General features: G+C 47.2%; 2 protein-coding genes across 2 annotated transcripts in view; one reads left to right on the top strand and one right to left on the bottom strand.

The window, feature by feature from the left end:
• The window catches only part of ERI3 (ERI1 exoribonuclease family member 3), a 283,428-nt gene extending 211,999 nt beyond the window's left edge, over window positions 1-71,429 (top strand). The window contains exon 5 of the mRNA XM_082265027.1: window positions 69,132-71,429. Coding sequence (XP_082121153.1) covers window positions 69,132-69,214 — 83 coding nt within the window. The 3' untranslated portion in view covers window positions 69,215-71,429. The remainder of the gene's footprint in view (window positions 1-69,131) is intronic.
• A 31,164-nt stretch (window positions 71,430-102,593) lies between these two features.
• DMAP1 (DNA methyltransferase 1 associated protein 1) lies at window positions 102,594-240,696 on the bottom strand. Its single transcript, XM_082265025.1, has 11 exons — window positions 240,595-240,696; window positions 233,186-233,295; window positions 230,696-230,787; window positions 224,954-225,149; window positions 217,136-217,294; window positions 206,199-206,366; window positions 195,711-195,896; window positions 175,650-175,721; window positions 147,988-148,060; window positions 133,216-133,502; window positions 102,594-102,815 (listed from the first exon to the last, which is right to left on the bottom strand). Exons 2-11 carry the CDS (start codon window positions 233,285-233,287, stop codon window positions 102,756-102,758), a joined length of 1,395 nt encoding a protein of 464 aa, XP_082121151.1. The 5' UTR covers window positions 233,288-233,295; window positions 240,595-240,696; the 3' UTR covers window positions 102,594-102,755.
• Window positions 240,697-288,358: the final 47,662 nt, after the last annotated feature.

Genomic DNA, 288,358 nt, shown 5'->3' with positions numbered 1-288,358 from the left:
GTATATCCCTGTATGTTGTACATTGTATACCCCCTGTATGTTGTACATTGTATATCCCTGTATGTTGTACATTGTATATCCCTGTATGTTGTACATTGTATACCCCTGTATGTTGTACATTGTATACCCCTGTATGTTGTACATTGTATACCCCTGTATGTTGTACATTGTATACCCCTGTATGTTGTGGTCTTTAAGGTGCCCATCTAATAGTTTTTTGAAACTATTGATGCTCCCTGCTGATACCACTGCTTGTGGAAGAGAATTCCACATCTTTACCACTCTGACAGTAAAAAACCCTTTACGCAGTTTAAGGCTAAACCACTTTTTTTCTAGTTTTAGTGAGTGGCCACGCATCTTATTGAATTCCCTTTCACTGAATAGTTTGTTCCTTATGCTATGGTTGCCAGTACAGTATTTGTACATTGATATCATATCCCCCCTCAATCGTCTCTTCTCCAGAGAGAATAAGTTCAGTGCTTGTAGTCTTTCCTCATAGTTGATGTCCTCCATTCCCCTAATCATTTTTGTTGCCCTTCTCTGGACTCTCTCCAGTTCCAGCACATCCTTCCTGAGGACCGGTGCCCAGAACTGGGCAGCATACTCCAGATGTGGCCGGACCGGAGTCTTATAGAGCGGGAGAATAATCTCTTTATTTCTGGAGTGAATCCCCTTTTTTATACATCCCAGTATTCTGTTGGCTTTGCTTGCAGCGGCTTGGCATTGCATGCCACTGCCAAGCCTGTTTTCTACTAGGACCCCCCAGGTCCTTTTCTATCTTAGATTCACCCAGAGGTCCCCCCCCCCCCCTAGTGAATAACTTGCATTCGAATTTCTGACACCCAAATGCATTACCTTACAGTTTTCAACATTCATTAAACCGCATCTGCCATGTAGTTGCACCCCCCCCCCCCCATTATTTTGTTCAGGTCTGCTTGTAAGATTTCCACATCCTGCATAGAAGATATTGGCATGCTTAGCTTAGTATCGTGCGCAAATACTGAGATTGTGCTGGATATCCCCTCTTCTAGATCATTTATGAATAAATTAAATAGGATTGGTTCCAGGACAGAACCTTGGGGGACCCCACTTTCCCCACCCACCCAATCCGAGTACTCCCTATTGGTTGTTTCAAGGAGTACAATACGGCGATAGTTGAACAGTAATGAGCTGCATGGTTGAGTTGCCCGAAAAAAAGCCTATACTGTGCCAATGCCACAAAAAAAGCCCGGTTACAATATGGCCGACAACACCTTGACATGCCTCACAGTTTCTGCCACACTGTAATCTGCAGTGATGAGACCAAAATGGAGCTTTATGGTCACAATTGTACATGCTACATTTGGAGAGGAAGAATTCCATCCCCACTGTGAAGCATGGTGGTGACTCACTGATGTATTGGGGCTGTGTGAGCTCTAAAGGCACGGGGAATCTTGTGAAAATTGATGGCAAGATGAATGCGGCATGTTATCAGAAAATACTGGCAGACAATTTGCATTCTTCTGCAGGAAAGCTGCACATGGGATGTTCTTGGACCCAAAGTGACCCTCCAGTGGATACAGCAGAAAAAGGTGAAGCTTCTGGAGCAACCATCTGAGTCTCCTGACCTTAATATCATGGAGCCATTCTGGGGAGATCTCAAACGTGCAGTTCATGCAAGACGACCAAAGACTTTGCATGACCTTGAGGCCTCTCTTTGCCCGCTGTCATTGATGCTAAACGGGGCAATACACAGTATTAAGAACTAAGGGGATGCAGAGTTTTGAGGGGGGGTTGACATTTTATTGGTTTACTTGTTGCCATGCTTTGTTTAATGATTGTGCCAATAACCTGCAGTTACAGAATAGGAATCCCATAAGAAATAAAAGAATGTCTGCTCACTTTTTCTTTAGGAATGGTACAATCCTATATATTACCGATTCTCCAAGGGGAGGCAAACTTTTAAGCACAACTGTTTTGCAGCCAGACAACCAGCATTTTCAGGAGGATACCTACCAGTGATGGGCATCTTATTCTTGTCGCAAAAGGTCCACTCTAATAACTTCCAAAAACTCAACAAACACCAAGAAACCCTCCAACCTCCCACAACCTCAATTTCATCTCTTCATCCAAAACTCTCTCCGGTTCTGGCGGCGGTGTCTGATCTTATGAGGGCTAAAAACAAAAATGTCTGTCAGCCGCCATCTGTCCCCGTGGGTAGGGACGCAGTCTCTCTCTGTCTGATTTAAATCTTTCCTTTATAGTGTCACCTTCTCTAAGTGTCTGAGTTTTAATACCGCTCGCTGGAATATTTCTGTCTAATGTATTTTCTACAATTGAACGGCACTTTCATCCCGAATTGTTCCGCCTTTGATGTGCGACCTTCTTCTTCTGTCTGCAGATTATTGCAGATCTTTTCATTATTCCACAAATCAGAAATCGGTAATTCCTTCTTCTGGAAGAAATGATTGTTATTTTTAGATATTTTTTCGGCGGGTCTCATTTCGCAGCTTTATTTTATCACATATTAAATGTTGGCTGTAAGGAGCCGGTCACAGATACTAATGTAGTGAAGGCGATGGCAGCGTCCAAATGACAGTTAAAGTGACGCTAAACTCTCGTTAAGGAAAAAAATAATTATTTTCCATTCTGTATTCTTAACCCAAACAAGTCCCTTCTATGGCTCTCGGCCTCCTCCAATTTACAGATTACTTGTTTTGCTGCTGGGATCTGACTTCCTGTTAGAGGGTGGCTACATTCGTTCTCCATGATGGTCCCTCTGTATGTGGCAACATTGCCACCCTCTCTTGCTCACACCTGAGATGGACTATGGACTAGAGCAGTGGTCCTCAACCCTGGCCTACAGGGCCCACTAACAGGCCAGATTTTCAATATAACTGAAATACATCCCAGGTGATATCATTTGCTGCTCAGTGATTGCAGTACTCTAGTCTGCATCTCCCCAAGGTAATACCTAAAATCTGGCCTGTTAGTGGGCCATGTAGGCCAGGGTTGAGGACCACTGGACTAGAGGACAGGAGAGTCGGGTACCCAGTACTCACAGGAGAGTCAGGTGCAGAGTACACACGGGAGAGTCAGATGCATAGTACACATGGGAGGGTTAGGTACACAGTACTTACAGGAGAGTCAGACGCAGAGTACTCACAGGAGAGTCAGACGCAAAGTACTCACAGGAGAGTCAGACGCAAAGTACTCACAGCAGAGTCAGACGCAGAGTACTCACAGGAGAGTCAGACGCAGAGTACTCACGGGAGAGTCAGATGCAGAGGACACACGGGAGGGTCCGGTACACAGTACTCACAGGAGAGTCAGGCGCAGAGTACTCACAGGAGAGTCAGGCGCAGAGTACTCACAGGAGAGTCAGGCGCAGAGTACTCACGGAAGAGTCAGGCGCAGAGTACACACGGGAGGGTTAGGTACACAGTACTTACAGGAGAGTCAGACGCAGAGTACTCACAGGAGAGTCAGACGCAGAGTACTCACAGGAGAGTCAGACGCAGAGTACTCACAGGAGAGTCAGACGCAGAGTACTCATGGGAGAGTCAGATGCAGAGTACACACGGGAGGGTCTGGTACACATTACTCACAGGAGAGTCAGGCGCAGAGTACTCACAGGAGAGTCAGGCGCAGAGTACTCACAGGAGAGTCAGGCGCAGAGTACTCACAGGAGAGTCAGGCGCAGAGTACTCACAGGAGAGTCAGGCACAGAGTACTCACAGAAGAGTAAGGCACAGAGTACTCACAGAAGAGTAAGGCACAGAGTACTCACAGAAGAGTAAGGCACAGAGTACTCACAGAAGAGTAAGGCACAGAGTACTCACAGAAGAGTAAGGCACAGAGTACTCACAGAAGAGTAAGGCACAGAGTACTTACGGGAGAGTCGGGCGCAGAATACACACGGAGGAGTCAGGTGCCGAGTACACACGGGAGAGTCACTATGAGATGGGCCTGAGATGGACTATGGACTAGAGGACAGGAGAGTCGGGTACCCAGTACTCACAGGATAGTCAGGTGCACAGTATTCACAGGAGAGTCAGGTGCATAGTACACACAGGAGAGTCAGGTGCAGAGTATTCACAGGAGAGTCAGGAGCAGAGTACTCACAGGATAGTCAGGTGCACAGTATTCACAGGAGAGTCAGGTGCATAGTACACACAGGAGAGTCAGGTGCAGAGTACTCACAGGAGAGTCAGGAGCAGAGTACTCACAGGAGAGTCAGGAGCAGAGTACACACGGGAGAGTCAGATGCAGAGTACACGCGGGAGGGTCAGGTACTGAGGACACACAGGAGAGTCAGACGCAGAGTACTCACAGGAGAGTAAGTCGCAGAGTACTCACGGGAGAGTCAGACGCAGAGTACTCGCGGGAGAGTCAGACGCAGAGTACTCGCGGGAGAGTCAGGCGCAGAGTACTCGCGGGAGAGTCAGGCGCAGAGTACTCGCGGGAGAGTCAGGCGCAGAGTACTCGCGGGAGAGTCAGGCGCAGAGTACTCGCGGGAGAGTCAGGCGCAGAGTACACGCGGGAGAGTCAGGCGCAGAGTACACGCGGGAGAGTCAGGCGCAGAGTACTCGCGGGAGAGTCAGGCGCAGAGTACTCGCGGGAGAGTCAGGCGCAGAGTACTCGCGGGAGAGTCAGGCGCAGAGTACTCGCGGGAGAGTCAGGCGCAGAGTACTCGCGGGAGAGTCAGGCGCAGAGTACGCGCGGGAGAGTCAGGCGCAGAGTACGCGCGGGAGAGTCAGGCGCAGAGTACGCGCGGGAGAGTCAGGCGCAGAGTACGCGCGGGAGAGTCAGGCGCAGAGTACGCGCGGGAGAGTCAGGCGCAGAGTACGCGCGGGAGAGTCAGGCGCAGAGTACACGCGGGAGAGTCAGGCGCAGAGTACACGCGGGAGAGTCAGGCGCAGAGTACACACGGGAGAGTCAGGCGCTGGAGGTGAGGTAATCTCCACACACAAGGAACGTCATGCGTCAGAAGAAGAGAATTTCTGATTTCCAATTTCAGCAATTTTTAAAACATTTTATTGCTCCTTAGATTGTTGGACGATCGCTGCTATAATAGAAATATCGTTCACCAGTTTTTTTCAGCCCTCTGACTGCTTCACCTTTAAATAAATGATTTCTGTGATTCCTGTGACCTGTGCCGGAACCCCTCACACCGGGCTGTACTCTGTGGTCATGGAACTCCTCCAGAGCCGTCTAGTGTCCTCATCATCTACAGCGGGGCCATCATTCCCGTTATATAATATATTTCTATGCTCTCGTAGTTCTGAGAGTTTAGAGAGAAGATAATCTCCGTCCTCTGTCATCTGTTTCTGAAAAGTAAGAGTGATGTTGGTCGTTCCATTATTGGGCAGCCATTTATCACTGTTCCCGGTGATGGTGACCCCCATCGCCCAGTACAGATCTTAAGCCACCCAGCACCGTGAGAGTCGCACATAACCGAGTGTTGTCCCTTTAAAGATCATCCACTGCTAAATTGAGGAGCCGGTGTTCCATGAGGATGGCCATAGTTTGCCTCTGCTCTGTCCTCCTTGCATTGCTCGTTATCGATCGCGGTAACCTCATAAGACAGTGCCTGCGTGGAGTGATCAATACGGGCGCCCTCTGGAAACAGGGAATAGGGTGTCCCGCCACTGTCATCTGCACAGGGCCCCGTGTCCTCTTTTCTTCAGGCTGATGGGGGCCGGAAGGTCAGGAATTGCAGAATTGAAAGCCGTGCTTCCTTCCAGCGGTGTCAGTTATATGGAAGAGCGGCGGTGTATCACTCTACCTACCAACTCATTCATTTACTTGACACTGACTTACTTGTAAGGGCAATGAGAGATCAAAGAGAGAAATAAACCCCCTTTAACCCTCTTCTCTGAGACTGCGGAGAACTTCCCGGGATTGGTTTTATGTGGGTTGTTGGAGATACAAGCGTTGGCTCTTCTCTGCAGGCTAGAATATTGCTGTGTGCAATGTCTATGCCATCATGGATGTTTATAAATTAATAAATAACCGTTTATCAATAAATTGTTTGTGTAGAATCCCGGAAGGATCCCATTGGACATTCGAGGCTGGGATTCAGTTTGTCTGGTGGGATCAGGGAGGCTCAGTGTTTAGAAGCTTCAGCACTGGGGTCCTTGGGTTGAATCTTGGCCAGGGCTCTATCTGCATGGATGTGAGCAGGGGAGAGGACTGGGCCAGGGGGCAGGGGGGAAATTGCCCCCCTGGGTCGCTCTGATGTCCTGTGAAAAGGCTGCACTGCTTCTGCCACAGACATGCATAAAGGATTCCTGGTGAAGAGAAGTAAAAAGTCTCTGCCACTGACTTACTGAGTGCGGGATGAAGACAATGACGGAGCACAGGCCTGGCCCCCCCCTGTATGGATGTGAGCAGGGGGGGGGACTGGGCCAGGGGGCAGGGGGGCAATTGCCCCCCCTGGGTCACTCTGATGTCCTGTAACAAGGCTTCAACACTTCTGCCACAGACATGCCTAAAGGATTCCTGGTGAAGAGAAGTAAAAGTCTCTGCCACTGACTTACTTTACTGACTGCGGGATGAAGACAAGGACAGAGCACAGGCCTTCACCCAGCATGGATGGTGTAAACTGTATCTGAGCAGAGGCCGGTTCCATGCCCCACTTGACTCTCCTTCCCTGGCCAGCCCCAACCGAGCTGTCCCAGCTCCCCCCCCCCCCCCCCCAGCCGCCCCCTGCTGACCAGGTTGGGAACCCGGATTCAGCCTGGGGGTGAGTAGAGAGTACCTGGAGCAGGGTTTCAGCCTGGAATGGGGGTCAGGAGGAGGACGGGAAGAGGGAGAGTGGGAGGATGGCCTAGTCGCTGCATCATGGGCCTCTGGTTTGTGCTTGCCCCCCTGGGCTGAAAGTTGCCAGTCTGCCCCTGGATGTGAGTGGTGGTGATCTTCGGGAGTCCAATGGTCCAGCCAAAACAGCAACTAAGTGCTCTTATCACTCGTATGGTCACTCCTGCTTATTGGAACAAATTGTCCTTCTGAAACAGAGCAGTCAAGACCAGCCTTAAATGCAGCCGGACTCTCTTTACAAGGCCGTCACAACCTACCACTCCAGGCCGAATCCACCGGTCAATAGTGTGTGGGGGGAGGGGACATTAGAGTGTAAGCTCCTCTGGTACAGAGACTGATGTGACTGTGGGGGAGGGGACATTTGAGTGTAAGCTTCTCTGGTACAGAGACTGATGTGACTGTGGGGGGACATTAGAGTGTAAGCTCTTCTGGTACAGAGACTGGGGGGGACATTAGAGTGTAAGCTCCTCTGGTGCAGAGACTGATGTGACTGTGTGGGGGGGGGCATTAGAGTGTAAGCTCCTCTGGTACAGAGACTGATGTGACTGTGGGGGAGGGGGACATTAGAGTGTAAGCTCCTCTGGTACAGAGACTGATGTGACTGTGGGGGAGGGGACATTAGAGTGTAAGCTCCTCTGGTACAGAGACTGATGTGACTGTGGGGGGAGAGGACATTAGAGTGTAAGCTCCTCTGGTACAGAGACTGATGTGACTGTGAGGGGGAGGGGATATTAGAGTGTAAGCTCCTCTGGTACAGAGACCGATGTGACTGTGGGGGAGGGGACATTAGAGTGTAAGCTCCTCTGGTACAGAGACTGATGTGACTGTGGGGGGAGAGGACATTAGAGTGTAAGCTCCTCTGGTACAGAGACTGATGTGACTGTGAGGGGGAGGGGATATTAGAGTGTAAGCTCCTCTGGTACAGAGACTGATGTGACTGTGGGGGAGGGGACATTAGAGTGTAAGCTCCTCTGGTACAGAGACTGATGTGACTGTGGGGGAGGGGGATATTAGAGTGTAAGCTCCTCTGGTACAGAGACTGATGTGACGGGGGGGGGTGGGACATTAGAGTGTAAGCTCCTCTGGTACAGAGACCGATGTGACTTTGGGGGATATTAGAGTGTAAGCTCCTCTGGTACAGAGACCGATGTGACTGTGGGGGAGGGGACATTAGAGTGTAAGCTCCTCTGGTACAGAGGTGATGTGATTGGCTCAGTGATCTCTGTACAGCACTGCGGTATATGTCAGAGATATTTTACTGTAGATTTCAGGCTCTCTTTTCATTCGCTGTAATCGTTTTGCGCTCTTTGGTAGACGGATTTGTCAGAATGTATTTTACATCTGAATAGCCGTCAGTGATGATAAGAAGAACATCTGCTGCTCCTCTCTCTCTGATAGATATATAGATATTGAACGGCGCGCCCCTCCCCCTGCGCGCTGCCCATTGTTCGGGCGTCATCTCCTCCGCGGACAGGCGTCAGAAAACTCGTGCCGCTAATGCGTTTGTCGGACAGCTCTGGCCCGGAGATTAAGGCGCCTTTATCACGCCGGGAAAGACGATAATAGTTTTCAGCAGATCCCGGGCGCTGTCACAGATTAAAACGTCGGCGGGATGGGGCATTAGCGCGCATTTCAAGTGGCGCTTTCATTCCCTCCATCGGCTTTCCTGACAATTGTGTCGCGGCCGGGAAGATAGCCGAGAAAGTCAGTTCTAATCTGATGTGCCATTGCTTTTCCCGCAGCTGATCTGTGTTGGAGTATCGATCGGCTGGCACTGCGCTCGTCAGCTTGTTTGTCGGTGGGAAGTGATGGTGGAAGAGACGTTTCGGAGGGGGGGGGAGGGGGGGCGATACGAAGCGGCCAGAAACTCACTTTAAACTTGATACATACAATTGATCTGCACACAAAGAGTTCAGCGCAGGCCGATGTGACAGAAGCGCCCTAATCGCCGCAGTTTAAATGGCCCTGACCTTCCTCTTATTACATAGAAAATATAAAAAAATGCCCGCCGGCCGCGACCCTCCTGTGTGCCGGGAGCTGGAGGGGCATAAATTGGATTGATTGTGTTTTCAAGTGATGTGCTCGGCCGATTAGCGGATTCCATTTCTATACCGCTTTCACCTGTGCTCGACACGCTAACAAGTCCTCCCGCCGCTGATCTTCAAAAACACCTCAGAATTCATCGCCACGATTGTAGCAATCCCATTCATCAGAGATATAATAGAAGTAATGTAATGCAGGAGCTGATCCTCACAACACAAAGAATCTTCAAATCAATGTAAACTCAATCGCTGAAACCTCAACGTTTTGGTGTCTTTCCTGATCCACCCCCCCCCCCCCCCCTAACAGCCTGCATTGGGTGTCCCCATCACAGTGTCCCCATACATCAGCTGTCCCCCTACATCAGGTGTTCCCATCACAGTGTACCCCTACATCAGGTGTTCCCATCAGTGTCCCCTACATCAGCTGTTCCCATCAGTGTCCCCCTCCCTCAGGTGTTCCGATCACAGTGTCCCCCTACATCAGGTGTTCCCATCACAGTGTCTAGCTACATCAGGTGTTCCCATCACAGTGTCTAGCTACATCAGGTGTTCCCATCATAGTGTACCCCTACATCAGGTGTTCCCATCAGTGTCCCCCTACATCAGGTGTTCCCATCACAGTGTCTCGCTACATCAGGTGTTCCCATCAGTGTCCCCCTACATCAGGTGTTCCCATCATAGTGTACTCCTACATCAGGTGTTCCCATCAGTGTCCCCTACATCAGCTGTTCCCATCAGTGTCCCCCTCCCTCAGGTGTTCCCATCACAGTGTCCCCCTACATCAGGTGTTCCCATTACAGTGTCTCCCTACATCAGGTGTTCCCATCACAGTGTCTCGCTACATCAGGTGTTCCCATCATAGTGTACCCCTACATCAGGTGTTCCCATCAGTGTCCCCCTACATCAGGTGTTCCCATCAGTGTCCCCTACATCAGCTGTTCCCATCAGTGTCCCCCTCCCTCAGGTGTTCCCATCACAGTGTCCCCCTACATCAGGGGTTCCCATCACAGTGTCCCCCTACATCAGGGGTTCCCATCAGTGTCCCCCTACATCAGGTGTTCCCATCACAGTGTACCCCTACATCAGGTGTTCCCATCACAGTGTCCCCCTACATCGGGTGTCTCCATCACATTGTCCCCCTACATCAGGTGTTTCCATCACATTGTCCCTTTACATCAGGTGTTCCAATCAGTGTCCCCCTACATCAGGTGTTCCCATCAGTGTCCCCCTACATCAGGTGTCTCCATCACACTGTCCCTTTACATCAGGTTCCCCCCATCACACTGTCCCCATACTGCATCCATCGGCTCCATTTATTGAATGACCATCTAATAACAAGGTAACAATGTATCTAATGCCTCGTTTCCACTGAGCGGAACGGTTCGGGTCGGTACAGTTTGGAAGGGTTAGAATGGTCCGGTCTATTCAGGTGAGCGTTTCCACTGCAAGTCGGGCCACCAGGGACCATGCGGGGTTTACACCAAATGAGGTGTTTGTTTTGCTCTTTCATTTGATGTGAGCATTGATGGTTTCCTGTCCGCCAATCAGAGGACTCTATCGTGTGACGCCAGTAGCTCCGCCCTAACCGTACCGTACCATTTCCTATGGCCCTACATCTGAAGCAGGACCAGGAATGGTGCGGTTTGGTTCGGTTGTATGGGCCACTTTCATAATGGAAACACTCAAATTAGCGTACCGTACCGAACCGACCCGAACCGATCCGCTCAGTGGAAACGAGGCATAAGTTAATCTATCTTTGTATCAATGTAACGTCCATTGTCTGTGGTCCTGGCAGGTTATTGGGAGGATCCAATGTAAATAGTTTTCAGGGAGATCTATCTTTGTATCAATGTAACATCCATCCTCTCCTCCCATTGGATAACCATCTGCTAACAAGGTGACAATGTATCTAAGGAGATCTATCTTTGTATCAATGTAACGTCCATCGTCTCCTCTCATTGGATGACCATCTACTGACAAGGTGACAATGTATCTAAGGAGATCTATCTTTGTATCAATGTAACGTCCATCGTCTCCTCTCATTGGATGACCATCTACTGACAAGGTGACAATGTATCTAAGGAGATTTGTCTTGGTATCAATGTAACGTCCATTGTCTGCAGTCCTGGTAGGTTATGGGGGCGGACCCAATGTAAATAGTATCCATGGAGATCTATCTTTGTATCAATGTAACGGATCGACGTGTCCACAAATGTATCGCAGAAATCAGTTTCCATCATACAGAAAATAATCGCCCCTCCAATGTTATCACTCCGAAAGAATTTGATCCTTAAAATCGGTCTCGGCGAATCTCTCTCCCGTAACGGCGGTGGACGCCAATCTGCCGTTAAACGTCCAGTTCTGTGTATTGTTTTGTCCCTGACAGGAGCCATCCAGCGCGGCGGAGGAAGCGGCGTTAATAAGCCGTATTTCACTTTAATTTTGACATATAAGGTAATGATCTTTTTTAAGCTCCTCTCATATTATGTGCATGGCTGGATTATTGAGCCCTCATCACCTCCAGATAACTTTATAGTGGAGACGAGGCCCAGAATTTATTATCAGTCAATGAAGCTCAATACTCTAACAAGGCGTGTAATAAGATATACATATTTAATGATCTGAAGTAAAACATTCTGTTAATGGGATGATGAGAAGGTAGGAGTTTTAATTTTCTTCCCAAACCTTGCTTGTTCTCGGCTCTCTGTAATGTCACTATATAACGGCTTTATTACCGCCCGCGCTCCTCTTAAAGGGACAGGACGCCTTTCTTCTTATCCAGTATGGATGGGAGCAGATTGGAGCTTTCACTATGGCTGGTCGGGCTGGCCTTTGCCAGATGAGGAAGGAAAGTTTCTGCCTTTACATAGAAGATTTCCAGATTTCAGGGTTTTTATTGATCATTTTTTTTTTTTATTTCACCCAGCACAGAGTTAAAGTGGAACTCCAGCCAGGAAGCAACTACAAGAGTCTGCAAGCCACAGGCTTACCATTGCCTTCTAGTTATAAATTCCAGCTTTGGTTGTGGCCACTGCTTACCTTCCTCTATGGAAAACGTCTCCCTGTTCCCCCTTCACATCAGAAGCTCCCCTTTAACTTTAGAGCCATCCATCATGTAAGAAACCCCCTTCACATCAAAACCCCCATATTGTCAGAGGAACCCCTTTGCATCATAGTCCACCCTATCACATCAGATCACCCCATCACATCAGAGCCCCCCATCCTGTCAGAAGCCCCCTTCACATCAGAACCCCCATATTGTCAGAGGAACCCCTTTGCATCATAGTCCACCCTATCACATCAGATCCCCCATCACATCAGAGCCCCCCATCCTGTCAGAAACCCCCTTCACATCAAAACCCCCATATTGTCAGAGGAACCCCTTTGCATCATAGTCCACCCTATCACATCAGATCCCCCATCACATCACAGCCCCCCATCATGTCAGAAGCTCCCCTTTCACTTTAGAGCCCCCCATCATGTCAGAAGCCCCCTTCACATCAGAACCCCCATATTGTGAGAGGAACCCCTTTACATCATAGTCCACCCTATCAAATCACAGCCCCCCTTCACATCAGAAGCTCCCCTTTCACTTTAGAGCCCCCCATCATGTCAGAAGCCCCCTTCACATCAGAACCCCCATATTGTCAGAGGAACCCCTTTACATCATAGTCAACCCTTCACATCAGATCCCCCCCATCACATCAGAGGCCCCCTTCACATCAGAACCCCCCTATTGTCTGAGGAACCTCTTTACATCATAGTGACCACTGCTTACCTCCCCCTATGAAAAACATCTCCCAGTCCCCCCTTCACATCAGAAGCTCCCCCTTCACTTTAGAGCCCCCCATCATGTCAGAAGCACCCTTCATATCAGAATCCCCCCTTCACATCAGAGCCCCCCATATTGGAGGAACCTCTTTACATCAGAGTCAACCCATTACATCAGAGACCCCCTTTATTTCAGTGTCCCCCCTTCACATTGAAGCCCCTCATATTGTCAGAAGCCCCCCTTTATATCAGAGGAACCCCTTTACGTCAGAGTCACCCCTTCACATCATAATCCCCCCATATTGTCAGAGGACTCCCTGTACATCAGAGTTAACCCTTCACATCAGAGACCCCTCATATTGTCAGAGGCCCCCTTCATATCAGAGAAACCCCTTTACGTCAGAGTCACCCTTTCACATCAGAGGCTCCCCCATTTTGTCAGAGGCCTTCACATCAGAAGCCCCATATTTTCAGAGAAACCCCTTTACATCATAGTCAACCCTTCACATCAGATCACCCCATCACATCAGATCACCCCATCACATCAGAGGCCCCCTTCATATCAGAGCCCCCCTATTGTCAAAGGAACCCCTTTACATCTTAGTGGTCACTGCTTACCCCTCCCCCTATGAAAAACCTCTCCCAGTCCCCCCTTCACATCAGAAACTCCCCCTTCACTTTAGAGCCCCCCATCATGTCAGAAGCCTCCTTCACATCAGAGCCCCCTATTGTCAGAGGAACCCCTTTACATCATAATGGCCACTGCTTACCTCCCCCTATGGAAAACATCTCCCAGTCCCCCCTTCACATCAGAAGCTCCCCCTTCACTTTATAGCCCCCCCCCCCATCATGTCAGAATCACCCTTCATATCAGAATCCCCCCTTCACATCAGAGCCCTCCATATTGTCAGAGGAACCCCTTTACATCAGAGGCCCCCTTTATATCAGCGTTCCCCCTTCACATTGGTGCCCCTCATATTGTCAGAAGCCCCCCCTTTATATCAGAGGAACCCCTTTACATAAGAATCCCCCCTTCACATCAGAGCCACCCAAATTGTCAGAGGACCCCCTTCACATCAGAGCCACCCATTGTGTCAGAGGACCCCCCTGTACATCAGTCAACACTTCACATCAGATCCCCCCCCATCACATCAGATCCCCCCCCCCCCTCACATTAGAGGCCCCTTTCATATCAGAGAAACCCTTTTATGTCAGAGTAACCCTTTCACATCAGAGGCTCCCCCATTTTGTCAGAGGCCTTCACATCAGAAGCACCCTTCATATCAGAACCCCCCCCCCCCGACCCATTTACATCAGAGTCAACGTTTCACATCAGAAGCCCCCTTTTTATCAGAGTACCCCCTTCCCATTGGAGCCCCCTCATATTGTCAGAAGCCCCCTTCATATCAGAGGAACCCCTTTACGTCACCCCTTCACATCAGAATCCCCCTTCACATCAGAGCCCCCCATATTTTCAGAGGCCCCCTTCATATCAAGGGAACCCCTTTACATCTTAGACCCACCTATACAGTACATCAGAGGCTACCCCGTTATCACAGAGTACCCCCATCACAGAGCTCCCTCAGTCATAGAATCCTGTAATCCATCTTGCACCCAGGGTAAACTGGGTCTCGTGCTCATGGCACCCGGGGGGAATCCAGATAGCGACTCAGTATTCCATGGCACAGGATGCTGCGGCACCCTTGTTGATAACCTTGTTAAGTTATGCAGAACTCATGCCTTTTCTGCAGCTTTCTTGGCTTATGTGGTATGAAGCCAGGCAACTAGCATTTTCATTGGAAGCTCAGCAAGAGGGGCATTTCCCTTGCCGATCACTCTGCAGGTGAATGTAAAAAGTAATATTGTCAGTATCTCTATCTGCACCGTATCCCTGTGATCCAGTGTGACGTGACAGGTTCACTTTTCCCCTTGTGATCAGATGTCTGCAATGATTAGAAGATTTGAACCGTCCTTGTAACGACCCCGGTGTGTCTGAAGCTGGCGCGACTTTTCCTCCTGACCCGTGTGATGTGTGTAATGTGCAGTGAAGAGATCATTACCTTTCTCACAGGGACAAGGGAAGGAGCCGCTCTTCAGAATGTAAATGAAAACTTAATAGAGCATTTTCTGGCTCTTTTGTTAAAGTCTTGTCCACACCGGGCACCTTTCCCGGCATCTTCTCCCGGATTCACAGAGACGGGTAAAGTCACGAACTGACACAGTTGCCATGCAGGTATTTGTGGCTCCCCTGGATGGTTTCCAGATCTTCTTTTGGCTGGAGTCAAGGAGACTTACCTTGGTAATCTTGGTCTTAAACACTGTTCATATGGTCGCAAAAAAAAAGGTGGGGGGGAGACCAAGAGGAACCATGAAAAACACCAATAGAAGAAAATGGAAAAGTTGGAATGGTGGGAGAGCCCTTATGGTGTAGTTGAGCTTTGAACATTAACAATTACCATCAATCAAGAAATTGTTTCTGTAACTTATATCTGTTGAGGTGGAAGATTACGATAAGGGAATGGTATGTTCAACCTTAACTCTGTGTCCCCACAGATTTTCAAGTGGTCACTCCCAGTTCTTTGGGGTACCCAGTCCTCTGTCCACTTAGGGAATGTGTGGATGGTCGAAGAGGCTTAGCTGATTCCAAAAAACCTGTATTGTGGTGTTAGCAAGAGGTGCCCCGTCAATAGGTGAGGTATGCGATTTCAGGAACGAATGGGTTTTGGCAAGAAAGGTCTAGAAGGCATCAATATAAAGAAGGACCTGCTTTCTGTACATTTCTTGCCAAAGGCTATTAGTTCTCGTTCCTAGATGACTCATCTATTGAGGGCCATCTAGCTTGGCAGTTCTCAGGTGTGGTTGCTTGGCAAGGCCACATTGGGTCCCTGGGTCCCCCCAAAACTCGTTCATCCATGTCTTTATGGCCCTTGCTTTGTGCAATGGTGCGCAATCCTGTTGGGCCATCCCCAATCTGTTCCCACAAAGTTGGGAGCATGAAATTGTCCAAAATGTCTTGGTATGCTGACGCCTTAAGAGTTCCCTTCACTGGAACGAAGGGGCCAAGCCCAACCCCTAATAAACAATCCCACACCACAATCTCCCCCTCCACCAAATGATTTGGACCAGTGCACAAAGCAAGGTTCATAAAGACATGGATGTGCAAGTTTGGGGTAGGGGAACTGAGTGGCCTTCACAGAGTCCTGACCTTAACACCTTTGTGATGAATTAGAGTGGAGACTGTGAGCCAGGCCTCCTCGTGCCTGACCTCACAAATGCACTTCTGGAAGAATGGTCAAACATTCCCTTAGGCTCCGTTCACATGTAGGCGTTTTGGGGCGTTTTTGGGGAGTTTTTCTGCTTTAGGATCAGCTCTCAAAACGCCCCAACAAGACAAATCCTATTCATTTCAATGGCCCCTGTTCACATCTGAGTGTTTTGACGCTGTGAGCAAAATGCCCAACGCTCAAAAAAGTACATGAGCTTCTTTTTGGGCAGATTACAGGCGTTTTCCATTGGTCTCTATTCAATCTAAAAACGCCTGCACAAAAAACGCCTGTAAAAACGCGGTAAAAAACACGCAAAAATGCTACGTTCAGGTGTGAATGTAGCCATAGACACACTCCTAAACCTTGTGGACGGCCTTCCCAGAAGAGTTGAAGCTGTTAAAGCTGCAAAGGGTGGGCCAACTCAATATTGAACCCTACGGACTAAGACTGGAATGCCGTTAAAGTTCATGTGTGTGAAAAGGGAGGCGCCCCAATACTTTTGGTACTATAGTGTATGTTTTGGAGTTTAGCCTTAATGCATTAATTTCTATTAATGTGTACATTTTTTTAATAAGTTTCTAGAAGGGATTCCAGGCAATCCGCGTAAAGCGAGGCAAGTTGACTATATTTTAGTTGGTGATCCCTTGGCTACCTAAGGGCCCAGCTCTAGTTAACAACTCTCTTCGCCTCAACCTCCCAACGTGAAATTCGGGCAAGCTGCGGGAGGCCATAGGCCCATCCTGCCTTGAAATCGCACAAATTGTACCATGTGACATCACATGTTCGAAGGGCGCCATGCAGAGAATTTGCCCGTCACCGGCATCTCACCCCCCATATCTGGGGCAGCACATCTCCTGCTTCTCCTACTGACTTTAAATGAGTTTTAGAACTCTTTTATTAAAACAGTTTTCGGGGCCTTCAAAGAGCTGTCTTTGTGTCACAAATTCCCTCGCACCAAGCCAGACTCTCCGGGAGAGAAGGGACGGCTCAGGGAATGCTGGGTTTGATCTCTCTGCTGCCGAACACAGACAAAGGCAGTGCCAGTGATTTGGTGCGAGTGTTTAAAAATAGGCCAGTCTCCGTGTAAGATGAAGGGCCTCAGCCTTCTGCAGAATCAAGTTTTTACTTCTCAGCTCAAACCCGCTGAAATGTACCTCTACGCTTTGAGGGCCGCGCTTCTACTTTTTGATTTATGCTTAAAAAGGAGAAATGAGGATCATGCTTTGACTTTTTGACTTACCACCGCAGGAAAAGGCAAATGAGAAGTTTTCAAGAGAAGGACTTGTGGATGCAGTGCTGGCCGAGGAAAGCGGGAGATTCGGTTGTGTCGGGTGGAGCGTCAATACAATATAATTATAGAGAAAAAAAAAATGTAATCACATAATTTGTAACTTGATCATTTATAAAAATGTGGACCGCGATTCGTGTGCTTGCCGTTGCCTGAATAATGATGGGAGAGATTCTGTATTCGTTTTTTTTTTTTTTTTTTTTTCCATTCTGTATTTATTGAAAACATTTTTTTACATTTTACAGCAAGAGAAAAAGAATAAAACAAACAAAATACAATCTCAAAAACTAAATTTGACAAGAAAAGGAAAAACAAACAATTTCCTGATTAGGCAAGGCTTTGCGAATCGGGACCATGTTACTAACCTAAGACATATACGCTATATTACCAAAAGTATTGAGACGCCGGCCTTTACGCCCATATTAACTTAAATGGCATCCCAGTCTAAAGGCATGATAAGAAAATCTGAAGTAAAATTTCGTCCGACGAATAATCTGCCGATTTTCGGATCGTTAGTACGGTACTTTCGACAGCCAATTGCGAATTTTCGTATGACAAAAGCTGAATGTGCAGGCTATAAAATGTTTATCTTACGTGAACTCAACGTCCGATTTTCGTTTAATTAGTACAGTTTTCATCCGAAAACAATCGTAAGAGCAAGACTACGCGTGCTCAGAAATAAAAGAATACATACAAAACAATTCAACACGACATCACTTTTTAACCGATTGCTGATTGCCGCAAGTACATATACTGCGGCGGTCAGCCCCGGCCAGGCAAAGTGACGTATCGGTACGTCACCTGCGAGCGTGCGCCGCCGGAGGCACGCTCCCGCCTCAGCTCGTTCACGGACACCTCCGTGCGTGTGACCGGCGGACCCGATGTCCGGCAGTCACTCGCGCTCGTCCGCTGTGAAGGGAGAAAGGCAGGCGGCTAATGTAAACAAAGCCACCTGCCATTCTCCCCTGTGTAAAAGCACTGATCTAACGGTCCTGCTATGTAGGACCATTGATCTGTGCTGTTACACACACAGCCACATCCCTGCACAGTTAGAATCACGCCCCTAGGGACACACTTAACCCCTCCCTCTCCAATAAAGTTAACCCCTTCACTGCCAGTGTCATTTTTATAGTAACAGTGCATATGTATAGCACTGATTACTGTAGTAATGTCACTGGTACCCCCATAAATGTCAGTCAAGGGTCCGATCTGTCTGCCCCAATGTCGAAGTCCCGCAAAAGAAAAAATCGCAGATCGCCGCCATTACTCGTTAAAAAAAACAAAAAAAATTACAAAAATTTTCCCTTAGTTGGTAAACGCAATAACTTTTGCGCAAACCAATCAAAATATGCTTATTGTGATTTTTTTTTACCAAACATAGGTAGCAGAAAACAAATTGGCCAAAAATGGAAAAAAATTTAGATTTTTACATTTTTTTGGGGGGAGGGGGGATTTCATATAAAAAAATGTGAAAAATATTATTTTTGCAAAATTGTCGCTCTTTTTTTGTTTATAGCGCATGATCAAAAAATCGCACAGGTCATCAAATACCACCAAAAGAAAGCTCTGTTTGTGGGAAAAAAAGGACATCAAATTCGTTTAGATACAGCGTTGCACAACCCTGCAATTGTCCGTTAAAGTCACGCAGTGCCGAATCGTAAAATACCCCCTGGTCAGGAAGGGGGTAAAATCTTCCGAGGCTTAAGTGGTTAAGATGAATTCTGTTGTACGAGAATTTTCGTATGACAGTAACCTTTTCACTTTCCATATGAGACTAGCATGCAACAAAAACCACACAAAATGAGTCCGATAATCTTGTGTGTACGAGGCTTTAGTCCGTAGGGTTCAATATTGAGTTGGCCCACCCTTTGCAGCTATAACAGCCTAAATTCTTCTTGGCTGTCCACAAGGTTTAGGAGTGTGTCTATGGGAATATTTGACCATTTTTCCAGAAGCGCATTAATGAGGTCAGGCATTGATAATGGACAAGAAAGCCTGGCTTGCAGTCTCCGCTCTAATTCATCACAAAGGTGTTAAGGTGCAGGCCAGTCAAGTTCCTCCACCCCAAACTTGCTCATCCATGTCTTTATGAGACTTGCTTTGTGCACTGTTCCAAATCATTTTATGGAGGGGGATTATGGTATGGGGTTGTTTTTCAGGGGTTGGCCCCTTAGTTCTCTAGCTCTAATTCATCCCAAATGCGTTCTATCGGGTTGAGGTCAGAACTCTGTGAAGGCCAGTCAAGTTCCTCCACCCCAAACTCGCTCATCCATGTCTTTATGGACCTTGCTTTGTGCACTGGTGAGCAGTCATGTTGGAATAGGAAGGGGCCATCCCCAAACTGTTGCCACAAATTTGGGAGCATGAAATTGTCCAAAATGTCTTGGTATGCTGACGCCTTAAGAGTTCCCTTTACTGGAACTAAGGGGCCAAGCCCAACCCCTAAAAGACAACCCCCACACCATAATCCCCCCTCCACCAAATGATTTGGACCACTGCACAAAGCAAGGTCCATAAAGACATGGATGGGTGAGTTTGGGGTGGAGGAACTTGTCTGGTCCGCGCAGAGTCCTGACCTCAACCCAATAGAACACCTTTGGGATGAATTAAGGCTCATGCACACTATAGGAAATTCCAAAAGAACTTTCTACAGCCGTTTCCGACCTTCTGAGCGAAAATGTCCCAAGGGACAAGCTCCAAAATTTTTCTCATACGGGAATAGAAAAAGATTTTCGCTTAACGCGTACCATTTTCGTACGAGAAAAATTCAGAAACGAAAGACTACACATGAGCAGAAACAATAAACAACAACAAAAAAAGCCTTTGTCGTATGAGAATTTTTGTACTAATTTTCTTTCATCGGTTCCAATTGGTTTTGAAAAAAACGAGGAAAATCGGACAATCGGTCGCCTGATTTTCTTATAGCGTGTACCCCACTTTAGAGCGGAGACTGCGAGCCAGGCCTTCTCTCCAACATCAGTGCTTAACCTCACAAATGCGCTTCTGGAAGAATGGTCAAACATTCCCATGGACACTCCTAAACCTTGTGGACAGCCTTCCCAGAAGAGTTTAAGCTGTTATAGCTTCAAAGGGTGGGCCAACTCAATATTGAACCCTACGGACTAAGACTGGGATGTCATTAAAATTCATGTGTGTGTAAAGGCAGGCGTCCCAATACTTTTGGTAATATAGTATAAGTGTGTGTGTACGGGGGAGGAGAAAGATTGGGGGACATCTGTCTGGGAAAATGGGACACTAAGGCTTAGAGGTAGAACATCCCAGTTGCTTAACCACTTCAATTCAGGACACTTCCCTCCCCCCTTGGCCCCTTGGGTCAACTCAATATTGAACCCTATGGACTAAGACTGGGATGCCATTAAAATTCATTTGTGTGTAAAGGCAGGTGTCCCAATACTTTTGACAATATAGGTGATCTTGGATGCAGGAGATTCCATATTCTGTTAGCGATTAGGCCGGAATTGGAAACAGTATCAACAGATAAATATAATAAATAAAAAATTAGTCTAATTAATTATTATTATTATAATACAGGGTTTATATAGTGCCAACAGTTTGCGCTGCGCTTTACAAAATGAAGGCAGACATTGCAGTTACACTACAATTTGATAGAAGAGGAATCCGAGGGCCCTTCTCGTTAGATAAGAAAATGAAAAAAAAAAAAAATTATTAAATAATAAATTAAATATTATTCCAGAAACCTCTTTTTTTAACAGAAGGCCAAAAATTTGATTGGTCGGGCTTGAGAATTTTGATGGATTTGTAATGTTGGACACAATAAAACCATTTTTGTAAGAAAATTAAATAAATCTAAACGGAGAACCACCCCATAGACTTGTTCAACCTGTGTGTCTTCTAGTCAAGATTTTCTTTGAGAACTCCTTATTGTCGAGTTTCAATCTTGGAGAAGTCTTTGGGTACCATGTTTATGGGGTCCATTTAAAATCCTAGAATAATCAATCTAAACAGAGAACTAACCCATAGACTTGTTCAACCTTTGTGTCTTTTAGTCAAAATTTTCTTTGAGAACTCCTTATTGCCAACTTTCAATCTTGGAGAAGTCTTTGGGTACCATGTTTGAGGGGTCCATCTAAAATCCTAGAATAATCAGTCTAAACGGAGAACCACCCTATAGACTTGTTCAACCTTTGTGTCTTTTAACCCCATAGACTTGTTCAACCTTTGTGACTTTTAGTCAAGATTTTTTTTGAGAACTCCTTATTGTCAACTTTCAATCTTGGAGAAGTCTTTGGGTACCATGTTTGTGGGGTCCATCTAAAATCCTAGAATAATGGCTGAAGGCACTTGTAGGCCCAAAAATTCCTAAAATGCTTTTAGACAATGCCTCTACCATGACTGGTAACCTTCTATCGTTGGCTTTGTGTTGGGTCCACTCTTCCTGGTTTGCCCGAGGACTGGTTATCAGCCATCTGTCCTGGTTGTTGTAGTTTTGCATGTCCTAGGCTGTTCGCCCATTTCTGGGACGGAGCAGGTCCTATCATTCAGGATGAGCTGATAAAGAGGGAGAGGATGCTGTCTCCGTATGAATAGAGCTGTCGACCTGATTGTGATATATTGTTTCTCATTACCGCCTCCCTGCTCCTGTACGCCCCACGTGTGGAAATCCTATTTATTCCTTAATTTGTTAAGAAGACGGGGGAGGTACACCCTCCGCTCCTTCTCTGAGCCCAATCAGGGAGGGGTAATTGGCTGAGGCCAGCGCGAGGCTCGGGCCTTGATGAAGAGATATGTGTCTGTTCGTACTGTCCAGGCACAACTGCCCCTGCCGAACAAGCCTCCCCGGCTTCAATTAATAATGATTTGCAAATGGCAGACAAGCAGTAACATAGAAAGATGGTCGCCCAGCCTCTCTCCCCGCTCCCCTTAATTTCCTCCTGTAATATAAATTGTGCAGTAACGGAGAACCAGCATCATAAATTCTCAGATTACTTATTCACCATAATAAATGGGCCCCTTGTCTGGTCCATCTCTCTCCCCACCTTCACAGGATCACATTCTTGCTTCTATTTCCTGCGCTCGGCTTACCACTCAATGCTTCCTTCTTTATTTGTATGGCTGTCATATCTCTGCTCATCCCCAATTCTCCTCCGCTCCGTCTCATCTGACTCCTCATCCCTCTCAATGTTTAATCTCTTTATCGCCTCTCTGTCTGACATATCTGTTCAAACAAGGCTGTACAAGGGGAGCTTAGTTTTTTTTTTCTTTTAATGAACAAACTGAACACGTTCTCCATAAGATTGTACGGTGTGTGACGCTGGTAACAGACCTGGACCCGCTCTACGAGATGATCGGCTGGCCTGGCCATTTTCAGTCACTCAGAAAGGGTTCGATGTGTGAGCGATGGGTCTTACTATTCATAGTGGAGTTACCCTTGAAGTGTCATTTATACGTGTGCCAAATTCACCGACACCAAACTTTTCCTGCAACGTGCAAGTGCAAAACACCACTTATACATACGCTGCGCGTGATTGGCTAGCTTTTCACCCCTTAGTCATTTTTAGAGAACAAGTATACCTTTACTTGTCACTCTCCAAATTATATCAGGTTTTCCTTCTTTTTAGTTACTTTTGTTGAATGTTTTCTATTTTATATGTTTTTAGCTTCTGAGATTTGGTTCTGTAGTTTTTTTGAAAAGTTGATGGCTACGGTGGACTGACCTGCTTGATAGAGGGTCTGTGGGTGGGAGGTAGGTGAGAGAGGGCCACTTGGGGAGATTAACTCCCAATCAATCCTGATTGGATGAAAACAGGCAGTGGGCCCTTGTTAAAGTGGGGTACACACTAGTAGAAAATCTGCCGAAAATTCCCATCCGAGGTAAAATCGTACGATTTTCGCCTAGCCAGCAGCCGATGCCGACATTTTCAACGAACAAAAACGGAGGGACAAACACCAAAAAATGTTTTCGTCTGTCCCCAGACAACCGATTTTCGTTTAAATTAACTTTTTGTTGATATTCTAGTCCCCAAAGTGTTCAGTAGGGTTGAGATTGTGGAGACGAGTGAGGAGCACCATGAGTGAATACAAATTTTTGGAAACTCCAGCAGATTTGGGAACAATGATCACTTAATTAGTGTATGGCATAGTCACCATATCACAAAGGTGTTCAGTACAATTGGGGTCAAGGCTCTGTGCAAGACACTTCAGTTCCTTCACACCAAACTGGTCACAGCATGTCTTTATGGAGCTGACTTTGTACACAGGACACTGTCATGGTGGAACAGAAAATGGTCTTCACCAAACTGTTACCACAAAGTTGGGAGAGCACAATTGTCTACATTGTCTTTGTATGATGTAGTATTAGCAATTTCTATCACTGGAAACACCTGAGTCCAACCATTTAGAGGGTTTTCATCTTATGTTGGTCAGTCGTTTCAGAGCAGCTTAATCATACAATATTTATTTATGGACATTCATGAATGTTCTCAACAGAAGATTGGAGTGAGGTCATTGTGTGTCAAACCATTTGGAGCTTTGAATCCTGCTTGGCGCACTCTCCAAGTCTCTTGTGCTGCTCCAAACATTACTGGATGTCATGTAAGTGCCTCCTTTACCTATTCTGTATCATGTGATTCAACTCAGCCCCAGGTATGTGTTGGGAACATGCCAGTGTGTAGATCTTCTAAGCCCATGTCATAATTCAGCAACATACTTGCTAAAACCTAACTCGTCTTGGTGCTAAACTTCCTTGGTGCTGAAACCAGCAAGGTGGACCTTCATCGTGGCTTCATCTGGTGATCAATATCTGCAGCAATTCAGCCGGTAAGGAAACAACTTACTAAGGAAATTTAATTTTGGTCATTCTACTGCCGTAAAGAATTGTTGGAGTGACGTGGCCAGGGCAGCCATCAGAAATTTGGGGCCCCTTACAAAGCTTTAGGCTTGACCACCTACATTCTCCAGGGCATCATACCTCTGCCATCTCCTGACCCTGCTGGGTGGCTGGGCCCTTCAGGATGCCCGTGCCCCCTACATGTGTATGGGCTGTCCCCCCCCTGATGGCAGCCCTGGACGTGGCCCTTACTAAGCGGACCAATAGGATCAGCTAGTATGGCTTTCCAGAGAGGCAAAGAGCTTCGGAGCCAGCTGCTTCTTTCTGGCAGTGCTGGGTTGCATTTGGCATTTACATGGATGCCAGTAGGTATGAAGTTTACTTATCTCCGGCGAAGCACCAGCAGTTAGATAATGTTTTCTAACCTGGCCACTTGCTTTGACCCCACGAATAGTCCGTTGTGGCTGTTGGGGGGGGGGGGGGGGCTGCACATTATATTTAATACTACATTATATATATTATTTCTTTAGATCCAGACAGAAGGTGCTGACAGACCTTTCATGGCAGGGTAGGTTGTTCTTGATGACCATATCAAGCAGCCTTCCATGTCTAGTGCATTCTGGGGAAAAAATAAAGGGAGACTCTGATTGGTTCTGAGTTGCATGGAGAACGTTAGTTGCAGCGTTGCAGCTAAGTCCTCCTCGCTCGTCTGTCTTTTTTCTCATCTCTGAAGGATGTATGTCTCTGCTCCTTTCTGCAGATAATACCCTATCAGAGGGTTCCAATGCCGATTACTGACACCCCCACTATCTCCTCCCCCCTTATCTTAACATCGAATATGCAAATAAAGTAATTTAGCTGAATGCAGAAGTTGATTTTCACTTTAACCTAATTACTGTGATTTATGGTTGGACACCCCCCCTTGGTGGTAGACATAGTAGTATATCATTACGCAGCCCCCCCGATTGATGGCGGTTGCCTCCCGTACAGTCTCCTAATTCCGCCTCTCTCCCTCCCCTTCATTTGTTTTTTAATCCTTAACAAGTTTAGTGTTTTATTAGCTGGCTTTAAGTGGACTGAAGTCGCTGCGCCGTACAGAGGGCCGGGCGTTGAGAGCCAGCCTGCCGTGCTTAATCGTGCCAGGATAATGGATGTCTAATTGAGTCATTGGAATGCTGTTTTGCCTACAGGAGTGCATAGCACTAAATGTATGATAGGCCTAATTTTCAAACACATCATTACAGCCTCCTTATCCGCTCTTAATAAACACTTTATGAGGGGCTTGGCGCGTCGCAAAGGCTCCCGCAGACACCGGCGTCCACCGCGGCCCCCTCGCTCACTTCCCCAGACTGATAAACTCTAATTAAGTCTAATATTTAAAAATATGCTAATGGAGACTTGTTTGAAGAAGTGGTCTCCATTTCCATAATTTCATTATTACGTAAAATACGCTAATTATTCGAGGGAACTTATTACCAGAAGAGAAATTAGCTCTTAATAGAAGGGGGGGGGTGGAGGGTCCTTCGGATCTTCAATGAGAGGTCTTCGCTTCTTCTTTATGTCTTTTATTAGCCGGGGTGTCTGGCCTCCGGCTCCATCTTTGGGGCCGTTTCCCTCTAAATTTCCTCTAATTTACAGATTTGTGCAGATTCTGAATAATGAGCTTCAATGTTGATCTGTATATTATCAAATCTTCTGCTTGACAATGTTGTGGCTTCATATCGTATCTGGGGTTATAAAATAAAATGTATCCGAAGATCTATTGGGACAAGACCAGAGATACATTGTAACAATGATTAAAGGAGCAATTAACCTGAAATAAAAGGTACTTTATATACTATATTACTATTATTTGTATAGACCTTGTTCTATTTCCCTGTGTGGATAAGGTGTATATGTAGGTGAGATGTATACAGAAGTAATGTGTATATGTGGGTAAGGTATTTCCTGGTATATACATGTGGGTGAGGTCGGTGTATACGTGGGTAAGGTATACATGAGTAAGGTGTATCGGTGGGTAAGGTATACATGGCTACGGTATGTAGGTGGTTAAGTATACATGGGTAAAGTGTATAGGTGGGTAAGGTATACATAGGTAAGGAGTATAGGTGGGTAAGGTATAAATGGATAAGGTGTGTAGGTGGGTAAAGTGTTTAGGTGCATAAGGTATACATGTGTGAGATGGGTAAGGTATACATGGATAAGGTGTGTAGGTGGGTAAGGTATACATAGATAAGGTGTATACGTGGGTAAGGTATACATAGATAAGGTGTATAGGTGGGTAAGGTGTATACATGGGTATGGTATACATAGGTGAGGTGTAGAGGGGGAACGGTATATACATAAGTGAGGTGTATAGGTGTGTAAGGTATACATGGGTAACTTATACAAGTGGGTAAGGTATACATGGATATGGTGGGTAAGTTATACATGGGTAATGTATATAGGTGGGTACAGTATACATAGGTGAGGTGTATAGGTGGGTAAGGTTTATACATGGGTGAGGTGTGTAGGTAGGTAAAGTATACCTGGATAAGGTGTGTAGGTGGGCAAGTTATACATGTATAAGATTTATAGGTGGGTAAGGTGTGTAGGTGCATCAGGTATACATAGGTGAGGTGTATAGGTGGGTAAGGTATACATTGATAAGGTATATAGGTGGATAGGGTATATACATGTGTGAGGTGTGTAGGTAAGTAAGGTATACATGGATAAGGTGTGTAGGTAGATAAGGTATATACATGGATAAGGTGTATATGTGGGTACGGTATACATGGATAAGGTATATAGGTGATATAATGTTTTCAGGAATCTATGTATAGCAGCCTGCCAGCCCCTCTCACCAGCCATGATCTGTCTGTATTACTTAGAGAAGCACAGAGAACCAATGATGACATCACTCAGTCTATAATAAGGGATATACCAGAACATTTTTACTTAAAAAAATCATTATCATGTTGATGGGGGGACCAAGGAAGGCAAAAATATAAGCAGAATAAACTAAAGCTTTAACCTTTTTTGATTGCACTTTTTCTTGTTCAGTTGTTTTCATCCTTTTCATTCATCTTAGTTTGAACAAATACTCTAATGTATCGATATGTATTTTTTAATTCCTTGACCTCATGTAAAATGTGAGCTCCTGGTTCCTAATTACTCTCATCATTGCACATTACTTCAGCTCCATTTACAAGGACTGGAACTTGCAGGCGGGTTACATTCTACTTAGAAATCTTCTCTCGGTTTGTTAGACTTGTCCATAGGGAGTGCTGCCAGACCTCTCCGGTCTCTCTTTCTTAAATATGTTTCTCGAGGGACGGAGACATCTGTGCGGAGAAGATGCAATCGAGGGGTTTTCTCGGCACTCGTGCCGGAGCCTCTTGGGGGTGAGATGAACAAGATTCAGTTTTGTGAATTGTAACATTGGTATTAGACTGCCTGAGTCGGGTCACAGGGGTTAATAGTTTCTCGTAATGCATCTGCCCCTCTCATTGTCAGCGAGATACCAGAGCGTCTCCGATGGCTGGTCGATACTTTGTTTATTAGAGAACTTGTTACTGGCATAGTCTGTCCTTAGCAAGACGCAGCCATGTGTTGAGATGAAGACTTTTTCCAACTGTAGAGCCGATGGAGAGATAAATAGATAAAAGTCTGCCATATCCCCGACGTTGTCGACTCTACTTCACCGGTGTCTGATTCAGATACACCAAAATATTCCATATCCCCGACATTGTCTACTTCACCGGTGTCTGCTTCAGATACACCAAAATAGTCCATATCCCCCACATTGTCTACTTCACCGGTGTCTGCTTCAGATGCACCAAAATATTCCATATCCCCCACATTGTCTACTTCACCGGTGTCTGCTTCAGATACACCAAAATATTCCATATCCCCCACATTGTCTACTTCACCGGTGTCTGCTTCAGATACACCAAAATATTCCATATCCCCCACATTGTCTACTTCACTGGTGTCTGCTTCAGATACACAAAAATATTCCATGTCCCCCACATTGTCTACTTCACCGTTGTCTGTTTCAGATACATTGAAATACTTCATATCCTCTACATTGTCTACTTCATCGGTGTCTACTTTAGATAAACCCAAATATTCCATATCCTCGACATTGTCTTCTTCATTGCAGTCTACTTCAGATACACCCAAATATTCCATATCCCCGACGTCTGCTTCACAGGTGTCTACTATAGATACACCAAAATATTCCATATCCCGACATTGTCTGCTTCACCAGTGTCTGCTTCAGATATACCTAAATATTCCATATCCCCGACATTGTCTACTTCACCGGTGTCTGCTTCAGATACACCAAAATATTCCATGTCCCCGCCATTGTCTACTTCACCGGTGTCTGCTTCAGATATATTGAAATACCTCATATCCTCGACGTTGTTTACTTCATCGGCGTCTGCTTTAGATAAACCCAAATATTGCATATTCTCGACATTGTCTACTTCATTGGTGTCTACTTAGATACACCCAAAAATTCCATATCCCCGACGTCTGCTTCACAGGTGTCTACTATAGATACACCAAAATATTCCATATCCCTGGCTGCTTTCACAAAGATGCACTGCGGTTTACCTGCACCTCAACTGACCTCAATCTTCACTTCTTCCTGAGGATTCCTGCAGGTATCGCTGGCTGCTGCTGTTCCCCAGGCAGGTATGGCTGGTGGCTGCTGCTGGCTGTCCACCAGTTGGTACTGCTGGTAAGTACTGTTGGCTGGTAGTGCTGGCTGGTACTGCTGGCTGCTACTGTTGGCGGGTACTGCTGGCTTCTACTGTTGGCAGGTACTGCTGGCTTCTACTGTTGGTGGGTACTGCTGGCTGGTACTGTTGGTGGGTACTGCTGGCTGGTACAGCTGGTGGGTACGGCTGCCTGGTACTGCTGGTGGGTACTGCTGGCTGGTACTGTTGGTGGGTATTGCTGGAGGGTACTGCTGGATAGGGTTGCCACCTCATCCCTTTAAACAGGGACACATATTAATTACACAGGTTCAGAGGCTAATATAATGCACATAGGGCACTAATTGAGTTTAATTACCACTGTAATCAGCCACAGAACCTGCGTAATTAATGTGTGTCCTTGTTTAAAGGGATGAGGTGGCAACCCTACTGCTGGATGGTACTGCTGGCGGGGACAGCTGGCTCCTCTGAGACACCAATGGAGATGTGACAAGAGCGGTGCTGGAGGAAGCATGCGGCTGCAGTAGAGAGCATAGCTGATGCTTCTTATATGGCTCCTGTCACAGGCGGAGGTGGAGTACTTTTGATATCACTTCACCAGTGACTGGAGCCGGAACTATACAGGAAGCATTGGCTCTGCTTCCTCTAGTGCAGCTCCGTTCTTCACAGTAATGCTCGGGGATGGCGGGTTGGGAACCCTCAATCTGGGCTTACTGACCCGCCATCCCAGAGCAGGAAGTGGGATCCAGTTGGGGGACAATGGCCCCCCAGTGACGCCACTGCATCGATGTAACCAGGCAGCCAAGTAGAGTGGACTGGAATGCACATGCGTGAACAATGACGACTTCACTGTACTAGTGGCGACGCTAGATGCGGATGATTGAGCATGTGTACTGTGTGGCTGTCCCATTGAAAATGACTGAGCGAGTAGACCCATGAATCTGCATCCAATTTTGCATCAAGCTTGAACATTACTTTGCGGAAACTATTCGGATGATTCAGAAGGGTTTCGAGGACGATGCAATAAGTGCAGCGCAAATAAAAGTGTGATACAAACCTGTCAAAGATGGTCCAGAATCTGTTGAAAGTGATCCTCGTTCTGGAAGGTCTACAACAAGCAAAACACTTGAGAATGTTGAACATGTACGGGCTACAATTAGCAAAGATCGGCGACTGACAGTGCAAGAACTAGAAGCTCATCTGGGGATTCCAAAAACTGTGTCCAGGATTTTGATGCTGGATTTTGGCATGAAACGCATAGTGGCAAAATTCATTCTGGGCCGTCTGCTACCAGAACTGAAGGCACACCGTGCTACAGTTGCTAATGACCGGCTTTAAACTGCTACCAATGAACCAGATTTCCTCCAGAAGATCAAAGCTGGAGATAAATTGTGGATCTACAACTATGATTTATAAAAGAAGGCCCAGTTATCCCAAGGGGTCCCAAGGTGCCTACTTTTAAGGGGACTGAGGCATCATTGTCCTATGTACAGCGCCTTGAAAAAGTATTTACACCCCTTGAAATTTTCCACATTTTGTCATGTTACAACCAAAAACGTAAATGTATTTTATTGGGATTTTATGTGAAAGACCGACACAAAGTGGCCATAATTGTGAAGTGGAAGGAAAATGATAAATGATACAAATAAATCTGTGAAAAGTGTGGGAAAGCATTTGTATTCACCCCCACCATACTTTGTTGAACCGCCTTTCACTGCAATTACAGATGCAAGTCTTTTTGGGGATGTCTCTACCAGCTTTGCACATCTAGAGAGGACATTTCTCCCCATTCTTCTTTGCAGAATATCTCAAGATTGGATGGAGAGCGTCTCTGAACAGCAATTTTCAAGTCTGGCCACAGATTCTCAATGTGATTTAGGTCTGGACTGTGACTGGGCCATTCTAACACATGAATATGCTTTGATGTAAACCATTCCATTGTAGCTCTGGCTGGAGGTTTCCGGTCGTTATCCTGCTAGAAGTTGAACCTCCGCCCCAATCTCAAGTCTTTTGCTCCTAACGGGTTTTTTTCTAAGATTGTCCTGTATTTGGTCCATCCATCTTCCCATCAGTTCTGACCAGCTTCCCTGTCCCTGCTGAAGAAAAGCATCCCCACAACTTGATGCTGCCACCACCATGTTTCACGGTGGGGATGGTGTGTTCAGGGTGATGTGCAGTGTTAGTTTTCCCCCACACATAGTATTTTGCTTTTAGGCCAAAAAGTTGAATTTTGATCTCATCTGAGCAGAGCTCCTTCTTCCACATGTTTGCTGTGTCCCTCACATGGCTTCTCCCAAACTGCAAATGGGACTTCTTATGGCTTTCTTCCACCAATGGCTTTCTTCTTGCCACTCCTCCATGAAGGGCAGATTTGTGGAGCGCACGACTAATAGTTGTCCTGTGGACAGATTGTCCCACCTGAGCTGTGGATCTCTGCAGCTCCTCCAGAGTTCCCATGGGCCTCTTGGCTGCTTCTCTGATGAATGCTCTCCTTGCCCGGCCGGTCAGTTTAGGTGGACGGCCATGTCTTGGTAGGGGCCCGGCCCAGTCCGTTTAGGTGGACGGCCATGTCTTGGTAGGGGCCCGGCCGGTCAGTTTAGGTGGACGGCCATGTCTTGGTAGGGTTGCAGTTGTGCCATACTCTTCCCATTTTCCCCATGATGGATGGAACTGTGCTCCGTGAGATGTTCAAAGCTTGGGAGATATTTTTTTATAACCTCACTCTGCTTAGTGAAGGCCAAGGAACACACCTATCTGGTGTGTTCCTTGGCCTTCACTAAGGTTCTCTAACAAACCTCTGAGGGTTTCACAGAACAGCTGTATTTATACTGAGATTAAATCACACACAGGTGGACTCTATTTACAAATTAGGTGACTTCTAAAGGCAATTGATTCCACCAGATTTTAGTTAGGGGTATCAGAGTAAAGGGGGGCGAATACAAATGTACACCACACTTTTCACATATTTATTTAATAAAATGTTGAAAACCATTTATCATTTTCCTTCCACTTCACAATTATGGCCACTTTGTGTCGGTCTATCACATAAAATCCAAATAAAATACATTTACGTTTTTGTTTGTAACATGACAAAATGTGGAAAATTATTCAATAATTGTCTTGCTTTTCATATTACAGTGCTGGATACTTTTCAGACAGACCTCATATGAGGACTCTTTCAGTGAGGCTATGTGGTTCCTGTATGAGTTCTTCTATTGTTTTTCAGCCAGTTGTAGAGAAACCAAGTAGCCAATGCTTCTTAAAAATTACAGTTGGCACCGAACATTTGAGGGTATTGCCAATGGAGCTTATCAATTAAAAAAATATCCTGCAGGCTCCTGGATTGGACAGACTGGCTCCTGAATTCCATATTATCTGTCCACCATTTGCATACCTGGTTGAATCTGGGCACACAAAGCCTTACAGCCATATTCTTACCGGGTATCGGCAGATTGGTTCTAAACAGGAAGATCTGTCCGTTCGTCCCTCCTAATCTCTTGTGACCCCTTTACAGTCATTTTCACAATATAGGTCTGAATTCATGTCTAACGTCTTGTGGAAGAAGTTGTGGAAGAAGTTGTACGCAGATTATCTTTCAGTAAATGGCGTTTAAGGTGTCCAAAATAGAGGTTGCCGAAAAATACGCCAGAGATACAGAATGGAAGTCCTCAAATCGTTATCAATCGCTGGCAGTAAATTCAGGAGAATTCAGGACGTGTTTTCTGGAAAGGCCACACAGGTCATAGCCCAATGCAGAAGTAAACGGGAGGGCGTCACATTTATCTCCTCTGTATTATAATTTGTGGTTTAGGGACCTCAGCCAGGGCTCACAGAGGCCAGGAGGAGGTCAGTGTCATCTGTAAATCACAGCCATGAATGATGGATTTGTCAGACCCGGCTACTTAATGGCAGCTCTGTGAACTTAAGAATTCTTACATATTAGAATTTATTGAAGGTTGAAATTAAAAAAAATTGCTCAGTGTAATACCGCAGTCGTTGACCCGGAGAGCCCGGGAGAGAGGACAGCAGGAAAAATGGTGACTCTGTGGTTGGCGTATTTGAGAATGTAAAATGTTCACATATATGTTATGTGAATGTCAAGGACTCACTACCCTGCGCAGGCGCACTGGCGCCGCTAACCGGCGAACGCCTATGCGCATGCGCTGAGGCTACTGTGGATAGTTTGCGGCTATCTCGCGTTCGCGCATGCGCACGCAATCCGCTTTTGGCGCCAAGCATCCTATTTAAAGCCAGTGATCACTCTGAATCATTGCTGTGTTATCTTCAGCTCTCCTGTACCCTGTGCCTGTTTATTATCTGCTGTTCCTGTTTACCTGACCCGGCCTGTCTTTGGATTCTGATTACCTGCTGCCCGCCCTGACCTTGGCTTGTCCTGATGATTCTCCTGCCTTAGCCTGATCTATTTACCTTCTACCAGCTATTGGTCCTGGACCTGCTTCTGGCTCAGCCAGGGAATCCGGGGGGGGCCGCGAAGTCCAAGTCCATCCCCACCATCTGGGGCCCTGGTGAAAACTGGCTAACACTTAGACTCCGCGCCTCTGGCAAACCGATGCCACGCCAGATAACCGGTAAGCCACTCCTCTTACGTCAGGCTCTGCCACGTTACCCCGTGACAGTGAATCAGCAGATCTGTGTCTTCACATGGAGATTCTCTGACAGCCAATTCATGCATGGTGGCCCTGTAAGGGGGAAGATCCTCATCCCGAAGGTTGATGATCCATGACGGAATCACAGCGTTCCCATCGATCCACATTGGCTCATGGAGGGATTTTTGTGATTTGATCCTTGATTTTAGTAAGCCACTTGTCTGACATTGTCCTTAAAACGGTCTGGCCACAACAATCAATGTCTTCTTAGATTGTTGGTATCAAGTTTGGGTGGAAGACCGCACTGGACTGGTGCCCCTGGAGGCTGCATAGCAGCAGATTACTGTGTGGAGGGTATGGAGGGAATTGCTTCCAATGGTTTATATCCCAATTGTAGGTGATAGACTTCTTTGGTGTCTAGGACTGCTACCTTTCTGATAAGGACAATGGGGGCGTTACCGCAGGGAACACTTGGGTGATTGGAGAGGAGCACCCAAAGTCCAAAAAATGTCTCACTTGATTCCTATCGTTTATTGATGATAAAAGTTACATAGTTAGTGAGGTTGAAAAAAGACATCAGTCCATCCAGTTCAACCTATGATGTGTGTGTTTTTGCTGTTAACCGTACATTGTATACCCCTGTATGTTGTACATTGTATACCCCTGTATGTTGTACATTGTATACCCCTGTATGTTGTACATTGTATACCTCCTGTATGTTGTACATTGTATACCCCCTGTATGTTGGACATTGTATACCCCTGTATGTTGTACATTGTATACCCCTGTATGTTGTACATTGTATACCCCTGTATGTTGGACATTGTATACCCCCTGTATGTTGTACATTGTATACCCCTGTATGTTGTACATTGTATACCCCTGTATGTTGTACATTGTATACCTCCTGTATGTTGTACATTGTATACCCCTGTATGTTGTACATTGTATACCCCTGTATGTTGTACATTGTATACCCCTGTATGTTGTACATTGTATACCCCTGTATGTTGTACATTGTATACCCCTGTATGTTGTACATTGTACACCCCCTGTATGTTGTACATTGTACACCCCCTGTATGTTGTACATTGTATACCCCCTGTATGTTGTACATTGTATACCCCTGTATGTTGTACATTGTATACCCCTGTATGTTGGACATTGTATACCCCTGTATGTTGGACATTGTATACCCCTGTATGTTGGACATTGTATACCCCTGTATGTTGTACATTGTATATCCCCTGTATGTTGTACATTGTATACCCCTGTATGTTGTACATTGTATACCCCTGTATGTTGTACATTGTATACCCCTGTATGTTGTACATTGTATACCCCTGTATGTTGTACATTGTATACCCTCTGTATGTTGTGGTCTTTAAGGTGCCCATCTAATAGTTTTTTGAAACTATCAATGCTCCCTGCTGATACCACTGCTTGTGGAAGAGAATTCCACATCCTTACCGCTCTTACAGTGAAGAACCCCTTACGCATTTTAAGGTTAAACCGCCTCTCCTCCAGTTTTAGTGAGTGGCCACGTGTCTTATTGTATTCCCTTTCTCTGAATAGTTTGTTCCTTATGCCATGGTCGCCAGTACAGTATTTGTACATTGATATCATATCCCCCCTCAATCGTCTCTTCTCCAGAGGGAATCAGTTCATTGCTTGTAGTCTTTCCTCATAGCTGATGTCCTCCATTCCCCTAATTATTTCTATACAAGTAGATCCAACGCATTTCCGATAAATTGCCTTTCCCTTCTTTACAGCTGTATTTCTTGGAGAATGGTTATACTCTGAGATGGTTAAATATATTCAATCAGCGGCTCTGCAGTATGCTGGTGTTGTGAAGCAGAGACAGAGAAACACAGCCCTGAAAAAAGGGGGGGATCCCCCGAAACGCGTTGGAACTACTTGTATGCTGTTATCTTCAATAAACAACTATATTAATGAAGTGAGACATTATCTTGGACGTCAGGCGCTCCTCTCCAATCACCCAAGTGTTCTCAGATTTTTGGATGCTTCCCATTTTCCCAACTCGTCTGATGACGTTCTCATATAATCGTTCCACCGACGTTGAACGATGGATAACTAATTGCATTCAATTTTCCAAAGCAATTCTATTTCTATATATGTTGTCACCAGTCTGTTCAGTGTTGCTAAAGCTACAGTGTCCAATAACTAAACCGAAAAAAGATAAAGAGCCAACAATCAACCCATAGACCTAAAAAATGTTATGAGGCCATTTTGCAATGATGATACAAAAATGTGAAAAAAGAGACAATGATGTTTCAGGGGCCACAGCGGACCCCTTTCTCAAGGCGATGACAGACAATAACTGAATCTGACGGGTAAAAGCCGATGGTAAATATTTTCCCGGTGACTATATTGTCCATAAAAAAGATGACACGTTCTTGTCAGTGTCGGCTGCGCTCCATTCCATCGATCTCCCGGCCGTCGGTGTTCTCTGGTCACATTGGAGGCTCTCGGCAGAGTCCGGCTGGTTAATGATGGGGGGAACCAGTTGGAGAATTGGTGAAATGATTATTAATTGCACAATTATAAATCTCTGGGGACGTTACTCACCCCCCCATCCCTGTCCACTACCAAGTGCACCTGTCAATAGAAAACTAATTTTCCTGCTTTGGCAGAGAAATGAGGTGTGAGGCACAGCGGTAATTGGTGATAATGAGCTAACTTATTCTTAATATTCCTCTACCGGCTGTCATTGTCCTGCTCAGGAGAAGGCAATCAGGAGCCACCTACATTAACCCCTTCCGTGCCTGAGGTTAAATATTAATACAATGTGTTACCATTGCCATGTGAATCTAAAAAGATTTGTTTGCTCTCATAGAACAGTCTATACATGTGAGGGTCACGCTGAGAAGCTCTCTGATTTTTCATCATTTTAGTCTCCAAATAGAAGGGAGGTTGAGTTTACATGCAGACCACCCAAGGTAACCCTGAAATCCAGTGAATGTCCTCAAGCCAGGCAATGACTTGCTGCAGTTTCTAATGCACATTGTGAGAAGCTCACAGTGTGCGGTGATATCAGAGTAATTTCAGTCCAGAAGAGGAGCCGGTACAACTGTGCAAGACTGAAGGGAAGGCCGGCGGTCAGATGTAACCACTGTATTCTTTGGGACACTGACCGGCTTTATGTTAGCGTGATACATTCCCACTGCAGGAAAGTCCTAAGTCCATAAGTGGAAAAAGAAAAAAAGCTACAGGCTCAGTGCCAAAGACCTACTGCCACATCCCGAATTACAATAGGAAAACAAAACTAGGACTTCCCCATGGGACTTTGGAGGCAGTGAGCAGTAAAGAGGTATAAAAATAATATAAAGTTTATTGGGTATATAGTACATATAAAAAGGTGATAGACGTCACAATAAAATAGAGCAATGAGTGAATATACAAAAGGTGAATATACATGCTATCCACATAACATAGGAACCCTACTGGTTTACATAGTAAAAAAACCTAAAAGGTGGTGGAGTTCACAGCAGTTCCCAACATGTTTCGGCATATTCCATTCATTCTTCATAGGGGAATGGGATGGAAGCATAGGAACCCTACTGGTTTACATAGAAAAGAAATCTAAAAGGTGGTGGGGTTCACAGAAGCTCCCAACATGTTTCGGCATATTCCATTTCTTCTTCATAGGGAAATGGGATGAAAGCATAGGAACCCTACTGGTTTACATAGTAAAAAAAAAACCTAAAAGGTGGTGGGCTTCACAGCAGTTCCCAACATGTTTCGGAACATTCCATTCCTTCTTCATAGGGGAATGGGATGAAAGCATAGGAACCCTACTGGTTTACAAAGTAAAGAAACCTAAAAGGTGGTGGGCTTCACAGCAGTTCCCAACATGTTTCGGAATATATCATTCCTTCTTCATAGGGGAATGGGATGAAAGCATAGGAACCCTACTGGTTTACATAGTAACAAAAAAAAATTCTAAAAAGGTGGTGGGGTTCACAGAAGTTCCCAACATGTTTCAGCATATTCCATTCCTTCTTCATAGGGGAATGGGATGAAAGCATAGGAACCATGCTGGTTTACATAGTAAAAAAAAAAAGGTGGTGGGCTTCACAGCAGTTCCCAACATGTTTTGGAATATATCATGCCTTCTTCATAGGGGAATGGGATGAAAGCATAGGAACCCTACTGGTTTACATAGAAAAGAAACCTAAAAGGTGGTGGGGTTCACAGCAATTCCCAACTTGTTTCGGAATATTCCATTCCTTCTTCATAGGGGAATGGGATGAAATCATAGGAACCCTACTGTTTTACATAGTAAAAAATAAAAGGTGGTGGGGTTCATAGAAGTTCCCAACATGTTTCGGAATATATCATTCCTTCTTCATAGGGGAATGGGATGAAAGCATAGGAACCCTACTGGTTTACATAGTAAAGCAACCTAAAAGGTGGTGGGGTTCACAGCAGTTCCCAACATGTTTCGGAATATATCATTCATTCTTCATAGGGGAATGGGATGAAAGCATAATAGTTCAAACCATAAACATAATAAATCAGCGTATTAGTATAAAAAATATTACAGTAATTCATGTACATTTATAAGCACATTCATTGTGATGAAGATCATGGGGAGACATATACTCACAAGGTAAAACAATGCTCACTAGTATGATGCACACACCTGGATAGGAAGAACAAATCTCCTCGCATATGAAGCTTCCCAACAACCAATCAGAGACTGGAACGGTTGAAATATGGGAAGGAAAAGATAGCAACAAGGTGCACGTCAAGGTCCACATGAAGGACGCCACGAGGATCAAAGAGTGCAGGGACCCATTCTAATGTAACAAATGAAATCTCATTCCCCCTATGAAGAAGGAATGATATGTTCCGAAACATGTTGGGAACTGCTGTGAACCCCACCACCTTTTAGGTTTCTTTACTATGTAAACCAGTAGGGTTCCTATGTTATGTGGATGTTATTTAGCATGTATATTCATGTTTTGTATATTCATTCATTACTCTATTTTATTGTGATGTCTATCACCTTTTTATACCTACTATATACCCAATAAACTTTATACTTTTTTTACCTCTTTACTGCTCACTGCCTCCAAAGTCCCATGGGGAAGTCCTAGTTTTGTTGTCCAAAAGTGGGATCTCCCATTACAGGAATTAATCAGAATTTTCCAAATGTTTGTCTCGAAAGCAAAATACCAATATGAAAAGCACTAGATGGAAGGAGCCATTCTCCGACCATCAGACCAGGTTGCTAACTCGCCCCTTTGATAACTAAACCTACGCATACCGCTGGCTGCCCTCAATCAGCGATGGAACCAAAGTCAACTAAGTCAAGCCATAGACGACATGGGAGAATGGTCGGGAGTCTTGCTGTGTTGAGCGGTTGGTATAAACATGCACAATAGCTTCAATGATCCTACAGTACATGTTTATACATCGAACACTATCACTGACCTAATCTCAGTGATTGTCCTGGATAAACTGTTTCTGAAAATCGCTTTGTCTTCTGAAGACAGGCCTGCCAAGGTCTACTGGATGCAGATTGCCCGTAGATATTAGCAGCATCAGGCAACAATTGTCTCATGTTTGTGAAAAGCCTCCAATATAACAGAAATGAATGGGACGGTTTGATGGCTCATTCACCAGGCTTTCATGGTGGACCCTGGTCAGTGATGGAACCTCTTCAGTTCTGCTGATGAAGGTTTTGCCCATCTGTTATGTGTTGAGGACCCTCTATATGAAATTCTGTGAGCACTCATGAGGTACATCGTTCCATATGAGGGTCGTAACAAAACAAATGAAAAAGTAGGTTTACATTTTTTACGAACTTACATAGGTTGTGTCAATTTTACATGTTGGTAGAGTAACTCTTCCAGTATAGTATCTCTTCTTCATTGCAGGTAAAATAATAGATTCCAAGCAGAAGCAACATGCTGTCATTTAGTTCTTGACGAAGGAGGGGGGGACAGTCTATCTGACATCCACAAAAGGATTCAGAATGTTTACGGAGTTCCAAGTGGTTTACCTTAATCACATGGGGCCTTTTAATTAGCTGTTTGTTTTCTACAAATGTTGGAATATAGATAGGTATTGGATTATGATCTGTCCTCCTCCCGGGGCACAGTTTGTTTCCCTTGGGGTGCCCTGGATGGTGGACAGAAACGTTACAGATAGTTCCGTATCTCGGTTTTCCCTTTCTGTATTGCCATGTTTCGAATGATCACAGAGACCCCGTGTACTTTGTACCCATTTGTATTATTTGGCTTCAACCACTTAGTCGTTTATGTCTACGTTTGTTATGCTTATTAAACTCAATAAAAATTATTGAAATAAAAAAAAAAAAGTTTAAGGAGAGGACACCATTGACAAGAGCAATGTGCACAGATGGATGAAGAAGTTTAAAGCAGAGGAAACCAACATTGAGGACAAACCATGCAGGGGTGACCATCAATGTCAGACAGCCTGCCCCCTCCTTCATCAAATACTCATCGATTACACATTGTAAAATAGTATTTACAAACCAGCACTTGGAAGCAACCCCCCAATCTGAACACATATAGCAGCTTGCATACATTGTAGGCCATACAAATAAATCATATCATAAAAAATGCAGCATTGTTTCTACTTGGAATGCATTATTTACCTGCAATGAAGAAGAAGAGTTTCTGTAGAGCAAGGTTTCTCATCCAGGTTTCCTCCAGAGGCAGCTAGGTGTCCCTTGAGCAATAAGCAATTTCTGCCTCTCAGATGCAAAGCCACTGACCTAAATGATCTTTTAAGCAATCTGTAAGGAGCATTCTTCCCACTGATCACCAATGTAAGGAACATTCTTCCCACTGACCACCAATGTAAGGAACATTCTTCCCACTGACCCCCAATGTAAGGGACATTCTTCTCACTGACCACCAATGTAAGGATCACTGACCACCAATGTAAGGGACATTCTTCCCACTGACCTCCAATGTAAGGGACATTCTTCCCACTGATCACCAATGTAAGGAACATTCTTCCCACTGACCACCAATGTAAGGGACATTCTCTCACTGACCTCCAATGTAAGGGACATTCTTCTCACTGACCACCAATGTAAGGATCATTCTTCCCACTGACCACCAATGTAAGGAACATTCTCTCACTGACCTCCAATGTAAGGGACATTCTTCTCACTGACCACCAATGTAAGGATCACTGACCACCAATGTAAGGGACATTCTTCCCACTGACCTCCAATGTAAGGGACATTCTTCCCACTGACCACCAATGTAAGGGACATTCTTCCCACTGACCACCAATGTAAGGGACATTCTTCCCACTGACCACCAATGTAAGAGACATTCTTCCCACTGACCACCAATGTAAGGAGCATTCTTCCCACTGACCACCAATGTAAGGAACGTTCTTCCCACTGACCACCAATGTAAGGAGCATTCTCTCACTGACCTCCAATGTAAGGATCACTGACCACCAATGTAAGGGACATTCTTCCCAATTTTGTTTATTAAAAGTCTTGCAATCAATAAGCATAAAATCAATATACATAAATAAATATATACATATTTACATGAAAAGGGGGGAAAGAAAATACATAGCAAATTCTGCTCTCAAATAAAGACTGCCTTTACAGCAAAAACAAAACTCACATCATGAAACACATCATTACCGGAAAAAATTATCTTAATAAGACTCACACCACCACACCAGACATCAAACCTGCGAGGTCAAGAAACAAAACCACTCCCATTATGCATGCAGCCCTTCTTCAAAAAGAAGATATTAACCAACAAAAGCTAAGGGCGTGAAAAAAATAGCATAGGAAAAAAGCTTTTCACCCAGAGATGGACAGTTCACCAAAAGCAGGTCTGATATTCCTCCACGCCCTTATCCAGACCGCTCGAGGCTCCCTGCCCTTCTCAAGACCCCGAATCTTCCCAACCTCACCAAGAATATCGTACACCACCACCTCGACAGGGAGGACTTTCTTCCGCAGGGTAATCTGGCACCGTGCATTCCACGTGAAGTAACGGACAACTATACTAACTAGAAAAAGTGTATTCAAATCAAAATCCCAGCGAGTCGGGAATGCCCCGTACACCCACTCCGCATAACTCATGCGATAGAGAAAGGGGATGCCTAGAGCCCTCCCCACCCTTTTATACACCTCTATGTTAAAGGGACACTGGAGCAAAAAGTGGTCCATAGACTCTACTTTACCAACACACTCCGCTCTAGGACAATCCCGATCATCCACAGGGCGATGCTTCAGGTTCCCTCTCACATAGAGCCTTCCATGGAAAGCGAGCCAGGCTTGATCCCTAAACTTCAAAGGGATTCTTCCTAAGTTAATTAAACGCAACCCCTCCCTCATTATGGGGCCTGGGCAATCCCTTAAAGTCAGCGACACACTGAAAGCAGAGCCCAAAATCCTCTTCTCCAGAAGCTTTCTGGGGAGGGACTTGATATCCCCCACTGTCACCTGCCACTGCCTAAGTATTTTCAGACACGGGGCAACATAAGCCGGAAGCTTGCCATGTCGGACTCTCAGACTTTTCACTGGCCCGCCATCTTCCCAGCATCGCAGAAAAGGCCTAAACCAAGATTGAAAAATACCCACCCATCCCGGCGGGGTCTCTGCTAACATATTACCAAGATTATACTTTAAAAAAAGCAGAGAAAAGAAAACTATAGGGTTGACCATTCCTAGACCACCCTCCCGCCTGGACAGGTAAGTTACATTGCGTTTGATCAGGTTCAGCCTATTTCCCCATAACAGTTGGAAAAAGCAGCTGTACACCCTTGCATAGAGAGATTCCGGCAAGATAAAGACAAAGCTGACATATAAAAAGATTGGGATCAGGTAAGTTTTAATCAAGTCAACCCTTTCCCTCAAGGAAAGTTTCCATTTCTTCCAGCTTGCCACCTTGGCATTGGCATTCAACAACCTGCTTTCCCAATTTCGATGACCATAGTCACCAGGACCAAATTTGATGCCCAACACTTTAATTTCCTGCTGGGGCTCTGGGAAGGCATCCGGAAGTTCGAAGCTTTCACCCTCCTCACCCATCCAGAAAACTTCACTCTTTTCATGATTGATTTTAGAGCCAGAAGCCTCAGTGTACTGCTCTATCACAGAGACCACCTCCTGCGCCTCCTCCATCCCAGAGATAATAACAGACACATCATCGGCATAGGCCACGACCTTCAAAGGCGGCACACCAGCAATGCCCAAAGGCACCCCACACAACGATCCACTCTCTAACCTTCTTATGAAGGGGTCGATTGCGAATACATATAGCAGGGGGCTCAAAGGACACCCCTGGCGCACACCAGAGCCAACCTCAAAAGGCCGTCCAACCCAACCATTAACAAGTGGGAAGCTCTCAGCCCCTTTATATAATGTTTTCAGCCAATCAATAAACCTCCCCTGCAGGCCGTATCTACCAAGTAGCAAATACAGGTACTCATGATTGACTCGATCAAAAGCCTTCGCCTGATCCAATGCCAGCAAGTACTTTCTCCATCCAGCAGCCCTGCATCGCTCCAAAGCCTCCCGGACAGCTAAAATTGCTGAAAAGGTACTTCTGCCCTGGACCGAGCAGTGCTGATGATTGGACAACAAATCGCCTGCTACTGACGACAAGCGCCAAAAAAGAATCTTCGCCAAGATCTTTCTATCAACATTGAGAAGACTGATGGGGCGCCAGTTCTCAATTATTGAGGGGTCTTTACCTTTTGACAGAAGAATCACAGCGGATTGCCTCATGGAGGGAGGGAGAGAACCCTCATCTAAACAGCTGTTATAAACCTCCGCTAAAAAGGGAGCCAGAATGGACTTAAAACACTTGTAAAATTCAGCTGTCAACCCATCTGGCCCAGGCGACTTTTTGGTAGCCAGCTTCTCTATAGCACAAACTACCTCATCCGCTGAAATTGGTTCTGTCAAATCCATCAAAGGCAATGTATCATTTCCCAATCCTGGAGTAGAATCCAGAAAGCTTTCCATCCTGTCCCGACTAAGGTCCTTTCTTCCCAGAAGGTCTGCGTAATATGACCTGAAGATCTCCAGGATCCCTGATCTGGACTTCACCAGGGAACCCGTACTATCCCTCAGACCTATGACCGTCTTAACTGCTATGCCTTGCTTACAGTTCTGGTAAGGATCAGGCGAGTGATATTTCCCGTAATCTCTCTCCAGAACCAAGGAGGCATGCCGGTCGTATTGACACTTCCTAAGAAGAAGCTTTACCTCCGAGATCTCCCCTGGATCTCCTCCATACGAGACAAGACGATCAAGCTTCCTCCGCAAATGCTGGTAGGCAATATACATACCAAGCTGCTTCTTCTTACTTATGGCCTTGAAAAGTCCAATCGCCCTTTGTTTCACAAGCTCCCACCACTCTGACTTACTGCTGCAAAAGTCCAGAATAGAAACCTGTGCCTGAAAAAAATCCTCAAAGGATTGTCTTACCTCTACATCTTCCAGGAGAGCCGAATTCAGTTTCCAGGTACCCCTTCCCCTGGGTGGAGTGTCCGAGGCATTCAGAGTCACAGACAGCATACAGTGGTCAGAGAACTCCACCGCCCTCAACTCAGGAGCCGAGAAAGCAGAGTTCTCCTTTAAAAAAAACCTATCTATCCTACTCTGACTATTCCCTCTCTGAAATGTGAATCCTGTGCTGCCAGGGCAGTGCTTAATGTGCACATCTACCAGGCCTGCTTGTCTAACCATATCTCTAAGAAAAACGCTATCATAACCCAGCCTGTCTATGGAGACCCTCCTGTCTTCAGGCCTAATTATGGTGTTAAAGTCACCTCCAAAGACAACCTGCTGGGATGTAAAAAGGAAGGGCTTGATCTTTGTGAAGAGGCATTTCCTGTCCCATTTTGACTGCGGTCCATAGATATTGATCAGGCGCAGGTCCTGCCCCCTAACAGAGACGTCTAAGACCATGCATCTCCCCATTTCTACCTCAATTATCCGCCGGCACGTTACCATATCGGTTTTAAAAAGAACCGCAACTCCGCTGCAAGGCTCAGCCGCAAGAGACCAAAAGGAGGGACCGCATCTCCACTCCCTTTTTGCTAGATGGACATCGGCCAAAGTATTGAGCCAGGTCTCTTGCAAAAATAAAATCTCAGCATCAAACTCACTGAGCAAAAATAAGGCAATATCACGAGCTCTTGCAGACTTCACGCTGGCGACATTAATGGTCGCCACCTTTATCAGAGCGGGCACTGCCATCAGGATGATTGGGGTAGTCGTTTCTTAACCTCCACCACACTCTCATCACCCGAAACAGCTCTCTTTACACTATGTGACTCCCCCTCATCCATAGATGATAAAGTAGATAAATCGGATACTAACTCCTCCCCTGATAAAACCGAAAAAGTGTTGCCAAGAGGAACCCCTCCTGGCTCTAACTGTAAGGAAGAAGTGACCGCTTTACTGGTCTTCCTCTTCTTCTTTTTCTTCCTCTTTGTCCTCTCCCACCCCTCCTCATCCGAATCCTCCACAACAGAGGGTGAGACATGGGACATGGACACCCCTCCCTCAACCCCATCGACCCCACCACCATCCAGCACCCCTGCACCCTCTTGGCCGCGTTTGCGGTGTCGAGAGACAGGGACTGGAGGTGGAGTAGGCCGAGGGGGAAGATCCACTATACCCGCCCCCCCAGCAGCTTCCGCTAGTCTGGAGGATCTACGCACAGTAGATGTAGGAACAACAGGAGGGACAGACTCAGGGACCACATCACTAGGGGAAACAGAATCTGACACAACAGACACAGACTCAGGGACCACATCACTAGGGGAAACAGAATCTGACACAACAGACACTGGAGGGGCAACAACAATTTCCTCTCTAACTTCAGCTGCTTCATCTTCTTTATCAAGCCTCTGCAGCTCAGTCTCCAATCCTGGCAAGTTACGCAGTGCCTCTGGGCACTGGCTATATGGATGACCCAGCTGCTGGCACAAATTGCACCGAATCTGGGTGCATTCTCTGGCCAAATGGCCTAAATCCTGGCACAGTGAGCACTTCTTGTGGGTGCAGGACGATGCAAAGTGGCCTTTATCACCACATTTATTACATACCTTAGGCTGACCTTGGTAGAAAATGGTCAGCCTATCCCTACCCAGAAAGGCTGAGCAGGGAAGGTGCTGAACTACATCGCCCAGCACCCCCAATTTTAGCGACACTGTCCAGGCCCCTGTCCATATCCCATGCTCATCAAGGACCTTCCGCAGTGGAGTGAGGACCTCGCCATATCGGCGTAGCCATACTAATAAATCAGCCTCTGGTATGGATTCGTTACGCACCAAAATGGTCACTGATTTTATCAGAGGCTGCCTTGAAATCACTTTTGGCACCAAACCACTCCACTGCTGAAGGCCCTTGCACCTCCTAAATCTCTCCCAGAAGAGATCCAAACTTTCAGGTTTTACAAACGACAAATCGAATTCATAACTCCCCACCGGGCAAATTAAAGCAAAAATATCACAAGCTTTAAACCCCATTTCCAAAATCAACTCAGCCACCCTCCCCCTTACAGGTGGAGTTCCATCCCCCACCCACCTCAACTGTACCACATTCCTCCTCCTATACCCACCAAACCTCCCTGAATTTTGACTAATAACAGAATTCCCACCACCCACCCTGGTGTGACTCCCCAAAGCTGAAGCATAGCTTCCAACATTCCTCCCAGCAGAAAATCCATCAGTTTTTTTTAAATTATCTGACACACACTTAGCAGATAACGATTGCACAGATTCGGGATTGATCTGTGCAATCAAATCTTTCCTCTGCTGAGCAGGAGGAGAAATGTCATTTTTATTTTTCCCAGCATTACTAACCCCTTCACCACCACCCACCACATTCATTGCTTTAACATTGTCATTTTTTATACTTGCTGGGATACTTATTATTGCTGTTGTCTTCACAGCAGAATCCATAGTTGCTGCTGCATTGGTAAGAACTCCAGCTGTCATCTTCTCTTCCACTAGGACAGGGTTTTCAGTTGTGGAAATAGCATTCTGTTTTAACACAGCAGCAGGTAAAGCATTGCAGGATATTTCCATTGCTACTTCCATTCCACTTCCAGAACTATGTTGATCCCCTCCCCCATCAGCAATCAGCACTGGAAGACTGGGAGGCTCAGGTGAACATGAAGCAGGCTCTTTGGAGCTGGCAACCATTTTGCTTGCCGTGGGACTACTGGTCTCAGCCAGACCAGCAAAATCCATGCCTGGGGTGTTTAATGCAGGTCCATCCACATTCGTCTGATGGTCCGGGGCTTGCATGTCTGCACTCGGTTTCTCCACAGCGGTAACTCCAATAGGTAGCTGTATGCAGAGCTCTTTCTCACCTGGGACACCATCCACTACAGCAGATGGGGCAGACATGTTGGATGGCAGCATGGTGTACTGGGATTTCTCCACCATTACTGGCTTTGCTGACTTGAATCTCCTCTGCCCATCCTCAGGGATTTCTGATGGATCATCAGAAAATACAAACCTGTCTGCTTTCAGGGGTGACTCCATCTGCTGGATGAATGTCAGGGATCCATGTCCACTCTCAACCCCCTGGCTGGTTGCCGCTGGTGATTCCCAGTTCTGGCATGGGGGGAGAGGTGCAGAGGCAGATGGAGCCTGGTCATCCATTAACTGAGGCTGCTGATCCACAGAACTTGCTGATGCTTGGCTGGTAAATCGCCTCTCATTGTCAAATTTTTCTTTAAATGCTCCACTTCTGTCTTTCAGCCTTTCCAATAATAAAGTTTGTTCCTTTACCTTTTCTTCCAATTCCTGTAACTCAGGCTTCATGGCTGTGCGATTTTTACTCCAGGCCTGGAAATACTTGGTTTTGAAGGATTTGTGTTCAGCCTTCAAAACTTTAAGTTTTTCTTCCGCTCTCCCAATCGCCCTAAAACGATTGATAACCTTCTGGCTGAAGACATCCGCATTCTCACCGGGGCCTGGACCCACAGACAGGTCCTCCACCTCCTCCTCACTAGGCCCCGTGTCATCAGGGGGATCCCTCCCAGGGCCTCCCCCAGGATCAGGCATTGTTCCTGGGCCAAGCTAGCAAGCAAGGCCCAGGCTTGAAAAGGGCTGGATCTCACAGAGAGCTCCTTGGGTGTGTCCTCCTCCTTCTTCTCACTGACCACCAATGTAAGGGACATTCTTCCCACTGACCACAAATGTAAGGGACATTCTTCCCACTGACCACCAATGTAAGGAGCATTCTTCCCACTGACCACCAATGTAAGGGACATTCTTCCCACTGACCACCAATGTAAGGAGCATTCTTCCCACTGACAACCAATGTAAGGGACATTCTTCCCACTGACCACCAATGTAAGGAACATTCTTCCCTCTGACCTCCAATGTAAGGGACATTCTTCCCACTGGCCACCAATGTAAGGGACATTCTTCCCACTGGCCACCAATGTAAGGGACATTCTTCCCACTGACCACCAATGTAAGGGACATTCTTCCCACTGACCACCAATGTAAGGGACATTCTTCCCACTGACCACCAATGTAAGGGACATTCTTCCCACTGACTACCAATGTAAGGAACGTTCTTCCCACTGACCACCAATGTAAGGAGCATTCTCTCACTGACCACCAATGTAAGGGACATTCTTCCCACTGACCACAAATGTAAGGGACATTCTTCCATATGACCACCAATGTAAGGGGCATTCTTCCCACTGACCACCAATGTAAGGAGCATTCTTCCCACTGACCACCAATGTAAGGGACATTCTTCCCACTGACCACCAATGTAAGGGACATTCTTCCCACTGACCACCAATGTAAGGGACATTCTTCCCACTGACCATCACCCTAATGCACTGTGAGCTGTAAATGTAATAATTCTTAGCAGCCAAAAAAATATAACACGGGTTCCTCCATTAAAAAGAGAGGCTGTTATACAGAAAGAGTTCCTATACCAACATGTGAAATTTGAACGACCGATGTAATAAAAAAGTTACGCCCACTTTTGTATTATTTTTAGTGCAGCCCTCGTAGTTAGGTTGGAAAGTCCATCTAGTTCAACCAATTAATTGCAAAATAAAAAAATGAATGACTATAAACCCTTCATATACACAATCCTACACCCAGAGTGTCTTCCAGAGTAAGGCAAAGAATACCCCTATGGGTCCAGTTTGGTTCAGTGGGGAAAAATGAAGTTCCTTCCTGATCCACCAGATGTAGTTGAAGTTCTAATTAAATTCAGATCTTTACAAACTAGCATCCCCCAAATCCTGTTTTCTCCAGAAAATAAAGACCATGCGGTCTGGAACACATTCATTGTCACACCGCCAGCGGGGCCCAGTCATATATCGCAAGGACATTTGGGATCATGAAAATCTCGACCCCCCCACAGCTGGGATCATTTGTTAGAAGGAGTTTTTTATCTGAAAATACACAACATCAATTTTGTTTTTGGTGCCAGTCACTCTAAACCCTCTGTCCATGAGAATCTGGAGACTTGGAGCCATCGTCCCCCAGAAGCCCCAATGCAGGCTGAAGAGGATTTGGATTCAGGAGGGGGTGGGGGGGATTGCAGCATGTGACCTGAATGGTGGAGAGAGGCCCCTGCTGTATTCATTACCTGCAATCTGCCATTTTAACATTGACGGATGGCTTCTCATCCCTCTGCGGCTCGGAGCTTGTACAGACCATAAAACATGGCGACAGCTTAAATATGGACCTGCTCAGCTCCACAGCCGCCAGTGATCCGTCTTTCCGGGCCGCTTCTGCCTCCGTCAAATGAGCAAATTACCGAGGCCGCGGCTTTGAGAGGCGCTGATGAGATGTGCTGGTGGAACATGACTCTTTCATCACTGCGGGCGGCTCACCGGGGGCACCAAGCTGTACACCGTGTAGTGTTAACAAAGCCTTCCATGGCCCTTTCTGACGGGGGTATGTTCAGGTGAAGGGATCCCCAAATCGCTTCCTTATAGAGGACGTCTCTGCAGAGGAAGGAAGAGTTCAGGGTTACATATAATTATAGAAACGTATCAATGTGAACTCCGTGACCTCTTACAGTGGAAGTAAACCCAATCACTTACATCTCATGTGATCTATAACATGATAACCTCTCACTGTCCACGTATTGCATATGTGATGTGGAAAATAGGATAGGATTTAATTGCCCACATGCCACACATATGCGTCCAGGGGCAGCTAAGGCTTCTGCGCTGAGAGCACGCTCCCATCACAGTGACCGAGCTGTCTTAGGCCGGCCAGTTTAGCAGGAACCAGCCGAGATTCGAACTCTGTGTGGACAGGCCGAATGGACCAAGTTGATCAATAAATCAACTTGAGTACAATCAGCCTGCTGGATTCACTTGCGATTATCGCTAGCGGGCTGCTATAGCCCCCAGCAATAATCACTGGCTTCCCTTGCTGTGAGCAGACAATTGCTCGGCAGGAGAGATTCCCCAGTCAGCACTGTCTGTGTAGATCTGAGAATCGTGCGGTTGCAGGATAGGAATTTGCACCGTCTGTGGCCCTGTGTTCCCAGTGTCTAGGAATGATGGAGACAGTGGCGGCTGGTGCTCCATGGGCCGGGGGGGAGGGGGCGGCAGACGGGCCACATCACCCTCCCCCCGTCGCGGGCTCACTCAGCCTGGACTGACATGTGGAGGGCAGGCGGCATCTTCCCCCTCAATCTCCTCTGTGGGTCGGGCTTCTCCTGCGTCTCCTCCTCCTCCTTGGCCAATAGCATGGCTTCTCCTTTAGGCCAATCCGGAAAAGGGTCTCAGGACCCGCTTCCTGATTGGCCAGGAGGAGAATCCGCATGACAGTAGGAAATATTCATTCGCTATTGTCACACAACTGGGTGGGCTCAGGGCACAGTGCTCTGCGCCCCGAGCCCACCCTTTTTGAATCACCTGCTTAAAAAAAAAACCCAATTGGAATCCATGTGTCCGGCGCCCTGAATGTAGATTAGGGAGCCGGACGCATGGATGCGGGGCGGTGCCCCTGCGCCCCCAATAAACGGGCCGTCACGAGATGGAGAGTCAGTAGGGCTCATTTGACGGAGGCAGAAGCGGCCTGGGAAGACGGATCACTGGCAGCTTTGGAGCTGAGCAGGAGGACTGGCTCCCAGTCATGTAACCACTAAGTGCTCTAGCTCAGGGCTCGATAAATTCCAGGCGCCAGGTCGCACTGGCGACTATAAACTGAGTCCCGGCGCCTAGGATTTCAGCCGTCTGCTGTCAAGCATTCAGACGCCGTTTTGCTGATCCAGAGATTTGAAATCTCCGCGGCTCCTATCCATACTTCTCACTGTGCGGACAAGAGGCATTCTAATTGGTCAGCACCGTCACATGGACAGCGCTGACCAATCAGAACCGGCTGCCTCTTCTCCGCTTTCAGCACAGGATGCTCGACTTCTGTCACTTCGAGCCCTCCTCGTTGCGGTCACTCTGCACACCTCTCTCTGACATCGGGTAAGAGTGGCAGGTCCACGGCTGAGCGGTGTGTGAGGCGGGTTTCATTCTCTACCCCCCCCCCTTCCTTCTATCCCCCTCTCGCTCTCCCCTTCTCTACCTCCCTCTCCTCTTTTTTTTTTTTTCTCTTTCTTGATTTTTTTTTCTCAGCTAATTTGAAAAACTGGTTCCTATCCCTTTTAATGATGTCATAGGGGGCAGGAGACTATTTATCCATTTCCTGGACAGAGGACCTGTAAAGGGGGAGAAGAATTGAGAGTGTAAGGCTAAGTTCACATTTGCACGTGCTGGGAACGCGTGCAAAATTGTGCGCTTTCCTGGCATGCTCAGAAACTCACTGCCGTTTGGTTCGGTTTGGGGTGGTGCAATTTTGGTAAACAGCCAGGGATTTATTTTCTTGCAAACAAATGGGCTGCCCTGAATGCACAGAACCGCACACGCGTGCGCTCCATCACACCTGCATTCTGTGAACAGAGCCTTAGGCCCCTTTCACACTTGTGCGACTTGTCCTGCGCTGATGGTGGTCTTGTGTGGTCAGAATTTTCATATGAACATTCTTTCATAAATCTGCTGGTGTGTTTGGCCAGCTTTAGCAGCGATGACCCTTTTGAAGGACATTTAGGCCCTGTTTCACACTTGTGCGACTTATCCTGCGGCTTTGTACTGCAAAGTCACATAACAAGTCTTACCACTTGATTTCCAATGAGGAATGTTCATATCTGTGCGACTTCAAATCACAGTGACTTCTGCTGGTCTGACTTTGATGCGACTTGAGGTCCATAGACCTCAAGATTACAAAGGCATTGCTTTGAGTCGCGTCCAAAAATCGTGGCAAAGTCGCGCGATTTTTAGGTCACACAAGTGTGAAACAGCCCTTAATGTTGGGCTTTCTAAGACAATAATATTTCGGAAGGAGGAGAAATCTACGTGTACAGAATCGCTTTGTCTGTGCCGAATATGAGGCTTTTCGGAAGGAACATTTGCGCTGTTGGCGGTCGGTTACCAGTTGACTCCTTTCCGACGTTGGTTGAGCAGCGACAATCTGCTTTCTGTACTCTGGGGTGCCGAAATTTGACTGATGTGCTTGCAGTCCTGCCCTGAGATTTACCCCCGTCGCCGGGCCGCTCTTCCATGAACCCCCATCATTTCGGCGCTCCCGTTATGGCCACATTTTTCTTGTCAGACTGACAGAGCTGCTAAGTGGATTTCTGGCTGATCCACGGACGGCTTATCACATTACCGCAATGTCCTACATAAACATATTACTTTGTATTCAATAGGCCTAATGAATATAAACTACCAGCAGCATTTTGGGGATATTTCCTTTATGAGCCAAGACGGATGGCCGGTTATAGATTTATTAAAGAATAATAGACGGGCCTCCTCCTCCTCCCTCCACCACCCCCCATTTCATGCACCGCACTGAAAAATCAATATGTTTATTGTAAGAATATTGTCTATTGATATTGTAATAATCGGGCAGATTGATTTAATGCTCTGCCGAGGATGGAATGGGTCAGTCCAGGGTTAGCTAAGAAAACTACAAAGCGTCCTGTGAAGAGTCACCTCGTCCCAATCCTAGAAATTCACTAAAACCAATTACTATTCAGGCAAATTCATATGGAACGGCAATTATTTGTAGGATCTCTACTGAATTTGGGAACATTCCGATTTTATTCATGGTCACAGGACGCAAGTATGAAGATTCGGTTTTCCAGATGCCAATTTGATAAAACATAAAAGAGAAATTTTCTACGCACAAAAAGTACAAACAATGGAAAAGCGGGAGCACGGTGGAGTGGGTCTACCAGGAAGAACATGCACTGGGTGACCGGCGTTCTAAGGTCTCCGTGTTAATATCTCATTCGCGTTTGGTGAATTTTTCTTGAATGGCCTGTAAATTTCTTTCCTGTTATTAAAATTTGCCCTCTCCTCATCATGAGTTCTGATTCAGGTGTCATTTCTGCTACAGTTAAAATATGTTTTGTGATCAAAGTTCAGGATGACTCACGGCTCCTTTTATGTTGAATTCCATCGTGAATCAACCTCTTTTATAGCCCTTCCATCCTGTAAAATATAGAATAATATTCGCGTTTCAAGGACTTTTGTCTATCGAGTTCATTCTGTTCTCGTTAATTATTTTTTCTTTTACATTGTTAATACACTGCCAGGAAGGCGTTGCATTAAATGGGGAGAAAATCAGTGTGTGGTTGCAGCGACCAATGGGAAATCTTTGTATACAATGAGTGGCGGGTTTTTGCTGCTGACTTGGCCGCTGTAGCGGCACCGAAATCATGGACCAGTTAGGTGTACGTAGCTGGATGTCACAACTTCATACTAATGGCAATGGAGGGAGGGGGAATCTCCATATTAATGACCATGGGGGATGGCAATTCCATGTTAATGGCCATTGGGGGTGGCAACTCCACATTAATGGCCATTGGGGGTAACAACTCCACATTAATGGCCATTGGGGGTGGCAACTCCACATTAATGGCCATTGGGGATTGCAACTCCACATTAATGGCCATTGGGGGTGGCAACTCCACATTAATGGCCATTGGTGGTGGCAACTCCACATTAATGGCCATTGGTGGTGGCAACTCCACATTAATGGCCATTGGGCATTGCAACTCCACATTAATGGCGATTGAGGGTGGCAACTCCACATTAATGGCCATTGGTGGTGGCAACTCCACATTAATAGCCATTGGGGGTGGCAACTCCACATTAATGGCCATTGGGTTGTGGGAGCCAGGTACACCCATCTACTGTCCGAAAAAGTATGGTGAAAAGCAGTGGGACCCAGGTACACCCATCTTCTGTCCGGAGAAGTATGGTGAAGAGCAGTGGGACCCAGGTACACCCATCTACTGTCCGGAGAAGTCTAGCCAGAAGTGGTCTTCATGGAAGAATTGCTGCCAAAAAGCCTTCAACGTGGAAACAAAGCTAAGTGACTTAACAATGCAGGAAAACATAGGACCTGGGGTGTAGAAAAATTGCAGCAGGTGCTTTGGACTGATGAATCACAATGTGAAATATTTGGCTGTAGCATCAATGGTATTCTCAATGCTTAAAAATCCAGGCAGAAACTTCTCCATCACGCCATATTATCAGGGAGGCGTGTGATTTACCCCAAATTTATTCTGCAGCAGGACAACCACCCTAAACATGCAGCCAATGTCATTTAGAACTATCTTCCGAGTAAAGAAAAACAAGGAGTCCTGGAAGGGATGGTTTGGCCCCCACAGAGCCCTGATCTCAACGTAAGAGAGTCTGTCTGGGATGGCCTGAAGAGACAGAAGGATTGGAGGCAGCCAACATCCACATAAAATCTGTGCTTAGTTCTCCATGACGTACATAGAACAACCTACCTGCCGAGTTCCTTCAACAACTGTGTGCAAGTAGAAGAAGGCAGGGGGGGGGGGGTCACTCCAAATATTGATTTGATTTGGATTTCTCTTTAATTACTAAATATAAACTACTGACACTTCTATTTTTTAAAAGCATTCTTAATTTACATATTTTCACACCTGCCTAAAGCTTTTGCACAGCAGTGAATGCATCGCGGTGGTCAGGTGTCCACTCCATATTAATAGTCAAAGAGGAAGAGGCAAACTCCATATTAATAGCCACAGAGGGAGGGGGCAACTCTATATTAATGGCCACAGAGGGAGGGGGCAACTCCATATTAATGGCCACAGAGGGAGGGGGCAACTCCATATTAATGGCCACAGAGGGTGGGGAAAGCTCCATATTAATAGCCACAGAGGGTGGAGGCAACTCCATATTAATGGCCACAGAGGGAGGGGGCAACTCCATATTAATGGCCATAGAGAGAGGGGAAAGCTCCATATTAATAGCCACAGAGGGAGGGGGCAACTCCATATTAATAGTCAGAGGGAGGGGGCAACTCCAAATTAATAGCCACAGAGGGAGGGGGCAACTCCATATTATTAGCCACAGAGGGAGGGGGCAACTCCATATTAATGGCCACAGAGGGAGGGGGCAACTCCATATTACATGCTGTGGGGGATGAACGCTCCATAATAATGGTCAGAGCAGAAGGAACTCCATATTACTAGCCATGACTTTGGAATGGGTTGTTCAACAAGCTCATATATGTGTGATAGTCAGGTGTCCACAAACATTTGGCCATATATTGTTCCCTCTATGACTCATTTGGCACAATGATTCCTCGACTTTCCTGCATTGTAGCTTTAGGACAGGTTCTCTTAGTTTGTCAGCATCGGGCCTCTTATCAGGCATCAGCCGCAGGCAGCAAATCTCTGATGAGATCATCACAATACATGAATATTCATTGATGAACATAACGAGACATTGGAGGAATTGTCTCTGGTGATGGGACTGCATGTGGTCGGGGGACTGCTTTTTGGAGGCACCGGCGGCCCATATTCTGGTGCGATCCCCAAACGCAGACATTGCGTCTTTTTGTCTCTGATTAGAGTTTATAAAAATCTCTGGTTTGGCCTCCCCAGAGCACGGCGGCATTTGATGTGTTATTAAATCAGTCGCTGCAGATTACATGGAAAAATCAATGAGGACCTGTAATTGCATATTAGCAGCCTGTTCTGCCATTGTTATTTTATTTATTTTTTTGATGTGCGGATAATTATAATAAGCGTGTTTACCGCGCTCTGGATGGGAATCCGTCTTGCTAAGTGATTTAGTGAGCTGAAGCCGCCGTCTTGGCAGCGCCGAGTCACACATCAGCCAAGAATCAGCCAGCTGGTGCTGGGTCATAATACACACAGATTACTGCGGCCAATCACTGGCCAGAACCTCCTACACCCCCCATGTCGTCTTCTCTCCATGTACACCCCATTGTGGGAGTATCTGCCCTGTCCAGTCCACATATACACCTTTGTGGGTGTCTTGCCTTCTCCACTTACACCCCACGATGGGTGTGCCCTGCCTTCTCCACTTACACCCCACTGTGTGTGTGTCCTGTCTCCTCTACATACACCCCACTGTAGCTGTGCCTTGCCTTCTCCACACACACCCCACGATGTGTGTACCCTGCCTTCTCCTCTTATACCCCACAATGGATGGGCCCTGCCTACTCCACTTACACCCCACTGCCTGTGTGTCCTGTCTGCTCTGCATACACCCCACTGTGGGTGTGCCTTGCCTTTTCCACACACACACCCCACGATGGGTGTGCCCTGCCTTCTCCAATTTCCCCCACGATGGATGGGTCCTGCCTTCTCCACTTACACCCCACTGCCTGTGTGTCCTGTCTGCTTTGCATACACCCCACTGTGGGTGTGCCTTGCCTTCTCCACACACCCCACGATGGGTGTGCCCTGCCTTCTCCGCTTACACCCCACTGCGTGTGTGTCCTGTCTGCTCTATATACACCCCACTGTAGCTGTGCCTTGCCTTCTCCACACACACCCCACGATGTGTGTACCCTGCCTTCACTTATACCCCACGATGGATGGGCCCTGCCTTCTCCACTTATACCCCACGATGGATGGGCCCTGCCTTCTCCACTTATACCCCACGATGGATGGGCCCTGCCTTCTCCACTTAAACCCCACTATGGGTGTGCCCTGCCTTCTCTACTTACACCCCACTGCCTGTGTGTCCTGTCTGCTCTGCATACACCCCACTGTGGTGTGCCTTGTAGTCTCCACTTACACCACACTGTGGGTCTGCCCTCCCATCTCCACTTACTTCCCACTGTGGGTGTATTCTCCCCTCTTCACTTACACCCCACTGCATGTGTGTCCTGTCCGCTTTACAAACACCCCACTGTGGGGGTGCCTTCCCCACATATACCCAAAAGTAGGTGTGTCCTGTCTGCTCTGCATACACCCCAGTATGGGTGTGTCCTTCCCTCTCTGCACATTCCTCTGTCATGTATAAAACACACTATGGGTGTGTCCCTCTCTCTCTCCGCACATCACTGTGCTGCTTCTCATCCAGCATGACCTGGGCTCAGAGGAAGTGTGATGACTAATGCAGGTCATCAGACTGAGGACACATAGTGGCAGAAAAGAAGTACTGCAGGGTAGAGCTCTGGATTAAAGGTGAATGTTGCAGCAAAAGCGTTTTTTTATTTTAATGAACTATTTCATTTATCTTTTTATTTTCAATTGGGGTTCTGCTTTACAATGGGATTAGACATGGCGTGTCACCTTTGTGTCAATAAATTCAGATCTTCACGTGAGTGTCGGGGGGAAATCCGGTCTCTTGTTCCACCTGACCCCAAACTGCGGCACCCTTCCCAGTGTAGCTCAGCCCCGTGAAGAAGAGCGCAGTTAGGCGATTGCCGCCTTTTATTTCTCTGCCACTGAATGAGATTTGAGCACGGAAAGTTTTTCCTCTTTGGATCTTCAATCTTCGTCCTCCCCGTTCAGAAGCCGATGCGCGCTGTCCATTAGGAAGAGTTAATACCTCCTGGATCTCTCCGTCTCCGCCGCCTGCAGCCAAGTGCGTTCCGTGCGCAGTGATGGGATTCAGGCGCTGTCAGTCCAGAGCAATGATCCCGCCGCTGTGCAGCCCAATTCATGGCTAAGTTATTGGGGACATAACCCTGTCCATTAGCTCAAAATTACCGGAATGACTTGTCGTCCTGTTCGGGGAGCTGCCGGCTCTGTCATATGCGAAAATTTAACTAGACCTGGAAAGCGGCGCCCCAGGCAGCGCAAAGAGCTTTAAGTTTAATTAAAAGTTTTTTTTTTTTTCTTTGGGTGTAGGTGACCTTAACTCAGCGCTGATAGCACAGCGTCCTCTTTATCCTTCCAGTATACAACACGTCTCCTATATCCGTGTACACATGTAAGGGTGGAGAAAATATTCCGACATGAAGACTCAAATCCATCCAAAGCTGGAGGACAATGAAGATCTGAAATAACGGAGACACAAAATGATATCACATTCATGCTTTTCTCGACTTCACCAAAGTCAGGTCAGAGGGACAAAAAAAAAAAGAAAATCAGACTTCATCCGGTTCCTCATTCTATTTTATAAAGGCCGAACCCCAAATGGTATTTTAGTTCTGGTTGACCACTGGAGGTTTTGATTCATTTTTTAAAAAAAGCGCTGTTGGCAGGATTGTGTATCCACTCCCTTCAATCTCAGGACAAATCAAATCATGGTTACGGGTTTCCTGATTGTGAGAGCTTTCAATCTAAAAGAAGGGGCAAGTGATACAAAAGGTAATAACTGTTAGGGGGGGGTGAGCTGAAGAATAAAGTAGAAGTTCAGTTGTTAAGTGGAGGTGGGATAGGCTTCCCTGAAGAGATGAGTTTTCAGGGGGTCTTCTGAAGGTGAACAGAGTAGGAGATAGCTGGAGAGATTGGGGTAGGGAGTTTACAGAAAATGGGAGAGGCTCTGGGGAAGTCCTGGAGGTGAGCATGGGAACTTGTAATGAGGGGGTTAGAGAGAGTTGGGTGAGCAGAGACCAGGGGATGGATTGGCAGAAAGGGGCAATGGGCACTGAATGGAGGCCAGTGGAGGGATTGGCAGAGACAGGTGGAGGACGCTATATGGAAGCCAGTGGAGGAAATGGCAAAGAGGGGTGGAGGACAAAAAATGGAGATCAGTGGAGAGATTGGCAGAGACAGGTGAAGGACGCTAAATGGTAGCCAGTGTAAGGATTGGCAGAGAGGGTATATGGGCACTGAATGTGGGGCAGTAGAGGTATTGGCAGTGACAGGGGAGGACACTGAGTGGAAGCCAGTAGAGAGATTGGCAGAGAGGTAGTGGATACTGAATGGAGGTCAGTGGAGAGAGTGGCAGAGACAGGTGGAGGACACTAAATGGTAGCCAGCAGAAGGATTGGCAGAGAGGGGCTATGGGCACTGAATGTAGGGCAGTAGAGGTATTGGCAGTGATGGGTGGAGGACACTGAGCGGAAGCCAGGGGAGGGATCCGCAGAGAGGGACGATGGTCAATGAATTTAAGCCAGTGGAGGTATTGGCAGAGAGGAATGGAGGACAATAAATGGAGGCCAGTGGAGAGAATGGCAGAGACGGGTGTAGGACAAAATAATGGAAACCAATCAAGAGATTGGCAGAGAGGGGTTGAGGACAATAAATGGAAACCAGTGTAGGGGGGTTGGCAGTGAGGGATGGTCATTGCATGGAAGTCAGTGTGGGGATTGCAGAGAGGAGTAGAGGACACTGAATGGAAGCCAATGGAGAGATTGGGGGAGAGGTGTTGAGGACAATGCATAGAAGCCAATGGAGGGATTGGGGAAAGGGATGGGGACAATAAATAAAGCCAGTGTAGGGATTGTCAGAGAGAGAAGGAGGACACTGAGTGGTTGGTAAGGCTGGATGAGTCTGGCAACACCATTCATTATAGACTGAAGGGGGAATGGTCTGTGTGGAGGTACGTTAAGGAGGGAGTTGCACTAGTTGAGACGGTAGGTAACAAGAAGTGAATTAGTAGCTTTGAGGTGTCATTGTTGAAGAAGGGGCGTATTGGGGCGTATTTTGGAATTGTCACTGAGGTGAAGAAAGTAAGCATTGGACAGCGATTGGATTTGGGGCAGAAAGGATTCTGTCCAGAATTACACCCAACACTGACATTCAAAGCTTCCTCCAAGAGGACCCCAACAGATAGTCCGTATCTCCTTACATACCTGAGGCTTGGGGTACCTCCATACATACCTGAGGCAGGGGGTACCTCTATACATAACCTTGAAATAGTTCATAATTTGGATTTTCCACAGAAGTTCCTCTATCTTACTCCCTGGTGCAATCGCTCGTTTAAGATTTCCATGCAGGAGCTCGTGAATTACACCCATGACATACTGATTGTAGATGAAATTCTCTGTAGGCCTGAATGCAAAAACATTTTATTGTTGGTACCTTTCATTTTCTAAAAGGTTGGCTATACCTTTAAAGGTTCACCGTGAAATGGTTCATAGTTTGGATTTTCCTCAGAAGTTCCTCTATCTTACTCCCTGCTACAATCGCTCACATCGCTCATTAAAGATTTCCTGTCATGTTGTTCGATATTCGCTCCTGCATCGGTCATTTATTATCATTTTTGTTCATAAAATAATTGGATTCATTCAATCTTCATAGGATCAAATATGTGTTCTGCCTATGGCTAGCCTTAAAGCCACACTCCAAACAGAACATTTCCTTCAGTTTGGCACCTCCCTCCCATTGGCGCAGCCCCCCGAACCCCTATAAAAAAAAATACACAGGTCCTTTTTACCCTCTTCTTCCTCTGCTATTTCGTCAATCCTAAATCGTGAGTGGGCTGCAATGTTTCTCAGCAACGTAGGCCTCGTTGACATGGGCATACATGCATCTGAAGACAGAATAACTTTTCTGCCATAAGATAATAAGATGGGCCCTCCTTAACTCAGACAGAGACCTCCAACAAATATATATATATATATACGAACCGCTAAGAAAACATTAGTTTAAAATGTTCTGGAGGTCAAATCTGCATGTGGTGTTAAATTCACACACAGTGATCCGCGAAATGATAGACTGCCACTGCCACCACCCGGTATTAAGCAAGGCTTACCGGAAAGGATGGGGCCCAATTGCCAGATGTCAATATTTGCTCTTGGAAGATAGAATCCCCCATACTCTGATGTTCCAGGGACACTGTCAAGGTCTTACCTTGCCTTCCTGTCTGCAGCCATCTTGGACATGTGCTGACTGCTGTCTTTTATATACTCTGATTGCTTCATCACTTCCTGCTGCTTCCGGAGCGTCGCTTAGTGATGAGGTTGCACACAGGATATATATTTTTATATATATCACCTGTTGGCTTGCAGTCCTTTGCTCGTGTGTTTATGCTTCAAGGTGCATCTCTGCTGGCTATCTTCTGTTTTCCGTGTTTCTCCGTGTATGACCTGGCTTTGGCTGACGACCTTCCTGGCTCCCGATTTCCCTTCTGACTGACAACCTTCCTGGCTCCCGATTTCCCTTCTGATTGACATCCTTCCTGGCTCCTGATTTCCCTTCTGACTGACGACCTTCCTGGCTCTCGATTTCCCTTCTGACTGACGACTTTCCTGGCTCTCGATTCCCATTGGCTGACGACTTTTTGTGACTACGTCTAATCCCTATCGGTTCCTCCGCTCCCGCATCTGAACTCGTTCACCTCATGGTGGGGCGACCCTGAGGGCCACGGCCTGGTGCCAACAAGCAGCTAAGTCCATCTCCACCATCAGGAGCTCTGGTGAACACCGGTTGGTGCTTATACTCCGTACCTCAGATTAGCCTGTGTCTTCCACCATGGTGACCCCTAGACACATTCGGCTCAGCTACGGGAGGTGTGACAAACACAATCCAACATCAAGGATGATGATGATGTGCAAAGAATGATTTATAAAAATTCTTTAAAAAAAAAAACAGATAAAATCCCCCATTGGTGAATATCGTATGAATCAATTTATTAAAATGTATGAAAAAACATGACTAATATACCAAAAATGCCATAAGAATAAAACTGAGATTCTACTGAATACTCAAATGGCAGTTCAAACAGTGTGCAACCTGCGTATTCTAATGAAGTCAGTGTCCAAAGCTCTTTCCGACGCGTTTTGTCACAAGAGTATTTCCTCAGAAGCAGTCAGTGTTGGTGAGCGGTCTGTGAATGTATTTAGTGGAGGTCACGAGTGAAATAAGAGCGCATTTTATGGAAGAAGAGTTATTCTGTTTTCTGCGCTGATATGAAAATTACACCATATATCCGTCTTCCTGTAAGCGTCTATATTTATTGGTTTGGGGGTAGAATGCAACTCAAAATTCCACATGTAAGGCGCTTATCCTCTGTATTCATTAAACATAAATACTGTACCTATAACCCCTTCTCACCTCAGGGTAAAACAAATCTTACCGTGTTTTTGCTCAGGACAAATTGGGCTTTCCTTTCCTGGTGTATAGTAATGGATATCCTCTGATTTTCTTTTTTTTTTATTATTATCATTATGGCTTACAATAGTAAAAAAAAAAAAAAATGAATTTTGCTTTTTATTTCTTGCTACTACCATAACCTACCACCAAAGAACAATGCAAAATGAATTCTTCTGTTCCCAACGATCGCAGGGATTCCACATATGTGTATGTTCGTTGTATGTCCCTCTAGTACGGCCCAGAAACAGTAGTGCGCATTTTGCTTTTTTTTTTTTTTTTATCCTGTGTAAAACACACCGACACTGACTGATACTAATTTACAAAAAAGAAAATATCCTACCCAAAATATACTGACCATAAATTTTGACCTTGACCTTTTGATCTAGGTATTTATTCTTTATATTTATTTTATTTTTTTGCACACAGTTATATGTTTATTTTTTCTCTGTAAGGAAAGAAAGCAATATCAGCTATCTGTCCTCCATTCACAGAGAGAGAAAGCCTGATGACTGATCACTGTGATAGCCAATCAGAGGCTATCACAGCGATCAGGTGACTAGGAACTGGAGAGTGCTGGGGACCTTTCATGAGTGGGGCAATGTGAGAGATTGGGGGGCACTATGGGAGCTGGGAGGTCAGGGGAGCAGCTGGAAACCTGGGGGGGGGGGGGGGGTCGGGTCATGGCTCAGGACTGATTTAGACAAAATAGCAAGCTTTGTGTCTGGGGGCAGATTGGATGCTCGGAATGCATGGAAGTGCCGGACAAAGGGATCGGGAAAGAATAAAGTTTGTTTCCACATCACTTTCTCCGCATTTACAGCACATGACGAATGTTTGGAGTTTGTGTGACTTTGATTATTCAAGATGGAAGCTTTCCAGATAACTTAGATCCCTTCTCATCTGGCTCTATACATTGTATACAATTCTATACCGGCTCTGTACATTGTATACAATTCTATACCGGCTCTGTACATTGTATACAATTCTATACCGGCTCTATACATTGTATACAATTCTATACCGGCTCTATACATTGTATACAATTCTATACCGGCTCTATACATTGTATACAATTCTATACCGGCTCTATACATTGTATACAATTCTATACCGGCTCTGTACATTGTATACAATTCTATACCGGCTCTATACATTGTATACAATTCTATACCGGCTCTATACATTGTATACAATTCTATACCGGCTCTATACATTGTATACAATTCTATACCGGCTCTATACATTGTATACAATTCTATACCGGCTCTGTACATTGTATACAATTCTATACCGGCTCTATACATTGTATACAATTCTATACCGGCTCTATACATTGTATACAATTCTATACCGGCTCTATACATTGTATACAATTCTATACCGGCTCTGTACATTGTATACAATTCTATACTGGCTCTATACATTGTATACAATTCTATACCGGCTCTATACATTGTATACAATTCTATACCGGCTCTATACATTGTATACAATTCTATACCGGCTCTATACATTGTATACAATTCTATACAGCTCTATACATTGTATACAATTCTATACCGGCTCTATACATTGTATACAATTCTATACCGGCTCTATACATTGTATACAATTCTATACCGGCTCCATACATTGTATACAATTCTATACAGCTCTATACATTGTATACAATTCTATACCGGCTCTGTACATTGTATACAATTCTATACCGGCTCTATACATTGTATACAATTCTATACCAGCTCTATACATTGTATACAATTCTATACCGGCTCTATACATTGTATACAATTCTATACCGGCTCTGTACATTGTATACAATTCTATACCGGCTCTATACATTGTATACAATTCTATACCGGCTCTGTACATTGTATACAATTCTATACCGGCTCTATACATTGTATACAATTCTATACCGGCTCTATACATTGTATACAATTCTATACCGGCTCTATACATTGTATACAATTCTATATCGGCTCCATACATTATATACAATTCTATACCGGCTCTATACATTGTATACAATTCTATACAGCTCTATACATTGTATACAATTCTATACCGGCTCTATACATTGTATACAATTCTATACCGGCTCCATACATTGTATACAATTCTATACCAGCTCCATACATTGTATACAATTCTATACCGGCTCTATACATTGTATACAATTCTATACCGGCTCTATACATTGTATACAATTCTATACAGCTCTATACATTGTATACAATTCTATACGGCTCTGTACATTGTATACAATTCTATACCGGCTCTATACATTGTATACAAATCTATACCGGCTCTATACATTGTATACAATTCTATACCGGCTCTATACATTGTATACAATTCTATATCGGCTCTGTACATTGTATACAATTCTATACCGGCTCTATACATTGTATACAATTCTATACCGGCTCTATACATTGTATACAATTCTATACCGGCTCTATACATTGTATACAATTCTATACAGCTCTATACATTGTATACAATTCTATACCGGCTCCATACATTGTATACAATTCTATACCGGCTCTATACATTGTATACAATTCTATACCGGCTCTATACATTGTATACAATTCTATACCGGCTCTATACATTGTATACAATTCTATATCGGCTCCATACATTATATACAATTCTATACCGGCTCTATACATTGTATACAATTCTATACCGGCTCTATACATTGTATACAATTCTATACAGCTCTATACATTGTATACAATTCTATACGGCTCTGTACATTGTATACAATTCTATACCGGCTCTATACATTGTATACAAATCTATACCGGCTCTATACATTGTATACAATTCTATACCGGCTCTATACATTGTATACAATTCTATATCGGCTCTGTACATTGTATACAATTCTATACCGGCTCTATACATTGTATACAATTCTATACCGGCTCTATACATTGTATACAATTCTATACCGGCTCTATACATTGTATACAATTCTATACAGCTCTATACATTGTATACAATTCTATACCGGCTCCATACATTGTATACAATTCTATACCGGCTCTATACATTGTATACAATTCTATACCGGCTCTATACATTGTATACAATTCTATACCGGCTCTATACATTGTATACAATTCTATATCGGCTCCATACATTATATACAATTCTATACCGGCTCTATACATTGTATACAATTCTATATCGGCTCCATACATTATATACAATTCTATACCGGCTCTATACATTGTATACAATTCTATATCGGCTCTATAATTATACATTGTATCAAGTCTGACAAGAAGAGATGATAATGATCCTGAAAGCTTCCATCTTTCATATTTTGGGGGTCACTCAAAGCCCAAACTTTCTGCACCAATCGATGGCTCGCGCGGTACAATGCTTGAAATTCAGCGTTTGATAAAACGATGGCAGACCGGTCATGTGACCGCAGTCCTAGAGAAACAGAAGAAGTGAAGGCGAGGACTGGCGGCTGTATTATAATTATTACTCATCGGTGGACGTCCTCTTATTGTACAGCCATTAATGTCGGCGGGGTTCCCGCAGTCGCGGCGGTGTAAGTGCGCCGTTATCTCGGCGGTTTCGTGGCACGCAGAGCAATATTTCCTTATTAACAAGGGAGGGGAATAATCTGGAGTTAATTGAGTAATAATTACATAAAGGAGTTAAGAAACCATATTAATTGCTCCTGCTAATTACTCCCTTATTTCGCCGCGCCGTTTCATTTCTGCCAACTCACCGCACGCCTGAGCGGCTAAACGGTCCGCCAGGGTTTTGTCGGGGAGGGGAAAGCGGGACAGCCAGGTGCGACTCTGCCCCGAAATATACCGCCAGGTGCAGCCAGGAAAAGCCGGAGAAGAGGCGGCGGAGGCCTCGGAAGACAGCGACGGCGAGTGGGAGACAGAGAAATATGGGTGCAATTAGCCCAGATAGAGTTCAATTATGATAAACAGCACTTGCACCCTTTAAGCCGTGATTAAACGGCCTCCCCCTTTGATAGAGAGGCCTAATTCCACATTATTATCGCCGGGGCTTGATTATAAAGCACTCTGCGGGTTTACAGGGAGAGATGGATGTCGAGTCGTCTTTATCATTTACACATCAGTGGGAAGAGCAGCTTCTTCAGCCCTGCGCATTCATTTTCATTTCTCCTCATCCTCCTCCTCCTATCACCGGGGCCCCCCCATCCCCAATCCTCATAGCATGGCACTGCCTCGCCGCCTGCCACATGCAAGTTGGCAAAGTCACCCTTACGGTAACAACTTGATAAATGGCCGCGGCGTAATGAAATGGAGACATCAAGGCGTGGGGGCGAGGAAGAAAAAAAAGCGTTAATCCGACACAACGCAGCTGTCCCACGGCGGGCGGGCGGCGGGGAGAGGGAAGAAGGATGGCCGGCTCTGCCGTGTTCTGTCAAGGGAGAAATTACACATTTACTTTTGCTTTTTCTTAAGGAGACGGTCGCCATAGATCAAAACACGGGTTTACAAGCCAATTTCCAACATGAAATATAGACAGCGCAAATCAATTTAAAGTCCGGTTTTTCTATTTCCGCCTCCCCTGTTAGCGGGGAAACCTTCCCGTTTAACCCCTCGCAGGGGTATCGGGGGGGAGGGGGGGGGTCTGATTCTTAGAGTCCTGCGAATGATTATTAAAGAGGACCTGTCATCAGATATATTACTTCATGATTAGTTCAGCACGCATCATTGTAGGTATTTATTACCCCCCACAGAGATCGCAGCACTCCCCCCCCCCCCAGACAATGCCTTAATCTGCTTCTCTCTCCAGAAGGATGGCGCCATCTTTGTTCAGTAATTCTGGCTCTGAGGTGACACAGTCATGTAGATCGTGGTGTCTGGGCTGTGTTCACAAATGTTCTTACAGATCAGCCTCTCACCATGTCACTTGCTACAAAGTTACAATCTTGCAGTCTGATAACTGGAGAAGGGGAGACTAAGGAAATGCTTCCTCCTGCCTGCAGCAGACTGATGACATCATCTGGGCCTAGCCAAAGTTGAAATGTTGCAGTCTGATCACTGGGGGGGGGGGGGGTAGAGACTGAGGAAATTCTTCCTCCTGCCTGCAGCAGAATGAGGACATTATCTCAGCCTAGGCAAAGTCACTGACTGGAGCTCAAGGACATCTTCTTAATGATAAAGGGTGGAGCGTTTCTTGAAAATGATGAGCAGATAATGAGCTATTCAGCAGCGAAGGCATTCTCAGGTATGCACGCAGCCGCACATATGCACACCCCTGGTGTATGTGGTGCTGGCACTGCCACAGCCGCAGGTATGCACATCCCTGGTGTATGTGGTGCTGGCACTGCCACAGCCGCAGGTATGCACATCCCTGGTGTATGTGGCATGGCAATGCCACAGGTATGCACATCCCTGGTGTATGTGGCGTGGCAATGCCGCAGCTGCAGGTATGCACATCCCTGATGTATGTGGCGTGGCAATGCCGCAGGTATGCACATCCCTGGTGTATGTGGTGCTGACAATGCCCCAGCTGCAGGTATGCACATCCCTGGTGCATGTGGCGCTGGCAATGCCCCGGCCGAAGCCACAGGTATGCACACCCCTGGTGTATGTGGCGCTGGCAATGCCCCGGCCGCAGGTATGCACACCCCTGGTGTATGTGGCGCTGGCAATGCCTTGACCACAGGTATGCACACCCCTGGTGTATGAGGCGCTGGCAATGCCTTGGTCGCAGGTATGCACACACCTGGTGTATATGGCGCTGGCAATGCCTGGCTGCAGCTGACTGACCCAGTACAAGTTACAGGTTTCTGGTGGGCGGTTTGAACTAGAATCCAAACACACCCAAGCTCATCCCTAATTGCGACACCTCAGGAAGTTTTTGTTCGGAAGGCTTAAAAAACTACAAACAGGCCCACTTTAATAAATGCGTTATGCTTTTTGTCCAACATTTGGGGGCTTGTATTAGTTTGTCTAATTCCAGACATTAGAGTGTTTATAAACCTTTCCATAACCCCAGTGAAGTGACTGGTTTCCGGTGATACTCAGGGATAAAACAAATCCTCCTACATAATTTGTACCTGTTTATCTGCAGTCTTCTCTTCTACGGAGCCATTCAAAGTGTACACATTATTTCTCAGCTTCCAGAAGGCAGGAGGTGAGGATCTGATGTCACACAATGCACAGCATGGAGCAGGGAGCTAAGTGTAATCTGAAATCTGAGGGTAGGGAAAGGACATGCACAGATAAGGCTGCCAATCACCTGCTGTGTGCTGGAGAGGGGCGGGGTCATTTCCCAAGAATGCCTGGTGTTGGCCTAGACTAGGGGTCTCCAAACTTTCTAAACAAGGGGCCAATTTACAGTTTTCAGACTTGGGAGGGGTGGGGGGGCAGACTGTGGCCAGTGGGAGTAGAAAATATCCCATCTTTAGTGGGAGGATTAACACTCCATCATTAGTGTCAGTGGGAGGAATAGTGCCCCATCATTGGTGTCAGTGGGAGGAATAGTGCCCCATCATTGGTATCAGTGGAAGGAATAGTGCCCCATCATTGGTGTCAGTGGCAGGAATAGTGCCCCATCATTGGTATCAGTGGGAGGAATAGTGCCCCATCATTGGTATCAGTGGGAGGAATAGTGCCCCATCATTGGTGTCAGTGGGAGAAATAGTGTCCCATCATTGGTGTCAGTGGGAGGAATAGTACCCCATCATTGGTGCCAGTGGAGGAATAGTGTCCCATCATTGGTGTCAGTGGGAGGAATAGTGCCCCATCATTGGTGTCAGTGGGAGGAATAGTGCCCCATCATTGGTGTCAGTGGGAGGAATAGTGTCCCATCATTGGTGTCAGTGGGAGGAATAGTGTCCCATCATAGGTGTCAGTGGGAGGAATAGTGCCCCATCATTGGTGTCAGTGGGAGGAATAGTGTCCCATCATTGGTGTCAGTGGGAGGAATAGTGCCCCATCATAGGTGTCAGTGGGAGGAATAGTGCCCCATCATTGGTGTCAGTGGGAGGAATAGTGTCCCATCATTGGTGTCAGTGGGAGGAATAGTGCCCCATCATTGGTGTCAGTGGGAGGAATAGTGCCCCACCATTGGTGTCAGTGGAGGAATAGTGTCCCATCGTAGGTGTCATGGCAACATTTCATTCTTTGTGTGTTATTAGTTTAAGCAGACTGTGATTGTCTATTGTTGCGGCTTAGATGATGATCAGATCACATTTTATGACCAAATTGTGCAGAGATCCATATCATTCCAAAGGGTTCACATACTTTTTCTTGCAGCTGTATTACACTCGGTGCTCTGGACTGAGACAAGTACACACTATAGAAGGATTTGCTTTGTTGTTTACAACCATTTTAAGTCCTCTATTCTGGCTTTGGAAAGCTCAGAATACAGACTAGTCAGGTTTGCCCTAAAATATATTTTTTATCCTAAAATAACTCATTTATTGTTCTTCATCTTGTATCGGTTTCAGAGGACTTGGTCTAATCTTCTCTTTCTCTCTCTTTGCAGATGACTGCAGGAACATTGCGAACATTATGAAGACCCTGGCTCACCGAGGCTTCATCTTCAAGCAGACCTCCAGGCGCATCTGATGTGTCTGGGGAGATGGGCTATGGGGAGGGAGTGGGGCAGGAGGCTGCATGTAGCTCTTCCCTTAACACATGTTCACGCGGGTGGACAGACAGGAAGCGCAAACGCAAGGTGGAGACGCAACACAACCTGATTGGTACGGACTAACCGGCGGTGTGACAATGGCCATCGTTGTATATATATATCCACCATGACTCCATTACCTGTGACCTGCTGCTCCACCTCTGTCTACCCCTCGATAATACAACATCTCCGCTCCCCATCCATGTAACATGCCCCGCCCCCCCTCTCCCCCCCAACCCCCACGTATCCTCTCCTAAACGTCAGGGGAATTTAGGAGGTAAACACGATGTCTCATCTCATACCAGAGCTTGAGACTACAACTGTTCCTCAACTGAGATGTTCTATTAAGGCGCCTGGTCGGCAGACAGTTTTTATTTTTTAACGTAGAAAACGAATAATCGCATGGCATTGATTGGAAAGGTTGCGTTCGTGTGGTGTGTGGAGTGACGTGTCCCACTTAAACCAATATCAAGCTTGTAGGAACTCCTCTTGGGGTTTAGAGATGATCAGACCTGAGACACACAAAGTTACCTGAAGTCTCAAGGAACTCTAGAAACATAGAGAGCTGGGACGCTTTTTTTTTTTAGTTTTAGGTACTTTGTAGCATTTAGCTATATTTTTTGACTAGCAGATTGTTGAATCTGTTTTTTTTTTTACCCCCATTTAGTTTTTTTTGTCTTACAGGGCGGACTTTACTTCTCTCCCACTCGACTGTACAACTTTTAGAGTAACCTTCGTTTTTTTTTTAGATATTATTTTTATTTAACAACTTGGAGAAGATTCTTTGTCTTATAGTTTTCTTTTTAGATTGTAGTCTACTAAGGTTTGGTGTTTGAGAAGAGAAAATATCCCTAAAAAAACGAGACGTCTGGGTAAAGTCTGTGCAGTAAGGTGACTCATGGCAAGCCAACATGGCTGCTCAGACCAGAGGGTCGGCTACGCAGCGTTTTATATATTTTTCTCTTTGCGATGTAGCGTCAGACAGGTGGAGCGGCGTGACGGGCATTCTGTCTTTTTATTCATTGGGTTGTGTATGTTTTTTGGGCCCCCGTTTTCCCAGGCGACGGAAATGGGTGCGTGATCAGTTAGGCCAATTTTCGGCAAAAATTTTTTTTTCCAAGGGTCTTTGTGAGGAGAAGCCCAGAGGTGGTGAAGATTGTGTTTGTTTCTGTTCAGTAGAGTTCACAGGAATTCTGGGTACCTTCCTGGCCTCCAAAACACAGTTTTCTTGGGACGGGAAGTGTGCAGCTTCCTCAATTTTTTTACGTTCCATTCTGTTTCCAAACAATTGGCGTTGCCTCTGATTGGTTTGGGAATATTCCAATCTTTGGATAACTAGGCTGTGCTTCCTTCACTGTATACTGTAGTGTTGGGGGCCTTGTCTCTTCCCGGCATGGAGCCCAATGGGAGCTGTTGGGTTACTTTGTTTCCACCAATGTTAGTGGAAATAATAAACGGTGTCAATAAGCGATGTCCTCTGAATATGACACAACCTCGGTGACGTATTCAGAAAGTGGTCCTGGACTTTCTTTCAAGGTTTTTGTTGGCGTTGGACACTAACCTGTGTGAGTGTCTTCGGACCAGTCTTACGGACAGTTTTTGTTTAGCCCACCAGAGCGACCAGTTTGCCCGGGAGGTCTGGGAGATGGTCGGGCTGGTGGCTCGTAAAGCAGTGGGGAGATCACCTTCCATTGTTGGCGTGGACGGACTGATCTTCATCCCACTTAACACTGCCAAGATTGTGAAATGTTCCTCGTCTTTTTTATTTTACGGATCCCCCTATCCAATGGATCTTTCTTTCAGTCCAAAGAAAATTGATAGACGTGTACCATTCCATTCTGCTGGAGGGGGAAGGGGTCCATAGGACAGTGGAGTCAGAAAGCCTCAAAGCTTAGTTCTGTTTTACTGTAAGAGTTTGATGTTTGGCCTCAATCTAATAACACATCGAACGAGCTTCTCCCCTTCCTCTGCGACAATCCATTCATAAGCCTCCTGCCCCTTCCCGAGAGCCCTGAAGAGGTGCAGAGATAACCTGGTTGCCTGCAGTGAGAGGAGAGTCACTGCTCACCTTATCATTACATCACATGCACCGCGGGTGTGATCGCGCCAGTTACGTGAAGACAAATAAATGAACAAAATAAACAAGAAAAATAAGTGAAACCTTTATGTGTGGCTGTACATTGTGGTGGTGGGGGGGGGGGGGTTCTTATTTCTAAAGGAAAGGTGTTTGGATTTTCCATATGAAGGTCTCGGGGTTGATTGTATTTCTTAACTGATACAAAAAAAAATGGTGCGAACAACAAATTTTACAACCTTGCAGCATATAGAACTCTTCAGCTGGGTCAAAAGCCCAACCATGTGGCAACAGTGGCCAAACCCCCCTTCGTGTATAAAGCCAAAGCCCAACCATGTGACAACAGTGGCCAAACCCCCCTTCGTGTATAAAGCCAGCCTTATAAAGACATGGTGTGACCAGTTTGGTGTGGAGGAACTAAAGTGTCCTGCACAGAGCCCCAACCTAAACCCTACTGAACATCTTTAGGATGAGTTGTCAGCCAGGTCTTCTATTCCAACAACAGTACCTGACCTCCCAAATGCGTACAAAATCACCCAGACATCCTCCAAACTTTTGTTTAAAGCCTTCCTAGAAGAGTGGAGCCACCTTCATAAAGATATGGTTTGACCAGTTTGGTGTGGAGGAACTAAAGTGTCCTGCACAAAGCCCTGATCTCAACCCTACTGAACACCTTTAGGTTGATTGGAAAAATTAGAAAGCTGATTGTGAATCTGGTCTTCTCATTCAACATGAGTACCTTACCTCCACTCTTCTGTCTTTTTGATGAATTGGAACACGAATTGTGAGCCAGGCCTTTGTTTGACCAGTTTGGTGTGGAGGAACTCGAGTGTCCTGCACAGAGCCCTGACCTCAATCCTACTGAGCACCTTTAGGATGAGTTGTCAGCCAGGTCGTCTCTTCCAACAACAGTACCTGACCTCCCAAATGCATACAAAATCCCCCAGACTTCCTCCAAAATCTTATATAAAGCCTTCCTAGAAGAGTGGAGCCACCTTCATAAAGACATGGTTTGACCAGTTTGGTGTGGAGGAACTTGGTTGGGCCTTTATTTTTTTGGCACCCAATGTGAGTGGAGGCTGGTGTAGATACAAAGGATGGACAACTCCATATTTATGGCTTTGGGGTGGGGACCAACTCTATTAATCACTTCAGTACCGCACTATAGCCCCTCTGTTTTTACCTGGTGATCTGGCCAGTAACACCACCTGTAGAAGACCGCCCCCCCCCACTCTTGGTGAAGGAGCACAGCTGGCACCTTTGGACTAGTGATCGACCGATATCGGTTTTTCGGTGCCGATACCGATATTTTGACCAATGCATATCGATATCGGCCGATATGGGCCGATTTTTTCATACAAAAAATTTTTTTTTTTTTTTTATTTGACAGGTACTGTTGTTGTTCTTGTTACCCCTCCTCTGCAATTAAAAGCATTCAAAACGTCAAGTTTGGCTGTTTTGAATGCTGTCATTTTTTTTTAATCTGGCGCAGAGTACCGGGAAGTGATGTCATGACATCACTTCCGGGTTTTTACATGGATCAGAGCCGAATGCGGGTTTGATCGGGCCTTCGGTGGCCGTGCAGGCTGGTTGCCCGGGTCTTCCGGTGGGACTGGAGACCCAGAGCGAGCCGGGGGGGGGGGGGGGGAGGGGGACGTCCCCTCCTGCTCCTTGTAATGACAGCCGAGCAGCTTCTCAGCCGCATCGGTTGTTATTACAAGACAGCCGACCGTCGGCTATGGACGCCGGTACCGGGGTGATGCCTCTAGATGCAGACATCACTCCGGTACAGCACCCACCTGAAATATCGCCAATATCCGTAACCTCCGAGGCCGATTCCGATATATCGGGGAAAGTGCATATCGGCCCTTGATAATAATTGGTCGATCTCTACTTTGGACTGCAGTCTGGGGGGGAGGGGAGTGTTAGATGGACTAGCAGGTTTAGATACAAATTGAAGCCAAACTCCAGCTCACACTTTATATTCAGTTACAGCAAACACGATTTTTTTTGTTTTTAGCTTTTGGGATGAAGGTTTTTAGATAAGTAAAATGTAATGTTATCCCATTCCGGTAAATTGAAACATCTGGAAGAGAGCTTGTCCTTTTGAAAAACAACAAACTTGCTGGCTGGATCACCAGGTGAAAATAAAGGAAAAGAAAGCTTAAAAAAAAAAAAAAAAAAACGAATGCCGCCATCACACCTAAGAATTGGTAAATGTCTAATTTTGCTTTTACCACACACGAGTTATTCCTTGCATCAAAGTTCGTTGCCAGTGAACCATTTCTGAAACATCCGTTGGAAAGGTGCGTTGGGGTGTCGATAATTCTCAATAGCACTGCATCACACCAACGCATGTAATGCGTGTTGTGGCGCATTACCGCAACATAAAGTAAATGGGTCCTTAAACTATAGGAATGTCCAATGAACCTCGTGTGTTCAGTGTCTGAAATAAGAACTATCTGTGAATATGTACCGCCACTTCGGATCCCAGATATCATTATCCAGGGTTGGTTTAAGGCCCCTTTTCACGATTTTGCCGCAATTTTTGCCTGGACTTGAAGCAATGCCTATGTCTACGAACCTAAAAACGCATCAAAGTCAGACCAAAGTAATGCAGGAAGTCGTTGCAACTTGGAAATCGAACAGATATGAACAGTAGTCATTGGAAATCATGGAGTATGACTTGTCATGTGACTTTGCAGTCCCAAATCACAGGAGAAGTCGCACAAGTGAGAAAGGGGCCTAAATCTGATGTCTTATTGGACAACACAGACAGTTCTCATTTTAGACAAGCAAGGTGCCATGAGATTGTTCTCTGAACCTCATAGATATTTATATGAATTCTTCACGTCTGCACCAGATGAGTAAAACAATCTGCCCACAACCACTCAAAACCAGCCAATCACAGAACAGGAAGGCCAGAAGGTTTTTAGATGGGACGATGATGGTGTTTCTTCTATTAACCATCAATTTGTTACACTTTATTATCTTCATTGTAGTAAAGGAAGTGCTATTCTCCATCGTTGGTCACATGATGTCACACGAATGATAGAAAGAATCAAACTCTTCATTATTGATAAATTATACGATTTTGCCTTTCATACAAGACCGGGCAAACTGCACCTCTCCTCTCCGCCGCTCCATAGGATGTAAACTACACAAGTTACACCTCACAGCTAACAATCCGAATACTATAATAATAATTATAATACTTTTCTGACTCCTTCCGTTTTTATAGTGACCAATCACAACTCTCATTAGTGACGTCAGTAGTGTGACTGAACTCCGACCCCCATTCTATGTGCCTGAAAAAAAAGAAACTCAGACTACGGCATCAATGGCTGACATTGCAGAGGGGAGGTAAAAGGGGAACAATGACCAGTATGAGGTGGCAGAGGTGAGGTATAGGGGGAGCAATGACCAGTATGAGCAGGTGGCAGAGGTAAGGTATAGGGGGAACAATGACCAGTATTAGCAGGTGGCAGAGGTGAGGTATAGGGGGAACAATGAGCAGGTGGCAGAGGTGAGGTATAGGGGGAACAATGACCAGTATTAGCAGGTGGCAGAGGTGAGGTATAGGGGGCACCATTACCAGTATGAGCAGATGGCAAAGGTGAGGTTTAGGGGGAACAATGAGCAGGTGGCAGAGGTGAGGTTTAGGGGGAACAATGACCAGTATGAGCAGGTGGCAGAGGTGAGGTATAGGGGGCACCATTTCCAGTATGAGCAGTTGGCAGAGGTGAGGTATAGGGGGAACAATGACCAGTATGAGCAGGTGGCAGAGGTGAGGTTTGGGGGAACAGTGAGCAGGTGGCAGAAGTGGGGTATAGGGGGAACAATGAGCAGGTGGCAGAGGTGGGGTATAGGGGGAACAATGACCAGTATGAGCAGGTGGCAGAGGTTAGGTATAGGGGGCACCATTACCAGTATGAGCAGTTGGCAGAGGTGAGGTTTAGGGGGAACAATGAGCAGGTGGCAGAGGTGAGGTATAGGGGGCACCATTACCAGTATGAGCAGTTGGCAGAGGTGAGGTATAGGGGGAACAATGACCAGTTTGAGCAGGTGGCAGAGGTTAGGTATAGGGGGAACAATGACCAGTTTGAGCAGGTGGCAGAGGTGAGGTATAGGGGGAACAATGACCAGTATGAACAGGTGGCAGAGGTGAGGTATAGGGGGAACAATGACCAGTATGAACAGGTGGCAGAGGTGAGGTATAGGGGGAACAATGACCAGTATGAACAGGTGGCAGAGGTGAGGTATAGGGGGCACCATTACCAGTATGAGCAGGTGGCGGAGGTGAGGTTTAGGGGGAACAATGAGCAGGTGGCAGAAGTGGGGTATAGGGGGAACAATGAGCAGGTGGCAGAGGTGAGGTATAGGGGGAACAATGACCAGTATGAGCAGTTAGCAGAAGTGAGGTTTAGGGGGAACAATGAGCAGGTGGCAGAAGTGGGGTATAGAGGGAACAATGACCAGTATGAGCAGGTGGCAGAGGTGAGGTATAGGGGGAACAATGAGCAGGTGGCAGAGGTGAAGTTTAGGGGGAACAATGACCAGTATGAGCAGGTGACAGAAGTGGGGTATAGGGGGAACAATGAGCAGGTGACAGAGGTGAGGTATAGGGGGAACAATGAGCAGGTGGCAGAGGTGAGGTAAAAGGAGAGCAATAACCAGTATGAGCAGGTGGCAGAGGGGAGGAATAGGGGCACAAAGACCAGTATGAGGAGGTGGCAGAGGTGAGGTACAGGGGGAACAATGACCAGTATGAGCCGGTGGCAGAGGTGAGGTATAGGGGGAACAATGACCAGTATGAGCAGGTGACAGAGGTGAGGTATCGGGGGAACAATGAGCAGGTGGCAGAGGTGAGGTAAAAGGAGAACAATAACCAGTATGAGCAGGTGGCAGAGGGGAGGAATAGGGGGCACAAAGACCAGTATGAGGAGGTGGCAGAGGTGAGGTACAGGGGGAACAATAACCAGTATGAGCAGGTGGCAGAGAAGAGGTATAGGGGGCACAGTGTCCAGTATGAGCATGTGACAGAAGTGAGGTATAGGTGGTACAATGACCAGGTGGCATTGGAGATGTTAAGGGGGGGCGGCAGAATGACCAGTATGAGTAGGTGACAGGTGAGGTGTAGGGGGCGCTCTGAGCAGGTGGCAGAGGTAAGGTATAGGGGGCACAATGACCTATATGAGAAAGTGGCAGAGAATAGGTACAGGGAGTACAGTGGCCAGTATGAGCAGGTGCCCTTGGTGAGGTATATGGGGGCACAATGAGCAGGTGGCAGAGGTGAGGTATAGGTGGTAAAATGAGCAGGTGAGGAATAGGGGGCGCAATGAGCACGTGGCAAAGGTGTGAGGTATAGGGGGCACAATGACCAGTATGAGCAGGTGGCAGAGGTGAGGTAAAAGGAGAAAAATAACCAGTATGAGCATGTGGCAGAGGGGAGGAATAGGGGGCACAAACACCAGTATGAGGAGGTGGCAGGGGTGAGGTACAGGGGGAACAAGAACCAGTATGAGCAGGGGCAGAGGGGAGGTATAGAGGTACAATGAGCAGGTGGCAGACTGGAGGTAAATGGGGAACAATAACCAGTATGATCAGGTGGCAGAGGTGAGGTTTAGGGGGAACAATGAGCAGGTGGCAGAAGTGGGGTATAGGGGGAACAATGAGCAGGTGGCAGAGTTGAGGTATAGGGGGAACAATGACCAGTATGAGCAGGTGGCAGAGGTGAGGTTTAGGGGGAACAATGACCAGTATGAGCAGGTGGCAGAGGTGAGGTATAGGGGACACCATTACCAGTATGAGCAGTTAGCAGAAGTGAGGTTTAGGGGGAACAATGAGCAGGTGGCAGAAGTGGGGTATAGAGGGAACAATGACCAGTATGAGCAGGTGGCAGAGGTGAGGTATAGGGGGAACAATGAGCAGGTGGCAGAGGTGAAGTTTAGGGGGAACAATGACCAGTATGAGCAGGTGACAGAAGTGGGGTATAGGGGGAACAATGAGCAGGTGACAGAGGTGAGGTATAGGGGGAACAATGAGCAGGTGGCAGAGGTGAGGTAAAAGGAGAACAATAACCAGTATGAGCAGGTGGCAGAGGGGAGGAATAGGGGCACAAAGACCAGTATGAGGAGGTGGCAGAGGTGAGGTACAGGGGGAACAATGACCAGTATGAGCCGGTGGCAGAGGTGAGGTATAGGGGGAACAATGACCAGTATGAGCAGGTGACAGAGGTGAGGTATCGGGGGAACAATGAGCAGGTGGCAGAGGTGAGGTAAAAGGAGAACAATAACCAGTATGAGCAGGTGGCAGAGGGGAGGAATAGGGGGCACAAAGACCAGTATGAGGAGGTGGCAGAGGTGAGGTACAGGGGGAACAATAACCAGTATGAGCAGGTGGCAGAGAAGAGGTATAGGGGGCACAGTGGCCAGTATGAGCATGTGACAGAAGTGAGGTATAGGTGGTACAATGACCAGGTGGCATTGGAGATGTTAAGGGGGGGGCGGCAGAATGACCAGTATGAGTAGGTGACAGGTGAGGTATAGGGGGCGCTCTGAGCAGGTGGCAGAGGTAAGGTATAGGGGGCACAATGACCTATATGAGAAAGTGGTAGAGAATAGGTACAGGGAGTACAGTGGCCAGTATGAGCAGGTGCCCTTGGTGAGGTATATGGGGGCACAATGAGCAGGTGGCAGAGGTGAGGTATAGGTGGTAAAATGAGCAGGTGAGGAATAGGGGGCGCAATGAGCACGTGGCAAAGGTGTGAGGTATAGGGGGCACAATGACCAGTATGAGCAGGTGGCAGAGGTGAGGTAAAAGGAGAAAAATAACCAGTATGAGCATGTGGCAGAGGGGAGGAATAGGGGGCACAAACACCAGTATGAGGAGGTGGCAGGGGTGAGGTACAGGGGGAACAAGAACCAGTATGAGCAGGGGCAGAGGGGAGGTATAGAGGTACAATGAGCAGGTGGCAGACTGGAGGTAAATGGGGAACAATAACCAGTATGATCAGGTGGCAGAGGTGAGGTATGAGGGAACAATAACCAGTATGATCAGGTGGCAGAGGTGAGGTATGAGGGAACAATAACCAGTATGAGTAGGTGGCAGAGGTGAGGTATAGGGGGCCCAATGACCAGTATGAGCAAATGGCCGAGAAGAGGTACAGGGGGAACAATGAGCAGGTGGCAGAGGTGAGGTAAAAGGAGGACAATAACCAGTATGAGCATGTGGCAGAGGGGAGGAATAGGGAGCACAAAGACCAGTATGAGGAGGTGGCAGAGGTGAGGTATAGGGGGAACAATGACCAGTATGAGCCGGTGGCAGAGGTGAGGTATAGGGGGAACAATGAGCAGGTGGCAGAGGTGAGGTATAGGGGGAACAATGAGCAGGTGGCAGAGGTGAGGTAAAAGGAGAACAATAACCAGTATGAGCAGGTGGCAGAGGGGAGGAATAGGGGGCACAAAGACCAGTATGAGGAGGTGGCAGAGGTTAGGTACAGGGGGAACAATCACCAGTATGAGCAGGGGCAGAGGGGAGGTAAAGGGGCACAATGAGCAGGTGGCAGAGAAGAGGTATAGGGGGCACAGTGGCCAGTATGAGCATGTGACAGAAGTGAGGTATAGGTGGTACAATGACCAGGTGGCATAGGAGATGTTAAGGGGGGGGGGGGCGACAGAATGACCAGTATGAGCAGGTGGCAGAGGGAAGGTGTATGGGGCACAATGACCTATATGAGAAAGTGGCAGAGAATAGGTACAGGGAGTACAGTGACCAGTATGAGCAGGTGCCCTTGGTGAGGTATATGGGGGCACAATGAGCATGTGGCAGAGGTGAGGTATAGGTGGTAAAATGACCAGTATAAGCAGGTGAGGAATAGGGGGCACTATGAGCAGGTGGCAGAGGTGATGTAAAAGGAGAAAAATAACCAGTATGAGCAGGTGGCAGAGGGGAGGAAAAGGGGGCACAAACACCAGTATGAGGAGGTGGCAGGGGTGAGGTACAGGGGGAACAAGAACCAGTATGAGCAGGGGGCAGAGGGGAGGTATAGGGGCACAATGAGCAGGTGGCAGACTGGAGTTAAATGGGCAACAATAACCTGTATGATCAGGTGGCAGAGGTGAGGTATGAGGGAACAATAACCAGTATGAGTAGGTGGCAGAGGTGAGGTATAGGGGGCCCAATGACCAGTATGAGCAGATGGCCGAGAAGAGGTACAGGGGGCACAATTTCCAGTATGAGCAGGTGGCGGAGGTGAGGTATAGGTGGTACAACGAGCAGGTGGCAGAGGTGAGGTATGGGGGGCACAATGACCAGTATGAATAGGTGGCAGAGGTGAGATACAGGGGGCAGAATGAGCAGGTGGCACAGGGGAGGTGGGGGGGGGGCACAATAACCAGTATGAGCAGGTGGCAGATGTGAGGTATAGGAGGCACAATGACCAGTATGAGCAGGTGGCAGAGGTGAGGTATAGGTGGTACAATGACTAGTATGAACATATGACAGAGGTAAGGTATAGGTGGCACAATGAGCAGGTGGCACAATGAGCAGGTGGCAAAGGTGAGGTATATGGGGTACAATGACTAGTATGAGCTGGTGGCAGAGCAGAGGTATAGGTGGTACAATAAGCAGGTGGCAGAGGTGAGGTATAGGGGGCACAATGAGCAGGTGGCAGAGATGAGGTATAGAGGGCACAATGAGCAGGTGGCAGAGGTGAGGTATAGGGGGCACAATAACCAGTATGAACAGGGGGTAGAGGGGAGGTATAGGGGGCAGAATGAGCAGGTGGCAGAGAAGAGGTATAGGTGGTACAATGACCACGTGGTATAGGAGAGGTATGGGGGGGCACAATGACTAGTATGAGCGGCTGGCATAGGTTAGGTATGGGGGGGCACAATGAGCAGGTGGTAGAGGGGAGGTATAGGGGGCACAATGACCAGTATGAGCAGGTGGCAGAGGTGAGGTATGGGGGGCACTATGACCAGGTGAGGAATTGGCACAATGAGCTGGTGGCAGGGGTGAACTATAGGGAGCACAATGAGCAGGTGGCAAATGTGGGGTATAGGGGGCACAATGGCCAGTATGAGTAGGTGGCAGAGGGGAGGTATAGGGGGCACAATGACAAGTATGAGCAGGTGGCAGAGGTGAAGTATATGGGACACAATTACCAGTATGATCAGATGGCAGAGGTGAGGTATAGGTGGTAAAATGACCAGTATGAGAAGGTGGCAGAGGTGAGGTATGGGGGAACAATAACCAGTATGAGTAGGTGGCCGAGAAGAGGTACGGGGGCACAATGGCTAGTATGAGCAGGTGACAGAGGTGAGGTATGGGGGGGGGCACAATGACCAATATGTTCAGGTGGCAGAGGTGAGGTACAGGGGGAACAATAACAAGTATGAGCAAGTGGCATAGAAGAGTTATAGGGGGCACAATGACCACTATGAGCAGGTGGCAAATATGAGGTATAGGGGGTACAATGAGCAGGTAGCAGAGGTAAGGTGAAGGGGGAACAATAACCAGTATGAGCAGGTGGCAGAGGGGAGGTATGGGGGAGCAATAACCAGTATGAGCAGGTGGCAGAGGGGAGGTATGGGGGAGCAATAACCATTATGAGCAGGTGGCAGAGGGGAGGTAAATGGGGAACAATAACCAGTATGAGCCGGTGGCAGAGGTGTGGTATAGGGGCTCAATGAGCAGGTTGCAGAGGTGAGGTATAGGGGCACAATGACCAGTATGAACAGGTGGCACCGGTGAGGTATAGGTGGTAAAATTACCAGTATGAGCAGGTAGCAGAGGTGAGGTATGGGGGGCACAATGACCAGTATAAGCAGGTGACAGAGGTGAGCTATGGGGGCACAATGAGCAGGTGGCAGAGGTGTTGTAGTATAGGGAGCACAATGAGCAGGTAGCAGTGGTGAAGTATAGGGGGCACAATGACCAGTATGAGCAGGTGGCAGAGCTGTGGTATAGGGGGCGCAATGACCAGTATGAGCAGGTGGCAGAGGTGAGGTATAGGGGGCACAATGACCAGTATAAGCAGGTGGCAGAGGTGAGGTATAGGGGGGTACAATGAGCAGGTTCCAGAGGTGAGGTTTATGGCACACAATGGCCAGTATGAGCGGGGCGGCAGAGGTGAGGTTTGGGGGCACAATGATCAGTATGAGCAGGTGGCAGAGATGAGGTATAGATGGCACAGTGACCAGGTGGTAGAGATGAGGTAGAGGGGCACAATGACCAGTATGAGAAAGTGGCAGAGGGGGGGGGGGGGCACAATGGCCAGTATGAGCAGGTGAGGTGTAGGGGGTGCAATGACCAGTATGAACAGGTGGCAGAGGTGATGTGGTGTATAGAGAGCACAATGAGCAGGTGACAGAGGTGAGTTATAGGGGGTACAATGACCAGTATGGGCAGGTTGCAGAGGTGAGTTATGGGGGGCACAATAACTAGTATGAGCAGGGGGCAAAGGTGAGGTATGGGGGGCACAATGACCAGTATGAGGAGGTGGCAGAGGTGAGGTATGGGGGGCACAATGCGCAGGAGGCAGAGGTAGGTATGGGGGTGCACAATGACCAGTATGGGCAGGTTGCAGAGGTGAGGTATAGGGGCACAATGACCAATATGAGCTGGTGGAACAGGTGAGGTATGGGAGGGCATATTGAGCACGTAGTAAAGAAGAGGTATATATGCACAATATTCTGAGTGTATAATGTAACCTGTGGCTCCTGTTTGCTGAGCTACAATAAAGCTGAATGGGCAGTTCCTCCACCCAGGTAAGATGTGGTCTGCTGAGGGCGCTAACAGCTTTACTGCCTATATATATATTTTGATGAAAGTACAGTGGCTCATCTGGAGGAGAAAAATCCTATATACATGAAGGTGTCTGGATTCCATACTTGCACCCGAAAATACTCGGTTTGGTGATTTCCGATGGCTGTGGGGTCACATTTTCTTCCTGGATGTGCGATGAGCAGGAACACCCAAGGCCTACGTTTTACAGGTTATTTTAATCTATTGCTGGCAGTCACCTCCTTAGACTGGAGCGAAATCTCTGGAAGAAGGAAATGAACGCTAAACCAATGGAACAAATGGCTCCCTATGGAGTAAGCTACACGAAGAAGTGTCTTGTAGCGATCAATCACACTGGAACAGAGCATTGTGCAATCATGCAAGACTGATCGCTACTATCTGTGTAGTTTCCTCCATAGGGAGTCATCTGTTTAGTGTTCACTTGCTATACCAAGTGATTGATCGCAGGATTGATTGAGATACTAAAAATCTCCTGTTGTAGCTCAAGCCAAACGGGGTGACTGGTTAAAACCCAAATGAAAATCCACTTAATATAACCCAGGTGTATGAAAGCAAATGGTGCACAAAGACTTACAGTTCATTTTCTTTAGATAGCAGCCACAGCCTGCGTAGAAAAGCCTGTCCCTCCCAGCATGCTTTCTGCGTGTTGAAGCAGTGGCCTCTGCGCAGAGGTCTGACACATCCCAGCTGAGTCACAGCTAGAGCTCTACGAACTACTACTTTGCAGAAGGTGTGGTGGACTTCTACAGAGAGACCACTGCTTGCACGGAAAGAGCAAGGGTTCTTCTCGGGGTCATGCTGGCAGGGCTGTGGCTGCTCTCTAATGAAGATAAATTAGACTTCGCACACCTTTTGTTTTGATGTATTTGGAGCACATTGAATGACTTGATGTTCATTTTGGGCTTATATGTTTTATTAGGAAGAGATTAGTTGCTTATGTTGTTTACTTCTAAGAAGACACTTCCATCCCATGAAGGTAGCGGCCATTCAAGTCTGCATGCAAGTTCCATGACACATGGATAGCTTGTTGGGTAATTTGACTTCTAAAGCTGCAAGTAAGGAGCACAATTCAAGGTTTCTCCTTTTATTTCTTCCTTCTGCACCTAAAACTCTGCAATATTGGGGCCTCTGGGACCTCACCCATCACCCACTAGCAGGGTTCACCGCCTTCACCTTCATCTGTGCCGGGAGCAGATCCTCCAAACCCAATAGCAGAGTACAACTTTCCACATGAGCGAACTGCACCTGAGAGATGGAGAGAGCTGTCACATCTCCATCTGGAGGCCTTAGACGTCCATGTCACAATGATGGACTGATGGCCAGTGTAGCTCAGAAAGCGGCTACTTCACCAAGCAGTGTGACCTTCCATCCGGAGATTTGAAACACAGGAATGGGTCATTAGTGGCAATTGCACAGCCCAGAGGTGATGGGAGAGACCTGCCTGCGAGGGTGATTTATCAAGGCCGAGAGCGGGACCTGCACTACATGAAAAACTACCAGCTCTGATAGGAACCCAACGTTCACCATGGAGCGTTTCTCCAAACAGACTGCAAAGAGACCAACACCGAGTCTCTGTCTGATAGAGATAGCACAGGAAAGTTCTGAGGAGAAGGTATTCACACATCTCATTCCATCACATATCCCAAAAATAGGAGGATTAGTCCTCATTTCTTGACAGTAGGTGGAGTCAGTCCCAGGATAACGTCATCCAGCACCCAGGGCAAAGATGCCAAACTGTGCCCCTCTTCCCTTTAGGGTCAGGGCGCCCCATCCCTGCAATAAACCATTGTGTCCAGGGCAGCCGTCCCTCCTGCCCACCCCTTGTCCTGGCCCTGGGTGGATCCATGTCAATCAATTATTGCTTTACACCCACAGCTCTGGTGTCAATTTTGCTGAATATTATAGAGCCATTTATTCTATTGGTTTCAGACTATATGGACATCATCTGTGCCATGGCTTCTATGGAGTATGGTTTGAGACCCAACGAGACCGTATAACCAAAACAGGTTATAATTCCTGGAACAAGTATGTAGATCTGGAGTTCTGCTTGGTAACTCCGTATGGAAGCCAGAAGAAGCCTGGCAAGCAGAATTACCAGGCACAGTGACCTCCATTTTGGATCAGCATGAACTAAAATTTAAAGAAGAGATCTGCCGTGACAGGCAGCTTATTTTTCTGAGTATCCTTTAAATGTTTTTCAGCCATTGTGCCAACTGCGTTACCCTGGGGTGCCGCGAGCATGAGACTCAGTTTGCCCTGGATCAGCATCATAAGTTGCCATGGTGCCGTCATCACCATAGCAACCAATGACACTCTAGGGCAAGGGTCTTCAAACTATGGCCCTCCAGTTGTTCAGGAACTACAATTCCCATCATGCCTAGTCATATCTGTGAATGTCAGAGTTTTACAATGCCTCATGGGATGTGTAGTTCTGCAACAGCTGGAGGGCCTTACTTTGAGGATCCCTGCTCTAGGGCCTGGGCGCGCAGCATAGTTTGTTGGTATGGTAATAGTGGCTGGCTTGCCTGCGCTGTGGCAAGGAATGACTCTGAACCAGGGCAAGTGGCATAGAGGACCATCTGCAGCATTCAGGAGAAGATGGAAGTCCACCCTCTAAAGACCTTCTCCACCCCGGTTCCCGCAGGGTGCTAAGGACATGGGACCCATTTTGCCCTGGAACAGCGTCATTAGTTGCCATGGTAGGAGTGAACCGGCCGCCACTAGAGCAACCAATAATCCTCTAGTCTAGAGTCAGAATGCAAGATGTAATGTGTTGCTATGGTGATGGTGTCCGGCTTGCCCACACCATGGCAACTCATGACTCTGATCCAGTGCAGGTGGCATGCGGGGCCACCTCGAGCCAGGGCAGGGTCAAAGGGTTGGCCAGGAGGGGCAGCAGCTCTGGGCACAGCAGAGCAAGGGGTCAGAGAATGGACACAGGGCAGTAAACCAATTTCACAGGATGCATTAACAGTTTGGGAGGGGGCAGAGTTCTGCATCCTTCCTATGGGCGCTAGATGAAGCTTGAGCAGGAGGGGCAGCTGACCTGGGCACATTGGGCAAGGGATCAGCAAATGGACACAGGGCAGTGAACCCATTCTACAGGAAGCATTAACAGTGAGGGAGCGGGCGCAGTTTTGCATCCTTCCTGTGGACGCTAGATGAACCTGTCCCCGGAGGGTTGAGCAGGAGGGGCAGCTGCCCTGAACACAGCAGATCAAGGGGTCAGTGAATGGACACAGGGCAGTAAGCCCATTCTACAGCATGCATTAACAGTGAGGGAGGTGCAGTTCTGCATTCTTGCCCTGGGCGCTAGATGAACCTGTCCCTGTACTGCCCCCAGCATTAGGGAGAAGTCAGAAGCCCATCTTCTCCTGACCACCACCACCTCTCACCCTCTGTTGTGCTGCTGGAGTAGGGCTTTGATGTGAAGAGGGGACTGTGATTGGGGGGGGGGGGGCTCTGATATGATGGGTGGGCTCATGTATAGGGGAGACTCTATTGTGATGGGGGGTCCCTGATATAAAGGAGGGACTCTAAAATGATGGAGGAAAACTCGGATGTGGAGGGACATTTTTCAGGGCGGTTTCCTGATGGTGACAACAGTGGGCCACCTTTGTGGAATGCGTGCTGAAACAGCCGCGTAGTTGGAGGCACCTAGCGGGGTGATATTGAAGGAGTTTAATTGGCACACAGGGACAGTGTTGTCACCATATAACTGGGACAAGGACCTTCATAGCGGGATCACCAGGGATTATGTGAATGAAAGCCGCAGATCAAAACAAACTGAAAATGACATGAATGTGTTAAAAATTGTGGATGAGATTTTGGAAATTGGGTTTAGTTAGGTCTTAAACACAAGAAAGTTTTCCCCGAACTGTGATGGCACCATAGGGGGGTGCCTGGACCTGGAATCCGGGGTGCTTTATTTTGGAATTGCCAAACAAATTTTGTAATGTTGAGCTCTGGCCTGACAATGACGGGTCTACATTGTAACCAAATTCTGGGCCCAATCTGCTGAAGACAACCCACCGAAATGTCAGCAGATCCGACTGGAACGCTCGGCTCGGGTTGGGTCGGGTCGGGGTCAGGGTCAGGCGCCATAACATCAGGCATTCATTTGCCGCGTCTGGACGTGGCCCAGATGTTCGGATCGAGGAGAGATTTTCACAAAGTCCTTCTTATCTCTTTACTATAACAGAAACCTTTGTGAACAATAAAAGGTGAAATGAAACAATAGAACGTCTCCGTCTGTCTTCCCTTCTCTGTTGGGGCTTTAAATAATTCACGGCCAGTTTTGCCATTTATGACACCCGGGGTTCAGAGACAATTTGTGCCGACCGAAAAAAGAGCCGTTTAGCTGAAGCATCAAATCAATAGAACAAATCCTCCGATAGCCATTCAGCCGCCTGAAATACGGCACTTACTGAGCTCGGTTTAGTGACCCCGCAGCTGCCATTTCCCGCACTCCTGATGTTGTTTTATAGGAGGACATAACTGAGAGATTCCTCCGTCCATCAATGTCTGGAGACGGCACTACAGCGACCAGAAATATGCTGTGCAGGTGTACAGAACCAGGACCTCAGCACAGGGATGGTGGGAACCCCTCATAATGGGCACAGCGGGTGTACAGAACCAGGACCTCAGCACAGGGATGGTGGGAACCCCTCATAATGGGCACAGCGGGTGTACAGAACCAGGACCTCAGCACAGGGATGGTGGGAACCCCTCATAATGGGCACAGCGGGTGTACATAACCAGGACCTCAGCACAGGGATGGTGGGAAACCCCTCATAATGGGCACAGCGGGGGTACAGACCCGGGAACTCAGCACAGGGATGGTGGGAACACCTCATAATGGGCACAGCAGGTGTACAGACCTGGGAACTCAGCACAGGGATGATGGGAACCCCTCATAATGGGCACAGCGGGTGTACAGACCCGGGAACTCAGCACAGGGATGGTGGAAACCCCTCATAATGGGCACAGCGGGCGTACAGACCCGGGAACTCAGCACAGGGATGGTGGGAACCCCTCATAATGGGCGCAGCGGGGGTACAGACCCAGGAACTCAGCACAGGGATGGTGGGAACCCCTCATAATGGGCACAGCGGTTGTACATACCCGAGAATTTAGCACAGGGATGGGGGGAACCCCTCATAATGGGCACAGCAGGTGTACAGACCCAGGAGCTCAGCACAGGGATGGATGGAACCCCTCATAATGGGCACAGCAGGTGTACAGACCCGGGAACTCAGCACAGGGATGGAGGGAACCCCTCATAATGGGCACAGCGGATGTACAGACCCGGGAACTCAGCACAGGGATGGTGGGGACCCCTCATAATGGGCACAGCAGGTGTACAGACCCGGGAACTCAGCACAGGGATGGTGGGAACCCCTCATAATGGGCACAGCGGGTGTACAGAACCAGGACCTCAGCACAGGGATGGTGGGAACCCCTCATAATGGGCACAGCAGGTGTACAGACCCGGGAACTCAGCAAAGAGATGGGGGGAACCCCTCATAATGGGCACAGCGGGGGTACAGACCGGGGAACTCAGCACAGGGATGGTGGGAACCCCTCATAATGGGCACAGCGGGTGTACAGACCCAGGAACTCAGCACAGGGATGGTGGGGACCCCTCATAATGGGCACAGCGGGTGTACAGACCCGGGAACTCAGCACAGGGATGGTGGGGACCCCTCATAATTGGTAGGTGTGCAGAGATCTCACTAGAGGCCCCGGGACAGAGGATTTTATGTCTCTCCAGGACTGACAGTTTCTAGCATTTGCAGACACTCCTCCCCTTCCATTCTAGGCTGGTCCCTGCTCTGACATATTTGTAGAATTGGATCTCTGTGCTGACAATCTTTCTGGACCCAAAACAAATCCCGGATGTCTGTACAGTCAATGCAAGTACTAAAGCCAGACAGCCAAGCAACCAGCATTTTCAGAAGCAGAGAGCTGTGATCAGGAAAGTAGCCCCCATCTTCGGCTGAGCCCCTGAACTACGTCCTGCGCTCTCCGCTCATGTGGTTACGCTCACAGCCTCTGGCAGTGAAGAGCGAGCGAGCAGCGGGGTGTGGGGTGTTCGTGTTCGGTTGCTAGCGCGCCGTGTTGCTCATTACAGATCAAAGGTCAGACAGGATTTCACCTGTGAGCTCTGAGCTGTAATTAGGAGAAGGATAAAACTAAGAACAATCCAGTAACATCTGCGGTGACCTTTAATCGGGGGCTGGGTGACTCCTCACTGCAGGTGTCAGAGGCCATCGATGAGCCTCCGCGCTACAAGGCGCACCGCTAACGAGCCGCATGGAAATGAGTCCGCAGAGTCAGCTCAGCCACTTCCAGAATGAAATCCCGAAATAATAGGAGAACCTCCAGAACTCACCGCGAGGGAGGGGGGCGCGTGTAGGAGTTGTACAATGATAGAGGGGGGCTCTTATAGGAGTCGTACAATGATGGAGGGGGGCTCTTATAGGAGTCGTACAATGATGGAGGGGGGCTCTTATAGGAGTCGTACAATGATGGAGGGGGGGCTCTTATAGGAGTCGTACAATGATGGAGGGGGGCTCTTATAGGAGTCGTACAATGATGGAGGGGGGGCTCTTATAGGAGTCGTACAATGATGGAGGGGGGCTCTTATAGGAGTCGTACAATGATGGAGGGGGGGCTCTTATAGGAGTCATACAATGATGGAGGGGGCTCTTATAGGAGTCGTACAATGATGGAGGGGGGCTCTTATAGGAGTCGTACAATGATGGAGGGGGGGCTCTTATAGGAGTCATACAATGATGGAGGGGGCTCTTATAGGAGTCGTACAATGATGGAGGGGGGCTCTTATAGGAGTCGTACAATGATGGAGGGGGGGCTCTTATAGGAGTCGTACAATGATGGAGGGGGGCTCTTATAGGAGTCGTACAATGATGGAGGGGGGGCTCTTATAGGAGTCGTACAATGATGGAGGGGGGCTCTTATAGGAGTCGTACAATGATGGAGGGGGGGCTCTTATAGGAGTCATACAATGATGGAGGGGGCTCTTATAGGAGTCGTACAATGATGGAGGGGGGCTCTTATAGGAGTCGTACAATGATGGAGGGGGGCTCTTATAGGAGTCGTACAATGATGGAGGGGGGCTCTTATAGGAGTCGTACAATGATGGAGGGGGGCTCTTATAGGAGTCGTACAATGATGGAGGGGGCGCTTATAGGAGTCGTACAATGATGGAGGGGGGGGCTCTTATAGGAGTCGTACAATGATGGAGGGGGGCTCTTATAGGAGTCGTACAATGATGGAGGGGGGGCTCTTATAGGAGTCATACAATGATGGAGGGGGCTCTTATAGGAGTCGTACAATGATGGAGGGGGGCTCTTATAGGAGTCGTACAATGATGGAGGGGGGCTCTTATAGGAGTCGTACATTGATGGAGGGGGCGCGTGTAGGAGATGTACAATGATCGAGGGGGATACTTATAGGAATCGTGCAATAATGGAGGGGGGCTCTAATAGGAGTCGTACAATGATGAAGGGGGATACTTATAGGGGCTATAGAAGTCCTACAATGATGGAGGGGGGTGCCTATAGGAGTCGTACAATTATGGAGGGAGGCGATTATAAGAGTGATATAATTATGGGGGGGGGGACGCTTATAAGAGTCATACAATGATGGAGGGGGCGCTTATAGAAGTCCTACAATGATGGACGGGAGGCCATTTATAGGGGTTGTATAATGATGAAGGGGGGCACTCATAGGAGTGAAACAATGATGGAGGGGGAGCTCATAGGAGTAATAAAGTGATAGAGGGGGCACTTATAGGAATCCTACAATGATGGAGAGGGGCTCTTAAAGGAGTCGTACAATGATGGAGGGGGGCTCTTTTAGGAGTCGTACAATGATGGAGGGGGGGCTCTTTTAGGAGTCGTACAATGATGGAGGGGGGCTCTTATAGGAGTTGTACAATGATGGAGGGGGGGAGGGGGCTCTTCTAAGAGTCCTACAGTGATGGAGGGGGGAGATTATAGGAGTAGTACAGTGATAGAGGGGGCACTTATAGGAATCCTACAATGATGGAGATGGGGGCTTATAGGAGTTGAACAGTGATGAATGGGGGCTACTTATAGGAGTCATACAATGATGGAGGGGGACTTTTAAAAGAGGAGAACAATGATCGGGGGTGCTTGAAGGAGTCATGCAATGATTGGGGGGTGCTTATGAAAGTACTATGAGGAGCTTATAGAAGTCATACAATGAAGAACGAGGCTTTTATAGGAGTGACACAATGATGGGGGGGATACTTATAGTAATCAAACAATGGCTGAAGAAGTGGAGCTTATGGAAGTAACACAATGACAGAGGGGGACACTTATAGGGGTCATAGAATAAGAGTGGCACTTATAGGAATGAAAGAATTGCAGAGGGGGCATTTATAGAAGTCACACAATTATGAAGTATGATTTTACAGGAGTTGCACAATGATTGGAAACGCTCATAGGGGCGGGGTGGTAATAGAAGTTACACAATGGCATAGAGGGACGCCTAAATAAACTGAACAGCTTGGAGGGGGGCAGTTATTGTTAAGCTGAGGATCTAGGGATCATCAACACAAGATGGTCGTCCCCCACAGAGGTTCCCAGGATTGGTTATATTATGTGACTGCTCCAGTTCACTAATGGAAAGGGCCAAAGGAAGAGCAATGTGCAATCCTCCAGTGCCAATTTATTGGGGGAAAACTCAGTGATTGCATGGATTGTTCTGTTCTACCCAACTGCTAATTCTCCAGACAAGTCTCCAGTGGTCGGTCCTGGAAGCCCATCAACATTCGATATATCCAGCATTGTCCAGAATTGCAGGCCACCATCTAAGGTATATTGGGAACCTTTACATCAAATATGGCTTTTTAGCTCACTGAGTGATCATGGTGATAACTTAAAATGCTTCACAAATTTTATATTAAATACAATAATTATATCAGAACACTATATTCTGTATATAAAGTCATACGAATATTGACATAGCCATACAGATGCTTCTTTGAACATTTATAGGTCAACTTTGATGACTTTCCCAGATTCCACTTCATAAAACAAACCACCACAAGATAAAGAAGATGCGGAGAAGCCCCCCAATATCTCGAACTGTCCAAGAGGCCCATCTCACCCCACATACAAAACACAACTTCCAGAAACCATCACGAGGTCTCTCACTTTTGTCATGTCTTATAGGAGTCGTACCATGATGGAGGGGGGCTCTTATAGGAGTCGTACCATGATGGAGGGGGGCTCTTATAGGAGTCGTACCATGATGGAGGGGGGCTCTTATAGGAGTCGTGCAATGATGGACAGGGCAGCCCTGGCACTCAGCTTGCCAGGGCTGCAGCAAAAGGAGACGACCATTCCAGGATCTTCAGCAAGCAGATGACTGTCCTGGGATCCTCCATGGCACAGGAAAGGAGTTTGACTGTCCTATGATCTTCAGCAGGGCACAACCATCCCAAAGTGCATCATGGGGGATGACCGCCCTGCGATTCCTCAATGATAATGGTGGTGGGGGTGATCCTTCAGAAGTGGGACTATTATCACAGGATCCTCAGAGGAATTGTTGACTGTCGTGGAATTCTCAGACAAACTTCAATGGAAAGCCAGCACTTCGGTAAGTAACAGCAAGAGGTTATTCTTTAATAAACAATGTGAAATACAGACCTAAACATTTAACGCATTTCGGCTAATCAGGCCTTAATCATGGCCATTAATAAGACCTGATCAGCCAAAACACATTTTTTTAGGGCTGTATTTCACTTAATAAAGAATAACTGCTTGCTGTTACCTACGGAAGTGCCGGCTTTCCATCAAAGCTTGTTTATGGTGTGAGATTTTCAGAGACCTCTAAGTCTGAGCACCGGGTACTAAAGCTTTTGGAATGCCTTGCTAGTGGTTGCAGTGTTGATCTATCCGTTTCCTTATCATGAAATTCTCAGAGGGGAGATGAAAACCCTGAGAAACCTTTAGAGGTGGGGTGGGGTGGCAGTTTCAGAATAGTATTTGGGGGGTGACTATCCTGGTATCCTCAGAGGAAGGAGAACCTTTCCAAGATCCTCAGAGGGATGGTGACCATCCTGGGATCCTCAATGTGGGGGGGTTGTGAAAATTCTAGGATCCTTAGAGGGGGGATCACCTTCCTGGGATCCTCAGAGGGGCGCTGACATCCCAGGATCCTTAGAGGATGGTGACCATCCCAGGCGCATCAGAAGGGAACCATACAGGATTTCTCTGTGGGGGATACCTGTCCTGGGATCCTTAAAGGAAGGAAAACATTCCCAAGATCCTCCAAGATGATGACCATCATGGCATCCTAAATGGGGGGGGGGGTGACACAATCCTAGGATCCTCAGAAGGGAAGACTATCCCTAGACACCCTGGGGGAATGACTGTCCTGGGATCCTCAGAGGAAGGAAACCCTTCCCAAGATCCTCAGAGGGATGATGACCATCCTGGGATCATCAATGTGTGTGTGGGGTGGGGGATGTAACTATCCTATGATCCTCAGAGGGGGCTGACATCTCAGGATCCTCAGCAGGGAAAACCGTCCCAGGACATCCTGTGGGGAATGACTGCCCCGGAATCCTCAGAGGATGGTGACCATCTCGAGAACACGAGAAGGGAAGACTGTTCCGGGACACCATGTGGGGAATGACTGCCCAGGGATACTTCCTTTGCTACACAAGTGGGGAGCCCAACTGATAATTCACTTAAAGTGGAGTTCCGACCTCAAAATCGATTTTGGGCAATCCGCTTGCTGAGGGTCACCTAAAAAAGAAATGGATGCTCCCGATTTTTTTTTTTGGTTCACTTACCTTGTTTTTTGAAGAAAATATACTCAGCTTCCTTCCACTTCCTCCCTCTGCGGTAGAGGTCCGCGCTGTCTCTTCCGGTTTGCAATGACTCCTGGGAGCTGAACATCATCACTCCCAGGAATCAATGCGCCTGCAGCAGCCCCGCTCGTCACTTCCAGTGCAGGCGCGGCATTCCCTGCTAAACAACTTCTGGACATGCCCAGAAGCTGTGCAGGGATGCCGCGCCTGCACCGGAAGTGACGAGCGTGGCTGGTGCAGGGCATTCTGGGACTCCGACATCACCGAGGACACGCTGGCTTCAGCTGCCCACACCTGTGATGGCAGCGCTAGAGAAGAAATTTTAACCACTTGCCGACCGCCCACAGTAAATTTACTGCGACAGTCAGTCCCTGACAGGCAAAGCGACGTAGGAGTACGTCGCTAGCCTGTGAGGCTCTAGGGGGCGAGTGCGGGACGCCGGAGGCACGCTCCCGCCCCCGCTCGTTCACGGACCCCCCAGCGTGTGTGACTGGCGGACCCGATGTCCGCCGGCCACTCACGATCGTCCGCTGCAGAGGGAGAAAGGCAGGCGGCTGATGTAAACAAAGCCACCTGTCATTCTCCCCTGTGTAAGAACAGAGATCATACGATCCTGCTATGTAGGATCGTATATCTCTGTTGTTACACAACAAGCCACATCCCTTCACAGCTAGAAGCACGCCCCTAGGGACACACTTAACCCCTCCTTCTTCAATAAATTGAACCCCTTCCCTGCCAGTGTCATTTTTACAGTAACAGTGCATATTTATAGCGCTGATTACTGTAGTAATGTCACTGGTAGCCCCAAAAGTGTCAAAAATGTCAGTTAGGGGTCCGATCTGTCTGCCGCAATGTCGCAGTCACGCAAAAAATCGCAGATCGCCGCCATTACATGTTAAAAAAAAACAACAAAAATGACAAATCTTTCCCTTAGTTAGTAAACGCAATAACTTTTGCGCAAACCAATCAAAATACGCTTTTTGCGACTTTTTTTACCAAACATATGTAGCAGAAAACAATTTGGCCTAAAATGTTAAAAAATTTTGATTTTTACATTTTTTTGGGGGGGAATTTCATATAAAAAAATGTGAAAAATATTGTTATTTTTGCAAAATTTACGCTCTTTTTTTGTTTATAGCACAAAAAGTAAAAATCGCACAGGTGATCAAATACCACCAAAAGAAAGCTCTGTTTGTGGGGGAAAAAAAGGACGTCAATTTTGTTTAGGTACAGTGTCGCACAACCGCGCAATTGTCCGTTAAAATCACGCAGTGCCGAATCGCAAAATAGGGCCTGATCAGGAAGGGGGTAAAATCTTCCGGGGCTTAAGTGGTTAAAGGTAAGTATTTCTTCTAAAAGGACAGATCAGAGGCTATCCATTATGGAATGTACTAACCCTGACTGTCCCGGGGGGATTTTTAGCTAAAATTCACCCCCCGAGGCCGGAACTCCGCTTTAAGTGTAAAACTTAGGTCACCTGCTAGAGAAACTCTCTAGACATCATATATCTGACTTCAGCCTTCCGCTCTACCTTCTATTCCTCCCTTGTGACATGAAGAAGAGAATCTGACTGGTTGCTCTGGGCAGCACAGACAGTTCTCTGACTCCTTCATGCGGCAGCTATTATTCTCTGTTATCAGGCACTTCAGGCTGGCGACAGGCCATGCACTGCAATCAGTGACAGGAAATCCGAACTGTCAGATATATTGTGTACAGATAAGCTGCAGACATCCCATCACAAACATCTCTCTACATTATTAGCATGATCTGTTCATAAATTGTAACCAAATACATTATGTATATATATATCCTCTGCTGTCTGTTAGATTGTCAGCTCATATGGCCAGGATCCTCTTTATTGGCATACTTTGTACCAGCTTTTGGTTAAATGATGCTGTGAAATATTTGGTCACTTTATAATGGATATTAATGATAAACATGATTTGTAATCTGCACTCCATGGCTGTTCTATCAGTGGTCGTTCTATGAGATTTAGGCTCCGTACACACGCAACGATTGTCGGCTGACCGATCGTCCGACTTTTGTCCAGAGTTGTGTTTTGTTGGTTGGAATGTGCCACTAATTTTCTCGGCCAACAAAAATTTTATAGCCTGCACACCAGATTTTATTCGGCCGAAAAGTCGAAATCGGTTGTCGAAAGCATCATGTTAATAAGCCGAAAATCGGCCGATCGGACGTTGGCCGAAAATTCCGGCCAATAATCGATGCGTGTGTACGAGGCATTAGGCTCCATTCACACATCTGTGACTTGTCATGCAACTTTGGACATTAAGTCGTTCCCCATGTTAACCACTTGCCGACCGCCGCACGACTATTTACTGCGGCGGTCAGCTGCTCCTGGGCAAACCGTCGTAGGGCTACGTCGCTCGCCCAGGAGACTGTAGGGGGCGGGCGCGCTCCCGCCCCCGCTCGTTCACATGGATCCCCGCGCGTGACCTGCGGCTCCGATGTCCGCCGGTCACTCGCGATCTCCCGCTGGAGAGGGAGAAAGGCAGGCGGCTGATGTAAACACAACCAACTGTCATTCTCCCTGGTGTAACTGCAGAGATCATACGATCCTGCTATGTAGGATCGTATGTCTCTGTGGTTACATCACAAGCCACGCCCCCCACAGTTAGAATCACGCCCCTAGGGATACATTTAACCCACTGATCACCAATAAAGTTAACTTCTTCCCTGCCAGTGTCATTTTTACAGTAACAGTGCACATGTATAGCACTGATTACTGCAGTAATGTCACTGGTACCCCCAAAAGTGTCAAAAATGTCAGTCAGAGGTCCGATCTGTCCGCCGCAATGTCGCAGTCCCGCAAAAAAAAAAAAAAATCGCTGATCGCCGCCATTACTAGTTAAAAAAAAAAACAATAAAAATGACAAAAATCGTTCCCTTAGTTAGTAAACGCAATAACTTTTGCGCAAACCAATCAAAATACACTTATTGCGATTTTTTTTACCAAAAATATGTAGCAGAAAACAAATTGGCCTAAAATGTTAAAAAATTTTGATTTTTACATTTTGTTTTTGGGGAATTTCATATAAAAAAAATTTGAAAATATTGTTATTTTTTCTAAATTGACGCTCTTTTTTTGTTTAAAGCGCAAAAAGTAAAAATCGCACAGGTGATCAAATACCACCAAAAGAAAGCTCTGTTTGTGGGAAAAAAAGGACGTCAATTTAATTTGGGTACAGCGTCGCACGACCGCGCAATTGTCCGTTAAAATCACGCAGTGCCGAATCGCAAAATAGGCCCTGGTCTTTGAGCAGCCAAATCCTCCGGGGCTTAAGTGGTTAACCAATGATAACCATTCATATATGTGCAACTTCAAAGTAATTCATGCTCTACTGTGGTCCGAATTTCATGCAACTTGAGGTCCATAGACTTCAATGTTAACCTTCAAAAGTTGCATGAAAGTGGTACCATACTCACACAGGTGTTGACTCTAGGAAGGGCTGGCAGGAGATCCTCGGAAGGACTCACCTTCTTTTCTTCTCTTTCTTACTATTTTTCATTCTTCCCCCTTTTACCCCTTTCCCTACCTACAGTGTATCCGGAAAGAATTTACAGCGCTTTTTCCACATTTAATGTAAGGCTCCGTTCACATGTAGGCGTTTTGGGGCGTTTTTGGGGCGTTTTTCTGCTCTAGGATCAGCTCTCAAAACGCCCAACAAGACAAATCCTATTCATTTCAATGGCCCCTGTTCACATCTGAGCGTTTTGAAGCTGTATACAAAACGCCCAACGCTCAAAAAAGTACATGAGCTTCTTTTTGGGCAGATTACAGGCGTTTTCCATTGATCTCTATTGAATCTAAAAACGCCTGCACAAAAATCGCGGTAAAAATCGCGGTAAAATCGCGGTAAAAAACGCCGCAAAAATCGCGGTAAAATCGCGGTAAAAAACGCGCGAAAAACGCTACGCTCAGGTGTGAATGTAGCCTTATAGTCTTATTCCAAAACAGAGTAAATTCATTATTTTCCTCAAAATTATACAAACAATCCCCCATAATGACAACGTGAGAGAAGTTTGTTTGAAATATTTGCAAATTTATTACAAATAAAAAACGAAAAAAAAAAAAAACAAATCCCATGTACATAAGTATTCACCCCCTTTGCTCAATACTTTGGTGAAGCTCCTTTGGCACCAATCACAGCCTCCAGTATTTCTGAGTATGATGTTACAAGCTTGGCACTCCTATTTTTGGGCAGTTTCTCCCATTCTTCTTTGCAGGACCTCTCAAGCTCCATCAGGTTGGATGGGGGAGGGTCGGTGCTCAGCCATTTTCAGATCTCTCCAGAGATGTTCAATCGGGTTCAAGTCTGGGCTCTGGCTGGGCCACTCAAGGACATTCACAGAGTTGTACTGTAGCCACTCCTTTGTTATCTTGGCTGTGTGCTTAGGGTCGTTGTCCTGTTGGAAGATGAACCTTCACCCCAGTCTGAGGTGCAGAGCGCTCTGGAGAAGGTTTTCATCAAGGATGTCTCTGTACATTGCTGCATTCATCTTTCCCTCCATCCTGACTAGTCTCCCAGTTCCTGCCGCTGGAATACATCCCCACAGCATGATGCTGCCACCACCATGCTTCACTGTAGGGATGGTATTGGTCAGGTGATGAGCGGTGCCTGGTTTCCTCCAGACATGACGCTTGCCATTCAGGCCAAAGAGTTCAATCTTTGTTTCATCAGAGCAGAGAATTTTGTTTCTCATGGTCTAAGAGTCCTTCAGGTGCCTTTTGGCAAACTCCAGGCGGGCTGTCATGTGACTTTTACTGAGGAGTGGCTTCCGTCTGGCCACACCCATACAGGTCTGATTGGTGGAGTGCTGCAGAGATGGTTGTTCTTCTGGAAGGTTCTCCTCTCTCCACAGAGAAATGCTGGAGCTCTGTCAGAGTGACCATCGGGTTCTTGGTCACCTCCCTGACTAAGGCCCTTCTCTCCGACCCCCGTTTGGCCGGGCGGCCCCTTCTGAGAAGAGTCCTGGTGGTTCCAAACTTCCATTTTTACGGATGATGGAGGCCACTGTGCTCATTGGGACCTTCAATGCTGCAGAAATGTTTCTGTACCCTTCCCCCAATCTGTGCCTCCATACAATCCTGTCTCCGAGGTCTACAGACAATTCCTTGGACCTCATGGCTTGGTTTGTGCTCTGACATGCAATGTTAACTGTGGGACCTTATATAGACAGGTGTGTGCCTTTCCAAATCATGTCCAATCAACTGAATTTACCACAGGTGGACTCCAATCAAGTTGTAGAAAAATCTCAAGGATGATCAGTGGAAACAGGATGCACCTGAGCCCAATTCTGAGTTTCATGGTAAAGGGTGTGAATACTTATGTACATGGGATTTTTTTCATTCTTTTATTTTTAATAAATTTGCAAAGAGTTCAAACAAACTTCTTTCATGTTGTCATTATGGGGGAGGGGTTTGTAGAATTTTGAGGAAAATAATGAATTTAATCCATTTTGGAATAAGGCTGTAACATAACAAAACGTGGAAGAAGTGAAGCGCTGTGAGTACTTTCCGGATGCTCTGTATTCCATTCCCCATAAATTACAGCATTGTGTTTTGATAATGGAGATGGTAACTGAAGCTTACAACATAAGACGGATGCCTCATAGTTTGAAAAATATCTAAAAAAAAAAAAAAAAGTTTTTGCATATGGTCGTTCAAAGCTTTAAGATTTTTGGGTATATCACGGACGGACCTGTAGGGTTATCCCGGAGAGGACCTTCATCTATCTGCAGGGGCCTTGCAGGTTTCTTCTGTGCAATCCCCTATTTAATGTTTGTTCCTCATATTTGTTCTTCTACCTATATTGGTCACTGACTTGCCTTATTAGCGATGCCCCGATTCCCCTCCCCTCCCTATGGTTCCCTTTGTACCTAAATTGTTGAATGATTGGAGCAGAGCGGGGGTTGTTTGCCGCTCTATTTTCTGATGTTTCCAGAAAATTTTCAATAAAAACAATTGAAATAGAAAGTCGTACCTGAATGTTACACAATGCAATAGCTGTCCATTATCACTGGTCAGAGCCAAAGTTGTACCCAAGTTGCCCCCATCCAAAGTTGCTCTCAAAAGTCGGTGCGACTTAGGAGTCATACAAGTGTGAATGGAGCCTTAGAGAAGATGAGGATTGGATTCCGATCCACCATCTATACAATGGCGCTCACTTCTTCACTTGTCCTCAGTCAGAGCACACGGCGGGATCTGAAGTACACTCAGGCAGTATATGGGTACGTCTGCTCCGAGTTCAGGAATAATGTTGGTTCCGGCGCCATGCACACTGCTTACTGTCTGCGACTTAACAGGAGCACAAATCCACATAAAAAATCAATATTTGCTGAGAGCTCATTTACACTTTTTTTTTATGTGTTTTTGATGCTTCTTTGAAGCTTTAATGAAGTTTAGCAAATTTTTGTCTATTTTCTGTTTGTTTTAAAGGGGCCCGGTAGAACCCAAGCTCAGTAGTACCCCCAAGTCAGCAGATCCCCCAGCCCACTAGTACTCTCATTCCGCAGATGCCCAGCTCATTAGTACTCTCATTCAGCAGATGTTTAGCTGATTAGTACCCCCGTTCAGCAGATTCCCTGCTCAGTAGTACCCCCCAGCTTTGCTGATCTCCCCCCCATTCAGTAGTTACCCCCCAGCTCTGCTGATCCCCCCACTCAGCAGTAACCCCCAGCTCTGCTTATCCCCCCCACTCAGCAGTAACCCCCAGCTCTGCTTATCCCCCCCACTCCGCAGTAACCCCCAGCTCTGCTTATCCCCCCCACTCCACAGTAACCCCCAGCTCTGCTGATCCCCCACTCAGCAGTAACCCCCAGCTCTGCTTATCCCCCACTCCGCAGTAACCCCCAGCTCTGCTGATCCCCCACTCAGCAGTAACCCCCAGCTCTGCTGATCCTCCAGCTATATTGCTTCCACACTGCTCACCACATGACATCTGCTAGTTTCTCCTGCTCTGGAGCCCCAGATCTGCTGATCTTCTGCTCAGCCCTCTCTCTCTGGTCCAAACTCACCTTTCGCTATAGTGTTCCCATGTTTGCTCACCACGTGTGCCGTCTGCTAGTTGCTCTGCTCCAGTCCAGACCCCGCTCACCTTCCTGCTGCTCCTCACACTAGGTGTGATGTCTGCACCAGACACTCCCAGAATATATACACATGAACCAGAAGTGACTGCTAATGACATCTTTCTGATTCACTTGTTGGTTTACCAGTGCATCCTGGGATCTCTCATACCTGCAATAACAAAGCAAAACCAATGCTGACTAAAAGCCTCTCAAAAGCTGCAGGTGCTGTTAGTAGGCGTGGTCATAGACTTCTATGGAGGTGTTGGAGACACTTTGAAGCACCAAGATAGCAACATGGGAACGTGTGAACAGGACTGTAAGGTGACCATAGTATTGAATGACATGACCTTTGACCTGTGGCCCTTTGGTATATGATGTGTGGCCCTCAGTAGTGGGAACATTGATAAGGGTCATAGCATTGATCTCTACTGGCCTATGGAACATCTTGGGTAGTGTCTTCTGCAGCATCTCCCCAGCCAACAACGTATCCGGTCCTCACTCTCTGACCAAATGAGACAATGAGCCTCTATTAGCTCTGAAGTCTCTGACAGTTCTCCCTAGAATTACATTTACTGAACATTATGTGTAGGCTTTTGGTGAGGTTAGGGGCCACATTTGAGGCCCCCTTTAGCTCATCAGTTGAAGAATGTCCCTTACATTGGTGGTCAGTGGGAAGAATGTCCCTTACATTGGTGATCAGTGGGAAGAATGTCCCTTACATTGGTGGTCAGTGGGAAGAATGTCCCTTACATTGGTGGTCAGTGGGAAGAATGTCCCTTACATTGGTGGTCAGTGGGAAGAACGCTCCTTACATTGGTGGTCAGTGGGAGGAATGTCCCTTACATTGGTGGTCAGTGAGAAGAATGTCCCTTACATTGGTGGTCAGTGGGAAGAATGTCCCTTACATTGGTGGTCAGTGGGAAGAATGTCCCTTACATTGGTGGTCAGTGGGAAGAATGCTCCTTACATTGGTGGTCGGTGGGAAGAATGTCCCTTACATTGGTGGTCGGTGGGAAGAATGTCCCTTACATTGGAGGTCAGTGGGAAGAATGTCCCTTACATTGGAGGTCAGTAGGAGGAATGTCCCTTACATTGGAGGTCAGTAGGAGGAATGTCCCTTACATTGGTGGTCAGTGGGAAGAACGCTCCTTACATTGGAGGTCAGTGGGAAGAACGCTCCTTACATTGGTGGTCAGTGGGAAGAATGTCCCTTACATTGGTGGTCAGTGGGAAGAATGTTCCTTACAATGGTGGTCAGTGGGAAGAATGTTCCTTACATTGGAGGTCAGTGGGAAGAACGCTCCTTACATTGGTGGTCAGTGGGAGGAATGTCCCTTACATTGGTGGTCAGTGAGAAGAATGTCCCTTACATTGGTGGTCAGTGGGAAGAATGTCCCTTACATTGGTGGTCAGTGGGAAGAATGTCCCTTACATTGGTGGTCAGTGGGAAGAATGCTCCTTACATTGGTGGTCGGTGGGAAGAATGTCCCTTACATTGGTGGTCGGTGGGAAGAATGTCCCTTACATTGGAGGTCAGTGGGAAGAATGTCCCTTACATTGGAGGTCAGTAGGAGGAATGTCCCTTACATTGGAGGTCAGTAGGAGGAATGTCCCTTACATTGGTGGTCAGTGGGAAGAATGTCCCTTAGATTGGAGGTCAGTGGGAAGAATGTCCCTTACATTGGTGGTCAGTGAGAAGAATGTCCCTTACAATGGTGGTCAGTGGGAAGAATGTTCCTTACATTGGTGGTCAGTGGGAAGAATGCTCCTTACATTGGTGGTCAGTGGGAAGAATGCCCCTTACATTGGCGGTCAGTGGGAAGAATGTCCCTTACATTGGCGGTCAGTGGGAAGAATGTCCCTTACATTGGTGGTCAGTGGGAAGAATGTCCCTTACATTGGTGGCCGGTGGGAAGAATGTCCCTTACATTGGAGGTCAGTGGGAAGAATGCTCCTTACATCGGTGGTCAGTGGGAAGAATGTCCCTTACATTGGTGGTCAGTGGGAAGAATGTTCCTTACATTGGTGATCAGTGGGAAGAATGTCCCTTACGTCGGTGGTCAGTGGGAAGAATGTCCCTTACATTGGGGGTCAGTACATCCTTGGGATATTTCCATCCCCCCACCCCCCACCCATTATACCTCTTTCTCTGTCATTGGAATAAACTCGTATTTAGACTTGGTTATTACAGTTTGGGATTCCCTCCTCCCTATCACAGCCCAAGGTGATGGTGGAAAGTTTTTGGTGTGTAGAAGCTGTTGGCCCAATGTTCAGATTCCCTCTATCTCCACCCCCGCCATTCTATTGGATGAGAACAATGATATAAAATAAAGGGGTTCCGGTACCATTCACCCACTTTCCATCCCATTCACACAGAACATTTCCAGTCGGGTAACAAAGAACGAAACTTCCTTTAATGCGTCTACCGGAAGAGTCCGGAGACTCTATTTGCAGTCCATACGGTGGGGAACACGGGGACAATTTTCGCGGCCTGTGCCTCGCTAACAGCAAACGTAAAAAATATATACACGAGTTAAAACCATGTAGAATGTCAGCGCACCCCCTCTGGCACGGCCCGCCAGGCGGAGAGACGCTGGAGCCGCACCAAACTTTCTCGCTGGCCATCTTGCCAAGTCCCTCAAGGCTTCTTCATCTTCTTCACCGAGGAGGAGCTGGACGCCGATTCCCGGCGCTTTCGCTGTGTGCGGGAAAACAAAGATCAGCGTTATCATGGAGGAAAAATGAAAATGAATAAACAGATTCAACATTCACATTTTATCCAATCGTAAACCTTGGACTTTATATATCAAAACACAATATCTCGCCCTGGACCACCTAAAAGGGGACAACTGTCTGCATGAATACATTCCTAAAATCTCTTTTATAAAAAGCAAAAGCTCCACCTTTTATTATTCTCTATGCCTAGGATGAGACGATGTCATCGATCTGCTGCAGGCAGGAGGAAGAATTTCCTCAGTCTCCCCTCCCCAAGCGACTTTGCCCAGGCTAAGATGAGGTCATTAATCTGCTGCAGGCAGAAGGAAGTATTTCATCAGTCTCCCCTCCCGCAATGACTTCGCCTAGGCAGGGAATGTCATCTGCTGCATGCAGGAGGAAGCATTTCCACAGTCTCCCTTCCCCCAGTGACTTTGCCCAAGCTGAGAATGTCATCAATCTGATGCAGGCAGGAGGAAGCATTTCCTCACTCTCCCCTCACCAAGTGACTTTGCCTAGGCTGAGACAATGCCATCACTCTGATGCAGACTGGAGGAAGCATTTTCTCAGTCGCCCCTCACCAAGTGACTTTGCCTAGGCTGAGAAATTGTCATCACTCTGATGGAGGAAGCATTTCCTCAGTCTCCCCTCACCAAGTGCAGGACTGTATACTGCAGAGCCTGGAAATGACCTTTAGGCACTGGATTCGTCTTTTAGGTTCTTGCCAATAAGTATTAAAATCCCAGATCCTCTTAAATGGATTATGGGCAAAAAAAATAAGATAGACTTTTTCTCAGTGGAGCAGGACACTAGCAAAAAATTGAGGCATGCTGGGAGTAGGAGGAGTTATCTGGGCTGGTCAACAGATTTCTTGTTGGCCAGTGCATGATCCTCCTGTAGGAGGCAGTATGACTTCCTCTGAATGTAATGGGCGAAAAAGAAACACTTGTGTAGTCTCATCTTGCTTCTCTTGGATCTTCTGCGTCCCGGTAATCGGAAAGACTTCCACATCTTACCAGGATGGAATCTATCTCAGCTGTTCTGCTCTCAGTGGAGCAGGACACTAGCAAAAAACGGAGGCATGCTGGGAGTAGGAGGAGTTATCTGGACTGGTCAACAGATTTCTTGTTGGCCAGTGCATGATCCTCCTGTAGGTGGCAGTATGACTCGACAGTATATGACTTTCTCTGAATATAATGGGTGAAAAAGAAACACTTGTGTAGTCTCATCTTGCTTCTTTTGGATCTTCTGCGTCCCGGTAATCGGAAAGACTTCCACATCTTACCAGGATGGAATCTATCTCAGCAGTTCTTCATACGTCACTCCGCTCCACATTTCCAGAACAGTCTGGAAACTTCTCTCCGGCCTCTGTACAAACCAAGCTGCTTGTATGTGACATGAGGAGGTGACGGGCGGAATTACCCTCCGAAATCTCCATTCTTCATCCACTCATTAACCGGATAATACGAAGAAATTAAAGAAATTAGCGTTCCTCCGTGCCTTTCCACATATTCATACTCTGAGAATATCAGATTCATTTTTCATAGGTGTCAGCTGATCAAATTTATCTCCCGGCTTGGAGTTTTGCATGAACCCCCCTCGGCTAAATGAGGAGACGTCTGACATCCCCCATACAGGGAGCCTGCTGCAGGGAATCGGCCTATTACCCGACATTAACCGGTTCCCCCTCTGCTCCGGCCTGGATGGGAAATGACGGAGTAATTAAAATTTGTGAAGTTGAGTTTATGGATTCTCATTAAAAAAAAAAAAACACGGACACAGCGCCTCCTGCTGGCCACTATCTGGGGGGGAATCACGGGCCTGGCTTCAATGTCACAGTTCAGTAACCTGCAAGGGATTATTTTTGACCCATTACCTGTCTAATTAATGTCTTTCCAGTGAAATTCTGGGAATTGTGACTCCGGCGCGGTCAGAGGTTGTGCGGTTACTTGGCAGATCTTTGTAGCGCGTCGGTAATGCAACCCCGCGTTCCTGCATACCACAATGCATTCCATCTATATATTATACATTCAGAGTTTTTAAGGTTTTTTTTTTTTTTTTCAAACATTCCGACTCCATCTGGAAATGAAAGATTTGTGACTGATCTTAACAATGTAACTCGTCGGTTTGAAATGGTCTCAGGGAAGAAAAAAAAAACACAGAGCCAGCGGGGGAGCCGACGGAGGCAGCTTAAAAGTCGTCTAATTCTGACTCGCAAACGCCGACTTCATAGACCCGGGTCTTTTTCTTGTGCCCATTAGTGGGCTGACTTCTGAGAGCGGGAACAAAGGCCTGCGGTGTGAGGCATTCTGGGACAGGCAACTCATTAGGGACGGATGACTGGAGTACGAGTTTAGGGAATCAAACGGCGGTCTAATCTAGAGTAGCTGGACGAAGTTCGACATGGAACTAATTTGCTCGGAGATGGGCTTTGTCTCTGCAAGACCTTCCGTCTCCCTGGAGGGGTCACCGCGGCTCAGGGGGATCCAGAAGAGAGGTAGAAGAGGGGACAGAGCTGACGCGTTACCCCCACTCTCTGCAAAGCATTGTGGGAGGAAGACGCACAACACAAAGATCGCTCCTTGTTGTAACAAGGAGATCGCCTATAATCCCTTAATTACCAACACGGGGCGAACACGCTGATTAATAGGGATTCCGGCTGTGTTTTATTCCAGCCGCCGACCGACACCTCATCGCTCAACGGGAGAGCACATCAACTATACGGCAGCTTAAAGGGCAATTCTAGCCAAACGGCTAAAAACACACATAAAGAGGCCGTTTTATCGGGCTGAAAGATACGCACAGACTTGTGGTCACCCATCCCCCGCTGCAAAACAAAAGGAGGGTGACAACACACTGCAGAAACTGCGATTGCACAGATTTTGTGCCACCACCCGGCCTCTTCGTAGTGAACCTCACCCAATTGGAGATGCCTACTCTGACCCTCCTGCCTTTTCGTAGTGAACCTCACCCAATTGGTGATGCCTACTCTGACCCTTCTGCCTCCTCCTAGTGAACCCCACCCCAATGGTAATCCCTGCTGTGACCCTCCTGCCTCCTACTGGTGAACCTCACCCCATTGGTGATGCCTGTCCTGACTCTTCTGCCCTTGTAGTGAACCTCACTCCACTGGTAATCCCTGCTCTGACACGCCTGCCTTCTCGTAGTGAACCTCACCCAATGGTAATCCCTGCTGTGACCCTCCTCCTGCCTTCTCGTAGTGAACCTCACCTAATGATAATCCCTGCTGTGACCCTCTTTTCTCCTCATAGTGAACCTCACCCCATTGGTGATGCCTGCTCTTGTAGTGAACCTCACTCCACTGGTAATCCCTGCTCTGACATGCCTGCCTTCTCGTAGTGAACCTCACCCAATGGTAATCCCTGCTGTGACCCTCTTTTCTCCTCATAGTGAACCTCACCCCATTGGTGATGCCTGCTCTTGTAGGGAACCTCATTCCACTGGTGATGCCTACTCTGACCCTCCTGCCTCCTTGTAGTGAACCTCACCCCAATGGTAATCCCTGCTGTGACCCTCCTGCCTCCTATGAGTGGACCTCACCCCATTGGTGATGCCTGCCCTGACCCTTCTGCTCGTGTACTGAACCTTACTCCACTGGTGATGCCTGCTCTGACCCTCCTGCCTTCTCGTAGTGAACCTCACCCAATGGTAATCCCTGCCGTGACCCTCCTGCCTCGTCGTAGTGAACATCACTCCATTGGTGATGCCTGCCCGTGTAGTGAACCTCACTCCACTGGTGATGCCTGCTCTGACCCTCCTGCCTTCTCGTAGTGAACCTCACCCAAAGGTAATCCCTGCTGTGACCCTCCTACCTCCTCGTAGAGAATCTCACTTCATTGGTGATGACTGCTCTGACCCCCCCTGCCTCCTCCTACTGAACCTCACCCCATTGGTGAAGCCTGCTCTGACCCCCCCCCCCGCCTCCTCCAAGTGAACCCCACCCCATTTGTGATGCCTGCTTTGACCCTCCAGTAAACTCACCTATATACCCTAATCCTTAGAAGAGTACAAGGGAAAATAATTATTTGATCCCCTGCAGATTTTAGAAGTTTGCCCACACACAAAGAAATTAAGGGTCTATAATTTTTATCATAGGTGTATTTTATATGATAGAGACAGAATATCAACCAAAAATCCAGGAAAAACGCATGATACAAATGTTATAAATTGAGTTGCAGTTCAGTGAGTCCACAGAATCTCTTTCTTCCATTCAAACCTCACCATCATGGACAAGACCAAAGAGCTTTCAAAGGAGCTCAGGGACGAAATTGTAGACCTGCACAAGGCTGGAATAGGCTACAAGATCATCAGCAAGTATCTTGGTGAAAAGGAGACAACTGTTGGAGCGATTATTCGCAAATGGAAGGTATACAAAAATACCCTTCAATCACCCTTGATTTGGAGCTCCATGCTAAATTTTGCCTCATGGGGTATGGGTGATCATGAGAAAAGTGAGGGATCAGCCCAGAACTATTGATGATCTCAAGGCAGTAGGGACCACAGTCACCAAACCACTGGTAACATAATATGTCGCAATGGATTAAAATCCTGCATCACCTGCAAGGTCCCCCTCCTCAATGAACATCTAAAGGATTCATAGAAGGATTGAGAGAAAGTGCTGTGGTCACATGAGACCAAAATTGAGCTCTTTGGCATTAACGCAACTCGCCTTGGTTAGCGGAAGAAAAATGCTGACTATGACCCTAAGAACACCATCCCTACAGTAAAGCACGGAGGTGGAAACTTTATGCTTTGGGGCTTTTTCTCTCCTAAATGTACAGGCCAACTTTGCCCCATTGGAGGGAGACATGTATTGTAAACCATCTTCCCTCAGCCAGAACACTGAAGATGGGTCTTCCAGCATGACAATGACCCAAAACTTACTGCCAAGGCAACAAAGGAGTGGTTTAACCACTTGCCGACCGCTCACTGAGCTGGTACTACGGCAAAGTGGTTCGATGTCGTCCAGCGACGTAGACCTACGTCGCTGGACTCCTCCCCTTGTGGGCGGCGCGCGCGCGCCGCCGGAGGCTCGCTCCCGCTGTATTCAGTCACAGCGGGAGTCGGGCCAGGGGAGGAGCAGCGGTGATCACCGCCACTCTTCCCTGATCGTCGGGGACCAAGTGTGGAGATCCGCCCGCTTGCGGATCTCTTAAGTGACAAACCGTGACAGATTGCAGGATTCAGCATAGCTGAACCTGCGATCTGTCCCTGTGTCACACAGTCCCCTCCCCCCACACACGTTAGTAAGCACTAGGCATACATTTAACCCACTGATCACCAATAAAAGTTAACCCCTTCCCTGCCAGTGTCATCTTTACAGTAACAGTGCATATGTATAGCACTGATTACTGTAGTAATGTCACTGGTACCCCCCAAAAGTGTCAAAAATGTCAGTCAAGGGTCCGATCTGTCCGCCGCAATGTCGCAGTCCCGCAAAAAAAAAAAAAAAAAAAAAAAATCGCAGATCGCCTCCATTACTAGTTAAAAACAATAAAAATGACATAAATTTCCCGTAGATAGTAGCTGCGATAACTTTTGCGCAAACCAATCAAAATACGCTTATTGCGATTTTTTTTTACAAAAAATATGTAGCAGAAAACAAATTGGCCTAAAATGTTAAAAAATTTTGATTTTTACATTTTTTTTGGGGAATTTCATATAAAAAAAATTAGAAAAATAGTTATTTTTTCAAAATTGGCGCTCTTTTTTTGTATATAGCGCAAAAAGTAAAAATCGCACAGGTGATCAAATACCACCAAAAGAAAGCTCTATTTGTGGGGAAAAAAGGACGTAAATTTTGTTTGGGTACAGCGTCGCACGACCGTGCAATTGTCCGTTAAAATAACGCAGTGCCGAATCGCAAAATATAGCCTGGTCAGGAATGGGGTAAAATCTTCTGGGCTTAAAGCGGTTAAAAATACGCTCATTGAGAATTTTTTAGTCAAAGACCTGTAGCTAAATACATTTTGGCCTAAATATATGACAAAAATTGAATATATTGGAAATATTTTAACTGTCAAAGTAGAAAAATATTATGTTTTCAAAATTGTCGCATTTTTTTATTAATATCGCAAAAAATGAAAAGCGCAGAGGTGATCAAATACCACCAAAAGAAAGCTCTGTTTGTGGGAAAAAAAGGACGTAAATTTTGTTTGGGTACGGTGTTGCACGACCGCGCAATTGTCAGTTAAAGTCGCACAGTGCCGAATCGCAAAAAGTGGCCTGGATGTAAAGCAGGAAAATCCTCCGGTGGTAAAGTGGTTAAGAAGAAGCACATTAAGATCATGGAGTGGCCTAGCCAGTCTCCAGACCTTAATCCCATAGAAAATGTATGGAGGAGCTGAAACTTCGAGTTGCCAAGAGACAGCCAAGAAACCTTAAGGATTTAGAGAAGATCTGTAAAGAAGAGTGGACCAAAATCCCTCCTGAGATGTGTGCAAACCTGGTCACCAACTACAAGAAACGTCTGACCTCTGTGCTTCCATCTACAAGAAACGTCTGACCTCTGTGCTTCCATCTACAAGAAACGTCTGACCTCTGTGCTTCCCAACAAGGGTTTCTCCACCAACTACTAAGGGGATCAAATACTTATTTTCCTCACTGACCTGCAACTCCATTTATAACATTTGTATCATGTGTTTTTTCTGGATTTTTGGTTGATATTCCGTCTCTATCATATAAAATACACCTATGATAAAAATTATACACCCGTCATTTCTTTGTAAGTGGGCAAACATAAGTTTCAGGGGATGAAATAATTATTTTCCCCACTGTATAAAAGGACACATCTGCCCCCCTATTTTTTTTTTTTTACGTTATCTGAACCTTTAGATAGGGTCGGGGTAATTCAACTGCTGCTGAATCAAAGAAAAGTGGCAACCGATCGCACACAGGATGGCGACTCACTGTGCCCAAAACTAAGCCAGACGCGTTTCACCCCCTAGTGGGCTTATCCACCAACTGCCTCAACGATTAAGCCCACTAGGGGGCGAAACATATCTGAGGAACCTCTCCACGTTGGGGTGCCAATAGGAATTTGAGCAGAAGGGGGAGTCAGTGGCAAGTTCATTGTACCCTTAAAAAACCACCTTCGTGTCTCCTTTCCAATTGACGCTAATGCATTTGTGGCCTACGTGTCAAAATTGTGCCCAGCACTTTATGCTGTGGCCAAAGGATGTCTACCCCTTTTACGCTTTCTGCATATTTCTATTGGCCAATGAGACAGCTCATCATGCGCCAATAGGAATTTATAGGGAAGGGAGAGGGCAGGGGATGCAGGAGGTAGCGGTAAGCCCATTGCACTTTTGAAGACCACCAAAATCTACCTTAATTTCTCCTCATCAATTGATGCCAATGTGCAGCAAAATTTTGCTCAGCTCTATCAGCTTCTGCATATTTCTATTTGCCAGTGAGGCAGCTCATCATGTTGGGGTGCCTCTAGGAATTTGGTGGGGAAAGGGGGGAGTTAGCAGTAGGTTAACAACACTCTTCCAAAACACCAAAAACCACCTTCGTTTCTCCTTCACAAATGAAGACGCGTTTTGCCAAATTGATGCAAATGTCAAAAACTTTGCCCAGGACTTTCTGCTAAGGCCAAGGAATGGCCACCTCTTTATGCTTGCTGTATTTTCTATTGGACAGTGAGGTAGCCTGTCATGATGGCATGCCAAAAGGTAATTTTAGGGAGGGGAGGGGATGCAGGAGGTAGCGGTAAGCCCATTGCACTTTTGAAGACCACCAAAATCCACCTTAATTTCTCCTCATCAATTGACGCCAATGTGCATCAAAATTTTGCTCAGCTCTATCTGCTTCTGCATATTTCTTTTTTTTTTTTTTTTTTTTTTTTTTTCAAAATTCTTTATTAGAAAGAAAACATAAAGGCATACCACATATCAACAGCAAGTACAATCAACTGTCGAGTATAGCGAGCAAATAATAAAGTAAGAACAATACAAACAGCACATTTCAAAGTGTACCAACATAGCACTAGTTCGTCTAAAGAGCTCATCTGAGACAAAATGTAAACCCTCCATGAAACCCACGGCCTTAGCCCTCTAGAGCTGAATATCGAACAAATAAATTCGCAGGGCACCTTAAGGCAGACCCCCCCGCCCCACCGGCATCTATCTCATGGCCGGCTACCGGGGAAGGGAGGCCCCCCCCAGGCGCCCCGGAATATCGCGGCAGGCTCCAGAGGGCTCACTGGTGGTACCTCCCCCAAAGGGGTGCCGCACCGCGCCACTCCCGGGAACCAACCGATCCACCGTGCAGAAAATCAACACTACATCAGCCAATACCCAGGAGCGGCAAAGAGGGAGAAAAACCTATAGACGGTATGCCTAGAGCCAAGAAAGAGAAGAAAAAGCTATGGAGAATAAACAAAGAGAAAAGAGAAGGGGGAAGGAGACCAGAGCGAGAAAGGAAGGGGTCAGGAAAGATCCAAAGAGGGGGGTGGGGGGAAGGCCGGCCGACCCTCGCCCAGCGACCACTAGTGGGTAATCAACTCCGTGTATTCCGAAGTGTATTTAAATTCGTGCCAGTAAAACCAGCGTTTCAGGAACTTTTCTCGTGTACCGTGCGCAGTGGCTACTAGATCTTCCATATCGTTGAGACAAGAAACCTTGCGGAGCCACATAGCTACCGTAGGAGGCTGCGTCTGCTTCCAGAGCGGGGGGATGCAGCTTTTAGCCGCCGTGAACAGAAGTGGCAGAATCGACTTCCGATAGGACGCTCTCGGATATTCATGATGATGAAGGAGGAAGAGGGCTGGGTCCAGGGTGAGGGAATGGTCCGTAAATTTCTGGGCAATGCGTAGGACCTCCTTCCAGAAGGGTTGTAAACATGGGCACGACCAGAAAACGTGTAGGTAGGTGCCCACCTCCTCCCCACATCGCCAACAAACCTCGGGGCAGGTCGGAAACATGCGATGAAGCCTGGCTGGGGTATAGTGCCAGCGGGTTAAACACTTATAGCCTACCTCCTGATACCGCGAGCAACGGGAGGTTTTGTACGTGAAAAATAATATCCTCTCAACCTGATGGTCCGTAAAAGATACATTCAGGTCCCTTTCCCATTTGGCAATAAATGGGGGACGAAAAGCTTCGTCCGGCGAGGCCAGGGCCCGGTAAACCAGAGAGACCGTGTGGCGAAGGGGGGAGGTGTCAGAACACAAATCCTCAAAGTACGTGAGCCGTCTTGAAAACAGAGACGCTGAAGGAAGAGCTTGTAGAAAATGAGCCAGCTGGACTCGTTGCCAAAAAGACAGGGAGGTAAAGGGCGCAGTGCAGTTCATGTAAGACCGTGAAACCCAAGTCCCAGCCCTCACAAAGTGCCGAGCCTGATGGACCCCAGCGGTCTTCAAAGTCCTAAAACCGGGCTGATCCACCCCAGGCCCGAAGTCCGGGTTATCAAACACCGGGAGGAGAGGCGAGGGAAAGGACGCCAACTGGCCATCGTGGCAAAGACGCCTTCCCACCGCCAGCGTGGCACCTACAGTCGGATGGGCATCTAATTCCCTAGGCACCGGGTTAGGGCTCCAAAGGGCGGACTCCAGGGGAGACTCGACGGACAAACGTTCAAGGCGGACCCATTGCTTCAAGGGACCATGGCGGTACCAGTCGACAATGCGAGCGAGATGACACGCCTCATAGTAGAGGATCGCGTCGGGCATCGCCATTCCCCCACTCAGTTTAGGCATCCGGAGCACCCGCAGCGCCAAGCGGGGGGAACCCCTACGCCACAGGAACTCCCGAAACACCCTATTCACCCTCTTGAGGAAGGAGGACGGGACCCTGATGGGCAGCGCCTGAAGCACATATAAGAGGCGGGGCATGATGTTCATCTTTATAATATTGCAGCGCCCAAACCAGGAAAAAGTCCCATGGCTCCACACCTCCAGATCCTGCTTGATGCGAGTCAGAAGAGGCGGGAAATTACAGTCGAAGACTCTCTCCGGGCAACTCGGGAGAGATATCCCCAGGTACTTGATGTGAGACAGGCCCCATTTAAAGGAAAAGTCAGCTCTAAGGAGAGTTGACAAAGAAGCCGGCAGACCCACCGCTAGCGCCTCAGACTTAGAGTAGTTGATTTTATAAAACGACAGCGACTCATAAACCCGAAATTCCCGCAGGAGGTTCGGAAGGGAAGTGAGAGGACGTGTCAGGAAGAAAAGTAGATCGTCCGCGTACGCCGCCACTTTAGGCGACTCACTGGCACTCAACGACAATCCGGCCACATCCGCATTAGCCCTCACCGTCCTCAAAAAAGGCTCTAGAGCGAGAACAAAAATCAACGGGGAGAGTGGACACCCCTGTCGAGTGCCATTCGCAATGTCGAGGGAGTTCGAGAGAGACCCGTTGACCTTCACCCTAGCCGAAGGCCTGGAGTAGATGGCCCTGATCCAGGACAACTGGCGCGTCCCCAGGCCCACATGCTCCATGGTAGCCAGGAGAAAGTCCCAATTCACCCGGTCGAACGCCTTTTCGGCATCCGTCGACAGGACCAGCATTGGGATTCGGCGGCTATTCGCATAATGGATGAGGTCAATCGCCTTGGCGGTATTGTCCCGGGCCTCCCGGGCAGTAACAAAACCCACTTGATCATCGTGGATCAAACTTGGGAGCAGGGGAGCCAGTCTAGAAGCCAGGATTTTGGTGAAGAGTTTCAGGTCGATATTTAAGAGAGAAATCGGCCTGTAGCTCGCACACAGCAGTGGATCCTTACCCTCCTTGGCTAGGACAGTTATATGGGCGCGCAATGAGTCAACCGGAAGGGCCGCCGACTCACCCGCCGCATTGTATGCGGATAGGAAGTGAGGCGAAAGGATCTCCTCAAAGCACTTGTAATACGCAAGGGTGTATCCATCCGGACCAGGTGCCTTCCCCGGTTGCATTCCCCCCAGGGCTGCAGTGAGTTCCCCAGGGCGCAGAGGCGCGTCCAACTCCTCCACATCTTCCGGAGAAAGGGTGGGGAGGCCGGAGGCCGATAGATACGACCTAATCTCCTGGAGCCTGGCAGCGCGCGATGACGGCGAGGGGTCAGAAGGCAGATTGTACAGGGAGGAATAGTACAGGCGGAAAGCCTCAGCTATGTCCGTCGTCGAGTGAACCCTCCGGCCCGCTGAGTCGGAGACCTCCGGGATAAATGCCCTAGACCTCTGTTGACGCAATGCCCTTGCCAGCAATTTCCCACATTTGTCCCCGTGCTCGTAGAAAGCACGGCGACATTTAGCCAGGGCGGCCTTGGCCTGGAAGAGGACCAGATCACGGAGCTGATCCCGAAGAACAGTGAGCTCCTGAAGAGCAGCAACGGCCTGAGACCGCTTGTGAGCCATCTCTAATTTGCCAATTTTCGCCAGGAGGTCAGACATTTGGGCACTCCTCTCCCTCTTCCTCCGCGACCCGAGCTTGATCAGGACCCCTCGCATATAACTCTTGTGAGCTTCCCAGACCATCATGGGCGAACTGTCTGTGGTGGCATTGGAGGCGAAGAAGTTCCTCAATTCAGCACCAAGTTCCCCCAGAATAGCAGGGTCCTGGAGAAGGGTGTCGTTAAGCCTCCACTGCCATTGTGACAACTCAGGGGAGCGAAGGTCTAGGTCGAGGAGAACGGGAGCGTGGTCCGAAATAGCAATAGAGCCAATTGAGGCAGCGGAGACCCTGGGAAGCTAGGACTGCGGTACCAAAAAAAAGTCGATACGCGAATATGAGTCGTGTGGGGGGGAGAAGAAAGTATAGTCCCTATCCCCGGGATGGAGAACGCGCCACGGATCAACCAAGCGAAAGGCATGAATCAACTGCTTGAAGCGACGTAGAGCAGCATAGGATAGCTGGGAGGAACCCCTTCTGCATATTTCTATTGGTCAGTAAGGCAGCTTATGTTGGGTTCCTCTAGGAATTTCGGGGGAAGGGGGAGGGGAGTTAGCAGTAGGTTAACTGCACTCTTCCAAAAAAACCACCTTCGTTTCTCCTTCACAATTGAAGACGCGTTTTGCCAAATTGATGCAAATGTAAAAACTTTGCCCAGGACTTTCTGCTAATGCCAAGGAATGGCCACCCCTTTATGCTTGCTGTATTTTCTATTGGACAGTGAGGTTGCCTGTCATGATGGGATGCCATTAGGTAATTTTAGGGAGGGGGTGCAGGAGGTAGCGGTAAGCACATTGTGCCCTCAACCACCACCTTGATTTCTCTTTCCCAATCGATGCATTTGGCTGAAATGCCAAAAATGCACCCAGCACTTCAGACAAGGACAAAGCTTGCCCACCCTTTACCTGCTGTGTATTTCTATTGACCACGGAGGCAGGCCGTCACTGTGGGGCAACTTTAGGAATGTAAAGGGGGAACACTTAACCCCCCCCCCCCTTTAGCATTTGGCTGAAGTGGCAAAAGCTTTGCAGAAATTTTAGTAAAACGAAAACTCCAAATTTCACTCATCCCAACCCAGAAGTCCTTACTAACTATAGACACCGAGGTGAGCCAGGCGAGGAAAACTGAGGTGAGCCAGGCGAGGAAATTCACTATAGACACTGAGGTGAGCCAGGCGAGGAAATTCACTATAGACACCGAGATGAGCCAGGCAAGGAAAACTGAGGTGAGCCAGGCGAGGAAATTCACTATAGACACTGAGGTGAGCCAGGCGAGGAAAACTGAGGTGAGCCAGGCGAGGAAATTCACTATAGACACTGAGGTGAGCCAGGCGAGGAAATTCACTATAGACACCGAGATGAGCCAGGCAAGGAAAACTGAGGTGAGCCAGGCGAGGAAATTCACTATAGACACTGAGGTGAGCCAGGCGAGGAAAACTGAGGTGAGCCAGGCGAGGAAATTCACTATAGACACCGAGATGAGCCAGGCAAGGAAAACTGAGGTGAGCCAGGCGAGGAAATTCACTATAGACACTGAGGTGAGCCAGGCGAGGAAATTCACTACAGAGATGAGCCAGGCAAGGAAATTCACTATAGACACGGAGATGAGCCAGGCGAAGAAATTCACTATAGACACAGATGAGCCAGGCGAGGAAATTCACTATAGAGATGAGCCAGGGGAGGAAATTCACTATAGACACGGAGATGAGCCAGGCGAAGAAATTCACTATAGACACAGATGAGCCAGGCAAGGAAATTCACTATAGAGATGAGCCAGGCAAGGAAATTCACTATAGAGATGAGCCAGGTGAGGAAATTCACTATAGACACTGAGGTGGGCCAGGCGAGGAAATTCACTATAGACACTGAGGTGGGCCAGGTGAGGAAATTCACTATAGACACTGAGGTGGGCCAGGTGAGGAAATTCACTATAGACATGGGGATGAGCCAGGTGAGAAAATTCACTATAGAGATGAGCCAGGCGAGGAAATTCACTATAGAGACAGATGAGCCAGGCGAAGAAATTCACTATAGACATGGGGATGAGCCAGGGGAGGAAATTCACTATAGAGACAGATGAGCCAGGTGGGGAAATTCACTATAGAGATTATGATGAGCCAGGCGAGGAAATTCACTATAGAGATTATGATGAGCCAGGCGAGGAAATTCACTATAGAGATTATGATGAGCCAGGCGAGGAAATTCACTATAGACACTGAGATGAGCCAGGCGAGGAAATTCACTATAGACACTGAGATGAGCCAGGCAAGGAAATTCACTATAGAGATGAGCCAGGCGAGGAAATTCACTATAGAGATTATGATGAGCCAGGCGAGGAAATTCACTATAGACACTGAGATGAGCCAGGCAAGGAAATTCACTATAGAGATGAGCCAGGCAAGGAAATTCACTATAGAGATGAGCCAGGGGAGGACATTTTTCGAAACGGATCAAAATAATGTCCAATGTAAGAAATGTGAGTGGGATTCGTATCGGAAGCCCAGAGTCGGATCTCCAGCACCAACTTAACCTATGACTAATGTAGGGACAGATGAGAGGAGATAGGGGGAGGGGGGGCTCCTTCTCTGGCCCCCCTGTTTTCCCCTGCGGGTCCCCAGTCGGATTTCTCTTCCAAGGTAGTGTAAAAACGGCCACAGTGTGAATGCGCCTGACCTTTTGTCTTGGACTAATCTAATTGTGTCGTCTTTGTGTAATCAGCCAGGAAAGGTCAGCGCTGTATTTAACGGAGGGCCTCCTTTAGGTAATGAATTTGCCTTGCAGTAAATTAAGTTGATTATGCTTTTTTGAAGTATGTCAAAGCTCAGGTCAGGTTAACCATGAAGGCGCCGCGCCGCTCGATGTGCCGCCGCCGAGGACCTGAGCGCAGGTATGGCGTCTCTCCTGGGTGTCCTATGAGCCAGAATACAGAGCGGCGATATCTACAGCACACCGACATGAGATAAGAAATGAATTCTTCCATGTATTCTATTCTGTGTTCCCCTCGGGTCATATGACCGGCAAAAGCAGCTGCTAACTGTCTGGTCCATGAACACAGAAATGCAAAGAACACACAGTATCTCACAAAAGTAAGTACACCCCTCCCATTCTATCTTTTCATGTGACAACACTGAAGAAATGAGACTTTGCTACAATGTAAAGTAGTGAGTGTACAGCTTGTATAACAGTGTAAATTTGCTGTCCCCTCAAAATAACTCAACACACAGCCATTAATGTCTAAACCGCTGGCAACAAAAGTCAGTACACCCCTAAGTGACAATCTCCAAATTGGGTCCAAAGTGTCAATATTTTGTGTGGCCGCCATTATTTTCCAGCACTGCCTTAACCCTCTTGGGCATGGAGTTCACCAGAGCTTCACAGGTTGTCACTGGAGTTCTCTTCCCCTCCTCCATGATGACATCACAGAGCTGGTGGATGTTAGAGGCCTTGCGCTCCTCCACCTTCTGTTTGAGGATCCCCCACAGATGCTCAATAGGGTTTAGGTCTGGAGACATGCTTGGCCAGTCCATCACCTTTACCCTCAGCTTCTTCAGCAAGGCAGTGGTTGTCTTGGAGGTGTTTGGGGTCGTTATGTTGGAATACTGCCCTGCGGCCCAGTCTCTGAAGGGAGGGGATCATGCTCTGCTTCAGTATGTCACAGTACATGTTGGCATTCATGGTTCCCTCAATGATCTGTAGCTCCCCAGTGCCGGCAGCACTCATGCAGCGCCAGACCATGACACTCCCACCACCATGCTTGACTGTAGGAAGACACACTTGTCTTTGTACTCCTCACCTGGTTGCCCCCACACACGCCTGACACCATCTGACACCAAATAAGTTTATCTTGGTCTGTTAAACCGCTGTATGGTCTTGGCCAACGTGCTGCAGCTCAGTTTCAGGGTCTTGGCAATCTTCTTATAGCCTAGGCCATCTTTATGTAGAGCAACAATTCTTTTTTTCAGATCCTCAGAGAGTTCTTTGCCATGAGGTGCCATGTTGAACTTCCAGTGACCAGTAAGAGAGTGAGAGCGATAACACCAAATTTAACACACCTGCTCCCCATTCACACCTGAGACCTTGTAACACTAACGAGTCACATGACACCAGGGAGGGAAAATGGCTAATTGGGCCCAATTTGGACATTGTCACTTAGGGGTGTACTCACTTTTGTTGCCAGCGGTTTAGACATTAATGGCTGTGTGTTGAGTTATTTTGAGGGGACAGTAAATTTACACTGTTATACAAGCTGTACACTCACTACTTTACATTGTAGCAAAGTGTCATTTCTTCAGTGTTGTCACATGAAAAGATAAATATTTACAAAAATTACAAAAATGTGAGGGGTGTACTCACTTTTGGTGAGTGTGTATATATATATATTTCTCAAAAAAATGAAAGGAACACTCTTTAATCAGAGTATAGCATCAACTCAATTAAACTCTTGGGATATTGATCTGATCAGTTAAATAGCAGAGGGGGTTGTTAATCGGTTTCAGCTGCTTTGGTGTTAATGAATTTAACAGGTGCACTAGATGGGCAACAATGAGTCGACTTCCAAAACAGGAATGGTTTTACAGGTGGAGGCCACTGACATTTTTTTTCCCTTCTCGTCTTTTCTGAGTGTTTGTCACTAGTTTTGCATTTGGCTGGGGTCAGGGTCACTACTGGTACTATGAGGCCATACCTGGACCCTATAGAGGGGGTCAGTGTCACTACTGGTAGTATGAGGCCATACCTGGACCCTATAGAGGGGGTCAGTGTCACTGCTGGTAGTATGAGGCCATACCTGGACCCTATAGAGGGGGTCAGTGTCACTACTGGTAGCATGAGGCCATACCTGGACCCTATAGAGGGGGTCAGTGTCACTACTGGTAGCATGAGGCCATATCTGGACCCTATAGAGGGGGGTCAGTGTCACTACTGGTAGTATGAGGCCATACCTGGACCCTATAGAGGGGGGTCAGGGTCACTACTGGTAGTATGAGGCCATACCTGGACCCTATAGAGGGGGTCAGTGTCACTACTGGTAGCATGAGGCCATACCTGGACCCTATAGAGGGGGGTCAGTGTCACTACTGGTAGCATGAGGCCATACCTGGACCCTATAGAGGGGGGTCAGGGTCACTACTGGTAGTATGAGGCCATACCTGGACCCTATAGAGGGGGGTCAGGGTCACTACTGGTAGTATGAGGCCATACCTGGACCCTATAGAGGGGGTCAGTGTCACTACTGGTAGTATGAGGCCATACCTGGACCCTATAGAGGGGGGTCAGGGTCACTACTGGTAGCATGAGGCCATACCTGGACCCTATAGAGGGGGGTCAGTGTCACTACTGGTAGTATGAGGCCATACCTGGACCCTATAGAGGGGGGTCAGTGTCACTACTGGTAGTACGAGGCCATACCTGGACCCTATAGAGGGGGTCAGTGTCACTACTGGTAGCATGAGGCCATACCTGGACCCTATAGAGGGGGTCAGTGTCACTACTGGTAGTATGAGGCCATACCTGGACCCTATAGAGGGGGTCAGTGTCACTACTGGTAGTATGAGGCCATACCTGGACCCTATAGAGGGGGTCAGTGTCACTACTGGTAGTATGAGGCCATACCTGGACCCTATAGAGGGGGTCAGTGTCACTACTGGTAGTAGGAGGCCATACCTGGACCCTATAGAGGGGGTCAGTGTCACTACTGGTAGTATGAGGCCATACCTGGACCCTATAGAGGGGGTCAGTGTCACTATTGGTAGTAATGAGGTGATACCTGGATCCTATAGAGGTTGCACAGGCAGTCCAACTCCTCCAGGATGGCACATCAATACGTTCCATTGCCAGAAGGTTTGCTGTGTCTCCCAGCACAGTCTCAGAGCATGGAGGAGATTCCAGGAGACCGACAGTTACTCTACGAGAGCTGGACAGGGCCATAGAAGGTCCTTAACCCATCAGCAGAACAATGTTTACCACATCATGCAATACCTAGATGTAGGTGGCCATCGTCCCAGAAGTAGAGACAAAAAATACCCCCTAGGGAGTGGGACTATGTGGGCGACCAAACATCCAAAAAATGTATTCAAACCAAGTTTGCTAAAAAAGCAATTTTATTGTACATACAGTATAAAATGTGTACAGAAAACTGTCTCAAAACAACATGAAATGATTAAAATAGAAAGGTCACGGCTTACAACAGTGGTTCATATGAACAATTAGTGACTGTGATGTGGCAGATGTTCCAAACAGAACACAACAGTCACTAATTGTTCATATGAACCACTGTTGTAAGCCGTGACCTTTCTATTTTAATCATTTCATGTTGTTTTGAGACGTTCAGTTTCTGTACACATTTTATACTGTATGTACAATAAAATTGTTTTCTTACCGAACTCGGTTTGAATACATTTTTGGGATGTTTGGTCACCCACAAAGTCCCACTCCCTAGGGGGTATTTTTTGTCTTAACCCATCAGCAGGACCGGTATCTGCTCCTTTGTGTAAGGAGGAACAGGATGAGCGCTGCCAGAGCTCTACAAAATGACCTCCAGCAGGACACTGGTGTGAATGTCTCTGACCAAACAATCAGAAACAGACTTCATGAGAGTGGCCTGAGGGCCCGACGTCCTCTAGTGGGCGCTGTGCTCACTGCCCGGCACTGTGGAGCTCGATTGGCATTGGGCATTGAACGCCAGAATTGGCAGGTCCACCACTGGCACCCTGTGCTTTTCACAGATGACCCTGAGCACATGTGACAGACGTGAAAGGGTCTGGAGAACGTTATGCTGCCTGTAACATCGTTTGGCATGACCCGTATAGGGGTGGGTCAGTGATGGTCTGGGGAGGCAAATCCATGGAGGGACGCACAGACCTCTACAGGCTGGACAATGGCACCCTGACTGCCATTAGGTATCAGGATGAAATCCTTGGACCCATTGTCTGATCCTACACTGGTGCAGGGGGTCCTGGGTTCCTCCTGGTGCACAACAATGCCCGGCCTTATGTGGTGAGAGTATGCAGCCAGTTCCTGGAGGATGAAGGAATTGATACCATTGAATGGCCCCCACACTCGCCTGACCTAAATCCAATAGAACACCTCTGGGACATTATGTTTCGGTCCATCCGATGCCGCCAGGTTGCACCTCAGTCTGTTCAGGAGCTCAGTGATGCCCTGCTCCAGATCTGGGAGGAAATACCCCAGGACATCATCTGTTGTCACATTTGGAACATGCCCCTACGTTGTCAGGCATGCATACAAGCACGTGGGGGCCATACACACTACTGAGGACCATTCTGAGGTCCTGCAATGAAATCTCAGCAAAATGGACTCGCCTGCTGCATCATTTTTTTACTTTGATTCTCAAGGTTTCTTTGAATTCAGCCCTCTGTAGGGTGATAATTTTCATTTCCATCAAACAATGTGGCATCCTTTCCTTCCTAACACATTACCCAGTCCATACCAATATAGATCCTAACACATTACCCAGTCCATACCAGTATAGATCCTAACACATTACCCAGTCCATAGCAGTATAGATCCTAACACATTACCCAGTCCATACCAGTATAGATCCTAACACATTACCCAGTCCATACCAGTATAGATCCTAACACATTACCCAGTCCATACCAGTATAGATCCTAACACATTACCCAGTCCATACCAGTATAGATCCTAACACATTACCCAGTCCATACCAGTATAGATCCTAACACATTACCCAGTCCATACCAGTATAGATCCTAACACATTACCCAGCCCATACCAGTATAGATCCTAACACAACACATTACCCAGTCCATACCAATATAGATCCTAACACATTACCCAGTCCATACCAGTATAGATCCTAACACATTACCCAGTCCATAGCAGTATAGATCCTAACACATTACCCAGTCCATACCAGTATAGATCCTAACACATTACCCAGTCCATACCAGTATAGATCCTAACACATTACCTAGTCCAAACCTGTATAGAGCCTAAAACATTACCCAGCCCATACCAGTATAGATCCTCACATATTACCCAGTCCATACCAGTATAGATCCTAACACATTACCCAGTCCATACCAGTAAAGATTCTAACACATTACCCAGCCCATACCAGTATAGATCCTAACACATTATCCAGTCCATACCAGTATAGATCCTAACACATTATTCAGTCCATACCATTATGGATCCTAACACATTACCCAGTCCATACCAGTATAGATCCTAACACATTACCCAGTCCATACCAGTATAGATCCTAACACATTACCCAGTCCATACCAGTATATATCCTGATTCCTAACATTACCCAGTCCATACCAGTATATATATCCAGCATGATATTTTTCCCCATTGAGATCTGATGTGTTTACTAAGTGTTCCTTTAATATTTTTGAGTAGTGTATAATGTTTGGGGGTTCTAAGTAATTTCGTAGCAAAATTCTGATTGTTACATGAAAACAAAGTGCCAGAAACGTCCCAGTCTGTAACGTCATCATCCATATACAGAAGTAAATGAAACTGTGTATCACTTTAACCACATCCCGCCCGCCCTATAGCAAATTGACGGCGGGATTGTGGTTGTATTATCCTGAACGGACGTCATATGACGGCGGCAGGATAATACAGCTCTGCGCGATCGGTGATGCGAGGTGTCAGTCTGACTCCCTGCATCTCCGATCTCGGTAAAGAGCCTGCTGACGTAGCTCTTTACAATGTGACCAGCCGTGTCCAATCACGGCTGGTCACATAGTAAACAGGAAGAGCCATTGATCGGCTTTCCTTAGTTCGTGCCTGACAGGCACGAGTAAAGGAGCGCCGATCGGTGGCTCCCCTGACGGGGGGGGGTCGTTACTGGTAATCAGATCATTGATTACCAGTGCAGACCATCAGGGGGGGGGGGGGGTGCCACTAGAACCACCAGGGATGCCCACTCATGACCCCAGGGATGCCCACTATGGCCACCAGGGATGGCAATCAGGGCTCAGGGAGCTCCCCATTGCCCTCCCCATCAGTGCTGCCCGCCAGTGCCCTCCCTATGAGTGCTGCCCACCAGTGCCCATCATTGCCATCTATCAGTGTCGCCCACCAGGGCCCATTATTGCCCACCAGTGCCGCCTATCAGTGCCCATTAGTGCACATCAGTGCCGCTCATCAGTGCCGCCTATCAGTGCCCATCAGTGCCACCTATCAGTGCCCATCAATGCCGCCTATTAGTGCCCAGCAGTGCCGCATATCAGTGCCCACCAATGCTGCATATCAGTGCCGCCTATCAGTGCCGCCTCATCAGTGCCACCCCATCAGTGCCACCCCATCAGTGCCACCCCATCAGTGCCACCCCATCAGTGCCACCCCATCAGTGCCACCCCATCAGTGCCACCCCATCAGTGCCTGTCAGTGCAGGAAAAAACGTATTTATTTACAAAATTGTATAACAAACAAAAAAAAACTTTTTTTTTTCAAACTTTTCGGTCTTTTTTTATTTGTTTAGCAAAAAGGAAAAAACCCAGAGGTGATCAAATAAAACCAAAAGAAAGCACTTTTTGTGGGGGGAAAATTACATAAATTTGGTTTAGGTACAGTGTTGCATGACCGCGCAATTGTCATTCAAAATGCAAAAGCGCTAAAAGGGGAAAATTGGCCTGGGCAGGAAGGGGGTGAAAGTGCCCGGTATTGAAGTGGTTAAGTATATACATCTTTCTTACACAGATTAGTACTTAAAAGTAGAATTCCACATTTCACTGCACATCATCAGTGACCTCACATTTTCCATACGGCGTCTGCATCCACCAAAACCTGAGCGTTCTGATAAAGGTGGACTTTGCGTTTGATCGTCAGGCGTTGCAGATGTCACCGACGCGTCTTTCATATTATTTAGAAGGGAACTCGCACTGCGATGATGTGACAGAGGCCGTAGACAGACGTCTGTAGGAAGCGCGGAACTTCTCCTGCTTGTCATGTAAATTTATTCCTTTCCCCTCCTGAGGAAATATTGATCACATGACACGGACGCCAAGTTATAGGCGGTCATCCTGGGGGCAAAGCTCCAGGTATAAACCTTTGCCACAATCAATACGGGGCTCCTCTCCTAGAAGACAACGCTGCCCCGTTATATCAGCGACCCAGCAAAAGGGGACACAATCGGAATTCACGATTTCCCATCAATCTTCCAGTGACATTTGTGAATTGAGGAGGACAATGTTGGGGACGGTGGTGGAGAGTAGCAGGGAGGACAATCCTTCGGGGGGGGGGGGGGGGGGACACTTCTATCCGGATGGAGATAAGGTAACGTTCAGATTAATGTGTCACCTCTGCAGACGACAGATAAGGTGCTTTCAATCTTCTTGTAAAATCACAATACATTCTGCATCTCTTTATGAAGTGCGCGGCGTGTTATCGCCCCGATGTATCTGAGTACACCTCTCCGCATTGTATAGCTAAACAGAGCGGGGAGCTTAGGAGCTGCCAGCCAGATGTGGATTAAATAGAAGTCAGATTAGAGGGGGGTGAAATGATTATTTCCTGTGTGGCCCCAGGCCAGGTGGGCTCCTGGCTCCATATTACAATGTATCGTACATAACCAGAAATAGAAGACGCCGGATAATGCTCTGCAATCACTCTCCTTATCTGCTGGGGATTTTCAGGGAACGGCGGCAAAGAAAGGAAGAAGAAGAAGGTTGTTACAAGTTTGAAGTGATTACAGTTAACCAGAGCCGGTCACACTGGGTGGTGGCAGCGGATGTGACACTGCTGGCATTTGCCGAGAGTTGTACCCATGCCCACATCAATGTGGTTCCTGATGAAGCGGGATAGGCCACAATATATGCTGAGCTGCGGCTTCCCTCCAGCTCCCTACAGATCCCCTAACCACCCCACAGTCCCCGACAGCTCCAATAGTGCCACCTAACCTGCCACAGTGGTCTGCAGAGCCCCCCCCAGCTTGATGCAGAAAAATCCAACCTCCCACAGTGGCCTGCAGCGCCCCCTAGCTTGATACAGATCCATCCAACCTCCTATAGTGGCCTGCAGCGCCCCCTAGCTTGATACAGAAACATCCAACCTCCCATAGTGGCCTGTAGAGCCCCCCAACCAAATACAGAACCATCAAACCTCCTATAGTGGCCTGCAGCACCCCCCCAGCTTGAAACAGAACCATCTAACCTCCTATAGTGGCCTGTAGAGCCCCCCCAGCTTGATACAGAACCATCCAGCCTCCTATAGTTGCCTGCAGCACCCCCCAGCTTGATACAGAACCATCCAACCTCCTAAAATGGCCTGTAGAGCCCCTCAGCTTGAAACAGAACCATGTAACCTCCCACAGTGGCCTGCAGAGCCCCCAGCTTGATACAGAAACATCCAACCTCCTATAGTAGCCTGCAGAGCCCCCCAGCTTGATACCGAAACATCCAACCTCCTACAGTGGCCTGCAGAACCCCCCAGCTTGATACTGAAGCATCCAACCTCCCACAGTGGCCTGCAGCGCCTCCCAATTTGCTGCAGAACCATCCTACAGTGGTCTGAAGCACCCCCTCTCCAGCTTGATACAGAACCATCCAACCCTTTATAGTGGCCTGAAGAACCCCCAGCTTGCTGTAGAATCATCCAACCTCACATAGTGGCCTTCAGCCACCCCCCCCCCAGCTTGATACAGAACCATCCAACCTCCCATAGTGGCCTGCATTGCCCCCCAGCTAGTTGCAGAACCATCCAACCTCCCATATTTTCCCACAGCGCCCCCCAATTTGATACAGAACCATCCAAACTTCCATAATGGCATGTAGCGCCTCCAGCTTGATACAGAACCATCCAACCTCCCATAGTGGCCTGCAGTGTCCCCAGCTTGCTGCAGAACCATCAACCTCCCATAGTGGCTCACAGCACACCCCAGCTTGCTGCAGAACCATCCAACCTCACATAGTGGCTCACAGCGCCGCCTCCAGCTTAAAACAGAACCATTCAACCTGTTCTAGTGGCCTGCAGTGCCACCCAGCTTACTGCAGAGCCATCCAACCTCCCATAGTGGCCTGAAGCGCCCCCCAGCTTGATACAGAACCATCCAACCTTCCATAATGGCATGCAGAGCCCCCAGCTTGCTGCAGAACTATCCAACCTCCCATAGTGGCCTGTAGCACCCCTCAGCTTGTTGCAGAACCATCCAATCTCTCATCGTGGCCCACAGTGAGACTCAGCTTGCTGCAGAACGTCTAACCTCCCATAGTTGCCTGCAGCACCCCCGGCTTGATACAGAACCATCAAGCCCCCCAGATGGCTGCACAACCATCCAACCCACCATAGTGGCTGGCAGCACCGCTCAGCTTGCTGTAGAACCTCCCATAGTGGGCTGCAGCACCCCCCCCAGCTTGATACAGAACCATCCACTCTCCCATAGTGGCCTGTAGCGCCCCCAGCTTTCTGCAGAACCATCCAACCTTCCATAGTGACCCAAACAATGCCCCACAGTAACTTCCCCAGACCCTGCAGTGCCCCCCTCCGAAACCCTCAACCTATTTAGGAGATCCCCAATGCCCTTACAGAGACCCCATCCCCCACAGCTGCCCCCAGCTCTTTCCAGGAACCCCATCTCTCACAGGGTTTACCAAGTCTACTGCAGTGTCTCCTAAACCCTTTCATAATCCCTATTCCCCCCCAGCCCCATATACAGCCTACGAGAATTGAAATACATATTTTGTATTCCTATACTTTTATTGTTTGAGTATAAGACCCCGTTCACACCTGAGCATTTTTCAGCTTATAAAACGCCCATCTCTGAAGTCTCAAAACGCCCAACAAGCAAAATCCCCTTCATTTCAATGGCCCCCTGTTCACATATGTGCGCTTTTGTCGCCTGAAGCTCAAAAAAAGTACATGAGCTTCTTTTTTGGCAGATTACAAGCGCTTTTGTTAGATGTGAACGCCTGCCTCCAAACACCTGCAAAAAACGCCTGGAAAAAATGCCCAAAAAAACGCCTAAAGACGATACGCTCAGGTGTGAATGGAGCCTAAGAGCCCGTTCACACTATGTCGGATCCGACTAGGGGGCGACCTGTGAAGTCGCGTGCAGCGCGACTTCGGCGCGATTTGCATGGACTTCATAAAATGAATGTCTATGCAAGTCGCTCCAGATCACCTCGAAGTAGTGCAGGAACCTGTTTCTAAGTCGGAGTGATTTGTGTCGCTCCTATTAGAACGGGTCCTGTAGCAGTCAATGGACCGCGACTTGTCAGGCTGACCAAGTCGCATTGGTGTGAACCGGGTCTAAAGGTTTTGGAAGAATGTCCGATGTCCCATGTTACCATTCACTGTTCAGAATGGATCCAGGCTCAGTATTTTTTGTAATAATGTTCTTTTCTGTATTTTTTATTCACTTTTCAGATCTTAACCACTTTACCACCGGAGGATTTTGCTGTCTTACGTCCAGGCCACTTTTTGCGATTCGGCGCTGTGCGACTTTAACTGACAATTGCGCGGTCGTGCGACGCTGTACCCAAACGAAATTTACGTCCTTTTTTTCCCACAAACAGAGCTTTCTTTTGGTGGTATTTGATCACCTGTGCAATTTTTACTTTTCGCGCTATAAACAAAAAAAGAGCATACATTTTTAAAAAATAATATTTTTCACATTTTTCTATATATGAAATTCCCCCCCCCCCCCCAAAAAATGTAAAAATCAAAAATTTTTTAAATTTTTGGCCAATTTATTTTCTGCTACCTATGTTTGTTAAAAAAAAAATCACAATAAGCGTATTTTGATTGGTTTGCGCAAAAGTTATTGCATTTACTAAGGGAAAGATTTCTGTCATTTTTGGTGTTTTTTTTTTTTTTTTTAACGAGTAATGGCGGTGATCTGCGATTTTTTTTGCGGGACTGCGACATTGCAGAGGACAGATCGGACCCTTGACTGACATTTTTGACACTTTTGGGGGTACCAGTGACATTACTGCAGTAATCAGTGCTATATATATGCACTGTTACTGTAAAAATGACACTGGCAGGGAAGGGGTTAATTTTATTGGAGAGGGAGGGGTTAATTTATGCCTGGTGCTTACTAACGTGTGTGGGGGGGAGGTGACTGAGTGACACAGACATAGATCGGATGTTCAGCTATGCTGAATCCTGCAATCTGTCACTGTTTGTCACTTAGGAGATCCGCCCGCTCTGTTTACACAAGTGGGCGGATCTCCTCACTCGATCCCCGACGATCGGCGGTGATCACCGCCGCTCCTCCCCTGGCCCGACTCCCGCTGTGTCTGAATACAGCGGGAGCGAGCCTCCGGTGGCGCGCGTGCGCCGCCCACAAGGGGAGGAGTCCAGCGACGTAGGTCTACGTCGCTGGACGGGAACGAACCACTTTGCCGCAGTAGAGGCACAGTGAGCGGTCGGCAAGTGGTTAAAATAACAATAGAGGGTTCTTGGGATAGGAATTGTAGGGAATATTTTTTTATACACCTTTATATCAGTGTTTACAATTTATATATTCACATTTTATCAGTGTTCTATGGGCTGGTTAACCACTTCTGGACGGGAAGATTTTCCCCCTTAATGACCCGGCCATTTCTTGCGATTCGGCACTGCATTACTTTAACGGACAATTGCGCGGTCGTGCGACGTTGTACACAAATAAAATTGACGTCCTTTTTTCCCCACAAACAGAGCTTTCTTTTGGTGGTATTTGATCACCTGTGTGATTTTTATTTTTTCCGCTATAAACAAATTTGTTTTCTGCTACATATTTTTGGTAAAAAAAAAAAAAAAAAATCACAATAAGCGTATTTTGATTGGTTTGCGCAAAATGTATCATGTTTACTAATTACGGGAAAGATTTGTCGTTTTTATTGTTTTTTTTTTTTTTTGGCAGTAATGGCGGCGATCTGCGCTTTTTAGCGGGACTGCGACATTGCGGCGGACAGATCGGACCCCTAACTGACATTTTTGACACTTTTGGGGGGACCAGTGACATTACTACAGTAATCAGTTCTAAAAATATGCACTGTCACTATATTAATGACACTGGCAAGGAAGGGGTTAACAGTGTGGGTGATCAAGGAGTTAAATGTGACCCTAGGGGTGTGTTTCTAACTGTGGGGGGCGTGGCTTGTGAAATGATCATAGAGACATGTGTTCTTATATAGAAGGAACTCTGTGATCATTCCAGGGAGAAGAACGGTCAGCTGTGTTTACAACATCCGACCGTCCTTCTCTCAGCGGGGAGCAATCGTGGGTGGCAGGCGGCAATCGGAGCCACCTGAAACATGCATCAGCTTCCCCACAGACGAGCGGGAGCGGGGGTGGGAGGCACGCGCTTGCCCCCTAGCCTCCTGAGAGCGAGCGGCGTATACCTACGTCACTTTGCCCAGGAGCTGCTGCCTCCTGCAGTATATGTGCGGTGGGCGGTCGTAAAGTGGTTAACCACTTTACCGCTGAGTACCGTAGTACTACTGCGGCAAAGTGGCTCGTTATCGTCTGACGACGTAGACCTACGTTGCTGGACTCCTCCCCATGTAGGCGGCGCTCGCGCGCCGCCGGAGGCGCGCTCCCGCTGTTTTCATTCACAGCGGGAGTCGGGCCAGGGGAGGAGCGGCAGCGATCGCCGCTGCTCTGCCCCGATCGTCGGGGAATCCAGTTTGGAGATCCGCCCGCCTGTGTAAACAGAGCGGGCGGACCTCCTAAGTGACAGGGAGTGACAGATTGCAGGATTCAGCATAGCTGAACATCCGATCTGTCCTTGTGTCACTCAGTCACCTCCCCCCCACACGTTAGTAAGCACCAGGCATACATTAACTCCTCCCTCTCCAATAAAATTAACCCCTTCCCTGCCAGTGTCATTTTTACAGTAACAGTGCATATTTATAGCACTGATTACTGCAGTAATGTTACTGGTACCCCCAAAAGTGTCAAAAATGTCAGTCAAGGGTCCGATCTGTCCGCCGCAATGTCGCAGTCCCGCAAAAAAAAGAAAAAAAAAAAAAAAAAAAATCGCAGATCGCCGCCATTACGCGTTAAAAAAAAAAAAACCACCAAAAATGACAGAAATCTTTCCCATAGTTAGTAAACGTAATAACTTTTGCGCAAACCAATCAAAATACGCTTATTGCGATTTTTTTTTACCAAACATGGGTAGCAGAAAATAAATTGGCCAAAAATGTAAAAAAAAAAAATGGTTTTTACATCTTTTTTGGGGGGAATTTCATATAAAAAATTTTTTAAAAATATTTTTTCAAAATAAACGCTCTTTTTTTGTTTATAGCGCAAAAAGTAAAAATCGCACAGGTGATCAAATACCACCAAAAGAAAGCTCTGTTTGTGGGAAAAAAAGGACATAAATTTCGTTTGGGTACGGCGTCGCATGACTGCGCAATTGTCAGTTAAATTCGCACAGCGCCGAATCGCAAAAAGTGGCCCAGATGTAAGACAGCAAAATCCTCCGGTGGTAAAGTGATTAAAGAGATAGTAAAGTTTTGTTTTATATTTTTTTTAAAATAACAAATATTAGGGATCGACCGATTATCGGCAAAGCTGATATATCGAGGGCCGATCTGCACTTTCCCCCGATATATCAATAGGATGTATGGGGCCCCATGATTTGTAACAGCAGCCCTAGGTGATGGGTTTGGAGATCCCCTCATATATCGATCATTGGTTACTTCTTATACCAATCACAGGATGTTCTCCTGATGTCACCATTCTCTATGTGCAGTAATTGTTGTACCGTTCTTATAATGGGATTTGATTTTCTTTCCTCCCTTTCTCTTTTTTGTACTCTGTAATCTTTTTGCGTTAATAAAAAAAAATGTATTAAACTAAAAGTGCACTAAAAACTCCCCTCAGTCAGTGGAAACGAGGGAGCTTTTTTCGAGTGAAATGACACAAAAAAGATGATGGTTGTTGAGGACACCGGATCCTAAAAACCAGTGACCGGCCTCAAAACTGCACGTAAACCACACACACTATATTGTCAAAAGTATTGGGACGCCTGCCTTTACACACACATGAACTTTAATGGCATCCCAGTCTTAGTCTGTAGGGTTCAATATTGAGTTGAGTCTCTAGGTACCGGACCAGGAACGGCCCCCCCTTTTTCCAAGAACATGCGCCCACCATTGGATATTCTCTGATGCTCCTAGATTTATGCCTATTTATCCATTATCATTCGGCAATTGATTACAGACTGTTTGAGACTATACTGCATATCCAAACTTGCGCCAATTCCTGTTTTTGCTTCCATATTGAGTTGGCTCCACCCTTTGCAGCTATAACAGCTTCAACTCTCCTGGGAAGGCCGTCCACAAGGTTTAGGAGTGTCTATGGGAATGTTTCACCATTCTTCTAGAAGTGCATTTGTGAGGTCAGGCACTGATGTTGGAAGAGAAGGCCTGGCTCACACTCTCCACTCTAATTCATCCCAAAGGTGTTCTATCTGGTTGAGGTCAGGACTCTGTGCAGGCCGGTCAAGTTCCTCCACCCCAAACTCACTCATCTATGTCTTTATGGACCTTGCTTTGTGCACTGGTCCAAATCATTTGGAGGAGGGGGGATTATGGTGGGGGGTTGCTTTTCAGGGGTTGGGCTTGGCCCCTTAGTTCCAGTGAAGGTAACTTTTAAGGCGTCAGCATACCAAGACATTTTAGACAATTTCATGCTCCCAACTTTGTGGGAGGAGTTTGGGGACGGCCCCTTCCTGTTCCAACATGACTGCGCACCAGTGCACAAAGCAAGGTCCATAAAGACATGGATGAGCGAGTTTGGGGTGGAGGAACATGACTGGCCTGCACAGAGTCCTGACCTCAACAGCATAGAACACCTTTGGGATGAATTAGAGCAGAGATGGCAAGCCAGGCCTTCTCATCCACATCAGTGCCTGACCTCACAAAAGCACTTCTACAAGAATGGTCAAACATAGACACGCCTAAACCTTGTGGACAGCCTTCCCAATGATGTTAGTTGATACTAACATCATTGGTGTCAGTGGGAGGAATAGTGTCCCATCATTGGTGTCAGTGGAAGGAATAGTGCCCCATCATTGGTGTCAGTGAGGGGAATAGTGCCCCATCATTGGTGTCAGTGAGGGGAATAGTGCCCCATCATTGGTGTCAGTGAGGGGAATAGTGCCCCATCATTGGTGTCAGTGAGGGGAATAGTGCCCCATCATTGGTGTGAGTGGGAGGAATAGAGCCCCATCATTGGTGTCAGTGGGAGGAATAGTGCCCCATCATTGGTGTCAGTGGGGGGAATAGTGCCCCATCATTGGTGTCAGTGGGAGGAATAGTGCCCCATCATTGGTGTCAGTGGGAGGAATAGTGCCCCATCATTGGTGTCAGTGGGAGGAATAGTGCCCCATCATTGGTGTCAGTGAGAGGAATAGTGCCCCATCATTGGTGTCAGTGGGAGGAATAGTGTCCCATCTTTGGTGTCAGCGGGAGGAATAGTGCCCCATCATTGGTGTCAGCGGGAGGAATAGTGCCCCATCATTGGTGTCAGCGGGAGGAATAGTGCCCCATCATTGGTGTCAGTGGGAGGAATAGTGTCCCATCATTGGTGTCAGTGGGAGGAATAGTGTCCCATCATTTGTGTCAGTGGGGGGAATAGTGCCCCATCATTGGTGTCAGTAGGAGGAATAGTGCCCCATCATTGGTGTCAGTGGAAGGAATAGTGTCCCATCATTGGTGTCAGTGGGAGGAATAGTGTCCCATCATTTGTGTCAGTGGGGGGAATAGTGCCCCATCATTGGTGTCAGTGGGAGGAATAGTGCCCCATCATTGGTGTCAGTGGGAGGAATAGTGTCCCATCATTGGTGTCAGTGGGAGGAATAGTGTCCCATCATTGGTGTCAGTGGGAGGAATAGTGTCCCATCATTGGTGTCAGTGGGAGGAAAAATACCAGATGAAGGCGTGGAAAGGCCACATTGAGCCCAGAGGCCGCAGTTTGGAGATCAATGACTTATAATAATATTATTTGAAGTCTGGATCTCCCAATAACTGGATGTGATATACTTCCAATCAGAATCACTTACCGAGTTTGGTGTCAGTGGAGCGCCAACAACGTCGATGATTGGATCTTTCCCCTCTAGTTTGATGTCCTCTGTGCTGATGGTGGCCGGGCCCTCTACGCTGGTTCCCTCGGCTGGCAGTGGGGTGCTGGGGACCCCAGTTTTGGATAAGGCTTCGAAGCGATGGCGGAGCATTTGCAGCTCATACTCGCAGTTGGAGAACGCTTGTTTGAGTTCATAGAGGAGGACCAGATCGCTGCGCAGCTCATTAAACATCTGGACGATCTCTTCTGTTGGCATCGGGTTAAGATCTGCGGATCAGAACAGAGCGGAGGGTGAACGATGGGACAGAGATAAGCACCACCCCCTCCCCCACAATGCCAGAATATGACCAGAGACAGACAGAAGGAAGACGTTCAGTTCGTAGGAATTTTATTAATTAATTTAATTTATAAATAAAGTTGGTTTGATTAATGTAGATGGCACACATTTATTGGTAAATTCCGCGGCACTGACCAATAAAATCGCACTCTGTGTGTGGGACAGCTGGGTGGCTACTTTTCCCTGCAGGGTCCCCTGGAGCCCAAATTCTGAACCTCCCCATGCCACAGATATGCCAATTTTGGTGTGCCAACACGCACAGGCAGTTCCAAAGCCCATGAAAGTAAGCCACGCCCTAGCTCCTCCTCCAGGGATTGATTGGCAGTAGGTAAAAAAAAAAACTCACTTTATGTTCCTTGTGCTAAGGATGTTGGGAACTTGGGACATATAGTCCTGCCATTGGTAGACATGTGACCTTTGCGTGAAATCTACAGTACACACTCCCCGACCGGAAGTTCAGGGAAGCGGCAACCTTACTGCACTGCCACTGGCTGTAGTGGGCAGACTCCCGGTCTGACCCGCCCACTTACTAGGCGTCAACTGCTTGACAGTCCAGAGGACTCCTGGTCTGTCTTGACCTCCATGGGGACCCAAGAAGAGGAGGTTCAGGGCCACGCTGTGCACAGAACATAGAGAGGTTTGTTTTTTTCCTTTACAACCACTTTACCCACTTCATCCCTGGAAGATTTACCCCCCTTCATGACCAGGCCATTTTTTGCGATACGGCACTGCGTTCCTTTGACAATTGCGCGGTTGTGCTACGCAATACCCACAGGAACCAATCACCAACCTGATCAACTCTATGCCAAGGAGATGTGTTGCACTGCATGAGGCAAATGGTGGTCACACCAGATACTGACTGGTTTTCCGACCCCCCAATACAGTAAAACTGCACATTTTAGAGTGGCCTTTTATTGTGGGCAGCCTAAGCCTGGCACACCTGTGCAATAATCATGCTGTCCAATCAGCATCTTGATATGATAGGTGGACGGATTATCTCAGCAAAGGAGAAGCGCTCACTAAGGCCCCTTTCCCATGGCTTTCCGATCCGGTCCCTGTCAGTTTTCCAGGCGGACCGGATCGGATGCTCCATGCACCCCTATGGAGCGGCGGATGTTAGCGGTGACATCTCCTCTGACACCCGCCGCTATCCAATCCTGTCCGTGAAATCCGGACAGATGGAAGCCCTTTTACCCATCCGTCTGGAGGATCGGATGAAAATGGACAGGCGGTCCGTCTTCATCCGATCTCCCATAGAGGAGAGCGGGGATCTGACAGGTCGGTCTCTGCAAAGTAAACGGAGACTGACCAGTCATCCACCTTCTCAGCAGGGATTGGCGGATCGATCCCCCCTGAGCAAAACAGGGCGGAAAGCCCGGGTGAAAGGACCCCAAATATTTGAGAGAAATAGGCCTTTTGTGTACATAGAAAAAATAAGATTTTTGTAAGATCTTACCGTAAAATCTTTTTCTCTGATGTGCATTGACAGACGCAGCCTCATCTTTATGAGCTGTGTGGATGCCTCTTGCAGGTGGCAGCATAACCCACACAGCTCATGAAGATGAGGCTGCGTCTGTCAATGGACGATAGAGAAAGTCTCAGATCTTTGAGTTCAGCTCATGAAAAATGGGGACAAAAAGAAAAGTGTTACGTTTATAAAACATAACACAAAACATAACCCTCCTTCTCCGGGATTGGATAGTATTTTCTCAAACATATACTACTCAAGGTAGTGTTTTCTCTACCAATTTTTCTTCTTTTTTTTCTCTTTTTGAATATATTATAATTAAACCCCGTCTCATTTATACTCTGTTATAATTTAGATTACCAGTTTCAGATATACAACCTGTACTTGCGCTCCTGATGAATGGATGGAGGTCCAAGAAACGCGTCGAGCCTAAAATAACTTATATGTAATTTCAAATCTGATATAAGTTAAAGTGGAGTTCCACCCTCCTTTTATACTTACCTCCATCTTCTCGCTCCGGGTCACCTGAAAAAGAAATGGATAATCGCATTTTTTTTTTACTTACCTCGTAGCGAAGAAAATATACTCACCTTACTTCCTTCTTCCTCGGCCCATCGTCACTTCCTGGCTCTGCAATGATTCCTGGGAGCTGAACGTCATCGCTCCCAGGAATCATTACGCCTGCACCGGCCCCGACGTCAGTTCCGGGGCGCGCGCATCATCCCCTTCTAAACAGCTTCTGGGCATGCCCAGAAGCTGTGGAGGGGTGACGCGCGCGACCCGGAAGTTACGTCGGGGCCGGCGCAGGGCATCGTGGGACCAAAGAAGGCGGAAGAGGATGCCGAAGAGGATCTCGCTGGCTTCAAGCTGCCCACATCTGAGATGGCAGCGCTGGACAAGACGTTTTCAAGGTAAGTATTTGTCCTAACAGGTAAGTGCAACCCGGGACAGATCAGAGGCTAGCCATTGTGGAATGTACTAGCCCTGACTGTCCCGGGGGTATTTTTAAAAAAAAAAAAAAAACTCCAGGGTGGAACTCCGCTTTAAGACTGTAAGCCTACAGGGAGCATGATGTCATATTAAATCTGTTATACCTTTTAGAGATCCTAGTGTGATCCATGTGAAATTGTATTTACTTTTAATTAATGTGAATTTTATAATCTTTTGCATGCCAATTCTCTGTATGTGTCCTCATCGGTTGTATATGTGACTCTTTTTATTAAATTTATTCATCTTATAGTCCAGCTGTCCTCACTCAAAGTCCCATTTTTTTCCTTGGTTTCTCCTTGGTTTTTTGCATGTGTTACATTTATAATTTTGCTCAGTGTTTGTTAGGGATCGACAAATATCGTTTTTTCATTGTCAATACCGATATTTTGGTCATCGCGTATCGGCCGATATTTTCGTACATTTACAAAAAAATTTTTTTTTTTTTTTTTTTTTACTTGACAGGTAATCTTGTGGAGGGATCTGGGAGTCTAAAAGACCCCAAACCCCTCCTCTGCACTTAAAAGCATTCAAAACGCCAAGTTTGGCTGTTCTGAATGCGGTCATTTTTTTAAATCTGGCGCCGAGTACCCGGAAGTGTCATGACATCACTTCCGGGTTTTTGCATGATGGAGAGTCGACCAGAGCCGAATGCGGCTTTGATCGGGTCTTCGGCAGGCCGTGCAGGCTGGTTGCCCGAGTCTCCCGGTGGGACGGGAGACCCGGGCAAGCCACGGAAGGTGGTGGTGGGGGGGGGGGCAGACGTCCCCTCCCGCTCCTTGTAATGACAGCCAAGTGGCTTCTCAGCTGCATCGGTTGTCATTACAAGACAGCCGACCGTTGGCTATGGACACCGGTACCGGGGTGATGCCTCTACCTGCAGACATCACTCTGGTAAAGCACTTTCCAAAATATCGGCAATATCCGTAAAGTCCGGGGCCGATTCCGATATATCGGGGAAAGTGCAGATCGGCCCTCCATATATCGGCTTTGCCGATAATCGGTCGATCGCTAATATTTATTTAAAAAAAAAACAAAACGAGACTTTACTATCTCTTTAACCACTTTACGACCGCCCACCGCAGATATACTGTGGCAGGCAGCCGCTCCTGGGCAAAGTGACGTAGGCATACGCCGCTCGCTCTCAGGAGGCTAGGGGGCGAGCGCGCGCCGCCGGCGGTGCGCCCCCACCCCCGCTCATCAGTGGGGAAGCCGATGTGTGTGTCAGGCGGCTCCGATTGCCGCCGGGCACCCGCAATCGCTCCCCGCTGAGCGAGAAGGATGGTCGGACGTTGTAAACACAGCTGACTGTTCTTCTCCCTGGAATGATCACAGAGCCCCTGTGATCCTTCTATATAGGAACATAGGTCTCTATGATAATTTCAGAAGCCCCGCCCCACAGTTAGAATCACTCCCCTAGGCTCACATGTAACCCCTTGATCACCCACAGTTTTAATAACTTCCCTGCCAGTGTCATTAGTACAGTAACAGTGCACATTTTTAGCACTGATTACTGTAGCAATGTCAGTCAGGGTCCGATCTGTCCGCCGCAATGTCGCAGTGCCGCAAAAATCACTAGTAAAAAAAAAAAAAATGACATAAATCTTTCCCGTAGTTAGTAACCAATCAAAATACACTTATTGCAATTTTTTTTACCAAAAATATGTAGCAGAAAACAAATTGGCCTAAAACGTTAAAAAATTTAGGTTTTTAAAAAAAATTTTTTTGAGAATGTCATAGCAGAATGTGGAAAATATTGTTTCTTTTTCAAAATTTTCGCTGTCAAAATTTGATTTTTTTTTTACATTGTTTTGATTGGATGTTTTATAGACTAAAGTGAAAAAACGGAATTTTTGTAAAATCTTACCTGTAAAATTCCTTTCTCTGAGTCCTCCGACAGTCGCCGCCTCTTCATATTCGTCACATATGGGTATTAGACTTTGCTCCGAAGGAGTAGCTAGGCAACAGAATATGTTAACAATAAAGCTTTAACATATCCCACCCTCAAGGGGTGGTCCCCTCAGTCAATACCCTCCTACTTCCTGCAACCATATCTCAGTTTTAGTGGAATAGCAGTAGAGTATACATTCAAACCCCAAAAGAGGGGCGGGGGCGGCGACTGTCGGAGGACTCAGAGAAAGGAATTTTACAGGTAAGATTTCACAAAAATTCCGTTTTCTCTTACGTCCTCCGACAGTCGCCGCCTCTTCATATTCGTCACATATGGGGACGTCCCAAAGCAGTGCAAACATGAGGGGTGGGAAACGCATCCGCGCCGAAAGGCAACGCAGTCTCCACATCAAAGAAAGGAACCTTACCAAAGGAAGGAAACCAGCTGGGCAACAGCAAAAATAAGTGCTCAACAGGAGCAACAACCCAGGAAAAGACAAAAAACCAGGGGATACAAAACTTATCCCAACAGCCAGGAGTCCCCTACAAGGGACCCTAGGGAACAGCCGCACTAAGAACCTTGCGGCCAAAGGAAGCATCCGCCGATGCCTGAACATCTACTTTGTAGAATTTTGTGAAAGTGTGTACGGTCGACCAAGTCGCCGCCTTACACACCTGGGCTACAGAAGCCCCATGACGACAGGCCCAAGACGTACTCAGAGATGTAGTAGAGTGCGCCTTCACAGGCACAGGGGGAACCTTCCCCTGCAAGGCATAGGCCTGTTCAATGGTCTGCCTGATCCATTTGGCAATGGTAGAGGCGGAAGCCGCCATGCCCTTCCGAGGACCCTCTGGAAGAACAAACAAGGAGTCCGTCTTTCGACAAGACTCAGTCGGTTTAAGGTAAACCCTAATCGCCCGAACAACATCCAGAGAATGCAATCTCACCTCCTTTGGATGTTTAGGCTTCGTGCACAACGAAGGCAAAACAATATCCACGTTAAGATGGAATTCCGAAACTCGTTTCGGCAGAAAAGAAGGACTAGGTCGCAAGACCACCTTATCCAAATGAACAACCAGGTACGGAGACTTGCAGGACAAAGCCGCCAGTTCCGACACTCTGCGAGCCGAAGTGATCGCCACCAAAAAGGCGACCTTTTTGGACAACATAGACAACGAGATCTCCCTGATCTGTTCAAAAGGAGCACGTTGTAACACAGATAGGACTAGATTCAAGTCCCAAGGGGGCAAAGGATCCCTCCTAGGAGGAACCAGATGCCGCATACCCTGAATAAAAGTGCCAACCAAGGAGTTGGAAGCCACGGGACGTTGAAACAGAACGGCCAGCGCAGACACCTGACCCTTTATCGTAGCCAGCGCCAAACGCTGATCGACACCCGTCTGAAGGAAAGACAGCACACGGGAAACCGAGTACGTGCGGGGTGAAAACCCCCTGGACTCACACCAGGCAAAATAGGCCTTCCAAGTACGGTAATAAACCTTTCCCGAGGAAGACTTCCTCGCGTTGATCAAGGTATGAACAACCTCTGGAGAGGGACCCTTCTCCTTCAGGACCTCGGTCTCAACAGCCAGGCCGTCAAAGCCAGCGACTGTAAAGCAGGATGGGAAATCGGTCCTTGAGACAGTAGATCGTCCCGAAGAGGCAGACGCCAGGGGGCGTCGACCGCCAGATTCACGAGGTCTGCGTACCAGGACCGGCGAGGCCAGTCCGGTGCCACAAGAATCACCGTGCTGCGTTCCGAGTGTAACCTGCGAAGGAACCAGGACAGCAACTGAATCGGTGGAAACGCGTACATCAGCCTGTACTGATGCCACGGGGCCACTAACGCGTCCGACGCGTCTGCCCGAGGGTCGCGCGTCCTTGCCACGAACCTCTTCACCTTGTAGTTGAGGCGAGACGCGAACAGGTCCACATCTGGAAGACCCCACTTCGCGCACAACATCTGGAAGACAGCCGGATGGAGAGACCATTCCCCCTGATCCAGGGTCTGGCGACTCAGATAGTCCGCCTGCCAGTTCTCCACTCCCGGAATGTGAACCGCCGTTATCGCCGGGACATGAGTCTCGGCCCAAGACAGAATGTCGGCCACTTCTCGAGCCGCTCGGGCACTCCTGGTGCCCCCTTGGTGGTTGATGTAGGCCACCGCCGTGGCATTGTCCGTCTGCACCCGAACCGGGCAGCCCTGCAGCCGGTCCGTCCAGCGATGAAGACAGAGCCTTATCGCACGCAATTCCAGAATGTTGATCGGGAGGGAAGACTCCCCCTCCGACCAGGTCCCCTGGGCGGACAGAACGCCCAGAACACCACCCCAGCCCGACAGGCTGGCATCCGTGGTGATTATCGTCCACGAGATCGGACGAAACGACTTGCCCCCGGACACCAACGGGGACTGGAGCCACCACAGAAGGTTTTCCCTGGTGCGATGACTCAACGAGATCTGAAGATCCAGAGATTGAGGTCGCCCGTCCCACTTGGACAAGATCTCCGCCTGGAGACCCCGCGTGTGAAACTGCGCGAAAGGAATCGCCTCGAAAGCCGAGACCATCAATCCCAGACATCTCATACACGTCCGCAGAGACGAGTTCGGAACGTCCCTGAGGGACCTGACTTCCTCCTGAAGAGTCCTGAGTTTGTCTTCCGGCAGGAAGACCTTCGCCTGCACCGAGTCCAGTATCATTCCCAGATAGGGAAGACGAACCGACGGACTCAGTGCCGACTTTGGAACATTTATCGTCCAACCGAACTCCTGCAGAGTTTGCATCGTGACAGACAGGTCCTTCTCCAGACCCTGACTGGTCGCAGACCGAATCAGAATGTCGTCCAGATACCCCAGGACAGAAATGTCCTGGGCCCTCAATAATGCCAGAACCGGTGCAAGCACCTTGGTGAAGACCCGCGGAGCCGAGGCGAGCCCAAAGGGCAACGCCACGAACTGGTAGTGATCCTCCGCAATGGCAAATCGAAGGTATCTCTGATGACCCTCGAATATGGGGATGTGAAGATACGCATCCTTCAAATCGATGGAGGCCATGAATTCCCCCGGAACCAGGGCAGCCACCACCGAGCGCAGGGATTCCATGCGGAACTTGCGAACCCGCACAGAGCGGTTCAGAGCTTTCAAGTCCAGAATTGGACGAACCTTGCCCTCCTTTCTGGGCACGGTGAACAGATTGGAATAAAACCCCCGAAATCTGTCCCGATGAGGCACCGGAACCACCACTCCCTGAGCCCTCAGGTCCCGCACCGCCAGGTGCAGATCCCGCAGGCGCTCTGGAGACAGTTGTAGATTTGAGGGAAAAAATCTGCTCTCTGGCCGAGAGAGAAACTCGATCTTGTAACCAGATCGAACGATTTCCAGAACCCATCTGTCCCGCACACGGGCCAACCAGGGCTGAAGAAAACCGAGCAAGCGTCCCCCCACCCCAAAACTGGGTGAGGGCGCCCCTTCAGGCCGAACTGTTATGGGCCGCAGGTCCGGATTGGCCGGACTTCTGTTTCCCAGACCAGGGTTTCTTCTGAGAGCCCTGGCCTTTGAACGGTTTGCCCTTGTAGTGCGGCCGAAAGGCACGAAAGGACCCCTGAGGGGGCCGAAAATTCGCATGCTTCTTCCCAGAAGCCCCCTTAGCCTTGGGGAAATGGGGCAAGAGAGTGCTCTTACCCCCGGTGATCCCCTTAATCAACACATCCAGGGACTCCCCAAAAAGGCGAGACCCATCATAAGGCAGATTGGCTAAGGTTTTACGTGAAGATTGGTCCACCGACCAACATTTCAACCAAACCAGGCGGCGAGACAACACCGCCACGCTGTGCACACGTGCAGCCAACGGAATCAGGTCCAGGTCCGCATCACACAGATACATGACACCCTGGTGGATCTGATCCACCATGTCCAGGGTCGCCGCCGAGGCCGAATCGGCCACTAGGACGCGCCTAAGCATCTGCGTCCAACTTGCGATCGCCTGGGCCGCCATGAGAGAAGCAAATAGAGCCTTAAGCATAGAACCCGTAACAGAATAAGTATGACGGGCAAGAGACTCCAGTCTCCTATCCGTGGCATCACGGAAAACAAGGGATCCCTCTGCAGGAATCGCAGTGGCTTTGTTCAAAACCGCAATTGCATGATCCACTGGTGGAGGCACACACCACCGTTCATCAGTGGCAGGGGAGAAAGGATAACGCAGCTTGAATTTACTTGGTACCGCAAAAGGTTTGCGCAGATCGCGCCATTGATCCTTTACAGCGCGCTGAAAATCAGCATTGCAGGGGAAAAACCTGCGGCGTCCTGCGTTTTCTCTGCGTCCCATAAGCCGCCAAGGCAGCGGGGGGAAACACTTCGTCCTGCAAATGTAGCGTCTGCTTAATGGAAGCAATCAACTCATCCATGATTGCAAGCTCTTCAGGCGAGCCAGGGGGAGAATTATCAACCCCCTCAACCTCAGCCTCTACCTCAGACCCCACTAGATCAAGAGAGGAGCGGGACCCCGATAGGGGGGTCCCTGCCAGAACAGCCCCATCACCTTCACCCTCAGAATCGGAGGACAGAGTAACTCTGGGCCGTTTAGTAGATTGAGCAGCCACCAGCATTTGCACCTGGGCAGCAAGGCCAGCCACAATAGTGGCTAAATCCCCCCCTGGGGGGGAAACAGCGGTCCCCTGGCTTTCCACCAATACTGTGGGAAACTTGCCCTCCTGAGAATCCATTGCCCCTGTACGCCAGACAACCAAGGGTTAACTGCCCCCTTTCAGCCAGCGCGGTAAGCGCAGCCCACCGCACACACTCAGGCACAATGAGACCCCCACAGGGAATATACAGACTGAATACAGGCAATGGACAACAGGAATAGAAGGATAAAACCTGAGGAGACCCCGCTGCTGCTGCTGCCTCGACCGGTGTTCCAGGAAAAAGGAAGTGATGCTGCCAGGGCGCTCTATGTAAGCCTATGGAGGCTACAAGAAAATGGCCGCCGTGCATGTAAACCATGCGGCCGGAGCGGGCGCCGGTAAAATGGCGTCGTTTGGCGCCGAAACCGCCGCTCCACAGTGCATAAAAACACACACAATTTCATCCCATTATATGGATACATGTTAGATCGCCGCAGCGATCGCTGTATATGCCCCAACATGCCATTAAAAACATGCCCCACAGCACACAGCTCCTCACACTGCCCAGCCTGACATACTCAGTGTCATACAGCTCCCCCCCCCCCTTGCAGCCCACAGCATGCAGCCGAGAGATAGGGAGACAAGCAGTGTGATTTAAAGGCAGGTTACACAGTCCCAGACTGAGACCCCCCCCAGACAGACAGGTCCCCACATAGACACACTTACCTCATATGGCGTGGGGAACCCGCACAGGCGAACAAGCCGCTGCACATGAGGCAGGGAGAGTCGCAATTCAAGACGCACACAATGGCGGTTAAGAAACCGCACAGCGTCCGGTGAGGTAGCCACCTCACCAAACATCCCTGCACCGAACAGGGATGGGTCGTTCACCGTGCCAGGAGCGTTACCTGGCTGAACGCTCGATGGCAGACTGGGAAGCCACTGACCCACGACCTGCGATCAGGGGGATCAGCCCGAGACCCAGTCCGCATGATCCTCTTCGTCCGAAGAACTAACTAATGCTGACAAAAACAACAGCTAAGTAGAGGTAGAGAAAAAACTCAAATAAAATATTAAAAAGAAGAAAGAGTCTGGGACAAAAAGTCCCAGCACAGAGAGAGCCAGCCACTCCTGACAAGCTAGACATTAAAACTGAGATATGGTTGCAGGAAGTAGGAGGGTATTGACTGAGGGGACCACCCCTTGAGGGTGGGATATGTTAAAGCTTTATTGTTAACATATTCTGTTGCCTAGCTACTCCTTCGGAGCAAAGTCTAATACCCATATGTGACGAATATGAAGAGGCGGCGACTGTCGGAGGACGTAAGAGAAATATTGTTTTCTTTTTTTCAAAATTGTCGCTCTTTTTTTGTTTATAGCGCAAAAAAATAAAAATCGCACAGGTGATCAAATACCATTTGTGGGGAAAAAAAGGACATCAATTTTATTTGGGTACAGCGTCGCACGAGCGCGCAATTGTCCGTTAAACTAATGCAGTGCCGAAACGCAAAATAAGGCCTGGTCATTAAAGCGGAGTTCCACCCTGAAAAAAAAATATTTAGATAAAAATACCCCCGGGTCAGGGCTGTGCATTTCAGCAATGATAGCCTCTGAACTGTCCCCGGTTTCACTTACCTGTAAGAAGAAATACTTATCTTGAAAATGTCTTGTCCAGCGCTGCCATCTCGGGTGTGGGCAGCTGAAGCCGGAGCATCCTCTTCGGTCCCAGAATGCACTGGACCGGACCCGCTAGTCACTTCCAGTGCAGGCGCGTCATTCCTGCACAGCTTCTGGGCAGCGCTGCCATCTCAGGTGTGGGCAGCTGAAGCCAGCGCGTCCTCTTCGGTCCCAGAATGCACTGGACCGGACCCGCTCGTCACTTCCAGTGCAGGCGTGTCATCCCTGCACAGCTTCTGGGCATGCCCAGAAGCTGTTCCAGCAGGAAATGACGCGCCTGCACCGGAAGTGACGAGCGGGGCCGGTGCAGGCGCATTGACTCCTGGGAGCGATGACGCTCATTTCCCAGGAGTCAATGCAAGGAGGAAGTGACGTCGGTGGCCGTGCCGCAAAGGGATGAAGGGGAAGGAAGGTAAGTATATTTTCTTTAACCACTTGCCGACCGCCGCAAGTACATATACTGCGGCGGTCAGCCCCGTGCAGGCAAAGTGTCGTATGGGTACGTCACTCGCCCGTGAGCCAATAGGGGGGGCAAGCACGCGCCGCCAGAGGCGCGCTCCTGCCCCCGCTCGTTCACGGGCTTCCCCGCACGAGTGACCGGCGGTTCCGATGTTCGCCAGTCACTCGAAATCTCCCACTGGAGAGGGAGAAGGACGGACGGCTGATGTAACTACAGAGATCATACGATCCTGCTATGTAGGATCGTATGTCTCTGTGGTTACATCAAAAGCCACGCCCCTTTACAGTTAGAAGCACGCCCCTAGGGACACACTTAACCCCTTGCTCTCTAATAAAGTTAACCCTTTCCCTGCCAGTGTCATTTTTTACAGTGACAGTGCATATGTATAGCACTGATTACTGTAGTAATGTCAATGGTACCCCCAAAAGTGTCAAAAATGTCAGTCAAGGGTCCGATCTGTCCGCTGCAAAGTCCCGCAAAAAAAAAAAACCGCAGATCGCCCCCTTTACTAGTTTAAAAAAAAAAAAACAATAAAAATGACAAAAATCTTTCCCGTAGTTAGTAAACACAATAACTTTTGCGCAAACCAATTAAAATACACTCAGCCCCGGTTCACACTTATGCGATGCGGGAAGGCTGCGAATCCGCAGCCTGTTCCCGCATCGCAAACGCACCCCTGGCAGTTCACACTGCCATATGCGATACGCTGGGGGTGTCAATGTAATCTTAACGACACCCCCAGTTTGATCGCATATCGCAGTGCGATCGTGCAGTTCGCACAGGATCGGATCGCACAAGTGTGAACCGCTGTGCGATCCGATCCTGATGCGGCTTCCAAAAAGGGTCCCTGTGCGTGTTTGCTGCGGCTGCGGTGCGAATTTAGCCATACAAAGTATATGGCTAAACTCGCACCGCACAGCCGATCGCATGTAATGAAGGAGCAGTGCGCTCCGACATTACATGCGAACGCCGCAGCCTCATGAATGTGAACCGGCTCTTATTGCAATTTTTTCCACCAAAAATATGTAGCGGAAAACAAATTGGCCTAAAATGTTAAAAAATTTTGATTTTTACATTTTTTTGGGGGGGGGGAATTTCATAATAAAAAAATGTGAAAAATATTGTCCCAAAACTGCTTGTGGGAAAAAAAGGACGTCAATTTCATTTCTGTACAGCGTCGCACGACCGCGCAATTGTCCATTAAAATCACGCAGTGCCGAATCGCAAAATATGCCCTGGTCAGGAAGGGGGTAAAATCTTCCGGGGCTTAAGTGGTTAAAGCTTCAAAAAAAAAAAAAAAAAAAAGCATGTTAAAGCGGTAGGCGCATTATTGTGTGTTACATAGTAGGTGAGGTTGAATAAAGACAATAGTCCATCCAGTTCAACCTGTGTAGGTGTGTGTGGCTGTAATCATCTCTCATACCCCTGAATGTTCTGATCCTTGAGATGTACGTCTAAGAGTCTTTCTAAAGCCACCATACTTCCCGCAGAAACCACTTCTTGTGGTAGAGAATTCCACAATCTTGTAGTCCTAACAGTAAGGAACCCCCCACGTTGCCTGAGGTTAAAACGCTTCTCCTCTAATCGCATTGTATGCCCTCGAGTCCTCATGCAATCCTTGCGACTGAATAGCTTTTTTTCTATGCTGAGATCACCATTGAGATATTTATAAATTGCTATCATGTCCCCCCTCAGGCGTCTCTTCTCCAGGGAGAATAAATCGAGCGATTGTAGACGCTCTTCATAATTAAGGTCCTCCAATCCCCTAATTAGTTTAGTTGCCCTTCTCTGCACTCTCTCCAGCTCCAACACATCCCTCCTGAGGACTGGTGACCAGAACTGGACAGAATACTCCAGATGCGGTCGGACCAGAGTTTTATAAAGTGGAAGGATTATAGTTTTATCTCTGGAATACATCCCTTTCTTTATGCATGCTAATATTCTGCTGGCTTTGGCAGCTGCAGCTTGACATTGTAACACTGACGTGTTGAAGTCGAAGCAAAGTGTAAATGCCCAGAAGCTGTTCCAGCAGGAAATGCCGCGCCTGCACCGGAAGTGCCGAGCGCGGCCGGAGGCACTCTCCCACTCCCGCGTGGTCACGGACCCCCCCGCGCGTGTGACCGGCGGACCCACTCCCGCCGGTCACTCGCGATTGTCGGTGGAGAGGGCGAAAGGCAGGCGTGTGATGTAAACAAGCCGCCTGTCATTCTCCCCTGTGTAGGAATGGTGATCATACGGTTCTACTATGTAGGACCGTTGATCACTGTTCCTACACCTCAAGCCACAGCCAATCACAGTTAGAATCCCCGCCCCTAGGGACACACATAGCCCCTCCCTCTCAAAAAAAAAGTTAACCCCTTCACTGCCAGTGTAATTTTACAGTAACAGTGCATATGTATAGCACTGATTACTGTAGAAATGTCACTGGTAACCCCAAAAGTGTCAAAAATGTCAGTCAAGGGTCCGATCTGTCCGCCGCAATGTCGCAGTCCCGAAAAAAAAAAAATCGCAGATCGCCACCATTACGCGTTCTTTCCCTTTGTTAGTAAACCCAATAACTTTTGCGATTTTTTTTTACCAAACATATGGTAAAAAAAAAAATTGGCCCAAAATTAGAAAATTTTGATTTTTACTTTTTTTTTGGGAATTTCATATAAAAAAATGTGAAAAATATTGTTATTTTTGCAAAATTGACGCTTTTTTTTGTTTATAGCGCAAAAAGTAAAAATCGCACAGGTGATCAAATACCACCAAAAGAAAGCTCTGTTTGTTGGAAAAAAAGGACGTCAAATTCGTTTGGGTACAGCGTCGCACGTCCGCGCAATTGTCTGTTAAAGTCACGCAGTGCCGAATCGCAAAGTAGGCCCTGGTCAGGAAGGGGGTAAAATCTTTGGGGGCTTAAGTGGTTAACATTGATGTGTTGAAGCAAAGTGTAAACAAGCCGTAAATGGTTAATTCTGTGTTCCACTTTCCGCAGGTAGGAAAGCAGACAGTTGCTTCGCGGATAACAAACAGTTGTTGTGTCTCCTCCCCCGACTCGCTTTATTCACGTGAAGCGGCTGTTATCAGACGCGATGGAGGGAAATAAAAGGGGCCCCCGTGTATATCTTCTTCTATCTGGATTTTACATGAGATGAAAATGTTTGATAAATGGCGTGTGTGTGTGTGTGTACACCGTTCTCTCCAAACTCTTCTGTATTAAGGGGAGAAATAATAAAACACGCAGTCCATTGGGACTACAAAAGAGCTCTCCGCATGCATGTTATTCCCCTCGCCAACCCCCACTTCCCAACGTCCTCCCCGGCTCACCTACTCCGAGTTCTGACAGCATCTGATCCAAGGCTTTAATCTTCTTCTGTCCAACTGAGCTCGGGAGTTTCATCTGCAAACACAAAGGTAAAAAAAAGGGAGCCACACAGCTCTCAGTCAGGCCTCTTTCGCACATTCCTAGTTCAAAAGGCAGGCAGAAGACTTTTCATACGGCACAGAAAAAGCAGGACGGAATGAAAAGAAACTGAAAAAGAAAGGTAAGAGAAAATAAAACAAAGAAGAAAGAAAGGGATAGAAGGAGAAGGGGGTGAGTGTGCAAAGGGGGGGGGGGCAGAGAGGGGAGCTGGGGACGGAGCGGCTGCCATGTTTTCGGGGGGGAAAGGTCGGAGTGCCCTACAAGAAATCCCATTTTTTGCAGTTGTCGGCTGTAACCGAACCCGCTATAACAAAAGAAGACGGCGGGGGGATAAAGTTCACCTTTCTGGTTTGACAAAAAAACTACTTCCTGCCGAGGGATGAAGATGAAAAGATTTGGACTGGAAGGATGTCTAATGCGCCATGCCCCCCCCCCCCCCCCCGTTTGATGCCGCTTCCCCATTTACAGGACTTTTTATAATCCTTCCAGGGCCAAACGCTTTTTCTCGCGCGTACCAGCGGCGCCCCCGAGCAGTGGGAATTCATTTAGTAGGTGATATAACAAAGAGCGGAGGAGTTAGACTGAACACAGAAGTGCGGCCTGAAAGCCCACAAAAGACGGGAGCAGGGAGTAACCCGGCAGAGCAGAAAAGCAGCGGGAAGCGGCCGCGCAGGAACGGGGAAATGAAAAAAAAATAAAATAAAATGAATTACAGGTACTCATTAAAAATAAGTAGTAAAAATAGGATCACTTAACAGACACTTGTTACCATTGAATTGTATGGGGGAAGATCACAGGTAAACCACGCAGCCTAAATTTTCTGCGGCATCACAAGGCCCGGCGGAGAGAAAAGGAAGCCGGCTTCGAGTTTCGGCACCTATTCAGGGCCACTTTCTGCCCCTTTGATCCTGACAAAGCGCCGCGGACTAACTCTGTGTGAATAATTAGACAAGCGGTAAATGGCCGTTACCGGCCTGGTTAAAGGCTTGCTGCGCTGGTGTCAGGTGCCAACGCAACTCAGCACGGGTGAAGGAAGTGGCCAGCGCTTAATTGTTGAAGAGCGCGATACGCAACCCGTGATCCGCTGCAACGAGGGGCCGCAAAATTAATTAGAGGGGCACGGGGCCAGCAAGAGAAAAAAGGAGGACAGTTAAAGAAATACTCAACTGAGTGACTAATGGATATTAATACTCCGAGCAAAACCCCAACCGGCTCCAATCCGTACAGTGAGATGAAGCCGCGCGCTTACTGGTCCCATCCAGCATCCGCAGCGATGATGTCATTCATACACAAGTGGTGTTACGGTGACGTCATTCATACACAAGTGGTGTTACGGTGACGTCATTCATACACATTGGTATTACGGTGACGTCATTCATACACAAGTGGTATTACGGTGACGTCATTCATACACAAGTGGTATTACGGTGACGTCATTCATATACAAGTGGTGTTACGGTGACGTCATTCATACACAAGTGGTATTACGGTGACATCATTCATACACAAGTGGTATTACGGTGACATCATTCATACACAAGTGGTATTACGGTGACGTCATTCATACACATTGGTATTACGGTGACGTCATTCATACACAAGTGGTATTACGGTGACCTCATTCATACACAAGTGGTATTACGGTGACCTCATTCATACACAAGTGGTGTTACGGTGACGTCATTCATACACAAGTGGTATTACGGTGACGTCATTCATACACAAGTGGTATTACGGTGACATCATTCATACACAAGTGGTATTACGGTGACATCATTCATACACAAGTGGTATTACGGTGACGTCATTCATACACAAGTGGTATTACGGTGACGTCATTCATACACAAGTGGTATTACGGTGACGTCATTCATACACAAGTGGTATTACGGTGACGTCATTCATACACAAGTGGTGTTACGGTGACGTCATTCATACACAAGTGGTATTACGGTGACATCATTCATACACAAGTGGTATTACGGTGACGTCATTCATACACAAGTGGTATTACGGTGACGTCATTCATACACATTGGTGTTACGGTGACGTCATTCATACACAAGTGGTATTACGGTGACGTCATTCATACACATTGGTATTACGGTGACGTCATTCATACACAAGTGGTATTACGGTGACGTCATTCATACACAAGTGGTATTACGGTGACGTCATTCATACACAAGTGGTATTACGGTGACGTCATTCATACACAAGTGGTATTACGGTGACGTCATTCATACACAAGTGGTATTACGGTGACGTCATTCATACACAAGTGGTATTACGGTGACGTCATTCATACACAAGTGGTATTACGGTGACGTCATTCATACACAAGTGGTATTACGGTGACGTCATTCATACACAAGTGGTATTACGGTGACATCATTCATACACAAGTGGTGTTACGGTGACATCATTCATACACAAGTGGTGTTACGGTGACATCATTCATACACATTGGTATTACGGTGACGTCATTCATACACAAGTGGTATTACGGTGACGTCATTCATACACAAGTGGTATTACGGTGACATCATTCATACACAAGTGGTGTTACGGTGACATCATTCATACACATTGGTATTACGGTGACGTCATTCATACACAAGTGGTATTACGGTGACGTCATTCATACACAAGTGGTATTACGGTGACGTCATTCATACACAAGTGGTATTACGGTGACGTCATTCATACACAAGTGGTATTACGGTGACATCATTCATACACATTGGTATTACGGTGACGTCATTCATACACAAGTGGTATTACGGTGACGTCATTCATACACAAGTGGTATTACGGTGACGTCATTCATACACAAGTGGTATTACGGTGACGTCATTCATACACAAGTGGTATTACGGTGACGTCATTCATACACAAGTGGTATTACGGTGACGTCATTCATACACAAGTGGTGTTACGGTGACATCATTCATACACAAGTGGTGTTACGGTGACATCATTCATACACAAGTGGTATTATGGTGACGTCATCCATACACAAGTGGTGTTACGGTGACGTCATTCATACACAAGTGGTGTTAAGGTGACATCGTTACTTGCACTGTAGTCTTGTAACACTGAGGTGCAGGGTTAATTTCCCTCTAGGATCTGCATCAACTTCCTTCCATAAACCAAAAACCTAACCGCAAGTTACCCGACTTCCACTGAAAGTGGCCCTACTGTGTGTGAGGGGAGCAGCTAGAGTGCAAGCTCCTCAGGTAGAGCTTTATTGGAGGCAGTGCGCACACACACACGTCTCTGTACAGCACAGAGGTATATAAATGTATAATAATAATAGTATGTGACAGGGGGGGGGGGGACATTAGAGTGTAAGCTCCTCTGGTACAGAGACTGATGTGACTGTGGCGGAGGGGACATTAGAGTGTAAGCTCCTCTGGTACAGAGACTGATGTGACTGTGGGGGAGGGGACATTAGAGTGTAAGCTTCTCTGGTACAGAGACTGATGTGACTGTGGGGGAGGGGACATTAGAGTGTAAGCTTCTCTGGTACAGAGACTGATGTGACTGTGGGGGAGGGGACATTAGAGTGTAAGCTTCTCTGGTACAGAGACTGATGTGACTGTGGGGGGAGGGGACATTAGAGTGTAAGCTCCTCTGGTACAGAGACTGATGTGACTGTGGGGGAGGGGACATTAGAGTGTAAGCTCCTCTGGTACAGAGACTGATGTGACTGTGGGGGAGGGGACATTAGAGTGTAAGCTCCTCTGGTACAGAGACTGATGTGACTGTGGGGGGGGGGGGGATTAGAGTGTAAGCTCCTCTGATACAGAGACTGATGTGGCTGTGGGGGAGGGGACATTGGAGTGTAAGCTCCTCTGGTACAGAGACTGATGTGACTGTGGGGGGGGGATTAGAGTGTAAGCTCCTCTGATACAGAGACTGATGTGACTATGGGGGAGGGGACATTAGAGTGTAAGCTCCTCTGGTACAGAGACTGATGTGACTGTGGGGGGGGGGGATTAGAGTGTAAGCTCCTCTGATACAGAGACTGATGTGGCTGTGGGGGAGGGGACATTAGAGTGTAAGCTACTCTGGTACAGAGACTGATGTGACTGTGGGGGGGGGGATTAGAGTGTAAGCTCCTCTGGTACAGAGACTGATGTGACTGTGGGGGAGGGGACATTAGAGTGTAAGCTCTTCTGGTACAGAGACTGATGTGACTGTGGGGGGAGGGGACATTAGAGTGTAAGCTCCTCTGGTACAGAGACTGATGTGACTGTGGGGGGACATTCATAGTGTTAGCTCCTCTGGTACAGAGACTGATGTGACTGTGGGGGGACATTAGAGTGTAAGCTCCTCTGGTACAGAGACTGATGTGACTATGGGGGAGGGGACATTAGAGTGTAAGCTCCTCTGGTACAGAGACTGATGTGACTGTGGGGGAGGGGACATTAGAGTGTAAGCTCCTCTGGTACAGAGACTGATGTGACTGTCTCAGTGATCTCTGTACAGCACTGCGGTATATGTCAGAGCTATATAAATGTATAATAAATAATAGTGTGTGACTAGGGGGGGGGGGGGGTAATATAATGTAACCTGCTAAAATTATACAGTTCTTGTATCTTATACCAAAAATGTTTTCCTGCCAAAATTCTGGCCTATAAGATGGCTTTGATTTTTTATTTTTAAGTCTTTTAGTTTTACCTGAATAAAGCGGACATATAACATGTCTGGTTTCCTCCTCCTCTCTTTGTATAGAGAAGTCTCACACTTTGCTGTAATAATAATAAAACGATCGGATTTCCTCCATCCCACCGCGCAATGTTTACCATGTGGCTTTCAAACAGACGTTGGAGCCGGCGCTGGGCACGCCGCTCCTTCCTCCGCCCTCTAAATAAAACCAATTAATCTTTCCACTAATTTTTCTTTTTTTTGCGCCTTCGCTGTTCTCTCTTCCGCGTGGAGAGACTTCATTGGCTCTTGGGAGGCAGAGTATATTTTAATTTTACCGTCATTAAGAAAATGTTCTGATTTATGAGGCTGCTGTCAGGCTAATATCTTTAAAATTTAGCCGGCTCCGGCGATTCATCTTAAAGAGTGATGGAGGTTGATTGCTCTCTATGCAAAATGTATTAGAAGTAAATGGGCAGTCTATTACTCACGCAGCTCCCATAATCCGTTAGGTGAGCTCCGTTAGCTAAACACATTAAGAAGTGGCGTCACACGGGGCTGACCACGCCGGACGGCCGCTGAGCGATGGCGGGAGAAAAACCATTAACCCAGCAGTGCCCGGATAGAACAGCAGATGTGCTGCCAGAAATTAAAGGCCAACTCCACCATAGGCTGATAATTCAACTTTGCATGGCTGCTGACAAATCTCTTCTGTCACATAATTGCTTCTCCTACCCAACTTTAGAGAAATAAATATTGGCCTTAGTGGGACATTGCACTACAAAGTTACATAGTTAGTCTGGTTGAAAAAAGACACAAGTCCATCTAGCTAAGCCAATAAAAAACAAAAAACAAAAAACAAAAAAACAACCACCATACAATCCCCTATACACAATCCTATACCCGCCCCAATCATACAATCCCATATACACAATCTTATACCCTCCCCAACCATACAATCCCATATACACAATCCTATACCCACCCCAACCATACAATCCCCTATACACAATCCTATACCCGCCCCAATCATACAATCCCATATACACAATCCTATACCCACCCCAACCATACAATCCCCTATACACAATCCTATACCCGCCCCAATCATACAATCCCATATACACAATCCTATACCCACCCCAACCATACAATCCCATATACACAATCCTATACCCTCCCCAACCATACAATCCCATATACACAATCCTATACCCGCCCCAATCATACAATCCCATATACACAATCCTATACCCTCCCCAACCATACAATCCCATATACACAATCCTATACCCACCCCAACCATACAATCCCATATACACAATCCTATACCCTCCTCAACCATACAATCCCATATACACAATCCTATACCCGCCCCAATCATACAATCCCATATACACAATCCTATACCCTCCCCAACCATACAATCCCATATACACAATCCTATACCCACCCCAACCATACAATCCCATATACACAATCCTATACCCTCCCCAACCATACAATCTCATATACACAATCCTATACCCACCCCAACCATACAATCCCATATACACAATCCTATACCCTCCCCAACCATACAATCCCATATACACAATCCTATACCCTCCCCAACCATACAATCCCATATACACAATCCTATACCCACCCCAACCATACAATCCCATATACACAATCCTATACCCACCCCAACCATACAATCCCATATACACAATCCTATACCCTCCCCAACCATACAATCCCATATACACAATCCTATACCCTCCCCAACCATACAATCCCATATACACAATCCTATACCCACCCCAACCATACAATCCCATATACACAATCCTATACCCTCCCCAACCATACAATCCCATATACACAATCCTATACCCACCCCAACCATACAATCCCATATACACAATCCTATACCCACAGTTGATCCAGAAAAAGGCGAAAAAACCCCAGCAAAGCATGATCCAATTTACTACAGCAGGGGAAAAAAATCCTTCCTGATCCCCCGAGAGGATCTTCCCTGGATCAACTTTACCTATAAATATTAGTACCCAATTATATAATGTACACTTAGAAAAGAACCCAGGCCTAAAGCAATCTAGTGAGCTGGCCAGAGTCTATTCCACATTTTCATAGCTCTTACTGTGAAGAAACCTTTCCGTATTTGGGGACGAAATCTGTTTTCCTCTAGACGTAAAGAGGGCCCCCTTGTCCTCTGTGTTGACCTTAAATTGAATAACTCAACACCAAGTTCACTATATGGACCCCTTATGTATTTATACATGGAGATCATATCCCCCCTTATGTATTTATACATGGAGATCATATCCCCCCTTATGTATTTATACATGGAGATCATATCCCCTCTTATGTATTTATACATGGTGATCATATCCCCCCTTATGTATTTATACATGGAGATCATATCCCCTCTTATGTATTTATACATGGAGATCATATCCCCCCTTATGTATTTATACATGGTGATCATATCCCCCCTTATGTATTTATACATGGAGATCATATCCCCCCCTTATGTATTTATACATGGTGATCATATCCCCCCTTATGTATTTATACATGGAGATCATATCCCCCCCTTATGTATTTATACATGGAGATCATATCCCCCCTTAATCTCCTCTTCTCAAGAGAATAAATTCAGTTCCTCTAATCCCTCCTCATAGTTGAGCTCCTCCATGCCTCTTATCAGTTTGGTTGCCCTTCTCTGCACTTTCTCCAGTTCCCCGATATCCTTTTTGAGAACTGGAGCCCAAAACTGAACTGCATATTCCAGATGAGGTCTTACTAATGATCTGTACAGGGGCAAAATGATATCTCTCTCTCTCTCTGGAGTCCATACCTCTCAATACAAGGATTTTGCTCACTTTGGAAACCGCAGCTTGGCATTGCATGCTATTATTAAGCTTCTAATCTACCAGATCCTTCTCCACTTTGTATTTCCCCAGTGGGAAACAAATGATGGTGGTATGGGAACAAAATTAAGGGGAGCTTTGACAGCCACATTATGTTGATATTGAAAGGGAATCAAATGATGTCAAATGACATACGAGGAACATTGCCACTCAAATCATGGTGGTATGGGAACCAAATCATGGTGGTATGGAAACCAAATCATGGTGGTATGGAAACCAAATTATGGTGGTATGGGAACCAAATCATGGTGGTATGGGAACCAAATCATGGTGGTATGGGAACCAAATCATGGTGGTATGGGAACCAAATCATGGTGGTATGGGAACCAAATCATGGTGGTATGGGAACCAAATCATGGTGGTATGGGAACCAAATTAAGGGGGTTTGGATAGCCAAATAATGGTGGTTTAAAAACTAAATGCTGGAGGTGCTGGAATCAACTTAGGGGGGTTCGGGAATCAAATTGATGGTGGTATGGGGTCTAAATGATGGAGGTAGGAGACTGAATTTCTCGACAATTACAATAAAAATAAAACTGGATTCTCAGCATTATTAAACATATTATCATCAGAGAAATGGACTTGGTGTCAAATGACATACGACGAGCATTGACACTAACAGGACCTTCATGTGCAGGCACAGAAGCTGTATAGGAATGTTGAATTGGAACCAAACCATGGTGGTATAGGAACCAAATGACAGTGGTACCAAATTAAGGGGAGCTTTGACAACCAAAATATAGTGGTATTGGAAGGGAATTAAAATGATGGTGGCACAGGAACCAAATGATGGAAGTATGAAAACCAAATGAGGAAGGAATTGGACCCAAATGATGGTGGTATGGGAACCTAATTATGGGGTTACTGGAACCAAAATATGGAGGTATCAGAACCAAATTATGGCAGTAAGGGGAAAGGAATCAAATGATGGTAGTACAGGGACCAAATTATGGGGTATGAGAATTAAATGAAGGTAAACTGGAACCAAAATTATAGAGCATTTGGGAACCAAATATGGGGGTACAGGACTGGGTCTCTGAATAAAAAAAAAAATCTGAAACTGGATTTTCTGCATTACTGAAACTGAAATGAGTAGAGAAATACTGTAGACTTGATGTGTCAGAGGAATGCTGCCTATGACCCCAAGAACACCGACCCCACTGTCAAACATGGAGGTGAAAACATTATGCTTTGGGGGTTTTTCTGCTAGAGGACAGGACAACTTAATCGCATCAAATGAACGATGGGTGGGTCCATGTACTATCAAATCTTTGGTGAGAACCTTCTTCCCTCAGCCAGGACATTGAAAATGGGTCGTGCATGGGTATTCCAGCATGACAATGACCCAAAACACATGGCCAAGGCAACAAAGGATTGGCTCAAGAAGAAGCACATTGAGGTCCTGAAGTGGCCTTGCCAGTCTCCAGACCTTAACCACTTGCTGTCTGCTCACTAGAGCTCTACTTCGGCAAAGTGGTTCGTTATCGTCTGGCGACGTAGACCTACGTCGCCAGACACTCCCCTTACTCGGCGCAGCGCGCGCACCGCCGGAGGCTCGCTCCCACTGTATTCAGTCACAGCGGGAGTCGGGCCAGGGGAAGAGCTGCGGCGATCGAGTGTGGAGATCCGTCCGCTTGTGTAAACAGAGCAGGCGGATCTCCTAAGTGACAGGCAGGGTCAGATTGCAGGGTTCAGCATAGCTCAACCTGCGATCTGTCCCTGTGTCACTCAGTCACCTCCCCCCACACACGTCAGTAAGCACCAGGCATATATTAACCCCTCCCTCTCCAATAAAATTAACCCCTTCCCTGCCAGTGTCATTTTTACAGTAACAGCATATTTATAGGACTGATTAATGCAGTAATGTCACTGGTACCCCCAAAAGTGTCAAAAATGTCAGTTAAGGGTCCAATCTGTCCGCCGCAATCCCGAAAAAAAAAAAACGCAGATCGCCGCCATTACCCGTTAAAAAAAAAAAAAAAAAAAACACCAAAAATGACAAATCTTTCCCTTAGTTAGTAAATGCAATAACTTTTGCGCAAACCAATCAAAATACGCTTATTGTGATTTTTTTTTTACCAAACATAGGTAGCAGAAAACAAATTGGCCAAAAATTAAAAAAAAAATTTTGATTTTTAAATTTTTTTGGGGGGGAATTTCATATAAAAAAAATGTGAAAAAAATTGTTATTTTTTCAAAAATCGCACAGGTGATCAAATACCACCAAAAGAAAGCTGTTTGTGGGAAAAAAAGGACGTAAATTTTGTTTGTGTACAGTGTCGCACAACCGCGCAATTGTCAGTTAAAGTCGCACAGTGCCGAATCGCAAAAAGTGGCCCAGACGTAAGACAGCAAAATCCTCCGGTGGTAAAGTGGTTAATCTCAAAAAAAAATATGTGGAGGGAGCTGAAGGTTCGAGTTACCATACGTCAGCCTGGAAACCTTAATGACTTGAAAAAGATCAGCAAGGAGAAGTGGGACAAAATCCCTCCTGAGATGTGAACAAACCTGGTGGCCAACTACAAGAAACGTCTGACCTCTGATAGCCAACAAGGGTTTCTCCTTCAAGTACTAAGTCATGTTTTGCAAAGGGGTCAAATACTTATTTCACTCATTAAAATGCAAATCAATTTATAATTTTTTTTTAAAATGCGTTTTTCTGGATATTTTTGTTGTTATTTTGTCTCTCACTGTTAAGATAAACCGACCAATAAAATTATAGACTGATCATTTCTTTGTCCGTGTCAAATACTTTTTTGCCTTACTGTAAATTCAATAAAATTTGAATGTCTTTCCTTCAGCTGCTCTATTCTTATCTTTAGATATGTAAAATTTAGTCATAAGGAATAGCGATGATTATAATAGGGACAGTCCAATGAAGGGGGTTATAGGGACACGTTGGCCATGTCCATTGGGAGCCTGATGAAGGAGGTGGATCCTCTGAAACTACGTTGCGGCCCACTCTCTCCACAGCCTCAGTTGTCTCCTGCCGGCTTCCGTGGAGGAACCGGCAGGGTCTTGTGATGCTGCATCCGGCTCATGGCTGTGCGCCGCTGATGTCCTCAGGAGAGGAAGTTTTTGAGATCCCCCTCGGCAACTCTAGACTATCCAACCTCCATCCCTGGATCCTGAGGGTACATCTGTGGCTGGATCCATGCGATCCACACCACCCCTCGATACTACACATTTGGGGACCCACGTTTTTAACACCTGATTGTTGATGCTGGCATTCTTCCATGTAAGTGTATTGAAATAAATTTGCTTTTACCTTCATACACTTCAGACCTGGCGCCCTCGTTTTTTTCTTATTCTCCATTGGTAGATTGTAAATGTAAAAAGAACGAGAACCTCTGGACTAGAGGCTATTATTGCCCACGGCTGGGGCAAATGTCCACACAGAGGACACTATGCAGATCAATGTGGGAGGATATAGATCTTCATGCTCAAGTTATCTCTCCTGCAAAAGTCTTAAGCTGGATACACACTATCCAACTTTTGTGGTTAGATTTCCTTCAGATTTACCTTTTCTATGTAGTACCAGGGCCGGCCAGATTGCATTCCAATTGAAAGTGTTTAGGTTTGACCTCAGTATATGGTTTTGGTAAGTCTAAAGGAAAAAGTCTTCAGAAAATCTTATAGTGTGTATGGCCCATTAGACCTACTTTGCTGATGCTGTCGCATTTCGTATTGAGACCAATAAATATCCGGCTAGATCTCAGCTGATAAAAATGTACCCCGAGAAGGCTGCAGGTAAAAGCGTGCACCCACATCCATACCTCCTACACTCCAAAGGCTTGCTAGGAGATCAACTGGTTTGTGTCTAAATTGGCCCTAATATGTGTATGTATGAATGTGAGTTAGGGAACGTAGATTGTATATATTGGGTTGGTACCTCAAGCCAAGTTGTGGTGGGACTTTTGAAGCAAGTGAATTGTATACAAGGTATACAAGATAAAATTATTTGTATTTAATAGAAAAATAATTTGTTACATCAAACATAAGAGATGTTTATACATATTCATTGTGATGGGTTATGATCCCGACACCCCATTCAGCCAGCCATGCGATCGCGACACCCCTTCCAGCCAGCCATGCGATCCCGATATCACTTCCAGCCAGCCATGCGATCCCGATATCACTTCCAGCCAGCCATGCGATCCCGATACCACTTCCAGCCAGCCATGCGATCCCGATACCACTTCCAGCCAGCCATGTGATCCCGATACCACTTCCAGCCAGCCATGTGATCCCGATACCACTTCCAGCCAGCCATGTGATCCCGATACCACTTCCAGCCAGCCATGTCATCCTGACACCCCTTCCAGCCAGCCATGTTATCCCGATACCACTTCCAGCCAGCCATTTGATCCCAATACCACTTCCAGACAGCCATGTGATCCCGACACCCCTTCCAGCCAGCCATGTGATCCCGATACCACTTCCAGCCAGCCATGTGATCCCGACACCCCTTCCAGCCAGCCATGTGATCCCGAGACTGGAAATATTGTGATAAGTATTCTAGCACTCATCCACTTTGGGTCTATAACCCATCACAATGAATATGTATAAACATCTCTTATGTTTGATGTAACAAATTCTTTTCCAATAAATATGAATAATTTTATCTTCTATACCTTGTATACAATTCACTTGCCTCAAAAGTCCCACAACTTGGCTTGAGGTACCAACCCAATATATACAATTTATCCAGGGACGAAGGCAGACACGTATTCTTATAGCCCTATAGAGATCAGAACCAACCCCATAGGGAATGTAGATTGTAAGCTCCTTGGGGGCAGGGACTGATGTGAATGTACAGTATGTATGTAAAGTGCTGCATAAATTGATGGCGCTATACAAGTACCTGTAATAAAAATATTGTCTTCTATACAACACATGTTGTCATCACAGATGGGGGCAATGGTCTGTATTGGTCAGATGTAGCCAAGTGCCAGACAGCCAAAGAGTCCACCCTATACCAATGTCGGAGAACACACAATTCCCTCCAATCAGTGAACTTAGGAAGCTTCCAAGATCAACCCAAGTGACAGTTTACCATCTCTATCCCTCATCTACATCTTCCCCCCCCTCCCTCCCTCCGCGTCTAGTGGCTGAAGATGCCCCGAACCTCGAAGCTGCTAGGCTATAACTTTCCTCTAGAAATTGATTAGCTGGCTTTTTTCCCCCTTATTTGATTTTTTTTTTAAGGTTAATATATTTTGGCCACCTTCCAACTCTTGACATCTTTTCCCCATGGTCCTCTAGAGGAGACTAACTCTCTGGCATAATTACACAGATGTCTTGTTTGATTTAGGGACTACGGCTCACATGGCAATGCAATAAACAACTGCTTAAACTGCATGAAGTGCGCTTGCACAGGAGGAACATAAATACAAAGCAGGAAAACGTGTGGAACAAAGCTGTAAGATCATCATTTTGGGGAGGGAGATTGCTCAGCCGCCTGTATAACTTTCCAAAAACGCAGCAGATAATGCCTGCAGGCTGTCTGTACCAGATTCACCGGAGAGCTGCACACTCCAAACTACAACCATACCAAAAACTTGACTATAAAAGAGACGCCATTTGGTTACTTGTGGCCAACCCTCTCATCCACCAACTATTAGGGCCAACAATGACTAACACCTTTCAGCCCCACATCCAATCATTGTCCAAATCTTGCCACCTCAGCCTACACAACATCTCCAAGATATGCCCCCTTCCTAAGCAATGACACCACTAAGCCCCTAGTTCACTCCCTGATTATCTCTCGCTTCGACTACTGAAACACCCTCCCCATTGGCTAACCTTTACATAAGCTATCCCCCCTTCAGTTGATCATAAATGCTGCGGCCAGGCTCAATCACCTTTACCAACCCTTCAGTGTCCTCCAACCCTTCTCTGCTGATCCCTCCACTGGCCTCCATTCAGTGTCATCTACCCCTCACTGCCAATCCTTCCACTGGCCTCCATTCAGTGTCCTCCATCCCTCTCTGCCAATCTCTCCCCTGGCCTCCATTCAGTGTTCTCCATCCCTCTCTGCCAATCCTTCCACTGGCCTCCATTCAGTGTCCTCCATCCCTCTCTGCCAATCCTTCCACGGGCCTCCATTCAGTGTCCTCCATCCCTCTCTGCCAATCTCTCCCCTGGCCTCCATTCAGTGTTCTCCATCCCTCTCTGCCAATCCTTCCACTGGCCTCCATTCAGTGTCCTCCATCCCTCTCTGCCAATCTCTCCCCTGGCCTCCATTCAGTGTCCTCCACCCCTTTCTGCCAATCCCTCCACTGGCCTTCACCCCTCTCTGCTGATCACTCCCCATTGGCTAACCTTTACATAAGCTATCCCCCCTTCAGTTGATCAGAAATGCTGCTGCCAGGCTCATTCACCTTTACCAACCCTTCAGTGTCCTCCAACCCTTCTCTGCCAATCTCTCCACTGACCTCTATTCAGTGTCCTCCACCCCTCTTTGCCAATCATTCCACTGGCTTCCATTCAGTGTGCTCCTCCCCTCTCTGTCAACCCCACCTCTGGCTTCCGCTCACCCAACGAATCACATTAAAACTTGGCCCTCAGCTACATCACTAACCTAGTCCCAAAATACCAACAAAATTGGTAAAAATTGGATTTTTGACGGTAAGTCAAAAATCCAGTTTTCTTTTTCGTTCATTGATGGACACAGCTCCTGTCATTCTTGACCATTGGGACGTCCCAAAGCAGTGTCAAACATGAGGGGAGGGAAACAGCAATAAATTCCAAGGCTAAACAGTAGCCAACCAGGCGACAGGGGCTCAACCAAACAACTGGAGCCCACCTGAAAAAAACAATACACCCTCAAAGAGGATCAGGTCCTCTTAATTGCAGCCTGCAAAACTTTGTGACCAAAGGAAACATTTGCAGATGCCAACAGGTCCACTTTATAAAACTTTGTAAAATGCACACAGACGACCAGGTGGTCACCTTGCAAACCTGCGTCACTGACGCTTGATGGCGGAAGGCCCAGGAGACACTGAGCGCCCGAGTAGAGTGCGCCTTGATAGGGAAAGGTGGAACCTGACTCCTGATGGATTAGGTTTGAACCACCGTCTGCCGGATCCATCTGGAAATGGTCGCAGAGAAGTGGACAACCCTTTGTGAGGTCCATCCGTGAGCACAAATAGAAAGTCTGACTTCCTGAAAGACTCTGTTGCTACCAGGTACCCCTAATTGCCCGGACCACATCCAAGGCATGCAAGGCAATTTCCTTTGGATGTTTAGACGTGGGACACAGGGAAGGCAACACAATGTCTTCATTTAAATGAAAGTCAGAGATCACCTTAGGAAGGAATGACGGACAGGGGCGAAGCACCACTTCTAGTGAATCACCAGGTAGGGTGAATGACAGGATAGCTCCGCCAGTTCCAACACCCTGTGCATAGAGGTGATAGCCACCAAAAAGGCCACCTTCTGGGACAGCCTAAGCAGGGGAATCTCCTGAATATTTTCTGTAGAGCTAAAAGCACCAAATTAGTATCCCAAGGTGGCAACGGAGCCCCCACTGGAGAAACCAAATGTTGGACTCTCTGAAGAAAAGTACGCACCAGGGAGTGTGTGGCCAAAGGTTTTTGGAAAAAGACAGCCGAGGCTGATACGCGATACCTGGCCCTTGATGCTACTCGAGGCCACTTTCGAGGCCACTTTCTGTTCAACCCCTCATTGAAGGCAAGTTAAGAACCAAGCCACTGAGAAGAAGCGAGGATCAACCCCAAGAGACTCACACCACGCAATGTATATCTTCAACGTATGATGAAAGATCTTCCTAGAGGTAGATTTCCTATCTTTCAACAATGTAGGAATCACCAACTAAGACAAACCTCTATCCTTCAGCACCTGGCATTTAACAGCCAAGCCATCAAAGCCAGCAACTGTAAAGCAGGATGGAAGATCGGTCCTTGGGACAGCAGATCCTCCCTTAGAGGAAGCTTCCAAGGAATGTCGGCGACCAGCCACACTAGATCGGCGTACCAAGCCAGGCGAGGCCAGTCTGGTGCCACTAACATGACCAGGATACCTTCTGCATTGATCCTGCGGAGGAGTCTGGGCAGAAGCTTGAGAGGAGGGAAGGCGTAGATTAGACGATACTGACCTCACGGGGCCACCAGCGCATCTGGCAGAGGATCCCTTGACCGAGCCACAAACCTCTGCACCTTTCTGTTGAGCCGAGATGCCAGCAGATCCACCTCTGGGGTGCCCCACCGGAGACACAGCTGCTGAAACACCTCTGGATGAAGGGACCACTCCCCTTGGTCCAATGCCTGCTGACTGAGGTAATCTGCCTGTCAATTTTCCACCCGGGAATGTGTACGGCGGAGAGGGCTGGAACGAACCGTTCTGCCCACCTTAGAATGCCGGCTACCTACAAAGCCGCCAGGGCACTTCTTGTGCCCTCTTGGTGATTGACAATGAAACCGCCGTGGCATTGTCTGATTGATGACGACCACTGTCCATCACAAGGGGAGGAAGGATTTTCCCAGCCAAAGCGCCAGAAAGAAAAGCCACCATATCAGAGACTCCTTTGTTCCCCGACTGTGCAAACGGAACTGCCTCGAAGGTAGACACCATCAAGCCCAGCACCCGCATGCAAGTCCGGAGGGATGCCCATTTTTGGACAGCAGGAGGCGAGCTTCAGCCTAAAATTTTTGGAGTTTGTCCAGAGGAAGGAGCACTCTGGCTACGGCCGAGTCCAGAGTCAGGCCCAAATAGTCCAGCTTCGTGGATGGAACCAGGGCAGACTTCTAAAAATTCAGAATCCAGGCGAACTCCAGCAGACTTTGTATTGTGATCTCCGGGTTCTCTATCAGAGCAGAGGGAGACTCCGCTCGCAGGAGGAGATCATCTAAGTAGGCAGTACCGCAATCCCTTGTTGGCGTAGCAAGGCTAATACTGGAGCCAACACTTTTGTGAAGACCCCAGGAGCAGAAGTGAGACCAAAGGGTAATGTCCCAAACTAATAATGCTCCTCTCCCACAGCAAAGCGGAGAAAACGCCAGTGAGTGGCACATATTGGAATGTGAAAATAGGCATCTTTAAAATCTATGGAGGCGAGGAAATCCCCCTGATGCAGAGATGCCACCACCGTTCGAATGGACTCCATTCTGAACTTCTGTACCCGCACAAAGAAATTTAGCGCCTTGATGGCCAGGATTGGACGAACTTTGCCTTCCTTCCTGGGGACTGTGAACAGGTTTGAGTAAAAGCCCTGAAAATGTTGTGAAATCGGAACCTGGAACAAACAACCCTTGAAGGAACAGGTCTTGTACCGCTCCATACAGACCCTGTAACCGGTCTGGGGACAGGCGCATGTTGGAAGGAGAAAACCTTGCCGGGGACAAGAGGGAAACTCGATCTTGTAGCCAGACCGAATTACTCGTGGACCCACTTGTCTTGTACCAGGGAAGTCCGCGGGTCTGGAAACCAGTGAAGACGTTCCCCCACCCCTGATACAGGTGAGGGTGCACATTCATGTAGAAGGTGCCTTGACCACAGGTCTGGAGAAGCCTGCTCTCTGCTTGCCAGATCTGGTTAGTTTGGATCCGTCAGAGGAAGCCCTGAAAGGCTTCAAGCCCTTGTCGGTTGACCCTGAGGGACGAAAAAACATCTTATGAGCCGAGAAGGAAGGTCCACGTTTACGACAAGGTTCCTTGCCCTTAGTACCCTGCGGAAGAAAGGTACTCTTCCCCCCTGTGAGACTTTTTATGATGTCATCCAGGGTAGCTCCAAAACAGACGATCTCCTTGAAAGGGAAGATCAGTCAAGGCCTTTTTAGAAGTCATGTCCACAGACCAGCATTTGAACCAAAAGACACGCCGAAGGACCACCACCAAGGCAGAGAGGCGAGTCATCAGGGGGAGCCGCATCCAAAGAGGCATCACAGATAAACTGCAGCCCCTGGAACAGCTGATCCGTCAGCTCAGCAAAGGCAGGAGGGAGCTGTTCTCCCTCCAGGTCATGGCGTAGGAGCTTAGCCCACTCGGTCAGAGTTTGTGACACCAGTGCAATGGTAAATACCGGCCTCATTGACGAACCAGCTAAGGTATACATAATGCGGGCCACAGCCTCCGCCTTCCAGTCAGCCGGATCCTTAAAGGCCGGGGACTCTTCCACCGGAATCATGGTTGCCTTGTTTAATCTGGAAACCGGAGGGTCCACCACCGGTGTCACAGTCCACTTCTTAAGAAGGGACTCTTCATAGGGGTAATGCCTAGTAAAGCGCTTAGGAACCCCACGGGGATGCTTTGGTCGACCCCACTTTTTAGCGACAATTCTGTCAAAATAGGCGGGGAAAGGAAACACCTTTGCCACTCTGGATGGCTTGTGAGTGCCAAAGGGTACCCTGCGCCTCCGTCGCAGCTTCAGCTACGTCCTCCATCTTCAGGGTCTCACGCACAGATACAATCAGTGCATCCACCAGCACCTTTTCACGCGCGGTAGCAGATTGTGGAGGAATGATCCTCACTATCAGAGAATTCCAGGAGCATGGTCGCAGACCCAGCAGGGTGACCTACGTCCGCGACGGCTGAATCAGATTCAGTATCTGCTGAGGCAGGGGACGCTTTTTGCTAGCCCCTCACTAGCAAGCCGTCTCCACCTGGGACACAAGGGACTCCAGGACCGCCATCAGTGCACAGATGGATGGTTGGGACCCAGAGGGCCCCGCAGCCTCCGAGAGGGGATCAGGTGTGGAAGCTTGTGCTCCCAAGACTCCATGAGTCTCCTTTCTCTTTATGGAGAGATATGGGGTTTATTAGACCCCAGATGTCTCCTCTGCCCTTAAAAGTATCTGATTGACCAAGATCAGTGTGTTCAGATGCTTTCATTATTTAAAAATGGCGCTGTTTACATCTGGGGAAACTGGAAGTGACAAAATACTCGTTGCTTCAGGCTTTCTATACCATAGAGCCGATAGGGAACCTTCCGGTCCTCCATCAGCTCTATGATAAGCTGACAGAACCGCTGGCTTCATTCTGGGCCTGCCGGTTGGATGGGAGAGGCAGTGGTGGGCGGCGGGGGGGGCAATCTTCCCACCGCCTGTAAAAGCAATCCAGTGGCTAATTAGCCACTATGACGGCTTTTGCAAGAAAGCCCCTTCGCCTCCTGAAAAACACAATACCGGGATGATGCCTGTAGCTGCACGTATCATCCTGGAATACCACTTGAATCCGCAATGTATAGGTCTGTTGGGCTCACTTAAGTGGTTAATTCTGTACGGCGTATGCTCAAGATGAAGTGCATGACATCATGAAGTTCATCTCATGCATGCGCTGTATCAGAATACGGAGAGAATTTTCTAGTTGAGGTAAGGGATCTCCCCGAAAGCACTAGTGACGTAGCCTTTCCAGACTAGCCAGAGCTACGCCACTAGTGCCTTCAGGGGAACCAGGAAGTGGATAGTCCAATGTTCGCAGCACTACCTCACGGGTGGTGCAACTGATGTTTACATACATGTGTTCGACCTACGTTGCGCTTTTCATATGGGGTGTGTACGGAAGTGATGGAGGGTGCTTTCTTTTTCAATTATTTTACATTTTTATTTATTTTTTTTTCTACTTTATTGCTATCACAAGGGGGTTAACAATCATATATACATCATCTATATCAGCGGTCGCCAACCAGTGGTCCGTTGACCACGAGAAAATGTTGGTGGTTCCCAGGGGTTCTGCCGCAAATTAACATTGTGGCAGGTGTATACCGGTAAAAGGAAGTTTCCAATGTTGTTCGCAATGATACCGATGCGCACATTTATACTCAATGCCTCCTCTGTAGTTCCGACTCCTGTGAACTCAGAGGGAGGTGCCGGGAGTGGTGCAGAGAGCGGGAGGTGAAGAAGGAGAGCCCTGATCGCAGACTGTGGGAGGGAGCACAAGCACATGGCTGGCTAAGGAGGTGAGATCCAAAGAAGAGTCTCTGGCAGCACTGAGATCTAGGCGGAGGGGGGCAGAGAACCAGAGCATTGTGTGTATAAGGCAGCAGTGTAATCCAGGAGGAGGGGGGCAGAGAGCAAGAGCATTGTGTGTATAAGGCAGCAGTGTAATCCAGGGGGAGGGGGGCAGAGAGCCAGAGCATTGTGTGTATAAGGCAGCAGTGTGATCCAGGGGGAGGGGGGCAGAGAGCCAGAGCATTGTGTGTATAGGGCAGCAGTGTAATCCAGGGGGAGGGGGGCAGAGAGCCAGAGCATTGTGTGTATAAGGCAGCAGTGTAATCTAGGGGAGGGGGGCAGAGAGCCAGAGCATTGTGTGTATAAGGCAGCAGTGTAATCCAGGGGGAGGGGGGCAGAGAGCCAGAGCATTGTGTGTATAAGGCAGCAGTGTAATCCAGGGGAAGGAGGACAGAGAGCCAGAGCATTGTGTGTATAAGGCAGCAGTGTAATCCAGGTGGAGGGGGGCAGAGAGCCAGAGCATTGTGTGTATAAGGCAGCAGTGTAATCCAGAGGGAGGGGGGCAGAGAGCCAGAGCATTTTGTGTATAAGGCAGCAGTGTAATCCAGATGGTGGGGGGCAGAGAGCCAGAGCATTGTGTGTATAAGGCAGCAGTGTAATCCAGGGGGAGGGGGGCAGAGAGCCAGAGCATTGTGTGTATAAGGCAGCAGTGTAATCCAGGGGGAGGGGGGCAGAGAGCCAGAGCATTGTGTGTATAAGGCAGCAGTCTAATCCACAGGGAGGGGGCAGAGAGCCAGAGCATTTTGTGTATAAGGCAGCAGTGTAATCCAGGGGGTGGGGGGCAGAGAGCCAGAGCATTGTGTGTATAAGGCAGCAGTGTAATCCAGGGGGAGGGGGGCAGAGAGCCAGAGCATTGTGTGTATAAGGCAGTAGTGTAATCCAGGGCGAGGGGGGCAGAGAGCCAGAGCATTGTGTGTATAAGGCAGCAGTGTAATCCAGGGCGAGGGGGGCAGAGAGCCAGAGCATTGTGTGTATAAGGCAGCAGTGTAATCCAGGGGGAGGGGGGTAGATAATTATATCTGGGAATCCTTGGTGCTTGATGCGCTTTTTTTCTGGTCTCCCCTTGATTGGAACACATCTGACAACAATTCTTCCTCCCCTTTTTACTCCCTTATTTCCCTCATCTGCTTGTTTGTGAAGTGTACACGGATGGCAGGAGCCCTGAGGAAGCGGAACATTTATGCCGCGAAACACGTTGGCACTTCATGCACTTTTATCCGTCATACATTATTGATGTCACTGTATGTATAATGTTCTTGTGGGCCCTATGTTTCTTTATGGCCCTATATGTTAGGAGGTTTTTTTGTACATGATTGTGTATATTAACCACTTGCCGACCAGTCACTGGGACTGTACTGCGGCAAAGTGGCAGAATTCCGTCCAGCGACGTAGACCTACGTCGCTGGACTCCTCCCCCTGTAGGCGGCGCTCCCGCTGTTTTCAGTCACAGCGGGAGTCAGGCCAGGGGAGGAGCAGCGTCTTCCCCGATCGTCGGGGAATCTAGTTTGGAGATCCGCCCGCTTGTGTAAACAAAGCGGGTGGATCTCCTAAGTGACAAGGAGTGACAGATTGCAGTGTTCAGCATAGCTGAACATGCAATCTGTCCTTGTGTCACTCAGTCACCTCCCCCCACACACGTTAGTAAGCACCAGGCATACATTAACCCCTCCCTCTCCAATAAAGTTAACCCCTTCCCTGCCAGTGTCATTTTTACAGTAACAGTGCATATGTATAGCACTGATTACTGTAGAAATGTCACTGGTACCCCCAAAAGTGTCAAAAATGTCAGTCAAGGGTCTGATCTGTCCGCCGCAATGTCGCAGTCCCGGAAAAAAAAAAAAAAAAAAAAAATCGCAGATCGCCGCCATTATGCGTTAAAAAAAAAAAACACCAAAAATGACAAAAATCTTTCCCTTAGTTAGTAAACGCAATAACTTTTGCGCAAACCAATCAAAATACGCTTATTGTGATTTTTTTTACCAAACATAGGTAGCAGAAAACAAATTGGCCAAAAATGTAAAAAAATTTTGATTTTTACATTTGTTTGGGGGGAATTTCATATAAAAAAAATGTTAAAAATATTATTTTTTCAAAATAAAAGCTCTTTTTTTGTTTATAGCGCAAAAAGTAAAAATCGCACAGGTGATCAAATACCACCAAAAGAAAGCTCTATTTGTGGGGAAAAAAAGGATGTAAATTTCGTTTGGGTACAGCGTCGCACGACCGCGCAATTGTCAGTTAAAGTCGCACAGCGCCGAATTGCAAAAAGTGGCCCAGACGTAAGACAGCAAAATCCTCCGGTGGTAAAGTGGTTAAATAAATGCATTTTTGTACTTTTTTAACACGGTATCTATATGGTTGCTATATTCCTTGTAATGTACAGAGATCACCCAGAGGGGAATATTTTTTTTTTTCCTCAACAAAAGCGGAGTTACGCTTTAACAAGGTATCTATATGGTTGTTATTTCATTTGGGAGTCACTATTTATGCGGTGTTAGAATCATTTCTCTCTCTTTTGGTCTTTCACTTGTCTATCTTGCCGTTTATAAACATACCTTGGTAAACAAGTGGTTAAGGAGCCATAGAAGAGGAAGTACGTTTGCTTTTGTTACAGGCGATTTCCTGGAGAACGAACGATCGGGAGGCTGTAACACAATCGTTTAGAAATGCAAGTCTAACATTTCCAGAGAGGCCGAATCTGATGGGTATTTGTAATTGAAAGTGCGGCTGTTGGGACACTACTGATGTTATTTGGTAACCCAAGAAAGGGGGGGGGTGTGCTGCGGCTAATGTCAGAATACATGATGGCGGTGGTGCATTCTCATTCTAACGCTCTCCCGCTCAGGTGACAGAGACATGACAGCGGATGGCGGCACCTGGCAGCGCTGGGAGCTGTGACCGGCCACGACTCAATCACGATTAGCTGCAGCAGACTCATCATCCGGCGGATATACGGGAGCCCACTAATTAATCAAAGTGCGCCTGTCAGGAGCGGAATATTAATAAGTGCTGCCACCGGGCTGCTCTCCTCACCTTCCCCGCATTCCGGCAGCCATTTCCCTCCCCGGCAGACGCGCACAAATCACGTTTTGCATTTGTGAATAAAAGTAATTTTGAGCTGGTGAACTAGATCTAACTCTCCGGCTGTTGTCACTAAGCTCATTACTCTGGGCGGTCGCTGCTCAAAGTTTTTTTTTTTTTTTTTTTTTTGTTTTTGCAGGTTTAACTATCACGGTGCTGCAGCGACGTCATCGATCTAATCCGGACGGAGTCATTGCAATTAGGGATAGACTGATATTTTGGTCACAACGTAGCGGTATTGGCCGATATTTTGTACATTTAAAGTTTTGAAAAATAAAGAAAATTTTTGACAAATCTGGTACTGAACATGTTAATTTTTGTTTAATGCTTAATGGCTGGCTGGCACCCTGTGGTGGGTGGGTGGCTGGCACCCTGTGGTGGGTGGGTGGCTGGCACCCTGTGGTGGGTGGGTGGCTGGCACCCTGTGGTGGGTGGGTGGCTGGCTGGCACCCTGTGGTGGGTGGCTGGCACCCTGTGGTAGGTGGGTGGCTGGCACCCTGTGGTGGATGGCTGGCTGGCACCCTGTGGTGGGTGGCTGGCACCCTGTGGTGGGTGGCTGGCTGGCACCCTGTGGTGGGTGGCTGGCACCCTGTGGTGGGTGGGTGGCTGGCACCCTGTGGTGGGTGGGTGGCTGGCACCCTGTGGTGGGTGGGTGGCTGGCACCCTGTGGTGGGTGGGTGGCTGGCACCCTGTGGTGGGTGGCTGGCTGGCACCCTGTGGTGGGTGGCTGGCACCCTGTGGTGGGTGGCTGGCTGGCACCCTGTGGTGGGTGGCTGGCTGGCACCCTGTGGTGGGTGGCTGGCTGGCACCCTGTGGTGGGTGGCTGGCACCCTGTGGTGGGTGGCTGGCTGGCACCCTGTGGTGGGTGGGTGACTGGCACCCTGTGGTAGGTGGGTGGCTGGCACAGGGGCTGTGGGTGCCTGGCAGGCTGGTACAAGGCCTGTGGGTGGCTGGTTGGTACAGTGCCTGTGGCTGGCTGGTACACGGACTTGCGGGTGGCTGGCTGTCTGGCACCATGTGGTGGGTGGCTGGCACAGGGGCTGTGGTTGGCTAGCTGGCACCCTGTGGTGGGTGGGTGGCTGGCTGGCACCCTGTAGTGGGTGGCTGGATGGCACCCTGTGGTGGATGGATGGCTGGCCCCCTGTGGTGGATGGATGGCACCCTGTGGTGGATGGATGGCACCCTGTGGAAGGTGGGTGGCTGGCACAGGGGCTGTGGGTGGCTGGCTGGTACAGGGCCTGTGGGTGGCTGGCTGTCTGGCACCATGTGGTGGGTGGCTGGCACAGGGGCTGTGGGTGGCTGGCTGGTACAGGGCCTGTGGGTGTGGGTGGCTGGCTGGCCCCGGGCTGAGGTGGGTGGGTGTATGGTTGTGATACACTCCCGTGAGATTAGTCCCGACTCCAGACAAGGCTGTCCAAGGTGAGGGAGGCGGCCTAAGAAGGCAGAATGACGCCACAAAAATATCAGCAATATCAGTCAGTTCCGGGGCCGATACCGATATATCGGGAAAAGTGCATATCGGCCCCCGATATATCGGCCTTGCTGATAATCGGTCTTTCCCTAATTGCAATGCCACAACGGTTTTCTGAGAAGCCGGAGAATTGGGCATTGACCGCAGCGGAAAGGGTTAATGCGGTCACCACCACAATGACATAATACAAGGACGTTACAAAATATTCATCGCTTCCAACGCCAAAGCTACGTTACATTATTCATATTATTTTCCTTCAGTATCATCCAATATTTATCAAGTGCCAACAATTTATGCTGCGCAGTACACAGAGAGAAATGTAAACTTAACACAAGGAAATTAAAGAGTCACTCCGGATTTATCAGTTTACCTGACCAGGTTCTTTAACCACTTGAGTTTCAGCCTGTATTACACCCTCATTACCAGACCATTTTTCAGTTTCCAGTGTTGTGAGAGTTTGACTCACAATTACCCTGTGGTGCAACACTGTACTCAAATATTTTTTTATTTATATCACATGCCAAATCTTGACCTCCATGCCATTTTATATGGCCCTCGCTTCTCTCCTGCTGTGGCACCCCCCCATCTCCACCTCTACCTTGTCTCAGAAATTGGCAGCAAAGAGGAGGACAGAACTCCTCCATCAGTTTCTGCACTTTTCCGTGCAGCCAGGAAAGGCTCGTCTCTGCCACCGCCCAGGTCTCTGCAGTTGGCAGCAGATAGGACAGAACTCCTCCACCAGATCCTGCACTTCTCTGTGAAGTCATAGAAAGGCCAGTCTCTGCCACCGTTCCCATCTCAGCAGTTGGCAGCAGAGAGGATGACAAAACTCCTCCTACAGATCCTGTGCTTCTCCATGCAGTCGTGGAGAGGCTCGTCTCTGCCCATCTTTCCTGTCTCAGCAGTTGGCAGCAGAGAGGATGACAAAAACTCCTCCTACAGATCCTGCGCTTCTCCATGCAGCCATGAAGAGGCTCTTCTCTGCCACCCCTCCCATATCAGCAATCAGCAGCAGAGAGGAGGACAGAACTCCTGCGCCAGATCCTGTGCTTCTCCATGCAGCTGTGGAGAGACTCGTCTCTGCCACCCTTCCTGTCTCAGCAGTCGGCAGCAGAGAGGACGACAAAACTCCTATAACAGATTCTGTGCTTCTCCATGCAGTCGTGGAGAGGCTCGTCTCTGCTACCATTCCTGTCTCAGCAGTCGGCAGCAGAGAGGAGGACAGAACTCCTCTGCCAGATCCTGCACTTCTCCGTGTAGCCGTGGAGAGGCTTGTCTCTGCCACCCTTCCTATCTCAGCAAAAGAAAAGACAACAGAACAACTCCTACAGATCCTTCACTTCTCTGTGCAGATGTGAGGAGGCTAGTCTCTGCCACCCCTCCAGTCTCAGCGGTCCAAAGCAGAAAGGAGGAGAGAACTCCTCCTACAGATCCTGCTCCTCTTTGTGCAGCCGCAGCACCCCCTTGTCCCTGCCTCACCTTGGCTCAGCATTTAGCAGGCTCCAGCAGCCGACTCCAGCCCTCCTCCAGACCCTACACTTTCTGCTTCCCATCTCCACCCCCAGATTCTTCCTGGCATCAGCACAAGGTAAGGGGGTGCACCGTGATGTAAGGGAGGGTGGAGGACTCGACTTCTGATGGTGGGGGCTCTTGACATCTGATGTTAAGGGGGGGGGGCTCTGGACATCCAGTCTTACAGATGCAACTGGACATCCACCAATCCCTCACCCTTTATCCTCTCCAACATCCACCAATACCTCACCCTTTATCCTCCCCAACATCCACCTATCCCTCACACTTTATCCTCCCCAACATCCACCAATCCCTCACACTTTATCCTCCCCAACATCCACCAATCTTCACCCTTTATCTTCTCCAACATCCACCAATACCTCACCCTTTATCCTCTCCAACATCCACCAATCTTCACCCTTTATCTTCTCCAACATCCACCAACCTCTCATGCTTTACCCTCCCCAATATCCACCTATCCCTCACCCTTTATCCTTCCCAACATCCACCAATCCCTCACCCTTTATCCTTCCCAACATCCACCAATCCCTCACCCTTTATCCTTCCCAACATCCACCAATCCCTCACCCTTTATCCTTCCCAACAACCACCAATCCCTCACACTTTATCCTTCCCAACATCCACCAATCCCTCTCCCTTTATCCTCCCAACATCCACCTATCCCTCACACTTTATCCTCTCCAACATCCACCAATCCCTCACCCTTTATCCTCCCCAACATCCACCTATATCCCTTACACTTTATCTTCCCCAATATCCACCGACCCCTCAACCTTTACTTTATCCTCCCCAACATCCACCTATCCCTCACACTTTATCCTCCCCAATATCCACCTATCCCTCACCCTTTATCCTCTCCAACATCCACCAATCCCTCACACTTTATCCTCTCCAACATCCACCAATCCCTCACACTTTATCCTCTCCAACATCCACCAATCCCTCACACTTTATCCTCTCCAACAACCACCAATCCCTCACCCTTTATCCTCTCCAACATCCACCAATCCCTCACGCTTTATCCTCTCCAACATCCACCAATCCCTCACGCTTTATCCTCTCCAACATCCACCAATCCCTCACCCTTTATCCTCTCCAACATCCACCAATCCCTCACACTTTATCCTCTCCAACATCCACCTATCCCTCACCCTTTGACCTCTCCAACATCCACCTATCCCTCACCCTTTATTACCTCCAACATCCACTAATCATAATCCTTTATATTCTTGCACATCCACCAACCCCCATCCTTTACCTTCAACCTGATAGAAACGCAGTTTGTGTTTCTAAATCGACAAAATCTGAAAGCTGATCCCGCCCACTTCCTTTTGTAAAATGTACTTTGCTCGGAGGCCGGATCTCCACAGATGCTGCATGTCCCCTTAACAACTTTACATGGGGGAAATAGGAACTACATTTCCCATGATTCAAATGAGAATGTACTGATGTGGTCGGCCGACCATTGTCCATGGGTGGGTTATGACCGTGGTGCTGTGGAGATTGCACTGAGCCACACAAGGGAGCGTGATGTAAGCATGCTCTGGCTTTCCTTCAGTAAACTACATAGGAGGAAATGTGACCAGGAGCCATTTCTCCATACAGAAAACAGCAGCGTCTGGTGGTACAATAGAGAAGCTGACAAAGAGGAAGAATAAGGGATCTGTTTTGGGAGGAGAATAACCAATAGATAAAGTTTTTGGAAAACATGGAGAGAATTTTTAACAAGGTAGGAAGGCAACAAGCTTGCTACTGATATGCTTTCCTTCCTGGCTGTAGTACAGCTTGAAAGATCAATACATAGGTGGCAGTTACACGGGCAGTAATCCCCAGCTCCGATTGGGTGTTCAGAGGAGGGATAAATGATTTGGACACCAAAAAGAACGATATGGACAAAAAAAAACAAAAAAAGGCGGTTCTTACCCTTTGGCTACGCAGCGTCACTCCTGCTGATTTGAAATCTGGGAATCGGATACCCGCCGTTTCGGGCACAGCCTGGGAAAACAAATTAATCATTAATAACACAGAGAAAGAAAAAAAATACAGAGGACGCACCACAACCAACAGACAAAGAACTGGCATTAGCAGCGTGACGATGTCCTATGCATGTACAGGAAATCTCCTCTGCTCTCAGGCTAGATTTCTCGTGTCCCCCGATCCATGGAGCCATCTGCACTCCAATGCATGAAGAGAAGAAAGGAACTCTCTGCACACCCGGATTCCGGCTTATTTGAAGCCAACAGTCACTCTAACAGCCCCTGCCCTCGGGAATTCCCCAATAACGCGTTTCACCAAAAGGGCCTACCTGTAGGAGGTTCTGTACGAGTATGCCCATTCCAGTGTAACGCGTTAGCAGGGCGGTTCCAGAGGGCAGGGACCATCGTTGTGGTCGGTGGCTTGAAATAAATCAGAATCTGAGTGACGTCATCAGTGTGCAGAGAGTTCTTTCTTCTCTTCAAGTGTTGATGTCCTGTTGGGGGGTCACCTGACCTTTGCTCTGTTCAGCTCCAACAAAAGGCGGGAAGTTTGCCTTTGGGAAATGAGCAGAAAGGAAGTCAGATGACCCCAGCAAAAAGACAGGAAGGGGGGCACCAACTAGCTGTAGTTATGTGTTCCATTTATTAAAAGGCGCTTTGATGCTCTGAAACGCGTAGCCACACTCCTTTACTGCAGGATCGTCGCAGTGGGATGTCACTTTCGCATCTGCGCCCCCAGTGCGCTCTAGGGTTGTTCTGGACACTTCTGGGTTTGTCTGCCAGCGTCCTGTCCACAGAGCCGGCAACTGCAGCCTCCAACACAGCGGGAGAATATATCACAGAGTTGTACAGCGGTTTTCCTTTTTGATGAGCGAGTGCTTACTTTTATCAAGTGAGTTGTCAATTGTCTTTGAATAAATGGAATACCTTTAATGCTACACTTAGTTGCTGCCCCCTTCTTGTCTTTTTGCATATCCACAGGCTGCTTCTATCTCTTGGGTTTAGGCAGTCATATGTGTAATGGACATTTTTAATTATATACTGCAGTGACTTTCTGCTTGGACACTTCGTATACATTATTATTATTATATATACAGGATTTATATTGTGCCAACTGTTTTTGCAGTACAATTACAATACAGTTCAATACAATAGGGATAGGAGGGCCCTGCTCATAGAGCTTACAGTCTAAAGGGAGGGGTAGGTGGTATAAAAGGTAACAGCTGTGGGGATGAAGTGATGGAGGGGACTCGGGTACAGTTCTTAGGTGGAGGTGGAGTAGGCTTCCCTGAATTAGTGAGTTTTCAGGGATTGTCTAAATGTGGACAGGGTAGGGGTTGACCGGACATACTGGAGTAGGGAGTTCCAGAAGATGGGAGAGACTCTGGAGAAGTCCAGAAGGCGAGCATGGAAGGAGAAAACAAGGGGGCTAGAGAGCAGGAGGGGCAAAGAGGATGCTTTGGAGGCAATATCTGCAGACTTGGTTGTTGATGTAGCTGGGGGCCATCTTGTGAATGGCCTTGTATAGATTGCAGTGACTATTGTTCCAAGCACACATTTGCAGTTGACTGACTTGGTGGTGCCTCATCCCTTATGCGTCATTTATTCTTTACTGTTCAGGTGACCCTAGCAGAACATCAACACTTGAACAGAAGAAAGGAACTCTCTGCACACCGATGACGTAGCACAGATTCCGACTTATTTTAAGCCAACATTCAATTTTACAGCCCCTGCCCTCAGGACCTCCCCTATAACGCATTTCACCCACAAGGGCTTTCTTGTTAGAGGTTCTCTAGGAGTAGGCCTATTCAAGGTAAACACCCTAGCAGGGAGGTCCTGAGGGCAGGGGCTTCAAATAAATGGGAATCTGTGTGACGTCATCGGTGTGCAGAGATTTCCTCTCTACAAGTGTCGATGTTCTGCTGGAGTCACCTGACCTTGACTCTGCTCGGCTCCCACAGGCAAACACAAAGGCGGGAAGATTGCTATATATAGGGAAATTGTCAGCTCTGCTGCACGTGTGATGCGTCTGGCTTTACCACGCATCTAACCCACACAACATACAATATAACCTTTATTTCATGGATTACGAGTAGGTCCACTCCAGGTAAACACATTCAAGGGGAGGTCCTGAAGGCAGGGACTGTCGTAGTGATGGTTGGCTTCAAATAATTCAGAACCTATGCAACGTCAACAGTGTACAGACAGTTCCTTTCGTCACTTCAAGAGTCAATGTCCCACTAGGGACACCTGACCTTCGTTCTGTTCGGCTCCAACAGGCAAACACAAAGGCGGGAAGTTTGTCTTTTGGGAACTGCTCAGAACGAAGGTCAGGTGACCCCAGCAGGACATCAACACATAAAGAGAAGAAAAAAATTCTCAAACATTCTTTACGACAGTCCCTTGCCAAGGGACCTCCCCCTAACGTGTTTCACCCAAAAGGGCTTATTTGTTAGAGGTTCTCTAGGAGTAGGGCTATTGCAGGGAGGTCCTGAGGGCAGGGACTGCCGTAGTGATCATTGACTTCAAATAAATGGAAATCCGTGTGACGTTATCAGTGTGCAGAGATTTCTCTTCTTCTCTTCAAGTGTCGATGTTCTGCTGGGGTCACCTGACCTTCACTCTGCTTGGCTCCCACAGGCAAACACAAAGGCGGGAAGTTTGCCTGTGGGAACTGATCAGAACGAAGGTCAGGTGACCCCAGCAGGACATCAACACATACAGAGAAGAAAACAACTCTCTGCACGTCACACAGATTCCGATTTGTTTGAAGCCAACATTCATTGCGACACTCCCCAGCCTAGGGACCTCCCCCTAAGAGGTTTCACCCAAAAGGTCTAACTTGTTAGAGGTTCTCTAGGAGTAGGCCTATTGCAGTGAGGGCAGGGACTGCCGTAGTGATCATTGGCTTCAAATAAATGGGAATCCGTGTGACCTCATCAGTGTGCAGAGATTTCCTTTCTTCTCTTCAAGTGTCGATGCTCTGCTGGGGTCACCTGACCTTCGTTCTGTTCGGCTCCAATAGGCAAAAATAAAGGCGGGAAGTTTGCCTTTGTGAACTGATCAGAACGAAGGTCAGGTGACCCCAGCAGGACATCAACACTCAAAGACAAGAAAAACTCTCTGCACGTCACACAGATTACGATTTATTTGAAGCCAACTACCATTGCGACAGTCCCCGGCCTAGGGACCTCCCCCTAACGTGTTTCACCCAAAAGGGCTTACTTGTTAGAGGTTCTCTAGGAGTAGGCCTATTGCAGGGAGGTTCTGAGGGCAGCACCCCCCCCCCAATTTATCAAGACAATATTTTCACTAAAAATACACTAAAATCATTGTTTGCGGACGCGCACATAACAGAGAATGTGTGAATTAGCCCTTTTTTAATTGTTTTTTACATTAAGAAAAATGTATAGCTTTTATTTTTTTACACGCTAAAAATTTTTACAATTATTTTATTTTACAATTTTCTTTACAATGTTTAGTTATTATATTTTTTTTACAATTTGTTTTTTTTTTACAGGACAGGGAAGCCAGCAGCGCTGCGGAAAGGGTGGGATGTAAGAAACAGGCAGAACAGGGAGGGGGATAGGTGTCAGAGAAGGAATGATGCCCTGTGTCTGTGTCTCTCCCAGCATCAGGTGAAAGCCGTCAGGAGGGGGAGAAACTGGCTTTCATCTGCTGCAGAGATCCGCACAGGGCTTCCTTCAGTAATTGCCCCTCCTCCCGACCGAACCGATTCCCTGTGCTGTTGGGGCCCCCCTGTGTGCCTGGGTCCCCTACAGGAGGACTGGTGGTTCCCCCCTATCAGCGGCCCTGAGTGTGGATGCTCTGCTGGGGTCACCTGACCTTCGCTCTGCTCGGCTCCCACAGGCAAACACAAAGGCGTGAAGATTGCTCTATATAGGGAAATTGTCAGCTCTGCTGTATATGTGAGGAGGCTTTTCCACACATCTAACCCACATAACATACAATGTAACCTTTATTTCATGGATTAAATAATAAAACAACCCAACTATTACACACACTCCATGTGTCCCTTCCAGACAAGGGGCAATCTCTCCTTCCTTCTGTCCTTTAATCTCTAACACTCATTCTATACAATTCTTCTATTGTTCTACCTGCAATGACATCTATTTCTCTTTTTATCTTCTGCTCATACAAAAATAAGAAGAGAGAAAGAGTCCGGTGTTAGAAATACCGCAGAAAAACGATGAGATAAGTAACAAGATAGAAAGAAGTATTGTCTATGAGAGGAAAGGCGTGATGGAAGAATAGAATATATTTGTTAGTAAGAAAGATACTCTGAGATCGTCCCCAGAAATGTACAGATAAAAGGAGAAATAGAGAGGAGAGATATAATGTGAGGTAGAAGGTGGAGCAAATCACAGCAGACACTAAAACTCCCACAGAAAGACATTTCATGATATACATTATATTACCAAAAGTATTGGGACGCCGGCCTTTACACACACATGAACGTTAATGGCATCCCAGTCTTAGTCCGTAGGGTTCAATATTGAGTTGGCCCACCCTTTGCAGCTATAACAGCTTCGCCTCTTCTGGGAAGGCCGTCCACAAGGTTTAGGAGTGTCTATGGGAATGTTTCACCATTCTTCCAGAAGCGCATTTGTGAAGTCAGGCACTGATGTTGAACAAGAAGACCTGGCTCGCAGTCTCTACTATTAAAGTTCATGTGCGTGTAAAAGGCAGGTGTCCCAATACTTTTGACAATATAGTGTATGTGCATGTCAGGGCTCCTACATAACAAAATGTTGATTGCGCTACACGTTATTGATCACTGCACATAACAGAGTGAGAGCGATAATTCTAGGCCCATCACTCATGGTTAACTCTAAACTGATGATCTGTAGCACTGTCTATGAATAGTTTGTCCCCATTTCACACAATTTTATTGCTGGATATGTCCGGTATCTATTTACTCTGCACAACCTCATCTTCTTTACCAGGCATCACTAAATGGCAGGCTGTGGTCCGGATCTGGACTGAGCCACTGAGCCATCTGGACCTATGGTCGTGCCGTTTAGGAGCCACTACTATACCCGGGCCTCCGCCGTTTTCATTCTGAAGATCGAGCGGAGAGCGTGAGGCAGGATGGTAATAAGCGGAGAGCGGGAGGCAGGATGGTAATAGGTGAAGAGCAGGAGGCAGGATGGTAAACAACGGAGAGCGGGAGGCAAGATGGTAATAAGCAGAAAGCGGGAGGCAAGATGGTAATAAGCAGAAAGCGGGAGCCAGGATGGTAACCGGCGAAGAGTCGGAGGCAGGATGGTAACCGGCGAAGAGCGGGAGGAAGGATGGTAATAGGTGAAGAGCAGGAGGCAGGATGGTAAACGGAGAGCGGGAGGCAAGATGGTAATAAGCAGAAAGCGGGAGCCAGGATGTTAATAAGCAGAAAGCGGGAGGCAGGATGGTAACAGGCGAAGAGCGGGAGGCAGGATGGTAACAGGCAAAGAGCGGGAGGCAGGATGGTAACAGGCAAAGAGCGGGAGGCAGGATGGTAACAGGCAAAGAGCGGGAGGCAGGATGGTAACAGGCAAAGAGCGGGAGGCAGGATGGTAACAGGCAAAGAGCGGGAGGCAGGATGGTAACAGGCAAAGAGCGGGAGGCAGGATGGTAACAGGCAAAGAGCGGGAGGCAGGATGGTAACAGGCAAAGAGCGGGAGGCAGGATGGTAACAGGCAAAGAGCGGGAGGCAGGATGGTAACAGGCAAAGAGCGGGAGGCAGGATGGTAACAGGCAAAGAGCGGGAGGCAGGATGGTAACAGGCAAAGAGCGGGAGGCAGGATGGTAACAGGCAAAGAGCGGGAGGCAGGATGGTAACAGGCAAAGAGCGGGAGGCAGGATGGTAACAGGCAAAGAGCGGGAGGCAGGATGGTAACAGGCAAAGAGCGGGAGGCAGGATGGTAACAGGCAAAGAGCGGGAGGCAGGATGGTAACAGGCAAAGAGCGGGAGGCAGGATGGTAACAGGCAAAGAGCGGGAGGCAGGATGGTAACAGGCAAAGAGCGGGAGGCAGGATGGTAACAGGCAAAGAGCGGGAGGAAGGATGGTAATAGGTGAAGAGCAGGAGGCAGGATGGTAAACGGAGAGCGGGAGGCAAGATGGTAATAAGCAGAAAGCGGGAGCCAGGATGTTAATAAGCAGAAAGCGGGAGGCAGGATGGTAACAGGCGAAGAGCGGGAGGCAGGATGGCAACAGGCAAAGAGCGGGAGGCAGGATGGTAACAGGCAAAGAGCGGGAGGCAGGATGGTAACAGGCAAAGAGCGGGAGGCAGGATGGTAACAGGCAAAGAGCGGGAGGCAGGATGGTAACAGGCAAAGAGCGGGAGGCAGGATGGTAACAGGCAAAGAGCGGGAGGCAGGATGGTAACAGGCAAAGAGCGGGAGGCAGGATGGTAACAGGCAAAGAGCGGGAGGCAGGATGGTAACAGGCAAAGAGCGGGAGGCAGGATGGTAACAGGCAAAGAGCGGGAGGCAGGATGGTAACAGGCAAAGAGCGGGAGGCAGGATGGTAACAGGCAAAGAGCGGGAGGCAGGATGGTAACAGGCAAAGAGCGGGAGGCAGGATGGTAACAGGCAAAGAGCGGGAGGCAGGATGGTAACAGGCAAAGAGCGGGAGGCAGGATGGTAACAGGCAAAGAGCGGGAGGCAGGATGGTAACAGGCAAAGAGCGGGAGGCAGGATGGTAACAGGCAAAGAGCGGGAGGCAGGATGGTAACAGGCAAAGAGCGGGAGGCAGGATGGTAATAGGCGAAGAGTGGAGGCAGGATGGTAAAAAACGGAGAGCCGGAGGCAGAATGGTAATAAGCAGAAAGCGGGAGGCAGGATGGTAATAAGCGGAGAGCGGGAGGCATAGCTTTGCATTGGATGGAGGGCGGGAGCTGCCAGCGGTTACATTTTCATATTAACCAGCAAGTGATTGGTAACTAGGACTGCCCTATGTCCTAGCCACCGATCACCTTCTGGTTCAAATAGGTTGTTTTACAAGGTTTACAATCACTTTAACTTGTGCAGCTCCTACCCTCTATCAAATGCAGAGCTGAGTATGATGCTCCAAGCTTGGCACTCCTATTTTTGGGCAGTTTTTCCCATTCTTCTTTGCAGGACCTCTCAAGCTCCATCAGGTTGGATGGGGAGGGTCGGTGCACAGCCATTTTCAGATCTCTCCAGAGTTGTTCAATCGGTTCAAGTCTGGGCTCTGGCTGGGCCACTCAAGGACATTCACAGAGTTGTCCCGTAGCCACTCCTTTGTTATCTTGGCTGTGTGCTTAGGGTCGTTGTCCTTTTGGAAGATGAATCTTCACCTCAGTCTGAGGTCCAGAGCGCTCTGGAGAAGGTTTTCATCAAGGATGTCTCTGTACATTGCTGCATTCATCTTTCCCTCCATCTTGACTAGTCTCCCAGTTCCTGCCACTGAAAAACATCCCCACAGCATGATGCTGCCACCACCATGCTTCACTGTAGGGATGGTATTGGCCAGGTGATGAGCGGTGCCAGACATGACGCTCGCCATTCAGGCCAAAGAGTTCAATCTTTGTTCCATCAGAGCAGAGAATTTTGCTTCTCATGGTCTGAGAGTCCTTCAGGTGTCTTTTGGCAAATTCCAGGTGGGCTGTCATGTGACTTTTACTGATGAGTTTCGTCTGGCCACTCTACCATAAAGGGCTGATTGTTGGAGTGCTGCAGAGATGGTTGTTCTTCTGGAAGGTTCTCTTCTCTCCACAAAGAAACGCTGGAGCTCTGTCAGAGTGACCATCAGGTTTCTTGGTCACCTCCCTGACTAAGGCCCTCCTCCCCCGATCGCTCAGTTTGGCCGGGCGGCCCGCTCTAAGAAGAGTCCTGGTGGTTCCAAACTTCTTCAATTTCTAGATGATGGAGGCCACTGTGCTCATTGGGACCTTCAATGCTGCAGACATTTTACCCTTTCCCAGATCTGTGCCTCCATACAATCCTGTCTCCGAGGCCTACAGACAATTCCTTGGACTTCATGGCTTGGTTTGTGCTCTGACATGCACTGTTACCCGTGGGACCTTCTATAGACAGGTGTGTGCCTTTCCAAATCATGTCCAATCAACTGAAATTACCACAGGTGGACTCCAATCAAGTTGTAGAAACATCTCAAGGATGATCAGTGGAAACAGGATGCACCTGAGCCCATTTTTGAGTGCCATGGCAAAGGGTGTGAATATTTATTTACATGAGATTTTTTTTGTTTTTAATAAATTTGCAAAGATTTCAAACAAACTTCTCTCACGTTGTCATTATGGGGGATTGTTTGTAGAATTTTGAGGAAAATAATGAATTTAATCCATTTTGGAATAAGGCTGTAACATAACAACATGTGGAAAAAGTGAAGAACTGTGAATACTTTCCGGATGCAATGTAGCGTCACTGAAACAATGAACATGAAGTTAGGAAAGCTCCGGGAGGCAGTGGAGGACAGAAAAGCCTGACTCTATGGTCCATGAGGTCCCGAAGAGTCGGACACGACTAAACGACTGAACAACAAGAAGTGAAGCAACCTCGTCACTCACCATTCAGGCTATATATGCACAAGACAAAGCGATTGCCCATCTGCCCTGTGCAGTCTTACACACACACACACATGCAACTGATCGTTCATTTCCGACAGATCTGAAGGATGTGATTAACCCCCGATAGGCTGCAAACGCCCTACAGCGGTACCTAGTTACTTGGCTCGATAGCCGTTTGATTGCAGCCATTAAACACCCAGAAAGGGAGCTCAGGGGAGCAGCCTCGTCCTTGCTATTGATTCAAGGTTTCCTGATTGCCCCCTGAGCGTAAACAGAGCGGCCGTCGAGGGCTCTTAGCATGCACGCTGCACAAGGGCGGCCTGACACTTGTCAATGATTTTATGCCAGCACCCATCAGGAGGAAACCATCGCCTCCAGACACGCACGAGGTGTTAATTCCAGATATCTGCAAAAACAAATACCCGACAACCTGGCACACGCAATGAGACAATGCACTGGTGTGCTACACACTGAGCATATGGGCCAGATGAAGAACTGCAAGTCCCAGAATACTACAGGCATCAGATAATAAACACTATTAGATTGTAAGCTCCTGTGAGCAAGGCCACCCTAACCCTTTTATATTGTAACTGTACTGTCTCCTTTTGATATTGTAAAGTGACGTGCAAACTGTTGGCCCTATATATATATATATATATATATATATATATACACACACACACTCATTGTCTACTTTATTAGGCACACCTTGCTAGTAAAAAAATTAATAATTATTACTAAATAAAAGATTGCGCTCAACTAAAACACTAGTGCAGACATCAATATGGGTGCAAAAATAAATGAATCTCTGCCAAATAAAATTATATATATATATATATATATACACAAAATGATATACAATAAATATATAATATATAAATGGTGAGACAAAAGTGATCCAGAAATTTTGTGAATATATAATTAATCAAAAATGTCCATAAATAAAAGTCCATAAAGTGACAATGAATATCCGGATAAAGATGATGAAAGACACTTGGTAGCAATAATACACCTCCACCAGAAAGCAAGGACACCCAGAGTGTATACAAGCTTACCAGATGGAGTGGACTCCTTCAGTTATAGGGGGTCAATAAAGCGGGTGTATATGTAACATCAGGCACCAGGCAACAGGATGGGCACCGACTTCAAATCACTGCAAACGACTTTTCCTCCAATACCAATAAAACTGGGGATGGGCTCCTACACAACGCACCCAGAATGAAAGAAGGGTCTCAATAGTGAAGTACGTAAGGATAAATAAAATTTATTGAAGACGGATGCACTTACATGTGTATACAGCAGTATCAGGGCATTAAAGGATGAAAGTCATGGTCTCCGGGTTAGGAACGCCTTCCACGTTTCAACTGCGTTCCACCGGGAGCCGGAAATGACGTATAGGCGCAGTCACGGTCCTACGTTCCAACGCATTTCGTCAGCTCGTAATCTAACGTCACCATGGCCCTGATGACGTCAGATTACGAGCTGACGAAACGCGTTGGAACGTAGGACCGTGACTGCGCCTATACGTCATTTCCGGCTCCCGGTGGAACTCGGAAGGCATTCCTAACCCAGAGACCGTGACTTTCATCCTTTAATGCCCTGATACTGCTGTATACACATGTAAGTGCATCCGTCTTCAATAAATTTTATTTATCCTTACGTACTTCACTATTGAGACCCTTCTTTCATTCTGGGTGCGTTGTGTGGGAGCCCATCCCCAGTTTTATTGGTATTGGAGGAGAAGTCGTTTGGAGTGATTTGAAGTCGGTGCCCATCCTGTTGCCTGGTGTTACATATACACCCGCTTTATTGACCCCCTATAACTGAAGGAGTCCACTCCATCTGGTAAGCTTGTATACACTCTGGGTGTCCTTGCTTTCTGGTGGAGGTGTATTATTGCTACCAAGTGTCTTTCATCAACTTTATCCGGATATTCATTGTCACTTTATGGACTTTTATTTATGGATATTTTTTATTAATTATATATTCACAAAATTTCTGGATCAATTTTGTCTCACCATTTATATATTATATATTTTTTGTATACAATTTTGTATATATTCATAAATATATATATATATATATATATATATATATTTTATTTGGCACAGATTAATTTACTTTTGCACACATATTGATGTCTGCACTAGTGTTTTAGTTGAGTGCAATCTTTTATTTAGTAATAATTATTAATTTTTTCACATTTCACGTATCACGTGTTGATTGCAGCTTCTATTTTTAGGATTTTCCTACACTAATTTATTTATTCACTATTTATCCATTCATTTGGTTTTTGTTTCTATATCCTTTTGCGCGGGTAGTTTGTTCATCACCATATATTTCTTTTCACACCTTGCTAGTAGCGGGTTGGACCCCCTTTAGCCTTCATTCTTGGTGGCATAGATACAACAAGGTGCGGGAAACTTTCCTCAGAGATTTTGCTCCATAGTGACATGATAGCATCACACAGTTGCTGCAGATTTGTCGGCTGCACATTCATGATGCCAATCCCCGTTCCACCACATCCCAAAGGTGCTCTATTAGACGAGATGTGGTGAGTGTGGAGGCCATTGGAGGACAGTGACCTCATTGTCATGGTGAAGAAACCAGTGGTGAGATGATTGGAGCTTTGTGACATGGTGCATTATCCTGCTGGGAGGAGCCATCAGAAGATGGGGACACCGGAGTCATAAAAGGAAGGACGTGGTCAGCAACAATATTTAGGTAGGCCGTGGCGATTAAACCATGCTCAGTTCGTACTAAGGGGTCTAAAGTGTGCCAAGAACACCACACCATTACACCACCACCACCAGCCAGAACCGGTGATACAAGGCAGGATAAATCCATGCGTCAAATTCAGAGCCCACCATTTGAACATCGCAGCTGAAATCCAAACTCGTCAGACCAGGCAACGTTTTTCCAATCTTCAATTGTCCAATTTTGGTGAGCCTGCGCCAATTGTAGCCTCAGTTTCCTGTTACTGTTGGGACACAAGGAAGGCAACACAATGTCCTCATTCAAAAGGAAATCAGAGACAACTTTGGGCAGGAATGATGGACAGGGATGAACAACCACTTCATCCCTATGGACCACCAAATAGGGACTGCGACAGGATAATGCCGTCAATTCCGATATCCTGCGGGCCGAGGTAATAGCCACCAAGAATATCCCCTTCTGGGATAACGTAGGCAAGGGAATCTCCCGAATATACTCAAATGAAGGTTTCTGGAGAAACCAAATTTAAATCCCATGGTGACAAAAGAGACCATACAGGTGGAGCCACATGTCAAACCCCCTGAATGAAGGTACGAACTAAAGAGCGCATGGCTAGGGGTCGCTGAAAGAAGATTGCCAAGGCAGACACCTGGCTCTTGATGGTAATCAAGGCCAACTTCTGATCAACGCACTGTTGAAGAAAGGTTAAGATCCGAGCCACAGAAAAAGATCAAGGATAAGCGCCAACCGACTCACATCAAGAAATGTACGCTTTCCACGTACGATGGTATATCTTGCTGGAAGACTGCTTCCTCACCATAGTAGGGATCACTGATCCAGACAAACCTCTATCACTCAGTACCTGGCTTTATATAGCTAAGCCATTAAAACCAGCGACTGTAAAGCAGGATGGTAGATTAGCCCTTGGGACAACTGGTCTTCTCTGAGAGGAAGCCCCCCAAGGGATGTTTACGGCCACCAAGATGATTGGAAGATCCTCACTGTTGATTCCTCGCAGGAACTGTGGAAGAAGCCTGAGCCAAAGATGATACTGGCCTTACTGTGGCCCTTGGACGCCTGCGGCATCTGTCAGAGGACCCTGTGACCTCGTCACGAACTTCGGTATCCTCCTGTGGAGCAGAACCTGCATGTAGGACTGTCTATCAGAACTGTCTTGAAGGTGGTTACCACCAGACTCAGAATCTGTATGCAAATTGGTAGAGAGAACGGTCTGTGTGACAGCAGCTGGCGAATGCTGAAATTTGTCGAGAGGAAGGACCACCCTGGTCAGAATTAAAATCTGACCTAGGTAAATCAATTCCCTGGACAGGGATAGGGGAGACCTTAGGTAGTTCGGACATCACCTGAACCTTTGCAGGAATTAAATCTGCACAAGGAGACTCAGGACCTAAGAAACCTGAAAAGAACAAACTTTGCCCCCCTTTCTGGGTACCCCCAAAATAAAAATTTCGCTGATCTCCTTGACACTCACAAAAGAAGGCACAGGGCTGGAAACCTGCAAAGATGTCTCCCCACCCCAATAGTGGGTGAGGGCAAACCTTCATGCTGAAGGGGTCTTGTCTGCTGGTCCGGAGAAGTTAGCTCTAGGCTTACCAGACCAAGGTTGCTTGGAACCTCCCGGGAAAGATTTAAAAGATCTATTTCCCTTATTCTCCGTCCCAGAAGCACAACATTTTCTATGGGCTGAGAAGGAGGGCCCCCGTCTGCAACAAGGCTCCTTCCCTTTCCTTGACTGTGGCAGGAAGGTACTCTTCCCCCCTTGTGATACCCTTAATGATGTCATCCAGGGTAGCCCCAAACAGGCGATCGCCTTGAAAGAGCAGATCAATGAGTGCTTTCTTAGAGGCTTGGTCTGCGGACCAATTCTTAAGCCACAGCACGCGCTTAAATCACCACCACTGAAACAGAAAGTTTGGAGAGCACAGGAGCTGTACCCAAAGCTGCATTACAAATAAACTGCAGCTCATGGACCAACTGGTCTGCTAAATCAACATAAGCAGCGGGGACCTGCTCACTCCCTAGGTCCTGGCTTAACCACTTTACCACCGGAGGATTTTGCTGTCTTACGTCCAGGCCACTTTTTGCGATTCGGCACTGTGCGACTTTAACTGACAATTGTGCGGTCATGCAATGCCGTACCCAAATGAAATTTACGTCCTTTTTTTCCCACAAACAGAGCTTTCTTTTGGTGGTAATTGATCACCTGTGCGATTTTTACTTTTTGCGCTATAAACAAAAAAGGAGCGAAAATTTTGAAAAAATAACAATATTTTTCTTTTTTTTTATATGAAATTCCCCCAAAAAAATTTAAAAAAAAAATCAAAATTTTTCATCATTTTAGGCCAATTTGTTTTCTGCTACATATTTTTGTTAAAAAAAAAAAAAAAAAAAATCGCAATAAGCGTATTTTGATTGGTTTGCGCAAAAGTTATTGCGTTTACTAACTAAGGGAAAGATTTCGGTCATTTTTTTTTTAAACTAGTAATGGCGGCGATCTGCGATTTTTTTTTGCGGGACTGCGACATTGCGGCAGACAGATCGGACCCTTGATTGACATTTTTGACACTTTGGGGGTACCAGTGACATTACTGCAGTAATCAGTGCTATAAATATGCACTGTCACTGTAAAAATGACACTGGCAGGGAAGGGGTTAATTTTATTGGAGAGGGAGGGGTTGATGTATGCCTGGTGCTTACTGACGTGTGTGGGGGGAGGTGACTGAGTGACACAGGGACAGATCGGATGTTCAGCTATGGTGAACCCTGCAATCTGACCCTGTCTGTCACTTAGGAGATCCGCCCGCTTTGTTTACACAAGCAGGCGGATCTCCAGACTAGATCCCCGACGATCGGGGAAGAGCAGCGGCGATTGCCGCTACTTCTCCCCTGGCCTGACTCCCGCTGTGACTGAATACAGCGGGAGCGAGCCTCCGGCGGCACGCGCGCGTTCTGCCCACAAGGGGCAGAGTCCAGCGATGTAGGTCTACGTCGCTGGACGATAACGAGCCACTTTGCCGCAGTAGCACCAATGTGAGCGGGAGTAAAGCGGTTAAAAGATTGGCCCATTCAGTTAGGGTCTGAGACACCAGGGCTGAGGCAAAGACTGGCCGCAATGCCAAACCAGCCATAGTAAACATGCTGCGTGCCACAGCCTCTGCTTTCCTGTCATCCGGGTCCTTAAAGGACGGGGATTCCTCTACTGGGATCATGGTTGCTTTATTCAACCTGAAAACAGGAGGGTCCACCACTGGTGAGCTAGTCCCCTTTTTTAAAAGTGACTCCACAAAAGGGTAACGTACAGCAAAACAATTGGGGACCACAAAGGGTAATTTTGGTTGTTCCCATTCCTTACAAAATAAAGCACATAAGGGAACACCTTTGGAGTACGAGGTGACCTATGCGTATCAAACGACACGGCCACGTCCGTGGCTACATCAGCCGCATCCTCCATCTTTAAAGCCTCACGCACTGCAGTGATAAGTGCGTCTACCCGCGTTTTTCATTCGCTGCGTCGACCATGGAGGAATCATCCTCACTATCGGAGGTGTTAATTTTATGTCCCCCTGGACGGGCCGCGTCCACGGCGGCATCATGCTCAGAATCAGATGAGACAAACTGAGTAGGTGAAGGTGGGGGGATGCTTCCTCCTGGGCCTTTGCCCACACACCGCTTCCACCCGGGACACTAAGGACTGCAGGACCACCGTCAGTGCAACTATGCGAAGCTGGAGTTCTGAGGGACCTGCCACCTCCATGAGGGGGGTCAGTGGGGGAGATGTGACCCTAAGGCTCCATAAGGAAAGATAGACCTTGCAGTACAAATACGATCTTTTGGCACCACTAAAGGATCCCCTCAAGGCTCAGGGTACCTATCAGCAGAGAGAGAGATAACAGGGACCCCCAAGGACTCACCCTACCAACCAGAGGAGTGCTCCGAATTCAAACCCAGCATCACCATGGACGCCATCCCTGTTCATATGTTCCGGGCACAGGAAGAGGAAGAGGAGAAGGAGGAGCTTCGGCATCCCCACAATGTTTTGGTCGTCTCCAGCGTCTCCCGGACTAAGGGAAAATGGCCCCTGTGACATCGGGCTACACAAACATTGTCCCCAACCGGAGACCAGCCAGACTAAGGAAAAATGGCCCCCGTGACATCATCGGGCTTCACAAACATGGCCGCCAACCGGAGACCAGCCAGACTAAGGGAAAATAGCCACCATCAGCAACAAACGCTGAAGCATGCTGCCATGATCTTCCCTGCGTCCTCTGCAACGGCAACAGCATTAGAACAATGAAAAGAAGCTCATCTGAAATGTAACAATCCGAGATTAGGAGTCAGCCTTCAGGTGTATGGATCCACGCCAGTAGTTCAGGGGATGAAGCGTTGTACACCCATGGCACCGTCCGGCAGGTCGGCCAGTGGCTTCAGGATACAGCTCTACTCACAACCACTTGGGACGCAGAGTCACCTGCGTGACGTCACCAATCGGGCAGCCAATAGAATGATGCGTTTCACAGCATGCGCAGAGGCATCGCAGGGCATACGCGTTTTTTCAAGTGCGATAACTAGCAAACAATAGGGCATGCCCCTAGGAGTCTCCTACACTGGGACCCCTCCAGACTACCAGGGCAGGACACACACTATCCCAGGACCCTTACAGAGTGGGGATAGCAGGGGAGACCCAGGGGGTCTCCGCTGCATTCTCTGCCCTGGGACCCCCACCAGACTCTGGGCCCAGACAGGAGGGAAAGGGAGTGGGGGAAGCCCAGCTCACTGAGGGATTTATGAATGGGAGGAGGGAACCTGCAGGCAGGTCTGACCATTCCTGTAGGTTACCTGCGTCCACCCCAAAAAAACGCTAAAAGGGGAGAGGGGGGGGGATTGTACTTACCCTTCCATGGTGTGGATAACGCTCCAGACAGATAGGGAGGAGAGAGACGCTGCAGCACTGGATCGAGATCGGGCTCAGGTGAGTATGCGGGGGGGGGGGGGGGATGAGGGGGCGATACCAATACATTGCACAGTGTGGCCTCAAACCTCCTCTGCTGGGGTCCCCCACCAATGCCCTGGGCTTGTCTTCTCTGTGCATCACCATAGGAAGCCACTTTCTATGGGGGCGCACTTGTATTTATTGAAACACAATAGATGCGAAAGAGCCGGCTGGTCAATCTAGTGTCCCTGACGCGAGAGCACAATGAAGCCGCAAAGGGGGGTGGGGGCTTTCTGCACAAGGTACCCGCACACCATCGCAGCAGGGTAGTGTGAACCGGGCACATGAACAACAAGGCATTTTGCAGGGGCCAGGAATCTTGCTCAGGAGTGAGCAAGCATGGGTACCCCAATGGAAAGCAGGTTTCCGGGAGGGGCTCTTGACGAAGAGGAGGGGCCTGGAGCGCTAGCGGGGGAGCCAAGAAGAAGAGGAGTGGGGTTTCTCTGTGCAAAATTAAGGCATTTTGCCTTGGCCATGAGGCTGGGCTGCTCTGGAATAGCTGCCCAATGCTGTCCCATCGCATCTGGTGTGAATCTACCCTAAATATATGAATAGTCACTGATAAGAATAATTACATCAGACCCCATTCACACAGCAAAAGGACTTTATCTTCTCTCACCACGAGGAGAACTCCCTCCAGACCTTCCACTGTATGAGCCGTGTTTCTATCTTCCTGGGCAATTTTCAATCCTTCCCATTTCTTGGTTCATTGAATGACGGATCGAATAGTTTTCTTGATATATGTAAGCAGAATTATCGCATGCAGCAATCTAATCATTCATATTTGTTACTAATTTTCTTGATGTAATATTACAGATACGCATCCTATATCTTCTGATGAAGCAGATCTCTGGGTCTGGGAAATGTACTGGCTGGACCGGCATCTTTATTCAACCCACCAACTATCCAACTATGTATTGAACCTCATTCCCAGTGTAGATATCGGCAATAATGATCAGAAATAGCTGCTGAGGTCACATCATGGCGTACTGCAAATGATTCTACAGATATTTCAGGGTGCGGAGGTTTATAAATGGAGGTACGATGGTGATACAATTGCTGTGCACACCTATATGAACCATTTTGTGTTCTTTGTTTTTTTTTTCAATACTCATTATTAATTTAAAAAAATTACAAAAAAAAAAAACATTTTTTTTTAATAATAATTTTTAAGATACAGTTATAAAATACAAGGTTTTTCTCACACTGGTTCAATTGCTCTTACTCGAGATTGCATAATGTATGTGCTTTAACCAGTTTCCACCCAGGCCAATTCTGACATTTACATGTAAATGTAAAAATCACTATTTATTTTTTTGCTAGCATATTGCTAAGAACCCCCAAACATTATATATACATATGTATGTATATATATATATATAAAAAAAAATATATAAAAATATGAATATATATCTATATAAATATGCTTACCGTATTTTCCGGCGTATAAGACGACCCCCCTAATTTTCATCTACTGGTAATACTTATACTTAGGTTATCTTGGAGATATTATACTCGGCGTATAAGACGACCCCCCATTTTTGGGCGATTTTTTTGAGGTTCAAAAGTAGTCTTATACGCCAGAAAACACATATATATATAAATAAATATGAATATATATATAAAAATATGAATATTTTGTGTAATATTCTAATTTTCTGAGATGCTGAATTTTGGGGTGTCCCTCGCTGGAAGCCATAATCATCAAAGTGAAAAGAAAGAAATGTGTGAAATCTCTCACACTAGAGATTAAAAAGGCGATCACTGCAATGTTTTATGTCACACGATATTTGTGCAGCGATTTTTCAAACGCAATTTTTTTTTCTTTAAAAAGACACTTATTTTTAATGCAAAAACACTATATATATATATAACCCAATTTTTTGGTGAAATATAAAAGATGTTACGCAGAGTAAACAGAAACACGTCACTCTTTAAAGTACAACTAAAGGCAACATTTTTATTAGTTCTGGATAGAGGGGGGGAGGGATTAGACCCCCTGTCAGGTTTTATTGCTGTCTGTGTCCCCGTTAAGGAGATTCATCCTCTCAATCTGTCCTGTTTACCATTATCATTGAAAGTGAAAGTGAAAGAAAATCCCAAATTTTGCGTTATTCCCAAAAAAGGAATAGAAGGGAAATCTTCCAATGGGGACAGTAGTTCTGGTGACCTGGGGGGCTCCAAGGAATTCTCTTAATTTGCAGAGATTTCCTCTCACATCCCGTTTGGCTATGGTACAGGACACTGAGGTGACCCCTGCCGCTATGGTACAGGACATGGAGGTGACCCCTGCCTTCTATGGCACAGGACAGTGAGGTGACCCCTACTGCTATGGTACAGGACACTGAGGTGACCCCTGCCTTCTATGGTACAGGACACTGAGGTGACCCCTGCCTTCTATGGTACAGGACAATGGAGGTGACCCCTGCCTTCTATGGTACAGGACAATGGAGGTGACCCCTGCCTTCTATGGTACAGGACAATGGAGGTGACCCCTGCCTTCTATGGTACAGGACACTGGGGTGACCCCGGCTGCTATGGTACAGGACACTGAGGGGACCCCGGCTGCTATGGTACAGGACACTGAGGGGACCCCGGCTGCTATGGTACAAGACACTGAGGGGACCCCGGCTGCTATGGTACAGGACACTGAGGGGACCCCGGCTGCTATGGTACAGGACACTGAGGGGACCCCGGCTGCTATGGTACAGGACACTGAGGGGACCCCGGCTGCTATGGTACAAGACACTGAGGGGACCCCGGCTGCTATGGTACAGGACACTGAGGGGACCCCGGCTGCTATGGTACAGGACACTGAGGGGACCCCGGCTGCTATGGTACAAGACACTGAGGGGACCCCGGCTGCTATGGTACAGGACACTGAGGGGACCCCGGCTGCTATGGTACAGGACACTGAGGGGACCCCGGCTGCTATGGTACAGGACACTGAGGGGACCCCGGCTGCTATGGTACAAGACACTGAGGGGACCCCGGCTGCTATGGTACAGGACACTGAGGGGACCCCGGCTTCTATGGTACAGGACAGTGAGGTGACCCCGGCTGCTATGGTACAGCACAGCGAGGTGACCCCGGCTGCTATGGTACAGGACAGCGAGGTGACCCCGGCTGCTATGGTACAGGACACTGAGGGGACCCCGGCTGCTATGGTACAGGACAGCGAGGAGACCCCGGCTGCTATGGTACAGGACAGCGAGGAGACCCCGGCTGCTATGGTACAGGACAGCGAGGTGACCCCGGCTGCTATGGTACAGGACAGTGAGGTGACCCCCTGCTATGGTACAGGACATTGAGGTGACCCCGGCTTCTATGGTAAAGGACATTGAGGTGACCCCGGCTTCTATGGTAAAGGACACTGAGGTGACCCCGGCTTCTATGGTAAAGGACATTGAGGTGACCCCGGCTTCTATGGTAAAGGACACTGGAGGTGACCGCTGCCTTCTATGGTAAAGGACATTGAGGTGACCCCGGCTTCTATGGTAAAGGACATTGAGGTGACCCCGGCTTCTATGGTAAAGGACACTGGAGGTGACCGCTGCCTTCTATGGTAAGGGACATTGAGGTGACCGCTGCCTTCTATGGTAAACCTCTTCTCCTATATAGTAACCAAGAAAAGTTTCTGCAGCCCCAAGTCTGGTGACTCTTTTCTCATGACTGCACCGACAGATAGAAACATAGAAAATAAACAAAAGAAAGAAAAAGAAATCTTACGGGTTTCTCGCTTTCCTTCTTCTGCGGCAGTTTCTTCTTGGTGGCTTTCCTTTCGGCGCGCCGCAGTTCGGTGGTGGTGTCGGCGGCAGTGATGAGTTTCTGCAGGTCCTGCGCCTTCTTCTCTCTCTCCTTCTTCCTGCTCTCTATTTTCCGCAGCTCTTGGATAAGGTACTCCTCCTCTGACACCTACAGGAAGAGAGCCGCAACTACACGTTAGACATATGGAGAGAAGTGATGTGCAGAGGGCGCACCCTAGTGGTGGACGGAAGGAAATCCAAAGGATGAGCCACATATTGCACCTCTCATTGATTGAAGTGTAACTATAGTGAAAATCAAAAATCATAAAGTGTAATAATTTGTTTTTTTTTTTTTTTTTTAAATAGAAGATACCAGGGGGCAGTTTCAGGGGAAGTAGGAAGGCTGTGGAATAAAAATGTGCCCAAACTCTAACATTTTTGCAGCCACAGCATTGTTTGTAAAACTTACACATCTATTCTTGGATGCTCACAGAGAAAACTTCAAGAGCCTGCAAACAGAAAACTTTTGACGCAGTTGATTATTTTGTTTTCCTGGATCTGAATACCAACTAAGCTGGAAAAGGTGTATAAATGGCACAACGATGGTGAGAACCCCTCATAATGGGCACAGCGGGTGTACAGACCCGGGAACTCAGCACAGGGATGGTGGGAACCCTCATAATGGGCACAGCAGGTGTACAGACCCGGGAACTCAGCACAGGGATGGTGAGAACCCCTCATAATGGGCACAGCGGGTGTACAGACCCGGGAACTCAGCACAGGGATGGTGGGAACCCCTCATAATGGGCACAGCGGGTGTACAGACCCGGGAACTCAGCACAGGGATGGTGGGAACCCCTCATAATGGGCACAGCAGGTGTACAGACCCGGGAACTCAGTACAGGGATGGTGGGAACCCCTCATAATGGGCACAGTGGGTGTACAGACCTAGGAACTCAGCACAGGGATGGTAGGAACCCCTCATAATGGGCACAGCGCGTGTACAGACCCGGGAACTCAGCACAGGGATGGTGGGAACCCCTCATAATGGGCACAGCAGGTGTACAGACCCGGGAACTCAGCACAGGGATGGTGGGAACCCCTCATAATGGGCACAGAAGGTGAACAGACCCGGGAACTCAGCACGGGGATGGGGGGAACCCCTCATAATGGGCACAGAAGGTGTACAGACCCGGGAACTCAGCACAGGGATGGAGAGAACCCCTCATAATAGGCAGAGCGGGTATACAGACCCGGGAACTCAGCACAGGAATGGTGGGAACCCCTCATAATGGGCACAGAAGGTGTACAGACCCGGGAACTCCACACAGGAAAGGTGGGAACCCCTCATAATGGGCACAGTGGGTGTAAAGACCCGGGAACTCAGCACAGGGATGGTGGGAACCCCTCATAATGGGCACAGCGGGTGTACAGACCCAGGAACTCAGCACAGGGATGGTGGGAACCCCTCATAATGGGCACAGCGGGTGTACAGACCCAGGAACTCAGCACAGGGATGGTGGGAACCCCTCATAATGGACACAGTGGGTGTACAGACCCGGGATCTCAGCACAGGGATGGTGGGAACCCCTCATTATGGGCACAGCGGGTGTACAGACCCAGGAACTCAGCAGAGGGATGGTGGGAACCCCTCATAATGAGCACAGCAGGTGTAGAGACCCGGGAACTCAGCACAGGGATGGTGGGAACCCCTCATAATGAGCACAGCGGGTGTAGAGACCCGGGAACTCCGCACAGGGATGGTGGGAACCCCTCATAATGGGCACAGCGGGTGTACAGACCTGGGAACACTGTTAGAGGGTTTAAGTTTCCAGCATCCAGGGTTTACATTTCTAGCACTGCAATATCGATTTTAGGTGGAGTGCCTCTTTGACGTGAAGATTTTTAGGGAACTGCAGAGCTTCCAGTCTGATTTCTGGCGGAGGAGCGCTGAGGGAATTTGGAGCTGCTAAAAAAATATGTAGTGATAATGTGAATGACCTTCCTGATCCGAAACCTCCTTTCCGCTTTATTGAGCAAAGAACCGACTCCAGCTCGCAGGTTCAGGTAACTTTGTACTTGAGTTCAGTGGAATGGGAGATGCTGGGTCGGAAGGCCGGCGCAGTGCCGGGAGAAGTTCTTTTTAAATGCCAGCAGAAGAGAAGAACGCATGATGAGTGCGCGGAGCTATGAGCAATGGTGAGCCTCACACTGTCCAGCAGGGAAAGGGTTATCAGGACAGAATAACTCCTCTATCCCCCAATACTGGAGGCATCCAATCTCAATTCTCATTATAGAAAAGTAGAAAACATTTCAAATGTTTAAACTGAGACAATCGGCCATTATAAGAAAAAAAAAATCAGGTGATTGTGAAGTTGATGGCAGCAACAGGTCTCAAAAAAGTTGGGACAGGGCAACAAAAAGCTGGCAAAGGAATCGGTCCTAACAAGGAAGGACCTTTTGAAACTAATGAGGTTAATTGGCAACAGGTCAGTACCATGATTGGTCATAAAAAGAGCATCTTAGAGAGTCAGAGGGTTTCAAAAGAAAAGACGGGCAGAGGTTCTGTGAAAAGCTGCGTAAACAAATTGTCCAACAATTTTAGATTATGTTCCTTAAAATTGCAAAGACTTTAAAATGATCATCTACAGGTCATACCATCCTCAAAACAATCAAAGAATCTGGAGAAATCTCTGTGTAAAGGGAGAAGGCCGAAAAAAAAAATTGGATGACATTGATCCTCTGGCCCTCAGACGGCACTACATTAAAAACAGCCATGATTGTGTGATGGACATCACTGCATGGGCTCAGAAATACTTCCACAAATCACTGTCTGTGAACACTGCTCAAAGTGCCATTCAAAAATACAAGATAAAACTCTATCATGGAAAGAAGAAGCCAGATCTGAACATGATCCAGAAACACCGCCGTCTTCTCTGGGCCAAAGCTCATTATAAATGGTCTGTTGCAAAGTGGAAAACTGTTTTCTGGGCCAAAGCTCATTATAAATGGTCTGTTGCAAAGTGGAAAACTGTTCTCTGGGCCAAAGCGCATTATAAAAGGTCTGTTGCAAAGTGGAAAACTGTTTTCTGGGCCAAAGCTCATTATAAATGGTCTGTTGCAAAGTGGAAAACTGTTCTCTGGGCCAAAGCGCATTATAAAAGGTCTGTTGCAAAGTGGAAAACTGTTTTCTGGGCCAAAGCGCATTATAAAAGGTCTGTTGCAAAGTGGAAAACTGTTTTATGGTCAGACAAATGGAAATCTGACATCCTTTTTGGCAGCCATAGGTGCGGCTTTCTCCGGACTAAAGAGGAGAGGGACCTTCTGGCTTGTTATCAGTGCTCAGATGAGAAGCCAGCATCTCTGATGGTATGGGGTGGGGGGCATTGTTGTGTATGGAATGAGCAGCCAGCTTGCACAACTGGAAAGGCACCATCAATGCTGAAAGATATCTCCAGGTTATAGAGAAGCATATGCTCCAATCCAGCTAATGTCTTTTTCAGGGAGGGCATCACACATTTCAGAAAGACAATGCTAAACCGCATACTGCATCTATGACAACAGCATGGTTTCCTAGTAGAGGAGTCTAAGGGTTTAACTGGCCTGCCTGCAGTCCAGACCTTTCACCAATTGAAAATACAAAAAATAACGCAAAGACCCAGGACTGTTGAGTAGTTAGAATCCTATATTAGGCAAGAATGGGACAACATTCCTCTCCCGAACCTTGAAACAGTTCACAGACATTTACAGAGAGTTGGTAAAAGAAGAGGAGAGGCTACATTGTGCTAAACGTGGCTCCACCCCAACTCCACTTTTTTTTTTTTTTTTTTTACTCCACCCCAACTTTTTTTTTTTTTTTTTTAGACGTGTTGCTGCCTATAATTTCACAACCGCCTTATTGTTTTCTTAAAATGGTCCACTTTCTCAGTTTATATATTTGATAGGTTTTCTATTTTCTATTGTGAATAAAATCCGGGTTTATGAGATTTGAACATCATTGCATTCGGTTTTCATGAAGATTTTTACATAGCTCCCCAAATTTTATGGAATTGGAGTTGTATATAAAATCCATTTCTTGGGGGACACAGAAATTTTGAGACTATTGGGGTATCCTGCAACCAACAGGAGAAATTGGACACATCGTAGCCTGCCTGGTGTAACCTACCCCCAGCATGCCTCCTTGTGTAAAAGCAGTACCAAGCACATGACGATGAACACAGATTGGTGGGTCCTGTGTCCCGTAAAACTCCAGGGAAAGGATTTTGCGGCAAGTACAATAATGCTGTTTCTTTCTCGTTCCTTGAGGGACATTTAAATTCAGAGACTGTTGGGATATCCAAAAGCGGTCCGAATGATGGGAGGGAAACAACAGCAAAACATTACCAGGCCCACAAACAGAAAAATACTTGTATGCAGCTCAACGAGCCACTTGAAGGACCTTTTGCTCAAAGATAGCACCAGAAAAGGCCAAACTTGAGGAGCATGAGAACAGAAGACCAGGCACAAAGAAAATATCCCAAATAGGTTCAAAACGGCAGAGCCTGAGGTGCAGAGAGAAACAAATTCATATTCCAAGAAGTCATGGGTAGCTATATGAGAGACACCATGTATAAAAGTTTTGATGAAGAATGGGAGGACACCAGTCTCGAACTGGACCACCGCCACAGGGACCTGACCCGAGATGGTACAAAATGGTCAAAATGCTGATACAGGCCCATCTGCAAAAAGGCCAAACATTCATCCCACAGAAAATTTACTTGAGTGAAAATGTATTGCCTTGGACTAAGCAGAGCACGCCTTCCATCTCCACCCATTAGGAGGGAGAGGAAGTACAGCTGGGGAGTCAATGGTGGAGAAGCATCTGGGTGTTCTGGTATATCATAAGCTTAACAATATTCATTGGTATCAGTGGAAGGAAGAGTGTTCCAACATTTGTATCAAAGGGAGAATGGTGAACCATCGTTGGTGTCAGTGGGAGGAATAGTGTCCCATCATTGGTGTCAGTGGGAGGAATAGTACCCCATCATTGGTGTCAGTGGGAGGAATAGTACCCCATCATTGGTGTCAGTGGGAGGAATAGTGCCCCATCATTGGTGTCAGTGGGAGGAATAGTGCCCCATCATTGGTGTCAGTGGGAGGAATAGTGCCCCATCATTGGTGTCAGTGGGAGGAATAGTGCCCCATCATTGGTGTCAGTGGGAGGAATAGTGCCCCATCATTGGTGTCAGTGGAAGGAATAGTGCCCCATTGTTGGTGTCAGTGGATGGAATAGTGCGCCAATCATTGGTGTCAGTGGGAGGAATAGTGCCCCATCATTGGTGTCAGTGGAAGGAATAGTGCTCCATTGTTGGTGTCAGTGGAAAGAATAGTGCCCCATCATTGGTGTCAGTGGAAGGAATAGTGCCCCATTGTTGGTGTCAGTGGATGGAAAAGTGCGCCAATCATTGGTGTCAGTGGGAGGAATAGTGCCCCATTGTTGGTGTCAGTGGAAAGAATAGTGCCCCATTGTTGGTGTCAGTGGAAAGAATAGTGCCCCATTGTTGGTGTCAGTGGAAAGAATAGTGCCCCATTGTTGGTGTCAGTGGAAAGAATAGTGCCCCATTGTTGGTGTCAGTGGAAGGAATAGTGCCCCATTGTTGGTGTCAGTGGAAGGAATAGTGCCCCATTGTTGGTGTCAGTGGAAGGAATAGTGCCCCATTGTTGGTGTCAGTGGAAGGAATAGTGCCCCATTGTTGGTGTCAGTGGAAGGAATAGTGCCCCATTGTTGGTGTCAGTGGAAGGAAGGATGCCTTTTGGGTGTTGTCAGTCGGATGAATAGTGCCTTGAATGAGTAGGAAGAATAGTGCCCTAGAGACTGGTTTAAAGCAAGCAAAGGGCCACATCTGGCCCCAGGCTGCACTTTGGAGGCCACTGTGCTAAAGGATTCTTGTATCTGAGGACAACCCAATCCAGTTTGTTTGTAAACCTGAAGGCCTAGGGGTCCTCATCCTGTGTCTCTCACCTGTGACACAGGGCCTAGAACACCTCTAGATGTAGAGACCATCCCCCTGATCCAGGCACTGCCTGCTGAGGAAATCTGCCTACCAACTGTCCAAGCCTGTCAGAAAACAGCAGACAAGGCTGGAATGAGAATTTCTGCCAAGTGACAGCGTGCTTTAAACCTCTGGATTATCCCTGGTGGCGGATGTATGTCACTGCGGTGGCATTGTCCAACTGATTTCTGATTGGATGACCCTTCAGAGTTGGGTGTGCCCAGCATTGCAGGCAAAGCCAGTTCCCCCAAACCTCCAGAATGTTGACCAGGAGACAAGATTCCTCCAATGTCCAAGTCCCCAGCACCATCAGGTTGTTCAGGACTCCTCCCCAGCCCAACAGGTTGGCATCAATCATGAGGATCTTTCATGAGATTGTAGGGAAGGACTCCCCCCCCCCCCCCCAACTTCTGAGCAGGGATTTTGAGTAGCAAGCCAGGAACAACGTTGTCTTCAGTGATAAATTCATCTGTCCAAGGACTGAAGCCAGTTGTCCCACAATGAAAAGTAGCAGTATTGAGTGGAACTGGCCAAATAGGACTTCCTCAATGAGAATACCATCAGCTCCAGGACTGTCATGCAGAAGCTAAGCGTCTGGCAAATCCTGGACTCAAGAATCCAAGTCTGGGAGAAGGGAGTTTATTTTCCTCCTAGGGAACCCACCAGAACCTTTGCAAGGTCTGGATAGTCTGTACTACGTTGTCACCATGCACCTGAGCCAACTTTTCCCTCAGAAGGAAGTTATGTAAGTATCAAGGGTGCCCTGAGAGAGCAACATGGCTAACACAGGGGCCAGCGTCTTGGTGAACACTGGAGATGCGAAGGAAAAATAGAATGGCAGGCCACAAACTGGAAGTGGAGAGGACCCACAGTAAAGGTAAATGTTCTTGATGTCCACAGAGGAAAGAAAGTTCCCAGATGAATGCAGGCTATGAAAGACCTGGTAGATTAAATGCAGAATTTCTGAGCCCAGATGAAGACATTTAGGACCTTCAGATCCAATTGAAGAGACAAGAACTCACTGCTCAAGGTGGTGTGATTGCCTGATGACTCACACAGGTGCATGCCCCGGCTCGCCTCCGTGAAAACTTGATAAAGGAAAAGGAATTGGCAGCACTCCAGGTTGAGTCAAAATCCAGATTTATTGACTGGACATCCAAATATGACAATCGTGACAAGGTAGACGCGTTTCACACACTGTGTGCTTAATCATTACAGTAATGATTAAGCCCAGTCAGTGTGTGAAACGCGTCTACCTTGTCACGATTGTCATATTTGGATGTCCAGTCAATAAATCTGGATTTTGACTCAACCTGGAGTGCTGCCAATTCCTTTTCCTTCAGATCCAAGATGGGGCCAAAGCCACCTTTTGGTTTTAGGAACTGTGAGCAGGTTGGAGTAAAACCCCTGGAACTGTTCTGCCGCAGAGACTGGGGCAATGAGGCCTGCTCCAGAAGACCTGCTAGATCCTCATAGAGATCTGCCAATCTGTGCCGTGACACAGGCAGGTTGGAAAGAATGAACTGGGGAAGGCTGGTAGCGAAATTCAAGCCAGTAGCCCCTAAAAGCACCCTCACCGATCCACACTTCTGAGATGCTGGTTGTCTAAATATCCACAGTAACAGCTGTTCCCCCAACTATGGGATGTGGGGACACCCCCTATGCTGAAGAAGGTTTGGGGTACTTGGAAGTCCAGGGTTTGTGGACAGACTGGGAGCTGGACTTGGGTTTGGCTTTGAAAGTTGAGGCCTATGAATAATGAAAAGGTCTCTGCTTGGCCTACAAGGAAGAGTGAGTTTTCCGAGGCTGAGCTCAAGGCTTTGTTTGCTGAAGAATATGAATCTTCTACCCCCAGTAATATCACTGATAAGGGTATCCAGGGCAATTCTGAAGAGACGTCACCCCTTGAAGTGCACATAAAGCAAGCATTTCTTACATGCAGCCCAACCAATCAGATGAGTCCTCCTCATGTTCATGTATAGAAGGCCTAGCTAGGAGAGGAGACGGGAAACTAAAAAAAAAAAGCGTTTTTTTCTTTCAAAATTTTCGGTCCTATTTTTCTTGTTTAGCAAAGAATAAAAAAAAACTCAAGTAGTATTTAACCAGTTGCCTACCGGGCACATATACCCCCTTACTGCCCCCCCTAATACCGGGGAACATATACCCCCTTACTGCCCCCCCTAATACCGGGCACATATACCCCCTTACTGCCCCCCCTAATACCGGGCACATATACCCCCTTACTGCCCCCCCAATACCGGGGAACATATACCCCCTTACTGCCCCCCCTAATACCGGGGAACATATACCCCCTTACTGCCCCCCCTAATACCGGGCACATATACCCCCTTACTGCCCCCCCTAATACCGGGGAACATATACCCCCTTACTGCCCCCCTAATACCGGGGAACATATACCCCCTTACTGCCCCCCCCTAATACCGGGCACATATACCCCCTTACTGCCCCCCTAATACCGGGCACATATACCCCCTTACTGCCCCCCCCTAATACCGGGCACATATACTCCCTTACTGCCCCCCCTAATACCGGGGAACATATACCCCCTTACTGCCCCCCCTAATACCGGGGAACATATACCCCCTTACTGCCCCCCCTAATACCGGGGAACATATACCCCCTTACTGCCCCCCCTAATACCGGGGAACATATACCCCCTTACTGCCCCCCCTAATACCGGGCACATATACCCCCTTACTGCCCCCCCTAATACCGGGCACATATACCCCCTTACTGCCCCCCCTAATACCGGGCACATATACCCCCTTACTGCCCCCCCTAATACCGGGCACATATACCCCCTTACTGCCCCCCCTAATACCGGGCACATATACCCCCTTACTGCCCCCCCTAATACCAGGCACATATACCCCCTTACTGCCCCCCCTAATACCGGGCACATATACCTCCTTCCTGCCCCCCCTAATACCGGGCACATATACCCCCTTCCTGCCCCCCCTAATACCGGGCACATATACCTCCTTCCTGCCCTCCCTAATACCGGGCACATATACCCCTTTACTGCCCCCCCTAATACCAGGCACATATATCCCCTTACTTCCCCCCCTTATACCGGGCACATATACCCCCTTCCTGTCCCCCCTAATACCGGGCACATATACCCCCTTCCTGTCCCCCCTAATACCAGGCACATATACCCCCTTCCTGTCCCCCCTAATACCAGGCACATATACCCCCTTACTGCCCCCCCCTAATACCGGGCTCTTATACCCCCTTCCTGCCCCCCTAATACCGGGCACATATACCTCCTTCCTGCCCCCCCTAATACCGGGCATATATACCCCATTCCTGCCCCCCCCTAATACCGGGCACATATACCCCATTCCTGCCCACCCCCTAATACCGGGCACATATACCCACTTCCTGCCCCCCCTAATACCGGGCACATATACCCCCTTCCTGCTCGCCCCTAATACCGAGCACATATACCCCCTTACTGCCCTCCCTAATACCAGGCACATATACCCCCTTCCTGTCCCCCCTAATACCGGGCACATATACCCCCTTCCTGCCCCCCCCTAATACCGGGCACATATACCCCCTTCCTGCCCGCCCCTAATACCGAGCACATATACCTCCTTCCTGCCCTCCCTAATACCGGGCACATATACCCCCTTCCTGCCCTCCCTAATACCAGGCACATATACCTCCTTCCTGCCCTCCCTAATACTGGACACATATACCTCCTTCCTGCCCTCCCTAATACCGGGCACATATACCCCTTTACTGCCCCCCCTAATACCAGGCACATATACCCCCTTCCTGTCCCCCCTAATACCGGGCACATATACCCCCTTCCTGCCCCCCCCTAATACCGGGCACATATACCCCCTTCCTGCCCGCCCCTAATACCGAGCACATATACCCCCTTCCTGTCCCCCCTAATACCGAGCACATATACCTCCTTCCTGCCCTCCCTAATACCAGGCACATATACCCCCTTCCTGCCCCCCCTAATACTGGGCACATATACCCCCTACCTGTCCAGGCTAACTTTCAGCTCTGTCACACTTAGAATGACAATTGCGCAGTCATGTGACACTGTATCCATATGGCTACAAAGTTACAATGTACAGTCTGATCTCTGGGGGAGGGGAGACTGAGGAAATGCCTCCTCCTCCTCCTACAATGTTACAATGTACAGTCTGATCTCTGGGGGAGGGGAGACTGAGGAAACGCCTCCTCCTGCCTGCAGCAGACTGATGACATCGCAGACTGGGCGGAGTCACTGACTGGAGCTCAGTAATTGATCTTTAATGATAAAAGATAAATCTGCCTGTAACAGACTGATGACGATACTGATGGAATAAATGGGGGAAACATTTATAGGATACCCCCCCCCCCCCCCCCCGAGTGTCATGGGTCCTATTGATAGGGTTGCCAGTAGCCCCGCCCACCTGCTCCGGCGTCCGGCTGTACAGCCTCTCCAGCTGCTCTTTCCTCCGACGTTCGTGAGCGGCATCGAACACCGCGCTCTTCAGCTCCGTCCCGGGAGTGGCTCGAATGTTTCCCAGCTTGGCACAGATGCTGTAATAGCGATCTTTCAGGTCTTCCCCTGATCTTTTCTGTAAAAAAAAAAAAACAGAAGAGAATAAATTGTAGCGAGCTGGGAAATCCGGATTGTTCCCTTATTCAGACTCCAATTGTGATAGAGGTTCCATATCGCTGCACACGCCGGGGGGGAGAGCGATAATTCCAGCACCCCCCCCCCTCCTCCATAACACTGACCTGGTGACCTATGAGGGGCCTTTGAAGGGTCTAGAGAAAATATCGGGTACATTTCACAGCCGCACACAAATTTAAAGCAACCCTTCGGCCATTCCTTTCCTCTTTCCATCTATGAAATCCTCTGTCCTTCTTTTATCTTTGGATAGTAATTTTATTCTTCTGCCAGGAAATACTCACACAGCCAACTTCCTAATTCTTGTCCAGTAATTTTCCCAGCCACAGCGTACAATGACGTCCTCCCAGAATCGTGCTTCCCGTGCGCCCCCTGGGGTATGCGCACACGGAAGAGTCCGTGCTCACCGGGTTCAAGGATCGTGATAAAGGGCCAATGACAGCAGCCCTTTACCACACGATCACTCCGTCCAATGACAGACCAATCAGTTGTCAACAAACCGGTGCATGTCCAGTTCAATTCGCTCCTCGCACACAACGATTACTACAGCATGCGAGGAGAGGAGGGAGGGAGGCTGCAGCACCGCTCATCCCCTGCCTCCTCCATGCCTCGATCATACCACAGCCATGCCTCATCTGTGCCCACTCATGCCACCTCAGTGCTCATCCATGCCACATCCCTACTCATCCATACCACGTCAGTGCTCATCCATGCCACATCTATGCCATGTCAGTGCTCATCCATGCCACAACAGTGCTCATCCGTGACATATCCATGCCATGTCAGTGCTCATCCGTGCCACATCCATACCACGTCAGTGCTCATCCGTGCCACATCCATACCACATCAGTGCTCATCCGTGCCACATCCATACCACGTCAGTGCTCATCCGTGCCACATCCATACCACGTCAGTGCTCATCCGTGCCACATCCATACCACGTCAGTGCTCATCCGTGCCACATCCATACCACGTCAGTGCTCATCCGTGCCACATCCATACCACGTCAGTGCTCATCCGTGCCACATCCATACCACGTCAGTGCTCATCCGTGCCACATCCATACCACGTCAGTGCTCATCCGTGCCACATCCATACCACGTCAGTGCTCATCCGTGCCACATCCATACCACATCAGTGCTCATCCGTGCCACATCCATACCACGTCAGTGCTCATCCGTGCCACATCCATACCACATCAGTGCTCATCCGTGCCACATCCATACCACATAAATGCTCATCCATGCCACATCAGTGCTCACCCATGCCACATCCATGCCATGTCAGTGCTCATCTGTGCCACATCCATGCCACGTCAGTGCTCATCAGTGCCACATCTATGCCATGTCAGTGCTCATCCATGCCACAACAGTGCTCATCCGTGACATATCCATGCCATGTCAGTGCTCATCCGTGCCACATCCATACCACGTCAGTGCTCATCCGTGCCACATCCATACCACGTCAGTGCTCATCCATGCCACATCCATACCACGTCAGTGCTCATCCGTGCCACATCCATACCACGTCAGTGCTCATCCGTGCCACATCCATACCACGTCAGTGCTCATCCGTGCCACATCCATACCACGTCAGTGCTCATCCGTGCCACATCCATACCACGTCAGTGCTCATCCGTGCCACATCCATACCACGTCAGTGCTCATCCGTGCCACATCCATACCACGTCAGTGCTCATCCGTGCCACATCCATACCACGTCAGTGCTCATCCGTGCCACATCCATACCACGTCAGTGCTCATCCGTGCCACATCCATACCACGTCAGTGCTCATCCGTGCCACATCCATACCACATCAGTGCTCATCCGTGCCACATCCATACCACGTCAGTGCTCATCCGTGCCACATCCATACCACATCAGTGCTCATCCGTGCCACATCCATACCACATAAGTGCTCATCCATGCCACATCAGTGCTCACCCATGCCACATCCATGCCATGTCAGTGCTCATCTGTGCCACATCCATGCCACGTCAGTGCTCATCAGTGCCACATCTATGCCATGTCAGTGCTCATCCATGCCACAACAGTGCTCATCCGTGACATATCCATGCCATGTCAGTGCTCATCCGTGCTACATCCATACCACGTCAGTGCTCATCCGTGCCACATCCATACCACATCAGTGCTCATCCGTGCCACATCCATACCACGTCAGTGCTCATCCATGCCACATAAGTGCTCATCCATGCCACATCAGTGCTCACCCATGCCACATCCATGCCATGTCAGTGCTCATCTGTGCCACATCCATGCCACGTCAGTGCTCATCAGTGCCACATCTATGCCATGTTAGTGCTCATCCATGCCACATCTATGCCATGTCAGTGCTCATCCATGCCACAACAGTGCTCATCCGTGACATATCCATGCCATGTCAGTGCTCATCCGTGCCACATCCATACCACGTCAGTGCTCATCCGTGCCACATCCATACCACGTCAGTGCTCATCCGTGCCACATCCATACCACGTCAGTGCTCATCCGTGCCACATCCATACCACGTCAGTGCTCATCCGTGCCACATCCATACCACGTCAGTGCTCATCCGTGCCACATCCATACCACGTCAGTGCTCATCCGTGCCACATCCATACCACGTCAGTGCTCATCCGTGCCACATCCATACCACGTCAGTGCTCATCCGTGCCACATCCATACCACGTCAGTGCTCATCCGTGCCACATCCATACCACATCAGTGCTCATCCGTGCCACATCCATACGTCAGTGCTCATCCGTGCCACATCCATACCACATCAGTGCTCATCCGTGCCACATCCATACCACATAAGTGCTCATCCATGCCACATCAGTGCTCACCCATGCCACATCCATGCCATGTCAGTGCTCATCTGTGCCACATCCATGCCACGTCAGTGCTCATCAGTGCCACATCTATGCCATGTCAGTGCTCATCCATGCCACAACAGTGCTCATCCGTGACATATCCATGCCATGTCAGTGCTCATCCGTGCTACATCCATACGTCAGTGCTCATCCGTGCCACATCCATACCACATCAGTGCTCATCCGTGCCACATCCATACCACGTCAGTGCTCATCCATGCCACATAAGTGCTCATCCATGCCACATCAGTGCTCACCCATGTCACATCCATGCCATGTCAGTGCTCATCTGTGCCACATCCATGCCACGTCAGTGCTCATCAGTGCCACATCTATGCCATGTTAGTGCTCATCCATGCCACATCTATGCCATGTCAGTGCTCATCCATGCCACAACAGTGCTCATCCGTGACATATCCATGCCATGTCAGTGCTCGTCCATGCCACATCCATGCCACATCAGTGCTCGTCCGTGCCACATCCATACCACGTCAGTGCTCATCCGTGCCACATCCATACCACGTCAGTGCTCATCCGTGCCACATCCATACCACGTCAGTGCTCATCCGTGCCACATCCATACCACGTCAGTGCTCATCCGTGCCACATCCATACCACGTCAGTGCTCATCCATGCCACATAAGTGCTCATCCATGCCACATCAGTGCTCACCCATGCCACATCCATGCCATGTCAGTGCTCATCTGTGCCACATCCATGCCACATCAGTGCTCATCAGTGCCACATCTATGCCATGTTAGTGCTCATCCATGCCACATCAGTGTTAATCCATGCCACATCCATACCACATCAGTGCTCACCCATGCCACATCCATGCCATGTCAGTGCTCATCTGTGCCACATCCATACCACGTCAGTGCTCATCCGTGACACATCTATGCCCCATCAGTGCCACTACAGTGCTTATCAGTGCCCCACAAAAGTGTAATGGGTAGTCAGGAAATGACGGTGATCCTTGGATGTTGGGCCTCTGTATGTGGCCAGGCTGTGTAAAAGTCTCACACATGTGGTATCCCCATACTCAGGAGGAGTAACGGAATATATTTTTGGGTGTAATTTTTGCTATGTGTTAGAAATATCTTATAAATGGACAACTTTGTGTAAAACAAAAAAAATGCATTTTCATTTTCTTTCCACATTTTCCAAAAACTTGTGGAAAAAAATGACAGGTTCAAAAGACGCATTATACCTCCTAGATTATGTGTTGGGGTGTTTGCTTTTCAAAATGGGGTCATTTTATGGGGGTTTCCATTGTCCTGGTGCTCCAAGGCCTTTAAAAGTGTGATAGGGTGTCGGGAAGTTATGTGTGTAATTTTTGCTCCTAGAACACCTGAAGGTGCTCCTTGCATGTTGGGCCTCTGTATGTGGCCAGGCTGTGGAAAAGTCTCACACATGTGGTATTGCCATACTCAGGAGAAGTAGCAGAATGTATTTTGGGGTGTAATTGCAAGTATGCATATACTGTGTGTGAGAAATAACTTATTATGACAATTTTGTGAAAAAAATAAATATATTAAAAAAATCTTCATTTTGCAAAAAATTGTAGGAAAAAATTACAACTTCAAAAAACTATCATTTCACAAGTCCCTCCCCCATACAGTTAGAAAACACTCCCCTAGGCTCACACCTAACCCTTTGATCACCCCTGGGTTAACCCCTTCCCTGCCATTGTAATTAGTACAGTGACAGTGCATATTTTTTTTAAGCACTGATTACTGTAGTAATGTAACTGGTCCCCCCAAAAGTGTCAAAAATGTCAGTTAGGGGTCCGATCTGTCTGCCACAATGTCGCAGTCCCGCAAAAAATCACAGATCACCGCCATTACTAGTAAAAAAATAAATAAATAAATAAAAATGACAAATCGTTACCATAGTTTGTAGATGCGATAACTTTTGCGCAAACCAATCAAATAACGTTTATTGTGATTTTTTTTTTTTATCAAAAATATGTAGCAGAATAAAAATTGGCCTACAAGGATGAAAAAAATTGATTTTTAAACTTTTTTTTGGGAATGTTATATAGCAGAAAGTAAAAAAAAAGTTATTTTAGTTTAGTTTCCAGAATTGTCGCTTTTTTTGTTTATAGCGCAAAAAATAAAAAAAATAAAAATCGCACAGGTAAACAAATACCACCAAAAGAAATCTCTATTTGTGGGGGAAAAAAAGGACATCAATTTTATTTGGGTACAGCGTCGCACGACCGCGCAATTGTCCGTTAAATTAATGCCAAATGGCAAAAAATGGCCTGGTCATTAAGGGTGTAAATCCTTCTGGTCCAGAAGTGCTTAACCACTTAAGCCCCGGAAGATTTTACCCCCTTCCTGACCAGGGCCTATTTTGCGATTCGGCACTGCGTGACTTTAACGGACAAGTGCGCGGTCGTGCGACGCCGTACCCAAATGAAATTGACGTCCTTTTTTCCCCACAAACAGAGCTTTCTTTTGGTGGTATTTGATCACCTGTGCGATTTTTTGATCATGCGCTATAAACAAAAAAAAGAGCGACAATTTTGCAAAAATAACAATATTAAAATTTTAGAGAAATACGTCACAGAGAATATCTGAGATAGGAAGATGTTCATTAATGTGGAGGTAACACCATATCATTAAAGGAGACCAATTAATAGGAGTTGTGTGATAAGGGTAGTGAATGAATAAATAACAATGGAGTACTGGATCCGACCAGACAAGGGGGGCAGTGAGCTGATTCTCGCTCCGTGCATTGCCTCACCACGGACCTTTTTGTAGGTGAACGCAAGACACGCTAAGGGGCGTGAGGGGCGTTTGATATAACAAGGTGTTATTAGTAGGGTGGGAAGGGAGGGTGGTGGGGTGGGGGATTTTGGTTTTGTGGGTTTTTTTTTTTTTTTTTTTTCTCTCTTTTCTCCTCCTCTTAACTCTGGATATAAAATATAAATCTAAATGGCGACTATAAAATGTATAACACTAAACGCAAGAGGTCTGAACATACCTGAGAAAAGACACATGTTACTAAATGATTTAAAAGGGTCCCAAATAGATATAGCATTAGTACAGGAGACACATTTTAAAGAAACCAAAGTACCCATACTTAGAAATAAAAACTTTCCATGGGTGTACCATTCGACAAATAAAGAGGTAAAATCAAAAGGGGTATCTATCCTCTTAGCCAAGAGAATGCCATGGTCTTTACAAGATATACAGACAGATACTGAGGGGAGGTACATCTTTATTAAGGGAACAATAGGAGAGGTGAAGGTAACGTTGGCAAATATATACGCCCCCAACCAGAAACAGGTGAGCTTTCTTACGAAGGTCTTAAATAAACTGGCAGACTTTACAGAGGGACAACTGATTCTGGGAGGAGACATAAATATCCCTTTAAACCCCCTGATAGACACTTCATCAGGATGCTCCTCAGTCCCTTTGAGTAGTAGTAAGCAAATAAGTCAAGAACTATATAAACACCAACTTGTGGACGTATGGCGCCTTACCCACTCCGGGGAAAAAGATTATACATATTTTTCATCAGTACATAAACTATACACAAGAATAGATTATTTCTTTATCCCTCATAGACAACTACAAGCAATTAAAAAAGTTGAGATTGGGAACATCACATGGTCAGACCACGCACCAGTCACTTTAGAGTATTCACTTTCGGAATCCCTGGCCCTTGGGGGAAGGTTCTGGAGATTGAATGAGAGCCTCTTACAGACACCTGAGATCCTCAGGGACGTAACAGAGGAACTAAAATTTTACTTTCAAACAAATGAAAATCCAGGGGGAGATATAGGGGTCCTATGGGAGGCACATAAAGTTGTGATTAGGGGAGTACTAATTAAACATGGGTCGAGAGTAAAAAAGGAGAGGATGGAAAGATTAGAAACGTTATTCAAAACTTTACACGAGAAGGAGGGTGCCCATAAAAAAGATATAACATTAAAAAACGAGAAAGAAGTGGGGGGCATAAGAAAAGAGATTAATGATCTGTTAGGTTATAAAGCAAAAGCCTCACTACAAAGAAGCCGAAAAATAGGATATGAATCAGGAGATAAGTGTGGGAAATTGTTAGCCAAAGCGGTTAAGGAGATGAAACAGACTACATATATCCCCCAAATATTGTCTCCTAAGGGCAATAAGATAGCGATACCTAGACAGATCGCCCAGGTATTTGGAGATTATTATTCGAGCTTATATAACTTGACAGATAACTTAACAACTTTATCAGAAATGGAAGAATACGTAGCCTCTGCCCAGATGCCAAAACTATCGGAGGAAGCAGGCAAGGAACTGGACCTACCTATAGAATTGACGGAGATATTACAAGCCTTAAATATGATGAAGATTGGGAGGGCGCCGGGACCGGACGGCTTTACCCTCCAGTATTATAAGGTATTTTTCCCGATAGTTGGCCCGTATCTATTAAAATTATTCAACGGGGTGGGGCAAGGATCAAGTTTTTGTAGAGATACTCAACGAGCACACATTACAGTTCTCCCTAAAGAAGATAAAGATTTAATGCTATGTGGGAGTTATAGGCCAATATCTCTCCTTAATACGGACTTAAAAATTTTTACGAAGATATTAGCAACCCGTCTGAATCATTATATACAATCATTGATACACTTGGATCAGGTGGGCTTTATAAATAATAGAGAAGGGAGAGATAATACCACCAAAGTATTGGATTTGTTACTGGAAATTGATAAATCTCAAAAACCAGGTGTCTTCCTAGGTACCGACGCAGAAAAAGCGTTCGATCGCGTGAACTGGAAATTTATGACAGCGACATTGAAACATATCGGGCTGGGAGAGATTATGATACAGAGAATCCTTTCTATATACGCTGACCCAACAGCCCAAGTGAAAGTAAATGGGATTCTATCGGACCCTTTTAAGATTAAAAACGGTACGAGACAGGGATGCCCCCTATCCCCTATCCTTTTTGTACTGTCCCTAGAACCATTCTTATGTAAAGTAAGACAAAATTTGAATATTAAAGGGGTACAAATGGGAAAGGAACAGTACAAAATTTCGGCGTATGCAGACGATTTGATATTTACATTAACAAACCCGACAATATCCCTACCTAATTTAATTAAGGAATTTGAACAATACGAGTCCATGTCAAATTTAAAAATAAATTTTAATAAGTCAGAAGCAATGGGGATAAGATTGCCTAGAAGTGCACTACAAGTATTGAAACAAAATTTTAAATTTAAATGGGCAGATAAGGCAATAAAATACTTGGGAACGTATATACCGGCCAACCCTGATTTGGTATACGAATTGAATTTCAAACCTCTTTTGAATACAATTGGCTCTAAATTAGAAAAATGGAAGACGGGCTTATTCTCTTGGCTGGGGAGATGCAATCTTATTAAGATGTCTATCTTACCCAGATTCTTATATCTACTCCAGACATTGCCAGTAAAGATTCCGATAGGATATTTCAAACAGATAAACTCAATATTTATAAAATTTATATGGGCAAATAAGAAGCTGAGGATTTCAAGACAATTACTTACATTGCCAAAAAATATGGAGGTACAGCGATACCAGATATTCAAAAATACTATTATGCCTCACATGTCAGGAGGCAAATAGACTGGTGCCGCCAGGGGGAATCAAAGCTATGGGTGAAAATAGAACAAACTAATACAAAGGTACCATTATCTAGGGCATTATGGTGTTATGAGAGTTTACCGACAGAATTAAAAGCACACCAATTAATTGGGACAACTTTAAGAATATGCTCTCAAATATGTTTTCAAAAAGGACCTTACTTCACATGACTCTCCTCTATATCCTATAATAGGGAACCCGAGATTCACCATGGGAATGGAAGCACAGCCATTTAGGAATCTAGATAAAGCAGGATGCTTTCAGGCATCCCACTTTGTGAGAAATAATAAATGGCCGACAATGGAGATATTAATGGAGGAGGAAGGGGAATTTAGACTTCCCTTTTGGAATGCACTCCAACTTTCTCACTTTTTGGGATCTATCCCCAATCCAAAGAAGTATAACCGTCAGCTTACAATGCTGGAAGAATATTGTAGTGAGTCAGAGAATATATCCCATATGTTAGCAAAAATATATTCCTTGATAAATACCCCTAAAGCAGGACACCATTTATCTTATATTGAGAGATGGGAAAGGGAATTATCTTGTACCTTCTCCACAGAACAGAGACAACAGATGGTTGATCTTGCTTTTAAATCATCTATATGTACTAAATATCAGGAATTAAATTTCAAAATCTTGACAAGGTGGTACTATACACCATATAAACTACATAAAATAGCAATAAATAATTCGGACAGATGTTGGAGATGCTCGGTGGAAGAGGGTACATTAATACATATTTTTTGGTCATGCCCTAAGCTATCAAATTATTGGGGGAAGGTCAGAGAGATAATGCAAAAGTTTTCAGAATTTGAGATCCCGGAAAACCCTGGGTTCTTTAGGGAAGGGAAGAAAGGGAAGAAATACAGGAGATCGTTACTATGCCATATGGCAAATGCTGCCCGAGCCTGTATCCCCCTGGGGTGGAAAAAGCAGGAACCCCCAACAATTAATTGCTGGATAGGTAAAATAGAAGAAATAAATAGAATGGAGGATCTGGTTCTGACAGGTCAACACAAGAGGGAAAAATATTTAGAAACATGGGGAGTATGGAACAGGTTTTTAGTAATGAACCAGGGGATGGACAGACCGGATCAGGATATATTGGATGTCGGAGAGATTTAGTAAATAAAGAAACAATACGGAGATGGGGGAGGAGGAAACTTATGTGTTTTTGCTTTCCCATTTATTTGTTTTTTTTTTTTTTTTTTTTTTTTTTTTTTTTGTTTTGGGTGGGGTTGATTTGAGTTAGAAAAGAAAGGGAAGGAGATGAATAGCTATTTAACACATAGGATAGCTGGGAGATATGGGAAGCAAGAATGTGAGGGATGTATTGATCCTATGTCTTCTTGTTATGATGAATTTGTTATCCTACCCGAAAACTTCAATAAAAATGATATTTGGAATAAAATTTTTAGCCAATTTGTTTTCTGCTACCTATGTTTGGTAAAAAAAAAAAAAAAAAAAATTGCAAAAAGTGTATTTTGATTGGTTTGCGCAAAAGTTATCGCATTTACTAAGGGAAAGATTGTTTTTGTTTTTTTAACGAGTAATGGCGGCGATCTACGATTTTTTTAGCGGGACTGCGACATTGGGGTGGACAGATCTGACCCCTAACTGACATTTGACACTTTTGGGGTTACCAGTGACATTACTACAGTAATCAGTGCTATACATATGCACTGTTACTGTAAAATTACACTGGCAGTGAAGGGGTTAACTTTTTTTTGAGAGGGAGGGGCTGTGTGTGTCCCTAGGGGCGTGATTCTAACTGTGATTGGCTGTGGCTTGAGGTGTAGGAACAGTGATCAACGGTCCTACATAGTAGAACCGTATGATCACTGTTTCTACACAGGGGAGAGTGACAGGCGGCTTGTTTACATTAGCCGCCTGCCTTTCTCCCTCTGCACCGACGTTCGCCGAGTGACGGTCACACGCGTGGGGGGGGTCCGGGAGCGCACGCTCGCTCCCTAGACCCTTACAGGCTAGCGACGTTGCTCTGCCTGTGAGGGGCTGACCGCCGCACGACTATTTACTGCGGCGGTCAGCAAGCGGTTAAACATGCGTGCAAAAACAAAATTCAAAAACGGCTCTGGCAGTGAACAGGTTAAAAGTGGCAGCAAGGTTGGTAAATGTTGTAGCTGACCTCCGGCTACAAATGACTTCCTGTACGTAGGCCCGCCCACGTCTGTCGTATCCTGACCACTTACCTTGTACTGCTGGTGATCGTAGCGGTCGTGGATGACGATAAAGCGCAGATCAAATCGGCGGCAGAGGTCAAAGAGATGGTCGGTCTCGGCCTTTGTCCAGCCGTCATCATGGAGGTACATTTGATACTCCTGTTCTGAATAAACGGGAACCTGGACTGTCTGTAAAGGAAGCACACATGTAACAATCAGAAGGTGAAGTGTGAGCTCTTCAGGGGAGGAAGTCGGCTGGCGATGTTTCACTATAGGGACTATAGGTACCAACACACTTTTGTTTGCTTTAGATGGGTTTTCCATTCCTAAGTCTATGAGAACACAAAAACCTGCTGGAAGATCAACTTAACCACCTAAGAACCGGGGCCTATTTCTGACACTTCTTGTTGTCATTTTTTTTTGCTAGAAAATTACTTAGAATCTCTAAACATTATATATATATACACACATATATATATATATATATATATATATATATATATATATATATATATATATATATATATATATATATATTTTTTTTTTTTTTTTTTTTTTTTTATCAGAGACCCTAGAGAATATAATTGGAGATTAAATAGATGAAGACCTATGGTTTGGAAAAGACCAATCACATAGTTTCACAAAAGAAAAAAAACGGGACTTTCTAAGGCACATCGAATGAATCAATACGACTCACAAGTGATAAAATGTAATTTTATTCCAAAAACAATTATTAACCACTTTACCTCCGCTCACATGGAGGCTACTGCGGCAAAGTGCTGCGATCCCGTCCAGCGACGTAGACCTACGTCGCTGGACTCCGCCCCTTGTGGGCGGCGCTCGCGCGCCGCCGGAGGCTCGCTCCCGCTGTGTTCATTCACAGCGGGAGTCGGGCCAGCGGAGGAGCAGCGGCGATTGCCGCTGCTCTGCCCCGATCGTCGGGGATCGAGTCTGGAGATCCGCCCGCTGTGTGTAAACACAGCGGGCGGATCTCCATAGTGACAGGGACTGACAGATCGGAGTGTTCAGAATAGCTGGACATCCGATCTGTCCTTCTGTCACTCAGTCACCCCCCCCCCCCCCCCCACACGTCAGTAAGCACCAGGCATACATTAACCCCTCCCTCTCCAATAAAATTAACCCCTTCCCTGCCAGTGTCATGTTTACAGTAACAGTGCATATATATATCACTGATTACTGTAGAAATGTCACTGGTACCCCCAAAAGTGTCAAAAATGTCAGTCAAGGGTCCGATCTGTCCGCCGCAATGTCGCAGTCCGGCAAAAAAAAAAAAAAAAAATCGCAGATCGCCGCCATTACGCGTTAAAAAAAAAAACACCAAAATTGACAGAAATCTTTCCCTTAGTTAGTAAACGCAATAACTTTTGCGCAAACCAATCAAAATTCGCTTATTTCGATTTTTTTTACTAAACATAGGTAGCAGAAAACAAATTGGCCAAACATTTAAAAAAAAATTGATTTTTACATTTTTTTTGGGGGGAATTTCATATAAAAAAAATGTGAAAAATATTGTTATTTTTTCAAAATAAACGCTCTTTTTTTGTTTATAGCGCAAAAAGTAAAAATCGCACAGGTGATCAAATACCACCAAAAGAAAGCTCTGTTTGTGGGAAAAAAAGGACGTAAATTTCGTTTGGGTACAGCATCGCACGACCGCGCAATTGTCAGTTAAAGTCGCACATCGCCGAATCGCAAAAAGTGGCCTGGACGGAAGACAGCAAAATCCTCCGGTGGTAAAGTGGTTAAAAGAGTGAGGAGAAAACAGACAATCCTCATTCAAATGACATACACAAAAAAGAAAAAAGCGAGAAAAAGAAACATTGCTAAAATAGTAACCCAAAACAGTTTCTATCCCAAATGGTCCCAGATGACCAGTGGGAGGACTGTAAAGGTGAGTGTTGTAATTGTTACAGTGTCATATCTATTTAATCATTGCAGACTCATATCTGATCAGTGGGTCTACGCGTTTCGCAGCGTGCTTCTTCAGGACCGATTTGTATTAGAAATTTCTGCTCAAAGGGAGTATAATTGGAGATTGTCACACTGTATTTGCGCAGCGGTCTCACAAATGCAATTTTTTTTTTTTTTTTTAGAAAAAAAAAATATTTTTTTAATTGAAAAATAAGAAAACAGTTAAATTAGCCCATTTTTTTTCTATAATGTGAAAGATAATGTTACGCCCAGTAAATTGATACTCAACATGTCATGCTTTAAAATTGCGCACGCTCGTGGAATGGCGACAAACATTGGTACTTAAAAATCTTTATAGGCGATGCTTTCAAAATTTCTACAGGTTACCAGTTTAGAGTTACAGAGGAGGTCTACAATTATTTCTCTCGCTCGGACGATCGTGGCAATACCTCACATGTGGTTTGAACACCGTTTACATATGTGGGCGCGACTTGCGAATAAACATCTCTTGTAATAGAAATAAGTAGGACAGGTCCTCTTTAATACGAGATCTGGGGTCAAAAAGACCTCACACCTATAATAAAAAGCAAAAAAAAAAAATCTTTGTTCATGATGAAGGCTGTTGGGAGGAAGTGACGTATGACGTAGGCCATAGAGTGGAGCGGGGGGCCATCTTGACCTTACTCCACTTCCTACCTAGGAGGGGAGAGGACCGGATCGTTTTTCCCACTACCGGCGGCTCCGGTAAGCGGGGAAAACGACCGGGAAGTGGTGGTGAGAGGGAGGGGGGCACCTCTCCCGCCGCCCATAAAGGTGATCCCGCGGCGAATCTGACTATGGGATACTGAAGTATAATTCCAAGCATTCCATGAGCGTCAAAGGCTTTTATTGACAATGATATGAAGTTTATGCAAATAGTTAATATTTGCAGTGGTGACCCTTTTTCCTGACCTCTGCGATTCTCCCCGGCATGGTGTCACTCAACTTCTGGGCCACATCCTGACTGATGGCCGCCCCCTTCCCCCATTATTTCAGAATCAATGCTTGGAGTTTGTCAGAATTTGTAGGTTTTTTTTTTTTGTTCACCCACATCTTGAAGATTGACCACAAGTTCTCAATGGGATTAGGGTCTGGGAAGTTTCCTGGCCATGGACCTGATGGAATACGCCTGAACCACCGTCTGTCTGATTCATCTGGAAATGGTCGCAGAAGAAGCGGACAACTCTTTCCGGGGCCCATCTGTAAGCACAAATAGTGAGTCCGATTTCCTACAAGACTCCGTAGCTGCCAGGTACACCCTTATCACCTGGACCACATTCAAGGCATGCCAGGCATATTCCTTTGGATGTTTTGGGACACAGGGAAGGCAACACAATGTCTTCATTCAAATGGAAATCAGAGACAACCTTTGGAGGGAACGACGGCAGGGCAGAGAACCACCTTATCTCTGTGAACCACCAAGTAAGGTGAACGACAGGATAATGCCGCAAATTCCGACACCCTGCGTGCAGAGATGAGAGCCACCAAAAAGGCCACCTTCTGGGACAGCGTAAGCATGGGAATTTCCCGAAGGTTCTTAAAGGAGGCTTCTGGAGGACTGAGAGCACCAATTTGAGGTCCCAAGGTGGTAACGGAGACCGCACTGGAGGAGCCAAGTGCCGAACTCCGTGAAGAAAAGTACGCACAAGGGAGTGTGTGGCCAGGGGCCGTTGAAAGAAGAGCGCTCAGGCTGACACCTGACCCTTGATAGTACTCAAGGCCAGTTTCTGCTTAACTCCCCATTGAAGGAAGGCCAAGATCTGAGCCACCGAATGAGGATGAACCCCGAGAAACTCACACCACGCAATGTACGTCTTCCACATACGACGATAGATCGGACTAGAAGTAGATTTCCTAGCTTTTAACAGCGTTGGAATCACTGACTCAGACAAACCTCTATCCTTCAGCACCTGGCATTCACCAGCCAAGCCGTCAAAGCCAGAGACTGCAAAGCAGGATGGAAGATTGGTGCTTGGGACAGCAGATCCTCCCTGAGAGGAAGTTTCCAACGTCGGCGACCAGCTGCACCAGATCGGCGTACCAGGCCCAGCGAGGCCAGTCCGGGGCCACTAAAATATTCGGAATTTCTTCTGCCTCAATCAAGTGTAGAAGTCTTGGCAGAAGCTTGAGTGGAGGAAAGGCGTAAATCAGATTATACTGACCCCACGGGGCCACCAGTGCATCTGTGGCATCCGCCAGAGGATCCTGAGACTGAGCCACAAACCTCTGCACCTTTCTGTTGAGCCAGGACGCCAACAGATCCACCTCGGAGATGTCCCACCGGAGACACAACTGATGAAACATCTCCGGATGCAGGGACCACTCCCCTTGGTCCAACGCCTGCTGACTGAGATAATCTGCCTGACAGTTTTCCACCATGGGAACGTGTACGGTGGAGAGGCTGGAATGAACTGTTCTGCCCACCTTGGAATGCCGGCTACCTCCAGAGCTGCCAGGACACTTCTTGTGCCCCCCTGGTGATTGACATTAGCCAAGGCCGTGGCATTGTTCGATTGAATGCGCACTGGACATCCCTGAAGACAATCCGTCCAATGTTCCAGGCACAGTCTGCTCGCTCGGAGTTTCAAGACATTGATCGGTAGTCTGGACTCTTCCAGTGTCCAAATCCCCGAGCAGAATTTTTGCCAAGGATGCCTCTTTAGCCGGACAGGCTGACATCCGTGGTGACCACTGTCCAATACCAGGGGAGGAAGGATTTGCCCAGCCGAATCGCCGCAGAACGAAGCCACCATATCAGGGACTCTTTCGTTCCCTGGCTCAGTTGGATCTGATTGTCCAGATACTACGGATTGTTGTCCCATTTTGGCCAGAATCTCCCTTTGCAGGGACCTCGTATGGAACTGTGCAAACTGAACTGCCTCGAAAGTAGACACCAACAGGCCCAGCACCCGCATGCAAGTCTTGAGGAAGGAACATCTGCTGGACAGCAGGAGATGAATTGCAGCCTGCAGTATCTGGAGTTTGTCCACAGGAAGGAGCACTCTGGCTAAAGCCAAGTCCAGAGCCTGACCCAGATAGTCCAGCTTTGTGGACGGAACCAGAGCAGACTTCTGAAAATTCAGAATCCAGCCGAACTCCCTCAGAATTTGTATGTTGACTTCCAGGTTTTCCACAAGAGCACTAGAAGACTCCGCTCGCAGAAGGAGGGTGTCCAAGTAGCCCAGTACCACGATCCCCCGTTGGCGTAACAATGCTAGCACCGAGGCTAACACTTTTGTTAAGACCCGAGGAGCAGAGGCGAGACCAAAGCGCTGATGACCGGCACATATTGGAATGTAAAGGTAAGCATCCTTGATGTCGATAGAGGCAAGAAAATCCCCCTGATGCAGAGAAGCAACCACCGTGCGAATGGGCTCTATTCTGAACTTCTGCACTCGCGCAAAGCAGTTCAGTGCCTTGAGGTCCAGAATTGGACGCACCTTGCCTTCCTTCCTGGGAACTGTAAACAGGTTTGAGTAAAAACCCTGAAAACGTTCCGATGTCGGAACCGGGACAATCACACCTTGAAGTAACAGGTCTTGTACCATCCCATCTATGGGGGTCCTTGCCCTTACTAGCCTGTGGAAGAAAAGGTACTCTTCCCCCCCGTGAGACCCTTAATGATGTCATCCAGGGTAGCTCCAAACAGGCAATCTCCTTGAAAAGGAAGATCAGTCAAGGTTTTTTTTTTTAGAAGTCTGGTGCGCAGACCAGCATTTGAGCCAAAAAATACGCCGAAGGACCACTGGCCAAGAGCCTAGCGACTAGGGGAGCCACATCCAAAGAGTCATCACAGATAAACTGCAGCCCCAGGACCAACTAGTCCGCCAGCTCAGCAAAGGCAGGAGGGGGCTGCTCTCCCTCCAGGTCACGGCATAAAAGCTTAGCCCACTCGGTCAGAGTTTGCGACACCAGTGCAATGGTAAACACCGGTCTCAGTGCCGAACCAGCCAGGGTGTATATATACGGGCCACAGCCTCCGCTTTCCTGTTAGCCGGGTCCCTAAAGTCTTCAACTGGAATCATGGTTGCTTTGTTCAATCTGGAGACCGGAGGTTTTCTTCACCGGTGGAACAGTCCACTTTTTAAGAAGGGACTCCTCATAGGGGTAGCTTCAGCTGCGCCCTCCATTTTTAAGGTCTCACGCAGATACAAGCAGTGCATCCACCAACGCCTTTGTGTGTGCGGTTGCAGAAGTGGAGGAATCATCCTCCCTATCTGAAAACTCAGGTCGCAAACCCAGCAGGGTGACCCACGTTTGCGGAGGCTGAATCAGAGTCAGTATCTGATGAGACAGATGAGGCAGGAGGCGCTTTTTGCTAGCCCGTCACCCAAAGACCACCTCCACCCGGGACACAAAGGACTCCAGGACCGCTGTCAGTGCATCGATGGATGGTTAGGATCAGGAGGGCCCCGCAGCCTCTGAGAGGGGATCAGGTGGGGAAATGTGCTTCAAAGACTCCATGAGTCAAAAGGGAAACCCCACAAAAAAAGGTGTAAAAAAAAAAAAACACTGCTAAGGGACACCCCCATCGCCCCGGCAGCACCAATCGGTCACCAGTAAAAGAGCACCTAAGGGATCCTCAGCAGAGAGGGAGAGGACCCCACCAGACTCACCATTATAATCTGCACTCCACGTGCGGCGATCTGGAAGTGAAAAGATCCAGGAGTCAGCACCATGGCATAAGGAGGGGCTCCCACCGCCAAAATCGCCACCCACAGGGCTCCACTGTCATGGCCGCTGCCATTTTCAATAGCAAACCACCGCAAAAGGGCTGACGGACTACACAAACATGGCCGCTGTGAATGGAGCACACAGGCTACAGCAAAATGGTGGCCCCACGCAGCCTCAGAAAAAGGGACAGGCAGGAAAAGGGGCCCCTGGCAGGAGCCCCCACCAGGTATAGCCCCCCCCCCCCACAGCCGATTGCCCAGTCGCCGGCGGTGCACCCCCCTGCCCCCATCGCTAGCACAGCACCCTGCCCCCACCCCAGGCAGTGGACCTGGCCACCCCAGAGCCCCAGCGTCAGTGAAAGGGGGGGATGGGGGGCGATATGGCCCACAGGGACCACCAGACCGACGAGGGGGGTGCCTAACGGGAAGGAGGGGAACCCAGGGGTTGAACTGTCCCATGAAGGGGCCCACGTCCACCCCAAAACCCTCCAGGGGGTGAGGGGGGACAATTTACTTACCATACCAGGAACCAGGCGGACACTGCTCCAGACAGAACCTCCTCTCCATCTAAATGGGGGGCTGTAGGCCAGGAGGAATGCTGCGACTCGGGCCGAGAGATCCGGACGTATGTGATCTCACGAGGTAGTTTAACTTGCAGGACAGTCCCCGTCTGGTGGGGCCGACCTAGCGTGGAGTTGAGGTCTGCGCACACTCGCTGGCCAGACAGGGGTAACCACTGCATGTAGATTATCCATCCCGTCGCCCAGTCCGGCAGTTGATTGTAGATCTCACAGGAAAAAAAACCAGGAGAAAAAAAATAAAGAAAAAATTGCCAGGACCAGAGATCCCAGCAAGGAACTAGGTCCGTACCTACAGCAGCGAGAGGGAGCATACCCCCTGGGACTGCCCATAGGCGTAGCCAGACTTTTTTTCTCCCTAGTCTCCTACTCCTGTAGGGGGCAGTATAATCCAATGGTTATGAAGATCAGGAGCTGTGTCCCTCAATGAATGAAAGAGAAAGACAAATTCACATTTTTTTTCTCTTGGCTGAGAAGTATTTGCAGAACCACTACACATCACCTTTAGGAGAGAGGTTGGGGCTTATTCTAATGTCAGTTTTGCTCCCTCACTACACAAAGTCCTGCAATTAAAGATGCAGCAAGCCAACACTTCTAAAGAAAGTCGGTAAGACTGACTGACATACTTTATTAAACCTGGCAAAGGGGTAGTCCTTCCCCTCCTCGGACGCCCGCCTCCAGTGGTAGAAGATAGCTCCGTCTTTCCTGGCCGGGTTGGTAAACGGCATCCACTTCCACGGTCGCACCTTCTTACAGCCCAGCTTGGCTTTTACCGTCCGGTAGCCATGAGTGGTGTCACTGGGGAGCAGCGGAGGGCCGTCTCTGTGAAAAGAGAAAAACACCATCAGCGTTCCAATATCGAGATCTTACAGAGACAACCGGTATTCTTGCCCTGTAATAGAAATAAGGATGACATATATAGTGGGGTGCACTCTGGATCTTCCGGGCATGTCACTGCTAAATACATCCCCATCCCTGTTTCAATATGTAGTGGCTACAGTTTCCAAAGACTTGTGGTCCACATCCCCCAATAGTCCATTATGGTTTAATCCCAATCTCAGAGAGTTATATGTTTTACCTGACCCACAGCGGTGGTATTCTAGGGGAGTTAAATACCTGCGTCACTAGGGTAAGGGTTGGCCTCAGATTGTTACCAGTGGGGAGACCAACCCTACCCCCAGCAGGGAACCCTATACTTTAAATAGCTGGGTGAACGGAACTTTCCTGGTGGACAAATACGCAAGTGTATCGTGTATTGATTAGTTATGATGTACTGGATATACGCTATTTGACCTACTATTGTTAATGTATACCCAACATATTGGCATGTGTATCCTTTTCTGTTGTTTGTTATATTTTTTATTGTGAAAATCACCAGATGCGCGCCGACATTGATTTACCCCGCACATATCTCTTCTATTATTAGCAACTTAGACATGCAGCGCGTGCGCAGATTGGTTCATTGGAGAACCCTACTCAGATCCCTCCCATGAAGAAAAGCACCCCCCATATCTACCCATTTAGCCTGCGCAGTTTGGAATCTAGAGCTAGAATCAGCAATAAAAGCAGAATAATACGTAGAAATAAGCCTAGTATGGTCAGGGTGTGCTCATAGGGGGTGCTTTCTAACTGTGGGGGGTGGACTCAATAGATGAACACAGAGACCTGTGTTCCTAAATAGTAGGAACACAGGATCCCTGTGTTCATATGTGACAGAACAGCGGTTTGCCATGTTTACATAGGCAGACCACCGTTCTGTCTCTATGGGGAGTGATCGTGGGTGGCTGGCCTGCTAATTGGCTTCCCCTCTGGCCAATCGGCGCGTGTGTGCGCCTCCGGCAGAGCGCACACTCCCCCACTGTCTATTACACAAAGCGATATACAGGTACGTTGTTTCGGGTAATAGAGCCTCTGTAAAACTACGGCGGATGGTCGGCAAGTGGCTAAATGCTGCTTTTTTTTTTCTTACCTGCAAAGTAAAGGCATAATGAGCTAGTATGCATTCTGCTTTAAAACATCCAATTAAAAAAAAAAAAAAACTATTTTTCATCGTTTTAGGCCAATTTGTATTCTGCCACATAATTCTGGTTAAAAAAAGAAAAAAAATCCCAACAAGCGTACAGTGATTGGTTTGCGCAAAAGTTATCGCGTCTACAAACTATGAGATCATTTTATGGAATTTTTATTTATTTTCTCTAGTAATGGGGTTGATCAGCGACTTATAGCAGGACTGCGATATTGCGGCGGACAGTCAGAACACTAACTGACACTTTGTGGGAACCAGAGACACTAAGATCAGTAAGAAGGTAAAAAAAATATATATATTTTTTTCCAAAATTGTCGCTTTTTTTTTTTTACAGCGCAAAAAAATAAAAACCGCAAAGGTGATCAAATACCACCAAAAGAAAGCTCTATTTTTTTGGGGTACAGCATCACATGACCGCGCAACTGTCAGTTAAAGTAATGCAGTGCCATATCACAAAAAATAGCCTGGTCATGAAGGGGGGTAAACTTTCCGCAAGTCAAGTGGTTAAAGGGCCGGTATGTGTGGTGGCAACCCATTCCTCCTAAACCCCTTGTCTACCAAGGTACATGTACAGACCTCCTACTATGCAAGGGGTGAACAGAAGCTCATGGCGGCTGCTGCAGTTGGTAATAATTTTTAGAGCCAGCAACGGACTTTCAGTTAAAAGTGACCTAGAGCCACCCAATCACATTTATGGTGCTCCGGATGCGAGACCCACCCCCTATCCCACAGGACTCAAGGTGGTCCCCAGTACCCTAGAAAATGCCTGTAGCCTTGAGAGCAGGATATCAGTGTGAATCATTTGTTCCTTAATCCTCCCCAAAAGACTTATCAACCCGGAAGCAACATGCATTACATCACCTCCTGCTTCCTACCTCGCCTCCTTGCTTCCTACCTCGCCTCCTTGCTTCCTACCTCGCCTCCTTGCTTCCTACCTCGCCTCCTTGCTTCCTACCTCGCCTCCTTGCTTCCTACCTCGCCTCCTTGCTTCCTACCTCGCCTCCTTGCTTCCTACCGCGCCTCCTTGCTTCCTACCGCGCCTCCTTGCTTCCTACCTCGCCTCCTTGGTTCCTACATAGTTACATAATAGTTGAGGTTGAATACAACAGTCCATCCAGTTCAACCCGTGTACGTGTGTGTGGATGTATTCATTTCCCATACCCCTGAATGTTTTAATCTTGGAGATGTATGTCCAAGAGTCTTTTAAAAGTAGCCATACTTCCCGCAGTTACCACCATTTGTGGAAGAGAGTTCCACAATCTTATTGCCCTTACTGTAAAAAACCCCTGAGTAGCCTGAGGTTAAATCTCTTCTCCTCTAATTGCATTGTATGGCCTCGTGTTCTCTTACATTCCTTGTGACTGAATAGCTTTTTTCTATGCTGAGATCACCGTTGAGGTATTTGTAAATCGCTATCATATCACCTCTGAGGCGTCTCCTCTCCAGGGAGAATAAATTGAGTGCTTGTAAACGCTCCTCATAATTTAGGTCTTCCAATTCCCTAACTAGCTTAGTTGCCCTTCTCTGGACTCTCTCCAGTTCCAGCACATCCTTTCTGAGGATTGGTGACCAGAACCGGACAGAATACTCCAGATGTGGTCGGACCAGAGTTTTATAAAGTGGAAGGATTATAGTCTTATCTCTGGAATACATCCCTTTCTTTATGCATGCTAATATTCTGCCGGCTTTGGCAGCTGCAGCTTGACATTGCATGCTATTGCTTAGTCTATCTTCTACTAAGACTCCCAGATCTTTCTCCATTCTTGATTCCCCCAAAGGTTCCCCCCAAAGCGTATTTTGCGTTTATGTTTTCAGTCCCCAAGTGCAAACCTTACATTTCTCCACATTAAACCTCATCTGCCATGTGGTTGCCCACTCCGTTATTTTGTTCAGGTCATTCTGTAAGATTTCTGCCTCACGATGTGAAGTTATTGCCCTGCTTAATTTTGTGTCATCTGCAAAAACTGATATAGAACTACTGATCCCGTCCTCAATGCGGTTTATGAATAAATTGAACAAAATTGGTCCCAGTACTGAGCCTTGGGGCACCCCACTTACCACTCTAGACCAGTGTGAGTATGCGTTATTTATTACCACCCTTTGGACACGCCCCTTTAACCAGTTTTCTATCCAAGAACATCGAACTATCGAATGCCTTAGCAAAATCCAGATACACCACATCCACTGGTCTCCCCCTATCTAGCTTACAGCCCCACTCCTCGTAGAATGTTAAAAAGATGGGTTTGACAAGAACGCCCATTTGTAAACCCATGCTGATGATACTGTTAACTTCTTGGATATCAAATTCTTGGATATAGTCCCTTATCATCCCTTCCAGTAATTTAAATACTATTGATGTCAGGCTGACCGGCCTATAATTGCCCGGGATATGCCTCTGCCCTTTTTTTGAATATCGGTATCACGTTAGCTTTCCTCCAGTCACCTGGTACAGTTCCTTTTAAAATACTGTCTGCAAAGATCAGGAACAGTGGTCTATATATAACTTAACTGAGTTCCTTGAGTACTCTCGGATGTACGCCATCCGGGCCTGGTGATTTATTTGTGTTAATGTTATCCAGCCTTTTCATGATTTCACCCTCTGTTAGCCATAGCGGCAAGTCATGTGAAGTACTGCTAACCATACCCCTCCTTTTCCTGTGTAAAGACTGAGGAGAAGAAAGCGTTCAGCACGGTTGCTTTTTCAGTGTCCTCTGTAACCATCCTCCCATCATTGTTAATTATGTGTGCAACGTTCTCTGACCTTGTTTGTTTGTTATTAATATATGTAAATAATTTCTTAGGGTTCATTTTACTTTCCTCTGCTATTTGTCTCTTAAAGTCGATTTAAGCCTTCTTGATTTCGTTTTTACATTTCTTATTCAATTCCTTGTATTGGTGGAAAGCCAATGAAGTCCCCGAAGCCACTTTTTTTTCCCCTAACAAGTTTTGTTACGTTACGGTTTAGCCAGCCAGGTTTGGCTCTTCTAAATGTATTTCCCATAGGAATGCACTGTGAGATGCATTTGTTTAATATGTTCCTAAAGCATTCCCAGTTTTCCTCTCTGGTCAGTGATCCCAGGGATTGGTCCCAGTTTATTTCCTCTATCATTGAGCACAGTTTGGGAATGTTTGCCCTTCTGACGTTTAGGGTTTTAGGTTCCGCTCTTGCCTTGCTATCTTGCGATTTACGTTAAATGTGATAATCCTGTGATTGCTAGAACCCACGTTGTCCTGGACTCCTACATCTGAGATTAGATCTGGGTCATTAGTAATTAATAGATCCAGCACTGCATTCTTTCTAGTAGGAGAATCCACCAACTGAGACATGTAGTTGTCCTGTAAGACATTCATGAAGAGACGGGCCTTTAGTGAGTGTGCGGTCCCCTCTTCCCGGTCAATGTCGGGATAACTGAAGTCCCCCAATATGATGACTGGCCTCAACTTTGCCGCTTTACCCAACAATGATAGAAATTCCAAATCAACCTCCTCCCTTTGGTTGGGCGGCCGATAACAAACCCCCACAATTACTTTCCCCTTTACTTCTTCCCTATGAAGTTCTACCCACACAGATTCTAACTCCGTACTCATCCCTTCCGTAATGTCACTCCTCTCTACCACCCAGAGTACCCTTAGGTATTGGCCAGCCAGTCGTGTGAGGGGGTCGAACCAAGTCAACACACCGCTCCTCCTCCAACACATCGCTCCTCCTCCAACACATCGCTCCTCCTCCTACACACCGCTCCTCCTTCTCCAACACACCGCTGCTCCTCCTCCTCCAACACACCGCTGCTCCTCCTCCTCCAACACACCGCTCCTCCTCCTCCTCCAACACACCGCTCCTCCTCCTCCAACACACCGCTCCTCCTCCTCCAACACACCGCTGCTCCTCCTCCAACACACCGCTGCTCCTCCTCCTCCAACACACCGCTGCTCCTCCTCCTCCAACACACCGCTCCTCCTCCAACACACCGCTCCTCCTCCAACACACCGCTCCTCCTCCAACACACCGCTCCTCCTCCTCCAACACACCGCTCCTCCTCCTCCAACACACCGCACCTCCTCCAACACACCGCTCCTCCTCCAACACACCGCTCCTCCTCCAACACACCGCTCCTCCACCAACACACCGCTCCTCCACCAACACACCGCGCTCCTCCTCCAACACACCGCGCTCCTCCTCCAACACACCGCGCTCCTCCTCCAACACACTGCTTCTGGCTGAAAAACCATCACTTCCTTGTACAGCTGAGGCCCCTGTGTGTCATGTGATGTGCCGGGGAGGAGAAGGGACCCCAGAGAAGACACACAATGTTCAGTAATGGAGGCTGGAAGAAACACTTACTTCTTGTCTGAATAGAGGAGAGCGTAGACCTCCCGGTGCATCCCCTCCGGACGCTTAAATGTCAGAGTCTCCGAAGATTTCTTAGACTTCTTCTACAAAAACCAAACACAGAGAGAGATGAGGAATGTCTGTGTACTGCACTGCGGTATATGTCAGAGCTATATACATGTATAATAATAATAGTGTGTGACTGTGGGGGAGGGGACATTAGAGTGTAAGCTCCTCTGGTACAGAGACTGATGTGACTGTGGGGGGGGGGGGACATTAGAGTGTAAGCTCCTCTGGTACAGAGACTGATGTGACTGTGGGGGAGGGGACATTAGAGTGTAAGCTCCTCCGGTACAGAGTCTGATGTGACTGTGGGGGAGGGGACATTAGAGTGTAAGCTCCTCTGGTACAGAGACTGATGTGACTGTGGGGGAGGGGACATTAGAGTGTAAGCTCCTCTGGTACAGAGTCTGATGTGACTGTGGGGGAGGGGACATTAGAGTGTAAGCTCCTCCGGTACAGAGTCTGATGTGACTGTGGGGGGGGGGGGACATTAGAGTGTAAGCTCCTCTGGTACAGAGACTGATGTGACTGTGGGGGAGGGGACATTAGAGTGTAAGCTCCTCCGGTACAGAGACTGATGTGACTGTGGGGGAGGGGACATTAGAGTGTAAGCTCCTCTGGTACAGAGACTGATGTGACTGTGGGGGAGGGGGACATTCGAGTGTAAGCTCCTCTGGTACAGAGACTGATGTGACTCTGGGGGAGGGGACATTAGAGTGTAAGCTCCTCTGGTACAGAGACTGATGTGACTGTGGGGGGAGGAGACATTAGAGTGTAAGCTCCTCTGGTACAGAGACTGATGTGACTGTGGGGGGAGGAGACATTGGAGTGTAAGCTCCTCTGGTACAGAGACTGATGTGACTGTGGGGGAGGGGACATTAGAGTGTAAGCTCCTCTGGTACAGAGACTGATGTGACTGTGGGGGGGGGGGGGACATTAGAGTGTAAGCTCCTCTGGTACAGAGACTGATGTGACTGTGGGGGGGGGGGGGGACATTAGAGTGTAAGCTCCTCTGGTACAGAGACTGATGTGACTGTGGGGGAGGGGACATTAGAGTGTAAGCTCCTCCGGTACAGAGTCTGATGTGACTGTGGGGGAGGGGACATTAGAGTGTAAGCTCCTCTGGTACAGAGACTGATGTGACTGTGGGGGAGGGGACATTAGAGTGTAAGCTCCTCTGGTACAGAGACTGATGTGACTGTGGGGGAGGGGGACATTCGAGTGTAAGCTCCTCTGGTACTGAGACTGATGTGACTGTGGGGGAGGGGACATTAGAGTGTAAGCTCCTCTGGTACAGAGACTGATGTGACTGTGGGGGAGGGGACATTAGAGTGTAAGCTCCTCTGGTACAGAGACTGATGTGACTGTGGGGGAGGGGACATTAGAGTGTAAGCTCCTCTGGTACAGAGACTGATGTGACTGTGGGGGAGGGGACATTAGAGTGTAAGCTCCTCTGGTACAGAGACTGATGTGACTGTGGGGGAGGGGACATTAGAGTGTAAGCTCCTCTGGTACAGAGACTGATGTGACTGTGGGGGGAGGAGACATTGGAGTGTAAGCTCCTCTGGTACAGAGACTGATGTGACTGTGGGGGAGGGGACATTAGAGTGTAAGCTCCTCTGGTACAGAGACTGCTGTGACTGTGGGGGAGGGGACATTAGAGTGTAAGCTCCTCTGGTACAGAGACTGATGTGACTGTGGGGGAGGGGGACATTCGAGTGTAAGCTCCTCTGGTACTGAGACTGATGTGACTGTGGGGGAGGGGACATTAGAGTGTAAGCTCCTCTGGTACAGAGACTGATGTGACTGTGGGGGAGGGGACATTAGAGTGTAAGCTCCTCTGGTACAGAGACTGATGTGACTGTGGGGGAGGGGACATTAGAGTGTAAGCTCCTCTGGTACAGAGACTGATGTGACTGTGGGGGAGGGGACATTAGAGTGTAAGCTCCTCTGGTACAGAGACTGATGTGACTGTGGGGGAGGGGACATTAGAGTGTAAGCTCCTCTGGTACAGAGACTGATGTGACTGTGGGGGAGGGGACATTAGAGTGTAAGCTCCTCTGGTACAGAGACTGATGTGACTGTGGGGGAGGGGACATTAGAGTGTAAGCTCCTCTGGTACAGAGACTGATGTGACTGTGGGGGGAGGAGACATTGGAGTGTAAGCTCCTCTGGTACAGAGACTGATGTGACTGTGGGGGAGGGGACATTAGAGTGTAAGCTCCTCTGGTACAGAGACTGATGTGACTGTGGGGGGAGGAGACATTGGAGTGTAAGCTCCTCTGGTACAGAGACTGATGTGATTGGCTCAGTGATCTCTGTACAGCACTGCGGTATATGTCAGAGCCATGTGTGGAAATGAAGGTTGATGCTCCTGATTGGTCAGATGATGATTGGTTGGGTGACATTGGATGGATTCCTCGCCTCTCAGGGACGCACCTTGTCGGCATTGATGATGTCCTTCTTGCTGATGATCCCGGGGGTCTCCGACTCCCCTCCCCCCAGTTCCAAAATATCCCGGACATCCGCTCCGGTCCCCATTCTTCACCCTGATAGGAGGAGAGAGGTTAGATACGGAACACAGACACCTTCATTCAACACCACAGGCAAAAAGAGCAACCAGATTTCAAACAATATCAGATCAGTGCGATGAATTCTGATTGGTCGATGCGATACAAAGTTACCATAGAATGTTTAATTCACCCCTCTACAATGCGTCAATGCCGGTGAATTATATCCATAACATACAGTATATGTACAGCACCCTGCTGTCCCCTCCCACCAGCCATGATCTGCCCCCTGCCAGCCTCTCCCACCAGCCATGATCTGCCCCCTGCCGACCCCTCCCACCAGCCATGATCTGCCCCCTGCCAGCCCCTCCCACCAGCCATGATCTGCCCCCTGCCGACCCCTCCCACCAGCCATGATCTGCCCCCTGCCAGCCCCTCCCACCAGCCATGATCTGCCCCCTGCCAGCCCCTCCCACCAGCCATGATCTGCCCCCTGCCGGCCCCTCCCACCAGCCATGCTCTGCCTGCATTGCAGGGAGGCCCTATGGCATATATACATGCACCGCTGCACATATACTTTTATATATTTTTGTATATTTTACTCAAAAAAAGAAAGGAGCAGTTTTTAATCATAGTATAGCATCAAGTCAATTATATTCCGGGGATATTGATCTGGTCAGTTAAGTAGCAGAGGGGGTTGTTATTCAGTTTCAGCTGCTTTAGTGATAATGAAATTAACAGGTACACTAGATGGGCAACAATCAGACAACTTCCAAAGCAGGAATGGTTTTACAGGTGGAGGCCACTGACTTTATTTTTTCCCTACTCATCTTTTCTGACTGTTTGTCACTAGTTTTGCATTTGGCTGGGGTCAGTGTCACTACTGGTACTATGAGGTCATACCTGGACCCTATAGAGGGGGTCAGTGTCACTACTGGTAGTATGAGGCCATACCTGGACCCTATAGAGGAGGTCAGTGTCACTACTGGTAGTATGAGGTCATACCTGGACCCTATAGAGGGGGTCAGTGTCACTACTGGTAGTATGAGGCCATACCTGGACCCTATAGAGGGGGTCAGTATCACTACTGGTAGTATGAGGAGATACCTGGACCCTATAGAGGGGGTCAGTGTCACTACTGGTAGTATGAGGTCATACCTGGACCCTATAGAGGGGGTCAGTGTCACTGCTGGTAGTATGAGGCCATACCTGGACCCTATAGAGGGGGTCAGTGTCACTACTGGTAGTATGAGGCCATACCTGGACCCTATAGAGGGGGTCAGTGTCACTACTGGTAGTATGAGGTCATACCTGGACCCTATAGAGGGGGTCAGTATCACTACTGGTAGTATGAGGAGATACCTGGACCCTATAGAGGGGGTCAGTGTCACTACTGGTAGGATGAGGCCATACCTGGACCCTATAGAGGGGGTCAGTGTCACTACTGGTAGTATGAGGAGATACCTGGACCCTATAGAGGGGGTCAGTGTCACTACTGGTAGTATGAGGCCATACCTGGACCCTATAGAGGGGGGTCAGTGTCACTACTGGTAGTATGAGGCCATACCTGGAACCTATAGAGGGGGTCAGTATCACTACTGGTAGTATGAGGCCATACCTGGACCCTATAGAGAGGGTCAGTGTCACTACTGGTAGTATGAGGTCATACCTGGACCCTATAGAGAGGGTCAGTGTCACTACTGGTAGTATGAGGTCATACCTGGACCCTATAGAGGGGGTCAGTGTCACTACTGGTAGTATGAGGAGATACCTGGACCCTATAGAGGGGGTCAGTGTCACTACTGGTAGTATGAGGCCATACCTGGACCCTATAGAGGGGGTCAATGTCACTACTGGTAGTATGAGGTCATACCTGGACCCTATAGAGGGGGTCAGTGTCACTACTGGTAGTATGAGGCCATACCTGGACCCTATAGAGGGGGTCAGTGTCACTACTGGTAGTATGAGGTCATACCTGGACCCTATAGAGGGGGTCAGTGTCACTGCTGGTAGTATGAGGCCATACCTGGACCCTATAGAGGGGGTCAGTGTCACTACTGGTAGTATGAGGCCATACCTGGACCCTATAGAGGGGGTCAGTGTCACTGCTGGTAGTATGAGGTCATACCTGGACCCTATAGAGGGGGTCAGTATCACTACTGGTAGTATGAGGAGATACCTGGACCCTATAGAGGGGGTCAGTGTCACTACTGGTAGGATGAGGCCATACCTGGACCCTATAGAGGGGGTCAGTGTCACTACTGGTAGTATGAGGAGATACCTGGACCCTATAGACGGGGTCAGTGTCACTACTGGTAGTATGAGGCCATACCTGGACCCTATAGAGGGGGGTCAGTGTCACTACTGGTAGTATGAGGCCATACCTGGAACCTATAGAGGGGGTCAGTATCACTACTGGTAGTATGAGGCCATACCTGGACCCTATAGAGAGGGTCAGTGTCACTACTGGTAGTATGAGGTCATACCTGGACCCTATAGAGAGGGTCAGTGTCACTACTGGTAGTATGAGGTCATACCTGGACCCTATAGAGGGGGTCAGTGTCACTACTGGTAGTATGAGGAGATACCTGGACCCTATAGAGGGGGTCAGTGTCACTACTGGTAGTATGAGGCCATACCTGGACCCTATAGAGGGGGTCAGTGTCACTACTGGTAGTATGAGGTCATACCTGGACCCTATAGAGGGGGTCAGTGTCACTACTGGTAGTATGAGGCCATACCTGGACCCTATAGAGGGGGTCAGTGTCACTACTGGTAGTATGAGGTCATACCTGGACCCTATAGAGGGGGTCAGTGTCACTACTGGTAGTATGAGGCCATACCTGGACCCTATAGAGGGGGTCAGTGTCACTACTGGTAGTATGAGGTCATACCTGGACCCTATAGAGGGGGTCAGTATCACTACTGGTAGTATGAGGAGATACCTGGACCCTATAGAGGGGGTCAGTGTCACTACTGGTAGGATGAGGCCATACCTGGACCCTATAGAGGGGGTCAGTGTCACTACTGGTAGTATGAGGAGATACCTGGACCCTATAGAGGGGGTCAGTGTCACTACTGGTAGTATGAGGCCATACCTGGACCCTATAGAGGGGGGTCAGTGTCACTACTGGTAGTATGAGGCCATACCTGGACCCTATAGAGGGGGTCAGTATCACTACTGGTAGTATGAGGAGATACCTGGACCCTATAGAGGGGGTCAGTGTCACTACTGGTAGTATGAGGCCATACCTGGACCCTATAGAGGGGGTCAGTATCACTACTGGTAGTATGAGGAGATACCTGGACCCTATAGAGGGGGTCAGTGTCACTACTGGTAGTATGAGGCCATACCTGGACCCTATAGAGGGGGGTCAGTGTCACTACTGGTAGTATGAGGCCATACCTGGACCCTACAAAGGGGGTCAGTGTCACTACTGGTAGCATGAGGCCATACCTGGACCCTATAGAGGGGGTAAGTATCACTACTGGTAGCATGGGGTGATACCTGGACCCTATAGAGGGGGTCAGTGTCACTACTGGTAGGATGAGGCCATACCTGGACCCTATAGAGGGGGTCAGTGTCACTACTGGTAGGATGAGGCCATACCTGGACCCTATAGAGGGGGGTCAGTGTCACTACTGGTAGTATGAGGCCATACCTGGACCTTATAGAGGGGGTCAGTGTCACTACTGGTAGGATGAGGAGATACCTGGACCCTATAGAGGGGGTCAGTGTCACTACTGGTAGTATGAGGCCATACCTGGACCCTATAGAGGGGGTCAGTGTCACTACTGGTAGGATGAAGAGATACCTGGACCCTATAGAGGGGGTCAGTGTCACTACTGGTTGTATGAGGTCATACCTGGACCCTATAGAGGGGGTCAGTGTCACTACTGGTAGTATGAGGCCATACCTGGACCCTATAGAGGGGGGTCAGTGTCACTACTGGTAGGATGAGGAGATACCTGGACCCTATAGAGGGGGTCAGTGTCACTACTGGTAGTATGAGGCCATACCTGGACCCTATAGAGGGGGGTCAGTGTCACTACTGGTAGTATGAGGCCATACCTGGACCCTATAGAGGGGGTCAGTGTCACTACTGGTAGGATGAAGAGATACCTGGACCCTATAGAGGGGGTCAGTGTCACTACTGGTTGTATGAGGTCATACCTGGGCCCTATAGAGGGGGTCAGTGTCACTACTGGTAGTATGAGGCCATACCTGGACCCTATAGAGGGGGTCAGTGTCACTACTGGTAGGATGAGGCCATACCTGGACCCTATAGAGGGGGTCAGTGTCACTACTGGTAGTATGAGGCCATACCTGGACCCTATAGAGGGGGTCAGTGTCACTACTGGTAGGATGAGGAGATACCTGGACCCTATAGAGGGGGTCAGTGTCACTACTGGTTGTATGAGGAGATACCTGGACCCTATAGAGGGGGTCAGTGTCACTACTGGTAGTATGAGGAGATACCTGGACCCTATAGAGGGGGTCAGTGTCACTACTGGCAGCATGAGGCCATACCTGGACCCTATAGAGGGGGGTCAGTGTCACTACTGGTAGTATGAGGCCATACCTGGACCCTATAGAGGGGGTCAGTGTCACTACTGGTAGCATGAGGCCATACCTGGACCCTATAGAGGGGGTCAGTATCACTACTGGTAGTATGAGGAGATACCTGGACCCTATAGAGGGGGTCAGTGTCACTACTGGTAGGATGAGGTCATACCTGGACCCTATAGAGGGGGGTCAGTGTCACTACTGGTAGCATGAGGAGATACCTGGACCCTATAGAGGTTGCACAGGCAGTCCAACTCCTCTAGGATGGCATCAATACGTCCCATTGCCAGAAGGTTTGCTGTGTCACATTACCCAGTCCATACCAGTATAGATCCTACCAGTATAGATCCTAGACACCCCCTCCCCCCCCCATACAGATATCTATAGACACCCCCCCCCCCAAAACAGCTATCTATAGACACCCCCTCTCCATACAGATAACTATAGACACCCCCCCTCCATACAGATATCTATAGACACCCCCCCCCATACAGATCTCTATAGACACCCCCCATACAGCTATCTATAGACACCCCCCCCCCATACAGCTATCTATAGACACCCCCCCCCATACAGCTATCTATAGACACCCCCCCCCATACAGCTATCTATAGACACCCCCCCCATACAGCTATCTATATACACCCCCCCATACAGCTATCTATAGACACCCCCCCCATACAGCTATCTATAGACACCCCCCCCCATACAGCTATCTATAGACACCCCCCCCATACAGCTATCTATAGACACCCCCCCCCCATACAGCTATGTATAGACACCCCCCCCATACAGCTATGTATAGACACCCCCCCCCCATACAGCTATGTATAGACACCCCCCCCCCCATACAGCTATGTATAGACACCCCCCCCATACAGCTATCTATATACACCCCCCCCATACAGCTATCTATATACACCCCCCCATACAGCTATCTATATACACCCCCCCCATACAGCTATCTATATACACCCCCCCCATACAGCTATCTATATACACCCCCCCCATACAGCTATCTATATACACCCCCCCATACAGCTATCTATATACACCCCCCCATACAGCTATCTATATACACCCCCCCCCATACAGCTATCTATATACACCCCCCCCCATACAGCTATCTATATACACCCCCCCCCCATACAGCTATCTATATACACCCCCCCCCATACAGCTATCTATATACACCCCCCCCCATACAGCTATCTATATACACCCCCCCCCATACAGCTATCTATATACACACCCCCCATACAGCTATCTATATACACCCCCCCCATACAGCTATCTATATACACCCCCCCCCATACAGCTATCTATATACACACCCCCCATACAGCTATCTATATACACCCCCCCATACAGCTATCTATATACACCCCCCCCCCCCCATACAGCTATCTATATACACCCCCCCCATACAGCTATCTATATACACACCCCCCATACAGCTATCTATATACACCCCCCCATACAGCTATCTATATACACCCCCCCCATACAGCTATCTATATACACCCCCCCCATACAGCTATCTATATACACCCCCCCCATACAGCTATCTATATACACCCCCCCATACAGCTATCTATATACACCCCCCCATACAGCTATCTATATACACCCCCCCATACAGCTATCTATATACACCCCCCCCCATACAGCTATCTATATACACCCCCCCCCATACAGCTATCTATATACACCCCCCCCATACAGCTATCTATATACACCCCCCCCCATACAGCTATCTATATACACCCCCCCCATACAGCTATCTATATACACCCCCCCCATACAGCTATCTATATACACCCCCCCCATACAGCTATCTATATACACCCCCCCCATACAGCTATCTATATACACCCCCCCCATACAGCTATCTATATACACCCCCCCCATACAGCTATCTATATACACCCCCCCCATACAGCTATCTATATACACCCCCCCCATACAGCTATCTATATACACCCCCCCCATACAGCTATCTATATACACCCCCCCCATACAGCTATCTATATACACCCCCCCCCATACAGCTATCTATAGACACCCCCCCCATACAGCTATGTATAGACACCCCCCCCCCCCATACAGCTATCTATATACACCCCCCCATACAGCTATCTATATACACCCCCCCCATACAGCTATCTATATACACCCCCCCCATACAGCTATCTATATACACCCCCCCCATACAGCTATCTATATACACCCCCCCCCATACAGCTATCTATATACACCCCCCCCCATACAGCTATCTATATACACCCCCCCCCATACAGCTATCTATAGACACCCCCCCCATACAGCTATGTATAGACACCCCCCCCCCCCCATACAGCTATCTATATACACCCCCCCCATACAGATATCTTTATACACCCCCCCATACAGATATCTTTATACACCCCCCCATACAGCTATCTATATACACCCCCCCCCCATACAGCTATCTATATACACCCCCCCCATACAGCTATCTATATACACCCCCCCATACAGCTATCTATAGACACCCCCCCCATACAGCTATCTATATACACCCCCCCCATACAGCTATCTATATACACCCCCCCCATACAGCTATCTATATACACCCCCCCATACAGATATCTTTATACACCCCCCCCCATACTGTTATGTATGTGTAATATATATATATATATGTATACACACAGCCCCCCCCCCGTAGTAATATAGTACAGCTCAGCATTCCCTGAGGCCCCCCAATAACATCACCGAGCCCCCCTCACCTCTGCAGTACCAGCTGAGCCTCTGAACCGACGCGCAGTGATGACGTCACCCAGCTACGAAGGGACGCCGCAGAAGGGAGACACCCAGCGGCCGTAGACGAGAATGACAGAAGGGGCGGGACCAGACAACACAGGGCCGAGGATGGGCGGGGCCAGGTCGGTGCTCCGGGGGACGCTCAGTGTCGGTGTGTCCAATAGTCGGGGGAGGAGGGGAGGGGTACCGCCTCCATTCATCTCTTTATAATTCCTTCTGTGCTATTCATAAATCTGTGTCCTGGGGGTCCCCCCATCACTACAGAGAGGGGATGGGAGCTGGGGATGGATGGGAGCCACTAGCCAGGGATCAGGATGGGGGGATGGATGGGAGACAGGGATGGAGGAATGGGAGCCAGGGATGGATGGGAAAGGATGGGAGCCAGGGATTGATAGGAGCCATGGATGGGTTCATGGATGAGGATGGAGAGATGGGAGCCAGGGATGGATGAGGATGGAGGGATGGGAGCCAGGGATGGATGAGGATGGAGGGATGGGAGCCAGGGATGGATGAGGATGGAGGGATGGGAGCCAGGGATGGATGAGGATGGGAGCCAGGGATGGATGAGGATGGAGGGATGGGAGCCAGGGATGGATGAGGATGGAGGGATGGGAGCCAGGGATGGATGAGGATGGAGGGATGGGAGCCAGGGATGGATGAGGATGGAGGGATGGGAGCCAGGGATGGATGTGAAAGGATGAGAGCCAGGGATGGATGAGGATGAGAGCCAGGGATGGAGGGATGGGAGCCAGGGATGGAGGGATGGGAGCCAGGGATGGATGAGGATGGAGGGATAGGAGCCAGGGATGGATGAGGATGGAGGGATAGGAGCCAGGAATGGATGAGGATGGAGGGATGGGAGCCAGGGATGGATGAGGATGGAGGGATGGGAGCCAGGGATGGATGAGGATGGAGGGATTGGAGCCAGGGATGGATGAGGATGGAGGGATAGGAGCCAGGAATGGATGAGGATGGAGGGTTGGGAGCCAGGGATGGATGAGGATGGAGGGATGGGAGCCAGGGATGGATGTGAAAGGATGAGAGCCAGGGATGGATGTGAAAGGATGAGAGCCAGGGTTGGATGAGGATGAGAGCCAGGGATGAATGAGGATGGAGGGATAGGAGCCAGGGATGGATGGGAAAGGATGAGAGCCAGGGATGGGTTCATGGATGAGAATGGAGGGATATAAGCCAGAGATGGGAGGAGTGATGGATGAGGAAGGATGGGAGCCAGGGATGGATGAGGATGGAGGGATGGGAGCCAGGGATGTATGAGTATGGAGGGATAGGAGCCAGGGATGGATGAGGATGGAGGGATGGGAGCCAGGGATGGATGAGGATGGAGGGATGGATGAGGATGGAGGGATGGGAGCCAGGGATGGATGTGAAAGGATGAGAGCCAGGGATGGATCAGGATGAGAGCCAGGAATGGATGAGGATGGAGGGATGGGAGCCAGGGATGGATGGGAAAGGATGAGAGCCAGGGATGGGTTCATGGATGAAGATGGAGGGATGGGAGCCAGGGATGGATAGGAGCCAGGGATGGGTTCATGGATGAGAATGGAGGGATATAAGCCAGAGATGGGAGGAGTGATGGATGAGGAAGGATGTGAGCCAGGGATGGCTGAGGATGGAGGGATGGGAGCCAGGGATGTATGAGGATGGAAGGATGGGAGCCAGGGATGTATGAGGATGGAGGGATGGGAGCCAGGGATGGATGAGGATGGAGGGATGGGAGCCAGGGATGGATAGGAGCCAGGGATGGGTTCATTGATGAGAATGGATGGATGGGAGCCAGGGATGATAGAGGGATGGATGAGGATGGATAGGTGCCAGGGAGGATGGGAGACAGGAAAGGATGAGGCTGGATGGGAGCCAGGGATGTATGAGGATGGATGGATGGGAGCCATTTTATTCCCCAGGGCCTCCGCCTTCAGGAAAACAATGTAATGTTTCGGGGTTCTCAATGATCTCCGGGGGGCGCGGCCCAAAATGATTTATTAAACGTGCCAGAGAAAGGGTCTGGCATGGATTTTGAGGAGAACCCCTGCCAACATTTTTATTTACTTTTTGAAACATTTTTGGTAAATGAATAGGGGTACAATGTGTCCCGTAGTCATTCATATGGGGGGGGGGGGGGGTGTTGGGATTCGGGGGCTTCCAGATTCCAATAATTCACCTCTACAGCGCTGCAACCTCTGGGCCAGGGTTGTGGGGAAGAGGCCTATGACCTCATTAACATGGGGACAAGGTGCTTTGGGGGGGCACTCCCCCCCATGATGAGGGCATGTGACCTGGTATAGTTTGGGGGGCGGCACTCACCCCCCCCTTCCCTTTCCTGCATGCTCAGATCAGGGTCTGGTATGGATTGTGAGGTCATGTGACCTGATATAGTTCGGGGGGGGGGCACTCACTCACCCCCCCCCCCCTTTCCTGGCCTGCATGCTCAGATCAGGGTCTGGTAAGGATCTTGGGGGACCCAACACCTTTTTTTTTTTTTGGTGTAGGGATTCCCCTCAAAATCCATTCCAGATACAATAAAATGGATCCTTTGTTTTAGTTAGTATCGATATTAATGAGTTTTTTTTTTCAGATTTGTTACATTTTGTATTATTTGTATTAAATTCACTTTTCAAAAATCACCGGGAAATCTTTGTGATAAAAAGAAAATGATGTATTTTTATTTTAAGTAATGACAAAGTTATTGATGACTGATCATGTATAGATTGTTCTGGTCCCTAAGGGAGAAGGGGGGAGGGGTTTACGGGGGGGGGGAGTGCTGGACCGGTTAATATTGATGTAATTCGGGGACCTCACCTGTTCTCTCCGGCTATTTTCTGGGGGGTCCCCAATGTGTGGGTGAGTTTGCTGTTTGCCCACAGGGGGGCAGCATTGCTCTTCCTATCCGCAGTGAGAATACATGGTGTATGGGCGTCGCTCGCCCTCGCTGCGCTGTAATTAGCAGAATGACAATGCGAGGAAACTGCCATCCAAACACTGGAGGGAAAGCAGCGGAGAGCTGATAAGAGGAGACAATGGCGGATTGTGCCGCGCGCTCGCCCTGCGCTGGGCCAGAGGTGTAAATATAGAAAAACGCGTCAGGGTTATATTGTCTCTTCTGGATGCTAAATCCAATTGCGGAACGCGGGGGTCACCGCTAACCGCCAACGCAGAAGGGGCGCGACACGCCCCGACCGCACGCCGTGCTTTATTAAAGACCGAATAAACTTTATACAAGGAATAGACCCCCTGGAAAAAAAACCATTGCACTTTTTATATCTGTCTTCATATTATCTTCCCATAATTCCCCAAACAGAGGGTGGGAGGTCCTTCATTGCCAGCCAATCATTGCTCTGCATAGTGCCTGAACTGTAGATAATACAAGATGTGTTATATATACCACTGCCTGAACTGTAGATAATACAAGAACTGGTATATATACTACTGCCTGAACTGTAGATAATACTTCCACCTATAGTTAATATGGCATACACTAGAAAGCATACAGATATTATTATATCTCTTGCACTATAGATAATACAAGATGTGTTATATATATATTACTGCCTGAACTGTAGATAATACCTCCACCTATAGTTAATATGGCATACACTATAAAGCATACACATATTATTATATATCTTTCACTATAGATAATATTGGTTGAACTATAAAAAATACTTTCACAGTTGGTACAGAATACACTACAGATAATATATTAGCTGCAATATGATAAAAAACGCTTGAACTGTAGATAATACTTCCACCTATAGTTAATATACCATTCACTATAAAGCATACAGATATTATTATATATCTTGCACTAGTATAGATAATACTGCCTGAACTGTAGATAATACAATATATGGTATATATACCACTGCCTGAACTGTAGATAATACTTCCACCTATAGTTAATATGGCATACACTATAAAGCATACACATATTATTATATATCTTTCACTATAGATAATACTGCTTGAACTGTAAATAATACTTTCACAGATACTACAGAATACACTACAGATAATATATTAGCTGCAATATGAATAAAACTGCCTGAACTGTAGATAACACTTCCATCTATACTTAATATACCATACACTATAAACCATATAGATATTATTATATATCTTACACTATAGATAATACTGCCTGAACTGTAGATAATACAAGATGTGTTATATATACCACTGCCTGAACTGTAGATAATACTTCCACCTATAGTTAATATGGCATACACTAGAAAGCATACACATATTATATATCTTTCACTATAAATAATACTGCTTGAACTATAAAAAATACTTTCACAGATAGTACAGAATACACTACAGATAATATATTAGCTGCAATATGATAAAAACCGCTTGAACTGTAGCTAATACTTCCACCTATAGTTAATATACCATTCACTATAAAGCATACAGATATTATTATAAGTCTTACACTATAGATAATACTGCCTGAACTATAAAAAATACTTTCACAGTTGGTATAAAATACACAGATAATATACAGTATTTTCTTCAATATTAATAAAACTTATTGAACTGTAGATAATTCTTCCATCTATAGTTATTATGGCATACACTAGAAAGCATACAGATATTATTATATATCTTACACTATAGATAATACTGCCTGAATTGTAAAAAATACTTTCACAGTTGGTACAGAATACACTACAGATAATATATTAGCTGCAATATGTATAAAACTGCCTGAACTGTAGATAATACTTCCATCTATAGTTAATATACCATTCACTATAAAGCATACAGATATTATTATATATCTTGCACTAGTATAGATAATACTGCCTGAACTGTAGATAATACAATATATGGTATATATACCACTGCCTGAACTGTAGATAATACTTCCACCTATAGTTAATATGGCATACACTATAAAGCATACACATATTATTATATATCTTTCACTATAGATAATACTGCTTGAACTGTAAATAATACTTTCACAGATACTACAGAATACACTACAGATAATATATTAGCTGCAATATGAATAAAACTGCCTGAACTGTAGATAACACTTCCATCTATACTTAATATACCATACACTATAAACCATATAGATATTATTATATATCTTACACTATAGATAATACTGCCTGAACTGTAGATAATACAAGATGTGTTATATATACCACTGCCTGAACTGTAGATAATACTTCCACCTATAGTTAATATGGCATACACTAGAAAGCATACACATATTATATATCTTTCACTATAAATAATACTGCTTGAACTATAAAAAATACTTTCACAGATAGTACAGAATACACTACAGATAATATATTAGCTGCAATATGATAAAAACCGCTTGAACTGTAGCTAATACTTCCACCTATAGTTAATATACCATTCACTATAAAGCATACAGATATTATTATAAGTCTTACACTATAGATAATACTGCCTGAACTATAAAAAATACTTTCACAGTTGGTATAAAATACACAGATAATATACAGTATTTTCTTCAATATTAATAAAACTTATTGAACTGTAGATAATTCTTCCATCTATAGTTATTATGGCATACACTAGAAAGCATACAGATATTATTATATATCTTACACTATAGATAATACTGCCTGAATTGTAAAAAATACTTTCACAGTTGGTACAGAATACACTACAGATAATATATTAGCTGCAATATGTATAAAACTGCCTGAACTGTAGATAATACTTCCATCTATAGTTAATATACCATTCACTATAAAGCATACAGATATAAATATGTCTTAAACTAGAGATAATACTTCCTGAACTGTAGATACTGCTTCCAAAACCACAGATTACAATCGGTGCCAGCTGGAAGCATCAGGGCCTTGGCGGTTATCCTGTCCCCATGTGCCAGGACTCTGCGCTGGCAGATGATGCGTCTTCATCACCGTCTGCCCTCCGGGCATGGAGCGCCCCTGACAGGCGTTCATCCCTGCTACTGCTCCTGACTGCCCCTCCATGGAACCGGAGAGCTGACACTTCATAGAGCAGTCCGGATTCCCATCCTCCGCCACCAATCATTTATTTTTGGTATCAGAGGCTGGGGTTAGGGTGGGGGTAATGATAGGGGTAATATTAGTGTTAGGGGGTAATATTAGGGTTAGGGGGTAATATTAGGGTTAGGGGTAATATTAGGGTTAGGGGTTACTATTAGGGTTAGGGGTAATATTAGGATCAGGGGTTACTATTAGGGTTAGGGGGTAATATTAGGGTTAGGGGTTACTATTAGGGTTAGGGGTAATATTAGGGTTATGGGATAATATTAGGGTTAGGGGTAAATATTAGGGTTAGGGGTAATAGGGTTATGGGGTAATATTAGGGTTAGGAGTAAATATTAGGGTTAGGGGTAATATTAATGTTAGGGGTAAATATTAGGGTTAGGGGTTACTATTAGGGTTAGGGGTAATATTAGGGTTATGGGGTAATATTAGGGGTAAATATTAGGGTTATGGGGTAATATTAGGGTTAGGGGTAAATATTAGGGTTGGGGGTAATATTAAGGTTAGGGGGTAATATTAGGGTTGGGGGTAATATTAGGGTTATGGGGTAATATTAGGGTTAGGGGTAAATATTAGGGTTGGGGGTAATATTAAGGTTAGGGGGTAATATTAGGGTTAGGGTTAATATTAGGGTTAGGGGTTAATATTAGTGTTAGGGGTTAATATTAGGGTTGGGGATAATATTAGGGTTAGGGGTAATATTAGGGTTATGGGGTAATATTAGGGGTAAATATTAGGGTTAGGGGTAATATTAGGGTTAGGGGTATTATTAGGGTTAGGGGGTAATATTAGGGTTGGGGATAATATTAGGGTTAGGGGTAATATTAGGGTTATGGGGTAATATTAGGGTTAGGGGTAAATTTTAGGGTTAGGGGTAATATTAGGTTAGGGTAAATATTATGGTTAGGGGTAATATTAGTGTTAGGGGGTAATATTAGGGTTAGGGGTTAATATTAGGGTTGGGGATAATATTAGGGTTATGGGGTAATATTAGGGTTAGGGGTAATATTAGGGTTAGGGGTAAAATTAGGGTTGGGGATAATATTAGGGTTGGGGGTAATATTAGGGTTAGGGGTTAATATTAGGGTTGGGGATAATATTAGGGTTAGGGGTAATATTAGGGTTAGGGGAAATATTAGGGTTAGGGGTAATATTAGGGTTAGGGGTTAATATTAGGGTTAGGGGGTAATATTAGAGTTAGGGGTAATATTAGGGTTAGGGGGTAGTATTACGGTGAGGGGTAATATTAGGGTTGGGGATAATATTACGGTGAGGGGTAATATTACGGTGAGGGGTAATATTAGGGTTAGGTGTTAATATTAGGGTTAGGGGGTAATATTGGTGATGGGGGGTAATATTAGGGTTAGTTGTTAATATTGGAGTTAGGGGTAATATTAGGGTTAGGGGTTAATATTAGGGTTGGGGGTAATGTTAGGGTTGGGGGTAATATTAGGGATGGGGTAATATTAGGGTTAGGGGGTAATATTAGGGTTAGAGATTAGTATTAGGGTTGGGGTAATGTTAGGGTTAGGGGTAATATTAGGCTTAGGGGTAATATTAGGGTTAGGGGGTAATATTAGGGTTGGGGTAATATTAGGGTTAGGGGGTAATATTAGGGTTAGGGGTAATATTAGGCTTAGGGGTAATATTAGGGTTAGGGGGTAATATTAGGGTTGGAGTAATATTAGGGTTAGGGGGTAATATTAGGGTGAGGGGTAATATTAGGGTTAGGGGTAATATTAGGGTTAGGGGGAAATATTAAGGCTAGGGGTGATATTAGGGTTAGGGGGAAATATTAGGGCTAGGGGTAGTATTAAGGTTAGGGGGTAATATTAGGGTTGGGGTAATATTAGGGTTAGGGGGAAATATTAGGGCTAGGGGGAAATATTAGGGCTAGGGGTAATATTAGGGTTAGGGGTTAATATTAGGGTTAGGGGGTAATATTAGGGTTAGCTGTTAATATTCGAGTTAGGGGTTAATAATAGGGTTAACTGTAAATATTAGGGTTGGGGGTAATGTAAGGGATGGGGTAATATTAGGGTTAGGGGGTAATATTGGGGTTAGGGGTTAATATTAGGGTTAGGGGTAATAAAGGATCAGGGGTTAATATTAGGGTTAGGGGTAATATTAGGGTCAGGGGGTAATATTAGGGTTGGGGAAACATTAGGGTTAATATTAGGGTTAGGGGGAAATATTAGGGCTAGGGGTAATATTAGGGTTAGGGGTTAATATTAGGGTTAGGGGTAATATTAGGGTTGGGAAAACATTAGGGTTAGGGTAATATTAGGGTTAATATTAGGGTTAGGGGTATTAAAGGATCATGGGTTAATATTAGGGTTAGGGGGTAATATTAGGGTTAGGGAAACATTAGGGTTAGGGGTAATATTAGGGATAGGGGTAATATTAGGGTTGGGGGCAATATTAGGGTTGGGGTAATATTAGGGATAGGGGTAATATTATGGTTAGGGGTAATATTAGGGATAGGGGTAATATTAGGGTTAGGGGTAATATTAGGGTTAGGGGGAAATATCAGGGTTAGGGGTAATTTTAGGGTTAGGGGTGATATTAGGGTTAGGGGTTAATATTAGGATTGGGGGAAATATTAGGGTTAGAGGTAATATACGATTAGGGGATAACATTAGGGTTACAGGTTAGTATTAGGGGTAATATTAGGGTTAGAGTTAATATTAGGGTTAGGGGTAATATTAGGGATAGGGGGTAATATTAGAGGTGGAGGTAATTATAGGGTTAGCTGTTAATATTTGAGTTAGGGGTAATATTAGGGTTAGGGGTTAATAATAGGGTTAAGGGTTAATATTAGGGTTGGGGGTAATGTTAGGGTTAGGGGTTAATATTAGGGATGGGGTAATATTAGGGTTAGGGGGTAATATTAGGGTTAGGGGTAATATTAGGGTTAGGGGTTAATATAAGGTTTGGGGAAACATTAGGGTTAGGGGGTAATATTAGGATTAGGGGTAATATTAGTGTTAGGGGTAATATTAGGGTTAGGGGTTAATATTAGGATTGGGGGGAAATATTAGGGTTAGGGGTTAATATTAGGATTGGGGTTAATATTAGGGTTAGGGGTAATATTAGGGTTAGGGGGTAATATTAGGGTTAGGGGGTAATATTAGGGTTAGAGTTAATATTAGGGTTAGGGGGAAATATTAGGGTTAGGGGGTAATATTAGGGATAGGGGTAATATTAGGGTTGGGGGCAATATTAGGGTTGGGGTAATATTATGGTTAGGGGTAATATTAGGGATAGGGGTAATATTAGGGTTAGGGGTAATATTAGGGTTAGGGGGAAATATCAGGGTTAGGGGTAATTTTAGGGTTAGGGGTGATATTAGGGTTAGGGGTTAATATTAGGATTGGGGGAAATATTAGGGTTAGAGGTAATATACGATTAGGGGATAACATTAGGGTTACAGGTTAGTATTAGGGGTAATATTAGGGTTAGAGTTAATATTAGGGTTAGGGGTAATATTAGGGATAGGGGGTAATATTAGGGGTGGAGGTAATTATAGGGTTAGCTGTTAATATTTGAGTTAGGGGTAATATTAGGGTTAGGGGTTAATAATAGGGTTAAGGGTTAATATTAGGGTTGGGGGTAATGTTAGGGTTAGGGGTTAATATTAGGGATGGGGTAATATTAGGGTTAGGGGGTAATATTAGGGTTAGGGGTAATATTAGGGTTAGGGGTTAATATAAGGTTTGGGGAAACATTAGGGTTAGGGGGTAATATTAGGATTAGGGGTAATATTAGTGTTAGGGGTAATATTAGGGTTAGGGGTTAATATTAGGATTGGGGGGTAATATTAGGGTTAGGGGTTAATATTAGTGTTAGGGGTAATATTAGGGTTAGGGGTTAATAATAGGGTTAAGGGCTAATATTAGGGTTGGGGGTAATGTTAGGGTTAGGGGTTAATATTAGGGATGGGGTAATATTAGGGTTAGGGGGTAATTTTAGGGTTAGGGGTTATTATTAGGGTGTAAGATTCTGGTACCTTTGGTACCCTTATTTCCCATTTCTACCTTAATATTGCGTCCCACCTTGCTAACTAGGTGGAACGCATACACCTTTAAGAACGATGACATCATCGCCGAGCGCCGCTATGAGCGGCTATTTCAATCGCCGGTTTTCTCTCACTCATTGCTCGTTCAAACCGCATGCTTGACCAGTCTTGTCCTATGCTGCCGGGGCTTCTAGCTATTCCTTTGCCTGAACAAAACCGGAACCTCGCTACCGATCCCGTATATCGCTACCGGATCACTCTCTTGCTACTGGACCTTGCTACTACTAACCCAACTAGTGATAAGTACCCCACAGGGGATTTCTTCCTAACTAACTTACACTATCTACCTCTGCATACTAAGGGACTGTTACTATGTAAGCACTATTTCTATCATCTGCATAACTTCATAGATTGCTAGCTCTTGAGCCTACCATCATCTACATCATTGCACTAGGTTACTCTCTCTTGTATACTTCATCTGCTGTCCCCTACCACCTGTTACTATACATGATTGCTAAAACCTATCTGCATACTACCTATCATCACCTACCACTCTCCTGAATATTACTACTGAGTGCTCACCATTTCCAACGCCTTTCTCTCACCTCTATTCTATCATATACATTCCATCACTCCAGGAACATCATATTGAGTGTATGTATATTTGCATAACAGGCTGTACACAGTGATGAAGTCCTGAGAGTTGGATATGTTGTTCAACACATTCTCTACATGACTACTGAGTGTAATAATTCTGCAGCTGCAAATCCATTCACTAACAAAAAACGCAAGAGCGTTACAGATTGAACGAGCCATAAAATATGGATTCAGCAGAATTACCCACTCAAGTAATGCAATTAAAACAACAAGTAGATGCATTGATACTTGCTCTTACAGAGGTAAAAAACGAAAATCAGGCTTTAAGACAGCAGGTTGGCCGTCTTGCACTGCTCTCTGCTGCTCAGCCCCGTGAGCCTAAGATAAACCCTCCTCTAGTGTTTACTGGTGATCGGAAAAAATTTCGTGAATTTAAAAACGCATGTCAATTGCTTTTCTTGTTAAAACCTCGTACCTACCCTACTGACCAAATCAAAGTCTGTACCACTATTTCCTATCTGACGGGTGATCCCCGGGCCTGGGCAGACTCTCTCTTTGAGAAAGATGACCCACTTCTCAACTCCTATCCTTTATTCCTAGCGCAACTCGCTAGTTTATATGAAGACCCCAATAGGCAGAGTACTGCTGATACCCAATTGAGGGCTTTAAAACAAGGAAGGAGACCTGTTGAAGACTTTGTGGCAGAGTTCAAGAGATGGACCCTTGATTCAGGGTGGAATGATACATCTCTAAGAACTCAGTTCAGACTCGGCCTATCAGAAGCCGTTAAAGACGAGCTCGCCCGAGCGGATTTACCTGACACCTTGGATGGCCTTATACAGCCAGTATCAATATTGACAGACGACTGCGAGAAAGAAAGGCTGAGAAGATGGGAATGCCATTGTCCAGTCCTTCTCGGATGTCGCCTGTTGACCCTACTCCTATGGAGGTAGGAATGATACGCCCACCTTTATCCTTTACCGAACGTGCCAGGAGAAGATCCGAACATCTCTGCATGTACTGCGCCTCCCCGGATCATTTGTTAAACGGCTGTCCCCTTGTCCGCAAAAAAGAGGGTGAGTGTTCAAATGTCTTGCTAGGGGGACTAACAACTTCCTTTTCTAATCCTTATCTTTTTATTCATTTGACATTACAGTGGGACCAAACTAGGATCACCACCAAGGCTATGATCGACACAGGATCTTGTGGGAACTATATCGATACTTGTTTTGCTACCTTAAATAAAATACCTATTATTTCAAAACTCAAACCTGTCTCTGTTAGTTTCATTAACGGTATTCCGTTATCCTCTGGTCCCATCACTAATCAGACACAGGAACTCCTTGTCACTGCCAATGAGTCTCATATGGAGACCACCACTTTTGATGTACTAACCTCACCACATTTTCCCATTATTTTGGGACTTCCCTGGTTACACATACATCAACCAATCATTGATTGGAAAACAAGAACTCTAACCTTCTCTTCTCACTATTGCGAAACCACGTGTAATATCTCATCATATGGAAAGATCCTGTCTGTGGTGACAGATGAGATTATACCACTATGTTACCAGGATTTGTCGGAAGTCTTCCTTGAGAAAAATGCTCAAGTGTTGCCTCCCCATAGGGACTATGATTGCACTATCGATCTACTCCCTAATAGCAAGTTGCCTTTCGGTCATGTTTATCCTCTTTCACAGGATGAACTCTCTCATCTCAAGGAATACTTGGATGAGAACTTGGCGAAAGGGTTTATCAGACCTTCTACTTCCTCTACTGCTGCAGGACTCTTCTTTGTCCGCAATAAGGATTCAAGTCTCAGGCCTATTATTGATTACAGGCAATTAAATACCATTACGATAAAGGATCGCTATCCCTTACCCCTCATTCCTGAACTTATTGAACAGGTGCGCGGGGCTACCTACTTTTCGAAATTGGACCTAAAAGGGGCATACAACCTAATCCGAATCCGTGACGGGGATGAATGGAAGACAGCATTCAGAACCAGATACGGATTGTTCGAGTACCTTGTGATGCCATTCGGGTTGTGTAATGCTCCCGCAGCCTTTCAAAGATTCATAAATGACATCTTCAGAGACTTACTTGATGTTTGTGTTGTAGTATATCTGGACGATATACTTATTTATTCTCAATCCTTGTCTGAACTAGACATATGCCGGTTTTCGGTAATTCGATATATCGCGGTATTGCATAGCCACGGTATTGTTATTGTGGCATTTTTAAAATACCGAGTTCCTCTGCTCCTGGGTCTGACTTGTGAATTGATACATTTCAGTGAGCTGGATGACTCATTCACTCACACAGCTCTCCCAGTAACTATAAACAAAAATGATTACATTGTATCTTTTCCTTCCCTCTGCCAGGGAGAAAGGAAGTTTAACCTCTTAAAGACTGTAAATTTTTCTGACACTTGTTGCTTGCAAGTTAAAATCAGTTTTTTTTTTTTGCTAGAAAAGTACTTAGAACCCCCAAACATTTTATATATTTTTTTAGCAGAGACCCTACAGAAAAAAAATGGCGATTGTTGTAATATTTTATGTCACACTGTATTTGCGCAGCAGTCTTTCAAACGCAATTAATAGACTTTAATGAATAAAAAAAAAAAAACTTAACAGTAAGTTATCCCAATTTTTTTTTTTGTTACACAGAGAATCGTGAGAGAATCGTGATCTTTATTCCAAGCTAAAAAATCGTGCAGCTCTAATATATATATATATATACATATACACACACACACACACACGCATAGCAGCCCACATTACATTATTATATAGCCATCAAGCAGTGTCTGGCCTACCTGGTGATGACTGGTCCTGGCGCTCTGATCCTGATCCGATGGCCTGGTGTTTAAAGGGGCAAATCCTTGCGATCCAGAAGTGGTTAAACCTGCAGGAGGACCGGTGTTTTTATCTATTAATGACTTTACTATTGCTTTAGGCCTGGTTCACATGTATGCGGGTTGGTGGTTCACATGTATGCGGGTTGGGGGCCCACATTTGCACAGGCATAGCAGCCCATTGATGTGAATGGGCTTGAGCTGCTATGCCTGCGTTTTCAGCTGAAAAAAGGTGCATGCAGAATTAAAAAAAATGCAGTGGCCATGAAATCCATCCTTCTTTTGCACCATGCGACTTACCTGCCGTTGCTGCACACGCAAACTGTTTTTAAATGCCGTGCCCACGTATACAAAAAATGCAGAAAGCTTGCCAGAGAAGGAACTGCAGGTTAGTCGCATGGTGCAAAAGCAGGATGGATTTCAACGCCACTGAATTTTAAAAAAATGCTGCATGCACCTTTTTTCTGCGGAAAATGAGGGCATAGCAGCCCGTTCAAATCAATGGGCTGCTATGCCTGTGCAAATGTGGGCCGCCAACCCGCATACATGTGAACCGCCAACCCGCATACATGTGAACCACCAACCCGCATACATGTGAACCAGGCCTAAAGCGATAGTAAAGTAATTTATAAACAACACCTCCTTCAGGTTTAACCACTTCTTGACCACAAGGATTTGCCCTCTTAATGACCAGGCCATCGGATCGGAGCCGAGTGCCAGGACCAGTTATCACCAGTTAGGCCAGACACTGCTTGATGACCTATTTTAGGCCTGGTTCACAGAGTCTGTACTGACTGACTATATAATAATGTGCATAAGTGAACCAAAGCCCCTAAATTCAGCAATGAAATTCAAGTGAGGTAGAAATTTAATAATTTAAATTTAATAATAGAATACCGTGATAATACCGTATACCGTGGCAAAACCTTAATCAATTAATCGCAGCATGAAAATCTGATACCGTCACAAGCCTAGTCTGAACATATAAAACATGTAAGACTCGTGTTGTCTAGACTACTTGCACACAACTTATACGTAAAATTAAAAAAATGTTTATTTCATAAAGAAGAAGTACTATTCCTAGGATACATCATATCTAAAAATGGAATCAAAATGGATATGAGCAAGATATCCTGTATTCTAGATTGGCCTGTGCCAACAACTCGTAAAGCATTACAAAGATTCCTCGGATTTTCTAACTTCTATAGGAAGTTCATCAAGAACTTCTCTGCTATTGTGAGACCTCTCACACAACTCACAAGTATAAAAAAACCATTCAAATGGTCAGAAGAAGCAAATGGAGCTTTCCACTTGTTGAAATCAAGCTTTACTTCTGCTCCCATACTACGCCATCCAGACCTATCCCTTCAATACATCCTGGAGGTAGATGCGTCAAATATGGCAGTAGGAGCAGTTCTCTCCCAACGACCAACAAATACTTCACCACTCCACCCAGTTGCTTTTTTCTCAAAAGCACTAAGCAGCCCCGAGGTGAATTACCCAGTGGGTGAAAAAGAGTTCCTTGCCATAAAATTGGCATTGGAAAATTGGCGACACCTACTTGAGGGTACTCGATTACCAGTTCTCATATACACAGATCATAAAAATCTTCAATACCTTCACACTAACAAGACTCTTTCCCACCGGCAGGTACGATGGTCCTTATTCTTTTTAAGATTCAACTTTTTGGTGACCTACACTCCTGCAGACAAAAATAAAAAGGCGGATGCGCTGTCACGATTAACCGAGGATAACTACGCCGAAATCCCTTCAATTCCTATAATACCCTATGAACGTATTGTCGGTGTTGTTCGTTCCCTGAAGGAAGAGATTTTGCACAGCATAGGACTGGATTCACCTCCACCACAACTAAGTGCTGATGCAGAAGGCTTCCTCTATTACAACGACAAACTTTACATACCCCCTACTATGCTTACCAAGATTTTGGAATTGTCGCATGATGTGCCTATGGCAGGACATATGGGTATGACTAAAACATTCAATTTACTTACTAGGCAGTTTTGGTGGCCTGACATGAAGACGACCGTACAAAAATTTGTTTCTTCTTGTGACATCTGTGCAAGGTCCAAAATTGACACTACAAAACCATCTGGTCTACTTTGTACTCTACCAATACCCCAGGTTCCATGGGAAGTTGTGTCCTTAGACTTTATAGTAGAACTACCACCTTCCAAAGGATTTAACACCATTCTAGTGTCAGTGGACCATCTGACCAAGATGGCACATTTCATTTCTATTCGAAGATTACCTTCATCCAAGCAAACAGCGGAATTGCTAGTGAAACATGTCTTTAAGTTACATGGTATTCCAAAGACCCTTCTGTCTGACCGTGGTTCACAGTTCATCTCCAAGTTTTGGCAAGCTCTATGTCATATACTACGAATAGAGCGAAAACTTACTTCTCCTCACCACCCTCAGACCAACGGACAGACAGAAAGAGTCAACCAGTGCATTGAGCAATATCTACGTTGCTATACCTCATACCTACAGGACGATTGGGTGGACCTCCTCCCGCTGGCGGAATTCGCTTATAACAACGCAACCCACAGTACTACTAAGCAAAGTCCATTCTACTTGAACTATGGGTTTCATCCCACTCTTCTTCCACCACGCATCCTTCCATCAAGTAACCCAGTGGCCTCTGATTATCTCACCCAAATAAAGGACTCTCTGGGTTTACTCAACACCACCATCTCACATGCCCATAGTCAACAAAAAAGGTACTACGACCTACGTAGAAAACCCTCTCCTCAATATGCTATTGGGGATCTTGTTTGGCTATCTACAAAAAATTTGAGATTAAAGATCCCTAGTAAAAAATTGGACCTTTATTTCTGGGACCCTTTCCAATTAAGAAACTCATTGGAAAAGCTGCAGTGCAACTCACCTTACCGGCAGATCTCAAAATACATCCCATCTTTCATGTGTCGCTACTAAAACCACATGTTCCTAACCAAGGAATAAGGCCTACCATCTTGCCTCCACCTCCAGTACAAGTTGAAGGCGGAGAAGAATATGAGATCAAGGAGATTCTGGATTCTCGTATTCACAGAGGAAGACTCCAATATCTCATAAGATGGAAGAACTATGGACCCCAAGACGACACCTGGTTGGATACTGCTGATGTTCACGCACCTAGGCTTATACGAACATTTCACTCGAAATACCCGGAAAAACCAGTGCTATAGGCCTTCCGGAGCCGGCCTTAAGGGGGGGGGTACTGTAAGATTCTGGTACCTTCGGTACCCTTATTTCCCATTTCTACCTTAATATTGCGTCCCACCTTGCTAACTAGGTGGAACGCATACACCTTTAAGAACGATGACATCATCGCCGAGCGCCGCTATGAGCGGCTATTTCAATCGCCGGTTTTCTCTCACTCATTGCTCGTTCAAACCGCATGCTTGACCAGTCTTGTCCTATGCTGCCGGAGCTTCTAGCTATTCCTTTGCCTGAACAAAACCGGAACCTCGCTACCGATCCCGTATCTCGCTACCGGATCACTCTCTTGCTACTGGACCTTGCTACTACTAACCCAACTAGTGATAAGTACCCCACAGGGGATTTCTTCCTAACTAACTTACACTATCTACCTCTGCATACTAAAGGACTGTTACTATGTAAGAACTATTTCTATCATCTGCAAAACTTCATAGATTGCTAGCTCTTGAGCCTACCATCATCTACATCATTGCACTAGGTTACTCTCTCTTGTATACTTCATCTGCTGTCCCCTACCACCTGTTACTATACATGATTGCTAAACCTATCTGCATACTACCTATCATCACCTACCACTCTCCTGAATATTACTACTGAGTGCTCACCATTTCTAACGCCTGTCTCTCACCTCTATTCTATCATATACATCCTATCACTCCAGGAACATCATATTGAGTGTATGTATATTTGCATAAAGCAGGCTGTGCACGGTGATGAGTCCTGAGAGTTGGATATGTTTGTTCAACACATCTCTACATGACTACTGAGTGTAATAATTCTGCAGCTGCAAATCCATTCACTAACAAAAAACGCAAGAGCGTTACATAGGGTTGGGGTTAATATTAGGGTTAGGGGTAATATTAGGGTTAGAGATTAGTATTAGGGTTGGGGTAATATTAGGGTTAGGGGTAATATTAGGCTTAGGGGTAATATTAGGGTTAGGGGGTAATATTAGGGTTGGGTTAATATTAGGGTTATGGGGTAATATTAGGGTTAGGGGTAAATATTAGGGTTGGGGGTAATATTAAGGTTAGGGGGTAATATTAGGGTTAGGGTTAATATTAGGGTTAGGGGGTAATATTAGGGTTAGGGGTAAATATTAGGGTTGGGGGTAATATTAAAGTTAGGGGGTAATATTAGGGTTAGGGTTAATATTAGGGTTAGGGGGTAATATTAGGATCGGGGGAAATATTAGGGTTAGAGGTAATATACGATTAGGGGATAACATTGGGGTTACAGGTTAGTATTAGGGGTAATATTAGGGTTAGAGTTAATATTAGGGTTAGGGGTAATATTAGGGATAGGGGGTAATATTAGGGTTAGGTGTTAATATTAGGGTTAGGGGGTAATATTAGGGTTAGGGGGTAATATTAGGGGTGGGGGTAATATTAGGGTTAGGTGTTAATATTAGGGTTAGGGGGTAATATTAGGGTTAGGGGGTAATATTAGGGTTAGGGGTTAATATTAGGGTTAGGGGTAATATTAGAGTTAGGGGTTAATATTAGGTTTGGGGAAACATTAGGGTTAGGGGGTAATATTAGGGTTAGGGGGAAATATTAGGGTTGGGGGTAATGTTAGGGTTAGGGGTTAATATTAGGATTAGGGGTAATATTAGTGTTAGGGGTAATATTAGGGTTAGGGGTTAATATTAGGATTGGGGGGGGGTAATATTAGGGTTAGGGGGTTAATATTAGTGTTAGGGGTAATATTAGGGTTAGGGGTTAATAATAGGGTTAAGGGCTAATATTAGGGTTGGGGGTAATGTTAGGGGTTAATATTAGGGATGGGTAATATTAGGGTTAGGGGGTAATTTTAGGGTTAGGGATTATTATTAGGGTTGGGGGTAATTTTAGGGTTAGGGGTTATTATTAGGGTTGGGGTTAATATTAGGGTTAGGGGTAATATTAGGGTTAGAGATTAGTATTAGGGTTAGGGTAATGTTAGGGTTTGGGGTAATATTAGGCTTAGGGGTAATATTAGGGTTAGGGGGTAATATTAGGGTTGGGTTAATATTAGGTTTAGGGGGTAATATTAGGGTTAGGGGTAATATTAGAGTGAGGGGTAATATTAGGGTTAGGGGTTAGTATTAGGGTTAGGGGTAATATTAGGGTTAGGGGTAATATTAGGGATGTGGGTAATATTAAGGTTAGGGGTAATATTAGGGTTGGGGATAATATTAGGGTTGGGGGTAGTATTAGGGTTAGGGGTAATATTAGGCATGTGGGTAAAATTAGGGTTGGGGGTAATATTAGGGTTAGGGGTTAATATGAGGGTGAGGGGTAATATTAGGGTTAGGGGTAATATAAGGGTTAGGGATAATATTAGGGTTTAGGGTTAATATTAGGATTAGGGGGTAATATTAGGGTTAGGGGTAATATTAGGGTTAAGGATTAATATTAGGTTTAGGGGGTAATATTAGGGTTAGGGGTAATATTAGGGTTAAGGGTTAATATTATGATTGGGGTTAATATTAGGGTTGGGGGAAACATTAGGGTTAGGGGGTAATATTAGGGTTAGGGGGGAATATTAGGGTTAGGGGGTAATATTATGGTTAGGGGTTAATAATAGGGATGGGGCTAATATTAGGGTTAGGGGTAATATTAGGTTTGGAGGTAATATAAGGGTTAAGGGTAGGGTTAGGGGTAATATTGGGGATGTGGGTAAATTAGGGTTGGGGGTAATATTAGGGTTAGGGGTAATATTAGGGTTGGGGATAATATTACGGTTAGGGGTAATATTAGGGTTGTGGGTAAAATTAGGGTTGGGGGTAATATTAGGGTTGGGGGTAATATTAGGGTGAGGGGTAATATTAGGGTTAGGGGTAATATTAGGGTTAAAGTTAATATTAGGGTTAGGGGGAAATATTAGGGTTAGGGGTTAATATTAGGATTGGGGTTAATATTAGGGTTAGGGGTAATATTAGGGTTAGGGGGTAATATTAGGGTTAGGGGGTAATATTAGGGTTAGAGTTAATATTAGGGTTAGGGGGAAATATTAGGGTTAGGGGGTAATATTAGGGTTAGGGGGTAATATTAGGGTTGGGGGTAATATTAGGGTTAGGGGTAATATTAGGGTTAAGGGGGTAATATTAGGGTTAGGGGTTAATATTAGGGACGGGGGTAATATTAGGGTTAGGTGTTAATATTAGGGATGGGGGCATTATTAGGGTTAGGGGTTAATATTAGGGTTAGGGGTTAATATTGGGGCTAGGGGTTAATATTCGGGATGGGGCAATATTAGGGTTAGGGGTTAATATTAGGGTTAGGGGTTTATATTGGGGTTAGGGGTAATATTAGGGTTATGGGTAATATTAGGGTGAGGGGTAATATTAGGGTTAGGGGTAATATTAGAGTTGGGGGTTAATATTAGGGTTGAGATAATATTAGGGTTGGGGGTAATATTAGGGTGGGGGTGATATTAGGGTTAGGGGTAATATTAGGGTTGGGGGTGATATTAGGGTTAGGGGTAATATTAGGGTTGGGGTAATATTAGGGTTGGGGTACTATTAGGGTTGGGGTGAGTATTTGGGTTATGGGTAATATTAGGATTAGGGGGTAATATTAGGTTTTGGGTAAATATATGGGTTGGGGTTATTATTAGGGTTGGGGTTAATATTAGGGTTAGGGGAAATTTTAGGGTTAGGTATAATATTAGGGTTAGGGGGTAATATTTGGGTTAGGAGTAATATTAGGGTTAGGGGTTAAAATTAGGGTTAGGGGTTAATATTAGGGTTAGGGGTTAATATTAGAGTTAGTGGTTAGGATTAGGGTTGGGGTTAATTTTAGGGATGGGGGTTAGTATTAAGGTTGAGGTAATATTAGTGTAAGCGGTAGTATTTGGTTTGGGGTGAGTATTAGGGTTGGGGGTGAATATTCGGATTAGGGGTCATATTAGGGTTAGGGGGTAATAATAGGATTAGGGGTAATATTCGGGTGAGGGGGGGTAATATTAGGGTTGGGCGTAATAATAGGGTTGCGGGTAATATTCGGGTTAGGGTTTAGTATTAGGGTTAGGGGTAATATTAGGGTTAGGGGGTAATATTAGGATTGGGGTAATATTAGGGTTAGGGGTTAATATTAGCGTTAGGGGGTAGAGATGGACGAACATCAGCCGGGGAGGTTCGCGAACGCCAGTCACAAGTTTTCTCAAAAGTCCGCGAACCGCAAGATCGCGGGGGGCCCCATTGACTTTAATGGGAGGTGAACTTTAAAAACCTTTAGGTCATATTTTCAGCCACAAAAGACGTACTAGCTGTGCAGAAATAGTCCCATGGACAATGTCATAACAGAAGTATTGCAATTGAAAATCAGCCAGAGCTGACAGCAGCCGGTAAATACATGTATAATACATATAGGGTCCATTCACACATCTGTAAAATGGGTCCTCATCCATTCCACAATTTTTGCGGAACCTTTACAGACCCATTGATTTTCATTTCCAGTCTGAAAAATTTGGCATTCACAGGATAAAGAAGTAAGTGTCGGCCATTCCAGGCCCCAGAAATTAATCCACGTGGGTTTACCTGACAGCAAAGAACGTAGTATTTGGTGGCTGGAGGTACATTAGGCATTCACAGAAAAAATGATTGTCGGCCCTGAAAGGCCCCAAAAATTAGCCATTCAATGGACATGAAATGCCTTTTATGCTGCTGTATGTAGCAAAGCCAAGGACCAGGAATTGCTGTGGGTGGATGGCGGTCTTTCGGATATTTGTGGCCTGGGATGAGGAATTTCGATGAAACCTGGTCTACTAGTCACTAGGGATGATCGAACGGTTCGGGTCCACCATCGGTTCGGCCCGAACATTGGGTGTTCGAGGTTCGGCCGAATTTAGAACTTTTTGCCCAAAAAGTTCGGAATTCGGCAACCAGAACCGCCCAAAATGCAATGCTTCAGGAAATGGGCTTTAAAAGCCCGTGATTGGACCAGAACCATTAGCAAAAGCCAATTGAGGGGGCAGAAGAATGCTAGGAATGTGATTGGAGTGACTAGGGGGTCCCTAGACCAATCATTAGTGAATACGCCCCCCAGTATATAAGATCGCCCCCGCCATATTCCCAGCATTGTTATACTGGACATGGAAGAGAGTGGAAGCAGTTCTGTTAATTTTACTTTAAAAGTGTCATTTAGCTATTTTTAGTGTGAGGAAAGGGATATCTAGTGTAGTTAGAGTGCTCCTTTACACTTAAGTTAGCTTCAAAAATTTAGTTTCTGTAGGGAAAGTGTTAAGTGTCAGGGGACCGTAGTGTAGTGTAGGGTTAACTGACAGTGACTGCTATGGCAGGGTGACAAAACCCTTCCATAGCAGGGTGACCGCTATAGAGAAATGATCATTTCTCTGCTTCGGGACAGGAATGTGGCTTCTCACCAGCAAGCATTTTTTAATGCTGCAGGGGCTGCCACTGCCAGTGCTTTTTTGAGGACATGTTTGATGTCAGACATGACATCTGAATATGTGTATAGGGGGTATATATAGACATATATGTCTGAATATATACCCCTAGACATATATAGGTGTGATAGTAGCAGAAATAAATGCTTGCGCTAATGAAATCATTTACAGTAATATATTTCTGCTACTATCACACCTATATATGTCTAGGGGTATATATTCAGACATATATGCCTATATATACCCCCTATACACATGTTCAGATGTTTTGCCTGCCTCAAAAGAACCCCAAAAAATGCCAAAAAAACGCTAGTGTCAAAAAAAAAAATGCCCAGGTGTGTTTTTGCTGGCATTTTTTGGGGGGTTTTGGAGGCAGGCAAAACATCAGAACTTGTGCACAGTACCACTATACACAAGTTCAGATGTTTTGCCTGCCTCAAAAGAACCCCAAAAAATGCCAAAAAAAAGCTAGCGTCAAAAAAAAAATGCCCAGGTGTGTTTTTGCTGGCATTTTTTGGGGGGTTTTGGAGGCAGGCAAAACATCAGAACTTGTGCACAGTACCACTATACACAAGTTCAGATGTTTTGCCTGCCTCAAAAGAACCCCAAAAAATGCCAAAAAAAACGCTAGCGTCAAAAAAAAAATGCCCAGGTGTGTTTTTGCTGGCATTTTTTGGGGGGTTTTGGAGGCAGGCAAAACATCAGAACTTGTGCACAGTACCACTATACACAAGTTCAGATGTTTTTCCTGACTGCAAAGAACCCAAAAAAATGCCTGCTATTAAACCGGCAAGGTGTTACAGCAGAGAAGCCATATTCCTGTGCTTAAAGTTTTCTAATACAAACGATCTTTTTTTTTATGGTTCTGGACATGCTACAGAGCTGAAACTTCACAGGTACACCTTTTAGACCCCCCAGACACAAAATCACACAAAAAAAGTTCTTAAAAATTGTCATTTTTGATAAAAAAGCCAATTATTGAAAAATTAAAAAAAAAAAAAAAAAAAAAAAAAAAAAAGAGATTTTTTGATTTTTACTTTGGATTTAGTATCTGGGGGGTCTAAAAGGTGTACATGTGAAGTTTCAGCTCTGTAGCATGTCCAGAACCCCCCAAAAATTAGCATTTTCTTATAATTTTTATTAGAACAGGAATACGGCTTCTCTACGGCGCTTTTTCTTGCATTTATCGGGCATTTTTGGAGGCAGGCATGACTTTTTTTGGATTTAGTGTCTGGGGGGTCTAAAAAGTGTACCTGTGAAGTTTCAGCTCTGTAGCATGTCCAGAACCAGAAAAAAAGATAATTTTTCAGTAGAGCAGGGATGGTGGGACCCCTCTTTTACACTTATATGATCTTTTTTTGGGGTTCTGGACATGCTACAGAGCTGAAACTTCACAGGTACACCTTTTAGACCCCCCAGACACAAAATCACACAAAAAAAGTTCTTAAAAATTGTCATTTTTGATAAAAAAGCCAATTATTGAAAAATTAAAAAAAAAAAAAAAAAAAAAAAAAAAAAAAAAGAGATTTTTTGATTTTTACTTTGGATTTAGTATCTGGGGGGTCTAAAAGGTGTGCATGTGAAGTTTCAGGTCTGTAGCATGTCCAGAACCAGAAAAAAAAAGATTGTTTGTATTAGAAAACTTTAAGCACAGGAATATGGCTTCTCTGCTGTAACACCTTGCCGGTTTAATAGCAGGCATTTTTTTGGGTTCTTTGCAGTCAGGAAAAACATCTGAACTTGTGTATAGTGGTACTGTGCACAAGTTCTGATGTTTTGCCTGCCTCCAAAATCCCCAAAAAATGCCAGCAAAAACACACCTGGGCATTTTTTTTTGACGCTAGCGTTTTTTTTGGCATTTTTTGGGGTTCTTTTGAGGCAGGCAAAACATCTGAACATGTGTATAGGGTGTATATATAGGCATATATGTCTGAATATATACCCCGAGACATATATAGGTGTGATAGTAGCAGAAATATATTACTGTAAATGATTTCATTAGCGCAAGCATTTATTTCTGCTACTATCACACCTATATATGTCTAGGGGTATATATTCAGACATATATGTCTATATATCCCCCCTATACACATGTTCAGATGTTTTGCCTGCCTCAAAAGAACCCCAAAAAATGCCAAAAAAAAACGCTAGCGTCAAAAAAAAAAATGCCCAGGTGTGTTTTTGCTGGCATTTTTTGGGGAATTTTGGAGGCAGGCAAAACATCAGAACTTGTGCACAGTACTACTATACACAAGTTCAGATGTTTTTCCTGACTGCAAAGAACCCAAAAAAATGCCTGCTATTAAACCGGCAAGGTGTTACAGCAGAGAAGCCATATTCCTGTGCTTAAAGTTTTCTAATACAAACGATCTTTTTTTTTCTGGTTCTGGACATGCTACAGACCTGAAACTTCACATGCACACCTTTTAGACCCCCCAGATACTAAATCCAAAGTAAAAATCAAAAAATCTCTTTTTTTTTTTTTTTTTTTTTTTTTTAATTTTTCAATAATTGGCTTTTTTATCAAAAATGACAATTTTTAAGAACTTTTTTTGTGTGATTTTGTGTCTGGGGGGTCTAAAAGGTGTACCTGTGAAGTTTCAGCTCTGTAGCATGTCCAGAACCCCAAAAAAAGATCATATAAGTGTAAAAGAGGGGTCCCACCATCCCTGCTCTACTGAAAAATTATCTTTTTTTCTGGTTCTGGACATGCTGCAGAGCTGAAACTTCACAGGTACACTTTTTAGACCCCCCAGACACTAAATCCAAAAAAAGTCATGCCTGCCTCCAAAAATGCCCGATAAATGCAAGAAAAAGCGCCGTAGAGAAGCCGTATTCCTGTTCTAATAAAAATTATAAGAAAATGCTAATTTTTGGGGGGTTCTGGACATGCTACAGACCTGAAACTTCACATGCACACCTTTTAGACCCCCCAGATACTAAATCCAAAGTAAAAATCAAAAAATCTCTTTTTTTTTTTTTTTTTTTAATTTTTCAATAATTGGCTTTTTTATCAAAAATGACAATTTTTAAGAACTTTTTTTGTGTGATTTTGTGTCTGGGGGGTCTAAAAGGTGTACCTGTGAAGTTTCAGCTCTGTAGCATGTCCAGAACCAGAAAAAAAGATCATATAGGTGTTAAAGTTAAAGGAGGCTCCCGAACCACATCCCTGTTCTACTGAAAAATTATCTTTTTTTTTTTCATGGTTCTGGACATGCTACAGAGCTGAAACTTCACATGCACACCTTTTAGACCCCCCAGATACTAAAAATCAAAAAAATCTCTTTTTTTTTTTTTTTTTTAATTTTTCAATAATTGGCTTTTTTATCAAAAATGACAATTTTTAAGAACTTTTTTTTGTGTGATTAATAGTCCCTGGGGCATGACCCAGAACCCTAGGCACTTTTTAGGGGCATTTATTGGGTTTTAGGGCTTAAAAATGGTGTTTTTTGATTACAGAAGTTCGGGTCCCATTGATTTCAATGGGGTTCTGAAATCCGAACCGAACTTTCGTGAAGTTCGGGTGTTCTGGTCGAACCGAACTTTTCAAAAGTTCGATCATCCCTACTGGTCACATGTGTTGAATTCCTCAGAGATCCATGCCTCATTCATTTTTATAAATGTGATGTAGTCTACACTGTCATGAGCTAGGCGAGTGCGCTTATCGGTCACGATCCCCCCTGCTGCGCTGAACGTCCTTTCGAACAGGACACCACACAGGGGGCAAGCCAACAGTTCCATTGCAAATTGTGCAAGCTCAGGCCAGAGGTCAAGCCTGCCCACCCAGTAGTCCAGAGGTTCATCACTCCTAAGAGCGTCCACATTGGCCGTTAACCCGATGTAGTCGGACCCCTGTCGGTCTAGGCGTTCCCTGATGCTGGATCCGGAGTACAGCTCTTGATGGGTCAGCTGAAAGAAGGATCTCATATCTGAAGTGACCAACACATCTTCAAACCGCCCTCTTCTTGCAGGCGCTGTTGGATTGCTACCCGCAACTGTTTCTCTGTGACTGGAAATTCCTCTGCCAGCGCACGGAAAAAGCAGAATGCAGCATTTCTCGCAGCAAGGCCTAGAAGTGCTGCATTCTGACCGCCCTCTGTGATGGTGGTAACATTTCCGCCATTTTTTGTTTGTACCGGGGGTCTAAGTACGGTGCCATCCAGTACTGGTCCTTGGCCTTTATGCTTTTTATACGGGGGTCCCCCTTAAAACACTGCAGCATGAAGGCCCCCATTCACACTAAACTGGAAGCGGTGTAGCAGCCTGCTTCCAGCTCATCATCCAGGATAATGTCGTCCTCTTTCTCCTCCCCTCATCCACGGACAACACCAGGGATCCCAGAAAGGTTTACAGCATGCTCTTCTTGCTCCTCCTCATCTGCCCCGGCACCATCCTCCTCTGACTCCTCTTCAGACTCCTGTTGTTGACTTGTCTCAGATGGAGTAGCACCCCCTGGGAATTCATCCAACATTGCGACTTCCAGATCTTCCTGCTCCTGCTCCTCGGCTGCTTGATCAATGACACGACACAATGCACGCTCCAGAAAGAAGGCGTAAGGTACGATGTCACTGATGGCGCCCTGGCTGACCGGTTTGGTGATCTCATCGAATGGCTGCAGAAGTCTGCATAGGTCCCGCATGAGCAGCCACTGGCGAGGTGAAAAAAAACCCAAGCTCCCCAGAACCCGTCCTGCCGCAGAGTTCATACGGGTAGTCGTTAACTGCACGTTTCTGCTGGAGCAGCCTATCGAGCATATGCAACGTTGAGTTCCATCGCGTTGGGCAGTCACAAATAAGACGCCTGATGGGCAGATTGTGTCGCCGCTGAATAAGGTAAGGTAAGGTAAGGTGTAAGGTGAGCCATGGCTGTGCAAGATCTTCGGAAATAGGCCAAAAGTTTCCTTGCCTGCCGCAAGACGTCCTGGACCCCCAGGATATTTGGCAACGAATCGCTGCATGACCAAGTTCAGGACTTGTGCCATGCATGGCACGTGTGTTATTTTGCCCTGTTTCAGCACGCTCAGCAGATTGGCACCGTTGTCACACACCACTTTACCAACTGTCAAATTGTGCGGTGTCAGCCACTGATCTAAATGTGAACGCAAAGCTGAAAGGAGTGCAGGACCAGTGTGGCTCTTGGCTTCCAGGCACAACAGACGCAGAACAGCATGGCAACGTCTCACCTGGCATGTGGAATAGGTTTGGGGGATCTTGGGCGGAGCAGCGGAAGAGACGGTAGCAGCGAAAAAGTAGGAGTCAGCCGAGGAGGAGAGAGAGGATGGAGTAGGAGGAGGAGAAGAAGAGGCAGGCCTGCATGCAATCCGTGGTGGTAAAACCAAATCTACACGGGTGCCATGGGTTACATGCTTGAGGGCCGTCAGAAGGTTCACCCATTGGGCAGTAAAAGTGATATACCTTCCCTGCCCGTGTTTGCTAGACCATGTGTCTGTGGTCAGATGTATCTTGGCACCAACACTGTACAGCTCTGGAATGCCCTTCTGCGAGAAATATTTCCTGCCTGGGACCTTCCATTGTGGTGTTCCACCAGCCACAAATTTACAAAAGGTCTCTGAGTCCACCAGTTGATATGGCAGTAGTTTGCGGGCTATCAGTTCCGACAAGCCAGCAGTCAAACGTTGGGCAAGAGGGTTGTCCGGCGTCATCATTTTTTTTCGCTCCAACATTTGGGCCACTGAAGCCTGCCTTTTTCCAGAACAACACGAGGACAGCATCATGGAAGGTGGAGTGGAGGACAATTGTGAGGAGAGAGGAGAAGGAGAAGAGGCTGGACGGTGAGAGCATGGAGTGTGGCTTTGTGGGCTCTGACGGTGTTGCTCCCACTGGGCTCAGTGATGGGAGTTCAGGTGCCTTCTTAAGGCGGTCATCCCTAGGTGAGTGTTGGGCTTACCGCGACTTATGCATTGACTGCAAAGGCTGCAGATGGCAACACTGTTGTCAGCAGCGGACACATTAAAAAAAGCCCACACTTGCGGAGCCATGTGACGGCGTCCTGGGAGCGCCAGATGTGACCGTACATGGTTGATGGCTCGCTCCTGATACATTTGCAGTCTGCTTTATCCCTCCTGTGCAATGTAAGTTCCGCCTGCCTCTCCTCCCTATGTACTCGTCCGTCTCTCCCTCTGAACTCCTCTCCTCTTCCTCTTTTGTGGTCACTCACGTGACGTCCATAGATACGTCATCATCCACGTCACCTTCCCCACCACTAACATTTGAGATCTCGGAGTAGGCAGCAACAGCGGGGACCAACCTCCCTGGACTGATCTGGGTACTGTCGTCAGACTGCTGAGTGGCGGCTGTTGCTACCTCCTCTTCCTGATCCGATGCCAACAATGGCTGCGCATCGCAAACGTCTTGTGATGGATCGGAAAATAATTCCAGTGACTCAAGCGAAGGGTATATGGTGGTGGAGTGGTGGTGTCTTTGGGGGTGCACACAGCAGAGAGTGAAGAGGGTGCAGATAGAGAGGATGAGGAGGGTGCAGAAGAGGAAGGCTGAGTGAGACACTCAACCAAGTCTGGTGCGTCCTTTGACGTAATCGAACGCACCTTCTGAAACTTCACACTTTGGCTCCGGCCTACTCAGGGCCGGTGCTAGACTATATTACGCCCTAGGCAAGACCCCCTCCCCCTCCTCCGCCCCCAAAAAAATAAAATTAAAAGGGAAGTGGTTAAAAACTCCCCTATGTCATAACCAGTGACCCTGATCTGATGGCTCCTCTATGTTATGCTGTCATACACAGTGACCCCCATATTCATCCATGTCACACCTGGGGACCCTAATGTCCCTCTATGCCACACCAAGGGACCCTGATGATCCTCCATGTCACACCAGGGGCACCTGATGTTCTTCCATGTCATACCCAGAGACCCTGATGTTTTTCCATGTCACACCTGGGGACCTCAGTCCCCAAAGGCACAACCAGGGACCCCAATTCCTCATGGCACACCTGGTGACCCTGATTCCCTTTCACACCAGAGAACCTCCATGTCACACCCAGGGACCCTGATCCCCTGTTCTGGGGACACTCACTGGACGGTATGAAGAGAGTGGCCCACACTTTGCCCTCCTTCACCGTGGTCCTGCTGATTCCTTCTCCTGGGATGCTCCTCTTCTGGACCACAGTGCTCACCACAGCTCCAACCGGCTCCTGGTGAAGGGAGAAGCAGCAGTCATAGAACTCCGCATGTCCCTAATCCCAAACCTCCTCAGACCATTCCAGTGCCTTGTTGTTTCTGCTCCAGTAAAGGTGCCGCCCTCCAGTGCCAAGCTTGGGGTCAGGTTCAGCTCTCCTCCGCTCCCTGCTTAATACTGACCCAGGGAAATGAACGGCTGCCCACCAGCTCAGTGCAGAGAGTCTCTTCCTGCCCAGGGTTTACACCACTCAGCTCCAGCCAAAGAGGATAATCATGCAGGCAGCACTCCTGTGGGCTCCCTTCCTGCCTCTTGGCCCCCCCCAACAGTGGTGGAAAGCCAGGGCTTGGTAGTTCGGCCACTGCCCCAGACACCTGGCATCTTCCTCTGTCCATTCTTCCTCCCCCACTGCCGCCCCCTCCCCTCAGCTCACAAGGATCATTCATGATGGACAGAGAGTGCCGACTCATGGCTGCGCCCCTAGGTTGCAATGTGCCCTAGGCGGCTGCCTAGTTTGCCTAGTGGAAGCACCGGCCCTGGGCCTACTGCTCCTGCCCTACCCCTACAACCCCTGCGTAAGTGTCTGCCTCTTCCTCTGCCTGTCATGTTTTTAAATTACCCTGTGACAAAAGTCTCTAGAGAAGTGCAATATATGTGGAACAAGGTTTATAACACCCCGCTTCAATCTGTGGTATTGGGGGGCCATGGGTTTATCACACCAGTTCTACAAAAAATTGGCCAGTAACTGTTGTCACTGTGTGTAGCACTGTTAACACAGCAAAAGAGGCCAAATTTTTGCAGGACTAAAATACACTTATAAAAGTATACTGTTAAATAACACCCCACTTCAATATGTGGTATTGGGGGGCCACTGGTCTAGCACACCCGTTGTACAAAAAATTGGCTAGGGAGTTTGGCACTGTGTGTAGCAGAGCTAAAGCAGCAAAAGAGGCAATATTGTTGCAGGACACAAATACACTTATAAAAGTATACTCAGATTACACCCCACTTCAATATGTGGTATTGGGGGGGCCACTGGTCTATCACACCAGTTATAATACTTTAAAAGTGCTTTTGTCACTGTTTGTGGCATTGCTGCAGCAACGCTCAGTCACCACACCTGTCACAATGCTGCACAGTGCACAATACAAATCCACTATAATATCCTTTCTATATTACAAAGTATATTAGACGTGGATTACACCCCTATATAGTGCACTGCACACCTATAACAAATACCAGCCCTTAAAAGGACTTTTGTGGACCTTAACGCAGCGATTTGTGTCACAGCCAACCTCTCCCTACACTGACAAAAAGCAGAATGTGAAATGGCCGCCAGGTCAGGTCTATTTATAGGGTAGGGGGACTGTCCATGTGCTGAAATGTTTCAATTGGTTGTCCTGTTCCACCTGATGTAAACTAATATGGCCACCGCGAACAACGCCATTTGTTCGCAAAATCGGGGACTGCAAACGAGCAAAGTTCGCCGCAAACAGACCGCTGGGCGAACCGCAAGGCCATCTCTAGTATGTAGTAGTTGGTGGTATGTAGTAGTATTTGGAGGTCTGTAGTAGTAGTTGGTGGTATGTAGTAGTATTTTGTGGTATGTAGTAGTAGTAGTTGGTGTTATGTAGTAGTATTTGGAGGTATGTAGTAGTAGTATTTGAAGGTATGTAGTAGTATTTGGAGGTATGTAGTAGTAGTTGGTGGTATGTAGTAGTGTTTGGAGGTATGTAGTAGTAGTAGTTGGTGGTATTTAGTAGTATTTGGAGGTATGTAGTAGTAGTATTTGGAGGTATGTAGTAGTATTTGGAGGTATGTAGTAGTATTTGGAGGTATGTAGTAGTAGTAGTTGGTGGTATTTAGTAGTATTTGGAGGTATGTAGTAGTAGTATTTGGAGGTATGTAGTAGTATTTGGAGGTATGTAGTAGTATTTGGAGGTATGTAGTAGTAGTAGTTGGTGGTATTTAGTAGTATTTGGAGGTATGTAGTAGTAGTATTTGTAGGTATGTAGTAGTAGTTGGTGGTATGTAGTAGTATTTGGAGGTATGTAGTTAGTAATTGGTGGTATGTAGTAGTATTTGGAGGTATGTAGTTAGTATTTGGAGGTATGTAGTAGTAGTTGGTGGTATGTAGTAGTAGTTGGTGGTATGTAGTAGTAGTTGGTGGTATGTAATAGTAGTTGGTGGTATGTAGTAGTAGTAGTATTTGGAGGTATCTAGTAGTATTTGGAGGTATGTAGTAGTAGTTGGTGGTATGTAGTAGTATTTGGAGGTATGTAGTTAGTAATTGGTGGTATGTAGTAGTATTTGGAGGTATGTAGTAGTAGTTGGTGGTATGTAGTAGTAGTTGGTGGTATGTAGTAGTAGTAGTTGTTGGTATGTAGTAGTAGTAGTTGGTGGTATGTAGTAGTATTTGGAAGTATGTAGTAGTAGTAGTTGGTGGTATGTAGTAGTAGTTGGTGGTAAGTAGTATTATTTGGAGGTATGTAGTAGTATTTGGAGGTATATAGTAGTAGTTGGTGGTATGTAGTAGTATTTGGAGGTGTGTAGTAGTATTTGGAGGTATGTAGTAGTAGTAGTAGTTGGTGCTATGTACTAGTATTTGGAGGTATGTAGTAGTATTAGTTAGTGGTATGTAGTAGTATTTGGAGGTATGTAGTAGTATTTGGAGGTATATAGTAGTAGTTGGTGGTATGTAGTAGCATTTGGAGGTGTGTAGTAGTATTTGGAGATATTTAGTAGTAGTTGGAGGTATGTAGTAGTAGTATTTGGTGGTATGTAGTAATAGTAGTTGGTGGTATGTAGTAGTAGTAGTATTTGGAGGTATGTAGTAGTATTTGGAGGTATGTAGTAGTAGTTGGAGGTATGTATTAGTAGTTGGTGGTCTGTAATAGTATTTGGAGGTATGTATTAGTAGTTGGTGGTATGTAGTAGTAGTATTTGGAGGTATGTAGTAGAATTTGGTGGTATGTAGTAGTAGTTGGTGGTATATAGTAGTAGTTGGGGGTATGTAGTAGTAGTATTTGGAGGTATGTAGTAGTAGTTGGAGGTATGTAGTAGTAGTTGGTGGTATGTAATAGTATTTGGAGGTATGTAGTAGTAGTTGGTGGTATGTAGTAGTAATCATTGGTATTTATAGTTATTTCTGGGTATTTAGCGGTATGTGGACTGTCAGGGAGCTGCGTGCGTTGGCACAGAGGTGATGGCTCTGTTCCAGGGGGGGTGACTAAGCGGCACGAAACGCGAACGCGAGTTCTGCCACGAATACCTGCGGCGCTGAGTGGATTCAGGTGACGGAGAACAAACGTTTGTGTTGGGCGAGGTGGAGAGGCGATATCAGCGCTCGTCTTATCATGACAGCTTGGTTACATTTCTCGGCGTTATCTTATCACGCTTGTAGAACGAGCGTTACATACTCTCATTAATATACTTCTCACACATTCGTCACCGGGGGGCGCTGCCACTATTCCCCATCAGGAAGAGAACCTGTCACCAATCCACTGGAATGTCTAAAAATAGAAATCATGATTTTTATACTCGGGGTTCCTCCTCATTGGCTGAACTGGGGGTGGCGATTGCTACAATTTGCAACAAAAGAATTGTCCATAATTTGATACGTTCCCGATGGCGTGCTGCGATGTGAAGTCCTGCGTTTCCTTGCGTGATTGCGTTTTCCGTGCCGCCGGTGTTACCGCATCATGCGTTCCTCAGGTGGAATTGGGGGGGGGGGACTCCAGTAAATTCACACAGGACTTAGGCTCCATGTACACGGGACGTTGTTAAAAGTCCCTTTGAATGCTGGAATTTTTAGGACGTTTGAAACGTCCGTTTGGTCGCGTTTGTACCCGCCTTTAGCGGGTGTTTGCGGGCGTTTGCGTTTAGAACCGTTCCTAGAGGTCAAAAAAATGATTCCCCTTTAAAATGGAAAAACACGAACGCCAAACGTTCGGACGCGTTCGGTTGCGTTTTTGCGTTTGAAACGCCGGGAAACACACGTTCGAACGCAAATAATTGTGTTCTAAAAAAAGTCCCTGAACGCAACTGCCCGCAAACGACCGCAAACGACCTGGTGTACATGGACAGATAAGATAAAATGTAGATGGGTTCAGGGGCTTCTAAAAAAAACGCCCAACTGCTCCTAAACGGCCATTTCCAGCGTCCCGTGTACATGGAGCCTTAATTTACAAAGTTTTACACAAGGCTGAGGATCTTTCTATGTGACTATTATGTTTAAATCTGATTTGGCACAACTAAAAATAACTGACATTTTCCTATTATCGGTACTGAGACAGGATTCGCTCTGTTCCCAATGCAGAACTGCAACCCCTCCCCGGCTCCTAATGCACGCTATAAAGTGGGGGTACATCCCTGCAACTATTCGCTGCCCCCTTGCTACGACTGTCTGTGGTTGGCATGGAGTGTGCACTGTACATGCCACTGATCTGGACCATGGATAGGGTGAAAAGGTGCCCCCCCTCCACCAGTGTGTCTTGGGGTTCCCCCTCTCCACCACTGTACCTTAGGGTGCCCCCCTCCACCTCTGTGCCTTGGGGTGCCCCCCTCCACTGCCATGCTTTGGAGTGCCCGGCCCTCCACCGATGTGCCTTGGGGTGCCCCCTCCACCACTGTTCCTTGGGGTGCCCCCCTCCACCACTGTTCCTTGGGGTGCCCCACCCTCCATCGCTGTGCCTTGGGGTGCCCCCCACCACCGCTGTGCCTTGGGGTGCCCCACCCTCCACCGCTGTGCCTTGGGGTACCCCGTCCTCCACCGCTGTGCCTTGGGGTGCCCCCCTCCACCACGGTGCCTTGGGGTTCCCCCCTCCACCGCTTTACCTTTGGATGCCCCTCCCTCCAACGCTGTGCCTTGGGGTGCCCCACCCTCCACCGCTGTGCCTTGGGGTGCCCCCCTCCACCACTGTGCCTTGGGGTGCCCCCCCTTCATCACTGTGCCTTGGGGTGCCCCACCCTCCACCACTGTGCCTTGGAGTGCCCCACCCTCCACCGATGTGCCTTGGGGTGCCCCGCCCTCCACCGATGTGCCTTGGGTGCCCCCCTCCACCACTGTTCCTTGGGGTGCCCGCCTCCACCGCTGTGCCTTGGGGTGCCCTAGCCTCCATCGCTGCGCCTTGGGGTGCCCCTACCATCGCTGTGCCTTGGGGTGCCCCACCCTCCATCGCTGTGCCTTGGGGTGCCCCCCTCCACCGCTGTACCTTGGGGTGCCCCACCCTCCATCGCTGTGCCTTGGGGTGCCCCCCACCACGGCTGTGCCTTTGGATGCCCCACCCTCCACTGCTGTGCCTTGTAAGGCCTCCCCTCCACCGCTGTGCCTTGGGATGCCTCCCCTCCACTGCTGTGCCTTGGGATGCCTCCCCTCCACCGCTGTGCCTTGGGGTGCCCCCCACCACGGCTGTGTCTTTGGATGCCTCCCCTCCACCGCTGTGCCTTGGGATGCCTCCCCTCCACCGCTGTGCCTTGGGATGCCCCACCCTCCACTGATGTGCCTTGGGATGCCCCACCCTCCACCGGTGTGCCTTGAGGTGCCCCCCTCCACCACTGTGTCTTGGGATGCCTCCCCTCCACTGCTGTGTCTTGGGGTGTCCCCTCCTCTACCACTGTACCTTTGGATGCCTCCCCTCCACCTCTGTGCCTTAGGGTGCCCCACCCTCCACCACTGTGCCTTGGGGTGCTCCACCCTCCACCGTTGTGCCTTGGGGTGCCCCCCTCCACCACTGTGCCTTGGGTTGCCCCCCCTCCAACACTGTGCCTTGGGATGCCCCACCCTCCACCGGTGTGCCTTGAGGTGCCCCCCTCCACCACTGTGTCTTGGGATGCCTCCCCTCCACTGCTGTGTTTTGGGGTGTTCCCGCCCTCCACCGATGTGCCTTGGGCACATGTTCCTCCTGCCCACCTCTCTCTTGTCCCAGCTTGTCACATTGCCAGTTATTTGTGTAACAATAATATGAACTCCATCCAGATTCCGGCTCTTCCAGATGTTCTTCTTTGGGATTTGATATACAGATGTGCTCCACCCTCCACCGTTGTGCCTTGGGGTGCCCCCCTCCACCACTGTGCCTTGGGTTGCCCCCCCTCCAACACTGTGCCTTGGGATGCCCCACCCTCCACCGGTGTGCCTTGGGGTGCCCCCCTCCACCGCTGTACCTTGGGGTGCCCCACCCTCCATCGCTGTGCCTTGGGGTGCCCCCCACCACGGCTGTGCCTTTGGATGCCCCACCCTCCACTGCTGTGCCTTGTAAGGCCTCCCCTCCACCGCTGTGCCTTGGGATGCCTCCCCTCCACTGCTGTGCCTTGGGATGCCTCCCCTCCACCGCTGTGCCTTGGGGTGCCCCCCACCACGGCTGTGTCTTTGGATGCCTCCCCTCCACCGCTGTGCCTTGGGATGCCTCCCCTCCACCGCTGTGCCTTGGGATGCCCCACCCTCCACTGATGTGCCTTGGGATGCCCCACCCTCCACCGGTGTGCCTTGAGGTGCCCCCCTCCACCACTGTGTCTTGGGATGCCTCCCCTCCACTGCTGTGTCTTGGGGTGTCCCCTCCTCTACCACTGTACCTTTGGATGCCTCCCCTCCACCTCTGTGCCTTAGGGTGCCCCACCCTCCACCACTGTGCCTTGGGGTGCTCCACCCTCCACCGTTGTGCCTTGGGGTGCCCCCCTCCACCACTGTGCCTTGGGTTGCCCCCCCTCCAACACTGTGCCTTGGGATGCCCCACCCTCCACCGGTGTGCCTTGAGGTGCCCCCCTCCACCACTGTGTCTTGGGATGCCTCCCCTCCACTGCTGTGTTTTGGGGTGTTCCCGCCCTCCACCGATGTGCCTTGGGCACATGTTCCTCCTGCCCACCTCTCTCTTGTCCCAGCTTGTCACATTGCCAGTTATTTGTGTAACAATAATATGAACTCCATCCAGATTCCGGCTCTTCCAGATGTTCTTCTTTGGGATTTGATATACAGATGTGCAGATTCACCCTCTAGAGGACAATGCAATCAGCATCTCTGCTGAACAATTGTTATATAAAAAGCCAATTATCCAGGGAAAGATCACAGCGGACTGATAGAGAGGAAGGGGGAACGCTCAGTCACTGTGTGTGCAATGAGTAACACGGGGCGGGGCCTCACATCAGCAGAGGCGGGGCCTCACTCCAGCAGGCGAAAATTTCCAAACTAATGCCAGAAAGTATTATTTACTGAAAGAGTAGTCATTGCTTGGAATAGACTTCCAGCAGAGGTAGCCTGGTCACTGGGGGAGGGGAGACTGAGGAAATGCTTCCTCCTCCTTCTACAAAGTTACAATGTACAGTCTGATCACTAGGGGAGGGGAGACTGAGGAAATGCCTCCTCCTCCTTCTACAAAGTTACAATGTACAGTCTGATCACTGGGGGAGGGGAGACTGAGGAAATGCCTTCTCCTCCTTTCACAAAGTTACAATGTACAGTCTGATCACTGGGGGAGGGGAGACTGAGGAAATGTCTCCTCCTCCTTCTACAAAGTTACAATGCACAGTCTGATCACTAGGGGAGGGGAGACTGAGGAAATGCTTCCTCCTGCCTGCAGCAGACTGATGACATCATCTCAGCCTAGGCGGAGTCACTGGATGGCTTTTTAATAATAAATGATATTGCTGCTGTATACTCACTTGTTTACCAAAAATGCGTTTAAAAAAAAAATGCTACGCAAATACCATGTGACATAAAAAAATTGCAATGATCGCGATTTTAATCTCTAGGATCTCTGCTAAAAATGTGTATATATATATATATAATGTTTGGGGGTTCTAAGTAATTTTGTAGCAAAAAATACTGATTTTTACTTGTATCAAAAAGAACCAGAAAAGACCGGATTGGCCAGAAGATATTGTGACCTGTCAGGGATCATTCATGAAGACTTGTAAAAATAAAACTCAAAAAAAAAATTAAAAAAAGAAAAAAATATATAAAAAAGCAAATAAAAAGAATTCGTTTTTTTTTTAAAATGCAAATAAATTTCAAAAAAGCAAAAAAAAAAAAAAACAACTTTAAAAAACTTTGAAAAAATCTAAAAATTACATCAAAAATAATCAGGTAATTTCATTTTAAAAACGACAAAAATTAAAATACATTTTATAAAAGCTAGAAAAAAGAAAAAAAAAGCGTTAAAAGTGAAAAAGATAAACAAAAAGTTTAATTAGTTCATTTAATAATAATAATAATAAAAAAAAAATGAAATGAAAATAAATACTGGCTGCTGCGGCAGGCTGGCTCGGCTGCGCGAATCGACGTCGGTCGTGCACATGGTGCTATGGGGTGAACGCGCACCGCCGCCGGCACTTCCACACTAGGCAGTGGGGAAGCCGATGCACGAGGCCGCGATTGTCGCCTGACACCCGCGATCGCTCCCCGCTGAGAGAGAAGGACGGTCGGATGTTGTAAACACATCTGACCATTCTTCTCTCTGGAACCATCACAGAGCGCCTGTGATCCTTCTATATAGGAACACATGTCTCTATGATCATTTCATAAGTCCCTCCCCCATACAGTTAGTAAACACCACCTAGGCTCACATTTAACCCTTTGATCACCCCTAGGTTAACCCCTTACCTGCCAGTGTCATTAGTACAGTGACAGTGCATATTTTTAGCACTGATTACTGTAGTAATATCACTGGTCCACCCAAAAGTATCAAAAATTTCAATTAGGGGTCCGATCTGTCCACCGCAATGTCGCAGTCCTGCTAAAAATCGTAGATCGCCGCCATTACTAGTAAAAATAACTAAATAAATAAAAATGACATAAATCTTTACCCTGGTTTGTAGACGCGATACCTTTTCCGCCAACCAATCAATATGCGCTTATTGCGATTTTTTTTTATCAAAAATATGTAGCAGAATACAAATTGGCCTAAAATGATGAAAAAAATTTGATGTTTACTTTTTTTTTTTTTTTTAATTGAGAATGTTATAGAGCAGAATGTGAAAAATATTGTTTTTTTTTTTCAGAATTGTCACTATTTTTTTGTCTATAGCACAAAAATAAAAATCGCACAGGTGATCAAATATCACCAAAAGAAATCTCTATTTGTGGGGAAAAAAAAGGACATCAATTTTATTTGGGTACAGCGCCGCACGACTGCGCAATTGTCAGTTAAAATAACGCGGTGCCGAATCACAAAAAATGGCCTGGTCATTAAGGGGGAAAACCTTCCGGTCCAGAAGCAGTTAAAAAAAGCTAAAAAGAAAGTTAAAAAAGTATTGTAAGTTAGGAAGGGGTAAAATGCCGGCGGGAAGGTGGAGATGGGGCGACGGGAACAGGGCAGGGGGAATGGGGCGGCGGGAACAAGGTGGTGGGAAGGCGGGAACAGGGAGGCGGGAACAAGGTGGTGGGAAGACGGGAAGGCGGGAACAGGGAGGCGGGAACAAGGTGGTGGGAAGACGGGAACAGGGAGGCGGGAACAAGGTGGTGGGAAGACGGGAAGGCAGGAACAGGGAGGCGGGAACAAGGTGGTGGGAAGACGGGAAGGCGGGAACAGGGAGGTGGGAACAAGGTGGGTGGAAGACGGGAAGGCGGGAACAGGGAGGCGGGAACAAGGTGGCGGGAAGATGGGAAGGCGGGAACAGGGAGGCGGGAACAAGGTGGTGGGAAGACGGGAACAGGGAGGCGGGAACAAGGTGGTGGGAAGACGGGAAGGCGGGAACAGGGAGGCGGGAACAAGGTGGTGGGAAGACGGGAAGGCGGGAACAGGGAGGCGGGAACAAGGTGGTGGGAAGACGGGAAGGCGGGAACAGGGAGGCGGGAACAAGGTGGTGGGAAGACGGGAAGGCGGGAACAGGGAGGCGGGAACAAGGTGGTGGGAAGACGGGAAGGCGGGAACGGGGGCCTTTCAGCCACACTTTGCTGTGTTTCTCTGCTAAACTTTTCTTTCATTTTTAAGAGTTCAAATAGTTCCATAAAGTTGAAGGAAATGGTGAAAATTGAGCAATTCGAGTCCTGGCAAAGAAGAGAAGGTGGAGCATTGATGTCATTTCAAAGGTCCTTTTCAATACTTTTAAATCTGCTGCTATTAATAAATAAGTGATCCCGCCATGGAGGTCGTTGTTCAGGCACTTCCTGTCATTGGGTGACAACACCCTCTCCCGGTCTCCCAGTTGTGCTCCTGTGTTGTCCCCGCTGGATTGCAGTGGAGACTACAAGTGACCATTTCACACACACACATGGTCACCATCAGGAAACCCGCCCTGAGAAGCGCCATGCAGCCATTACTGGAGTGGATGTAGACAGGAAATGGCAGCAAAGAGGCTGCGGGAGATCAGCAGCACTGACACATAACAAAGGATAAAATAATGGTGAACACAAGGCCTTTGCAGTTGTTTATACACAGAGCACAGAGTGCAGGGCACAGAGTACAGGGCGCAGAGCATTGAGCATAGCGCGCAGGGCACGGAATGCAGAGGCACAGAGCACAGAACGGAGAGTGCAGGGAACAGAATGTAGAATGCGGAGCACACAGAGCACAGATTGCATAACGCAGAGCACGCCGAGCGCGCAGAGCGCACAGAGAGCAGATTACAGAACGCAGAGCGCACGGAGCCCAGAATGCAGAACGCAGAGTACACAAAGCGCAGAATGCATAACGCAGAGCGCACAGATTGCAGAACGCAAAGCGCACAGAGCACAGAATGCAGAGCACAGAATGCAGAGCGCACAGAGCGCAGATTGCAGAATGTAGAAAGCAGAGTGCACAGAGCCCAGAGTGCAGAGCACACAGAGCTCAGATTGCAGAATGCAGAGTGCACAAAGCGCAGAATGCAGAGCGCAGAGTGCAGAACACAGAGCACACAGAGTGCAGAGCGCACAGAGTGCAGAACGCAGAGCGCAGAATGCAGAGCGCACAGATCGCAGATTGCAGAACGCACAGAGCGCAAAGTGCAAAACGCAGAGTGCACAGAGCACAGAATGCAGAACGCAGAGCGCACAGATTGCAGAAGGCAGAGCGCAGAATGCAGAGCGCACAGATCACAGATTGCAGAATGCAGAACGCACAGAGCGCAAAGTGCAGAACGCAGAGTGCACAGAGCACAGAATGCAGAGCGCAGATTGCAGAATGCAGAGCGCAGAATGCAGAGCGCACAGATTGCAGAATGCAGAACGCACAGAGCGCAAAGTGCAGAACGCAGAGTGCACAGAGCACAGAATGCAGAACGCAGAGCGCAGATTGCAGAACGCAGAGCGCAGAATGCAGAGCGCACAGATTGCAGAAAGCAGAACGCACAGAGCGCAAAGTGCAGAACGCAGAGTGCACAGAGCACAGAATGCAGAGCGCAGGTTACATCTTCATTTCAGCTCATAAAACAGTTAAACACAAAAAAAGTGCAGCGCTCCTTGAAGCGGATCCCAAGTCTGGGATCTGACCCTGCAGATCTGTAAATAATGTGTCCAGGTCCCCAGCAGAGGAGCCGTGACTCCGGCCTCGAACTCTCACACAGCAACTTTGTCAGAAGTGGGCGGGGCCTGGCAGATTGTGCGCAAATATTGTCAGAGTTGGAACATCAAATATTAGTAGATATGAGGAGCGCTAATCTGAAAATTGTTCTGATTAATATATCTGCACTCCAGAGGAGATCGCTGCCAAGACCGGGGCCATGCCAGGCAATTCACCGCAATCGTCATGTGAGCGCCCGCCCCCTCCGTTCCCCGCTCCCCCCCCCCCACTCCCCTTCTACTGACAGAAATGATGATTTGTGATGCAAACGATGAGTCGGCGGAAAAAATATTAATAAATTGGGCGATTCGCAAAGAAAAAATGAAAAAATTATGAAATAATTCAAATGATAAAAATTTATACAACTGTACATCAGCTCCTCCCCCACAGCTATTCACTTGACCCTCCCTCTTAGATTGTAAGCTCCAAGGATCAGTGTTCTGATTGCTCCTGTATTGAATTGTATTGGACCTGTACTGTCTGCCCTCATGTTGTAAAGCGCTGCGCAAACTGTTGACGCTATATAAATCCTATATATTAATAATAATAATACTTTGGGGATATTCAGTAAATTGCTACATAATGTTGTGCAGATTGAGGATACACCCCTGACACCAGCTGGGGGCCGGATAATATTATTTGGGGGGCCGCATGTGGCCCCGGGGCCGTAGTTTGGAAAGTCCTGCTCATGTTGGTTTAGCTTGTAGCTGAGAGAAAACGCTTCCAGAGAAATCACTGGAAACAAATCGCACTTTATCACTAAAATTGGCTACAAAATCAACAATCTGCGATGATATTGTGTATGAGGGATGAGTGGAGGGATGAGTGGAGGGATGAGTGGAGGGATGAGAGGAGAGATGAGTGGAGGGATGAGAGGAGGGATGAGAGGAGAGATGAGTGGAGGGATGAGTGGAGGGATGAGTGGAGGGATGAGTGGAGGGATGAGTGGAGGGATGAGAGGAGAGATGAGTGGAGGGATGAGAGGAGGGATGAGAGGAGAGATGAGTGGAGGGATGAGTGGAGGGATGAGTGGAGGGATGAGAGGAGAGATGAGTGGAGGGATGAGTGGAGGGATGAGAGGAGGGATGAGTGGAGAGATGAGTGGAGGGATGAGAGGAGAGATGAGTGGAGGGATGAGCGGAGGGATGAGAGGAGAGATGAGTGGAGGGATGAGAGGAGGGATGAGAGGAGAGATGAGTGGAGGGATGAGTGGAGGGATGAGAGGAGAGATGAGTGGAGGGATGAGTGGAGGGATGAGTGGAGGGATGAGTGGAGGGATGAGTGGAGGGATGAGAGGAGAGATGAGTGGAGGGATGAGAGGAGGGATGAGAGGAGAGATGAGTGGAGGGATGAGTGGAGGGATGAGTGGAGGGATGAGAGGAGAGATGAGTGGAGGGATGAGTGGAGGGATGAGAGGAGGGATGAGTGGAGAGATGAGTGGAGGGATGAGAGGAGAGATGAGTGGAGGGATGAGCGGAGGGATGAGAGGAGAGATGAGTGGAGGGATGAGAGGAGGGATGAGAGGAGAGATGAGTGGAGGGATGAGTGGAGGGATGAGAGGAGAGATGAGCGGGGGGATGAGCGGAGAGATGAGTGGAGGGATGAGAGGAGGGATGAGATGAGGGATGAGTGGAGAGATGAGCAGAGGGATGACTGGATGGATGAGTGGAGAAATAAGCAGGGGGATGAGCAGGGGGATGAGCGGAGGGATGAGTGGAGGGATGAACGGAGGGATGAGTGGAGAGATGAGCAGAGAGATGAGTGGGGGGATGAGTGAAGAGATGAACGGAGGGATGAGTGGAGAGATGAACAGAGATATGAGCGGGGGGATGAGCGGAGAGATGAGTGGAGAGATGAGCAGAGGAATGAGAGGAGGGATGAGTGGAGAGATGAGCAGAGGAATGAGAGGAGGGATGAGTGGAGAGATGAGCAGAGAGATGAGTGGGGGGATGAGTGAAGAGATGAACGGAGGGATGAGTGGAGAGATGAGCAGAGAGATGAGCGGGGGGATGAGCGGAGAGATGAGTGGAGGGATGAGTGGAGGGATGAGTGGAGAGATGAGCAGAGGAATGAGAGGAGGGATGAGTGGAGAGATGAGCAGAGGAATGAGAGGAGGGATGAGTGGAGAGATGAGCAGGGGGGTGAGCGGAGGGATGAGTGGAGAGAGGAGTGGAGAGAGGAGTGGAGACTGGAGTGGAGAGAGGAGTGGAGGGATGAGTGGAGAGATGAGTGGAGAAATAAGCAGGGGGATGAGTGGAGAGATGAGTAGAGAAATGAGTGGAGGGATGAATGCAGGGATGAGAGGAGTGATGAGTGGATAGATGAGTGTAGGGATGAGGGGAGGGATGAGCGGAGAGATGAGTGGAGGGAAGAGTGGAGGGATGAGAGGGGAGATGAGTGGAGCGATGAGTGGAGAGATGAGTGGAGGGATGAGTGGAGGGATGAATCGAGGGATGAGTGGAGAGATGAGTGGAGGGATGAGTGGAGAGATGAATCGAGGGATGAGTGGAGAGATGAGTGGAGGGATGAGCGGAGGGATGAGAGGAGCGATGAGTGGATAGATGAGTGGAGGGATGAGTGGAAGGATGAGTGGAGGGATGAGCGGAGGGATGAGAGGAGCGATGAGTGGAAGGATGAGTGGAAGGATGAGTAGAGATATCAGTAAAATTAAAACAATTTTCGATTTTATTACTTGGGCTGACTGGACTCATTCTTAAGATTTCAATGAGGAATCTTTCATTTATTTGTATGTTATTTTTCTGTTTCATACGCTGGACGGTATTTGATGGTTTTGTGTCACTTTATCTTTGTTTACTTGACTTCTTTTTTCACTTTTTGTTTTCTTTCTGTAAAAAAAAGAAAAAAAGAAAAGAAAAGAAAAACGAGTATAATGAGGGGCCATTATCTACATAGGAACATGGAGGAGTGGTGGCAGTAAGACAGAGTGCTCCATAGAGGCTTCTGCATTTGATTTTTATATATGTGTGTCCGAAACATGTTTAAAAAATGGGCACAGCAGGTGTACAGAGCCAGGAAGTCAGCGTAGGGATGGTGAGAACACCTCATAATGGGCACAGCGGGTGTACATACCTGGGAACTCAGCACAGGGATGGTGGGAACTCCTCATAATGGGCACAGCGAGTGTACAGACCCGGGAACTCAGCACAGGGATGGTGGAAAACTGCCATTCCACTCTCTGACAGCGAGGTGTGAGGTTGCTGGTTCCTTTGCTTGTGTGCTTCCAGAAGCCAGGGGCTAGAGTTGCTTCTCTGCCCCAGGAGGGATGCTGGATCCTGGGGAGGACCCCGGCGGGGGCCCCCTAGATAGGCCTGAGACTAGGCCTCAGTCTATGGAAGACATTGGTTCTGGCCCAAGGAGAGATGAATCCCTGTCTATCTTTAGACGGAGGATTGTGGACAAGCTGACGTGGATTGAGAAAGAGGAGGAGAAATTGGCAGCTTTAAAAGCTGAATTTAAAAAGAAAAAGCTGTTTTATGTCAAACTGTACAGCAAGAAGAGACCGGCTCTGAGGCCTGAATTGAAGGACTTAGAGCAAGCTTTCAGGAAGCAGAAAGAGTTGGTGAGCTCTCTGAAGGAAAGTAGCGGAGCATTTAAGGAGAAATACAGGAATGAGGAACGTTTCAGCCGTATGAGGAGAGGAGCCGTTTCCAGCATGGAGAGTGACCCAGTCAGTGAGGAGATGCAGGTACCAACAGAGTCAGCAGAGAGTGAGAAAGTGGGCCCGGAGGATGAGCCCAGCTCTTCAACACCTCAGACATCTGCTGAGCCCCCAATGGTGGAGGCCTCTGTCTCCCTCCCTCTGCAGCAGCAATATGGAACATCTGAGCAGGAGGTTGAGGGGGGTACTGGGATGCTGGAGTTCATCGCTGAGCTGGAATCCCCTCTGGATGAAAGAAAGTTTCATTTTTCTGCGGATTCCTCAGATGAGGAGATGGATACCGTTCCTCGCCCTGAGAAAAAGAGACCTGTGGAGAAAGGAAGATTCACCATAAAGTCTGCAACAACCAGGAGGAAGTTTGATCCCACGATCAGCCATGACACAGCAGAGGTAACAACACAGCAAGCAGGTACAGTGTGTGTGCAAAGTGGTGATGTGAACTTTAATAATGACAATGTGCTTGCTGAGAGTTGTAGTGCTATGGGCTGTCAGCCCAGACCCATAGACAGTGTGCAGCATGCAGTGCAACCCTTTTCCCCCTTCTAAAAATTTTTTTAATGCAATTGGTGGGAAAACTGAAAATAACTTTGAGCTTTTGGTTGAAGAGTCTGCAGAGAGGAGCACCACGGACATTGCAGAGGCTTTTCCTGACCCAAATAAAGCTGCTGTTCCTGAGAATGGTGGAGGAGGTGCTGGGAGCAGCAGAGCTACAACTGTTTGGGATTCTGCAGTAGACAAAACTATGATTGAACCCAGGAAAGCAGCTGAGTGCTCAGAGCAGGGGGAGGGGTGGGTCTTGTCTCTGCTGCTCCAAAGACTGCAAGGGTTGTTTCTGGCTCCTTGTCAGTAGGTGTAGTTGTGTCTAAAGACAATGCTGTAATTACTGGTGGTGTTTCTGGGAGGAAAACCTATACTGGTGCTGCTGCAGGATCTGGGAGGGGGGTGCAAGCAGGGAAGGAGCATGGAAATGCTTTATCTTCCTCATTATTTAAAAGGAGGAATGTTGTGCATCTGCGATGGGAGGGAGAGGGTATCCCACCATATAGGAGAGCTGTGGTTGATAAGATTCTGCAGATGGGTTTTAAACCTGCAGATACCTTCGCCCTGATCAGTCCGACTGGCTCCTATGAGTATGATTTGTCCTTTATCCGTCCAGAGTCTTTGGACATATTTTGGGAAAAATATGAACATGTGTGTAGGAGCCTGCCGGACTGGAAAGGGCTTATACCCAAGGTTGTCTCACGCCAGCCACTCATTAAAATGTTGACAATTCTTGTGCGCAATGAATCCATACCACAAGGGGATTTATCTGTATGGTTGAGGAGGACATCCTGAGCCCCCTACAGAAAATTATGGATGATCGGGGAATATGGACGGGGGGATGGTCTGTGCAGCTAAAGCTAAGAGTCATTGACAATGTTATCCAGCATCTGCCATCCTCCGCTTTCCTGGGGAGGGACAGACTGACCATCTTCTATCCAAGCCAGCGAAAGCTGTGCAATAAGTGTGGGGATAAAGGACACGTTGCATCCTCCTGTCCAGTAATGAAGTGCTCTCTGTGTCAGGATTTAGGGCATTTGGCAAAGGATTGCAACATTATAAGGTGCAACTTGTGCAATGCGGTGGGGCATCCTTATAGTCAGTGTCCTGAGCACAACCAGCCTGAGCTCATGAGAGAGTTCTTCCGCCTGGATATGGAGGATGCTCAGAGCTCAGCAGCAGCTAGGGTGCCTGCGATTCCCTCTGAGTCTGTGCCAATGCCTAGTGTGCCTGTGTCTTCCCACTCTGTGGTGCCCCAGTCTGTGCCAATTCCCAGTGTGTCAGTGTCTTCCAAGTCTGTGGCGCCCCAGTCTGTGCGTTTACCTAGTGTGTCAGTGTCTTTCCAGTCTATATGTAAGGTATCAGTTACAGAGAATGTGTCAAATCCTTCTGTGTCTATGTCTTCCAAAATTGCAGAGGCGGCAAGAGGTGCTGATGTAGGGGTATCAAGTGCAGCGCCAGTCCCCCTACATCCCCCCTGGGATGGTGGGCACAGCACAGGTCCCCATGTTGATAGGGACAAGGGTGGCTTATCCACAACCCTGGCCGGTGGTTGTGGGGATCTGCGGGCAGGGGGCTTATCAGAATCTGGAAGCCCCTTTTAACAGGAAACAATGAAACAATGTGGTTTCCTATTTTACAGCAGCCCTGAAGTGAGGTTATAGGGATAAAATGGGCGGAGCTAAGAGAGTATTGTGTGTAATGACACGTTTGGATTGTTTTGATAAATTCAGTGTATATCGATACATACTGTATATACTGTATATGTATCTTTTAGACATATCTTTTTCCCTTGCATGGTGTGATTTGTACTATACTCAGATGACCTCATTCTAACACATTTTGTAGAGATGACTTTTTTTGTGTAGATCCTGTTCCCTGCGACTTCCTGCGGAGAGGACGGCGCGTTCCGCTGACTCCACAGATTGGGATACAAGGTATCGGGATGAGATCAGCGCTGTCACAGTAGGGTGACCCCGGACACATCTTCCCAGCCTCCAGTGACATATCACACACCAGGCCGGGGACTCCGGGGGACACCGCCAGCCTGCGGCCTCTGTGAAGGCCAGGTGTTAGGAAGGCTCCCGCTGGCAGGTCAGGGGCCACATTACACAGGATAATGAGTGCTTATCTAATATGATGATGACACAGGAGTGGAAGATTCCGGATGGAATTCTGCAATCTAAAAAATCTGGTTTTTCTGGAATTTCCCAGCCTGTAATGTCCGTGTGATATACAAAGAGAAGTCTCCTCTCCGGGGACCCCTTCTGTGTCCCCGACTTCTACTGGTTCTGGGCGGAGTTTGTCATCTGCTCCCCTTTATAGGTAATCATATAGAATCCTACAGTCAGGTCTATAAATATTGGGATATGGACACAATTCTAATCTTTTTGGCTCTATACGCCACCGCAATGAATTTGAAATGAAACAAACAAGATGTGCTTTAACTGCAGACTTTCAGCTTTAATTTGAGGGTATTTACATCCAAATCAGGTGAAAGGTGTAGGAATAACAACAGTTTGTATATGTGCCTCCCACTTTTTAAGGGACCAAAAGTAATGGGACAGATTAACAATCATAAATCAAACTTTCACTTTTTAATACTTGGTTGCAAATCCTTTGCAGTCAATTACAGCCTGAAGTCTGGAACGCATAGACATCACCAGACGCTGCGTTTTATCCCTGGTGATGCTCTGCCAGGCCTCTACTGCAACTGTCTTCAGTTCCTGCTTGTTCTTGG

Source organism: Pelophylax lessonae (assembly GCF_965119305.1).
Source record: "Pelophylax lessonae genome assembly, chromosome: 8".
Classification (NCBI taxonomy): Eukaryota; Metazoa; Chordata; class Amphibia; order Anura; family Ranidae; genus Pelophylax; species Pelophylax lessonae.
This window is presented reverse-complemented; position numbering and strand designations above follow the sequence as displayed.

Coding starts and splice junctions, on each gene's coding strand:
- DMAP1 (XM_082265025.1), bottom strand. CDS start 233,287: ATGGGGACCGGAGCGGATGTCCGGGATATTTTGGAACTGGGGGGAGGG. Junction 195,897..206,198: donor ACAGCCGGACGCCGGAGCAG/GTGGGCGGGGCT, acceptor CTCTTCCTGTAG/GTGTCAGAGGAGGAGTACCT. Junction 133,503..147,987: donor GCTGTCAGAACTCGGAGTAG/GTGAGCCGGGGA, acceptor TCTGATCCGCAG/ATCTTAACCCGATGCCAACA.